This window comes from Pogona vitticeps, chromosome 2 (assembly GCF_051106095.1).
Source record: "Pogona vitticeps strain Pit_001003342236 chromosome 2, PviZW2.1, whole genome shotgun sequence".
Classification (NCBI taxonomy): Eukaryota; Metazoa; Chordata; class Lepidosauria; order Squamata; family Agamidae; genus Pogona; species Pogona vitticeps.
The window spans coordinates 157,740,289-157,978,573 of NC_135784.1; the positions used below are offsets into that span (position 1 = coordinate 157,740,289).

At 41.1% G+C, this 238,285-nt stretch overlaps 6 protein-coding genes and 3 long non-coding RNA genes across 22 annotated transcripts; 4 read left to right on the forward strand and 5 right to left on the reverse strand.

Moving 5' to 3' along the window:
* Positions 1-6,847: 6,847 nt before the first annotated feature.
* On the forward strand, positions 6,848-59,627 carry SUZ12 (SUZ12 polycomb repressive complex 2 subunit). Of its 2 annotated transcripts, XM_072990949.2 has the most exons (16): positions 6,848-7,379; positions 9,004-9,050; positions 9,134-9,198; positions 16,144-16,212; positions 21,356-21,405; positions 24,611-24,696; positions 29,328-29,559; positions 30,891-30,993; positions 41,609-41,714; positions 42,529-42,706; positions 48,605-48,696; positions 50,322-50,465; positions 50,799-50,956; positions 53,899-54,097; positions 55,659-55,738; positions 57,360-59,627. In XM_072990949.2, exons 1-16 carry the CDS (start codon positions 7,025-7,027, stop codon positions 57,706-57,708), a joined length of 2,313 nt encoding a protein of 770 aa, XP_072847050.2. In that variant the 5' UTR covers positions 6,848-7,024; the 3' UTR covers positions 57,709-59,627. The 2 variants fall into 2 exon arrangements, with proteins under 2 accessions (XP_072847050.2, XP_072847051.2); XM_072990950.2 differs by lacking the exon at positions 16,144-16,212.
* A 6,160-nt stretch (positions 59,628-65,787) lies between these two features.
* CRLF3 (cytokine receptor like factor 3) lies at positions 65,788-91,875 on the reverse strand. Its single transcript, XM_020783660.3, has 8 exons — positions 91,632-91,875; positions 83,666-83,873; positions 80,864-80,951; positions 79,579-79,756; positions 76,961-77,183; positions 75,918-76,050; positions 69,212-69,324; positions 65,788-68,570 (listed from the first exon to the last, which is right to left on the reverse strand). Exons 1-8 carry the CDS (start codon positions 91,746-91,748, stop codon positions 68,314-68,316), a joined length of 1,317 nt encoding a protein of 438 aa, XP_020639319.3. The 5' UTR covers positions 91,749-91,875; the 3' UTR covers positions 65,788-68,313.
* Positions 91,876-92,598: 723 nt separating this feature from the next.
* Positions 92,599-127,378, forward strand: ATAD5 (ATPase family AAA domain containing 5). 4 transcript variants are annotated; one of them, XM_020783624.3, is made up of 23 exons: positions 92,601-92,805; positions 97,196-98,886; positions 99,046-99,100; positions 99,945-100,118; positions 101,383-101,518; positions 104,486-104,567; positions 106,144-106,325; positions 107,275-107,432; positions 107,911-108,055; positions 108,873-109,139; positions 109,743-109,839; positions 111,006-111,085; positions 111,472-111,617; positions 111,703-111,853; positions 113,441-113,602; positions 113,924-114,033; positions 114,280-114,373; positions 115,407-115,471; positions 115,940-116,105; positions 119,153-119,334; positions 124,109-124,917; positions 126,161-126,328; positions 126,775-127,378. In XM_020783624.3, exons 1-23 carry the CDS (start codon positions 92,743-92,745, stop codon positions 126,845-126,847), a joined length of 5,256 nt encoding a protein of 1,751 aa, XP_020639283.3. In that variant the 5' UTR covers positions 92,601-92,742; the 3' UTR covers positions 126,848-127,378. The 4 variants fall into 4 exon arrangements, with proteins under 4 accessions (XP_078241291.1, XP_020639283.3, XP_020639292.3 ...); XM_020783633.3 differs by having other exon boundaries at positions 111,703-111,796; XM_072990951.2 differs by having other exon boundaries at positions 99,948-100,118.
* LOC144586636 (uncharacterized) lies at positions 102,748-103,600 on the reverse strand. Its single transcript, XR_013541564.1, has 2 exons — positions 103,074-103,600; positions 102,748-102,823 (listed from the first exon to the last, which is right to left on the reverse strand). It is a non-coding gene; the product is annotated as an uncharacterized LOC144586636 (long non-coding RNA).
* A 498-nt stretch (positions 127,379-127,876) lies between the features above and the next one.
* TEFM (transcription elongation factor, mitochondrial) lies at positions 127,877-137,957 on the reverse strand. The gene is made up of 4 exons (XM_020783673.3): positions 137,762-137,957; positions 133,423-133,871; positions 131,337-131,486; positions 127,877-128,781 (listed from the first exon to the last, which is right to left on the reverse strand). Exons 1-4 carry the CDS (start codon positions 137,796-137,798, stop codon positions 128,350-128,352), a joined length of 1,068 nt encoding a protein of 355 aa, XP_020639332.3. The 5' UTR covers positions 137,799-137,957; the 3' UTR covers positions 127,877-128,349.
* On the forward strand, positions 137,841-151,489 carry RNF135 (ring finger protein 135). Of its 7 annotated transcripts, none has more exons than XM_020783610.3 (7): positions 137,841-138,464; positions 142,247-142,336; positions 144,905-145,111; positions 146,273-146,435; positions 146,939-147,016; positions 149,196-149,387; positions 150,533-151,489. In XM_020783610.3, exons 1-7 carry the CDS (start codon positions 138,090-138,092, stop codon positions 151,066-151,068), a joined length of 1,641 nt encoding a protein of 546 aa, XP_020639269.3. In that variant the 5' UTR covers positions 137,841-138,089; the 3' UTR covers positions 151,069-151,489. The 7 variants fall into 7 exon arrangements, with proteins under 7 accessions (XP_020639269.3, XP_078241293.1, XP_072847060.2 ...); XM_020783600.3 differs by lacking the exon at positions 137,841-138,464 and adding an exon at positions 139,872-140,480; XM_072990959.2 differs by lacking the exon at positions 142,247-142,336 and having other exon boundaries at positions 138,019-138,464.
* A 4,955-nt stretch (positions 151,490-156,444) lies between these two features.
* Positions 156,445-201,465, forward strand: RHOT1 (ras homolog family member T1). Of its 4 annotated transcripts, none has more exons than XM_020783566.3 (21): positions 156,445-156,630; positions 162,345-162,403; positions 162,737-162,818; positions 164,417-164,460; positions 167,217-167,270; positions 168,759-168,811; positions 170,070-170,178; positions 171,178-171,279; positions 174,002-174,100; positions 174,836-174,944; positions 176,030-176,150; positions 177,119-177,203; positions 177,724-177,869; positions 178,840-178,940; positions 180,430-180,560; positions 181,352-181,435; positions 182,988-183,107; positions 184,693-184,895; positions 187,785-187,907; positions 197,617-197,760; positions 200,291-201,465. In XM_020783566.3, exons 1-21 carry the CDS (start codon positions 156,594-156,596, stop codon positions 200,406-200,408), a joined length of 2,124 nt encoding a protein of 707 aa, XP_020639225.1. In that variant the 5' UTR covers positions 156,445-156,593; the 3' UTR covers positions 200,409-201,465. The 4 variants fall into 4 exon arrangements, with proteins under 4 accessions (XP_020639225.1, XP_020639239.1, XP_020639247.1 ...); XM_072990957.2 differs by lacking the exon at positions 156,445-156,630 and adding an exon at positions 156,782-156,885; XM_020783580.3 differs by lacking the exon at positions 197,617-197,760.
* LOC140704630 (uncharacterized) lies at positions 188,010-197,618 on the reverse strand. The gene is made up of 3 exons (XR_012083946.2): positions 197,389-197,618; positions 195,301-195,460; positions 188,010-188,334 (listed from the first exon to the last, which is right to left on the reverse strand). It is a non-coding gene; the product is annotated as an uncharacterized LOC140704630 (long non-coding RNA).
* A 4,138-nt stretch (positions 201,466-205,603) lies between the features above and the next one.
* LOC140704629 (uncharacterized) lies at positions 205,604-236,254 on the reverse strand. The gene is made up of 3 exons (XR_012083945.2): positions 236,123-236,254; positions 208,145-208,274; positions 205,604-206,089 (listed from the first exon to the last, which is right to left on the reverse strand). It is a non-coding gene; the product is annotated as an uncharacterized LOC140704629 (long non-coding RNA).
* Between the last annotated feature and the right edge of the window lie 2,031 nt (positions 236,255-238,285).

The following is a 238,285-nucleotide window of genomic DNA, read 5'->3' on the forward strand; positions in this document are numbered from 1 at the left end:
ACTGAACTCCAAACTTCTGGCTACACAGCAAATTACCGAACTCACTGAACTACCCAGTTTATACCAAGTGGTATAAATAGAGGTTTTTTTTAAATCCATGTTCATATTTCCTACACTTAGCCTCATATGGTATTTCCTGTACATTTCATATGTAATCTGAGCTGGCAGCAAATGATCAAGAGATTTTGGGGTTAATCAAAATAGCAACTCCATGTTGAGATGCTGTAGAAAAGTCGGCAAGTTGGAAATGCAATGTGCCTGACCAGCAATGGCTACTTCTCATGCATAAAAGTTATTAGAATAAAAAAAAATAACAAAACACTGTTCAATATATCAGCTTTGGTAAGGAATCATTGTGCATATATTAGGTAGCAGATTACTTTCTGAATTCAGTTCAGAGAATTGAATAACTGTTTCCCTGAAAATAAGCCCAAGTATGATTTTTCAAGATGCTTGTAATATAAGCCCTACCCCAAAAAATAAGCCCCAGTTCAGTGAGACCCCAACCTCTACTATTGTGCAGCAACCAGAAAAAGATGACACAACTGTATTTGCATAAATGTAGATTGTTGTACATGGAAAAAAAAATCCCCTGAAAATAAGCCCTAATGCATTTTTTTTTGGAGCAAAAATAATATAAGACCTTGTCTTATTTTTGGGGAAACATGGTAGTGCTACTACATGCTTTAGCCTCTCATTTTAAGCATTTAACTCCTCCTCCTTAACTCTTCAAAGTAAGATTAAGAGGAAAATGTGGACAGAGAGGTTACAACCAGGTATCAGCTCAAAGGAGGAGTTAAAAACAAGCAATATTATTCATAACAGAGTCTTAATGATAGATGCCCCAAAATAAATTGTCTCTCTCATCTTATAAGTAAAGCAATTCACTCCATCTTTCAATGCAGTTGGTTACCCCTCTCATAATTTTAGAACCTTAAATATCCAGTGAATCTAAATTATGCAAGAAAATTAAGTACAGTAGTTCTATAGCTGTCATTTGGATGCCTTCAAATGGATGACAAATTAATGGACTATGAGACTATCAATGGCTGCTGCTTTCAATGGCTAAGTATTTTACGTTCTTTAGCAAAGACAATATGCCACTGAAACTATTTGCTGGGGAACATGAACAGGAAGATGCTAGTGCACTCATGTTCTGCTTGTGGAAATCTCATCTTGTGTGTCTGTTTGGCCACTGGAGGATTGTAATGATGGATTAAACAGGCCTTTTGCCCGATTCAAACTTTATCGGTACTGTATTAAAACCATTATAAAAACATTTTAAAAACATTTAAAAATCTTTAAATTGAATATAGTATTCCTAACAAAACACATATTGCTTAAAAGCCTGCCTGAATAGGTAAGACAAGCAGAAGAGAGACAACCTGTACTCTTCAGGCCAAGCCACTAAAGTTGCCCTCTCTCCGTTTTAAGATCTTCTAGAGAAGGCTCATATGCAGTGATACAGTCCTTCAGATAGTGATTCTTAAATTATTATGAATGGCCATTTCAGTATTTCTTGTGCTAATATGCTTTTGAACTCTTCTAACCCCAGCTGGATATATGTTTGGCACCAACTGCATGACTTACTTGACTACAATTGTATGCCTTTGGAATGCAAAAACAGGGAAAAGTAAGATGTTCTTCACTTCTTTGTGCTTCTCTAGCTATCCTTAGATCACAATAATCATCTAACTGAAGGTCTTTGACATGCAGGTTAATCATATGTTGTCTACATGTGAGTAACAATATATAGTGAAGCTGGCCAATTGCCCATTAAATATCCTTGTTAAAACTTGTCAGATCCCTACAATGTCACAACTGACACAAGGGTATGGGCAAAGCAGAAACTACTCTGTATGACCCATAGCTGTTAGGCTCAAAGCAGAACAAAAAGAAAGAAACCAGTGCACAACAGAACAATGGAATTCCACAGGTTTTCTGCTTTGGGTGTGCTTAAAGCCACATTGCTAAAAACACAAACACTGAGTTTAATAAGCAAGGTGTTTAAAATGCTGAGACAAACACATACTTCAACATACAAGTCAAAATACAATTAAAAATGGGAAAGAAATTTGTTTCAAGAAAATAAGCTTAAATTGATGATGTGCAAATAACAGCTCAACAAAGTGATTCTTAGAACAATTAACATTATAGACTGTCAAAACTATTCAGCGCAAAGTAACAAACACAGCACATGGCAGGCCAGCAAAGACTGGACCTACGAGAACACTGCACAAATCAAACTGGAAGGCAAATCAAAATGCAACCTGACATGTCTTTTGTTCTTTCTCCCTTCAGTAAATCTACTTTAAATGCTTCCCATGTGCCCTTTTTGTAGGCTTATCATCTGAAAGGATCACAGAAAATTAGGAGAAAAGGATCTGTTACAAATGTTGAAGAGGAGCGGGGACTTGGGTCTCAGAAATCTTACAGAGGAACAATAGGAGAGAGAGCTATAATTGTCCTGTACGTTCTGTTGGCTACAGTCTTCGAGTTACATATTTGCTTTAAAATAATTTGCCCCTGAGCAAATAGATCAAGTACCATATATGACTTTGGTACAAGTTCTTGAAAGTCACCTCAAAGTAACAAATACAGCCAGCTCTCATCAAACATGGGAGAACAAGCACAGAGAATACTATAAACTGTCGGTGTGTGTTTCTGTCAAAGAGTGTTGTTGTTGTTTACTCGTTAAGACGTGTCCGACTTTTTGTGACCTCATGGACCAGAGCATGCCAGGCCCTCCTGTCTTCCACTGCCTCCTGGAGTTGGGTCAAATTCATGTTGGTAGCTCTGATGACACTGTCCATCCATCTCGTCTTCTGTCGTACCCTTCTCCTCTTGCTTCCCCACTCTCCTAGCATCAGCATCTTTTCCAGGGAGTCTTCTCATGAGATGACTAAAGGATAGGTTTGTTCTCCTTGCAGTCCAGGGGACTCTCAAGAGCCTCCTCCAGCACCACGATTCTAAAGCATCAATTCTTTGGCGGTCAGCCTTCTTTATGGTCCAGCTCTCACATCCATACATTGCTACTGGAAAAACCATAGCTTTGACTATGCGGACCTTTGTCAGCATCTGAAGTAATCATGGAGCCCAAGAAAGTAAAATCTGTCACTGCCTCCATATCTTCCCCTTCCATTTGCCAGAAGGTGATGGGACCAGTGGCCATGATCTTAGTTTTTTAGATGTTGAGCTTCAGACCAATTTTTGCACTCTCCTCTTTCACCCTCATTAAGAGATTCTTTAATTCCTCCTTACTTTCTGCCATCAGAGTGGTATCATCTGCATATCGAAGGTTGTTGATATTTCTTCCGGCAATCTTAATTCCGGTTTGGGATTCATCCAGTCCAGCCTTTCGCATCATGTATTCTGCATATAAGTTAAATATGCAGGGAGACAATGTACAGCCTTGTCGTACTCATTTCCCAATTTTGAACCAATCAGTGTTTCCATATCCAGTTCTAACTGTTGCTTCCTGTCCCACATATCGGTTTCTCAGGAGATAGATAAGGTGGTCAGGCACTCCCATTTCTTTAAGAACTTGCCATAGTTTGCTGTGGTCCACACAGTCAAAGGCTTTGCGTAGTCAATGAAGCAGAAGTAGATGTTTTTCTGGAACTCTCTGGCTTTCTCCATAATCCAGTGCATGTTAGCAATTTGGTCTCTAGTTCCTCTGCCCCTTCGAAATCCAACTTACACTTCTGGGAGTTCTTGGTCCACATACTGCTGAAGCCTACCTTGTAGGATTTTGAGCATAATCTTGCTAGCATGTGAAATGAGTGCAAAAAGTAATCAAGTTTAATTTCAAAGTAATGTAACTTTACCAGTTTATGGAAATCTGTATGTCACATTCCAAATGCTTTAAAGAATTAAAATCACAGCTGTTTCTCCTACTAGGAAAGCAGTAGCTCACAGTCTAAGAATAACATTGAAAGGGCTTCCTTCCTGCTCCTTGTTTTTCTTCATAAAAGGAGGATTTCTCCTTCAAGATGAAACCTCACTATTCTACATGTCATGTCTAGCCAACCATTGTATACCTCTCAAGCTATCTACCTGCAGATACACAAAGTGGCACAGCAGAAACTGTCTGAATCAGTAACTGGAGAAAATAGTGATAATACAGTACAGTATCATATACATCAGGATAAGTAGCTCTGTATTTCTGCCAGCAACAGCAGAAAAAATAGGCATAGGGGTTTTTAGCTATTTGTCCTGCAGCAGCAGCAGAATTAAAATAATCACGTTATTTTCCTTGTCTGAATAAGCAAGACTCAGTAAGATCTTACGTATGAACATGTTCTCAACTTCTGAGTCATACCTGCCTATTATTCATTTTCAGACCAAATTTAACTACTGCTTGGTTGTCTCTGGATTTGCGCATGTAATGGCACATTTTGCATAAGTGATTAAATAAGCATGGTTTGAGCAGTTAAATATAACTCATATTTCATCAACTTCTATAGCTTTCACTGCAATCCTTCACCCATCTATCTGAGAGGTCAAACTGAATTCACTGGCAATTATCAGCCAATTCCACCCTTTCATTCAGGTTTCCTACTTAGTACCTAGAGCTACTTTGTCCCCTAATTCCCCTACCCATAGTAGCTATTCAGCCAAACAAACAGAGCTATTGCTTGGCTCTGCCCTAACATTTTGAGTGCCCATGACAGAGATGAATTTATGTAACTAGCAGAATGTAAAAGGAGTATACAATTTCTTAGACAATTCAGCAATTTATTAATAATAAAAGCCACACATCATAAAGCCAATTTGACGTCTAGAGTAAAATGTATTTCTACATATCCATTTTGGTTTAGTTCCATTAATGCTAACTGAAGTATATTGGGTGCAAATAATTGCTTACATGACTGTTTATGTAACAGCTCCTTACTGGTGTTACAGGAACAGTTTAATTCAGTGGTTTTAACTTACAGTCCTTTAACAACAGAGGCCAAACCTTCCTAAAAGAATCTATTGTTGCCTATTAGCTGATATTCAGTGTACATTGTTGCTGGGAAATAAACCATATGGAATCATGATTTTATAACTAAGTGCATTTTACTAAAGTGTTTGTGTATATTTTCCTATTGGAGTCAAATAAATGGATAGTTTTCAATTAATATTCTCCAAACTACGCATATTATAGATCACCATATCCTACTATTAATCAGGTTTCTCATATTAAACAAACCAATGGGCAATTATTACCTTACATTTGTTCAAGTTAGCAAAATACGTTTTGCACAACACATTATCCACACATATATGTTAAAATCCATTTTTCTTAATATCATACCAAGATTTTCTCTAAAATAGTCATGAGTCTTGATTCAAATTATCAATATATCAATCAGAAAGGCAACAAATATAATTTCTGATATTCCACAAAAAACAAAAACCAGAAGTGTATTTCCAAGCATTTTCTTGGAAATAAATTGAGAGGGATTAAAAATCTAAAAAATAGTAATTTATATTATTTAGCAAATGAACTTCATAAATTGTATATTTCTTTTAACATGTTCAACAATATCAGATTAACTTTTTGTTTAAATGGTTTAACACTATTGTGTTGGTACTAATATTAATGGCCAGTATCCTAATGCTAGATTCCACTAAGTGTAGAACAAATGAATCAATTGCTGGGGTAAATCAACACTTACATAAATCCTACTGAGTCAACTGGCCTAATTCTAGCTAAGACTAGTAATAAGATGTTGGTCAATGTTTCCAAAGCCTGGAACCCCGTTCATGAGAAAAGACCAACTACAGTATTTGCACCAGGTATTTTGAGTGGTAACATTAGAACTGTACATTTGGAAACATCTGTTCTGAATACCTCTTGGAACACATAGCTTTTATTTGTTATTGATCCTGTCTTTCATTGATACAATATTTATATATATACATTGTAGCAAAGCAGAATACAAATGCTAATTATTATACAGTATCAGAATAAGTGTTTGTCAGTCCAAGAGAGAAAGGCAGCAAGGGTCAAGGGGACAGATTTTAATGAGTCCAAGATGAAAGCTCCCCTCCATTTTTTCTAAACTGTCCGGACCAGGTCTCCGTTTTCTTAATCATTCATTTCAAACATTTATACATAACTTGATGCAATATAATTCCCAAACAATATGCACTAAAAATAAAAAAGACAGTGCGCTTTAAACGTTTAAAATAATAAACATAATTAATCATGGAGATAACATGGTTAAAATGATTTTGAGATTGCAGGAGTGGGGGGGCGACAAATTTCAATATTCCTCTGTTAAAGTTCCCTGCAGTTAGAAATCCAGCCCTACTGGGAAAGATATTGGCTACATTCATGCCCCGATGTACACATTTCTACGAGTACAGTATTGCCTTGAGGACAAGAAGGGTCAAAGATGGCATTTCACGACTCATTCTGCAGCACGTGTGAATGTAAGATTCCCTGACGCGTGACAACAACCCTCTCGTCCCTCTCCTCCCCCCCTCGACTCCCGCTCAAATTCCAAGTGTACCAAATAACACCCCACAAAACACGCGCTGCCAGTTGACAACCTTCGACAAATCCGGCGCGACTCGTTGGGTGGAAAAGCCAGCCAAGTCACCTCCCATGATGCAGCGCGGCGGCGCAGGCGTGGGGGGAGGGGGCAGATGCCGCTTCTCTTTCCCGCGAATTCAGTTCAAAGGAAGAAGCAGGGGGAGGGGGGGAAAGGAGAGCTCCCAGCGGTGAAGCGCGCGGTCCAACCAAACTCTTTGCAGAATCATTCTGCCGTCACTTCTGGGCGGGACCTCCGCCGGCCAATGAGGCGTTACGGCGCCATCGCTGGAGCCAATGGCCGCGCGCGGGCGGGGGCGGCGCCGTCGTCGTCGGGTTTGGCTGGGCAAGAGAGGGCGCTTGAGGAGAACCGACCCGGGGGGACTTGGAGGAGTTGAAGCGCCTCCACTTCCTCCTCATCGCGACTGGCTCCTGGTCCCCCCTCGGCCTCTTTCCCCCTCGCTGCCTGTTCCCGCCTCCCGCTCCGGCGGCAAGGCCCTCATGGCTCCTCAGAAGCACGGCGGCGGGGGTGGCGCGGGGCCCAGCTCGGGGGCTCCGAGCGGAGGGGGAGGCGCCGTCGCTGCCGCTGCCGCCGCCGCCGCTGCTGCTACGGGTGGAGGCGCTGGCGGGGGGTTTGGCGGCTCGACCTCCGCCGCCGCGCCGGGAGGCAAATCCGGAGCTGCCGTCGGAGGCGGTGGCAGCGGCAGCGGCGGTTATTCCGGCAACGGCGGCGGCGGCGGCGGGTCTTCAGCGTCTTCGGCGGCCGCCGCTTCGGCTGCGGCCCTCCCCCCGGTGAAAAAGCCGAAGATGGAGCAGATTCAGGCCGACCACGAACTCTTCCTCCAGGCGTTCGAGAGTGAGCCCGGAATGGTTGGGGCCGGGAGGGAGAGCGGGAGGGAGGGAGGGAGAGCCGAAACTTTGCCATCAGCCTGTCGGTTTCCGCGCCGAAGAGCGAGGGGGGCCGAGAAGACCGGGGAGGCAAGGAGGGTCGGCGACGCATTGTGGAGCTGGCGGAGCTTTTTCCCCCCCGTGTGCGCGGCATGTGGGGCATCCTCCGGTCCTTCGCGCGGGAGTTATTGGGGGCTCCCTTGCCTTGGTTATCAATACGAAGCTTCCCCGTAGGGAAATCCGTACCTGGCTAATTGTTTCGTTAATTGGGTGAGTGGCAGATACGCCCACCCGGAGCTTTTTGGGGGAACATAAGAGAGGGCGCCGGTAGGGTTGTGTGTCGGTAGGCTCATCAGGGGCCTCTCCTAGGGGTTTGTAAGTTGAGACGATTGTTGTTCCGACTATTTTCTTCTTACCCTTGGGAGGTCCTTCAGAAATGGTAATAAAACTATAATTGGAAAGCCTGTCTTCACAAACGGTCTAGCTCCTGAGTTGTCCTCCGACACATATAATCGGTTAAAAATCTTGTACTGTACATTAATTGAAAGGAATGGCGGTGCATGAGTCACTGAAGATTAGACAGGTTGTTTTATGATAGGTCTGTAAAGAAGACAGATCGCAGAAGGTGGTTTATTGTAATTAATGTGTTCACAACAAATTACAAGTTCACTATTTGGAACTACCTTGTGAGGAGTGAAGGTTAAGACAGTATCATTCTAGACCAGAACTAAGAATTTATGGAGGGAAAGTGTGGCATGTTGTTGATCATATACTGTATGTGGGAAGAGTTAACTGTTGATCAGCCTTTTGAAAAACTCAGTTCCAATAGATTAGTCTTGTATCTTAAGCTTTTGTGAGTAGAGTGGTTGCTTTTAGCATTTGAAATGTTGTTTCTCACACACCTGATAAAATACAAAGTTATGAACAGTGAGCAGGTTTTTCTGAAGTCAGAGTTCAGAGATGGATTGGAGTGTTAGTCAAATGATATCAATTGTTTGTGTTCCTTAGAGATCAGTTTTACATGGGAAGTTTTCTTCTATTGTATTTTTGAAAAAAGCCTTGGAGAAGGTTCAGAGGGATGTAGGTTGACATTGCATTGACAAACATGGATGTTGTGTGGGCATCTGAGTAATAATCTGCCTAATGGTCTGCTTTTTTGTTGTGTAATAGGATGTTTCTAAATAGAATGTTTCATGTACGTAAGTGTGATGTTATTCTTGCATATTCAGATATCACTAACAAAATCAGGTGTGGGAATCTGGATACTGTTTAAGCCACATTTCTGTAAGAGTGTTTTAAGTGTACATTTTTTTGATATATAGCTTTGTACATTGTGATGGTTTGCTCTCTGGTATGTAATACCATATGTACCTGTGGTATTTGGATTGGCACATTAAATTTCAGTCTGTTACAGATGACAGTACACTTGGTTACTGCTTGTAGGTGTCTACCCACCTCATTACAGTCAAGATATTTGTGAGTTGATCAAGATTCACATGACTAAAGAGTATTCAGAATTTACTTTTGGGAGAAAACAGCTAAGTGTCAAATTGGCTGCTTTGTAAAAACAGATGTTCTATTTTCTCTCACAGAACCAACACAAATATATAGATTTCTACGTACCCGCAATCTCATAGCTGTGAGTAACTATTAATCTCTGGCTTTAATTTTATAGAACCTTTCATGGCAACAGTGGATTGATTATTTTCCTTTCTATTACAGCCAATATTCTTGCACAGAACTCTCACTTACATGTCCCACAGAAATTCCCGAACAAATATCAAAAGGTAAATTCATTCAAAAAAGCACCTTGTTTCATATGTTAAAGACCTTTCCTCTTCCAATAAATGAGGTGATAATGAATAGAAATGTGTATATATAGTATAAATTTTAATTATATCTGGAACTGGGATGAAATGTCTTGTGGTCTTCATTTGGAAATAAACTTAACTACACAACTTGCAGATATGTAATGGAGGTTTGATATTGTCATGTATTATAAATTGCCATTTGGTTTGGTGTGCAATATGATTTGTCTTGATTGCTACTTTGTTGCTATTTGGTAATGAAAACATCAGCCATGTACTGGTAAAAATGTTAAAGGTCACATTTCACAAACAAAACATAAGCACACAAACTGATAATACTGATACAGTATTTCAGAGTATGTGCTGATTAACATTGACTAGAACATGTCCTCTAATTGTTATTGCCTGTGTTGCTACATTATAATTTATAATACTTAATTGATTGATGCTTTTTATTCATTATGATGCATGTCACTTATCCATGTAAAATGTGTGTATTTAGCAAGGTCAGAGAATTTGGCATTCATAACCCCCAGTTGTCTATTTTTGAGTTTTGTAATGGGTTTACTAATCAAGATACACTCCAAAATGAACTACCTGTAGCTTGAAGTTCTTGCAGCATGTTTTTCTCTGACATAAGCAACAAAGATTAATTTTATAATTTAGCTTGAATGAAATCAGTGGTGCAAGACATTGTTTGAAACATATGTCAGAAATTATGAAAAGACTGCAGGATAATTAAATGTTAAAACCTAAACACTTTGAAAGGATGGAACAGCTTTAGGAAAGAGGAGAGGGCAGTGCAGTGGGATATTGCTCCTCAAACATGTAAAGTTTTGTTGTCAACCATTAAATTGAATTATTCTGTACAGTTACTTAAAATAAATCATAAATCAACACATTTAATTCATATGAACATGTTTGTTTAGTTGTAAAAGTGTATAGTAGAATAGAATTCAGATCTAGGAGAATCAGTCACAGGAAATTTTGAAGAATTAGATGAGTTTATGTGCAGAGTAGTGTGTTTGCGAAGGCAAATGCAGCCTTTGAGAATACTTCAAATAGATCATCTTTTTATTCAGAAATATTTTGAACTTCTGATGCTCAGTTTAGTTTTGCTGTTTTACTTGTCAGTGACAGGGAGAATACCCAATACGCCATGTCACTGACAAATAATTAATCTTTCCTTTTAAAAAATCTATTTGTTTCCCTGTAATGGTGTTAGTGAAAGAGTACTGGCTAATAAAAGACTTAACACACATCAGACTAAATATATTTTTTCTCTAACACTGTCTTGCATTGGCACAGTTATTGGGATATGTTCAACATTATATAATTATATATGTTCAACATATTTAATATTCTATTGTGTCCTTATCAGGTTCTGACATGCAGTTTAGGGAGGAAAGAAGACATATATATGTCTCTTTAAATTGTAGTTAACTGCTGGAGAATTGGGACATATTGTATTCTGCTTTAGAAGAGGGTCTGGATTCTTACTTTTAATCCTGAAGCTATACTTGCAAATGGTCAGTTGATTGGCAGAGTTGTGGCAAGCAATTTGAAAAAGTGGTTCTTTTTCATGTATGCTGAAAATGACCAGAAAAGTAAAATGATGGACATGAGATCTTCATATGATATTAAAAGACAACGGCTAGAATCCAACTGCTTATGCATAAATGAAATTACATAAGTCATGGTGACAAATTTTCACTGATAAACAAGGTGCTGCTTGCATTTCTACACAAGTGCTCAGGAATGCAACAATCCCTTCATTAAATTACCATTAATTGACTGTTGAAGCTTAAGACATTTCACTTACAAAATTATAAATGAACAGTTGGACTTTGGCTAACATTAAATGTTGAAGTATAGTCATGAACAAGCAAGGTAATGGATTAGAGGTTGCAATTCTATTACAGATCAACAGCAGTTGGTTATTTTTGCAAACCATAGTTTGTAATGAATAACAATACATTGTGAGGTTTTTTCCAGCATTTATTCCACTTTTTTATAATGGAGCATACTCAAGGTGACTCACAGTAAAATTGTGAATCATGAAATGTAAGGAGTTGTTAAAATGCTAAGAATCAACAGTAAAAACAAAGGCGTGAAATTAAGAGAGTGCTTGCTAAAATACATTTGCCTTCAGCACTTGGTGGAAGGCAGGAAATGAGGGGTTCAGGCAGACCTCTATAAACTGTTCCATAGTCTGAAAGTTACATTGGTAGTTGAAGTAAGTCTGATGGCAAGGGGTTCCCAGGAATGTTCATATGGGTGAAAACTTTCTGATTCCAGACTCTTTAAAACTATAGAAATCAAAGCAGCACCTTTGATACAGTTTAAGAACAAATTGGTAACCAATACTATTGATAAAAGATTGCAGTGATTATCTCCACCTCACGGCCACTACTGAACACGGAGAGCTGCATTCTAGACAAATGGCAATCTGTAGACCGTTGGTTCTTAACCTTGAGTCCCCATATGTATTACAACTCCCAGAAATCCTGTCCAGCACAGCTAGTGGTGAAGGCTTTTGGAAGTTTTATTCCAAGAATATCTGGGGACCCAAGGTTGGGAACTAGTGCTCTAGATTGCCTATAGAGGCAGCATTATGAGTAGCATGTGTTGATTACCTGAACCTAAGGATAACTGATTTGAAGTGCAACTTCAGAGAAGGTTACAGATGGTATCATATGGCGTGTGTTTGGGAATTGCCCATTGCTCCTATAATTTAATTCAGGATGAACACTGAATTCTGGTGTACTGTATTCCCAGATCTGCTGCATCAGCAAGATTGCAGTGCTAGGAGAAAGTGATTGCACATCCCTCTCAACATTGTTTCTCCATCCAAAAATAACTTCCTCTCATCTGAATTGAATGACATTTTTTTCACATATATAGTCCATTATTTTACTTAGTTGACAGTTTGGAGCTTATACCGTCTCTCCAGGATCAGATTATCCTTCATAGGTCATTTATAAGGGCCAAATATTGTTACCTTTCTTAAATCAAGTCTGAAAACCAAATTGAAAAGATCTAAATAATTGCTATCCAACAAAACCTGGACCCGACCCAGTTCATTTCCCAGTGAGACATAAGGAAATTTGGAAACCCAAGGGTATTTTCAGAATTGTGTCACATTCCTTGGTATTATCAGAACTTTAGCTACCTCAGAGTCATTTGCCCATGTTACAAGTCAAATCTTGTTCTGACAGATTTTACAAGTCTCATTAGCCAGAGATGGAACACATAGATGATGAGCCTTGTATCTTCAAGAATCTTACTCACACTATAATGTGGAAACTGTATCAATAGAACATGACTGGAATGAAGCAATTTCAGCTCTGAAAATAAATGTAGTCTCAGGACAGATCTGAGTTAGTTTACCAGTGAAGTGTCTTGCATACATCTCTCAAATCTGAAGTAGATTTTCTTTGTCTAGGATGTAACAAACCTCTAATGGTCTGGGAGAGTTTTGAAATATTTACAGTACTATATTATTTCATCATAGTTTCAGCATGAGACTAGCTGTTTGTGCTATACGTAGTCTTTACAAGACAGTAGAAAATCACTCCAGGGTTCTAGGTTGGCACCCTGGAGCATTTCCCTTTTCTAGGAATATAGCTAGGTGCTATCAGGTGTGTTACCCACACTGGCCTGGAAATCCACTTGGAGGCATCTGGAAAATGTTTGCATTCAGAACTTCCAAGGACAGATTATTTAATTTTCTGGGAAAGTGAGAGGATATTTGTAGCCCGAATCTAACCAGGTGGCAATCTATCCATGATGGGAGTCACATCCCAATGTCATCATTCAGAGATCTGTTTTCCTTCCTTAATCACATTCACTTTAAGCATGTGATCTATCACATACAATAAGCAGGTGCAATCTGTAACAACCTATAGTTATGATGGTAGGCATGAATTCCTGAGTTGTACCAGATAAAGCAACCGTGGTATGGTTATTAAAGTTACTTCAGTACCCTGCTTAGTTCAGGCAGGGTGTTGATGGAAAGGAGGATTGACAGGCTTTTCAGGTATAAAATGTTGAATGCTGCCAAAGTACTGGATAGAGACCCTGGAAAAGAAAAGAGAACTCCAGTAGGCTAGTGCTATATCAAACACTCCTCGCCAAATCTGATGGCTAGAATTAGGGAAGATTTACACTTTTCCATTCTCCAACAAGATTTTGTGACTAGTGGACCGTCTCATTCATAATCAGATCTGAATTAAAGTTACTTTCCTGCTCAGTGAGCTTGATGCTCGATCTAGTAGGTTCCTGGTTTGGTTATATGGATTTCTAATTTGTATTTTCCTAAAGCATTTTTTGCAGTTGTATGAAATATTTTAGTTTGCAAAACTCTTATGAGATCTATGTGTTCTGAAAAGTAGGATAACAATCTTATTAAAATTTCAGATCACGTTCTGCCTGATAGATGTTTACTATAAGTGCCCAGACAGCTCTGCTTCCCAAATGTATCTACAACCTAAGAACATTTAAAAAAAATCTTCAGCAACATCCCGAAATGTGGAGGGGGAATACTAAGAAGGAATAAAACCAAGGCAGATAAAAAGAATTTTTAAATAATCAAATTGATTTAAATCACGATTTAAATTTTAGAAACACTTTTTAAAAAATGTTGTTCGAATTTACCCTGACTAAAACTCCACATAACTGCAGATTTAAAAAAATCAAACAGAGTCGAAGGCAAGAATGAACAAATAATCATAAACTATTTTTTTAAAACACTAAGGCAGCAAAAATACACATTATGCCAATGTGTTTACCTTCTGTTTACCTTGATTTCTTTAGAGAAGTAAATCTTCAGTTCCTGAATTTTGACAGAAAAAATAGTTGAGGAAGATTAAAAGTAAAATCATGGTTTGTTGCTTAATCTAGCAATACAAAATACCTCTTAATCATGATTGATTTCCTGGACATAAGGAAGCTTCTTGACTTCACTTGAGAGTACAAGGTACTACAGTGGGGTCTCGACTTACGAACGGCTCAACATACGAACGTTTCGACTTATGAACCGCTCTCATAGGAATATATGGACTCGACTTACGAACTGAGATTCGAGTTACGAACTCTTTTTTTCCCTTTTTAAAAAAGCTAAGTCATCTTAGGTTAAAAGGAAAAAAGAAAAAATATCCCCCTCTAGTGGCAGAAGGCGGAATAGCAGGTTCCCATTAGTTTCTATGGCCGAAAAGAGCAGATACGGATTAAATGGTTTTCAATGCATTCCTATGGGAAATGCAGATTCAACTTAAGAACTTTTCGACCTGAGAACTGCCTTCCAATACGGATTAAGTTCGTAAGTCGAGACCCCACTGTAGTTTTAAAACATGCTGCAATGTAAGCATCCTTCAGTCTCAAGAGACTATGGTAACATGCTCTGAATAAAGGACTTGGAACAGCGTCTAGTGTGGCTGAGAAGGCCAATTTGAGAGTGACAATCCCTTCCTCGCTGAAGACAAATACAATCTGTCCCCTTTCCATCTCCCTGATTTGGCTGGTTTGGGGACTGCCTCTTTGCCTCGGCCTGCTGAACAAGGGTCTCTTCAAATTGGGAGAGGCCGTGATGCAACGCCTGGGTCCAGGCTGAACACTCAGATATCAGGGTTCCCCATCCGTTGAGGTCCATTCCTAAGGCCTTCAAATCCCGCTTGCAGATGTCCTTGTATTGCAGCTGTGGTCTCCCTCTGGGACGCTTTCCCTGCACTAATTCTCCATACATTCTTTTGGAATCTGACCGCCAGCCGTTCTCACGACATGCCCAAGCCAACGTAGATGTTGTTATGTTGCATAGATATTTTCATGTTGCAGTTTAAACAAGTTATTTACAACTCAAAAAGCAGCACAGAGCCTATAAAAAGCCCGTGCTGCTACTTTTAAATTCGATCCATCACTTTATATATGTCCCTATGCCTAATTTGATTATTTGAACATTATCTTCCATTTTAAAAAGGAGGTTGACATTTCCTCCCTGGGCCCAACTTAAATATTATGTGAATTTCTTCCAACTTGGAAAATCATATTCTTACCAAGGTGGATTTGATTTAAATTATGATTTAAATTTTAGAAATGGATTTTTTAATGATTTAATTCAAACAAGTGATTTTTTATTTAAATCTATTTGATTTTTTAAAAAATCATTGATTTTTATCTACTCTGATTTTTACCCTCACAGATGAAAGTATCTTCTAGTTAATTTCAGCTTCCCTTATGAAAAGTGTGGGAACTGATATTTGAATCTTGACAAATCCCATGTAGGCCTGCTGAGGAAAACAGGGGTTTTTCCCCCCATCTTTGTAATTTTTCATGACTGATTAGCAGGCAGATGCCAATTTTTCTAGTTATTTCTATATGGAAATGGATGTAACTCATCTGCTGTTACCAGAACCAGGTCCTTCTGAAGGTTTTATTCCTTGCTTCATCCCAGTATCTGGTAAAGGTTTCTAGATTACTTTGACATATGAAAACATGCTGCTGAATCTGTATATTAATTAGTATGGTGTTAATGTTGACATGAGCTCTTTCAAAATACATTGTAGAATGCTATATTTAAGTTACAAAGTTTTAGAACTCAAATTAATCTTTTTTAAAATATGTGTGTTCATACTTAAGGCAACATATAGGTGGATACAATATTTTAATTTAATTTTGTTTGTTCTTAAATCAGGAATGCAAATAGTTTTTAGAAATAGCTGTGACCAGGAGAAAAAAGCATAATATATTCAGATATGACTGTTGCATAGTTAATTACTAGCATTTTGCATAATATTGTGAAATGCTTCACTTTTTGGTGCCTGGGACTTTTCTCTGCCTGCAGAAACGTTGTTGGAAGGAATCTATGTGAAAAAAATTGTACTACATAATGGAAATCAGTGAAATTTCAGAAACCAACTTTTATTACAGGAAAACTTTCAGAGTAGACGGGATGCTGACGAAAGTAGAGAAAACAAAGGGAGAACACGACTTGCAAAGGTAACATTTGTTTTATCAACTGATGCATTTCAGTGTTTCAGTAATGTTTGAACTGCCATAGATACATAACCGAATTAAATATTGTCCATGCCAAAATAATTTTTGCAGCAGTGTGACATGAAGTATAATGTAAGGCTGATGATAAATTTCCATCTGCTTCAGTAATAAAATGTTTAAAACCTAATTCTTTTAGAGGGGTGTTTATTTCTTTTCGTTCATTCTCTGGTAAAGCTGTATGTAGCAGCTTCAATTTGGATGAAATGAACTGTTTATATAAGGTTTATATAAGGGAGATGCATACACAGAAGGAGATTTCTGTGTGTATTCCCTTTCTGGTTGGAAGCTAAACATTCAAACTAGAAAGAATGACTGGTTATTTGTTTTGTTTGTTGTTGCTTTTTTTCTTTTTGAAATTTCATTGATTTCCATTATGTAGTCCAATCGTCATGTATTGTGAAGGGTATGCATTGGGATGAGTCCTGCCCTTTACTGTTGCTTTGCAGATGAGAATCTGCTACTTCACATCATAAGTTGCCACAGCATATTATTAAAAATAGCATTGTTACATTTAGGCCAATGAATATGTCAAAATCTTGACTTCTTCAGAAAGTACTGACACACACATTTTTAATTAAACATACAATTTTTTCAGCTTGTTGGATCATATCATAAGACTATGGTCTGAGTCCCTGGGAAAATATAAATCAATCATCTCCCTTCATGTTTCTATTTATTTAATATTCCAGTGTTTCACAGTGAAAAACATAGTTTATTTTATCCATAAGGTGTCAACTTGTAGGTGACAAGACTTGAAAAGCAGAACACAAAACTACTGGAGAAAGAGGTACTCAGTTGTCACAGTCTTCTCTGCAACCTAGCCATAGTTCAGATTAAGATTTTAGCATCAGACAATTTTCTCTCTGCTTTGGAGGAGTTAGTTAAAATTGTGAAGGTCAAGGATTAAATCTCATTTAACACTAGAGGTAGGAGTGGGGCTTCCCCCCCCCCCCCCATGGCTCTATAACTGCACCAGTGGGCTTCTGAACCCACCAGATTAGGTTTCAAGAGCATGTGGGGCAGGAGGAGCTAGTGAGAATTGTCCTTCTCTTGTGGCCAGAAGTTGCTTTTGATCTTAGAAATGTGCCATTGGATACTGCCATAATAAATTGGTTTTTTAAAATTATGTCCTCTGCTCATTCATATTATTTGCTCAGTGGGGTAGTTCAGATTTGCAGTTCAGGAAAGCTTCTAGACGTGGTCTTGATCCTGGATGACCAGGCATTTATCATAGACATAAGTAGTTTGGCTCATTTGGTAAACTAATGATGCCCACTACTCAGGATGGTAGAGATGGCTGTCATTCTTTAGTTAATGTCACATATAGACGCTTGTAGTACCCTCTGTGGAGGGTTGCTTTTGAAGTGTACAGAAGCTTCAGCAGCTGCATTGGTTCTCAGTTTCTCAGCCCAATTAAAAATGCTGGTTATGACTTCTATATTTCATATGCATTGGGGTATGTAAGGTACCAACTCCTGTAGCTTGAGTCTGCTAAAATGTTAAGATCACGAACAGAGGTACTTCGTACATTTTCCAGCATTATAGTTGACATCCCACAGTAGAGAACCTTTTCAGCAGCTATAACTAAGTTCAGAATTTCTAGCATAGAGATTCATCTCATCCATTCTGTTGTGTTCTTTTGCTGCAGCATGAAGGTCTTCCCATTTGGAAGGCTGTCAGTTACAGATTTTTACAGTGGAAATAATTATATAGCTGGCTGATGTGAACATTGTGCTTTTGGTTTCCTTAAGTAATGTTTGTTTTTTGGCAGTTTTGTTGTATATTTGTTTAATAATTTTTTTCTTTGATAGCCAACTTGAACTTTCTGGAAAGGTTAAATATATATGTTTAAACACATACCTTTATTTAAACTATTTTACTATATAGCTCCATTTTAAAATATAAACTTTATAAATTCACTGTGTAACACAGCTGAATCCATGATTGTTCTCAAATGAATAAATTTGTTAGTCCCAACTAAAGTGAAACTGATTACTTAGCAGCTGAATAATGAGTCAACGCTTAATGTAAATGCCATTTATTCAGTGAGTCTGCTTTAGTGGGGCTGAATTCAAATTCTTGAGCTACGACTGCTAGTCTATGACAAGAAAAAAGAGGATGGGGTTAGGCATAGCATATGCCTTTTGAGGTCAAGCACATACAGTTAGGACAACAGAAATCTGTTACATAATGCTGTGCCTGAAACTTGGGGCTGTAGTATGGCATATTGTCCCAAAGAATAGAATGTTGCTCCATACATCAGGACAGAATAGACTTGGTTAGCTTCCAAGATGAGTTCACTTGTGTGCTTTTAGTAGTGCAGAAAAACCTCTAAAATTTTAACCTGTCAAACAGAGCAGGTTTAGGTTTCATTCTGCATCAGTTTAAAAAACTAAATTTTCCTTCCTTGCTTCTGGAGGTTCCTGGTCCAAAAGCTTGTGCTACAACTGTGACAAAATGAGGAAAAAGGTGTGAAGTATGTACTTGTGATTAAATGAGCCCTTGTTGATCTGATCACAAGCCAATTGCTGGTCAATTGGATGGATGCTTTTAGGAAGTCAACGTGTGGAGCATTCCTCTTCTGTTTTTCTATGCCTTTGTCCCCAGTTATCTCCTGGTAATTAATAATTCAGTGGCATATTCCCTTCATATGGAAGCATGAATAGGTCTAGCCCATTTTTTAAAAGCAAAAGAAAAGCATGCTCCTTATATACCGCCTCATAGCACTTCAAGCACTCTCTGGGCGGTTTACAAGTTAATTATGCAGGCTACACATTGCCCCCCCCCCCAGCGAGCTGGGTACTCATTTTACCGATCTCAGAAGGATAGAAGGCTGAGTTAACCTTGAGCCAGCTACCTGAGAATGAACCCTGGGTCGTGAGCATAGTTTTGGCTGCAGCACTGCGCCACGAGGTTCTGTATATGTTTACATTGCATGAAATGTTAAGTGCATATTTTACAGCTTAAGTATGGGTAGATGAGGTTTAAACTTATTTATTTGATTTTATTCTAAAAAGTAGCCAGCCATGATTTTTTTCCCCAGCAGTGAAGGTGATTTTTTTTAACAATAAAAACTAGGTGGAGGAAGTTTCAAGCATTCCTCACTGCCTGTGCTGCTTTACCAGAGATGAAACACAAAAGGAACTTAAACTGCACAATATATACCGAACATACTATGGAGTTTAATTATAAGCTAGTAACCATTACATCATATAAGATGGAAGGAATAAGTTTTTTTCAACTTTTTTCATACCATCCATAATTTCTATAAACCTGAATTATATAAACATGAAACAAGATTACTCCCAAATAGAGTCCATTAAATGAAGTATTGTTTCAATAGGCCCATCATTTTGAAATAAATGGTCTCCCACTCTAATTTTTGCACTAGTTTGTGGGAGACAAGTAATATTCTCACATTTACTCTGTATTTTGAAATCATTGTCTTTATGATATGCTTGGAAAATCAGAAGTGTTTTTTTAAAAATCGTATTTGTAATTTTTGTTGAACAAATACACGTGTTTCATTACAATTTTGAAGAAAACTCTAGACTTAGTCTCCTTCTCATAAATAGCTTATGAATGATCTTATAATGCCTTTGAAATTGTCTGGCTTGGATGAACCTCCTGAGCAAAGAAGATCCATAATTATATAGGAAACATCTGTGGAAAAACTTCATTCTTTATCCTAACTTTGCCAGTAAGATTAACAGTGAAGCAGTTAAAGTTCTTATTTATTTTCTTGTTCTGTGCTGCTATTCAGAAAGTTCAAAACAACTAACAAACTTTATAGATTACAGATCAATGTGTAGATTTAAAGTCTATCTTTGTACGTTCTCGTTAAAATGCAGCCTAATCAATTGACAGGCATCCCTGTGTTTTTCACAGCGTTTTGAAGACTGTTTATTCCAAAAGGGTTTGGTTATATGTGTCAGTTAATATCTATACGTTTGGGTTTTAGCTGCTGATTTTTTCTCTTGGGTTGTTTTGTGTATTTATTTATGTGTGTGTGTGTGTGTTTGCAAAGGTATAACTTTTAAGTATAACTGATCTACAGTGGGGCTTTTAAATATGTGATAGGACATAAATATCCACTTATCATACTTCCATTAGCAAAGTGTTGCAGAACAGGGCCATCATGGATGACCATAGCATTTTGTACAAGTCTGTGGAATGAATTGGTTCTTAAGGTATCTTGGTCTTAAACTGTTAAAGGTAGTCTTCTCCAATTTGGCGCTCAACAAATGTGTTATCCTGCAGTTCTCATGTTTCCTAGGTAGCATGGGCAACTGAAGCAGATAAATTGCTTCTAGATGCAATCATCTTATTATCCAGGGTCAGTACCTTGTTCAAATGTACTCAGATGTGAGCTTGATTCTTAAGACAGCGTGCAGCAATAACATTTTATTATCACTTTCAACCAATAATACTTCTGTTTGTACTGGTTATTATGGGAGGAAGATAGGTTAACTCATGTGAGTGTTCTGAATACAGGTATTTAAATATTCTTCCTGGTAACATTATTTCACCTGGTAAGATATAATATATTTGGATATACAGTGGTGCCTCGCATTACGACATTAATTCGTTCCATTGAAATTGTAGAACGAAAACGTCGTAATGCGAAATTAAAAAGCCCGTAGAAACGCATTAAAACCCGATTATGGGCTTGAAACTCACCGTCCAGCGAAGATCCTCCATAGTGCGGCCATTTTCGCTGCCCGTGCAGCGAGGAATCTGTCCCAGAAAAGAGCGGGGAGCCTTTTTTTCTTACCCGGTGGCCATTTTGAAACCGCCGATCAGCTGGCTGAAAATCGTCGTTTTGTGAGAATTGGTTCCCGAAGCAGGGAACCGATCGTCGCAAAGCAAAAAAAACCCAACCCATTTAAAACATCATAAAGCGATCGCTTTTGCGATTGCAAAAAGTTCGTCGTGATGCGATTTCGTCGTTAAAGGAGGCGCTCGTCTTGAGAGGCACCACTGTACTTTTCTTTGTTCTTGGATAGGCGTAGAATATCTCAAGAGCCATAAACACAATATATAATGTACAAAATTGTAAATCTCAGTTTTATTTTCTTTTATTTAGTTTGTCTGCTCATCTGCAACTCACCTTTACTGGTTTCTTCCATAAAAATGGTAAGTATTTCATTCTATTTTTTTTTCTGTTGCATTTCTGTATCCAGTAAATTGAATGACTGTTTACTGTTGCCTTCCCTTTTTAGCGGGTTGTAGCCATTTCAAGTTTCTACTGTTCATTAAAGTAATAAAATATTATAGGCAATCTAACAAAGTCATTGTTAGCTATAATAATCAAGATCAAAAAAATTTGTTAAATTATTCTACATAATAATGTGATGTGCTTTCTTAATAAATTGCATAGAACTTAATAAAAACTTTTGTAGATGCCTTGATCAAAGTGTTGCAAAGACTTTTAAAAATTTGTTAATGGCACTCATGAAGAATCAATAGCCCTCTGGAGTTTCTTGATCAACATTTGCTGAAACTGAAAATGTAGGTTACCAAGCTTTCTGAAGCCTAGTTTTGTCACCATCTCAAAAAAAGGTTACCTTGTTTCTCTTTCCACATTTTTCATTGCAGATAACCTATTTATGATATTATCAGTGTTGTAACCTGCATAATTCTTAAACCTCAGATTTTGTATTCAAAAAGCATGTACAGTGGTGCCTCGCTTAACGAGTGCACCGTATAGCGATGTTTCCGTATAGCGATCCCTTTTTCGGGATCGCTATACGGAAACATCCCCGATCGTCGCAATGGGGAAAACCCGCATTGCGAAGATCGGGTATTGCGGCGGCCATTTTGGAGCCGCCGAACAGCTGATCGGCGGTTCCAAAATGGCCGCCGGAAGCCCGGAAATGGCTGCCGGCAGCCGTTTTCGCGCCCTGCCCTCGCTTAGCGAAGGCGCGAAAATGGCTGCCGGCACCTGGAATCCTCGCTGAACGGGTAAGTAACAAAGGTATTGGAACGCATTAAACGAAGTTTAATGCGTTCCAATACATTTCCCCTACCCGTTTAGCGACGATTTCGCATAGCGAGGGTTAATCCGGAATGGATTAACCTCGCTATGCGGGGCACCACTGTAGTTCTAAATGCGCTTCCTAACTCATCTGGACAGCTTTGAAGTAACCAGACATAACATGCATGAAGTTGTAGTAAAAAAAACTATTAAACTGTTGTACTTAAAAGGATGTATGATATTTCATGGCTCCATTTTGATGCATTTAAAAATAGATTAGTAAGGACTGTTGAACTCAAGTTGAAGTTCAGTACTTTAATCTGTGAGTGCATTTTCTTTCTTCAAGGCCACATTTGCCATTCATGAAACATCATTGCACTGTTACTACAGTTGCACAGATGTGCACCTTTCTTTTATCTGTAGAGCTGAATATTTTGCAGATTTTAAGGATAACATTAGTCATTGTCATTATATATTTCAGTTCTCCAAATGTTCATTCCATGTTTTCATGAGTTGGAATGACAGGAATCAGAGTACAAGCTTGCTTTCATACCATATTCTCATGGTTTAACTCTTTTTGAAAGTGTCTTGTGTGGGAAGCATTTATTCTGGTTTATTGTTATAGATATTGTTTGTGGAGTCTTGATTTAGGGACTCTGCATTTGTAAGTATCATATGAGTGACAGATTTCTGAGTATTCGTTAACTTTTCTGATATGAAATCATCCTTGTCTAAATTTTTCAGCACTCATGGTCACTAATAAACCCTTTCCATGCTGAATTCTTTGTATGTAGAGTCGCTGAAGGAAGATGCATTATCATTACTATAACTTGAAAATGTAGTTAGTTTTAGTGGACTACTTGTATGTTAATCACAGAATCATGAAATAATGGAGTTGGGAGGGGCCCAATTCCAACTTGAGAACAAACTCCTGCTCAACACAGGAATCCAGATCAAAATTTATTTGTTTGTTTGTTTGTTTGTTTGTTTATTTATTTATTTATTTATTTATTTATTTAACTTATATGCCGCCCACTCTACCCAAAGGTCTCTGGGCGGCTTACAACAATTAAAATTCAATTAAAATACAATAAAAGATAAAATGATTAACTTGACTTCTAACTTAGACCCAAGTCCCTATGGTCCTTGCCTGCTGCTGCCGCCTGCCACCATCTTCACAGGCAGCAGACCCAGCTTCCCTTCCAGGAACTGAGAAGGGAATTTAGCCTGCTGGCTCTCTGCATGTGCCAGCCTATTAGCTGGGCAGTGCATGAACACTCTTGAGTCCCAAGTCTCTAACCTATGTGGGGCCAAAGATTCAGCAACTTGGACTTAAGTCCCAAAGACTCACACTCGGATTTGAGACTCAGACGCAAAGACTTGCTGACATCCCTGGTGAACAACCCCACTGCTTTATTTTGCCCTATATGTGAGATAATCTGAAACATTGGCATAGGTGCCTTCAGCCTTTTGAGATGTGGAATTCCATGAAAATGCCCATCAATTTAAAAGTTGTTGATTTATTCGGAATCAGAGCCATTTCATCATCTCATTGTAGGTATTTTAGGGCCTGATTTAGCTCAGCTTGGGATCTGAGACCTTTCCCTTTTGTGGACTTATAAATGCCATAGAAATATTTTCATAAGCTTCTAATGAACTTACTTTGCATTTTTAAAGTTCATAATAACCCTTGTGAAATTACCCTGTACAGGTTGCAGTAAAAAAAAGAGTTTTGATACATTTAAGTGTACATAATATCTACAAGTGTCAAAGTTGGTGACCGGTTTTTGAAGATGGTGGCCAAACTACTAAACAAAGGCTAGGACTTTTTAAGTTCAGCATTCATTTTTGTGTAGAAGTCGACCAGTGTACCTAACTTGTTGAATTTCAGAAAAGAGCCTTAATTTAATACTGAGTGCTGAATTCCTGTGAGCAGCCTCGTTTGATGTTAGATTCCACCTCCAGTGCTCTTGTTCCTGTAACTGTATTGGGACAAGTGCACTGTGATGGACTTCCTAATTCCATAAAAATTTATCTTCCTCCTCGTATAAATTTAGTTGTATTTTAAGTAGTGTGACTGCAATTGATACATACACTAGTGTGAAAATGGTGAATATTAAATTCCAGTTGGGTTCTTTTCTACTTGTTTTCTCATCTTACTGAATCACAGTTGCAGAGCTAATGGTTGATTTGAGAAAGTCCGGGACAGTATGCCTGTGGGGTCCATAAGTTTCCTGTCAGCTTATGAAAAATAGATGAGCATCCCTAATATTTCATAGACTTGTGTAGTTTTCCTGGCTAGATTATATAGATGTCTTGCTACTGCTGTATTCTAAAACTTTTTCCTGCTGTGAACCCTTTTAGATAAGCCATTGCAAAATTCAGAAAATGAACAAAGTTCTGTAAATCTGGAAGTACTGCTTGTAAAAGTCTGCCACAAAAAACGAAAGGTATGTTTAAGCGCACTTTAGGAATCCTAGAAAGCAGAATATAATAATTTCTTCCTTTCATAATTGGAATGGTATAGGGGAAATCCTGATACAGTAAGGATGTTCTCCCATGCAGAGAAGTTCATTACTTCCTTATACTCAGGCTTTTCCATATATATCTTCCTTTTGCTCTATTCCTGTTATTTGGCATCCCTTGATGTTTGAAGGTATTACTTTGGATGAAGCCAAATTATTTCAAGTTAAGCCTGCTTGGTTTTAATTTTGTTTCAGGTGTTGGGTCAAATTCTGTGAAGAGGGCATTAAAAATTTGAGAGTGGGAGGGTTTTTTTCTGATTTCTTCTTCAAATTACTTTCTGCTTTTCAAAACTGCTTCCCTCGCTGGCAGAAGCAAGGTACCTGTGGCTGCTGATACCATTAAAATTTTGAAGTCTTTTTTCTTTGAGACTTTTAAAAAAAGTAAAAAGGTAAAGTAGGTAAGATTTGCTTTGGGCATAAGTTTATAGCAGTTTGTTTGTTTGTTTATCATGTATAGACAAGGGTCTTCCACATAACTGTCAGTTTTCTGCCATTTTCCCAACTTTGAAGCTGCATGGTGGTGAGAATTGCTTGGAAGAAATCTGCATGATCTCTGTCTAGTTCTACTGTGTCAAAGTTGATAGGAAGGCTTGCACATGGATCATACTTCCCAGGGGGCAATAGCTTAAAAAATGCTACCATTGCTGGCAAAAGCAGGGTGGCTGTGGCTACTACCATGATTCAGAGTTTTTAAAAGGTTTTTCTTCTTTGAGACTAAAAAGGTTAGAAGTGAGAAAGAATGTAAGGATCCTGCACAGAACCTGCTTTCAGCATTGTTGTTGTTTAGTCATTAAGTCCTGTCCGATTCTTCGTGACCCCATGGACCAGAGCACACCAGGCCCTCCTGTCTTCCACTGCCTCCCGGAGTTGGGTCAGATTCATGTTGGCAGCTTCGATGACACTGTCCATCCATCTCATCCTCTGTCATCACCTTCTCCTCTTGCCTTCACACTTTCCCAGCATCAGGGTCTTTTCCAGGGAGATTTCTCTTCTCATAAGATGGCCAAAGTACTGGAGCCTCAGCTTCATGATCTATCCTTCCATTGAGCACTCAGGGTTGATTTCCTTCAGAATGGAGCTTTCAGCATGGTCCAGACTATATTAAAGGAGCTATTCAATATATCATCAGGGCAATACCCTTTATCAAGCCAACTTTAGAAAGTCCTGTTTCAAATATGGTATTATACTGTTAGAAGGTGGCAAGGGGGAAACTGGCAGAAAAGCAAAAACAGATAATATCTTAGTGTCTTTATGCCTTGATTTCATCCTAGTTGTTGTGGAGGAGGGGCATAGCACTAACCATTCCTCTGGATGAAAAAGAAGTAGTGAGGAAAATTTGAGTCCTCCATTATTGCAAAAATAATATCTAGCTGTGAATTTTGGCTGTCGTCGTTTAGTCGTGTCCAATTCTTCGTGACCCCATGGACCAGAGCACGCCAGGCCCTCCTATCTTCCATTGCCTCCCGGAGATATGTCAAATTCATTTTGGTTGGTTCGATGATATTGTCCAACCATCTCATCCTCTGTCGTCCCCTTCTCCTCTTGCCTTCACACTTTCCCAACATCAAGGTCTTTTCCAAGGAGTCTTTTCTTCTCATGAGATGGCCAAAGTATTGGAGCCTCAGTTTCAGGATCTGTCCTTCCAGTGAGGACTCACGGTTGATTTCCTTTAGAATTGATAGGTTAGTTCTCCTTGCAGTCCAGGGGACTCTCAAGAGCCTCCTCCAACACCACAATTCAAAAGCATCAATTCTTCGGCGGTCAGCTTTCTTTATGGTCCAGCTCTCACTTCCATACATCACTACAGGAAAAAACCATAGCTTTGACTATTCGGACTTTTGTTGGCAAGGCGATGTCTCTGCTTTTTAGGATGGTGTCAAGGTTTGTAATCGCTTTCCTCCTAAGAAGCAGGCGTCTTTTAATTTTGTGGCTGCTGTCACCATCTGCGGTGATCATGAAGCCCAAGAAAGTAATATCTGTCACTGCCTCCATATCTTCCCCTTCTATTTCCCAGGAGGTGATGGGACTAGTAGCCATGATCTTAGTTTTTTTTATGTTCAGGTTCAGACCGTTTTTTGCACTCTCCTCTTTCACCCTCATTACAAGATTTCTTAATTTCTCCTCACTTTTTGCCATCAGAGTGGTATCATCTGCATATCGGAGGTTGTTGATATTTCTTCCGGCAATCTTGATTCCAGCTTGGGATTCCTCCAGTCCAGCCTTCCGCATGATGTATTCTGCATATAAGTTGAATAAGCCGGGGGACAATATACAGCCTTGTCATACTCATTTCCCAATTTTGAACCAATCAGTTGTTCCATATCCATTTCTAACTGTTGCTTCCTGTCCCACATAATAGGTTTCTCAGGAATAGCTGAGGTGGTGAGGCACTCCCATTTCTCTAAGGACTTGCCATAATTTGTTGTGGTCCACACAGTCAAAGGCTTTTGCATAGTCAATGAAGCAGAAGTAGATATTTTTCTGGAACTCTCTGGCTTTCTCTATAATCCAGCGCATGTTTGCAATTTGGTCTCTAGTTCCTCTGCCCCTTCGGAATCCAGCTTGTACTTCTGGAAGTTCTCAGTCCACGTACTGTTGAAGCCTACCTTGTAGGATTTTGAGCATAACCTTGCTAGAGTGTGAAATGAGTGCAATTGTCCGGTAGTTGGAGCATTCTTTGGCACTGCCCTTCTTTCGGATTGGGATGTAGACTGATCTTTTCCAGTCTTCTGGCCAGTGTTGAGAATTTTGGCCAGTCTCTGTCATATCGGAAGCTTGTGAGTTCTTGTTAGGTAGAGATTAGGCATCTATTTATTTGGTAGACTCTATCCTAAAAAGCCTGTGGATAATTAAGATAATAGCAATGGGTGGGGAAATCAGTAGCCCGAATTCAGTAATATTACTTCATAATTAAAATGTTAGCATATTTTGCCACTGAATTGCGAGGTTTGATACTTTTCAGGCAACACATCTTGAGAATTTTAAGTGACCACAAGGCAGTGGTTAAAGTGGAGATCTGTGCCATGCACAGGGTGGAAGTTGAAAACAAGTAGCTTAGGCTTTCACTGCACAAGGTGTCTGTTTTTGTGTTCCGCAGATTTTTTCCCTGGAAGGTCTAATTATTGTAAATTTTCTCTTTAAGGTCAATATTTAATCTTATTTGGATTATGAATGTTTTAAATCTATGGGGAACATTGAATGTCTCTGGTGCCAAATCTTACTACAGTGGGGTCTCGACTTGCGAACTTAATCCATATTGGAAGGCGGTTCGTAGGTCGAAAAGTTTGTATGTCGAATGTGCATTTCCCATAGGAATGCATTGAAAACCATTTAATCCGTATCTGCTCTTTTCCGTCCATAGAAACTAATGGGAAACTAATGGAAGCTGCTATTCCGCCTTCTGCCACTAGAGGGGGATATTTTTTCTTTTCTTTTTTTCTTAGGTCAAGAAAAGTTCAGGAAAGGAGGGGGGAGGCAGGGAATAGTTTTAAAAGCACTTTTGAAATCTTTTTTTTTCAATGAAGCCAATTTAAAGCATGTTTTAAAGCATGTTGTGCTGATTTTTTCAGCACAAAGACACACAGGCAGGCTTTTTAGGTGCTGAGCAAGCCTCCCCAAGCCTCTTCAGAGCCAGCCGATCAGCTGTTAGGCAGGGAGAGGAGGGGGCAGGAGCAGAGAAAAGCACAAAATGGCTGCCAGGCTCCCTTCTGGGTGTTGGCTTTTATCTGTTTGCTGCTCTTTTTCCTGCAGTTCAGGGGCTACCAAGGCCTGGTAAGTGACTTTCTTTTATTTATTTTTAAGTTTCTGACCTTTTTCCCCCTCCAGAAGCCTCTAAAGGGAGGGAGGGGGCACTTTTTTTCCTGTTCGTAACTCGAGGGAAGTTCGTATGTTGAGTATGTAATTTCCTATCGGGCGGGTTCGTAAGTCGAAAAGTTCGTATGTAGAACCGTTCGTAAGTCGAGATCCCACTGTATGTTGGGGGTGACTGTAGTATAAAGCAGTTTGACTGTTGAAATGAAGTGCCAAACTGTGATTTGCCTCGAACTTGGGGAGTGGAGAATACTAGTCCCAAATGTTGTTAAAAATATGTTCATGTGAGACCATTTGTTTTTACTTCTGAATTAGTCCAAGAAAATCAGATACCCAAACTTTTATTGTGATATATATCATGCCAAGTAGAGGTGTGCAATGTGAAAATTTTGGACTTCAACTCTTCTGGGAATTTCACCTGATAGTCCCTCATGTACAGATACCTAAATATGGTTCACCTGGCAAAAGGCCTAGCTGGAAGTCTTCATGGACTAGCTTCATAGCCTGCTTCCTGTTTGATATAGAAGTTGCCGGGTGAGCCACATTCAAGTATATGTAGGTTTGGGTCTGTCAGTTGAAGGTCAAAGAATCTGAATGGCACACCCCTAATGCCAAGCTAGTCTCCATCATTTAAGATTCATTGAAAACATAATTCTGTTCTCCAGCTTCACAGGCAGTTCTGCTCTTACATCATCTAATTACTGAAAAATATTTTAAAATCTTACTGTTTCTTATTGTGTCTGCAGGATGTCAGTTGTCCAATAAGGCAAGTACCTACTGGTAAAAAGCAGGTACCTTTGAATCCGGATCTCAGCCAAATGAAACCAGGGAACTTTCCATCACTTGCAGTTTCCAGCAATGAGTTTGAACCCAGTAATAGCCATATGGTGAAGTCTTACTCATTATTATTCAGAGTAACTCGTCCAGGAAGAAGAGAATTCAATGGAATGATAAATGGTGAAACTAATGAAAATATTGGTAAGTGAACATGAAGACTATTGTGGACACGTTTTAAAAAATGGAACAGTCAAGGAATGAGTGGGTACTTATTGCCTAACAATATTGTTCCCTATACTGTATTTGTGAGGGCATTTATCCACCTTGCTCTTGTTTGTCAGTAGTTCTGAATGCTTAACTTTGCACTGTTATAATAAAGTGCTTCAAACTAGCTGGCATGCAGTAGATGAAACCGCGCAATCAGTCTCCAGCATCAAGGGCAAAAGAGGAAAAGAAAACACAAGAATAATTAGATATTGTACATTATTGTATTTGATTTTGTATGATAACTGTTTTTAGGCTTTTAGAGTCTGTGTTGTGGATGTAGGCTTGTGATATAAAGGAATACAGACATTGATGTGTGAGAATTTGTGAAAAGGTATTAAACATTATACTTGGAATAAACCTGTAGCAAGAAAAAAGCTCTCTTCACATACATGAATTCCACAAAGAATGGAGTTGGGGTGGAGTGATGACCCAGTACTTGTTCATCAGCTGTGTCCTCATAAAGGTGATAAATGCATTCATGTCAGTGTTGGAACTGCGAACATGATCCCACTTGCTCCTTCCATATATGCAAAACAGCAGTGATAGTTAATGAGCAGGTTGAGATCTAAGTCTCTTTTGGCATATGAATTTTCACTTCACATGGCCCTGACAAATCCAGTGTCTCCTGAAATATTGCTGCTTCCATTCAGTAAGACAATGTTCTATACATACCAGTTGCTAAGAACCAAAATACTGATTTTGCTTACTACCTAGCTATTTGGTGTGCCTGTCATTAATTCTTTTAGTCCTCCTTGTCCCCAAGTCTTTTGGCATGTATGTTGAAGTTAGAAGAGAGCCCGTCATTTTTCTTTGTGTTGTGTTATAAAAAAAGAAATTTCTGTTTCTGGTTTTGGTCATATTGTGGCACAAATGAGCATTTGGGGTGATGGAGGAACTATTATGTCTATTTGCAGGGACAGTGGTTAATCATTAATTAACATCATGTACATATTTTTTTAAACTAAGGCTATAAACAGATTCTAGCCTAGCCCAACATGGTTTGTGGTTCTGATAAAAATTCGTAAACATTTAGGGAAATAGAACCAGATGGTACTTACGTTGTATGCTATATAAAAAATCAGAGAATGTAACAAAAAACTTAATAACTATATAAACATTATTGTGTTGATACCGATATGAAATTATTCCATGGAGTTATTAAAAACAATGACTTTATATAGGTTCAGCTCCTCTGCTGTTGACCTTTGCCAGGAAATGGATATATTAACTCCTGTAACCCTGTATTTTGGTTTGCTTAAATGCAGATGTCAATGAGGAACTTCCAGCCAGAAGAAAACGTAATTCTTCCAATCGTGAAGATGGAGAAAAAACCTTTGTAGCACAAATGACTGTATTTGATAAAAACAGGTAATGTGTTTATGTGAGAGTCTCTCTGAGAGCATGTTTTTTTCCATTGATAACATACCTCTAAATTTATTTAGATTTTAAGTATATTCATAAACATCTTAGTTTTGGAGGAATATATTTCCCAGAGTGGAATTAAGAATCTCTTCATTGCATTTTGAAAGTCCTAATACGTATACATTGCTGTATAAAGGCTTGTACATAAAGCAAAAAAGTATATCTTGGCTGTGGCATTCATATATCAGAGTGGGTGAAATTTCCTTTATGTTTCCATGATTACTCTGTATTTGGCTTCTCTGAGACATCTTAACTCCTTCTTTGTGGCCTCTGTGAATCACACTCTGGGTGATCCGCACATGCGCAGATCCTTTTTGGAATATTCTAGAGCTTCTGTGGTAGCAAAAAGATACATTAGCGCAGATCCCTCCCCCCTAGTATATGTACCTTAGCGCCAAGGCTCTCCCTTCAGTTTCTTCTCAATCGCCCCGTTGAGAGCCTCGATCCCTGCTTCTGTGAGTTTTTTCTGAAAGCAAAAAAAGTTATTTCCCTTTATTATTATTTCAAAACCTTTTTTGTTACCAATGCTTATTGATTCTTCCAAATGAAGTTCCCCTCCCCCCCTTTTCCAACATAATTCCACTTTTTGACAGTGATACTAAGTGCCTTTTTTGCCTCAGTGAGGCTCATCAAACTTCTTCCTGCTCTCACTGCAAAAACGTAAAGTGCGGAGGTCTCCACAGTTGCCTTTCTAGGCTCAAAATTTGGCTTTGGGAGCAGTGTCTCCAGCCTGCTAAGCCCATGGCCCAACTGTCATGTAAATCCATACCCCATGCTAAAGCCATGGATAAAGCTATTTTCGAGGTGACAAAACAACATCCTTCAGCTACTCCATCTCATTCTCATCACCGAGAACCTGTCATGCCGCCATCATCAACTTTATCGACCACCATGTGGGCACACAAAGCCAAACATTTGACATCGAAACCCTTGATATTGAAAACAGCCTCCAAACAAAAACCGTCAACCAACGTTTCCTCGGCACCTGAACATTCGCCACCAAAGAAGGCTAAGTCTTAGAAGTTGAAGCCCTTCAACCCCGTCTCCACCCTGACTCCACAACCACCAGAGTCCAGAGACCTCATCTTTGTTGGTTCTCTCTCAGATGACGAAGCACTTCCACCTCACAAGTCTTCACCATTGTAGTTTCTCTAATGGGAACAGCCTATTGACCAACTCATGACTTCTCCTACTTGCCCTCAACAGTTTTCGGGCTCTCCTAGTGAGTCTTCACCAGTTGCTTCGCCGGACATCCACGGCACCAATATGCAACTCAAAACTGTGCCTTACTGTGCCCCACTAGGCCTACCACCTTAGCCTCCTGCACATCAACAGAAGCACCAGTTTTACAAAAGCGTCTGCTTGCCTTCTCACACGGACATGGCTTACACTCAGCACCAGCATGCCTTTTGCCCCAATCAGTGCCTAATAGAGAGGCCTGCCAAATACTATCAACCAGTTGTGTTTCCTGGTTTGACAGCGGATGCCAGAGTATGCTGTCCCCACATGCGAACCTTCGGTCTCAAAGTCATCTTACTATCATGATCACTCAGAGTTACCAGGCACCTCCTATCAGTTGGCGCCTGAAAAACCTAGACAAGCCAACCAACACTCTTTGGCTCCAGTCACTTTTGCAGCACTGGCAAGCTATTTTCCTGCCCATCTGGATGACCATGACTGCTTGTCGCGCTTGGTGTCACCGACGTCTATTTCACTGTTATCCAGTGTGGTCCATCAATGCCTTTGCCACCTCGGCAACTGTCTCAACACCGATAGCAACTTCCATATCAACAGCATTGTCGACAACCTTCAATGTCAACAGCAGTTGACGACCCTTGATGTCACCCCCTGTCCCCGACGCACCTTCAACATCGACAGCGCGACATCCACAGCAGTACTTTGAAGACCAACCTTTCAATGTTGATTGACAGTTTATTGACTCACGGCATGACACCAAGCCGTCTGATCACAGTTCCAGACCTCAAACACCATCTTTACTCTTAACATCTCCGGACTCCGACCTAGCAGACACGGACCCTTCATCACTGGTGGAAGACTTTCAACCCTATGCTCAGTTAATGGTTTGTATGGCTAAATCCCTCGACCTACAAATCCAGAGACCTACTACTGAGCTAGCAGATGATCTGTGTGATCCCATCTCTAAGGACACTACCACACTGGCCCATATCTCCATGCTTCCATCTCTCCTTTGCAGAGCTAGGCTTTCCTGGACTAAACCAGCCTCATCACACACAGTGTCGAAACGCATCAACAACCTCTATCAAATGCATTACCCTGATGCTATCTTTTTGCAAAAACAGCCGGCTCCTAATTCCATCTTTATCAAGGTTTCACAATCTCATTCTCAACATTGACAGGTTCTAATACTGCCTAATAAAGATAGCAGGTGCATCAAGTCTATGGGCAGATGACAATATTTTTTTTGCTGCTTTTACTCTGAGGGCCACCAACTATCAAGGAGTTATAAGTGCCTACCAATGCTTTCTTTGGGGCAATACGTCTACCTTTGTGGATGCACTCCCCAAAGACAAAAGGGTCTTAGCCCAGACCTTTCTACAAGAAAGTCTCTCAGTAGCTATACAACAGATGCTATCTGCTTAAACACACTGTCCATGTCACATCAAAATCTATGGCTACCTCTGTACCACTTCGCCAATTTTCCTGGCTTAGAACTGCTGGTCTTGTGGAGGATGCCTGTGCCCACATTGAAGACCTTCCCTTTGATGGAGTTGGCCTCTTCAATGCCGAAACAGATGACATTCTTGAGAATGTCCAGAAAAAGAGAACAGCTGCCAGGCATTGGGGCATCTACCCCACATACCAACAACGCCCTCAGCACACTCAGTGGCACCGCTCTTACACCTCTTATCAAAAGTTCCAACAAGAACCTCAGAGGCAAACATCCTATGTGCCTTAGTATAAACAACAACCTTACCGAACCAACCTCAACAGCAAACTACATCCATGCACAATGACTGCAAACCTAAACATCAGGTTTGATGTCCAATTGGCCGAGATCCCAACACAACCTCTCCCAATTCCCCCTACCCTCTGGAGTCACTTACTTGAGTGGAACATCACCACAGATGTCTGGATCCTTTCCATCATACGACACGAGTACCGCATAGAATTCCACCTGCCTCATCACCTCCATCACAAACCCTACTGGACAAAATATAGTCATTACTCAAAGACGCCATAGAATCAGTACCACTACACCATACAAAGTTTTTTTCTCGCGTTATTTCACCGTTCCCAAAACATATGGCATCCTCTGCCCTATCCTTGATCTCAGAGAACTAAACCCATATATCACTACCACCAAATTCCATATGGTTACCCTCGAGTCCGTCCTCCCACCACTCTGCAAAATAGACTGGTTCACAGTTACAGACTTCCGAGAGCCTACTTCCATGTCTCTATCCATCCATCTCACAGACCTTACCTGGATTTCCAACTCGGAACCCAGGCCTACCAGTTCAAAAGGCCTCCATTCGGACTTGGAATGCCCCCCCCCCCCGGGTATACACCAAATGCATGGCCCTGGTGGCAGCATAGCTCAGGCTTCACAAGATTCACATCTTTCCATACATCGATGACTGGCTTCTCGTAGTTCACTCCCATCGCGAAGCATAGTGAGACATTCGCCTCACTTTATCTCTCCTCCAAGATCGCGGCCTTGCAGTAAATCTGCAAAAATCCAAGCTAACGCCTCCAAGATTAATCCATTATATAGGAGCAGTTATAGACTCCAAACATGCTCGAGCATTTCTTCCAACAGACAAATGTCTCAATTTAACTTCTTCACTCTGTGTCTTCACTCCTCATGCGCTTGTATCTGCGCTAACAGCCCAACGTGTCTTAGGCACTATGGCCTTGATGACTGCTGTGGTCCAGCATGTCCGCCTCAAAACCAACCATGGTTTCTGGCCTTATTCAACCCACTGACAGACCCACCACATGCTCTACTGCGGGTCACTCCAGAACTCGCCTCTCAGCTTTCATGGTGGCACGCCACTCAAAACTTGATGTTGGGATTACATTTTCAACAACCCATCCACAAATCCAAGTTACCAGAGATGCCAGCCTCACCGGCTGGGGTGCCCACTACCGATCCCTACAAATCCATGCCCAGTGGTCGCAAAGAGAAAGAATGCTCCATATCAATGAGCTAGAACTCTAAGCAGTGATAAAAGCCTGCAAGGCTTTCAGAAAAAATCGCATTGGCAAAATGGTCCAAAGAGCCACAGACAACACCACCACAATGTACTATATTCTCAAACAAGGGTTAGTCTCCTTTATCTTGCTGTCGACCTGTGGGAATGGTGCCTCGCCCATCACATTTGTCTCACAGCAATACATATCATGACAACAATCTGGCAGATTTGCTCAGTTGCAAAGGATCTCAAGTCCACAAATGGGAACTAGATCAGACTCTCTTTCTCTCCCTGTGCACACGCTAGGGCACACCCACCATCAACCGCTTTGCTTCCCGAACAAACCAGAAGTGCAAACGTTACTGCTCCCACGCAGGAGTTGGCAAGAACTTCTGTAGCAATGCATTTGTCGGCCGTTGGCCCAAATCACTCACCTCTTTCCCATGTTCCCACTTCTCCACAAGGTCATAGTCCTCCTTCAGCAGGACAGACCCAATGCTATCCTGATAGCTCTGTAGTGGCTGCGACAGCCATGGTTCCCGATTCTTCACGGGCTGTCGTCTGATATTTATCACCTGCCCTGTCTGCCTCACCTGCTTACACAGGACAAAAATAAAATTCTCCACCCAGATCTCCTTACCTTCATCTCGCAGCATGGAGGATTCTGCTTCCTTGATGAATGTCCATCATGCATACAAATCCTCAACTAGGAAGGCCTGCATGTATAAATGGAAAAAATTCCAATTGTTCACGGCAGCGTCATCACTACCTTCAACCAACCCTTCACCTACCACTGTCCTTTGTTTTCTATTGCAACTAAACACTAAGGGCCTTTCTCTTTCGTCCCTCAAAGTCTACCTTTCAGTGATTGTGACCTATCAACCACCAACCTCCCCAGCAGCTAAGTTTTTCAGACACTCTGAAACGTTTCCTCAAAGTTCTGTCACATATGTATCTGCTATACATCCTCCATCACCTCAATGGTCCTTCGAGACCTTACAAGGGCCCCATTTGAGCCCCTTTTGTCAACTGACCTAAGGTTGGTTGCTTTTAAGATGACATTCCTTGTAGCTTTCACGTCAGTGTGACATGCTAGTGAACTGGCAGCCTTAAGGTCTGGTTGCCCTTATCTCCAGTTTTACCTGGATAAGGTCAAGCTCTTTGTAGATACTTCTTTCTTACCCAAGGTTGTCTCCCAGTTTCACCTATCCCAACCCTTGGTTCTTCCGTCCTTTTTTCCTTGTCCATCTAATCCTTAAGAAAGGATTCTCTATACATTGGATGTAAGACGGGCTCTGGCCTTCTATATAGTCTGCACCCAGTCTTTCAGATGCTGAGCTAGACTTTTCGTTAGCTACCAACTTCCTGCTAAAGGTCTACAAGTTACCTCGCAGCAAATATCCAAGTGGGTTGCATCTGCCATCCAGCTTGCTCATCAGCTCGCTCAAGTTCCAGCATCACAGAGTATCCACCCTCATTCCACCAGGGCATTGGAGACATCTACGGTGTTTCTTTCAGGGGTCTCCCTCGCTGACATCTCTGCCTCTTCCACATAGTCACAGTCATCAACATTTATCAGTCAGTATCGATTGGACATTTGGGAGAAATCTGATGCTGCTTTTGGACATACTGTATTATCGTCTACCTCAGCGTGACACCCTCCTCTGGGAAAGGTAGCTTGTTAGTCAGTCAGAGTGTGATTTACAGAAGCCACGAAGAAGAACGACGTTACCCACCTGTAATTGTAGTTCTTTGAGTCGACCTCTGTGATTCACATATCCCAACCCGGCCTCCCCACTGTCATGCCCTTTCTTTATGTGGCGGTTGACCTAACTGAAGGAAGAGCCTTGGCACCAAGGTACATATACTAGGGTGGAGGGGTCTTTTTGATACTGCAGAAGCTCTAGAATATTCCACGCATGTGCAGATCACCCAGAGTGTGAATCGCAGACATTCACTCGAAGAACTACAAATACAGGTAGGTAACCTGACGATCTTTGCAGTAATATTGCACTAATAGATTGTTCAGCAATTGGTCAAATATTACCAAGAAATAAAGCCAATATTAGCAATGGGACTTTGGTGTTTTAACAAGGAGGGGATGATTTGAAAATCATCTTTTCGTCTCATTTTTGGATTCTTGACAATACCTGAAAGGGAGTGTCTAAAGCACAAATGCTTCATGTTAATAAAAATGACATGTTCTGTTTCTTTGTTCTGTTCATTACTTGCGGTGTGCAAGCTCCTGGCACCCTCCATCTTGAACTGCCTGGTTGCCTGCCTCTTAGATTCTTTTGTATTTTTTCCTTGTTTGAACTCATCTATTTATTTGGGCTTTTTTTTTTTTTTTTGCTCTTTTGTATTTTTTCTTCTTCTTGGATTAATTTTGCTGGATTCAGAAAAGAGGAGAAAAGGCAAGCAACAGAGGGAGGGAAAGTTCCCCATAAGTTGAGTCATTTTTGGTTGAGGGGGCTTTGATTGTATTTACTTGCTTGCTTTTCCCAAATCTTAGGAGAAGGGGTACATGTGTGTATTTTGTGTTTCATTTTGCTGTGCTGTGTGTGTAGGCTAGGCTGTTCAACTATTTTTTTGAAAATATTACTCAGTTAATTTACTATGTATACTACTAAAGGTGTATATTTCAATGAGGGGCTTGGGAGTGCTTTGTTAGGTGGTTGGTTGTATTTACTGCTGTCAGATTTTGGAGTAAATGTGGTTCTCATTGCCCTGATTAGTGGCTGTGCTGTTTCTGAGCAGTTTTAAAGAATTATGTAGTGCTTAATTTCAACGAGTGTCATAAACACAAATGGAAAGGGGTGTGTTAAATAAAGTAGGAAAAACCAAGAGAGACATCCTTTCCATGTTTAGCAAAAGGACTGCTGCACAAAAGACACAAGAATGAAAGAAAAACACAGAGCGAAAGTACCCAAAATGAAACAACAAATGTTTTCACTATGAACATCCCTTGCCAACACGCTTCCGATTTTATTGTTCCATCGTGCTTAATAGGATTCTTCCAGTTGGATAAAGTGCTTAAGTAAGAGAATAATGAAACTCAAACTGGGGCTCTGAGGAGATGTTTGAATTGGCAATAGGAAGTGGGGTACCCTCTGGTAAGAGATTTTAAGACTGAAAGCACCAGAGTAGAATTTTTCTTTTTCTCCCTCACCACCCCAGGACTTTACATCTCTATGGGCTAATGTAGTACTGCAGCTGGGTCTGTTTCCTTAGAAGAGTTTAAGAGAACTGTTGTGCTGGTAAGGGCTATATTACACAGAACCTTTGACAGATAGTTATGATTCTCAACAGCTTTTTGTTCCCCTTCATGGCCAAGAAAATAATTAGGCAAGTACTAAATTAAAGTAGCTGTGCATGAATAGAAATATCCCTCAAGGCTTCCTTTTAAAAGTGTAAATGCAGCATTTCTTCTTGGACATAGTGACATGGCTAAAGTCATTTATGTCCTTTATTAAAAAGAGCTTTCAACTGACACAGTGAAGTAGATGTAGATGCAAACAGTTGGAGATATTTCAGAGAGTCTTTTCTGGAAGTTTGAAGTTATCTAGATAATAAGAAAATAAGACCTAACCTAAAAATCAGCCCTAGTATGATTTTTCAGGATGCTTGTAATGTAAGCCCTACTCTAAAAATAAGCCCTAGTTAAGTGAAACCTCACCCTCCACCCTTGTCCAGCAACCAGAAGAAAATGAAATGACTGTATTTGAATAAATGTAGATTGTTGTACATGAAAAAATAAAACATCCCCTGAAAATAAGTCCTACTGCATTTTTGGAGCAAAAATTAGTACAAGACCCTGTCTTATTTTCAGAGAAACACAGTATTTTGGCTTAAAATATCTCAGAGCAGAACAGAAGCCTATAAATTAGTTTTAACTGGAAATCCTAGGTGGTTTCCCTTCATAATTTTTATGAATTCTTCATAAATAATTCAGATATTAAGACACAGCACTCTAGGAAAGGAAATGGGAATCAAAAACATAGAATAAGGATCTTTTCCAAAGATGATATGGAGGAAGAAAAAGCTTCTAACATTAGGAAATTCATTCAGTTGGACCCCTTAAAGCAACATGTTACTTGCTAGAATTCAAATTCTGTTATTAGTAACCAAGTAATTATTAATTTTATGACCGTCATACACAACAAACATACAGGGTTTGGCAGAAAAGCAATTTTGTTGGCAATTCTTTGAGTGATTTGCAGTAGATTAGCAAGGATTTCTACCCACAGTTATTCAGCAGTTGTAGCAACAAAATGACCCACCTGCCAGTCTTACTGCTGAAAGGAGAAAGGCTTGGAGTAATAAGGAGTACTTGTATGGAAGGACTGTGACCTCTCTTCATATTTGCATCTTAGAAAAATTCCTGGCTCAGAATATATAGGTTGAAGTCCTATTCTGTAAATTATGCCAAATAAAGCTGATGATAGGAAATCTTACAAAAAGGAAAACATTCTACGGTAATTCCCTGTTTCAAAGGTTCCACTCCCCCCCCCCCCCGGTGAGATCCTTTGCATTGTAGAAAAGCTATTTGTGACCATGGGATGGGGATCTTCAAAAATTAAAGTGCCTGCCCTTCTATCCTGTGGCTTCTATAGGTTCCAGTGATGATAATCAGAAGCCTTGGGACCTTCAGGAAAGAAGTTGGAAATGTTTAATTTCCAAAAAAACTTCTGATTATGAGGTCATCAGCCTTATGTCATATGTTAAAGCAACAGGATTTCGGCCAAAGAGTAAAATGTGGAAGAGTCGTTGGCATCTGCATTTGATAGGGAAACAAAATATTTGGAGCTAGACACAGGTCTGTCTCTGCCAGTAAAGCAGTGGTCCGCAACCTTCTCCCAACCATGGATCAGTTGGGGGGGCGGGGTCTGTGTGCGTGGGGATATGGAACGCTCATGCATTGCGTGCGTGCTGGGGGTATGGTATGCTCACAGGGTGTGTAGTGCACATGTACATTTATTTTTATGTTATATGTAAACCACCCAGAGTAGACATGTTCTAGATGGGTGGTATATAAATCTAATAAATAAATAAATAAAATATGTATCCACGGCCAGACTGGTGCCAGGTCACGGACCGGTGGTTGGGGACCCTTGCAGTAAAGAACCCATGTCTTTAAGACGAGTATGGGATATTACATGTTCTTTGTAAAAGATTGGCTGAGCATTTCTAAACTCAGAGCCTTCCTAATTCAGAATCATTATTTCAGTAGCCTAAAGAAGGTATTCATTTATGAATTCTTCAGCATATGACTTTAATCATTTCGTATTTTCAAATTAAGTGTTCTAGATGGATATAACATAGGAAGTTCACAGTGTCTAATTGAGATCTGCAGATAAACTTGTGCTGTGTACTGATTAGAGCTGTCTCCCTACTCGGCTGGCCACTCCAGGCAGGGGGCTGGAGGACAAGTCTCCCGGCATAGCTGCTGAGTTCTTCAGTTTAACTATGAATTTTGATACAAACAGTCCATGGTCTGTATCACACTAGTCTGGACATGGTTTCATTGCTGTGTAGGGTGTAGAGCTGCTCCACTTTCATTTTCCTCTCATATAGTCTGTCTGATTTCTGCATTGGTTTCCTGATAAGTTCTGTGTATACATACTTCAGTTGCTTCTGGACATATACTGTATTTGCAACTGAATACTCTTTTCAACATTTCAATGTTTTCCTCTAAATTTCCTGGAAAGATAGGAACATATTGTTATACTTCCAGGAGAGATATATTTTTGTTTTTAAATTTTAAGGATGTTGGTGTAAAATACTGATATAAATATTGGTGTACTATATTGATGTAAAATACTACACTATCATATTTTACATGGTTATTATGTAAAGGAGATTACTGTTTATTTTTCAAAGATTTTTAACTCGGCTTTCAGTGCACCATAGCCTTGTAAGGTTTTTGTGTCAAAAATGTGAAATTACATTTAAAACCAAAAATACGACAAGAGCTTCGGCTACCAAATACAGGCCAGAATAAATTAAAAGAGAAAAATCTAGCAGTGAGGAGGCTATGTTTTTCTTAACAAAGCCCTGTCCCTACTACTTGCCAGTTTAGCATCTCTTTTTGTGGGCCAGAAAGCGGTGTGTATGATGCTGATCAGCTTACACTTAGTGTATTTGGATTCACTCAAGTCCATTTGCGTGTTAAGTGCTTCCACACTGCTCACAAAAAGATAGGCAGCTTGCCACCTGCATGGTGTTCCAGTTGGCCTTTGGAGTGGCTTCTGGGAGTAGAGGTGTAGGGTACGTGAAAGATATTGAACATACCATCCGTAACAACTGTTGAACAACTGTAGATGACCGGAGTTTGTAACACTTACTGAGTAGCAGTAATGAAAAGTATGTATTCTGTGTAACAGACGACTACAGCTTCTTGATGGAGAATATGAAGTAGCCATGCAAGAAATGGAAGAGTGTCCAGTCAGCAAAAAAAGAGCAACGTGGGAGACGATACTTGATGGGAAGGTATGAGCTGTTGCTGTGCCAAGAAGCCTTCTCGAAAGGAGTATTTAAAAATCATGGGCTTCTTCCATTGGCTTTTCATCTTTAACATACTTATCTACCTAGATACAGTCAGTAAGACCTGTCCAATAAGAGAAAATTTGGAGCTTTGTGAAAGAATTGGCAGTGTTTCTCACTCAGTTTTTTCTCTACCAGTGATAGCTTGCCTGAAGCTGTCCTAGTGGCTTAAGATTACCTGAGACAAGCATTTTGGGAGATGGGTCAACATAATGGAGGAATCACATTATTCTCACAGTATTTTCGTAGGAAGGCCTTGGCATCTCTGCTGGCAGTAAAGAGCCCAAGTATGGCATAACTGTAACTTTATACAAAGATTACAAATATATTTGGGCTACAGAAAACACAGCCAAGTACAAAGCTGTACAGATCAGGCAGATCTAATATGTAATAGCGGGGTACATCAGGATAGGGATCATCTTTACCGCCCACCATAGCAGTATCCTTAGTGCATCTCTCCTCATGTATAAAATAATGGTTGCTACTCACTTATATAATATTGCACAGGCCTGTTAAGGGCAGAGTGTTCTGTCGCTGTGACACTGGTTGCTGAGCTCAGAGTGAGAAGAGCAGCAGTTAGAAGAGTACTGCACCGCTCATCTAGATGCTTGCCAGTTATAAACAAATCTCTCCAGCCATAATAATGAATGTTTTGCTTGTAACATGTTGCGATAATTTTTTCATTGAACACCTTCCATATTTGAAAGAACTGAAACTCCTGTTTCTAAATAATTACAAAGCTATATGCTTTTTATTTCAGAGGCTGCCTCCATTTGAAACATTTTCTCAGGGACCCACACTTCAGTTTACTCTTCGATGGAACGGAGAGGCAAATGATAAGCCTGCGACTCCTACTGCCAAACCCCTTTCAACACGAAATTCAGAAAGTCTCCCTCAAGAAAACAAGCCCAGTTCTGTTAAGCCTACACAGACTATAGGTATGTGAATATATGGGGTTGACAGATGGTGCTTATGCAAGTGTTATTGCTTGCTTACCTAAGATACTTTTCTTGACCCAGTTCTTAAAAGTGATCAGTTGTCTCAAACAGAACTAGTACTGTACTGTAAAATCAGAGTAAGATGTGTACATTGAAATATGTTCACAGTTTGGGAAATTTGTCTGGGCTGTGCTGAAATTTTTTGAAACTCAGCTGAGAGAATAAAATCTCACTGAGCTAGAATTCAGGATGTGCTTACTTTCCTCCTGACAATTGATTGCTCTGCTTTAGTTTTATTTCTGGGTCCAACTCAAGATTATAGTGTTTGATCTTTGAAAACCTGAAAAGGAGTCTGGCAAACCTTCAGGAATACTTTGTTGCTATGTGCCATCAGGTTGTATCCGACTTGTAGTGATTCTCAAGGTAAGTGAGATATTGAAGGAGTGGTTTTACCAGTTCCACTTCTGCAGTGAGTTTCCATGGCTCAGCAGAAATTCAAACCCACAGCTCCTTAGTCCTGGTTTGTGTCCACTGTACCACACTGGGTATTCTCAGGAATATTTCTGTTAATACCTTTGTGGATGCTGAAATTAGTAAATGAAATCTTGGCCTTGTCCCATTATTTAATATTGTGAAAATATTAAGGTATGGTTGTGCTCTCTCAGTTGTGCCATTATTTCTCTGGAATTATTTGCCTAGGGAACTTCATTTGGTGGCTTCTTTTACAGCTTTTATCAAAGATGCATCTTCTGACATTTCTATTTTTAAATGTCACCTGTGTCCTCATTTTTACAGAAACCCTGTTTTGGGTATTTTTTGCTGATTGTAACAATTCTTCAGCAACTTTAACGTCATAATGCAGATGGTTTTGTTACTTATTTATTTTCTTCCTTTGAAATGATTATGTAAATTAGAAATTTTAAAACTTAACATTTTTAGATTGGTTTAGTGAAGTATTTAAATAGATATAATATAGAGTCTTACGTTTTCATATGAGTTTGTTACTTCTGTGTTGTAAGACTTTTCCATAACAGTCTTGACATAATCCATATAAGACTGAAGAAATGGAAGTTTCTTATGAATTACAAAAAGTGTTAATTGTTTATTTTGAAACAGGCTTGTTGTGGTTTGTTGTACCTTGAATCTTATACTTTTCTATAGTCCTACCTTGTGGTTTTAAAAATCATATTGGACTATTTTGGATGCTAGTCTGTTTTGGAATGCAGATGTCTGAATTGTGAAGATAAGAGTTGTTTGTAATGTGTGCATCATTCTCAGGTTGGTCAGCTATACCTGGGCAAACACATGAAGCCTGTTTTTAACAACAGAACAATCTGAGAGTTACATATTTTGAAATCCTCTTCTAAGTTTTGTTTCTTCTTTTGTTTTGGTCATTCCCTTAAACCTCCACTTTAGCTACTACTTATAATAGATTAGGAGTTGAGATGTGAACTGCAACAGTAATTTGACAACATTTCACTAGTTCTAGGAAGTATTGACACAACTTAGTTCAGATTCTTGGAATGGTTTACATACGGATGGCTGAAATGCAGGTTTATAAGTAGTATATTATTATAAAAGTAAACCAGTACTACTGGTTCATGCCTGTAAAATGTAACGTGGTGAGAACAAAATGGAATTGGAATGACCTAAAACTAGAGAGTAGTAAATAAGCATGGGTATATATTTCCAATATTGTTTAGGATAAGTGGCAAATCTTCATATTTAAAAATCTTATGCACTTTGTTCAAAGTCATTGCAGGGGCTTGGAAAATAGATGTTTTTCTTTTACTTGCGCAAAAATATTAAATCATCTTATTCATATTGAATTTCTTTCTGAACAATTAACTTTAATTTAAATTAAAGATATTGGCAAGTTACTCTGTCATGTTAAGAAATGGTGGATTTAGTTTTGTTGCACTATGAAAAGTATTATGATTTTCCTTTTGTCTCTGTCTTGTACATATGGGATATTGTACTTGCTCAGAGCCACATTGGCAACATACTAAAGCTGAGAAGTTTTTGGTGGAAACCCCAGCCCCACCCATGTATGCTTAGTAGCTTTTCTTGTAATTCTCCTCAGTTTTTCTTTTATCTGCTACATGTGCAGCAGCATTATAAACATTATCTCTGCTTTTCAGTTTCTTCCAAGCTGAAAAGTACACTGAACTGCTACCTTAAATCTTACTTTTTAGCTTTGTTTATAACAACCAGACTTAACAAGCAAACGTTATAGCACACATTTAAGATCGAGAAAGAGTGTATCAGCACAGTCACTGTTGAAGAGAGGGTAACAGTTTGAAATTTTATGCAAAGAAATGAGATTGTCTATTGAAGCATTACTTGACATGGATGTATGTACCTGTGAAAAAAAAGTCTTACCTCCAGAGAATCTGTGTGTCTGACATTTTTTTGCCTTTCCAGAAGCTGCTGAAGTCTTGGTTGCCTGATAATAAAGTGGCTTAGTGTTATCCTACCCTCCCCATTCATGCTTCTTCAAAGGTGTGGGAGTGTTTAACTTTTCCTGAACACTCAGGAAATAAGTTGTTAAACAATTTTTTAAAAGGTGATATATCACAACAATACCTGATCAAAATGGAAGGACCCAGGTAATTTGAGTTCCTATAACAATTCTACTGTCCTAGTAAGTTTCCTGGCTGCCAGTACTTTTTAATAGCCTTGTGCTATATTGGCTGTTATGCTAGCCCAGAAGATCATACGGGTAGATAACAACTACTTATTCTAGTCCCAGATATGAAGTTAATGCAGCAGTAGGAAATACTACAGCATACTGGCAAAGATGTTGTCATCTACGACCCCAGTGCATTTCTGCAACAAACACAGAAAAAAATGCAAGCACAACATGTCTTGCTGATGCTTCATTTTTCCTTGCATGGCCCTCTTCAAGAAGCATATCTCCTGTGGGGGTAAGATTGTACCCTCCAGCAGTCCCACTGGATGTCTGTAATGCCTGGAAAGAAGGCATTTGATCCATGCATGTCAAATTTGCAGAATTCAACAAACAGGGTGACAAGAATATAAGATGAAGATACTTTGTCTGAAAAAAAAATCCTTGAAAACGGCTGATCAGATAGCTCAGAATCAGCTTCTTTATATAGCTTCTGTAAGCCTTACCAGAAAGAGCTATCTAAGGCACCTAAAGTTAAACGTAGTGTTTTAAATGTGCACAGAAGCAAGATAACAGGCAAGTCAAGAAGCTGAAGCATCAGTCCTCACACTCTTCTTCCCATGCTGCTGTGGACTTGACCCGCTCCCTAGCCTTGATCTCAGAAGTGGTGCTTGCTTCTACTCTGGCTCCAACTGTATTGTCCCTTGAGGGTGGTACTTCCTACTTAATCTTTGCATTCGGTTCTTCCAGATACACCAGCCAGTAGTCCAACTTGATCTTTTGGCTTCTGTTTTTCCTCTGCTTGTTTTGGAGAAGTTATAAATAATTGCCATTGCAAAAAGCTACTATGACGTTAGCCACTCTGCTTCTCTGAGTCACCATACATTGGAAGACAAAACTAATGAGTGATGAGAGGACTTGTCTGCATCTGTTTCAGATACTTTCAGTACTGTTTGTTGATACTGATACCAGTCTTGATCAACTCATCGGACTTACAGGAAGGTTTCTTCATGTTCAGGATTCTCAGATTCATCCTTTTGTTACTAAAATGAGTCAGTTTATGGAAACAACCTCCGCTTCATCATGTCTCTTGAATTCCACTAAGGGAGCATGAATGTCCTTGGCACTGCCATTCCACCTGTTGTCCACCTTGAAAGCATGAAGACTATGTCATCCACTGTCAGGATTGGAATCCATTTTCAGGCATAGTTGGAACAAGGAAAGTTGGTATCAGTACATGTCTCAGCTTTAGCCTTCACTTCACCATCAACAAGGACATCTGCCTAAGTCTCTACTTCACCTTTGATACCAATTTAGCTCCTGTGCTCCCCTGGCATTTCCCCAGTTCCATCCCAACTGAATGGTTTCTTTAACTCTCCAACTGTCCAATCAGGGCTTGCCACACAGGCTGTACACAGTTAACGTCTGTCATCAAGGCTATATTCAGCTTCACCTCTATATTTAAAGGTGCCAATGGTCTCTCTCTTGTTGGTATCAACATTAGCTGTGCAACAAGTATTACTATCATTTGAGAAGTGAATGACCAGCAATGTGAAAGTATGTTAAGCCAACATCCATTTGGGAGTCCACTTTGGATCAAGATTCAGAGTCTGGATCAGCCTCCTCTGCTCCATCATCACTTCTGTCCAAGAAGAGAAGTAGAAGAAAAAAGATCTTGTAATTTCATGCTATAAAATACTTGATTATCATAGTGGGCCACAGTACCCTTTGTTCTTGGTGATCAGGCACTTGGCCCCATTGCCCACTGGATTCCTACCAATCAAAGGTTGCCTGTTCTCAGAGGGATGTCTCTTGCATCTTCTAAAAGGATGCTCTAGTTTTGAAACAGACCATAAAAGTCAAAAAGGTCGAATGTGTTCCATAAATCTCAGGAGTTAATTTCCTCCTTTTGCTGTAGATCTAGATGTGCTTCTGAACACATCTTAGCCAAGTTAGATGACAAGAGGGTGCTCAAAACATACATACAATAAATAGAATTATTTGTACATACTGTCTATTTTTATCTTTCCATGGAAAAGGGTCTAACTCTATGCTAAAATATTAGATTTTTAAACCTGCATTTCATTTGCTTACCAGTCATTACTCCTTACCCTTAATTACTACATCAGTTGCTTCATCCACAAATGTATTCATAATAAAGATTTGTTAAGTAGCCACATGATTTTTGCTAAGGAACTTCCTAAGTTGTTACAAGATCAACACTCCTGGCTCCATTGAGGAGACATTGGAAGGAAGGTACCATCTACTCTAAGGATAATCCTCTATCCTCCCAGAGTGTAACATAACTCTTTTGCATCTCCCGGTTGGCTGCACCCTGTGCCAACCAGAATAATGGAACATGGGTATTTGTCAGTAACCTTCTTGTTTTAGTGTACAGAGGCATCAGTTACCACACCCTCAGGAGAGGTGATGACTAAAAGAGCCCTAAAGTTGAGGTAAATTCCATTATAACAATTTTCAGAGGGGATCAGGGTCCTGTTGTACCTTAAGGTCTAACAAATACATTGTAAGATACGTTTTCTTGAACTATAATACAGTTATTGCCTAATAAATTTATTAGCATTTAGGATGCTGCAGAACTTTTTGTTGTCTAAAGTACACATACTTACCACTCTTCTTTTACCAGCTCTTGAACACTCCTTTGTATCTTGTTCCTCCCATGAGCATTAGCCTGTTTCAAGTTTGGCCCTGAAATGGAATTCAGGAGGAACTTACAGGGGAAGGGGATGCAGGAATATTTTTCACCATAATACTTTTCTTCCAATCAGTAGAAGGTGATCAACTCCCTCCTGGATGTCTTCATATACCAAACAAGCAAGAATCTTCACAGGATGTATCAGTGTTCAATATATGGAGAGAAACTACAATAACATTATTCTGACAGCTGCTTGTCAACTAGTTCATATGGCTACTAAGCTCTGTATGATGTAGTAGATGGTGTGTTGGATTTATTCATTCAGCCATTTTGCTTGCTGACTAGTTTTAAGCAAGCTATAATTTTTAACAGAAGTTCTGTGTGTGAATATGAATATAATAATTATATTTGATTGCTTTGTCTGCAGTATTATAAATGCTTATTATTTTTAAGAAGTTTTCTATGCAGTACATAGTGCAGCACATTGAAATTAACATGGAAAATGCGGTATATAGCCGTAATATTAATTGAGCGAAATGGGTGGTTGTTCAGCAAAAGTGAGGTAAAGACTATTAAACAATAGTATGGCTGTAATATTTGCGTTCTTTTTCAGCTGTAAAAGAATCTTTGCCATCTGACTTACAAACAAGAAAAGAAAGAGATGTTTCAAATGAGCCTCGACAAAAGCTGAGGATATTTTATCAGGTATTAGCAAATACTGCCCAGCCTTGCAAGTGTTGAAAAACTTTTATTGAATCCCACCAGTGCTCTTTCTCTTACCCTGTGCTATATTTCTTCTCTTCCCACTTCTGCTTTTTTCTTTCCTGCTGGTCGGTCTTCTGCCACTCCAATCCTCATTCTTTCTTTCTGCTCAGCTTCTCCAAATTAATAGGCAACAGAACCTTTCCCCTCGCCACCAACTGTGTGAAGAGTTACTGGTCTCTGTAAAATATCTACCACAGAGAGCTGCTTAAAGGCTCTGTGGGAAAATGAATATCACCTAGTGTAGCTGCAGGTTCCTCTCTGGTTTAAGGAATTACAGTTTTATGAATAAGATTGATACTTGCAAGTACTGTTTCTATTCTTTAAGGAAAGGAAGAGGGAGAAACAGTCACATATGTTTTCAGCAAGGATTTGGTGCTTGCATATTAAGAAGGCTACATATAGTTCAAAACTTGGGAGAGAAGAACTTGTGAAGTCCTGTCTCTTCTAATATTGCTATCTGTAGGTTGGTATTTAAAAACACTCATTTTTGCACCCTATCTCTTGAGAAACCTTTACGTGGGACAGGAAGCAAAAGTTAGAACTGGATATGGAACAACTGATTGGTTCAAAATTGGGAAAGGAGTACGACAAGGCTGTATATTGTCCCCTGGCATATTTAACTTATATGCAGAATACATCATGCAAAAGGCCGGACTGGAGAAATCCCAAGACAGAATTAATGTCAACAGCCTCTGATATGCAGATGATACTACTCTGATGGCAGAAAGTGAGGAGGAATTAAAGAACCTCTTAATGAGGGTGAAAGAGGAGAGATAATGGCCACTGGTCCCATCACCTCCTGGCAAATAGAAGGGGAAGATATGGAGGCAGTGACAGATTTTACTTTCTTGGGCTCCATGATCACTGCAGATGGTGACAGCCACCACGAAGTTAAAAGATGCCTGCTTCTTGGGCTTCTTGACAAACTTTGACAGCATCTTAAAAAGCAGAGACATCACCTTTCCAACAAAAGCCCTCATAATCAAAGCTATGGTTTTTCCTGTAGTGATGTATGGAAGTGAGAGCTGGACCATAAAGAAAGCTGACCGCCAAAGAATTGATGCTTTTGAATCGTGGTGCTGGAGGAGGCTCTTGAGAGTCCCCTGGACTGCAAGGAGAACAAACTTACCCATTCTAAAAATAATCAACCCTGAGTGCTCACTGGAGGGACAGATCCTGAAGCTGAGGCTCCAATACTTTGGCCATCTCATGAGAAGAGAAGACTCCTTGGAAAAGACCCTGATGTTAGGAAAGTGTGAGGGCAAGAGGAGAAGGGGATGACAGAGGATGAGATGGTTGGACAGTGTCATCGAAGCTACCAACATGAATTTGACCCAAATCTGGGAGGCAGTGGAAGACAGGAGGGCCTGGCATGCTCTTGTCCATGGGGTCACGGAGAGTCGGACACGACTAAACGACTAAACAACAACAAACAACATTTAAAACACTCAAGCTCTATGAGAAATGATGTCTAAAATGTTCATTGAACAGATGGATTTCAGTATGGATTGCAATGTAATATCTAGATAAATATGCTTTGTATTAATACAATTTGTTTTTGCCAGTTCCTCTACAACAATAACACAAGGCAGCAGACTGAAGCTAGAGATGACTTGCACTGCCCGTGGTGCACGTTGAATTGCCGCAAGCTTTACAGCTTACTCAAACATCTCAAACTTTGTCACAGTCGATTTATTTTCAATTATGTGGTAAGTGTTCTTTCTAAAATGTCTTGACAGAAAACTGTGTTTTATAGTGACATTGCCTGTGTGGAAAACTTCCTTGCATCACACCTTTCTGTGATTAGTCCAGAAAGTAGGGTGAAACAAATTCAGCACTTTGCTTTGCTAAAACATATTTCCTGTTGAGTTATACATAGTGTAAGCTCTGTATCTCTGCGTCTTGCCAAGGTTGGTGAGGGATGGCCAAGTAAAGCACAGTTTAGTGATCATTGTTTTATTTACTACTGGGGCTAGAGAAGGAGTAATAAGCTAGTTGTATTTAATATAATTGTGTTAAATATATTATTTATTTTATTACAGTATCATCCAAAAGGTGCTAGAATAGATGTTTCTATCAATGAGTGTTATGATGGCTCCTATGCAGGAAATCCTCAGGATATTCATCGTCAGCCTGGGTTTGCCTTCAGTCGTAATGGACCTGTCAAACGAACCCCAATTACTCACATCCTTGTATGCAGGTCAGTGGAAAACATTCTGTTGCTTTGCGGTATGTGCAATAAAAGTATAAATTTCCTAACTAAAGGACATATGATTATTTCATTAAGTTCAACACCTGTTTTCTTGCAGTCATCTTCAGATTCTTCCTCTTGGGAAGAGTTTGGTTCTTTAGAAAGTAGGGTCTGGTTGTTTGGAAGTCTGCATTCCATTTTCTATACCTTTCCCTATCTTCCTTGCATTTTGTTTCCCTTCTCTTCTCTGCTGTTTGTAAGGCCTCGTTGGACAGCCACTTTGCTTTCTTGCATTTCCTTTTCTTTAGGATGTTTTTTGTTGCTGCCTTATGTACAGTGTTACGAGCCTCCATCCATAATTCTTCGGGCACTCTGTTCACCAAATCATTGGTTCCTTGAATCTGTTCTTCATTTCTAGTGTGTATTCTTAAGGGATTTGGATTAGAGATTATGCCTGACTCTAGCCCAGTGGTTTTTCCTACTTTCTTCAATTTAAGCTTGAATTTTGCTATAAGTAGCTGATGATCAGAGCGACAATCAGGTCCAGGTCTTGTTTTTGCTGACTGTATAGAGCTTCTCTATCTTTGGCTGCAGAAAACATAATCAATCTGATTTTGGTATTGCCTATCTGGTGATGTCCATGTGTAGAGTCGCCTCTTGTGTTATTGGAAAAGAGTTTGTGATTACCAGTTTGTTCTTTTGACAAAACTCTATTAGCCTTTGCCCTGCTTTGTTTTGAACTCCAAGGCCAAACTTTCCTGTTGTTCCTTTTATCTCTTGACTCCCTCCTTTAGCATTCCAATCCCCTATAATAAGAAGAACATCTTTCTTTGGTGTCAGTTCTAGAAGGTGTTGTAAGTCTTCATAGAATTAGTCAGATTCATCCTCTTTAGCATTGGTGGTTGGTGCATCAAGTTGGATTACTGTGATGTTGAAAGGTCTGCCTTGGATTCTTATTAAAATCATTCTATCATTTTTGAAATTGTATCCCAGTACAGCTTTTCCCACTATGAGGGCTACTCCATTTCTTCTTCGGGATTCTTCCCCATAGTAGTAGATATAATCATCTGAATTGAATTTGTTCATTCCTGTCCATTTTAGTTCACTGATGTCCAGGATGTCAATGTTTATTCTTTCCATCTCCTGTTTGACCACATCCAGCTTCCCAAGGTTCATAGATCTTACATTCCAGGTTCCTATGCAGTATTTTTCTTTGCAGCATTGGACTTTTTTTACTTCCAGGCATGTCCACAGCTGAGCGTCCTTTTGGCTTTGGCCCAACCACTTCATTAGCTCTGGAACTACTTGTACTTGTCCTCTGCTCTTCCTCAGTAGCATGTTGGACGCCTTTCGGCCTGAGGGGCCCATCTTCCAGCGTCATATCTTTTAGCCTTTTGTTTCTGATCATGGGGCGCTCTTGGCAAAGATACTGGAGTGGCACTGCCAGTTCCTACTCCAGGTGGATTGTGTTTAGTCGGAACTCTCCACTATGACCTGTCCATCTTGAGTGTCCCTGCACGGCATAGCCCATAGCTTCCCTGAATTACTCAAGCCCCTTCCCCATGATAAGGCAGCAATTCATGAACGGGGACTAGTCCCCTCTATTTCACACTGAATAGACCTCATCTTGAGTACCGTGTCTGGTTCTGGACATCACATTTTAAGAAAGATTCAGACAAACAAATTCAGAGGAAGGCAACAAGGACAATCAGGACTGGGAACCAAGACCTATGAGGAAAGACTAAAAGAACAGGACATGTTTAGCCCTGATAAAAGAAGACAGAAGGGAGATATGGTTGCACTCTTCACATACTGGAAAGGTAGTCATACAGAGGAGGGTCAGGATCTCTTCTCAGTCATAGAATAATTGAATTGGAAGAGTCTGAGTCCAACTCCCTGCTCAATGCAGGAATCCAATTCAAAGCAGATCTGACAGGTGGTTGGCCAATTTTCTCTTGAATGTCTCCAGCATTGGAGCACTCACCACCTCCCAGAGTAGTTGGTTCCAGAGTGCATGACACGTAATAATGGGCTGAAGCTATAGGAAGTCAGTTTTAGGCAGAATATCAGGAAAACCTTCTTAATTGTTAGACCAGTATGACAGCGGACCCGGTTAACTCAGGATATGTTGAGTGCTGCAGTGCTGGAGGCATTCAAGAAAAAAATCAAATAGCCATCTGTCACATCAGCTTTGATTTGGATTCCTGCATTAAGCAGGGAGTTGGACTCGATGGCCTTACAGGTTCCATCCAACTCAGTTGTTCTGTGAGATTTGGGCTCCCCTCACGGAATGGGGTGGGGTTAGCATGGAAAAGAAGGACTCGTAGGGCATGGTTGCGCCTTCTGTGAGCTGTGCCATGCCAGTTCCTTCAAGAAAGAAAAGAAGGTGGGGGAGGGTTGGGAAAGGAGCCAGGCTGGGAAGCCTAGGAGTGGGAAGTGAGGTGGTCTGACATACAAAATGGATACATGTCTGCTGCTTTGTTATTTTAGGGGTGAGGGTACAGTTTATGGAAATGGGCTACTAAGGGCTACAGAAGTGAAGACAAGATTTGGAAACACTGCTCTAAAGCATTAAAGTCACAAGCTGTTTTGAACTTTGAGTATCATCACTACCTTGAACTTGGACCAGATGGCTATTAGCAGCCAGTGCCCTTCCAGGTGCAAATCCAGAAGCTACAGTCTAGATTGACTGCAGTTTCTGTGTTCATAAAGGCATCCCTATATCACAGTAATCTAGAAGAAGAGTTCTTGGGACATGAGCTACAGTGGACAGGTTATTCCTATCAAACAAAGTTTGTAGCTGTGGGGCAACAGGAGGTGGCCAAGGACAGTCCAAAACACCTGGCCATCTGGTGACAAAGGTAAATGCAGACTCTAACAATACATTGCAAATTCCTTACATTTTTGTTATTTAGGTACTTGTTAGAAAGCATGCATGCTTTATTTTTCAGACCAAAGCGTACAAAAGCCAGCATGTCAGAATTCCTTGAATCTGAAGATGGAGAAGTGGAACAGCAAAGAACATACAGTAGTGGACATAATCGGTTATACTTTCACAGCGATACCTGCCTACCTCTCCGTCCCCAAGAAATGGAAGTTGATAGTGAAGATGAAAAGGATCCAGAGTGGCTAAGGGAGAAAACTATAACGGTAACTTTGTCATCTAGCCATATACTTACAAGTCAATCTATATGGATCCTCTTTCAACTAGGATCAAGAATTTTTGTTTTTTTGAATGGTATTCCTGCTTTTCTTGGATCACAACATAACAGGATGCCTTCTGTCCAACAGTATTTGTGGCATCCTGTCTTAATCCACTGACATACTTAGTAAATGAAGGGAGGTGAAAAAGAGCATATTGATGTACAGACAGCAGGCTTCTTATGATGAGATGTGCAGTTATAACAATATGCTCAGATGCTTTGTGCTTGAAAAGATTTATAGAACTGTCAAATTCCAGAAATATATTTTTCTTGCACAAACATTTAACTTGTAACATAACTGCTGTTCGCCACTCGTCAATCAACAAAATGCATCACTTGGCTGACACTAGCACTTCAGTAATGTTAACAATCTAGTTTAATGTGGAAGACTTCTTTGTACAAAGCAGAATAGACTGATCAAGGAACTGAAGTTGGGCATCACAAATACAGTGGTGCCTTGCTTGACGTTAATTCGTTCCAGTGAAATCGCTGTAGAGCGAAAACATCATCAAGCGAAATAAAAAATAACATTGAAACGCATTGAAAACCAGTTCAGTGCGTTCCAATGGGATGAATACCTGCTCGTCCAGCGAAGATCCTCCATATGGTGACCATTTTCGGTGCCTGTATAACGAGGAATCCATCCTAGAAAACAGCAGGGGCCATTTTGAAAGCCGGGGGCCATTTTGAAAGCCAACGATCAGCTGTTTGCTGATCTTCGTAAAGCGAAAAATCGGTTCCCGAAACAGGGAACCAATCAACATGAAGCAAAAAAAACCCAATCTAAACATCGTTTTGCAATCGCAAAAACGTCAACGTTAAGCAGATTCGTAGTTAAACGGGGTAATTGTCCAGCGGGGCACGACTGTAAGAAGGAAGGAGGGGATACACTTTGCTTCTTGTTCTTTTTTGCCATGGAGATGACAAATGAATCAATGCTATTCTGCATAATGTAACACTAGAGTGTGATGTGTTTTCTTAACGCCTTCATCCTGTATTTCTTCTTTCCCTCATCTAGTATTTAAAAATACATTTATTTCAGGAGAGACAGTCACGGAAAACCTTCTGCCTCTTTTTTCAGCTCTATTTGCATTATTCCAGCTCAAGGGTGGGCATCAACACTACCCATAAATTTTCCTGGCTCCTGTTCCCTTTCAGGCCCCACATGCCTTTTTTTAAAAATTGTTCAAATAGAATTGCTGCTCCTGGAAGTCTCCAGAAGCAGTGATTTTCCTGTAAAGTAAGGTGCAGCATCTTATTTTATGTTGGGGTTGGGGGTGAGGTCTGCAAGTGTTTTTGCTCCTAAATCAGGAAAGCACTTTCTTGAGGAAGTGCTTCTTATACTGGGGGGACTGGTCTCAAAATGTACCAGAATTGCCTGCACTAGTTGTAGCTCTGTGGTATTGTATTGATTACGCTGAACAATTGCGAGCAGTTGATAAGCTTGTCCTTCTGAGTATGATTGAATGAACAAATTCTCTATTAAATTTTAAATGGTTTCACTGCAGCAAATTGAAGAGTTTTCTGATGTTAATGAAGGAGAAAAAGAAGTGATGAAATTATGGAATCTACATGTTATGAAGCATGGGTATGTTTTTAATTTTTAAAATCTTTAATCAAGCAATGAGGGATCAGATTAAACATGCACAAAATAATAACTTTGGCAAGCTTTAATTAATTAATTTTATACTACCCATCTAGCCTATGACTACTTTGGGTGGTTCACTACATAAACAATAACATATAAATTTAACAGATAAACATAAAATATAACAATTACACATTAAGACATTTAATATTTAAGATGGCAGTACAATGAACATATTGCATTTCCTACTATTTTAATAGTACAGTACACTTGATCTTAGCCAAAAAACTGAGGAGATTTGGAGTGATATTTAAAAGCTCAGGGCTACACTTAGAATTTGTAGCTCTGTCAGCTGAGGTATCTGCCAGAGCTATTTATTCTTTTCCTTATGGATCAGGAAAGTAGTGGGACCTTTATTGTATGAGGATAAATTGCTTCCTCGGATGGATTATGGAGCCCTGGTATGGGCTCTTTCAAATATCACAATATTGGAATCTGTTCAAAATAAATTCCTAATCCCTGGGGTACCAAAATCTACCTCTAAGGCCGTAGTCCAATCTGAGACAGCATGCTGCTCAGTAAGTACTCTTGCTAAGAAAGTAGCTTTTTGCTTGTGACCCAAGATAGTTTACCAGATGGCCTCACTCCTGGTTTACTGGTCTATGAGGAAATGGGAAGGGACTCCTGGGCAGCAAGAGGTCCACAATTATAACTAAACTGGGCTGTTTTCCAGCCTATCTCCACAGGAGGGGATATGAGACAGCCTGAAAAGGTATTATTAAAAGAGCTGACAACATCAACATCTAAACTGCTATGGCTGGCATCTGTAACTATTTGCCGCTCCAATAGGATATATAATAGCTTTTTTTTCCTTTTTAGAAGGGTTCTCCCATTGTTACCCCTTATTAATTCATATAAGCTGAGAGACTACTAACCAAATGCAGATTAAACTCTCTGCAGTTGAAAGACGTTCAGAGACTTATATGGACCAATATGATGCAAGTAGATACTGCCCACCAAAGATGCTCTAATATCGAGGACATGGTGCAGTTTCTAATATAATGCCCTCTGTATGTAGATTTGACAGATCAATATATTAAATCTTTATCAGCTCAGGTGAGGAACAACTCCCCTTTATGTACAATTTGATTTCTGCTACCTGGCAGACTGTTATACAGTAGATCCTATAGAACCACCAAATTTGTTAAATATGCTATGGAAAGATGGAGCTTATTGCCTGTTTCACAATCTATACATTAATTTTACAACTTGATACCTGTTTCAGAATGATTATTTTATCATTTTAATATGTTCTGCTTTTCTGATCGTTTATATTTATTTATATATTAGATGTTAACTGTCAGTGGCTTTAATTTCTCTTTATATGTATAGCCTGATTGGCTATGGAACAATAATAAAGATATTTTAATATAACTCTTGATTGTATATTTTTTAAATGTAGGAATATTTTTAAAATACAGAAATTAAGGAGAGCTGACACATGTGTGAAAAGGATACTGATACTAACTTCTGTGGGTTTTTTTTTCCTGAATTTCAAAATCCCAAACTTCAGTCTCATGGTCATGTGTAACAGTATTTTCTCATTTTTAAATTTTAACAGGTTTATTGCTGACAATCAAATGAATCCTGCCTGTACTCTATTTGTTGAAAATTATGGACACAAGATAATTAAGAAGAATTTGTGTCGAAACTTCATGCTTCATCTGGTCAGCATGCATGACTTTAATCTTATAAGCATATCATCGATAGACAAAGCTGTTGCTAGGCTCCGAGAAATGCAACAGAAGTTAGAAAAGGGAGAATCACCTGCTGCAACAGCAACTGAGGAATCTTCTGAAGAACAAACTGGGACAAATAATGGCTGCATTGAAACTAACACTAGGGAGAAATCTTCAGAAGTGGATAGTACCTCATGCATGACAAAACAGAATAGAAAGCAGAAGATTTGAAGAGAAGAGCAAAGATGATTGAGTGGACAAATGTGGAATTGACGTTTGAAGATGCATGATCTCTATAAGGAATTAATAAGATACACAGGTTCTTTACGGGCACTGCTGGAAACAAAGGATCTCAACAAGGATTGTGTTAATATGGTTCCTATTGAGTTAATTATGCAAGTACTACATGTATATCAGTTCTAGTGATGTAATGACAATACTCAAAGTTTGAGCATGAAGAGCAATACAATTTTTGGGAATTTTAATTATGAATTGTACTGAATTTACATAACTTGAGTATATGTAAACCAGTTTTTATATAAAGATTTTTTGCATCTGTACTGGCTGTCTTTCCTACTGTGGAGTTAGAAATTAGGGAAGGGTATCTGGGGACAGTTTATGCTTTGTACTTGGAAATTCTTTAGGTTAACTTGTGGGAGATAATGCACCATTTAAAGTTTAACTTGATCTTTTTTGTTTTTAATAACTATAAAACTACAGACTGAAACATTTTAAACAACATTTTTAAAACTTCAACTGTAAAATAACAATGTTGTCTCATGTCTGTTTGGGGGAGAGAGAAAAAGACCCTTTGCTTTTCTCATTGAAAACGGGAGTACTATCTAAATTTGAACAGTAGCCTGAAAGAATTTGCAGATCATGCTGATCACCTATGTGGTGGATCAGCCTTTAACCCACTTAAGCAGAGTTGCCTAGGGTTGTATAATGTCATACTGTGTTAGCGCCAAAAGGCTGTGGTGGGTAGTGCCTAAGATCTGTGCCTATTGTTGCCTACATACAGATTGCAGGATCAAAACATGGTGTTGGACTATTTGAATGACACTCATCAGGGGAAATTGCAGTGTAAAATTGGGCCCGAAAATGTGTTGCACTTCTTATGCAAGTATTCTGTGATGTATTGCATTCAATACAGATGCTAACTAAATAGTCTTGTGCAGTCTTGCACTGCTAACACATTTTAAGCATGTTTACAGATTTTTCTTTTTTCCAATGGAAAGTAGTTTCACTACTGGTACAGTATCAGCACCAAGGGTTTATTCCAGCAAGCACTGTGGTTGAGTTACATCACCTCATTTTTTTATTCTTAAATAGTTCATTTTTCATATTCTTTATTTATAAAGGATCAATTATGTAAATATGGTATTTCTAATTTTTTTATCTCATTCCACCACCATAAGAAGGCAGTTCCCTGTTCTGGGCTTTTGTTTGGGAGTGTGGGAGGGAAGAAGCTTTCTAATGGGGATTTTCAGAAATTTATAAAATTGTAAATATGACTTTGGTCCCTAAAGATGTGTTTAACTGTGAGACTATTTAACTAATGGTGTGGATGTGATTTGTCATCCAATATTAAGTTCTTAGTCACAGATTTGTGTCAATAGGAAAGAGGGAGACTTCAGCTTTCATTAGACATCTTGATTTGCCTGCTCTTGAGTTGTAGCAAACTCTATTACACCTTTGAATAGCCAGCCGGTCAAGCATTTCTCTTGGGCTTTAATTTGCTAAAGCTGTGCACATATGTAAAGTATATATTTTAGGAGAGACGTAGTTCTAGAACTATTGCTTATGTCACTTAAGCAGTCACGCTCTTAATGCTTAAAAGGAGGCTAGCGTTGTTTGCACAAAAAGTCGGTGACCCCCCCAAATAGTAATGAAATTACTTCTGTCCAGTAAACTTTGTACGTCATGTCCGTTTATAAAAGCTGAGAATCCCTTTGTTTCTATTTATAATAAAGATGGATTTTCTATTTGTACCCTTATTGAGACTTTGCAAAAATCATGTAAACTGGGTGAACATTTGAATGGTACAGTAGATATAAAAAGACAATTGTTTAATGGACCTTTTTGTTTTTACATTAAATGTTTATTTGAAATTGGATTTTGTACATAAAGTTAAATAATATAAAATTTGATGAAGTGTTTTGTTGAATTTTTTCACGTTTATCCAAAGAGCTATTTATATTAGGAACATTTCTGTACTAGGAAATTTCATTCTGAAACCACTTTGTAAAGGTTTCACATTTGGATGGCGTATTGTTATCTACAGTCCAACATGAAATGGGCAATTCTTATATCCAAAAATTCTGGGCATTACATTAATGCATTTTTTGTCTACACAGGCTATCCATATTTGGTTGAGCTTTCCATTTTTTTAAGCAGAAGACAGGCTTTTACAAACATCTGTTTCATGCAAATACCTTTCAGCAGAAGTGCTTTAAATAGACATACATTTATCTAATAGCACATTAGTCCACAGTGGCTAAAATTCTGTTTGAGTACTTTTGCCAAGTGGAATATGATATTTAGCTTCCAAGGCTCCCTAGGGCCCTATTTTGATCTGGGAAAGCTTTTGGGAGGGGTGGGGGCTTTAATCACCAAAATTTGCTGCCAAATCACTACCAGTGGTACTTGCTCCTGGTGGCAGCAATCTGTCAGCGAATTTTGGCAGCTAAAAGCCGATGCTGCGAACAGAATTTGGGTCATTATCTTCCAAAAACTGTTTAAAGATTGTCCATAGATTTGCTTTTAAAGGTAGTAGGAAATTTCGACACTGAGAAAGAGTGCAGGTTTTAGTCTCGTCCCACTTTTGGGGTAGAATGCTAGATGTGGCTGCAGTGACAGTGGGCAGTAATGTGGTTGTGGAATTAATTCACCATTATCATCACTGATCCTGAAGGATGGCAGGTCCACCCCAAGTAAAACTTTCTAGCCTGTATCTTACAAAGGATATAATTTTAATTAGCTGGTATGTTTTAGCTGGCTGGCTAGGTCAATGAATTGGAGCACTTGGCTGCAGAGCCAAGGGCCAGGACTTTGATCACACATTTTCCCTTTTTGGGAAAGAGCCAGCCAGGGAGTGCTCACGCACACAGTCCCAAAGCACTCTCAGAACAGAATGGTAAACCACTTCAGAGTACTCTATACTTGGAGAACTCAGAAGGGTTGCTGTAAGTCTGAAGTGTGACAACATACAAATTTGGTTGTGTGTTCTGCTCTTCACATTTAAGACTGATGGGAAATTGTTTCTTCTCTGTGGGTACCACTCCACCAACACCTGGTAGTGCAGGGTTATGTCTCATAAACTGCAAAAGGACAGAGCTGGTAATAGTATGATGCATTTCTTGGATCATTTGCAGTAGTTACATAGCCTTTGCATCACTACATTCATCCCAGCTCTTCAAAGTAATAAAAGCTAAGGTCCTTAAATCAGTGGCATCTCACCTATTTATGTCCGAAGCAGAAGGACATTTCAAAACAAAACGAATTGGAAGAGAACTAAATTTGGTTCCTAATTTGATGGATGGGATAGCATTAATCTATTGATACTTCAGTGGAAATTATACATAGAAGCAAATATGTTAAAATCATTTAATGTGAAAGCTGACAGACATCAGAACTAGACAATAAGGTTTGGGATCATTTATTTACTTCCTTACGGAGATGCTATACCACCCTATTAGTATACTGCACTATTCTAGGTGGTTTACATAAAACAAAAAGAAATAAAAACCACAAAGTATAAAACAATACTAAACACCCAACATGAGCTCAGAAGATGCAAAAACTTAGAGGGATGTGGAAGAGTTCAAAAGCTTCCCAAAAGAGAAGTGAGTTTTAAAATTAGGGAGGTCAGGAGTCTGGCATACCGTAGTTCCACAGGGATGGTGCCCAGTTTCTTGGGGAAGATTTCCTGGCCCTTGCATAGCCACCCAGAGGAGCATAGCCTGAGAGGAGGCGGATAGTGTGGGCAGATGACTTGCTTTGGAGAAAGACACTCTGACAGATTCAGGGTTATTTCTACTGAATCCTCGTGTTGTACCCACTTTTTGATGGTTATAGTATTAATAACGATTATTAGTATTAATAACTACTATTTGTTGGAAATAGGTTTTCAAAATGTATGGTGTTTGGACACAGCCTTTCTTATCTGGCACTCTGAATTCCGTTTGCTTGAAGGAACGAGTTCTCTCCTGAAGTCACTTCTCATTATAGCAGCCTGTTACTTGAAAGCTTCCAAGTCGCAGCCTTTTCCTGATTTCTTGCAGTCTCCCTTTAGCCTCATGCTGAATTTTATTGATGTAGACCCCTTCAGCTCTCTCTTCTTTTATCATTCCTTTTTTCTGCAATAAGCATTCTGAGGTCAGTGAATAGATTGCTCTGGGAAACTGAAGTGTAGAATCTACTGGACTAGGAATGTATTGTTTTGTCAGATGCAGAAGCTGGTCTCACTGAGTCAACATGCACTCTCGTACCTGGATAAATGGGGCCGAATTGGGAAACAGTGGGACTTCACAAAGTAGGTGGCATGCAAGGTGAACAGCGACACTTCTGGGGGAAGGGGGTTTCCAGAGGAATCACTGTGGTGTTCATCTGCTGCAGTAAAAGCCACAAAAAGTCCTATGTCATCTAAACACAGAGTGTGCTTTTGTGGGCACTGCCCATTTCTGCAGGTGCATCAGTGGAAAACTTTGACCATGAAAGTTTTTATGCCACGGAAAAGATCTTGGTGACTTCATTTCCTGGCAAAGCTCGGGAATGTAATGGCAAGATAGGGCCACTTCTCTTTTGTGGGTCTTGGCCAGTGACCAGATGCCCCATAGCCTCTGTGTGTGCTGAATTGGGTGGAGGCAGGGAGTTTGCTGGTACAATGGGAAAGTGGATGGCTCCTGAGGGAGGTCATCTCCTTGCTCCCTGTAACGCGAGCATGCCTCTGCAGGCCCCAGCTCCTCCTCCTTGCCTTGGCTAGGCTGCCTCATCTGTGGAGGAGCAGGGAAAAAAACCCGCCTGGGTGATCCTTCTTCCCTGCATGAGTCCTGACCACTTCCTCCTCATTTGGACAGCAAATATTAGTAACCAAAAGAGCCGCATGGCCATGCTCTGAACCACACACTACACTGTCCCATTTTCTCAAGACCCACAGGAATTGAGGTGGGCTGGACGCTTCCCCGTCTTTCGGGGAAGCCGGATCAGTGGGGCCATGTTTCTGAGGAACAGCCTGGAATGTCCCTCAAGGGGCATTCTTGGGCACACATTAAGAGCCATACAAGGCAAGGCAAGGGGAGCACTGGAAGTGTGGATGTCAAATACTGAAATCAAAACTCTGCTGGTTTCGTGGGATAGTATTTTTTGTGTGTGCCACTATGGATGTTAACCATACCTTTTATTTCAAAAGTTTTAACAGTACAGTTATCTATCTAAAGGTAGCTGGACTTATGCAGACCTTTCATCCTGACCACAGTAATACTTTCTACATTGCCAAGGGAATGGACTTGATGAGCCATGGGGTCCCTTTCAGCTCTTAAATTTCTTAAGCTTCAATAAGAGTCCATGGCTGACAGGCTCTTTAAATATGCCTAGTCTGCTATAGTGAACTAGCATTTTAACTTACCCAATGCTGTAAATGTTTAAATATCCCTTTCTTGCACCAATTAATACACCACGCTGAAGGGAAACCGCTCAGTCTCTTATGCTGATCACGGGGTTGGGCTGCTCTGAATGGGTGGCAAAAGTTTACTCCCCAATAAGACTGGGGAGAGGCATAATCAAGTACTCCCCAGGCCCTTGAAGAGGAACTTGCAGTGCTAAATTGGAGTACGGCCAGGATCAGGAAAGATAATTCCTCTAGCACAAATTATGTTTCACTTGTGGACCCCCAGTTCTGGGCTAGGCACAAGTAAGGAATCTAATGTACCTGGTTGCACAGCTGCTATCATGCATAGATTTCAAGAAAACATGGAAACAAATTGTACTCGGAGGGTGATGATTAATGGGTTCTTCTCTAACTGGGAGGAAGTAACAAGTTGGGTTTCCCAAGGCTCAGTCCTGGGCCCGGTGCTCTTCAATATTTGTATTAATGACTTGGATGAGGGAGTGAAGGGAACACTTGTCAAATTTACAGACGATACAAAATTGGGCATAATAGCTAATACCCTAGAAGACAGGAACAAAATTCAAAATGACCTTGATAGGATGGAGCACTGGGCCGGAAGCAACAGAATGACATTCAACTGGGATAAATGTAAAGTCCTGCACCTCAGAAAAATAAACCAGTTGCACGGTTACAAGATGGGGTATACCTGGCTCAGGAAAAAACGAGTGAGAAGGATCTTTAAATTGTCGTAGATCACAAGCTAAATATAAGTCAACAGTGTGATGCTGCTACAAAAAAAGGCAAATGCTATTTTAGGCTGCATTAATAGAAGTATAGTTTCCCCTCTATTCAGCACTGTTTAAGCCTCACCTTGAGTATTGTGTCCAGTTCTGGACACCACACTTCAAGAAGGATGCTAACAAATTGGAACAAGTTCGGAGGAGGGCGAAAAGGAAGTTCAGGGGGCTGGAAACCAAGCCTTATGAGGAAAGGCTGAAAGAATTGGGCATGTTCAGCCTTGAGAAGACGGAAGGGTGATATGATAGCACTTTTCAAATCTCTGAAAGGCTGTCATACACAGGAGGGGCAAGATCCATTCTCGATTAACCCAGAGTGCAGGGCATGCAACAATGGGCTCAAGTTAAAGGAAGCCAGATTTTGGTTGAATATCAGGAAAAGCTTCCTAGCTGTTAAGAGCAATATGGGAGCAGAACTAGTTACCTCAGGAGTTGGTGGAGGCACTAAAGAAAAACGGAGATAATCACCTGACAGATATGCTTTGATTGTATTCCTGCATTGAGCAGGGGGTTGGACTTGATGGCCTTCTAGGCCCCTTCCAACTTCACTTTTCTATTATTCTATGAAATTATAATATAATGGTAATTTTATGTTATCTTGTTCAAGCCTTATGAAGTGATGTTTTGTTATGTTAAAGGTAAAGGTTCCCCTTGACATTTAGTTCAGTTGTGTCCGACTCTAGGGCATGGTGTTCATCTCTGTCTCCAGGCCGTAGAGCCAGTGTTTGTCCGAATAGTTTCTGTGGTCATGTGGTCAGTGCTACTAAACACGGAATGCCATTATCTTCCCACAGTGGTGGTACCTATTTATCTACTCGCATTTACATGTTTTTGAACTGCTAGGTTGGCAGGAGCTGGGACAAGTGACGGGAGCTCACTCCGTTGTGTGGATTTGATCTTACGACTGCTGGTCTTCTGACCTTGCAGCACAGAAGCTTCTGCGGTTTAACCCGCAGTGCCACCACGTTCCATGTTATGTTAACCCTAACCAGTTTCTATTTGGTTTAGAAACTGTGGTTTCTTGTCAGGCTACTATCCAAACATGGGAAACAGCTAGTTTCCTCAAGATGGCAGCCCTTTCTTCCTTGAATAACCCTATAGAGGAGTTGAAACAAGGAAGAAGTAGGAGCCCTGAGAAATAATTGAACTGTGCCACCAGACCAAATGCATATTTGCAGAATAATGGTTCTTATTCTCTGTCAAGGTAGAATAATAGAAATTTTTGGGAGGCTTTTACTATAAAGAAATATAAAAACAAACAGTGCCTTGCAGCAGCAGCAGAAACACAGTCTCTATTTCTTCTGGGTCCCAATTCTGGGAGAAAGGCAACATATATCCTGTTTCCGCAAAAATAAGACCTAACCTGAAAACGAGCCCTAGTATGATTTTTCAGGATGCTCGGAATGTAAGACCTACCCCCAAAATAAGCCCCAGTTAAGTGAAACCCTGCCCTCCACCATTGTGCAGCAACCAGAAGAAAATGACATGACTGTATTGGAATAAATGTAGATTGTTATGCGTGAAAAAAATAAAATGTCCCCTGAAAAATAAGCCCTGTGTTTTTTTGGAGCAAAAATTAATATAAGACCTTGTCTTATTTTCGGGGAAACAGGGTAAGTAAAATAAATAATTTTAAAAAAAATAGACTTATACCAAATAGTGATTTACCATATATATATAAAAAGTTAATGATTTCCAACCAAAAGGCTGACTGCATTTGGATTATAACTATCCCACCTCATTGAAATTCCCCACTAACATGGGTGATCTTCAACAAGCCACACACTGAACAGCCTACCTCCCTGAGCTTTGAGAAGATCTGGGCCAGTGGGAGGAACGTATGCCACATGCAAGGTTAGGACAGGATAGGAGGAGAGGATAAAAATGGAAGTCCAACACAAAATGTAACAAACAGTTTGAAAAACTTTTATTAAAAAGTCATGAGACAAAGTATCTTGAGGTAAATGAATACACATTTCCTAAGCATACGTCTGTCCCAATGTTGGCTCCAAATACGTACAGTATAGTCATCTCAGTAACACTATGTGAGTAAAGTCTAGAAAAGTACCCAACACTTTCAGGAATCGTTACATATGAAAACAAAAAGAGAGGTATCAGAAATCCTTTACAAAAATATTTGAATATTTTAGTCCCTGTTCAATTATCAGGCCAGTTCTCTAACTCTGAGCCTTTAGGTCTCTGTATCAACTATAAGAGAATATTCTATATATCTCTAACGGAGTGTGTTACCTAACACACCTGGCTCGCACGACTTTTCTTCCCATATCAGTTTTTTCAGGCTATGGAGAACTAGCCAAGACTTTTGGCGGAAAGGGGGGGGGGGAATTCTATAGCCCAACCAGGAAAGCATTCAGGCTAAATGGGAGCATGAGAATTAGCAATGCCCTTTTCATGAGCCTTTGGGTGAAAACGGAGTTTTAATTACATCTTTGTATCCCATGGCTGAGGGGGAAAATGAGGCCAAGAAGTTTATTTTCAAGTGAAGGCCCTGCTTTACTCTTGTGAGAATGAATTCTATGTTTACAGGTAGCCCCCCAAGCTGTGAACTCAACACACAAGGGAGCTACAGAAAATGAGAATCTGCCTCTGTTCTCCCTCTTGGCAAACAGAAAGGCTACATTACTGTTCAGAAGTACACTGATACGTCGAAATTCACAGGCAACATTTTCAACCCTCCATGGCAAATACAGAACTTGACCTCATCGCTGTATCCTTCTGTGTCATCTTCTATCTTATACACTAGTTTTGTTTTCTCCCTCACAGTCACACAGATTAATCATGAGATGTGGATAACTCAGTGGGCCAATCAGTTTGCTCATGGAATTTTGTAAGAGGAAACACAACATGTCCTGCCCTGTCAGAGCATAAGAATAATAAGGCAAGGAGATAATTGTTGGGGTGCAAGTGAAATACAGAGGCTCTGGAAACAATAGAACACAAAGAAACACTGGTTTGAGGCAAAGGGGAGAAAAGAGGTCTTTAGAACAGTGTTCCCTACTTTGGGTTCCCAGATGTTCTGGGACAAAAACTCGCAGAAGCTTTCACCACTAGTTGTGCTGGACAAGATTTCTGAGAGCTCTGGTCCAAGAACATCTGGGGACCCAAGGATGGGAACCGCTGCCTTAGAACATTAACCCTTTCCATGCTGTGCTTTTCTTCAGAGGTGTTCAGCCATAGGGTTATGTCCAAGGCATTCGACTATGACTTCCTGAATTAAAGCACCTGCTACCACTGGCCTTGAGATTTCAATGCACACAAGAAGACCTTGGTGAGTGCAGAAAGTGGGCATTATCATCTCCTTGCACTCTGAGGCTAAGGACAACTTGAGCATCTGTGCCAGCACCACAGCCATGGCTGTTCAATACTTCTAATTGCCCAAAAGTGTCCCTTTTTTAAGTTAGCAAAATATTTAAAAAAACCTCACAATGGATGGATTTATATGTACCATTTTCCACATGATGCTTCCTTTCCTACAGGAGTATTCACATTCCAAAATGTCCTTAATAGCTCAATTAATACAAAACTGCTCTTTCAACCCAAGCACAAGCAGAGAGGGGTGTAACACCTATGTTTCAGAACAGCCTTGGCTGCCTCTGAAGCAGAATCTGAAAATGTGACTGAAAATGTGACGTAGCGTCATTTTGTTAAAGGCACTTGCTATCTATGGGATTCGCCGGAATGGGTCTCTGAAAGAAAATCGGCAACATTTCACACAAGAGTTTGGTTTACATCAAGGCCAATAATTCCACTGACTCAGCTACTGTGTTTGAAATGTATGCTGCAGCGTAGACAACCCTGTTTAACAAAAGCCTGAAATGAAGGCACATTGGTATCACATTTCAAAAGTAATGCTTTCACTCTGGGATCTTTATGGGGCTGCAGCAAACAATAACATTAGCTGAGTTATAAAGGTACTTGACAGGGCAGGAAGCATTAGTGCCAAATAGACAGCATCTGAAAGTAGAATGCCAAGCTGCAGTTTCCTGTTTCAGTACCTGGATTGCACATAACTTTGGTTCATCAAACCTGAGCTAGAAGAATAGCATTAGGCAGAGATATTGCTGTTCTATAAGCATAACCGTTCAAGAGTATAGGGTCAACACTGGCTTTTCCTCCCACTTAAAAAACATCCTCCCAATAAGTAATATGATAGCCATCGTAAGAGCCTGCTTAATTTTTCAGGGTATTCTAAATGTTTTAACCAGCATTTTACATGAATCCAGTAGACAGGACCAAGTTCAAGTAATGTCAAAGCTGCATTAAGGGGCTTACACCTGCACAGACCCATACCAGTGTCCTAAAAGCACACAAAGTTTCAAGAGTCTGTACTAGTAAATCATTGCATCAGTGAGTCCAGCCATTTGAAGACTGGCCATTTAAAGCCATCACTGCTTCAGAGGGTAGAAGTTATTAGAAAACCAGGACTTTCCAGCCTGGATAGGAGAAGGAACATCCGAAGTAAAGTGAATGACACCACTGATCAAGGACCCAGTCAAAGACCACTTCCCTGTTGTTGGAACTAATTGTCACTCTGAGCTTGATGCTGCCGCCCTCATTGTGGGTGGAAGGGCCCAAATTCACAGCTTCAATGTCAAAGGTCACAGCTGATCCAGAAGTCACTGCGGGCAATTGGTTGGTCATTTCTTTTCCATTTACAAAGACAGCCCCTGAAACAGGTACAGCAAGAAGAATTAATATGTACACACAGAGAACATGTACTCTTGGGCAATTAGCACAGAAATCCAAGATGTCCTAAGCTGTAGACCCTTTAATAACCTTGCAAGCAAGCCAAGAAAAAAAAATCTGCAAGAAATGTACACTGCTTCATCTGACAACAAGCACTCTACCTTCTTCACAATTCACTAATTCAAAATAATTACAAGATTTATGGAAACAGGATCAGAATCATTAATATGCACGGAAATGGAATCTGGATTAAATGAGATACAGTGGTGCCTCGCAAGATGAATGCCTCGCGGGACGAAAAACCTGTATGACAAATGGTTTTTGCAATCGTGTTGGTGACTCACAAGACGGCTTCTTCTATGGGCGGGCTTCGCAAGATGATTTTTTCCCGCAAGACCGATGCCTCGCAAGACGAAAATAATTCATTTCTCTTGCGAGGTTCCCATAGGAATGTATTGTAATGTATTCCTATGGGAAACTGCTTTTCGCAAGATGAAAATTTCGCAAGACAGCACTACTCGTGGAACGAATTACTTTTGTCTTGCGAGGCACCACTGTACTTCTACCTTAAAAATGTGGAAGTATAGGAAAGGGTTTGCATAGAACCTCTTAAGCAACTCACCATTTGTGCTAACACACACTGCTTTATCTCGCTGTAAAGAATCACAATCGTGCTGTTGCTCCACACATACACCTATACTGTCTTTTCTGTCTGTCTGGCCAACTGTTTCAACCCTGAGAAGGCAACAAACATAAGGATCGGTCTAAATGACTGCAGTTCTTTAATGAGCAAACAGATGAAGAGCAATTGAAAACAGAGGAAGAGCAGGAGGGATGTTGGATTATCCTTAGAGCCACATTAATGCTGCAACATTGCCCACTGTATCACTGGACAAAGCTTACTTTGATTTACTGTATTAGGTCTCAGTTGCAGAACATCATTCTTCAGCCCATCAAGTCAGTTGAATGGTTGTCTCTGTAAATTGGACTATTGCCACAGAAACACAATCCAACAGCAAATCATATACAAAATCTCAAAGCAAAGTGGGACAATGCCTTTGAAATCCCCATAAAATCTCAAAAAGAGGCTAGTTTTTGAGTCCTCCAGGACTCTTCATCTGGCTGGACACTGCAGAGCTGGGATGGAAGGAGGAAACACATAAATTACAAATTTAGCCTGCTCAGCGCGAAGAGAAATCTTCACATGCACGGGATTAGCCATTCCTCCCATGTTGGGAAAGTATGCGTTAATGCGCACCCCCACCCCCACATATGTCTCTACCCACCCACCATTGAAATACATGTTGTTGTTTTTAAAAAAATCCCTATAATCCATGATAATTCAGGATGCATACTAGACCACTTCATTCTGGACAGCTTTCACAAGTGGGCACAGATATTGTCCTGTTTTAGTTAAGGGCACTCTGAGGATACCAACAAAGTTGATGGAGATACAGGAGAAGGGCCTTCTCTGTTGCTGCTCTCAGACTCTGGAATTCCCTCCCACAGGAGGCCTGGCAGGCCCCACGGTTGCTGTCCCTTCACAAGCAGGTGAAGACCTTCCTCTTCAGACAAGCTTTCTCTGAATGACTGGCTGCCTGAGTGGGGTTTGCAAATGGTTGGTTGTACCTTGCTGCTTTGAATGTGGCTTTGGTATTGTTTTTGTTTACTGTGTTGTAGTGTTGCATTCGACCCTTTCTAGTATTCTTATACTTGCTGTATTTAGTTTTTTATATTTTCTTTAAATGATGTAAGCCACCTTGGTTCTTTTTTTTTAAGGAGAAAGGTGCAGTAAAAATATTTTAATAAACAAATAAAGAAACAAATGAGATATGAGATTCACAGCAGTAATGTTGGGGTTGGAAACCTTTGCAGTTCTGGAGCTGGGTTCTGGTTTGGGACAGGAGCTACAGTCCAGTAGTGGATGACACTAGTAATATACATCAAGGCCAGATTTAATTATAACCAACTAGGGCAGTGGTTCCCAACCTTTGGTCCCCACCGGTATTTTTGTACTACAACTCCAAGAAATCCTGGCCAGCATAGCTAGTGGTGGGAGTTTTAGCCCAAGAACACCTGGTGACCCAAGGTTGGGAACCACTGAATTAGAGCATTTCCCCAACCATACAAAGCACAGCTCAAATCTAGGCATGGCCTATTCAAGGAGGAAGCCTCAGTGCAACACCCTCCCATGCTGCAAGCCAAAGGGCAGTTCCATGTATCTATCCAACCTCAACTTCTTTTGTTCTCTCCCACTGGAAGCCAAGAATTGAGCTCTGGTTTACAGACCAGGCAGGTGCAAGTATTTGTTACTAGTTCCTTGTCATGATAAAAGTACCATCTAGTACATTGATTAATGGGAACAGGCTGAAGTAACATACTGTGTGAAAGCTTCCTGCAATCTGGCATTTGGATCTCATGATCTGACCTACAGAGTGTGCAAGCAGCACGAGAAAGAATGGCCTTCCAGGTTTCATTTCCTCTCATTTGGCATGTTTATGTTATGGCTCCAAATAATGCCTGACATGTATTAAGCACTAATCATGAAATCTGGCAGGCACTGTGTAAGGAAAGAAGTGCCATGTTCTCCTTGCTTAATAAGTTATTAATGGGAAAGGACAGTCATCAAATTTTGTTCTATTTTTCTAAAACAATACCAGGCTGACCAATGAAACAAAGTAACTAGAGATCAGATGTACAGAAAGCAAGAACCCACTGTGCTCCAAATACTTACAACTTCAAGCAAAAAAAAAAGGGGGGTGGGCTAATTCATTTTGGAGATGACTTAATTTCCTTCAGTCTGTACTGAAAACAAACTGGGCATAGAACATGAGCCAAGTCATACAGAAATATAAACACAACATTTTTAGAGCAGGAAATTAAATTGCTTTGTGTCTTTTTTTTCCTTTTTCTTCAAGGCAGGCCAGGCAATAATGAGTTAAAAAAATTTCATAGTGTCTTGAATGCTATTGAAAATTAGAACCATGTGTCCCTGTTAATTCTTCTGGACCCTCCAGGAAAAGTCACAGAGAGCTAAAAGGTTTGCATTATAAAAGGGGAGGAGGGAGCATCTAAATCTCTTACATATGGGAGCAAACAAAGGAAGATGCTTGCAGACAGTGAACCTGAGAGTTACAAACTTCAGCCGCCTCCCGCTTAATCGGATGTGGTCATCCGATACAATTTTTAAATACATGACTTTGTGTGTTTGCACTTTTATGTGTCTCCCAAAACAGCACTTTTGCATAAAACTAGATATAGTCCTTTGACCTTTAGTAAATGCCACTTATTCCTTTTGGTCAACAGGCACAAAAGTGCTCAAAAGTGTTTAGCCCAATACCTCTCGAAACCTTTTTTTTGACGAAGCCCCAGGTTATGATGTGCTGCAAGTCAGGATACAAAAAGATTCAATGCCTACACACAGGGAAAGAAAGGAGATAATGGAAGCGCCAGGTTCATTATCTTCCCGTTCTCATTATGTCCAAATGAACTCAGAGTCAGAGAGATTTATGGGAATTTATAAAAGGTGGAGGTCCAAAATTTCAAATTGCAACAATAAAACATACAGTACACACGACACACACATTTAAAATACAATCTCTAGGAAACAGATGATAGGTTGGAGGACACGAGCAAGACTGGCAATAGCAGTTTTCAACGTTTGCCTACATTTCTTGACCACATCAAATTTCAAAGACTATTCTACAAAAAGGGTGCCATAATATGCTAAATGCCATTGCTCTAAAGGACTGCTTTGTGTTTCAGGTTACTGAAATGGGAAAGCTAAGAAATCAAAGAATAAAATATGCTGGAAAGCAGATGGAGGACTCTCAAGGAAGCTGGTTTTGCAACTGAAGGGTTAAATTGGAGGGTTGATTCTTCTTGTACTGTCTTAGAAACATCTAGCCTAATTGGCCTGAGACACAAGAGTCTTCTAGCTAATACAAAGGATCTTCTTTAAGAGGTCCCAGCCCTCTCCACTATGCCCTTCAGACTGGATGTAAGGGGAAGGGCAGGATGGAGCCCTTGGACGGGTGATACTGGCCATCGCTTGTTGTCACACAATGTCAGTCCACCTCCAATACATCAGGTTTCTAATCGATCCTTGTGAATGAATGAGATTGTGTGGGAGATGGAAAACACTGCTTACATGAATTGTGGTGTTCTATGTAGTTCTATAATCCGCTTTCTGCCCCACAACAAATGCCCTGCTCTCTTTACATACCCCAGACTTGGAGCTGATTTGGGATTAGCAAGAGCCATGCCTCTGAGCATGCACAACAGGACAGAGGGGAAGGTCCCCATCAGAGTTGGCCCAGCTCTGGAATGCTGGCAGTACGTGAGCAAAAGGAAAGAAAAAGGAAAGAAAATATTCTAGCACTTTAACGACTAACAATTTTCTTTAAAATGCTACAATGTTGATGGGGGAGGGAGGAGCTTTTTCCTTCCTTTTGTCAACATGCCAAGCCAAACTAACAGGGCTCCTTCCTTGGTAAATGATAGTAAACTCAAATGCGAAATATGTCCTATATCTCAAATGCTGGTGTTATGCTCAAGAAGGAAAAACCTCTCCATATTCCTGCTACCATTCACAACTTGAAGAAACTCACGTAGCTCCTTTGGTTGACCTCCTTCAATTCTGAAATATAAGTCAATTCTATTGGATTTCCTAGGCAATCTCCCATTTCATGAGCAATGCCGAACTGGGCAGTATTGTGGTCCCTGTGCCCAGCAGTTCAGCAGTCCTGAGAAGGTTCAGTTTCTCTCTCACTCACAGGTTTTTTGGGGGGAGTGGGCACCGAAGAAGTTCCCAAAAATGCATGAGGCCTTATTTATTTATTTATTTATTTATTTATTTATTTATTTATTTATTTATTTATTTATTTATTTATTTATTTATTTATTTATTTATTTATTTATTTATTTATTTATTTATTTATTTATTTATTTATTTAATATGCCGCCCACTCTACCCAAAAGTCTCTGGGCGGCTTACAACAATATAACCCACCTATAACCTGCCACTGACTTTGTGGAAACCCAAGAGCATGGTTCAAACATCAGAGCCTGGGCCAATAACTAAATTGGGCCAGGCCCACCTGTCTTTCCATTTAACCACAGAAACCAGCAGGATACAGAGCATGGCCTCCGCCGAGGACTTGCATGAGCCACATGCAGCTTGTTAGAGCAACTGCTCTATTATGTCTGTTAAGCAAGGACCGATAAAGCTAGGTGTCTGGGTAATCAGAGGAGAAGCCTCTTACTGTACTAATTACAAATGGCAGCACAGCATTTCCCCAAAGGCTCTCCCTTGGCCACAACCACATCACCCAGAGGGACAGAGCTCTGCCTAATTGCATTGCTGTGAATTAGAAAGCTTAATTCTGAAAGCAAACACAACCCAAGCTGCCTCCTCTTCGCAGGACGTTCCTGCTGAAGGCAACCATCCCAAGTTTAGCCAGAGCTATAATGAAGTGGGAGCTGGCACAAGCAGAACAGAAATAGATCTGTACTCGGAAGGGAAAGCAGCAGCAACTGGAATCTCTATAAAAGCTCCTGCAGAAGTCACGAGGTTCCCTACCAAGAAAAGACACGACTAGTTAAGGGACCAGCTTGGGACAGTTTAAGATCCATGGGCTTTGAAAAGATCTTCGAAGAAAGACACCCTGAAATCATTAAACCTAGTTTTGGAAGCTAATGATGAAAAAAGGGAGAAAAACCTTTTCAGAGGCTCTCGAGAACAGAATGGGCAATATAACTTGCATCCCCAGCAATGACATGGTGATACAGGGTAAAGAATCTAGTGTTCCTATTAAATTCCTCAACTTACCATTTTACCAAAGCATATCTCCCTAACTTTCCATTTTACGACCCCCCCATGAGCCTGCATGCTTCTCCCCACCTTATGCCCCTTTCTCTCCATCACCTGACAAGGAAGAGCTTAATTTTCTTTTTTTCTTTTTTGTTTTTTTTAAAGAGAGGAACCTGAGCTTAGTATCATGATGCTCTTAAGTCAGAAAAGTAAATAGGGCCGGTGGACTCTAAAGAACCAGTTTGGCTTGTGTAGGGAGCCTGCATCAGTCACAGTCAAGTTTCTAACTCAATTCCTTGAAATTGTCACATACTGCTCTTAAAACTGCCCTTCATTTCCCAAGCAGTTGTCAATGGGCGCTCTGACCAGGCAAATAAGACAGGTACAAGACCACTGGGCTCAGAGGACTAGTTCCATGGTTCCCGGAATCCCTTACCACTATACAGTGGTGCCCTGCTTGACGATTACCTTGTTAGATGAGGAAATCGCTTAATGGTGAGTATTTTGCGATCGCTATAGCGATCGAAAAATGATGTTTTAATAGGAAAAAATTGCTTGACGATGATCGGTTCCCTACTTTGGGAAATAATTTTTTGCTTTACAACCATCAAAACAGCTGATCGTCGGGTTTCAAAATGGCCACCTGTTGTTTCAAAATGGCTCCCCACTGTGTTTTAGGACAGATTCCTCACTATACAGGCACCATAAAATGGCCGCCCTATGGAGGATCTTTGCTGGACGCTGAGGTATTTCGCCCATTGGAACGCATTGAACCGGTTTTCAATGCATTTCAATTGTGTTTTTTTTTACTTTGGCTTGATGACGATTTCGTTCTACAGCGATTTTACTGGAACGGATTATCCTCATCAAGCAAGGCACCACTGTATTTATTTCATGCATCATTTATTTTAATCAAAAGATGATGGAGCTGAGGTGTGTTGAGTTGTTTTTGAAGAGCTGAAGCTTATAGCTCCTGACTGCAAAAAATATCAAGTTCAAATCTGGGGAAGAGGGTGGTGGTCTTGGACAATCTCAGACGATACATCTATACCAGTTGGCCCACCTCTTTGTCAGCCTTCTCACTACAGCCCATCTGCTTGGCTTTTCCCTCTAGACCCAATTTATACCACTGCCCAGAAAGAAGAGGGCAAGACAAGACAAAGTTTGTGTTTTCTTTTTGTGAGTCCTCCCTCCCTCTCCTTCCTTTCTCCTCAAAAAAACCCAAGGCGGCTACATGCCCAATTAGAGCTAAACACCAGGGGATGGAAAGGCAGCAACAGAGAAGCAGGCTTAGTTGTGGCCACTCCACTAGGAGACGGGCCTCGGAAGATGATACTGTCAGTCCTTGAGGAAAGTACAATGACACCTTCTTCTTTTTCCCCCAATTTTAGCAGCAGGGGAATAAGACAGCAGTTAAAGTTCACACACATGAAGAATAGACAGTACAATTTCAAGAGGCCAGAAAATCTACTTGAAAGAACAAGACACATCATGTGACCTAAGCAGAAATACGTACCGGAATGTCAAGGTTTGACCACAATAGTAGGTTGGAGCCTTGGAGTACAGCACTCCACCCACTTGTGAATCATTTCTAAGTGCTATATTTCTTCGGCTGCTCAGGCTGTAGCCCTCCAAGCCAGGAGTCCATTCTATGAAAGCAAGCATAAACAATGATGAACATATAGATGTCTATCATCCACACAGGCAGAATGGATTTGATTTAAATAAATAAATAAAAATCAGCTCTCTAGTTGGCAAATTAAATAGATTTTTAAAATTTAAATAATGATTTAAATCAATTTGATTTTTAAGAATCATTGATTTTTATCTATCCTGCACACAAGCCATAAAATGCTATGCAGTATTTTCAAGTTGTTGGCTTAGTCCCAGGGAAATACATAATCTAGTTCTTTCTGTAGGTATGTGTTGGAGGGGGCTTAGTCTGTATGTGCTCTAAGATGAGAAGACTACAATACTGTATTCTTAAGACAACAACAAAACCCAAAAGGCATGCAGTTCAGTAACTGCACATATGCACTTACACTCTGCCCCATACACACTTCCAGACTAGGTGTTTGTAACTCATGCTGGGATCAGTGAAAGTGACAACTTCATAGGAATGCTCAAGGTTACAGCCTTACTTGGAACCAACCCAAATTAATATAATCATCATCACTGAGCTGTAAAGCTGGAAGCGAACCTATGGATCACCAAGTCCGGCTTTTATCAAGGAGGGACAGTGGAGAATCCAACTTCCAATCTCTGACTCTGCTAACAGAAACCTAAACCACGGAGCTATCCAGCAGTTCTATCTAATCTCTGTGGATACCACAAGATCTGATTAAAAATAAATATTTTATCATGGGTCACATGAGGAAGACATGCTGAAAAGTATACTTTGATCACAAATAAGGGCAAAGGAAAGAAATAAGAATCAGTGTATGGGAGAGACCGTTATGGTAAGGGGTGGTGTGAAATGTTAATCTGATCTAATACTAATCAGCTCTGTAGATGAGTAAAATAGAAACAACAGCAACTAAGAAGAATAAACACAAATACCATGAGGCACTAACGTGGAACGACCAATTTGAGAAACACTCCACGGACTCCATTCCTGACGGCCGTCTCCTCGCGCACAAACCCTGAACTGGTAATCGACATTGGGATCAATGTGCAACACGATGAATTCAGTGTCTGAGCCCACATACACATCTTCAAAGTGACTGGCAGTGCTCTTGCGATACTGAAGCCTGTAGTCTTGCGGGAGGAAGTCCTCATCAACCTAAAAAGAGTCAAGTATTAAGATTAACATACTACCTTCCATTTTCTTTTCCTAGACTATTTCAATTAAATATTTGAAAGCAATTTGTCAGCATGGTACTGCAAAGGCGTAGAGACATCTACCTTGTAGATTCAGGTAAGCCATGGACAATCGGATTAATAACAGTATGTTAGCAGGAGAAATGTTTCCCAAAGAACTACAACACAACATAACACAAAGTCCTGTGCTACAGCAACAACAGAACAAGTGTCCCAACATTGGATTGTGTTTTGAAATCCTAATTCTGGACCCCAAAACATGTCCAGCCCATTAGCTTTCAATATAAAAACGATCAACAATAAAAAATGTGTACATTTTGCACAGAGTACTTAGTTATACAAAGACTTTTCCTTGCCTTTTAGAAAGCTGCCCCCACTATTTGTCCCTTATTAGCACACTCAAGCTGAGATAACCAAATGCAGATTGAACTCCTTACAGCTGAAAGAAATTCAGGGACATTATACAGACCAACATGGTACAGGCAGACATTGCCCAGCAGAATGCTCTAAAATAGAGGACATGGTAGATTTTCTAATATAATGTTTTCTGTATGCAGATCTGAGAGACCAAAACCTCAAACCAACAGCTGAAATCAAGAACAATTCCCCATTATGTACTGTTTTATTTCTGCTACCTGGCACAGAGTACTATATACATTGCTATAAGACCGCTAAATTCATCAAACAAGCCATGGAAGGACGGAGCTTATTGCCTACTTCACAAGCTCTTCAAGTTGAATTCACTACTTGGTACTTTTTTGAGAATGCTTATTTTATTACTAATATTTTATTAGTTTATGTTTTTATGCTTGTATGTATGTACTTAAATGAGATGCCAAATACTATTTCAAAGAATGGTTTAATCTATGCTCTTGCGTACAACCTGATTGGCTATAAGCAATGAAGCATCCATATTCTGATCCCACCATTTCTGCTTTTGAAGAAATAAAAAGGGGAGAGTTGGGTTGGAGAGGCTGTGTAGCATTTTCATCAGGAAAAATCATGTGCAATCTGAGAAGGCAGCAGGAACATGTAGCAAAAAACAAAACAAAAAAAAAACCCACAGAGAAACAAAAAGGTTGTCAAGGAAGGCATGACAAAGGTTATCAAGAATAGCGACTACATATATGTATATATTTAGCATTGTTCTTGATCTATTTGATTTTCCAGGAGTATGAAATCAGAAAAAAATTCTGAACACTGAGAAACCTTAGGATATCCTATTCAAAATTCAAACACAGTTAGTTTTATTCTTAGCATTGTGGAAAAAAGAACAGAAAGACTGAAATCCAGAGCAGGCCCATTGAATCAGTAGAACACATGGAGGAGCTGACTCACCAAATCCCACTGATTCAATGGGCCTACTCTAGCTACAACTTACTACTGGATTTCAGACAAGGGGCTAGAGAATGAGACCATTTAATGTGAAGCATTTCACAGCATGGCAGATGGACCAAACAATTAATAACAAACAATAACAGAACCATCTCAAAATAGGTATTTATCAGTCGTATAGTAATTGGATTAATAACTAGTAAACCTATCAGACATTAAGAGGAGAGTTTGGAATTTGATATAGCTATGTTTGCCAACTATTTTGTATTTTCTAATGGAAAATTATTTGGGCAAAGAAGACAGATAGGTGGTAGTGGTACTTTACTGTTTTTCATTTCTGAATTTTTGGGTGTTGCACCATATTCTGGGTTTGCTGAGTGCTACAAGAAATGTGCAGAAAGTCTTAAGAACAGGTGAAGGCAAAGCAAATATTTCAACAGACAGTATGTAACCAACATAAAGGTGTGACAGCCAAAATCAGCCCTTGATGTAGAAATGGCTGCAAAGCTGTGTTGCACCAGAATCCAAATTATAAACAGTGGCAAGCAAAAGTGATACAGGCAACCCTGCTATAGCCCCTGGAAGGGCATCACAGAAGTCAGGAAATGTAGTGGAACTCCTTTTCGAGATGCAGAGAACAAAGACTGCAGGAAGTTCATCTTCAGAAGCCAAAACTGTGTGGCAATGGCCACTCCATCAGAAAGTCAAGAGAGGAAAAGACAAAAAAGGGTATCACAGGGATGGCGCAACCTCCATGCCAGCAGTGGAACTGGCATAGCTTCTTTTCCGCCTACACTTCTCAGGAGAAGGGAAGAGATTTTTAAACATAACCACAGATTACCAAAATACTCCAAAAACCACATCTATCCTCCCGCATCTTCTCTGCCAGAACAAGTCCAGCACAGCAAAAGAAATTGGAAGTGCCACAGATTTCTCTGCCCTTGACTACTCTGTTAATCTGAACTCAAAAAAAGAAGGACGTGTGTAGGACTGTTTGACCCCAGAAGCAATCCTTCACCTACCTTACACCACCGCACTAGGATAGCTCCAGGCTTCTCAATCAGTTCTTCTATCTGTACCGGGGGCCGAGATGCTACTGTTCCATGATCAAAGATCTGACTTCTCACTATTGTAAGCAAAGAGTCATCCAACTGGGCAGATAAGCAAGGCACATCAACCAGTGATGGCACTTCAGGTAAACTACAGAGGAAAAAAAAATCTATTAATACTAGTTATATGAAGCTCTCTTTTCATCTAAACCAAGTTGTATGGCCCAGGTACAAAATCCAAGAAAACCAAGTCTCATAGTATCTTTCTTGAACCACCAAAACATAATGACTACACGAATGTTCAAGTCCTGCAGGATCTGTCATTAGGTTGCACACAGGAGAGCTTGGGGAGGGAGAAAATCTGAAAAGCACTCTGGCTAACTCTTAAGTCTACAGAGAAGGAGAAAAGGACTATTGAGTCTACACTCCATGAAAATACATTATTAGCAAGCTTCACAAGCCTGAAGACTCCTGTTCATGGCCAGCTGTGCCAATGATACAACATCTACAGAGTCTGTGTTGAGTAGTTGATAGCCTCTCCCCAGCACAAGCAAAAGTCCTGGTGGTGTCCAAGGACAATCTTCACCTATGCAGCAAAGAACAAACACAGCTTCACGGGCTGATCGCCGGTTCTTAAAATGGCTCCCCGCTGTTTTCCAGACCTATTTCTGGAAGACAGCGATCGAAAATGGCTTCCCCTATGGAGGATCTTTGCAAAACGAGCAGGTATTTCCCCAATTGGAACGCATTAACTGGTGTTCAATGCATTACAATGGGTTTTTTACTTTCGCATGACAACATTTTTGCTTTACAGCGATTTTAACGGAATGGATTATCGTTGTCATGTGGGGCACCACTGTACACCTATTTGCTTATTCCTCACCCCCACAGTCCTAGTACTTGAACAGTGTGATCAAAAGTACGTCAAGCTTCAGATGCCAGAAAAACCTCTTAACCAAAGTTCAACCTTATTAGATTAATTGTGTCTTAGTGGTCTTTTCAGAAATCAAGGCTGTTTACTTTATATCAAAAAGGTAATCAGATTACTGAAGTGGGACCACTGGAAGGTTAAGTACCACCGCAAACATGCCAGTTCATGTATAAACAAACCACAAAAACCGAAACTTACCTTTGAAATAGATATGAGCTCTTCTCATTCAGATTACTGGATCCTAAGAGGGGCTCTAAACCAATCCTAAAACAAATCACAGTTTCTCTGCGGTGTCAAACTTCCACCTCACAAATCCATGACTCTTACCTATCCAGCTGAATATGCAAAGCCTTTTTGGTAAAGTTGCATAGTTTGTCGCTGTTCTGCTCTTTTGCGTCACGAATAGCACTCTCACCTAGAACCAAGCAGTATATAAGAATCCTTTTGAAAAGAATAACATTTCCTGCTCATTTCAGGAGCAATGAGGACATGTGGTTCTCCCAACACTGTTGGATGGTAACTCCCATAATTTCTCACCACTTGCAATGTTGATGCGAGGTACAGTTCAACAACATCTGGAAGGACACGTTGCTCCCGACCCCTAGATCATAGCTAAAGGAATCCCACCTTGACAGCAGTGCGTAAACACAAGCAGCATCCATTATACACAGTAGACAGTTGCCGGTATATTGTTGGGTGGAGCCAGTACGACATCAGTTAATATGAATTAGCCCACATACTAAGTTCATCTCAGTCGTGACCAAGAAGTCACCAGCAGCTACTGCAAATGGGAGCCGGCTCCTTCCCTCCTAATACTCAGAAAACTAGTGAAAAGAGAATTATATAAAGTTGCCCTCAATAATTTATCCCCCAGCCACTGTAAAAATTTACTTAATTTTATTGTGCTTTCTTTTTTCTTTTTGTACAGTATTTTAGATCTAGTTTGATGAACCGCCATATTAATTGAATTGCAATATGGGATTGTGTAGGGTTCTGTGTTTTAATTTGTAAACTGCCCAGAGTAGTGTTTCCACTATAGGAGCAGTGAGTGAGTGAGTGAATAAATGAATGAATGAAAGATATACTGCCACAGTATGCCACATTTTCCATGATCCACACTTCTTACAGCCTGTTTTACATCCTAAAATCCTGCTGAAGAGGGTTGGCAAACCCTTTAGGACAGTTTTTTTGGTACCACCTATGGCTATAGCAGGGGATTGTGGGGAGGGAGGTCCCTATTCTGATTATCGTTGGTCCCAAACTACACAATTGGATCTTGGTCAAAGTTGGCCACTCTAAAATCTGTCTACTAGTCTGTTTATCTCCTCCAGGGAGCAATTTCTCAATGTTTTGTCCAAACTCCTCTGCTCTGGAGAGAGAGGACTTCTCCCCACAAAAAAACTGCAAATGATTTAGAACAGATCAAGAGGAGCCAAACATGGCAAAAGTCCTCCCTACAGGCAGCAGAGAGAACAAGGAAACTTGTTCATTTAAAAATAAATGGCATGGGTGTCAGTGTAAGTGACGTTTGGAGCCCTGACTAAAGAGTTGTCAAGGATTTATATATGGGGCTTTTTGCAAGCAAAGCACATAATTCTACTGTTGTAGCTAAATGAGATATTGAGAAGAAGGCACATTTCTTCTGATTTAAGATATTTTTACTTCAAAAAAATGGGATTTCTTCAGACATGTGTACCTTGATATTTCAGCCCATAGCTGTCTTCCAAGGACTAATCACAGAACAAAGCATGGTAAACCTAAGGTATATAGTAAGGGAAATAATATGGCACGACAAATGTTTTTACCACTTGAGGCCCTTTTCTAAAAGCATGATCTAGTTTAACCCTGAACTATTATTTTTTTGTTTGTTACTTTCATATCCCACTGTTCCTCCAGTGAGTTCAAGGCAACATATATGGTTCCCTCACTCCCTACTTTAGTGTAGGAACTAAGTGAGCAATGCATCTCTTGTTATTGTCTAATCTAAAAATATTGCACTCTGCAGGAATATTATATTCTGGAGGAGATGCATTGTAATGGTATCACATTTTGCAGAGAAAACTGAATGGAAAGGATGGCACATAAAAAAACAATTTTGCAACAACAACAAAAATGGCACAAACCTTCTGAAGCTTATTTGATTATATTTGGAACGAGAAAAAGATAACCTACAGAGGCCCATCCTGTGTATTCCAAAACACACAAAAAAGGAGCGGCTCCAACTTCCTGGAAATGCAAAGCAAGTTGGAGGCTCGTGCTTCAGTTCTTCATGCCTCCAGTCCGTGCATGGCAATAATACTAGACAGGAAGACTGAGGACAAAGCTACAACAATATGAAAGGCATATGACTGTAGCTTATTTGCATCTTTGCAGTAACACTGTTAAGTATGACACACAATACAAACTTGGAATGTTCAGCATTTCCCTGTCACACCACTGGCTGCCATTTATAGAGAGGGGACAAGGAAATAAAGGCTCATTGGGATCGTTTGAAGACTTGTTCAACTAAACATTATGGAAATGACACAGGAGGAGATGGGGATAGTGGCAGCCAGACCCAAGCCCCCCTTGACAACTGCTGACAAAACTGGTCACCCTGGTTTAGCTGTTCCACGACTGGCTTGGCTCTGTTTATGACAACACTTGGTATCTTTGTGCACCATACAGCTCTATGTTATATAGACAAAACAATTTACACATATGCTTCAATCATCATTTGGGGATGATGAGGCCTCTTGTGTGTGAATTCTCAGGCTGGCTGGAGCTGTGGATATACTCCCATGCATCTAGCATCAGAAGCCTTTCCTTACATCATGTGTACTATAAGGGCTTCATGGTTACCATGAAGAGTCACAGCCCATTTGTATGAAGACACACAGGAGACACCTCTGTGCAACTGGGAATCCTGGGCTAACCAAATAGAATTCTTCCATAGATGGAGGAGCCTTGCATGTACAGTAGACATTAACACATGTGCACAGCTGGCTAACCCAACCACCAAACACATAAAGAGTGCCTTTGGCTGTGTGGCCATCCAGTGCTATCCCTTTATGCTCATTACCAGCAGATAAGCTAGTTTACATGAGCTTCCTACAACCAAAAAGTCATGCCTTCGAAACTGCCTCTTACCTTCCTGGAGGAGTTCATCAGCCGTGCCAACTCCATGCTCTATCAGCTTCTGACATTCATCCAATGGCTTAATGCTTTCCTGTTCTATAGCATCAACCTCCTGCAGCAAGGACAGTAGCCGCTCATCCAGCAGCTTCCTTAAGGTCCCTTTTAAATCATTAAAATGTTGTTCAAGTACCTCTCTTGTCAGCGCAGCGCTATCTTTGATCTGAAGGGAAACAAAAGACATTCTGGTGGAAATAAATAGGATATATAATGTCCCTCAACATAGGAGAAAACTACCACATCCACTAGAATTTGCACCACAGTCCTTGAACCAATTGCTTTGTGATCTGCTCCACGAGGTTCCATTGCTTTCACTGTAATTCCGTCTGTACCTGTCTCCCACTTAGCCCAGACCAAGAAAGGGCAAGAATGCAATTTAAGAAACATCAGTAATCGTTACACAATTTACTGCATTTATTCCAAGCAGAACGTTTGAATCTCAACACCGAAGTTGCAACAACTGTCGCTGTCAAGGTGTCAACACAATTTTTCAACAGGAGATGTCTTACCCCTGCATGCCATTCGGGCATTTGTACATCCCTGTCCTTGTTGGCATAGAGAAAATAATAAACAAAATGGGTTTGCACCTGATTTATAGGAAAGCGAGCCAACCAAGCTCACTTGTTACTTATTCCCTACCAAGAGAAATTGAAAATGGTGTCCATGCATGTGAGGGGGTTCGGTGTTACTTTTATGCTGTTGCATATCAGAAAGTACAAATGATGCATCTAAATTATGAAATAAAGTATTTTTATTAACACAACTAGTATTAACTTTTTTATCAACTTCAACTGGGTTTTGTAACATCAATTGGGGAGGAGAATCTTCCCAGAACCAAGCTAACGATTTTTCATTGGGTAACTCTCTTAATAGTAGGTTTTTGCAGATTTCTCCTTCTCTGTTGGCATTCTCATAAAGCTGTTGCAGACCACGCATAGGGTCCCGCAACAGGGGTGGCGGGCCCAATCTCCCTCCTTCGACAGCTCTTTCTCTACTGCAGGATCTAGTTGGTGTACCATTTTCTCCGGACCGTGAGCTCTGTGATAAACTAGAACCGTCCATTCTTCAGGACTAAGACCAAGGATTATAGGTCTAAATTTCCCCTTAGCTGGATCTCTAGTTTCCTCATCAATTTCACCTTCTGTTGGTCGCTTCTGCGGGGTTGAAAAGACTTGTACTTCCTCGTCCAGTATTTCAAGCACTTTCTCTTTCACAACTGTTATTTTCTCTGTCTCTTTGGATACGTTCCCTTCTTCAGTTGTCAAAAACATGTTCACTTTCTCCCTGTCACTTTCCCACTCTGTTCTCTCCCTTGCAACCGCTGCTCCTGACCGTTTCTTCCGTCCCTCCTCCTTGCGCCTTTCCTTGCCTCGCATCTCTCCTATCTCAGTCACGCGGATCTTTCTCTCTTCCCCGGCGTGCGCATCTGTCACTTGCTTTTCTTTGCGTCTTGCTCCTAACTCCCTTTCAGGTTTTATCTCTTGCTCTATCTCGGATGTTTGAGGGGACGGCTCACTCTTTGATGTGATTTCTATTTCCTCCTCACAATGCAACAGGAGGCTGAGACTCACAGAAGACTCAAATGACTCCCCCACACCAAAAGAACATGGTTACTGAAGGAACATTGTTTGCATATTAAATTATGTTTGAAGATTACTGATTAGGAGGGAAATCAATCATCAGTGAGCCAGATGGGAAATGTTTAAAAAATCTCACTAAAGAAAAGCTGCAAAAATGTTACCCAGATGTAAGTAACTATTTGATCTTCAGAAGTACTGACAAACAACACAGGATGTTCTACTGTCATGATGTAAAGCTGACTTCCTCTTTAAGCGGCATTCATAGGGCTTTGCAGTCCCTCGTGCAGTTAAGATTTGACTTATTATTTCAGGACTTTAGGGGAGGGGGGGAAGGAAGTATATGACTACATATATGAAACAGAGGTGGCAGGAAAGAAGACAGAAAGAGCTTTTTTTAAAAAAAATAAAAAATAAAAGGCCTCTTACAAGCCCAAGTAGCTGTGAAAGGTAAATTGCACAAAGGCCCAAGAGAAGATACAATCCTCTTGATTACACTAATATAGCTTGTGAAATTAGATAAGCAGAGCATCAGTGCAAGAAAAGCTGCACCAACATGACAGTCCAAAAAAGTGCAATGCCACTCGTGCCCCAGCATAGCAAAAGAAAGTGTGCCGCTTACATGCTGCCCCATAGGGCTTAGAAGTATTCTCTGGGCAGTTTACAATTTAATCATGCAGGCTACACCTTGCCCCTGCCCTCCCAAAGGTACTGACCTCAGAAGGATGGAAAGCTGAGTCAGCCTGTTGGGATCAAACTCAGGTCATGAGTAGAGGCTCGGCTGCAGGACTGCAGCTGAACCACTGTGTCACAGGGTTCCTTAGTGTAAGATCATTAAGTTCTTTTTTCCAATTAAATATTTCTAATCTGTTCTTCATTAATATGAATTCAAGTGATTCAATTTAATTAAAATCATATACAAATTTAAATAAGAAAATAGAAGATTAACAAAGGCAGCAGAAACAACTGTTGTTAAAAACGCCTGGGGAATATAAAGCGTTTTATACTGGGTTTCAGAAGAATAAATGTGTAGCGCCTGAAGAACCTCCATGTTGAATTGGTACAATAACTGGAGTTCAACAGCTGGAAAAGCACTTTCTGCAGTGGTCAGTCTCCCTTTCAGAGGTAAAGCAATGGGAACAGGGCATTAGCAGGGAGCCTTAGAAGATGGGGCAGGTTGGCACTAGAAAGGGCGTTTGCATGAAGAGAGGGGCAGCACAGAGAGGTTGGTGGAGAAGCAACCATTTTCAGAGAGACTTTGTCAATATGAGAACCTTTCCATGCTGGCACAAAATCTCAGTCAGAAAAATGAAGTACTCCTTCAAAAACAAACATGACTGCTAAGCGGCAAGGCCCACAGCCCCGAGCAGGCTGATTCATCCAAAGGGAATATAAAATTCTCAGTAAGAATAAGATGCCATGTATCATGAGTTTGACTACAAGTCCGAAGCAGTGCAAAAGCACTCCCAGCAATTCGCCAGAGATTCAGGTTGCAAATGGCACACCAAGTGGGAAATCCCCCCTCGAAGTTAGTCACAAGCGATTACGAACAAACTGAAACTTAGCCAACGAGTGGACACAAGAGGCTGTGGATCAGTGACTTCTGGGGACTGACTTGTCAGACTCAGAGAGATATACAGTACTCACACAAGACATTCATGTATTTCCAGAATGTGAACACTAGAAGACTAACATAAGGAGCCACCTGGACACAGAGTCAGACCACTGCTCCATCTAACTTCGGTACTCTTTACACTGCCTAGCAGTGGCTCTCCAAGTTATGCCAGGGACTGAGCATCCTCTGCTACCCACTGAGATGTCAGCAAAATTAGTTGTTCTTGAGTAGTACTTTGAAGCAAAGGGTCTATGGATCACTTCATGTTTAATGAAATAATAACATGCTTACTGTATATACCTTCATTCCATTGGACAGAAAAACATCCACTGAGTTGGGGGTTTGTGCTTCACCCCTCCCCAAATCTATAGGGATCCCAAGGTAATGAGGGTTAGCAATAGGGTTAAATTTATGTGCCTAGTATTTCTTGATCCCATTCAGAATTCCAATGTCACTCCCAACGTACTGACAGTCAAAATGTTTTAATTCGTCTTCTCAGCCTCGTGGCTTGCAAAAAAATGGCACAAGCCTCTCTTTTTTTGGTACCGAAAGATACTGGCCAGAGCAAAAACTACCCAATGACAGAACACAATAGACTTCTTAGAAGAATGGTTGGCAAACACATATAAAACGACAATGTAAGAGACAGGGTGTGACAACTAAAAAAATTACAGTGATGCACACTGATCAGCGACTCTACTGTATTCCAAATATAATGTCTTTCGGAAGTGCTTCCAAGAGAGGCGAAAATGTTGTAGTACAAAGAAATTTCACTTATTTATAAATCTCACACTTCGCCAAAAAGAGAGAGCATAGAACACAATCAGAACACCGTCCCTTAAGTAATCATGACAGAAATAATTTGCATTTGCCCACCTTCATAAACAACTCATTAAAATATATGATGTATTTATTCACAACAGTGTTTTTAAAAGTGCATGTAACAATGGGATAACTAAATATGCAACCAAATAACTAAGCACTACACCTGACTCCAACAACATAGCACAGGTGAATAACGTTTCCCACCCCCATGGAGCAGCAGTCCTCACCACCACATGTATTAACCCAATGGAGATTCCTCTAAATGTTGTCCGAGACTGAAAATCCCATTGAAGTTAATGGGTAGTTTAAGAGTAAATATACTATGGACTGGACTGCACATCAGGCCTATCCTGCTCCACCTTAACAGAGATTTACCAACAATGGTGGTTTCCAGCTCAGATTTTTTTTACTTCAACTCGCATAAAATCCCACAGCCAGCAGAGCCAACAGTAAGGGACTGTAGCCCCAAACATCTGGGAGTTTAAGTCTAAAAAAAAAAAAGAATTTGGAGTAACAGAGGCTGAATTTCACTTATTTAGTTCGTATCTTGTTGTTTTTCTTTTTTACAGATGATGTGAATCAGATGCTTCCAGAAGTCCACTAGCAGGACATGGCCTGTCACTCATCGGCAACTGATATTCAGCAGGATATTACCTCCCCAAATATCAGTAAGCTCACTTATTTATACTCAATGGAGTTGTCTAGTTTCCTTTCAAAGTAATCCAAGGCAATAACCATCACATCTCCGACAACAAACCTCCTAGGTTAATAATACATTCTGTGGAGAAGAGGAACTTTTTCTTGAATGAATCTGCTACTGCAGTCTATTGGCTGATTCCAGACTTAAGACAGAGGGGATTGACAAGAGAGGAATGCACTATGCAGCATTTCGTAATAACCAAGTACAGTGGTGCCTCGCTTGACAATGTTAATTTGTTCCAGTGAAATTGCTGTAGAGAGAAAACATTGTCACGCGAAATTTAAAAACCCATTGAAACGCACTGAAAACCCTTCAATGCGTTCCAATGGGCTGAATACCTGCTCGTCCAGCAAAGATCCTCCATACGGTGGCCATTTTTGGTGCCTGTATAGCGAGGAATCTGTCCTAGAAAACAGCGGCGAGCCATTTTGAAAGCTGGCGGCCATTTTGAAACCTGACAATCAGCTGTTTGCTGATCGTCGTAAAGCGAAAAATCAGTTCCCGAAACAGGGAACCGATCGACGTTAAGTGAAAAAAACTAATCTAAACATCATTTTGCGATCGCAGAAACGTCAACGTAATGTGGATTCGTCGTTAAATGGGGCAATCGCCCAGTAGGGCACGACTGTAGTTATTCTGATTTCAGATGCAGTACATCTAAACAATGATGCTATATAGTATCCAAAGCAGTCTTCAAGGTTCTTTAGCTAGCCAATAAATGCTTTTTCTACTAGCATTTCTTTTCCAAATTTTTTTACCCTACCCAATTGGTTCTCTGCACCCAATCTGTATTTTTTAGTTCCCATTACAGGACCAAAATAATCTTCTGCATTTCATTTGTTTTATGATTCCTTGATCATTATCCATCTGCTTTAGCATCTCCTTATTGGTCACACTCTTGACTCATGAAATTCTTAGCATCCTAAAATAAATCCACATTTCAGATGCTCCTGCTTTTTTCTAGGTCCTTTGTGTCCAGGTCCAAGATATACTGTAGAACTGAGAATCCACAGCAACATACAATGTACATTCTCAAAGCCAATGTTTTCTTGTGTATTAGTCTTTGCCTTATTGGAAGGTCATATCTATTCTGATTTTTGTTGCATGGCTGTGCTTTGACTGTTAATTCAAACAAATTCGAAGCCAGTTTACACTTTCCTTTTGGATTATTGCATTTCTTGGTTTCCTTGCTCTTCACTGTTTACTATGAACTATATTCATTACTTCATTCATTTTACTGAGAACCTTGGCAGACCACCTAAATTGCCACCTACGGAAGAAGTACTGAATTGTTAACATGTCAACAAGAAGCATGAAACAAAAGCAAAACAAGATGTTGTGGCATCTTAAAGACTAACTGCGTTATTTTAATGTAAGCTTTTGTGAAACATTGCCCACTTCTTCAGACATAAGAGTTAGAATACAGAGACTACGCTGTAAAATGTTCATGTAAAGCATATCATATGTTGCTGATAACTTCTCCATTGTCAATAATGCCATCGCTTGAATCGGCATGCAAGCGCTTCTCTAAAACTGTTCTTGGAGTACAAATTTAAATGCAATCAGAAGAGCATTATTGGATCTTCAACTTTTTGCTGCCAGCATTGGTTGCCAGTTATATGAATACACAAACACCAACAGCTCTATCAACTTGCCATATTTGGACCACATTTTTTCTTTGGCTTCCCTAATTTTGTTTTTATATTCTTCTGTAATTCTGCCTAACACTGGCTTTATTTTTCCACTTTTCTCTCTATGTCATTAGCTTTAATATTTCTTAATTCATGCACATTTTTCCTTTGTATTCATACTTTGGAAGCTGATGTCGGCCAAATCTACCAATGCTTTTGTCAATTTAGAGAAAGGAACATTAGCAACTTGACCATGTGATCTCACTGATGCCTTCATTAAGCATCTCTTTAACACAAGTACATTCAGTGGGATAAATTACTGTTTAATTTTTATGCTTTTTCAGGATGTTCCAGCCCCTCATTTATCTAACCACTTATTTAATCCCATTTCAACAAGAGTTTGCCTGCAGTTGAGATAATTATATCATTTATATTTTGAACAATTTAATTTCAGAGATATTTAGCAATTTTTTAAAAGAAATATAACCATTTTTTAAAATTATTGATTTAATATGCTACAAAACATACAGCTAAATGTAACCAGTTTTGAGCTTTGGGAACAGAATGGTTTAATTCTAAACAAATTCAAAGCCATCCATAAAATGGTAGTACAGGAGAAAATCTGCATCTCCAGCTATCTGTATCTCCACACAAAGACCTAGCTTCAATAAGTAAGGGACATGCTTGGATATTGCCCAACAGTCAAAATGAGCAAAACAACTAGTTTCAAAATACTGAATGATCTGAAACTATCCAGACAAATGCCAATAGGCTCGTCGTCATTTAGTCGTGTCCGACTCTTCGTGACCCCATGGACCAGAGCACGCCAGGCCCTCCTGTCTTCCACTGCCTCCCAGAGTTGGGTCAAATTCATGTTGGTAGTTCTGATGACACTGTCCAACCATCCCATCCTCTTCTCCTCCTGCCTTCACACTTTCCCAACATCAGGGGCTTTTCCAAGGAGTCTTCTCTTCTCAGCCAATAGGCTAGGCATTGTCAATTTCACTGCAAATTGTTTCCACACGAGGCAAAGGCACATTTCTTTAAGGGTGTGTTTTTAACTCATACCTATTTAGTTCAATGTCCCTCACCCACAAATACTGCGTAATTATCCCACACACACTTACATTTTATAATGAGTTTTATAACTTCACTTGCTATTCCAATCTGTTAAAGCAAATCACCAGGTTACGCAAAGTCTATTCTGCTAATGCCACACATTCTCTGCCGGTGAAAACTTCTTTTCCAGTGGAGTATTTGCTAACTTAGCAGCAATTAAAAGGGTCAGAAAACAGGAGCTCTATTAAATACTCCACCCAAACGTGACTAGTGAGTTGGGTAATTTGGCCACCGATATTTCTGCAGTTGCAGGGGTCAGCAGGAGCCGGGCTATTGTATCAGATCAGGCTTCGCACGGCTTGCAAACCGCTTTTTGCAAGACTTGAGCGCTACTGCCTCGCTCGCCGAGCCATACCCAGCATCCTCTCAGCGCTACGGATCTCTCGGATCGGAGGGTTCCCCGACTCCCCCGGCCAGGCGCAAGCAGCCGCCACGCCCCTATCGGTTAGGTTACCTGCTGGCGGGCCAGGTGGAGCCCCTTCAGGCGGTGTTGCAGCTCCCGGCGGTAGGTACGCGCCGCCTCGACGCTCTCGCGCGCCTCTTGCAACAACGCCTCCGCCTCGAGCTCCATGCCCCGGCCGTCGAACGACGCCCGGCCGACGACCAGAATGGCAGGCCCCCCGACCAACTACTGGCATCAACCTCACACCCGGAAGCGAGCTACATCCGGGTAGCCAAGGCGTGAAGGCAGGAAAAGGGCGGCTTCTTCTTCTTCTTCTTCCCCCCTTTTAAAAATGACGAGCCGTCTTTAACGGCAGCGGGGTTTGTTTGTTTTTACACTTGCGGGGGCTCATCTCGAGTGATTGTAGAGATCAGGATTCTAGGCTTCAGCCCGGTTTCGTGGCTTTAACAGATTCAGTGCGAAGAACGATCTCGTTCTTTTGTTTGAAAACATTACTGTGGGCAATGTATTCGCGAAGGCTTTCACGGCCGGGATCTAATGGTTGTTGTGGGCCCTTGAACGTTTATTGTGACATACCGTTAAGTTTTCGTGTCGCATACAGCCCCTCTGATCAAATGCAAAAAGTGGCGGCTTTTTCGTCTTCATTTATGCAAGTTTGTGGCACAATAACTTTTTTTGGTCCTGAATTCTGCAACTAGAGCCTCCCTCTGAAAAGGGGTAAAATGATAAAAGCACTTACAGGGAGAGAACCAAGTACTATATTCGGGGAGGGAGAGAAAGGGGCGTCCAGTATTCCTATTTTTTTTGAGGGCGTCCAGTAGTGGCCCTCGCGAGAGGGGCGGTTTCCTCTGAAGGGCACGTGACGCGGGGGCACGGGCGCTGCCCTAATTTGGGCCTGGGCTCCCCTGTCACGTGGGCTCCAGGGGAGCACGCCCCTCCCCCCGGACCGTCACGGCGGGTCCGAATCCGTCCCGCGCGCGCTTTTCAGCCTGACGCCGATTGTTGTCCTGCGCGCGGGAATCCCTGTCAGCCCTCCTGCGGAATGGCGGGCCGGCGCCTTTCTTCTTCCCTCCTGGTTCTGAAGGCGTAACGGCTGGTGTGTGGGGGGGGGGACATTTTGCGGCCTCCCTTAGACGAGGAGGGACGTTGGTTGGGTTGAAGAATGGCTGTGGTCGCGACGGCCGCCGCTGCAGCAGCAGCAGCTCCAACCGACGGGGAGCTCCAGGTGAGAGGAACGGGCAAGGCGACGGCGCGAAGCTCTCCTGGAAGTTTCTCCCTTTGCGGGGTTCGCGGGTGGGTTGGTTGGGGAAAGCCTGGTGGGGTAGGATTTGTGAGGGGTGTGTGTGTGTGTTGGGGGGGGGGAAAGGCGAGCCAGTTTCTGACGAACGCCCCTGGGCAAAGCAGAGCTGTCAGATCGGAGCAGCGGAAAGAAGAGTCATTTGAAAAGCAAGTGGATCATTCCTTAATCCTCCATTCATCGTGTAGGAGAGTTCTCTCTCCCCCCCCCCCCCACTTAGGATCTCCGGGTTCCTCTCAGGCCACCATGAATAAATGAATAAAGTTTAGCACAAAGGAAGCCACAGTGGGGCAAACTGCTGGGCATCTCATGGGTTGCCGTTTCATTTCGTCTCTCTACAGCTAAACAGTCCTTTTTTCTCTGTTTCCTACGCCTGCGTTAAATGATAAGCAGTGTGGGGGGGATGCTTTCCTCTCAAAAAGTCGCAGAGAAGCGGTCTAAAATGGTGGTGAGGACCTTGTACTTTTTACTGGTTTGGTAGATTGGTTGGGATTTAGGAGGCATGTGGTAGAAACTTTCTGCTTAGTTTGAAAGTCTGTTTCCAAGCAGGCCTAAAGGAGAACACTTAACTCTGCTAATGCCAGTTTTACACCTTGAAGGCTAAATCTGGTTGGGCCAGCTGTGCTCTTTCTCTCCAGGAAATTCGTGAAACTTTAGCTCTGGGTGTTATAAAAAGGGAATAGCCACTTTGTTTTACCTTAGTTCCCAGGGTTTTTAAATAGACATTGTTGGGGGGAGACCTTAAAATACTATTGGTTTGTAATTATTCCCCATATTCTTTGTATGGACCAGATTCATTGGGCAGTGTTTCCACTATTTTAAGCCCACTCAACAATACAGCCACGTTTTATATAAATGCTTTTATTGTCTTCTTCTCTGAGTAAGAAGTTATAATTTCAACCTTAAAGAAGGGACATGGGATGAGAGGCTTGGAGTCATGGTGGCTGAGTATTGTGTTGTGGTGTAGTTCAGTGGTTCTTAACGTGGGCGATAATGCCCCCCAGGGGGCGATTTCATTTTTCAGGGGGGCGGTAGAACGAAAAGGGGCGGCATGGGGGCGCTGGAGCAGAAGGGGGGCGGTAGGGGGGCACTGGAGCAAGCCAAACCTGTGAAGATGGCTGCAGCCTTTTTACAGTGTGCATGAATATATATTTTCCTCCAATTTTAATTTAGTTTCAGACTTTAGTTCTTGCATTTGTTTTTATGCCCTTTTTATATTTCTTTTTGCGTCTTAAAATTCACTTGCAACTAAATCATTAAATGTTACTTTTTGGGGGGCATTTCATTTTCTTGGAATTTAATTTTGTTTTCAGGGGTCATTGGATTTAACTGTCTTAAATAAATAAATAAATAAATAAATAAATAAATAAAGATATCGTTACCGCAGGGAGGGGGGCGATGATAACTTCCTCAATGGCTCAAGGGGGCGTTTCTTTCAAAAAGGTTAAGAACCACTGGTGTAGTTCATTTTGGAAAAGCTGAGTAAACTGGTCAGTCTAGAACCTGAATGTATGTTTTCCAACTATAAGCCCAGTTCTTTGTTTATTAAGTGAGATATTATGTAAATTTGTAACTGACATGGCTGAAGACTTGAAAACAAACAATAAAGTGGACTCACCAACTTATGTGTTAATGTGCTATTCCACTTGCTGTTCAAAGATGCTGATTATTTTGTTGAACTTAACTTCATGAATGAAAAGTTGCTTTAAACAAAATTTCCAGCTTAACTGGACTATGTTAAAGAAACATGTGAATTATACTGTGTCCTATGGAGCCCTTAAACTAAAATGATTAATTTTGCCAACCAAAGCAGTGTAACTAAAGCTTTGTGCTGCAGCTTTCCAGCAGCCTATGCTGGCTCCTGTGATATCTGTGTTGTGCTTAGGGTAATATAAAGGGATTTACGTTGATATTGTGCTTTTTGGGATTGTATAATGAATTATGGTATGCAGTTCTTCACTTTTTACTCTTAGAATGTTATGTTAACCTTTTTTCCACATGGGTTAGGATATAAATCTAGACTCTATAATGCAAGAGTAGAAGCCAGTCATACATGATATTGTGATGTACCATATCTATATATTATGTAGGAGAGTTCTGTTTTATTTTGAAAGAGTATGACACAACTGGATTAATTATGTTGTCTATGCATGCATATTTGGAAGCAAGCTGTTGATATTCATGACACTAGAGTCTAAGTAGACATGGGTAGGATTGTGATTTAAATATTTTAAAGGAGGCTGAATAGATGCATCACTGCTCATTAGAATTCATATATGCATAAACAGGTAAAAAAGAAAATCCTTTTGCCTTCACCCACCAGTTTCTCTCAATAGAGCGCTTGAAAGTTACAAATGTTGTTCCCTGTCACATTTTGTGAGAGTGCATGCCATCAATTTGGTTTTGACTTATGACGACCCTTTTCAGGGTTTCGTAGATAGAGAATACCGTATACAGAAGTGGTTTATCGTTTCCTTATTCTGAGGCATCCTGGGACTGGGCAGCTTGCCCAAGGCCACACAGGCTGGCTCTACTCACAGGAGGCACTGTGGGGAATCAAACTCAGTCTGCAGTTCCACTGTCAGATACATAAATTATATTAGGATTGTCAAATTCCATTCACCATTTTGCCGGTAAGCAAAAGAACTACGGCATCTTTTACTCCTTTCCAATTAAAAGCAAATACAAGCGTTTTTAAAAAGGGGTTGCAACTAGAGCGGGCCCATTGAATCAGTGCACTTTATATAGGTGTTGACTCACCAAATCCCCACTGATTTAATGGGCCTACTTTAGCTGTGACTTACTACTGGATTTCAATCACTATGATACAATCTTTCATGGACTAGAGTCCACATCATAAGAAGCAAAAGCAAAATGTGTTGTTTATATACCACTCCATAGCGCTTAAAGCACTCTCTGGTCACTCTCTCCTCCTTATCACAACAATATACAGTGGGGTCTTGACTTAAGAACGGCCCGAGTTACGAACATTTTGACTTAAGAACCACTCTCATAGGAAAATATTGACTTGACTTACATACTTAGATTTGAGTTAAGAACTGAAAAAAACCCACGTGGGAGGCAGGGAAAGTGCAAAATTTGAACTTTCAGTTAACTGTTGGCCAGTGAAAAGGGTGCCTGTCTGCTTCCTCACTCCTCCCAGCGTTTAGAGAGTGGACTGGGAGACAGTCTTCAGACTGCCTGGTACTGTACTGCCCGGACTGTATTTTCCCTGCCTTCCCTGAACCTTTCTTGACCTAAGAAAAAAAGAAACAAAATATCCCCCTCTAGTGGTCGAAGGCAGAATAGCAGCTTCCCATTAGTTTCTATGGACGGAAAAGAGCCGATACGGATCAAATGGTTTTCAATGTATTCCTATGGGAAATGCAGATTTGACCTGAGAACTTTTTGACTTGAGAACCACCTTCCAATACGGATTAAGTTCTCAAGTCAGGACCCCACTGTATCCACAAGAAAATAACAGGCTGATCACCATAATCACCCAATCTGAAAAGGACAAAAGCTGTTCCCACAGCTATAAATACTCAACTATCCAACAAACTGCGACAGAGCACGGACAGAGTTCCTACTCCTGTCCTCTGAAGATGCTGGCCACAGAGACTGGCAAAACATTAGGAAGAACAACCTTCAGAACACGGCCAAAGAGCCCGAAAAACCAACAACATCCATCAGATCCTGGCCATGAAAGCCTTCAAGAATACTCTTTGGTCAGTTTAGAAGTTAATTATGTAGGTTACATATTGCCCCAATACCTGAGCCAGGTATTCATTTTACTGACCTCTGAAACATGGAAGGCTGAGTGAACCTTGAGCCAACTTTCAAGCGCTCTATTGAGAGAAACTGGTGGGGGAAGGCAAAAGGATTTTCTTTTTTTACCCTTTTTTAACCTTTTATGCATAATGAGCAGTGATGCATCTATTCAGCCTCCTTTGAACCCCAGGTCATGAGCAGGGTTTTGGCTGCAGTATAGCACTTTAACCACTGCCCCATTAGGCTCTTTTTGAAGACTTTATTTGATGAAGGCCTTTGCTGTAGTAAATCTGTTGTCCTTAAGGTATTAAAAACTATTTTACTTCTGTATTTTGGCCAAATGACTAAAATAATATTCCCCCGACTCATTGCCCTTTAAAAAACAAAAACAAAATAAAGTTCTAATTTTTTTCTAATAAGCACATAGGTACCCTAAAAAAGTTATGTTCTGAATAAGTAAGAAGAAAAATATTAAACATTCATATTCTTGCCTTTCTTAAGAGACAGAATTGTTCATATTTGTAAACAACTCTTTTTTCCTTTCTAGCCACATAAAAAACGAAAAGAAGATGATCCTTCTATAAAAGCCATTACAAAATATTTTTCACCATTAGGAAAAAATGTTGATAGAATGTTGTCACCCCCGAAGTCCAACAATCTATTAGATTATTTTAAAAAAACATCCCCTACCAATGAGAAGATTGCTTCACCTGTGATGCAGAAGGAAAGCAACATAAATAGTTCATCTTTAGAAAATTCTTCAAAGACTTTGTCAAGGCTTAAGAGGAAAGGGAAAAGATTTAATTTAAATAATAAATTAAAAGATGTGAAAATTATTGAGCATGACCTTGTTAGAGACATGAATAGTGTTAACAGAGAAATGCCCAGTCCATTGGAAGAAGAACCTGTTGGCCAGAGCGTTCCTACATTACATGTATCTACAAACAAGGATGAGATGTTAAACATGTGCAGCAATTCCCACTTCAAAACAGTGACCACCAAAAAGGAAAAAGGAAAAGTGGAGATAGAAGGAGGAACAGTAAAGAATAATGTTAAAAGACCAAAGAAAAGGAAATATAAAGATGAAATTGACCTGTCTGAAAATTTTATTAATGAAACAGAACAGAAGGATCAAGAGAAAGTGGTTAATGACAAACAGCTTGCATCTACTAGTGACTCTGGAAATAAAAGCTTAGTAAATATTCAGGATCATGAGACTACTCCACAGGAGACACCACAGTTAAGTGACAATACTGTAACTGTATCATTTGAAGATTTTCTAAAAAGCCAAGGAGAAAATAAAATTGATCAAATCCGCAAAGCACAGACATCAGATATTTCCACTGTACCTGATGAAGCAGCCAGTTTCCAAGATGCTCATCAGCTAGCACTTAAGAAAGTAACTGTTCTTGCACAAATCCATTCTGTCCCTCCAAAATCTACCTCCTCTCAGAAAATAGCTTCTATATTTTTGAAGCAAAAATCGAAAGAAACTAAAAGACAAAGCAGCCCATCAGCCTCTGAGGCAGAGTGCACTGAGCCAATGACTCAGAAACGCAAATCTAATGTGGTGATAGCTGAAGAAGAGTTAGAGCTGGCTGTACTGGAAACTTCTGGTTCAGAGACTGCAAAGTCAAAATGCACTGCAGAAGAAAGGTACCAGTTTATGAAAGCTTTTAAACAACCAGAATCTGATACAATAAAAGCTGGAGCTAGGAAAGGACTTGGTAAACTAAAGGAAGCAGGAGAAAAATCTTCAAAATGCAAACTGGAAATGGAAGAATGTGAAGATGTTTCTAATAAAAGGACAGACAGTGAAGTGTCAGGTATTGATGCTGGGAATGATTCCTGTTCTAATGCTGGAAAAAATGGCAGTACCAGAGTAAGAAACAACAAGCTCAAGAGGGAAAAGATGGTACAGAAAACAAAGCGGCAAGATTTAAATAAAGTTGAAAACCAGAACAATGACACTAATGGTCAGATTAAGACCAGAACGTCAAGAGAAATACAAAGCAAATTGCCTCAAAAAAATAGTAAACTGAGAAGAAGTCCACGACAAAAGAAAAGCCAAAATTCCATTTATAGTACTCCAGAAAAATCAAGAATTTCAGAAAATGCATCACATGCTGGCTCTGTACAAACCTCCACTCCAAAAGCATACAATAAGGCCTTTAGTAAAAGTGATTTGTATAAAGCTGAGATGATTACTGAACCATTTGATTCAAAAAGCCCAATAAGGTAAGTTTTTTAAAATTATTTCTAGAGTGAAAGAAACTTTGGTTTTAGTGCCTAAAGCTGGGAACAGGAATTCTAAATGTGATTTGTCATATTGTCCAACACAGGACAAAAGCATCTTTTAAAAAACTTATATTAACTGGGATTTTTTTTCTTATCCAGGATGAAATTCACCCGAATTTGTACATTTGAAAGATTTATGCAACAGAGTGCAAAGGTATTTTACTGAAGAAATCAGAACTATAATGAAGTCTTGCCTTGAAAAACATAATAATAAAATGGTGTGGTAGATTGAAGTATTTCATGTGTGGAAAATTGTTGTAACCTTTGGACAATGTTTAGCGTGTTTAATTTTAACAAGAAGTAGCTGTTGAAATAATACCCTTGTAACTTTTATAAACTTGATAATATCCCCTTTCCATCCTTCTTGCAGTAACTAATAATATTCAGATTAGGCAATGCCATCTTCATGATTTATATGCCAAGTGCTGCTTTATAGTATTGGATTCTCTAACATTACACTTGCATAAATGAATGGGATGTCTGTGAAGGGCAGTTCTTCGACCCCTTTTGATTTTGCTGTACTTTTGGGTTTTGAGAAGAAAGTACTATCTGAAAAGCTTTTTGATATATCTGGCGCATGATTAAAATATAAAGCAGACCTGACAAGTTGCCAGTGGCAGCCATCAGGCAACATGCATTAGCACACATATACAAAACAGCCTAGGATTTCCACAGATCCTTGACGTATTGTGCAAATTCACCCACATGAAATGTTGTGTGAGTAGAATGCACTTCTGCTTGTTCAGGATGGGGAGCTTGGTTTCTTTTCCATTTTCCCTTACCTGCTACAGCATCCTGTATAAAATCCTGTACTGGTTTCTTTATTGTTTCCCAACCATCAGAATCAGTTTCTGGGGTTTGTTGGACAGGTAGGGGGACAGGGCAAAAACATGGGGCTAAACTTCTGCTTTTTACTTCTGCAGAAGCATCCTTAGGTCCAAGCAAGAATTTGTGTCTGCAATTTTGTTGTCCACTAATGATCACTTCTAATTTCACAGCAGTTGAATACTACCTCTAGTAATATATCCAAAGCAAAGAAATTGGTTGAGAAGGCAAAGGCTGTACAAAAAAACAGAGCAGCAAGGCTTGTTGATGAAACATTACATGTTCCTTTGAGACGCTCATCTAGACAACAGGCTATTGCTGAACAGAAAAAATTACAGAATACAGAAGTAAGTTCAGGTGACAGATGGAATCTTTTCTGCTTTTGGAAAGAATTTGCTTAAGCAATTTTCCATCCTTCATATGGATGTTACAGTTTAAATATTACAGCAAATTTTAAAATGTTTGTGAAAGTCAACATACATCTATAAAGGCTGACAATTCCAGATTCATCTTATGAATTAACAAATGAGTGAACAGAAAAACAGATCTCTTTATTTTTTGGGACATGCATCAGTGAATATGGATAATCAATTTTAGATTACTTGTCAATTTTCAGTTATGTTTTCAAACATTCATAGACGCATATAGAAATGTTTAGATATTTGTGGTTCTATAAATAAGGATTCCTTGGGTTATGAAAGTCAAGCCATTCTAAATTAAAGATGAGCAGGAAATTTTTAATGTCTATTTACACTTTTGGTAGTAGCCCTTAGAAAGGATGATGTGATTATTAGCTACGGTACTTCTGTTGTAGTTTAATGTGCTATGTATTGCTCAGTCTGCATCTGGCTCACACAGTAAACTGGCTAGCAGTTTAGCCACATGGGAAGCAGAGTCTGATGGAATACAGTTTTTACAATGTGAATTTAACACAGAATTCCACTGAATTCAGCATCCATCTCAGGACTAAGTCTTTCAACTCCCATGTATTCTTTGCATAGGGTCATTTTAAATTTCATGTAATATGGAAAGGCGTAAGAAGATATGAGTATTTATTTAAAATGGATTGTAACAAAAATGTAGTAGGCACATTAGAACCCAGCCCAAGTATCTGCTAGGTTATGTTGGCTGGAATTCTCTGGTGTTTGTGTAAGGCTTGAATAATGTGTGGTGATTGAATGATGAGGTGCCAGGCACATGTCACTTGTGCAGTTGGATGCTTGACTTGGTTTGTGACTGAGAAGTGTCCTCAGCAATTAGTTGCAGTAAATTATGAAATCTCATTTGGACACAAGTAGGATTCTGGGAAATGCATACTTGAAGTTCTGTGTAAGCATGGCTTTTGTCATTCAATTCATTGTCTGGGGAAATTACCATGACTGCATGGAGGGTGCATGGGTTATTGTTCATCCACTAGTGAAGTGAGAAGAGACTTTTCCATATGACATTGCATGTGTAAAATTCGAAGTAAAATTGTATAACTCTTAAGAATTTTTTTACATTGGCTCCTTCTACCTATCTATGTAGTGGGAAAAGTCAGTGAGAGGAAAATGTATGACTGATAGCAGTATTCTTATTTCATAATATTTTTATTACTCTGTTTATGTTTAGGATTCAGTGATCCTGGATTCAAATACAAGCCATATCACTGTTTTAGGAAATGTGAACAAACAAAAGTCCCTTCAAAGTCTGAATGATGTTTTGGGCAAAAAGGCTGGAACTGTGAAGTCTACTAAGAAACCAAATGGTATTAGTCAAATGATTTTAAGTACTGTAATTATAGTTATACTCTCTGACTCAGTTTTCTGTTTCCATTGTAGAACATAGTTCATTTGTTTAGTTCAGAGGAGCGTGAATGGAAGAATACATATACAGTATTTCATGTAACTGCTTTTAACAAAGAGCAAACAATTTTATCATAATGTTAATACTGTAAGAAAGTAAATTATTGTTTTAAACTCTGTATATGTTTAGGTCCAGGGTTTCAGAAAGAACATTTGGGATGTGCCATTTACAGAATACAGTACAATGTTTCTTGCAGCCACCTCTATCTAGCAACCGCTTATAAATAACCAGTTTTAGTTTTGTCTTATTCTGACAATTTACTGTATTATAAGCCTTTGTCATTAAGGGTATAGAGCTGATGCAAAAACGTCTATTAATAGGAGGAAGCAGGCAACATTTTAAAGTCTTGATAAAGCATTTTAGTACAGTGTTGTGACTCAAGAGCAAGTGTCCTTGGGCCAGATAAGACGCTGGAATCCATGATTAGATTTCCTGAATTTTTATATACTTCTATAAAGTTCTGCAAACAATTAAGGGAAGGAGAATTTTGATGATTTCCTGACTTTTTCTATATGTCCCTAAAGACATATAAATCAAGAGGAGAGATTTTAATGGGATTTTTTTCTCTCCACCATTTTCCAAAGAAAAATTCCATACACACTCACATACCAAATTTCCATATATCTTTAGGAAAAAAAAACCCTTACAGGCATGAGTAGGTTTTTATCCCAAAGGAGCATATATATTTGGACATATACACACGATTTTGATAAGGCAAATGGGGAAAGGGTGAAACCATGCCCTTTAGCTCCACTCGCTAGAGCAAACATGTGGCTGCATTTCATAAACATTTAAAGTATGGATTGACAAACTGTGGCTTACAGACCAAGTTGTAGCTTCCAAAGATGATTTAGTAGCTCCCACCCCTGAAATTTAATTTTTTTGAAGAAAACCCTTTTTGCTCATAAAATCCCCTAATGCCCTCCAGACATTGTGGGAGTAAGTTTGCCAGGTTTTGTTGTTGAAGTGCCTCCTGTTCCAGTTTTTATAGAAAATTGTCTAATAGAGGAGGCTTTTTCAATTTAAAAACTTTTCAAAACCATTTTTGACCTATTGTAGCAATATTTCTAAGAATAATGCATAAATTAGGCTCTTCAATAACATTCCTCCTCTTTGGGAGTGTGACTCAGCAAATCTGAAAAAAATGGCCCTCAGTTCTGATAAGATCATCCCCCTGTAAGTTTGAAGAGACAGGATATTTGATAGCCTCGTGGCGCAGTGGTTAAAACGCTGTACTGCAGCTAAAACTGTGCTCACGACCTGGGGTTCAAATCCCAGGTAGCCGGCTCAAGGTTGACTCAGCCTTCCATCCTTCCGAGGTCGGTAAAATGAGTACCCAGCTTGCTGGGGGGGGGCAATGTGTAGCCTTTATAATTAAAATTGTAAACCGCCCGGAGAGTGCTTGTAGCGCTATGGGGCGGTATATAAGTCCAATAAATAAATAAATAATAAATAACAGATCTCCAGATCTTCTAGAGCAGTGGTCCCCAACCTTTTCCCAATCATGGGGGATGTGGGGAGTGTGTTGCACTTGGGGGGGTGTGGCACGTTCATGGGGGGGGGAGAGGAGATCTGTGTCCGTGGTCCGGTCCTGCTTAGGCCACGGACCGGTGCCAGATCGTGGACTGGGGGTTGGTGACCCCTAATCTAGAGTGTGTACTCTCAGGAGACTTTTCCATGTAAGGCAGAAAACCCTCTTCACTGAAGTGGGAATGACAGTGAAGAAATGGCAAAAAGTTATATGTACGAGGAAGAGAATGAAAGAAAAGTGACATCTCAACAGAAAGCATATTCTTAGTGTAGGTTCATGTACTTCGCATGGAATCATGCTTACATTGGTGTATCTCAAACAAAGATGCAAGCACCTTAACTGGTGAGAGAATGCATTTTCAAAGTTAAACATGAAAAACCATTTTTTAAAAATTGCTCAGTGGTGAGCAGTGGACTCTAATTCTACACAATAATATAAAGTTAAAAAAAAAAAGAATTAAGGGTCACTTGAACCTAAGGGAACATGCTCATTATAATAGCTTGGAAGTAACATTTTACTTTTGGAATATTAGGAAATGGCAATGTTTGAGGAGATTTACTCCCTAATGGGAGAAGCGGGAAAATTTCAAAATTTAGTCCATGTTTTACCTCTGAAGATTCTCAATCATCCAGGTGAGGTTATCTGGAATTTGAGTCATGGCTCTCTCCTCAGACTGAGGAAGCTACTTGGATGAATAGCGAAACACTTCAACCTAACAAGAAAGAAGTCCAGTTGCCATGACTCAACTTCCAGATCCATGTTTTTACGTTACTAAATGGTGTCTAATTGGGTTTTTTAAAAGATATGTAGCAGATATATAATATTGCATTCCTTCAAAATAATTTTTGATTTTCCTGAAAACATTATGCAAACCACTGTTGTTTGGAATGTATAACCATGCTATATATTGAAACTAGTGAGTTGTTAAATGGGATCTAATGTAATGAATTATGTTTTAAGCATAACTTTCCAGGAGCTGGAAGGTTTAACTGCGGCCTAAGCCCACAGGTTAGTCCCTTGAATCAAAGGTTTAGCAAGTTTAGACTTATCTAAGTTCTGTTGTTTCAGTGAGACTCCTCTAGTCAGGACTAAGATCGGAGTTATGCCTATGTTTAATTTAGAACCATGGAAACAGGATTGGTACATCTAATTCAGTTAAAATTTGTAGAGCTATTACATTATGAGGGGAATGAATATATTTATTTGAAATAATAATTTGAGAATCTGAAGAACAACATTCAGTCAATGGTTTATGATTAAGTAAAAATGTTAGTGCTAGGATTCTATTATTGTCTGTACATAATTCAGTACTAATCAAGTGATATAATATTTTTAAAGCGAAAGAGGAAGTGTTTTCATTTGTGAAGAAAAAACTTCAGAAGCCTAAAGATGAAGCAATTATCATTTTTGATGAAAGCAGGTAAGGTCCATTAGAGATTGGACAGGAACGTTAGAAAGTAGTAGAAACCACATAACAAATGCAACATCACTTTCAGTGGATAACTGGAAATATGGTTACTATTTACTTCATTTTGCCACAATCTACAAGTTTTGTCCACTGGCCAGGGATGAAGAGAAAAATACCCTTTTTGACATCATTGATGACATCACAGCTGTCAAACCTACAGTTCAATGCATTCCAATGGGGGAAAAAATTCACCAAAAATTAACGAAGAGTCAGAACAAAGCCAAATTAATTCTGCAAAGGTTTTACAAGGTGCACTAACGATTCCAAGCATTTAAAACAGTTTTTGAACATTTTAAGACACTTTAAAAATAGCGAAAATGGACCTGTCAAAACCATTGAAATGCATTGAAACCTATTTATTGCATTTCAATGGGGGGGGGGAAATTCACCAAAAATTAATGAAGAGTCAGAACAAAGCCAAATTAAGTTTGCAAAGGTTTTACAAGGTGCGCTAATGATTCCAAGCATTTAAAACAGTTTTTGAACATTTTAAAACACTTTAAAAATACTGTAGCGAAAACGGACCTGTCAAAACCATTGAAATGCATTGAATAGGCTTCAATGCATTCCAATGGGGGAACCGCGTTTCGTTTAGCAATGTTTCCTATGGCGATTTTCACTTAAGGACGGTAATCTGTTCCCATTGGAACGGATTATCCGGTTTTCAATGCATTCCTATGGGAAATGGTGTTTCGCTTAGCGATGTTTTCCCATAGCAATATTTTTTGGAACCAATTAACGTCGTTAAGCGGGGCACCACTGTATTAAAAAGGAGTGGTTTTTTGGTTTAGCATTTAATAGACATTAAGAACATTTGTAAACTTTAAAAAATTATTTCCATAATAAACTACACAGAATAGAGTTGCTTAAGGGATATTTTAGGGAACTAGTTTGAAGTTGACTACTTTGTTGGGAAATCTTGTATTTATGGGAATTCTGTATATCTAGATATGCAAGTAATTTTTGTGGCCTTGGCCTCTTTTTCCCTCACAGTTGCCCTCACAAGCTGAGTGTGTACTTAGAATGCACTTGATACTCATCTACAGCTAGACATTGCACAAATACATTAATAATTTTGGGCGTCTAGTCTTTCTGAACAATCTTTTTTAAGGTGCATCAAGTTGATTTTGACTTCTGGTGCTACTACCAAGATTTTCTAAGTGCAAAGTACTCAAAAGTGGTTTATCAGCCTTTTCTTCTCATGGTGCTCTGGACCTTTGCAGTTTGCCTAAGGCTGCATAGATGACAGAGCATGTAAGCCGATCAGCCACACATACTCGAGGTGAACTTGGCTAGTTCCCTTCCAAGAAATAGTGGGGATTCAATCTTCTGGTCCTGTGATCCACAGCCAGCAACTCCAACTCACTGAACTATTACCACAAAAATTTGTTTCACATTAATGTGATCTTCCCATTGAGAACCCTGCTTTAAGAACTTGCATTCTCCTGAATATACTGTGCAAACTGATGTTTGGAATGTATATTATATATATTGAAACTTAGTTGGGTTTGTGTGTTGTTTATATTAGTGAAGGTGGTTCTGAAAATTCTCAGGATGACAAACAATTCAAAGAAAAACGTGATTTTTTAATGAGTGGTTTGCCAGAGTCTTTAAAAAGGCAAATTGCAAAGAAGGCATCAGCATTGGAAGCATGTTTTGCAGCTAATTCCTGTTTTCAAACAGTAGTCCATGTGCAGCAGAAGGATGCTGGTGAGTATTGACCTGAAGTTATTAGAACTTTCATCTTTAAATGAAGTTTGCTCACTTTTTTCCCACTTCAGGAGCAAAACAAGGGCTTTGATGGTTTTAAGTTTAGAGGAATGTTAGAGTAGACAACACTAAACAATATATTTAATATTACACCTTGGCTAAGAACGATTGCTTCTTGCTTGGAAGGAACACAAAGCTTTTCTAAGGGAACAAGTCTTCTTTCATATGAAAGGCACTAGGGGCAAAGTAGACACTGGCCTAATGCTGTCAGCACAAAAACCCATTGGCAAATTGCAGCAGGTTAAGAAATTAGTATAAGCATTAGCTGCTGTGTGCTGGTTTGCATAACTTGATACACAACAGCAAATTTCTGTACTAACTTTTTAACATGTAAGAATTCACCAATGGGATTTATGCCAATCACATTACACCTGTGTAAAAATTTAGTAGGATCATTTCCTTTTTCCCTCTGCCCTTTCCTGCTCATATGTGGGGAGTCATATGCTAAAAGTTCTTTTTTAAAGCGTATTGGGTGATGGGACTAATATGTTTCCTCTTCTAGAGATAACTTCAGGAAAATCACTAACTAATCATTTAATCATTCAGGCTACATGGACACAACCTAAAAATAAAGACACCATATGTTTTAAAACAAAGATGTGGGGAGGAAAGAGTTAACAGCATAAATGGATTTGCAAATTTCTTTCTATTGGGATTAGTGATAGAAAGGTTGGTTAACATAAACCACTTCGTAAAGTGTCTCAATTCAAATCTATCTCTTGATTGCAACACATCCTTTTTGTGCAATAATTCCTCTAAAACTTTGTAAACTGCCTGGTTAATCACCAAAGAGATGTTTGGAAAGAACGAATAATCTCTTCTCCTTTAATTCTCTCACAATTTTTCTAAAACTCACTACTGTTGTTTCCCCCCCCCCCTTCGTTTCTAGGATGCTTGATGTGGAAGTTGATGTCACCCTCATGTTCTCTCTTGACTAATTTAAGACAAGAAAATTGTGGAATAACAGATGTTAGAAAACTCACCTTTTCACTTGGTGAATTTACAGTTTCAAAATCACAACCTTGTAGCACTGGTTCTTCAGCTGTGGTTAGTACTTTGCATTCATCCTTGCCATAGTGATTTTCAGTTCATATTGGTCTCATTTGCACATAACTGGAGAATATTGGCTTATCATTCAGAAAGAGGTGTATGCTGCCCAGTTGCTCCTGCTTGGCTTCTGTTGCATGTAGGAACTGCTCCTTGTTAAGATAGAATGCTAATTTTTCTTCTTCTTTTTCTTCTAACCAGAGAATTCTGGTTACTGAAGTTCTGGTCATAGGTACCAACCTCATTTACAAGCAATAACCCAGGATTCTCTAACATTGCTGACTTAATTATTTATTGAAAAATCAGCTAGACTATAAATGTCCTGTATCAGTCTTTACAATCAAAGTGATTTATGCCTCCTTAATTTATGTTTTTAAATTGAATGGATCCATCTGTGTATTATTTGATACCAAACTCTGTTTTCAGTCCACAAAAATACTTCTTAGGTATATAAATGCTTCCTTTTTTCTGTTTGCAGTCATCTGGATGGCAGCCAGCTTTTTCTGAAGCACAAACAAATTGTCTGTTGGAAGAGATTAAATTTTCCAATACTTGTTTTCCTGTTAAACAGTTTTTTGATCTAATAGTGAAAAAACAAGCTGCTTCCGAAAATAATAAACAAGGTTGGTAGTATATATAATAGAGATGAAGACATAAGCAGAGACACCCTGTAAATGTGTAGCAGTGCAGTCTGAAACATGCAGTTCTTTTACTCAGTAGTATCATGTAAATGGATTCCCAGTGAGATGTAGTGGATAGAGTGATGGACTAGGACTCTGGAGAACAGGGTTCAAATCCCCACTGGGCCATGGAAATTGACTGGGAAAGTGGAACTGACAGAACCACTCCTTAAATATCTCACTTGAAAGCGCTGTCAGGGTCACTATAAGTTGGTTCGGCACAGATCACAACACATATATCACATAAATGTGCAGAGGTGTAATCCTAGGCATATCCATTTAGTATGATATGACCCCTTATACTTGATTACTTATTTTTTACTAAAATTTAATCATAAGAATCCATGTGATCGCAACCTATGGTGACTTAAAGATGACCTAAGGTGGCTTGGCTCTGTGCAGTCAATATATTTCTGGTTGTAGGTTTCCTGGTTTGTTATGTTTTTGTTTTCATTTGTTGGCCTTTGTTGTTGTTGTTGTTGTTGTTGTTGTTGTTTTTCCTGACGGCAGCTTCTTCCCTTCTGGGGCCCCTGCTCTAGAGGGATCCCTGATCTTTTGAATTACCCCTTCCGAGCACAGTGGATTGCAGGAGTGCTGCTGAAAAGTGCCCACTATGTGTGGAGAATTGCGTGCAGTTCTTTGGCTGTTGGTCCTTGTGGCTGTATCCTGTACTTCAGTATTAGTTACTGCTGGCAACAAAGGAGCACCAAAAATTGCTCAGTACTATAACATGTTGCTTATTTTGTTTTTTTCTGATTAGTAAACAAATTTGAAACAGTATGTTCTGCAACAAATATGAACATGAATAACGAGAAAGAAAACAAAAGGAAGCAAAAAGCTGAAGATCGTAAATCCAAACGAAGGAAACAAATGGAAAAAGCAGAAACTGAAGTGCCGAACAACATTTCCAAAGTTTCATCTGAAAAACAAGCTGACATAGGAAACGTAATCCATATATTAGATGCAGATGATACAGAAGAATCTAGGATTATAACAATAGAAGACACTGGAATTAATACTTTCTCTGGTAACTAGCACTCCACCCATAATGCTTTAGAAATGTTAAGTATCTTTGCGGTGGTAAGACTGTGGCTTATATTTATATAAGGGAAGAGTACCATGCTGAAATGGCTGCTTTGAAATGGTCTAGAATTATCGCTCTTGTGTTAAATATGGCATTTATTATATGGATCTTAGTGAAATTACAGCATACTGAGAGTCTGTAAGTCTTCTCTATTAATTAATACAATAATTGTCTATTAATTCTTAGAAAAATATATCAGCAGAGTCCAGTTAGAGCTGAGTAGTGTTCAAAATGCAGTTAAAACACTGGCTGGCATTCAGAGATCGTGCTGAACAAGAAGTCTTATTCATATCTGCAAAAATTGAGGGAATTTCATCAGTTGACTTCCAAGATACAGTATCTTTAAAATCTGGTCTTGTAGGTCTCTTTCTGGGAACATCTTTTTGGGATGAGTTTATGAAGAGCTATAGACAAGGAGAATAGTCAGTAATAAAGACGCTGATTTTTGCTCACCAATGGGCTCTCATCCACATCAGTGATTGTAACTATATAGAGAAATTTAAATGCTTTAACTGGACAAAAATGTTTCTGTGCTCATGCCTGCAGGTTTTACAAACGAAGATGTGCTCTGGACGGAAAAATATCAGCCACAAAACTCCAGTGAACTTATAGGCAATGCTACATCAGTTAGAAAGCTACACAGGTTAGAATTAATTGCATTTTTAAAAACAAATAATTTGTTATAACAACCGGAGTGTCTCAAGATTTTCCTGATTTTCTACATTGCTGGTTTGCAAATCCTGGTTAGAACTAGTTCTGGTTAACAGAATGTGACTCTGGGTTTTTTTAGGAGTCCCACTCCCAGGATTCATTCAGAATACCCATGGCAGAATTAAGAGCCCCAAAACAAGGAGGCTTCAGGGCAGCCCTTCCTACTTCCATTCTCTTCCCAAGCCAGAAGCAAGGAAGCTGCACTGTGAGAGTTCCAAGGCTATCTAGGACTCACAAAGGTACATGGAAAGGAAGTGCAACACTCATTAGGCTCAGTAGAGGGTGCTTCTGATGAAACTACCCCTACCATTAAACTCTGCAAATTCTAGATAGCCTTGGGACTCGCACAGTGCCTTGTTTTTCAAAGCAGAAGTGGTCTTGGAAGAGCGTGGAGGCAGGAAGGGTTGCTCTGAAACTTTGCCGTTGAGCTCTTACTTTTAAAATTCTACCTTGGTGTGTTCTGCCTGAGCTGTGGGAGTGGGACTCCTAAAAACTACAAAGTCCCATCACTCCTGGTTAATGCTAACCAGGAGGAGTGCTTGAGTAGATGACCTGTTGCCTACCCTTTAAGAACAGTCACCAATTTAACAGTATTAATCTGCATCTGCTCAGTAACTGTGATTTTGTTGGCTGCATGAGCACTTTGGGAAAGACCTAAACATTATTTTGAAAATCCCTGGTAGAATCCTGTTCACATACGCCCCCAACTTTATGTGATTTACTAAATGTTCTCCTTCTGGTAAGTCTCTCTTTTGCACAGCTGGTCATGTACTCTTTGTGAAATTGGGGCATGCAGCCAGTTGCACAACCAGTCATGTGTAGAAGAGGTAGTTGGTGGGGAAATGTGTTATTGCCCTTCTGCACATAGCTGTTTTATAGGATTTTGGCCCTCAAGTTTAAGAAACACTTGACTTGAGGTCTTTACCAGAGATAGTTTTCTTTCTTTCATGTCTACTATCTTCTTCAGCCCATCTCTGGTGTTCAGATGGAAAGACCGCAATTTAGATTACATTCTTCTATAAACCTTTATTATGTAGATACACACAGAGGACATACACGTAAACATGCACCAAAACAGTCTGATGTCTTTATTTTTAGGTGGCTTTGTGAATGGAAGAAAAGAGCTGACTGGGAAACAAACAAAAGCCAAAAAGAAGAAAAGAGTGACAGTCAGCAAGGTACTTTGAAATCTATCTTCAGTGTGTAAAATAATTGGCTAAAATAATATGAAATGATTATGAGTTTAACAGGAGCTCTTGAGAGCACAATCACAGCTCACAAGGGGATTATAGATTTTAAAGTAAGATTGTTCTGAATTTTATTTCATCAGTGTTGTTTGTTTTGATTTAGATTCCTCCATTGAGCATGGGGTTGGACTTGATGGACTGAAAGGCTCCTTCTGACTCCATTATTCTATTATTTCTTTATTATTTATAAGCCAATTTAAGTTGATTTTGTAGCAGAAGGGAAGGCTAAGATAGAGAGTAAAACCAACTCTACCTCGTTTGTAAGAACTATTCTGGTTTTCCATAGTCCTGGTATTTACTTTGATCTGACTTTGTAGAATCCTCAGACAGCTTGGATTTTAAAGATGGTGAATCAGACAGTGAAGAGGAGAATGTTCTGTGCAACACTATGCTGCTCGTTGGCCCTCCAGGCACAGGGAAGACTGCAGCAGTTTATGCTTGTGCACAGGAGCTTGGCTTCAAGGTTGGTCCTATGTTGCTGCTCTAATACGTTTGGAATTTTAAATAATTTTCTTATTAACAAAATAATTCTTATGACATTCTTATAGATATTTGAAGTTAATGCTTCTTGCCAGCGCAATGGAAGGCAAATTCTTTCTCAGCTAAAGGAAGCTACTCAATCTCATCAAGTGGACAAACAAGGTGTGAACGCTCATAAGCCATGCTTCTTTAACAGTTACAGTAGCAATAAGTCACCGAGTAAGTAAAGTGCTTCCTCGTTTTATCTGTAGAGCAGTAAAAAGCAATTTCATTATTGATGACAATAAATAAAAAGTAAAAGAGCTGTGGACTCCACAGAAAAGGGATACAGACTTTATAATTATGGTTGCCACATATAGTGGTAGTACAAGAACATCCTCCCTCTTCATTCTTATCTCACATCCTCTGTCCCAAGCCATTCCTGGTAGGAGGCAAGCAATGGGCAGTGCTGGAAGAAACAGTCCTGCCTGTAACAAGGTGAAGCTGCTTGATTACCATATTACAGCTCATTTTTGCCTGCACATACTTTGTCTGTAGTAGAGGTGTTACTGCTGACAGATACCCCAGAGTGTTACTTCCAACACCACTTGGCAACATAGGTACTTGGAAAGTATGTACTCCTTGGATGTGAAGAGATAGCAGTGCACCTGACTGTGCCAGATAAGGGACACAGAACTTGTTTTCTTAATGTACTAGCACTATTTCATAACGTCCTGTTGCAGACTCAGACAGCATGTCTGATTGCTACAAAACCTCAGAATAAAACATGCCATGCACATGGTTAGTTGGAAATTAAGTGGCCATAATTGGCAGAGCATACGTCCTGGATCCAGGCATTCACTGGCCCAAATGTGCACCAATGACCCAACACCCAGCCTGGCTACTAAGAGAAACCTGCTGGGATGACAGGACCCTGAGCAGCACTAGGGGGCCTGGCCACTCAGTAGATTGCCTGCCACATATAGTGAAGGCAAGCCTGGCCAGCCTCCAAGCCCATTAGCTACTATATGTCTCCCCCACAGATCCTGCAAGTGAATCAACACCTGAGGATAAGGACAAGCTGGCCTCATTCCCCATAACTGGATATGGCCAAATGCTAACAGACTGCTCCCTCTAGTGAAGTTGTGACATAGTTGATTAAATGTAACAACACAGATCCCACAGTGTGGTATGTCCCTTTCCTAGCCCACAGAAATGGCAAATTGGATGCCAGCATTTGAGCTAGATACTAGAGGGAAGGATAGATAGGAAAACGTTCGGCTCCAGCCGAGCCCTGCAGTGCAGCTGGATTGCTTAGATATCCTAAAGACTGGGTTGAAGTAGAAACCATGTTATTCTGGTCAGCCCCTGGAAGTTTCACCCAAGGGGCTCCAGAATTCAAAATACATCAGCTGACCAAGTGCACCATTTAATTACAGGGCTGGGTAACTCCCACTGCTACTGTTGCAATCACCTTCCTCCTTGTATATGGCTAGCAGAATGCAAACAGGACATCAAGTGAGCAAGTGGAGCCTTTTAAGAATGTCTAGTGTGTGCATATTGAGAGAGTTTAGATACACTTTCAGAACTTACAGCAATATTCTGGGAACAAAAAAACACCCATACACTGGCTTCCCCAGTGGCTCTCGAAGGCTTTCTTAAGCCAGCCTCAAGACTACTCTGTACCCATTCCAGCCATTTCTAAGGCTAATTATGGCTGAGAGTTTAGAGCCTAGTTTCTTGGAAACTGTCCAAACTCATGTTATGAAAGAGCAAAACAAAAGCTTTTCCTTTAAGTTTAGAACTAAAATAATATTTATATTTCAGGAAAGAAGTCTCCTAGGAAAGAGTGGTCTCCAAGAAAACATCCAGTTTCACCCAGAAAAGTTGGATTAGAACAAGCTTTGGCACCCAGAACACTAGCAAACTATTTTAAAATTTCTTCCAAGCCTAAGAAGAAAGAAGACAAAGTACAAGGAAACAACAGAGGTTGGCTTTAATGCCAGATTATGTGTTTGTTCATTAGAGATGGATGACATACACATGCAGAAATGAAGTTTAGAGAGTGAGGCACAAAAAGTGATGAATCACTTGCTGCCATTGGGGTACAGTTCTTTTACCATGTATGATCCTGCTTGGCCAAACCTGATCCTCTTGGTTTTCTCAACATAACAGATACAAATCACCAGTAGGATACTGATATTTGTGTTTGAAGTGGGCATAGAAAAAATGAATTTTGAGAATATTTTATAGCTTACTCTAAAAGAGATCCTTTTTGTTACTAATGTACTATATTTCTTGTCCATGCAGAAAACAAGGAATGTTTTTCTGGAGAAAACGTACAGATGAAATCAACAAACGGGGAAACCGAAGAAGAGTCAAGTAAAAAGTGTGCAACTTCCCTCATCCTCTTTGAAGAGGTAAGGCATAATTATACAATCTATTCTTTAGAAGAAAGACTTTTGTTCCATCTAGTTTAAATCAAGAAGACTGGATTTGTCTCCTAAACCAACTTGCAATACAGTTTTACTAAACTGTGTTTTTTTTCTGCCAGTCCAGCTTTGCAGCAGTGCTGAGTGTATACATACATTTTTAACATTCTGTCCTTTTACCACCATTCCTTCAAAAAAAAAGCATTGCAACTTAACATTTCATACTTCCCATAGGTTGACATAATTTTTGATGAAGATGTTGGATTTCTGAGTGCAATAAAGACATTCATGACTACCACCAAGAGACCTGTCATTCTTACTACCAATGGTGAGCATTAATAATTTTTTTGAAAAATCTTTGAATATCTTCTTGAAAACTACATTGAACCTCTGAATAAAAATTGTTTGGAGATTTAAGAGAACAGTATGAAATATCTTATAATCAAGAGGATTTTCTGTGAAATGTACTACTTAGCCTAACTAAATTTCAGTTACATATTTAGAAATTATCCTTATTTGTGTAGTATTCACTATATGTTATAACAGAATTAAATAAATAAATAAATATTTAATTCTGTTATAACATATGGTGGAATACTACACAAATAAGGAGAATTTATAATTTCACTAGGCATTGTAGTATATCCATCAATATATTATTATAAACATATAAACATAAATGTATTTGTAAATCCATAGGTAACTAAACCAGCCAATTCTTGCTCAATTTCATAATTACATCCTGAATTGAATATTTTCTTTGAAATGTTCTTAAAATCTTGAAATATGTTCCAAAACAAATAATTTTCAACATCCCATAATTCCTTATATTATTCATTTCTCTCCCCTTCTCAGAATTGCACCAACTATATATTTCACCATGTATGGTATGTTCCAAACAGATGGCTGATGTAGCCAATCAATCATCTGTCCTGAGCGGGGGCAGGGGGGGCACAGAAGGAGCCTTCCTGAAGAACATGAGCACATCCAAGTATCCCCCGGGCAATAAGAGTACCTTCTTGGCCAATCCTTCCCCTCTGGAAACACTGTGGGGTTGCTTTGGACACAAACGAAGAAGGAAAGGGGATTTGTGCTTTCACCACTCTTGACAGCCCACTCTTTTTGGTTATGGTCAAATTAACACCAGTTCTCATTTCCTTTAGGTATTAAAATTTCAGCATAATCAAGAAATTACCTTAATGATATTAATGGTTGAATAGTTATTTCTACATACTCACCACAAAGGCAGTGTTGTAATTTTACCACCAGCATTTTGGTTTCTCTACTTTTATGAGAGTTAAAATAGTTAATTCTCTGCCACCAAATTTTAAAAAACATAACTGTGATATTTTTTCATTTAGATCCTTCATTTAGTTCAGTATTTGATGGATGCTTTGAGGAAATAATCTTCAGTGCACCGTCTTTGGTAAGTCTTCCCATTTTTAATATTAGTTTCTCAATCTGACAAAGCCATATCAGATTAAGGCAATAGAATCTGACAGAATCAGGCTAATTAATTATCCACATTTTGTCAACACAACTTCAAAGCTGTTGAAAACAATGGGTTTAAGCATCCTAAATCTGCTTTTGATTTTGGCCCAATGCCAAATTTAATTTGTAGATCCAGGATGTTTATACATAAATAGAGCCATTACATATAGAAACAGTCTTGCTTCATTATTGTGCAATAAACTGCTGGTTTGTATAAACCAGTCTAAATTTACACTACCTATTAATCTTGAATTTATAGTTTGCCTGATGGGTAACTGCAAAGAGTATTAGTATACAACCCAGTCACTGATAATTTTGACAACTCAAATCCAAGGGAAGAGCTTATTCCTCTATACAATGTCAGTGTGAATACTATTAATTCTTGAATCTTTTTAAATTTTAGATAAATGTTGCTAGCTACCTCCAAGTTCTCTGCTTAGCTGAAAATTTAAGAACAGATATAAGAGATGTTGCTGCTTTGTTGACTGCAAACAAGTGTGACATCAGACAGAGTATTCTACACTTACAGTTCTGGGTGAGGAGTGGCGGTGGCTACTTGAAAGAAAAAGGTACAGCTCAGTACAGTACATATAGTCTAAGCAGAATAAGAATCATTTTTTATTCAAGTGCCATATTACTGTTTCAGAAAATTAGTTATTACTTTGAACATAAAGTTCCAGTTCATAATGTTACCATTTTGTTTGTGCTGTGTTGGAAATTTAAGAAATTTAAAATCCTGTTGGGCTTTTACACCTGCATAAGTATAATTGTACAGTGGTGCCTCGCTTAACGAGTGCACCGTTTAATGATTAATCCACATACCGATGCGGATTTTGCGATCGCTTTTGCGATCGCATTAAGATGTTGCCTATGGGGAAAAATCGCTTTGCGATTTTTCCCCATAGGCAACCATTTTCCCCCATCTGACCGGCGGGAGCCTCTGAAGGACCGCTCCCGCCGCTGAGCTGGGGGAAAATGTCGGCAGTGGGCGGCGGCCTCGGAAGGACCCCGAAGCCACTGCCCAACTGCCGACATTTTGCCTTCCCAGCTTTCAAAGGGCCCCCCTCCAACATTGGACAGAACACCTTTGAGAGCTCGGAAGGCTCTCAGCGGCGGCGGGGGCAGGGTAGGGTGGATCCAGAAGGCTTCCAGGCAAAGCACTGGAAGCCATCCGGAACACACACACCCTGCCGCTGCCGCCGCTTGAAGTCGTCCCGCGCTGCCTATCCCAGTCATGCTAGCATGACTGGGATAGGCGGCGCGGGTTGGTTCCCGGCGGCTGGGGCAGGGTAGGGGGGTCTGGAAGGCTTCCAGTGCTTTGCCTGGAAGCCTTCCAGACACACACACACACCCTGCCGCCGCCGCCGCTTGGATCCGCCCCGCGCTCAGCCGAGCACGGGGCGGATCCAAGCCCAGGATGGGTAGAAACGCCGACCGGCTCTTGAGAAAGAGGGAGGTGGAGGTCCCCGCTCTCCTTCGCAAGAGCTGGCAGGCGTTTCTACCCAGCTGGGCAGCGGGCTCTTGCAGAGGAGGGAGGTGGCTCCCTCCTTGCAAGAGCCCACCTCCCAGCTGGGTGGAAAGGCTCTTGCGAAGGAGAGCAGGGACCTCCACCTCCCTCCTTCGCAAGAGCCGGCCGGCGTTTCAGCTGGGCAGCGGGCTCTTGCAGAGGAGGGAGGTGGCTCCCTCCTTGCAAGAGCCCGCCTCCCAGCTGATCAGCGGTTCCAAAATGGCTGCCAGTTTCGCGCCCCGCTTACCGAGGGCGCGAAAATGGCGGCGGTATGGAGGAACGTCGCTGAACGGTGAGTACGGAAGCCATTGGAACGTATTAAACTAAGTTTAATGCGTTCTAATGGCTTTTTGCTTTCCGTTTAACAAAGTTTTCACATAGCGAAGATTAATCCAGAACGGATTAACCTCGCTATGCGAGGCACCACTGTATATTACAATGAGCTAATTAATGAGTTGTTGCTTGCATTTCTGCATGCATGCTAGGAAATGCATATGGCAACTCATTAATTGGCAGGAATTTACTATCATGATTTATGCAATTACAGTTGTATCTGGCTGGGATACCTTGTTACACTTAAAGATCAAGTAACTGCAGAGGCGGGGAGAAGTAGAGCTAGAGAACTGAGTAAAACTTGCAGAAACATCTGAGATATGGGGTTAAATGGTACTGCTGGCAAGTGGGGTATAATAGGGTACTGTAAACTTGTAGCACTCTTCACACCTCTTGGGCAGATGAATTTCTGGTGTTGTATACAAGGATATAGGACATCCCCTATGTTGAGGGGTGTTACACTTTATAACACCAAGGAACTTGTCAGTTACAGACATTTTAAACTTTTAGAGGTCTGAGAAGATAAATATTCTTTTCCTCTGCTTTCCATTTGACTGACTGAATATTCTGTGTGTCATACTGCTTTCTGTGAAAAAAACTCAGTCTTATTACTCATGTGTGCCCCGTTCAAGCAATATTGTATGACCCCAGTTAGGGTTTGAAGCATGGTGGTGATATGGGGGCACATGTAAGACTTGCTGTCCATGTCCTTTTCCCACCCAGACAACAGATAAGCCTTCATGTACTCACAGTCAAGGTGTGCAATGACACTTGTAACCACTTTCTAACATTTCGGTGAGTGAGAGCCTTGTGAAAACAGTCATAGAAATGCAGCACGGTGAACATCTTCACTGTGAACACAGAAAGGTCTACCTGTCTTCCGGATGGGTTGGGGGCATGAGAATAAGGCTTGTGTGTGCGCGCGCGCCACTTTCCCCACTACACTTCGAGTTATACTCAAATTCAGCCTCTAGCACCTGATTACAACTATTTTCTGCCTGAGTTCAAGTGTATGTCTTGAGTCATTGGTCTTACATTCTGCTGGGGTCCCCTTCCATCCAGTATATGTCCCCCAAAGGGTTTTTTGGCACTTTTTTCTTTGTTTCAGAAACTGGAAAGTATTTCCGCATGCCTAAGAAAAGTCCCCTGAGGTCATAGAGGCCTTTTAGGAGGGGACAGGATGGTTGTGTTTGATTTCCAAGCTGATGTTTTCAGCTGCCTTCATGTGCTATTAGAAATGCTGTCATTATGTGACTATTGGAAGCTGCTGAGGCATCCCCTCAACATTTAAACTTATGTTAATTTTAGTTCAGTATTATTTCTACTTGCTTAATATTTTTTGCACCCTTATCCTATTGTTTAAGTGAAAAGGCTCCCAGGGCAGCCTGCAAATATAAATAGTACACCAGTCTCTGTTGTCAGGCTTGTGACTCAAAAGACAGTACTCAGAAGGGAAAAAGCAAGATCAGTTATCAGATATTTAAGTTATTGTTCCTGTCAGCCATTAATCCTTTGAGTTTGCACTTAGAAGGAATTATGATAATTGTAGACAAAGAAAACTTAGAATAGTCAGGCAAATAATAGAATCAAGTTGCAACAAAGAAAACATAGACAACTACAAGCTAATAATTAACTGCATAAAGATTGCCAAAAACACATTTAGTAAAATAAGTATTTAAAGGTCTAGGAAACTTGTTTGGGAAAATACAGTAGAAAGAATGTTAAACAGCTATCGTATGTTACTTTATGAACTCAATTTGAGACTCTTGTGCATAGGACTAGGCAAAAAGACAAGTGATACAGGACTGATTACTAGCACTGAAGAACCAACCAGCTCCAATACCAGTAAATCAAATCCTGTTGTGAATATTCCGAAATGCTCTATTGGCTGCATTGAGAACTCACTTGGCCTTACCAACATCATTTTGCCTTCAGAGGATCTATTTTCATTTCTTAAGGTATGTTTACATAGATGTAAGGTACTTATGTAAAATGAAACATAGGATTTATTAAAAAATGAGGTGTGCCACAAAATTTTTGAAAGCTCAAGTCCATGCCATTCCCCCTTCCCCCAGAATTGTTCATTTTCTCCCACAGCTGTCAATTAATTAATCTATTACCACTGGGTATCCTGAGTATTCACTGAATTATTCTGTAAGTTCTTCTCCCTTAGGACTTTTTCTTATTGTTTTTTTAATGCTAGCCTTGGCATTCCCCCACACCCGCTGATATCTCTTGTATTTGGTTGTAATTGCTTTGACTTCATGTACAACAACATGCTTGAGGGACATGGTGGCGCTGCGGGCTAAACCGCAGAAGCCTGTGCTGCAGGGTCAGAAGACCAGCAGTTGTAAGATCGAATCCATGCGATGGAGTGAGCTCCCGTCGCTTGTCCCAGCTCCCGCCAACCTAGTGGTTCAAAAGCATGCAAATGTGAGTAGATAAATAGGGACCACCTAGGTGGGAAGGTAACAGCATTCCGTGTCTAAGTCGCACTGGCCACGTGACCATGGAAGATTGTCTTTGGACAAAACGCTAGCTCTGTGGCTTGGAAACGGGGATGAGCACCGCCCCCTAGAGTCGAACACGACTGGACAAAAATTGTCAAGGGGAACCTTTACCTTTACAACAACATGCTAAGTCTGTACAGAGGAAACAAGGGCCTGCAACAAAATATTGAAGTGTGAAGTGCTGTTCGTCAGGATTCCAGCCACGTTTTCATTCTCCCTCCTGCCCTCTAAATTATTCCCTAACTAACATCATTACTCCCTAAATAACAGCAGTATAGGCCCATTTAGCATAAACAGGCATAAACTAATTATATTCAGTCTTTATCAAACATACTGGGGGTGCAGGAGTCATGGATGCTTCAGTTAAAATCCTGGATTTAGTTCTCTGATCAGTTCTCATGTCTGTCATTGTGGATGGTTTTCAGTTTCTCAGAAAATAAACATTTTTTCTACTTTTTAATATTTATCACTCTCTCCCTGTGGCCGTTTTTTCTAGCCTGTCTCTCCTCTTTGTCTGAATAACTATTTCTTTGTGGCCTCTGTGAATCATGCTGTGGGTGAACTGCTCATGCGCAGGGCCTGATTTGAACATTCTCTAGAGCTTGTGCAATTGAAAAAAAAGACATTTTAGTATAGGTACTACCCCACCCACTACATGTACCATGGCGTCAAGGCTCTCCCCTCAGTTTTTTTTTCAACTGCTGCGTTGAGAACCTCGTTCATTCTTCCTATACAGCTTCTGTGAGTTTATTACCTACAAAAAGAAAAAGAAAAAAACAAGAACAAATCTTACTGTGTTTTTACTACCATTAATCTTCTTTTCCCTATTTATTTTCTACCTGGCTTTGGCCTTTCGGCTGAGGCCTCCCAACACCCCCCCCCCCCCGTTCCTACTGTTTGTGGCCTCTTCAGGCCCATTTAAACATTGTGTTGATTGCAAAAACAAAATCTCCCTCTCCAATGGCCACGCAATGCTTATTCTGCCTAAGAGAGACCCACCAGACTTCCACTTGTTCCCACTGCAAAAATTTCAGGCGTGGGGTTCTTTGTAGTTTTTCTAGACTTAAACTTTGACTTTGGGAAGAATCTTTCCAGCTGGGAAGACCAATGGCACAACCACTCTGTAAATTGCTTCCCCAGGCAAGGGTTATGGACAAGGCCATTTCGGAGACAGCAAAGCAGCGTCCATCAGCCACTCCTTCCCACGTCAACAAACAAGGAGCTCCGTCAACAGTGAGCCCACCTCCGGGCCTCCCAAAGTCAAACCTTAGACTTCAGCATCGATCGCCTCAAACCTGAAGCCATCAAAGACCAAACAAAGTGTCTACCAAACAGTCCTCTGCTACAGAGCCTTTCCTGCCTAAGAAAGCCAAGTCTTCAAAGGTGAAACTCTCCAAGGCTATCTCGACACACTCCACAGCCACCCACCGAGTCGGAAGACCGGATTTATGTTCGATATCTTTCTGATGATGGCACTCTTGCAGCCCATTAGCCATCTCCCCATCCCTCCCAGTCCCTGCATGAGCCGGCTGTCTGCCTCGCTAAACAGTCCTCCACCACTATCTTGATCCCTGAGTAGATCCTCTGATGTAGGCTCAGGCTCTTCAGACTCTGCTGCACCACTCGGGGCCCTACCTTGCCCTGCCCCAGGCCTCCAGCACAAAGGCACTAACCTTATCAGATCCCCCGCTTGTCCTCTTGCATGGGCGCTGGTTGCCATCGGTTCTCAGCACCATCCCTGGGAGCCATTTTGCCCCAAGCAGTGCTACACCGAAGCACCTACCTGCTGCTATCAGATGGCTATATTCCCCGTCATGTCATCACCATTCGAACACTCGGTCCTCCAAGGGGAACCATCAGTGTCAAAATAGAGCTACCATCATCTCACTTGTCCACCTGTGCCCAACATGGTACAGGATCCAGTGGGTCCTGAAAGATGCCTCAGTCCCAACACTTTTCAGTGTCAACAGCATTTTCCCTCGCAAGCAGAGGATGTGGAGCATTTGTTGCCATTGGCCTTGCCAGTGGCAGTCCACTCCTCAGTGCTTCAGTGTGGGCCATCAACACCTTCACTGGCCCAAGAGTCACACTGACACTGACAGCCTCTTGCATCTTACCTCTATTGAGCTCCATCTTGACAGTACTTTCACGCCAGCCCAATCAACATCAATGATCCTTGGCATCAGTCTCCAAACACCGTGCAGCCTCTCTTGGTGTCACGAACTCAACATTGATAATGGTTACATGTTCAGCATCAGATGGAGCCACTGTATTAACTCCAATGTTGACCAACAGTTGGTAGATTGACTTCCTGCAATTAATTCGTTCCGGCCAAAGAAAAAAAATCTCTCTCACACACAAAAAAAACCCACTGCAAGACCCATCGGAAATGAGATTAATTCGTTCTGGCTGAAGGGGAAAAGAAAAGCAAACAAACCGTGCAAGACCCTTCAGAAATGAAAAAAACCAAACAAAGCAGAAAGAAAACAAACCGTGCAAGACCCTTCGGAAATGCAAAAAAAAAAAAAAAAAAAAAAAAAAAAGAGCAAACAAACACCACAAGACCCATCGGAAATGGGGGGGGAACCAAAAAGCAAACAAACCCTGCAAGACCCATCAGAAATGGGAATAAACAAAAACAAAAAACATACAAACCCTGCAAGACCCATCACAGCACAGAAACATAATCCCACCACCCAGCCCAAAACCACGCTGCAAAACCCACCCAGAACAGTTTTTTAAAAGCAGAAAGCAGCACCTTACCTTACCAGGCAGTCCGAAGCCGCCTCCGATTGCACCCTCTAACTGCTGGGGTGAAAGAACTACAGAGAAGCAGCCTCTTTGCCACCAAAGGTTAGCAGTTTGAATTCTCCGCCTTTTTTGATCGTAACTTGAAGCTCCAGCTGCAGGTCAAAGCAAAATTTTGCGGCTGGAGCTGGTCGTAACTTGAAATGGTCGTAAGTTGGGACGTTCGTAAGTCGAGGCACCACTGTACTCCGACACCTCAGGCGAGCACCCTTTAAGCCCCTGGTTTCTACAGATATACACCTTCTAATATTTACGACTGTATTCCTGGTGGCAGTTATCTACACGTGACAAGCTAGTGAGCTAGCAGATCTCCGCTCTAATTATCCCTACCTTCAGTTCCACCTGGAGAAGGTTTGTCTCTTCATGGACATCTTCCTCCTGAAAATGGCCTCCCAGTTCCACCTTTTCCAGCTGACCATCCTTCCACCATTCTTCCCATCTCCTTCCACTCCTCAGGAGCATATCCTTCATATTCTGGATATCAGACATACCTTGACCTTTTATGTGGTTCACACACAGCCCTTTCGCTGCTCTACTTGACTGTTTATCATCTATCAGTCCCCCTCAAAGGGTCTTCAAGCCACCTTCCAACGTATCTCTGAATGGGTTGCCTCTACTCTCCAACTGGCTTACCAATTGGCTTGCACTCCAGTACCAGCACCTCTGGTCTCATTCTATCAGGGCCTTGGCAGCTTCCATAGTGTTCCTTGGGGAAATGTCTCCAGGATACCTCCGCACTGGCTATCTGGTTACAGTCATCTACATTTATCAACTACTTTATCACTACTGGCTGGATGTCAGGCAGTAGTCCAATGCCTCTTTTGGATGAACAATGCTGCCTTGGCATGACACCCTCCTTCCAGGTAAGGCAGCTTGCTAGTCGCCCAGAGTGGGATTCACAGAGGCCATGAAGAAGAAGGACAGATTACCTACCTGTAACAGTAGTTCTTTGAGTGGTCCTTCTGTGAAGCCACATGTCCCACCCATCTTCCCCCCTTTGTCACACAGTCACTTGCTTTGGTGGTTGACTTTAACTGAGGGGAGAGCCTTGGCGCCAGGGTACATATTGGGGGGGGGGCTATACTAATGTGTTTTTTTCTGATCACAGAAGCTCTAGAACGTTCTGATCAGGCTCTGCGCCTGTGCTGGTCACCCAGAGTGTGACTTTACAGAGGACCACTCGAAGAACTACCATTACAGTAGGTAACCTCTCTATCCTTTCTTTACCTCTATCTCAATAGTTACCAAATAGTTTTTCCCTAGTCATTTGTCAGGGTTATTTCCCCAAAATTGGGAAAAGGTATGTGTGTGTGGGAGGGGGTGTATTTAAAGAAATCTCTGGGTGTAGAACCTTGAAGCATTCTTTTTTTCCCCATGTACTACTCTGTTCTCTTGAATGCTCCATTTTTCACAGAATAAAATCACAACAAAAGAAGAATGGAATAAGCTGGTATGTCTGCTCACAGAATTCCAGCGGAAGGATATAGACTTTATTTATAATAATCTTGAAATCCTTTTACCTTTACCAATTAATATACTTCCAGAATCAATCGATACAGCTCATCTTACACATAACAAGCTTACAAAAATCTCTTCAAATAATGAACCTGTTGCCAGTGATTGCTTGGAGGCAGCTAGCCCTATGAAAAAGTGTAAGCAGTCAAAGCGCTGGAGAAAAATAACTATACTGGATGACAGTGATTTATTTGAGAGTGAATTGAACTATTCTGGATTCATTACTCTGCCATCTGAGAAACCTAGCACATGCTTGGAAGAAAAAAACGATAGTTTTGAATCTGCTACTGCAGTGACACAAAGTGGTGGAATTTCAGCACAAGCTTCTCTTCCCATATTCCAATGCTTATATTCATTAGCTGAATTTGTGGACAACACATCTTTCTCAGATTGCTGCTTCAGCAAGAGGACTCGTGAGTCTTGTAAATATGATGAATTCATTTGGACAAAAGGGAAGGTAAAAAATGGGCTCTCTGATGAGTTTAGTGTGGAGCAGACTGATTGGTGGATTTCTCAAAGTTCTGTTGAACTGAAAGCAAACCTGGAGGTACTCAATTTTAATAAATGCTTCAAGACTATTTCAGAAATCATGGAAAACTCATTTAACACTGATAGAACGCCTGGGAAGGATGGACTTGCAAATGTTACCCTGCATGTTTCAGAAGACCGAGCCCATTTGTACTTTGGCCAGTTGCCAGCTAATTTCAGGTAAAGTCCAAATTTTTACGGGGTGTACTGCAGGAAAAGGAGACAGGGTTTTAAGCAGAAGCAGCAGAGAGAACAAGTTCTTCCTTTTCTAATTTAATGCTGGAAGCATTGCTTTATGTGTACTCCAGACGTAACCTTAAGAATTTGAAACAAACATTGGGAAGCTTGTTTGTATAAGAAACTCCATGTATGCTTCAAATAGCCATGACAGTTAGGCTTAAGCACATAGTTATTGAATGACTGCAAGGTTTAATTATTTAAAATGTATTAATAGACACTGTCATTATCATTACTGTACAGCCTATGGTTCTCAAGTCTCATTTTTGACAGATTTTGCTTTCCAGCCTCTCTGTTTCCTTTGTCAAAAGAAAACAGATGGTGGTGGAAGACTTATCTCTCAGAGATCAGAATCTGTCAGCTGTGAAGTAGTAGCAAGAGAGTGATTTACTCTTCTGCCAGCATGTTACCTGCTCACCACAGTATGCTTCACTTTGCATCACCTTTGTCCTAGCTGTCTTAATTCAGAGCTAGAAAAAAGGTTCCACAAGAGTGGGACTAGACGAGAAAGAGACAGATGACTGGACTTAACTTATCCCTGCTTTTTGTTAGAGTTTTAGATCCCACATTGCCTCCAAATACATCAGGGCTGCATAAATCTCTCACCCCCCTGCATGCACCCCCCCCCCCGCATGGCCTGCCCACCTCCATGCATGGGTACTGGCCCATCCGCACATATGTGCATGGGTAACCTGCCCACCCATGAGGAAGCATGGCCCACCTACCTGCCTGTTCGCCCTGCCCACCTGTGCATGTGAGTCGCTAACCCATGAGCACCCCCGCACATACATGCAAGAGTGCCCCGCCCAACCACCCGCAAGTACGGGAGTGCCCCCTCACCGGTCCGCGGTTTGGAAATGGTTGGGGACCACTGTGGTACAGGACATGGGATTCTGTATTAAGTAGGGGAAATCAATCAACACTCCTCTGCTCCAACGAGGGGATCAGAGTTCCTTTTATGAAAAAGATCTTGTGTGTAATAAAATGCTTAAATCCTCCTTATAGTGGATTTAATAAGAATATAACTTCTAGCACATCTTGCTTTTTGCTTTAGCGTTGGGTTAGATGCTACTTCAGCAAAGGGTTAAAACGGAGTATACATTGTTTAGGCACGTGTAATAAAATCTAATATTCAGTGATTCTTGTTAAACTAGCTAGGATAGAAAACTATGCTTTTCTTTTACAGCATTCATCATAATGCACAGAAGAGGATGGAATTAATCGAAGCTATATTTTCGAGTAGAATTCATCTAAACCTTAGTAATAGACAAGCAAGTGTAATTGAATATTTGCCTATTCTCCGCAACATCTGTAAGTCAGAGAAAAAGAAAGAGCAAGGAAAAACAAAAAGAAGGTAAATTGCATTAAGTTTATTAATTGTTAATAAATAATTATTAATTGTTAAACAATTATAGCCACCTAGAGTGGTCCTGAGGGACTAGATAGGCGGGATATAAAATAAATAAATAAATAAATAAATAAATAAATTGTGCCACTCTGTTCGTATCTTAAGATGCAGATCTTGTTCACCGAAATCCTGTTGCTTTATTATGCACACAGAAGGCAAAAGGCATAACATTCAGTTGTTCCTAGCAGGTGCACATGCCCAAGAATCCAAGTGGTGACTTGTTGACTAAAAACAATTGAATGTGTACCTTTTTCTTGTATTAAATGTATTAAATATCCCAGTGGGAATCAGCTTAATAAATTTCTTCCTATTATACTGTATCTGAAAACTGTCATACTTTTTAACATTTTCTTTTAAGACACTGTCTCAGTTTGTCATCTTTTTTCAAACAGGTTTCTCCACTACCTTGAAGGAATTCACCTTCCCAAAGAAATTCTGAACGATCTAGCAACTGACTTTCCTTAAAATGGCTGCCAATAGTGACTCTGTACATAAAAAAACATAAATGTATATTCAAAATATTTTTATATTTTGAAATTTTAAGTATTTAAAAATATGTATTGTATATTTCTGTATCCAAGTTGTTTCCACACTGTAAATGTGGACTTCATCAGTGTTCATACCTGTACCAGATTAGTTCAAACACAACCTAATATTCGAAGCATATCAAGCCTGTTGATTTTGACCTTTTGGGAACTGATTTCAGTTATCAAAATATATCCACCAATAAATTCTTTTAATATCCAGTGTTTGAAATACAGTTTTAATTTTCACCTTTAATGTGGTGCTTTCTACCAAAAGGCTAGTCAAGACAGCTTAAATGATAACAGCAGTTTAAATATAAACTATTTTTGAGTTTTGTTTGTATTGTTTTTATATCAACAATTATTTTGGGTTGTGTAGGAATATTTATATCTTCTGTACATTTTTAAATAGTATATACTTTATGGTGAATTTCTTTTGGTTACCTGCAGTGAAATAAATATCTGGATGGGACTTTCTAGCTTCTTGCCAATATATTTTCTTGCATTTTTGGCAACCACCTATGTAAATATATTTTTGGCAACCACCAATGTAAATGGCTCCTATCTGAAAGGGATCTATTCTTTTTTTTTAACTCTAGTACTAAAACAAAATTACTTGCCATGGAAGAAATAAAGGCAATTAATATCCTTTACAATCGTTCAAGACTACTGCACATGCTACCTGTTTTTTTTGGGGGGGGGGAGAAGTAGGTGGAAGCAGTAACTCTTTGGAAGGACTCTAGATATCTTTGAAGCAGCAACACATGTAGAAGCACTTAAAACATTCTGAAATAGGCTCCCATTTGGAGCAGCATAAGTTTCAAATATTTAACATCCCTTATCTCAATGTTACTTGGTAAAGCAAATGGTCCCAGAAGAAATTATCATAGTCACTACAATATGTAAATTTTCTGATTTTTGTCATCTGCACTTATACAGGTAAAACATTTAGAAAGAAAATTCTGACAAGTTTTGACATTGGAAGCATATCTACACATTTTATAGGTTTAATATTTCAACTGAAACAATGCTGCTAGGCATGTTTCCACAAAGTGCCTGGCATCCCAGTTCTAAATACATTTATACAACAAATAATCAGAATTTTCAGCCAAGTGAAGTAGTTACAGTATGTCGTTATAATACAATAAAATCCCAGAAAAATCAGTTTCAATAGAAAATATTACTTTTTTTAACACATGTGCAGCACTGCAATGGGGTTTTAATAGCATGATTTATTTTATATTCAGTGTGCGATTTCACAATTCTCTTTTAAAAGCACTTTTTATCCTGCCAGTGTAACTGTGGCTCTATCCATGCAACAATGTGTTTTAAAGACAGTCACAAAAGTGGTACTTGTGTATGTATGTTGACTCCCATGGAAATGTATTGCAGAGTCCAGAAATGTCATACACAGCAATGAATTTAAATCAAATCCAGTAAGAATTAAGTCGTATCTTGCCTTAGAAATTCACAAAAAGCTATTGCTTGTAGCAATGAGTCGCATAGCTCCTCATCCCTCTTTTGTTTGACTAATAGTGCATTTCTATAGCAAAGTATCTGGTGGTTGGGAAAGTTCACACGAGCCTCAGCTTGTGTTAGCGATTCCAAGAGAAATTTTTTTACAAGGTCTATTCCACTAGCTCGGGCGCCCCCCACCATTAGTCCAAAATATTTTCCTACAGCATTTCGGGGCATACTCAGTACTTTTTGCTCACCATTCTGTGCAAATGTTTTATGTAACAATGCATACAACATAGCTTCTACTGTACGCTGATGTAGTGACACTGGAAACAAGCCTGGATTGTGATTAGAAAATCCAGTTTTTTCTAAAACGTAAAAATCTGCTTCTGGAAACTTTGATACGACAGAAGAAATCTGAAATTAAGAAATATTTAATAAATATCATCATCTCAAAAGAAACATAATAGTCAAAATTACCGTGTTTCCCCAAAAATAAGACAGGGTCTTATATTAATTTTTGCTCCAAAAAACACATTAGGGCTTATTTTCAGGGGATTTTTTACTTTTTTCATGTACAACAATATACATTTATTCAAATACAGTCATGTTATCTTCTGGTTGCTGCACAATGGTGGAGTTTCACTTAACTAGGGCTTATTTTGGGGGGTAGGGCTTATATTACGAGTATCCTGAAAAATCATACTAGGACTTATTTTCAGGTTAGGTCTTATTTTTAGGGAAACTGTATGTAACATAGTGTCATAAATTACTCAAGTGTATGCCCATTGATTCAATGAGTTGTCCATACGTTTCATTTATTCAAATAGGCCTAATTGAGATGTTAGTATAGTTAGTAAAAGTAGGCCCATTTAAATCAGTGGAACTAACAGAGGAGTTGACTCATCAAGTTCTAATGATTCAATGGGCCTACTCTACTGGGATTTACTACACTAAGCAACAGAATTTTGGCCAGTATCTCAAATCCTAAAGCATGCATTGGCTATATTCATCTACAAGAGATAGTTTACTGCACCATGACCAAGCAAATAATTGTTTATAATAGGCTTAGGGTTGAAGTGGTTTTTCAAATGACGGAGTCTTAATGATGTCCATACACATCATTAGATGAGATTATGTGGCTTGCAAGAGCTATCAGACTGGAGATACCAGAAAAGGCAACAAATAAAATAGGTTGGAACCATTATACATGCCCTCCTAGTGAAAGCTGCCTTTTAGAGGAAGAAGAGATTTCTGAACTAGCAGAGATTTTTTTTCTAGGTAAATAGTGGAAAAAGTCATTTTTGCAAAATGTCATTCTAGTCACTCTGAGGTGGTAGAAAATCTGTTCCAGAAAGTAGGGGAATCTTCTGAACCAGGAAGGGGGTGTTGCAGAAAGGACTAGAAAACATCACTCTCCTTCCTACAAAGAGTAATATTGACAGGAACTGCTCCAGGATGCTTCAACCAGCAAATAAAATTGGGGCAAGGGTGGGGATTTGCATCTACATTAGCTGCCAAAATCTCCTGAGCAATGATCTAATAGAAAATTAATGTACTTAGTACCCTAGTTTTAAAGGCAGTTTAGAGGCCTCACTGTACCTAGATAATTTTGAAGCATGTGTGGCTATGTATATTTTTTGCATAGCAAGTAATAATCCAGGGCAAATAATAAGCCACTTCTCGAGATCTACACCAGAATTCCAAAAAAGAAAATCAAGGGAGTTCAGCAAAGGATACAGTTCTGTGCTTTCTATGCTCTATCCAGTGCACGCCTAGAATACAGTAAACATCCCCTGACTTAATGACTCAGGTAGCATATAAAACAGAACAAAGTTTCTTGAACACCACATAAGCAATGCTGTGCTGGCTAACCATCAAAACACTTTGCTTCGGCTACAGCTGTATCTCTTCCACCCTGTGAAGGACAGAAGAGCAGTGTGCCGTCCTCCACCTCACAACACCCGGTGGAAGAGAGTGGATGTGCGGAAGGAATACTCATAGAGATAGAACAGGAAAAGGTTAAACCCACAACAGAGTCAGAGGTGTGTCTAGTCAGTGGATGAGGAAGGGGAGGAGTTAGATCTAATATTATGGGTGGATATAAAAGAGGGGGAAAGCGCATGGATATTCAATATGACAACTGACAGAGCATTGTTGGGAAGAAAGAGTCGCGGGGTGCAAACCGAGCCCATGCGTGACTTAGAGGACTCTACGGGCCTTCTAAAAGACATTCCGAATCTACAACTAGGAGGAGGTCTGTTACCCGAACCTAGCCTGGGCAACTTGAAAGGGAGGGAGTTAGATCCTCCAGAATGGACGGTTGTCGTTTTCCCACGCAATCAGCGTGGGGGCCGGAGGGTGATCCGTCCCAGGCCCTTTTCTCCAGCAACCACCCGAGGGGGACTGGGCTCGTCACCCATGTTGTGGGACGGTCTGTGCCGTGAGGAGCACCCCCTTGAGACCTATGACGGACAGGGAGCGCTTTGGTCCGGCCCCTCTTTAAGGAGTGATTGGAAGACCCCTGATGTTAGAGTTAAGACTTATAAAGTTCTGCCAGAGTTAAGTTTGTTGGATCCTTTTGATACCGTTGAATTGAACTGTTCAAAAAAATAAAGAAGCTTGTGTTAAAAGATCTGAACCGCCCTGCTCCTCCTTCCCTCCCAAAACCAAGGCGCGCCTCCGGCTGAAGACGGACCTGTTCAAACACCCTTTCCTTGAACTCTCCTGACTACTGCCTTCGTCTTTTGATTCAAGTCCTCTCCCTCTCCCCGCATTCAACAATAGCCACAACCTCTCCCCTTTTCTCCGATGGCCACTCATTTCTTTAACCACCACCCCCACAATATTCTGATGGCTATAACAGTCTGAGTCCCAAAGGGGAAAGATGGCAGTGTGTCCATAACAACATACTACACTTAGAATAAATATGTTATATTTTTAAAATGGCACGGAAGTATAATGTGGTTTACCTCTTCAAGATACAACGCTGGCACATAGCTTCCTTTCATAAACATTGTGTATTCTTGCTGCTGCCAATCCTGAACAGTCAAGTGTCTATCAACATGAGCCCATGCAATTTTGCGAGTGCCAAAAACCACAGATACAATGCTGTTGGCTGCCTAAAGTGGAAACAGGGAAAAGCTCTGTCAGCACTTAACAGGTTTTGCAATCTCACTTTCTCTAGACATTTTCCCTACATTCTCATTCTACCAAGATTTGCTACATAGCCTGGGCCTTTTCCAAAACAAGATACAAAATTCAAGTAAAGGCACACTGTGTTCTCGAAGGCTTTCACAGCTGGGATTCAATGGTGGTTGTGGGGTGACAGAGTGAACTCTAGCTCCTGTCCTCTGAAGATGCTGGCCACAGAGACTGGCAAAACGTTAGGAAGAAAAAACTCCAGAACATGGCCAAACAGCCTGAAAACCCCACAACAATTAAAGGCATACTGTTTGTTTATTTAAGTGGCACAAAATTGTGGTCGGAAAAATCTAGGATAATCGTCAATATTAAGTGTCAGTTCTTTGTGCATGTCTGTCATACATGTGGCAAAGTGCAAATTTCAACAGTTTAGGCATGTTCCCTTAGAGAACAAATACACTGGATGTGAACCAGAATGGGATAACCAGTAAAAACCTTAATGGGAAAGACCATGTTCTGCAGTCTGTCAAACACAACACAAGAAAGGGGGCATGGTTTGGATGATGCTACGTGTACAAGCACTTAGTATGTCAATGAGTCTCCACCCAATCACACCTCTATAATCTATAATCCCAAAATCTAAGAAACATATCTCCTCCCCCTTTTTACTAGTTTTGTATGTTAAAACTTAGTTCCATGAAAACTTCTCCGTCAGCTGTCACCACTGTTAGCCATTCCAGCAGGCAGCAACAAATGGATGTACAGTGAGAAGCACCACCATTTCACAAGCCCTGCTAAAATTCTACTTGTTCTATTTATTTTTCCTTTCCCTACCCAATACTTTTTAAACTGTAAGTCTGCAGACAGGGCCTGTTTTTTGATACAAGATGTTCTATAAGCTCTTAGGATAAGGAGTGGGATTAAAATGCTATTCACAGAAAATGTACATTGCCCAGTGTTTAGTTTTACACATCTGCAGGACTATCTGCTCTTTGTTTCCTTTAACAGTAGCCTCTCTCATGTCAATATCAAGCCTCTTTGGAAACTGAGAGTTTTAAATGCAGTTTATAATGAAAGTAGTGGCTGCTGAAACAGTAACCAAAATCCTGTCACATAATTATACCAGTGGAAGGGCAAAAGCATAACTGCTGATAATTATCGTATCCCCACTTGGATTCTATTATACATTACACCGCTTAACTGGCACATAATGAGAAATCCAAGTATGTACATAAAAACTCATTACTTAGAGGCTGCAGCAAGTTATGGAACTTCCCTTCCAACCGGATTTGTGCCAGTTTTTAAAAATCCCATTAGGCACACTCAATACCTTCAATAAACCTAAAACGTCTCTCTGAATCTCTGCCATTACATAAAATCATATCCATATCAGATGTTAACAACTATGACCTAAATCCAAGTACGTACTATTTGCAGTTAAGAGTGGAGCATTGAATCAGCTGCAGAATGATGTTAACATATGTGTCTCACTGGCTTAAATCTTGGTGATTAGCAAATTGCACTAGAATAACCCCACTGAATCAGTGGGGATCTGGTGAATCAACTTCTCCATAAGTTCCATTGTATCAAATGGACCTACTCTACAACTTAGTAAGTCACAACTAGAGTAGGCTCATTAAATCAATAAAACCTACAGAGCAGTTGGCCCACCAAATCCCCACTGACTCAGTGGGCCTGTTTCAATACAACTTAGTACACTAAGCATCATGATTTCAGCCACTGATTCAATGGATCTGTCTAGTTATGACTAGTAATTTCAGATGCAAACATATTTAGGAAGAAGCAGGTTCTATTAAGTTCAGTGAGGTTCTCTAACTTGCATGCAATCCAAGATTTAAAATCAGTACTTGAGGAAAAAACAATGTTTGTAGAAAAATCTGCTGGAAAGATTACCTTCAGTCTTTCTCTCTCTATTTCAGATGTGACATATTTCATTATAATAGAGATAGGATTTTGATTTTTCACAGCTTTTCCTTCTTTTGTAAGATGTTTGAGAATAAAATTGCACACTTCAATAGTTGTTTTATATTGAAACGTAGGCACTTCCAGTAAACTCTGTAAATTTTGAAATGGCCCATGCTTGTCCCTATGATCTATTATTTTAGCCGATTTTCTTCCTCGTATTAGTTTCAGAGCAGTAAGTTCTTCTTTGGATGCTGAATTGAGTAGGTGCAAAACGGTAGATTTCTCTTCAGAGGAATAAAGGTCATCTATTGCACAACTTGTTTCCTTAAAATGCTTATCTGTTGAAGCAGAGTCCCCCTGTGTAACTGTTGTTGATGACTTCTTATACCACAGAACCTGCGATGTACTAAATGGAACCCGAAGGAAACATGTTCTTCCTGGAGGGTGAAAAAAAAAATCCATCACATGAGTCATACTCCATCAACACCCATCAGAAAATCAGCAGAAGGAATCAATAGGTCTCACACACCAACAGGTATACATAAACAATCAACAATCAAAAATCAAAAAGGCCTCACTGTCAAGAACCTCTCTGAATTTATTTAAACCTTGAAAGTAACAATCGCCCTATCAAGTGCTTGCCACTTGCTCTACTGATACCAGCTAGAATTTTTTTGCCAGGCACAAAATGCACAAAAATGTGTTCACAGGACATTGGAGTAAGCATAGTGAATATCGGGCCACGAGAGATTGAAGTGTTAACCCTTACATCCTCCGTCTAAAATGGCAGTTTAGTATGTTGATCATTAAAAAAAAACTATGAATAATATCTAAAATGAATGTTATAAAGTTCTCTCGCCTGACTAATTAATAATAATTACATGCTGTCAAGTTGATTAAAACACATGACAAACCTACTCAGAGTTTTCTAGATACAAAATACTCAGAAATTATCTATGCCACCTTTTTTCTGGGGGCTCTCTGGGACTGTGTAGTTTGCTTAAGGAAGCACAGGTTGACTTTTCTCCAAGGAGGCACAGCAAGCATCAAACTCCCAAACAGGTTCCTCAATACAGTGAACTATCCAGTTAGCCCAGCCTACTAGGTATTATTCTGTCAGCTCAGTGATATATATAAACATGCCCTGCTATAGTAAATGAAATGTCTCTTTAGTTCACCATGCTGATTCCCACAGTGGCCAACCAGATGCACAGGTAATTTATGAAAGAAACAGATCTGTCCTGCTAATGTACAATACGGCTGAAATCCTGCTGCTCAGCATAGTAAGTTGCACTAAAGTTGGCCCACTGAATCAGTGAGGATTTGATGAGTCAACTCCTCCATAAGTTACATGGATTCAAATAGGCCTAGTCTAGTTGCAAATCTCACCAAATTCCCACTGATCCAATGGGCCTCCCTAGTTTGGTTAACTAGAAGAAGCAACAGGACTTCAGCCAGTAATTGATAAACCCTGGTTTACTCCTAAATTCTACAAAGTCAATGACTGACGGATTTCTATTCCATGAAACTGTCTAATACAAAAATGGGGAACCTGCAATTCATGAGTTAGATGCAACATGTGAGGTTGCATCTAACTCTTGGTCTCACTCATCTAACTCATGGTCACCACCTAACCATCTTGCGCTCATTTCCAGTCAGTGTAAGATGCTTTTGGAAGCCTGAAAACTGACCTCGGGCAGACGGTGAAGGGGTTAACCCTGGGACTGAAACCCGGGAAGGATTTGGCGGGAAACCGGAAGGAGGAGATAGAGGCGGCAGCTGGAGATATAAGGGGGAAGTGGGAGGAAATCCCGGGCGGTTGGGAGTGGATATGGGTTGAAGATCCCTGGACCGGCAAGTGGGAGCAGGTGAAGGTGCCCCACGAGGAGGCGGAAAGAAGACGCCAAGGTTTGAAACCCCGACCCTCATATTGGGGAGAAACTGAATCAAAAGAATGGAGGCGTAGGCTAAGGGAGGAAAGGGAAGCAGTGGCGAGGGAAATTGAAAGAAAGAAAGCATGGCATCTTGCCGAGTTGCAGAAGATGGGAGTTTACCCGGACCGTGGTTGGCAAATGTCGGAGAGGGGTTGTCCTTATGAGGATGGAGCGACGATGAAGAGACACTTCCCTTGATTCCCCCTGAAGAGGGGGTTGAGGAAAACCAGGTGCCCGTGAAAGGCGTAACGGGACCATGGACTATTGAGGACAGTAACCCGTTTATTGAAAGTTTATGGATACCCTTGCGCTCAGGTTTGGGAGCGCAAGAGACGTTAGAACCTTTTATCCCAGAAGTTCCAGTTATGGTTGATGTCCAAATAAACACGGATCCAGTTGACAGTTTAAATCCGTCTCGTCCTTTATTGGGAGTGACTGGCCCACACCGAAACGAACCTTCACACATACATCAACCTATGTTCCAGTCTGGCCTACCTGTTTTAGAGGATGCTGTAGGAAATTGTATAGCTTTACTGTTAGTGTGCTTGTTTTATAACTTTCAAAAATCTCCTGCAAGCTGCAAAGTGCAGGGGAAAATCAGTTTTGGTGGGCAATATGTTTTCCAGGGTAGCTTGTCCACCATGATGAACCTTACTGAAGGACAGATGAACCCTCAGGTGTCATATACACATGGAGGTTGCTTCCAGACAATACTTTTATCTGGCAATGGCCATGTCTACTTCACACCATTCTATGGAGGCTCCAAATAATGTTGTAATCTATGTGTAACCTTCCCTATCACTCCTACTTTTAACAATTATTTAAATCTTTATTTTGCTTCTACCACATATAATACAGAACCATTTCTTATATAAAGATGACATAGTAAAATTTTACATGAGCTGTGGGTGGAGAGAGTCACGAAGTTTGCATTAACAAAGTCAGTAAATGTATACATCATAAAGAACTGGGTACCAATGCTTGCTCTTCACAAAGCCATTTTGTATGTCTTTTCAGCCAAGGAAGGAAACAGCAGAACAGCACTGAAAACTTTTTGCACTGCAAGTATGTACAGGAAATACATGCTTGAGCCCTAATACTCCTCTTTTCTTGATAAATTAACGTGTGTTTTGGCTCAAAGTTTAATCTAATGTCTTGCAGGATTACTCTTCTGCAGAGTGGTGTGGCAAAAAGCTTAATGTTTGCAAAGGACAAGGAATTTCTGGATATACAAATGTCATATATTTCCAGATTTTTGTGGAGGGCCTTTTAATATCATATCTGTCCAAAGCCACATTAAACTTCAAAGACCCAATTTTTGGTATATTTGTTTCAGGTTCTGGGTTAGGACCTAAGCAGTTATAAACTAGAGCATATGTGAAACATAGATTTTGTTTTTGTGTGTGTTAACTATGAAGCCTTGAACATGAGTTTTGAATACACATGTATTTAAACAAAACTCAAGGTACATAGAAGAAAATGGGAAAAATTAGATTAAAACATTGCCATTGGTTGGGGGGGGCATATGTTCACACTTCGTAGTTAACACAGCTATTTTGTATCATCAAACCCACCCATTTCTACCTCTCTCTGCAGAGCTCTCAAAATTCCCTGAACCTTGCAGTGAAAGTTGTTCTAACCACCATTCCCATTACCCATCTGCAACTATATCCTTAATTAATTAGGGAACTGTACTAGACAATCTTTTTCTTATTGACTACCCAAGAATTTATGATACACTGTACAAAGTTCTGAGGAAAACATTAAATAGCATTGTTATCTGTTCTGAATCTGACAGGTAGTACTGAGACTTTCCCTAGCTAAAACTCACATTTCAGAAATAGCTGACCTGAAGGGAAATATGAAACCCTGCTGTGTTAGGCCACTGACTAGATGAGCTTACCCTGGTAAGGGGTTCTTCTGAGCCTTTAGAGATCAGGTCTAGTCTGGGAAAGTCATTTGGGACTGACACCCCAATCTGTAGCCAAATTTACCTGGAATTAAGTCACACTATAATTCTCTGCTCTGTGTTAGAGTCATTTATATTATTGCTTAAAACATAATTTGGAATCGTGGTGTTTTTAGCGCATCTAACCAGTAATGCATTAATATAAAATGAGCATGTGTCCGCTTTACTAAAATAGATAAGGAGACAGCCAAAAGTCGCCTGCTGCGCCGTTTATTACCTATAATAAACAGTAGCAGCAGCAAGCAGGCAAAAAAGGCGAACGGTATTTGCTAGATGGGGGGGGTGTCCAAAATCACTCCTTCACCTTCCTCCGTCACGCGGTTACTAGCTATCTATGGTGTTCTTATTGAAGTGAAAGAATCAAATCGCCTTCCAGACGGGAAACCATTTCCACCTCATGGAGAGCCTAACACCACCTCCCTACCTGTCCGGAGAAGGCAGCGGAGGCTTTTCACGGTCATCTTCAACAGCCTTTATTCGGTGTTACATCTTTTTCCTTCCGCCCAGTCTGTTTGCCGTTCTTCTCAGAGCACCCCCCCCCTTGGCGCGCAACACAACGTTCCGCCACAGAAGAAAACAGCTCCTCCCAGTGGCCTTTAAGGGCCCTTCCAAACCGAAAACCATGTCGCCTGAACCAAAGAGACAAGCGGAACAGAAAGGCGGGTCTGTCTTATTTCCTTCCTTTCAGTTTAGAAACATTTCAGGCCAAATAAAAGAAACTGAAAGTCTTTTTATCCCGCTGCCTCGGGACCATGGCTATTGCAGCTAGGGCTCCCCATCTTGAGAAAAAGTTGCAGGAGGAATTGACTTGTAGCCTATGTCTGGATGTTTTTAACACTCCAGTTTTGATTGCAAAATGTTCCCACAACTTCTGCAAAAAGTGCATCTCTCAACATTGCCAAAAGGCAAGGGACAAAGCATTCTGCCCCGAATGCAGGGGGGAGCTTCGTCTAAATGGTTTGATAGATAATAGATCCCTTGCCAACATTGTGGACGTTTTCCACCAAATGAAGAAGACACAAATAACCTGGGCAAGAAAACAAGAACTGTGCTGGGAACAGCTGGATCCCTCCTGGACACAGTACAAAAAAGCCAGTGGAACTGCTGGACTGGCATACGGACTCAAGGTATATATGCTGTCTTGATTATGATCCTGTCAACATATATGCATGTTTGTATGTGTCAAAGAGTATCTTCCACAGCTTCTATGCACAAGGCAGAAGTTTTGTATCAGAAACATTCCTAGGCAAGTCTGGATTTCATACTGGAGAATGATGGTTAATCTAAAAAGTGCGGCAGGAAATATTCATTTTGTAACAACTAGAATCCCAGGTTATTCATTTCAGGCAGGTTTTTCTTTAGTGACTGACCATCTGGGATGGGTTGAACAAATTGTTCTGCTCTGTTGTTTTTAAATGTGTTTTGGTATTGATTTTAATGATAGTTTTGAATATTAGTTAACTTTTAAAAAATATTTGCTACCTACTGTTTTAGCTTTTAAATATTTACTTTTTAATTATGTCAGCTGCCTCGGGTCCTTTTAAGGAGAAAGGCGGAGCAAAATATTTTAAATACAATAAATAAATAATAACGATGCATTTGTCACTAATTTGAAGAGCAGCAGCATGTTTTAATGCTGGTACTGCTGGTGTGTTTGTATGAACTACAAGCAACGTAGACTGATATAGATATCTGCCATGATTTGTGGAGATACACACCTATCTTTCTGAAGTGATGCCCACCAATTATACAAAGACTTGGGAGCATACATAGACCTTCATGTCTCAAATTTCCTACTGCTCACTGCAGTTCGTCTTATATTTTCCTTCCAACACATGAAAAAAAGCGCAAAGTAACATTTTTTAGAAAGACCATTGTAGGGAAATGCCTCTATTAGGCCAGTTGAAAGGACACAAATATGTGTGCAATCTTTGAAGATCTCCAGGAGTCTTCCTGGGGCAAAGCGTTACTATAAAGGCATGGGGCTTGACTGACAGACGTCTTTATCTCGTCCTAGGGTGGAATAGATAGGAAAGGTCTGCAGGCATTCTGCGGAACATTTGAAAGCCAGGATCACGTTTGTTGTGCCCAAATCAAGTCCTGTGGTGCCTTGAACACAATTGAATTTAGTATAGCCTGAGCTTTTATGCTTGATCGCCTACTTCCTAAAATGTAAACTTACATTATATAACTTTAAGCTTCATTACGAAATACCATGCATTGCACCTCTTACATGTCCTAGGTATCTGATGTCCTAGGTATTCACGCTGTTTTAGAATTTCCTCTCAACAGGTAGTGCAGGATAGCACTGCACCTAGTTGAGGAAGAATCCTATAGTCCTAAAAATCTTATGTCACGAATATAACTGCCAAGTCTTTACAACTTGATGACACAGCGCTGAGTAATTACAGAAACGGGCCAAGACGTCTTCGTTTTATTTTGTTGCAGGGAGGGATGCCACCAAGCGGTCTCTGGCGCGGCAGCTGAACCTTGCTAAATTGTAAGGGGGGGTGGATCCTGCATATGGGCCAACTGGATTTCGGACGGAAAGAGGGCGGGAGGAGCTATTCAGACGCCCAGCGCGGTTGCTGGGCAGCGCTGGGGGACGAGTTCGCGGCAGGCTGTCAGCACTGCCTGCTTTTCCCAAGCCCCATAAACGCCTCAGGGCGAACCCCTTCCGAGGATCAGAAAGCCATACCCGGCTGGAGGCCAAGGACGGGGACGCGGGAGAAGCCGTAGCCCTTCCCTGCCCTGTCATGGCCGCGGTAGGAGGCACGGACCCCGGCCGCTGCGTAGCCCTGTGGCTTAAGGCGGACGACCTGCAATGCCCCATCTGCTTCTGCCTGCTCAGCAGCCCGGCCACCCTCCCGTGCGGCCACAGCTTCTGCCTGGGCTGCATCCGGCGGTGGGCGCAAAGCCGGGGGCGCAGCTGCCCCAACTGCGGGCGAGGCTCGCTCAAGAAGCTGCCCGAGCGGACCATCTTGCTGGAGAGGGTGCTGGAGCAGTATCGCCGCGCAGCCTCAAACGACGGGCAGCCGGAGGGGCGGTGGCTGCCGCCGTCGCCATCATCCCCACCACTCTGGGCCCCAAGCCTCGAGGCGCTGGCCGGGCAGCCCGCCGACGCCGCCGACCGCGGGTTGCAGGTGCGGGGCTGGGTGGTGTGTGGTTTGCTCCGCGCGCCGTAGGCAGAGGGGCCTTGCTGTAAGGTTCACACGTCAAGCTGCTACCGTTAGAGACTGCAGTTGTGGCTATTTAGTAGTGTGGGAGGACACACTCTGCACATGCTCAAGCGCACCTATGTTGCTATCGCTGTTACTCATGGAGCGGGCCAGGAAGTACTGGCTCCAGTGTTGCTTCCCTCGCAATAGCTTCCTTGCCTCTGGAGCCTTGGCCCTCAGCACCACACCCCCTCCCTCTGCAGGTCGAGGAAACATAGGAATGGCTTTGTGTGTGTGGGGGGGGTGTTGCTGCGGAAACACCCGTGTAGCTCCTTGAACGCACTAAAGCACAACAGGAAGGTCAATCACTGCAGAGTCTGCTGATAGGTATAATGAATACTGGTAGCAGATTGTTGTAATATTATTGATACTATTACACTGTTAGTATAATTACACCAGATACAACTGAAAACAATGAATGTATTTCCTAAAGTTCAGGTGTGAACACTAGGACTGAACATTGGCTGCAATTTAAGGCAAGCCCTTGAAGGATCTGTGACAAGTTGGAGAGTCACTGCAAGTTTTTCAAACACATCCTTGCCTCTCCGCAGAGCTTCTTTAGGAGCCCCCACCACAACTCAGATCAAGACATGGAAAGACAACCCAAACATTTGAAATAAACTATGGTTTTTCTGTGGATGGACCGTTCAGGAAAATCACTGGCATTCAACAAAGATCAAGAAACTAAGAAGTCGTTACAGAGACGTTAGCCTACCCTGTCCTTTCTCAAAGGAAGGTGTAACCTATCGACCGTTGCTGGAAAAGGTCAGGCCACCCCTTGCCAACCTGCAGGAGGCTGAGGGGGACAGAGCTTGAAAAGTAAGCTTTTGGACTACAACGCCTAGAATTTCCCCAGCCGCCATGGGTAGCTTTGAGAACCGGAAGTGCCGAAAAGTTACTTTTCAAAGTCTTGTAGAAGAGGCAGTCATGTAAGACAGGGATGACCCATGTGAGTGTTGTCATTTTGGGTGTTGTTAGTCTGCCACTCCCACCATCCCTTGCCATGGGCTGTTCTGATGGCCGGTGCTGTCCTGCAGTGTCTGGAGAGCCACACGTTACCTGCCTGTGTCCCCAAGCCAGACAATCCCCAGTCTGGGCCCCAGATAGTCTAACTCACCTGCCCCTTCCCAGTGACTGCTCCCAGGCTGAGAAATCTTCTGGCAAAGGAGGCTAGGTTTCCCACCCCAGCCCACTCCTGCTCTCCTGTTGTGTTTCTTCAGTCAGGCTTCCAGGGTTCAGATAGTGTCTGAAGAACTGATGGGATACCGAGAAGAAGGATTTTAAGGGAGTAGATGCTGTATTTAAAAAGATAGCAACATTTTCACTCATTAATGTTTTAATATTATAATTTCTTTAATTGTGTGTTATAATTATTTTATCTTTTTTTAATGATCATTTTACTTTTACTCTTGTTCTGCATCCCAGTCTTGGCAGAGCAGCAGGATATAAGTCATATAAATAAATAAAATCCACCAAACTAAAACAAATTTTTAACCACTGTCCATCATGTGATGTGTGTGGCATTTAAGTATTGTTATCCCAGATCTCTTCAGTGCAGTAATTACCTCTCTAAGGTTGTGTATTACTTGTGTGGGTCTCTTTTGGAAGGCCTTTCCACCAACCTCAGTAGGATTTGCAAGCAAACATGTCCAGAACTTAGAGGAAAAATGTTTCTTTGTTTCATTCTTCAGGATGTGATGAAAATCAGTGAACTTCCTCAGCAAATAGAAGCAACCTTAAAGGCAATTGCAAGTTGGAAGAAGGATGACACTGAAATGAAGGTTGGTACATTAAATATGTTGCTGTGGTCTAGTAGCTCGCGTGAAAAGGGTCGGGGAATCTCTACTGACTACAAACTTAGCCCAAACAGCATCATACAACAGAGAGAAAAAGTTAATTGAAAAAAAACATGGCTATATCAACCAAAGAATAATGCCCATTGCCTTGCAAAGAAAGTAGCAGGACCACTGTAATTTTCTTTGGTGCAAGCTCACTTGGAATGTTCTGGGCACCAAAGGTATGTATATATGGCCTGCAGAAATAGAGATTCAAATTACAAGGCAGGACATGTCATTGACATTTGGAAGGCTCTTCTGACAGTAAGAGGTGGAACAGATTCTAGACTCTCCTTTACTGGAGTTCTTTAAGCAGAGGTTGGATAGCCATCTGTCAGGGATCCTTTAGTTGCAGATTTCTGATTCAATAGGCAGTTGGACTAGAGCACTGGTTCTTAACCTTGGGTTACTCAGGAGTTTTGGACTGCAACTCCCAGAAGCCTTCACCACCAACTGTGCTGGCTGGGGTTTCTAGGAGTTGCAGTTCAAAAACATCCCAGTAACAAAGGTTAAGAACCACTGGACTAGAGGACCCTCAGTTTTCACTCCCAGTTCTAAAATCCCATGTTTCATTTGATTCTTTACTTTACTTATTTATATATTTATTACATTTACACTCCATCTTTATACACCCACAGAGAGAGCGAGAGCAAGAGAGCACTCAAGGCAGATTACAAACTTCTTAAAAGAACAAACCAGCTTTTTTACTTTTGGAATGTCTGAGAGTCTTTTTAGACTCCCCCCCCCCAAGAAAATAGATCTTTTTTTTTTCATCTTCAACTCCCAGAATCCCCTAGCCAGCATTTTTAAAGGCTACATGGGCGTGACAGGAACCCTGACCAATCTGCTTGTCAACAGGAGAGCAAGGTGATTGGTTGTGTTGTGCATGCCAGCCAGCCTGTTCTGGTGCCTGAAGAAGGAGGGAGCTGAAGGGGGATGAGAAGAAGAGTGTAACTGAAGAAAGGCTTGTTGTTGAGTTGTGGTTACTAAAGATGAACTGAAGCTTAGATCTGGGCCCAAATTGATTTACTATGTAATATTATTTGCATTCTTTAACCACCAGGTCTGGTGTGGTTAATGGCTGGTGTTTAGAAACATTACTGGAAAGTTGTTTTTTAAAATGGGAAGCCTGGGTGGGAGTGGGTCACAACGAATCTTTAAAAACAGTGGCGAAATAGCCGTTTGGTGGTCAGTTGTTGCCCATGGAATCCAATGACCCCATTGCCTTTTTTGAAAAAAGCAGGGGTGTGAAATGAGTTCAAGGTGCTCTGGGTATGGCTGAGGGAATGGATAAATCTTGTGTGGGTTACATATGGGTTACCTCTCATGTTCGCTTACCGTTGAATATGCTAAATGAAGCTGAGAGGAGTTTTAGACCAAAACAGATGGTAGGGCCCCAGATTCGCCACCTGTGTTTTAACCTTTCCCCTTCCAATTTAGGGCCCCTCTTATGCTACTATGACATAAAAGAGGTGTATAGTAGGAATTTAACATGGCTTGTAGTTTAGCTCATTGTTCAGTTGTGTATCTGCCATCACTACTTCTTGATCTACCTCTCTCTTCTCCTTGGCTACAACTTGCCCAGCTTGAAAGAGAAAAATGGACTGTGAGGCAATTCTAAGCTGTTCCTGGAAGCAATAGATTTTAAAGCAGCTGATTTTGCTAGAACAGTGGTTCCCAACTTTGGGTCCCCAGATGTTTTTGGACAAGAACTCCCAGAAGCCTTCACCACTAGCAGTGCTGGCCAGGATTTGTAGGAGCTATAGTCCAAGAACATCTGGGGACCCAAGGTTAGGAACCACTCTGTGTTAGAAGCAAGCTACTTCCATTCTAAATAGTTTTGTGGATGGTACAGGGCAGCTGTTCATGGTGGGTGGTATAAGGTCTGATCCAGCTTTTTGATAATCTGAGCCATTCTACAAAGAAGAAAAAGAGTTTTAAAAGCTTTGTACTTGTGTTGTGGTTGTTGTTTAGTCGTTTACTCGTGTCCGACTCTTCGTGACCCCATGGACCAGAGCACGATGACACTGTCCAACCATCTCATCCTCTGTCGTCCCCTTCTCCTCTTGCCTTCACACTTTCCCAACATCAGGGTCTTTTCCAGGGAGTCTTCTCTTCTCATGAGGTGGCCAAAGTACTGGAGCCTCAGCTTCAGGATCTGTCCTTCCAGTGAGCACTCAGGCTTGATTTCCTTTAGAATGGATAGGTTTGTTCTCCTTGAAGTCCAGGGGACTCTCAAGAGTCTCCTCCAGCACCACAATTCAAAAGCATCAATTCTTCGGCGGTCAGCCTTCCTTATGGTCCAGCTCTCACTTCCGTACATCACTACAGGAAATAGCTTTGACTATTCGGACTTTTGTTGGCAAGGTGATGTCTCTGCTTTTTAAGATGCTGTCAAGGTTTGTCATTGCTTTCCTCCCAAGAAGCAGGCGTCTTTTAATTTTATGGCTGCTGTCTCCTACTTGTAGGATGAGATAAATATTTAATCACCATCTCTTTCCCTCTTGATTTTAGGAACACGTTTCTCAGATCAAACGCTCAGTTGTTGAAGTCTTCAGTTTTTTGAATAACTACATTAATGACAGAGAAAAAATGGTGTTAAATTTTATTGACAAAGAGTATAGAGAAGCTCAGCAGAAAAGAGACTTAACAGATTATCAACTTAAAGCAAGAAATGAACAACTTTTGGAGTTGCAAATTAACTCTAAAGAAGTAATAAAGGTAAAGAAAAAAAGAAATATGATCTGGTGTACATGTTAATGGAATAAAATGTTTAAAGCAAACTGGCTTGTTTTAGAATCAATAAATTGTCATAAAGCATAAGAATGTGCTGTCACCATTTTGTGCATGTCTACTCAGAAGTTAGCCACATTTTGTTAATGTTCACTCCCATGTAAGATAAATAGATAATGTATAGGATTCCAGGCTAAATAGGCCAAAAGAACAGACTTTGAGGGAGTTATTCATGCAATTTGTATATTTTTTCTTCTTTTGTTAAGAGTATGTTGCAAATATACTAGACCTTATTTATGAGAGGTCAGTATGAAATAGTTTAATAGATTGAACAGAGACTAAAGTAATACCAATTTAGACCCTGCAGCTGGATTACTGCAGTCATTCAAGTCTATTCTTGAGGCAAGGTGACAGCATATGTTCCTTATGGAATATCTTTCCAAGTGTCCTGTCTAGTCTGTTTTTGCTGTTACCGTTGTGTGTTGAGATTTCCCACTGCGTACTAGCTGCTTCTCTTAAAATTCCTCCACTCCTATCATGAATGGAATTGCTTATTTTCTGCTGATGTGCCTGTTAATCATGAAGAGGGTGGAACTGAATGTATCTTAGTCTAGTGTCTTAGCTTTGACAGCTTCATTTTGAGTGACCCTGCTGTTAGTCTAAAGACTCTAAACTAATAAACTATTCTCCTGACAGTATTGTTGTGAGCTTCTCTGACAAACTCAGACCCCTCAATACCTTTAAATTTTGTATCCAAATGGTGTACTGTGTGTTATAGTAAAGATAAAAACAAAGTTTTGTTACACTAGTGTCATGGAATTAACTGATCTTATTCTTTGGCGGCTGATTTTACTCACTCTTCTAAATTATTGAATCATGTCTTGAGTTTTGTGAGAAGAAATAAGGTTGTGACTTTTTATTTTCCATTAACTGAACCAGCACTTTAGGAAGAACAAGTATAGGGAACAGAATTTTTAAAAAGTAGACCCTGAATTAAATTGTGTTCTTTAATTTATAAAAATATATCAGACTAGTACCCTGAATTTGCACTGTGTGCTTCTCATTACAGAATCACCACAGATCCTTGAAAGAAGTGTTGTGCCTTTTTTATTCATTCTTCTTTTGATATCTATATATTTTTATTATTAGAATACCTCTTTGGAACAAGAAGTTTGCATTGAAAATCCTATCAAAATGACTGATGTTGCTCTCGCTGTTGAGAAAATTAAAAGTATTACATATGTTGTAGAAGAGTTCAGAAGACAACTGGAAAAGTCAGTGTTGTGGAACCGCCCAGTGAAGCTGCCGCAAGGTGAGTAACATTGGCATATATGCCTTAAGGAAAGTTTGTTAGAGATGTGCTAATTCTATACAAAGCGGAGACCTATGGGATGCTCAGATTGCAACCTTGTGGTCCCCTGTGTGTGTGTGTGTGGGGGGGGCTGAAGCTCTTCATTCCAACACTGAGGGGACCCAAAAAGAGGGGTGGATCAGGGAGTCCCCAGACATGTCCCTATCATGGCCCATTGGCTTGTAAGCCCTACTTGCAATGAGATGATCATTAGTTTTTTAAAAAATCGGAAAAAAAAATAAGAAAAAGACAAACCTGGAAAAAACTCATTTCCTTACTGCCAGTAGGGAAAGTATGATTCATGTGGAAAAAGTGCTCATAGCTGCCCCCTCGTCCATTTATTTCTGAGAGTCCCAGACATGAAGGAAGCCATTTTATGGGAGAAACAACAGCAAGCCCTGCGCTGTCCAGACAAGCTTCTAGTCTCAGTCAGCATCTGAGTGAGCTTTTTGTTGTTGTTGTAGAGTCTACTCTAGGGAAACACCAGAACAATGAAATCCAGAAGGAAGCAGAAGTTGAAATGGCCTCCTCCAGCATTTCCAGTAGGTGGTTCATTTCCTGAATATCATTCTTTCCCTCTTCTTGTCTCATTCCTTTCTTGGCTAGTGTTGTTCTCATCCATAAGAGCAGTGGCTGCACAACACTGAGCAGCTGCACAATGGTCTATGGGATTAGGGTCTCGTGTCAAGCCATGAGAAACATATTTTCAGATGGAAAAGGCCCAGCTCTTCCCAAGACACCACATGAAGGAAACTGCAAAATCTGCCACAGATATGAGTCTGTCTCCCTGTCCCTCCCTCCCTCTCTCTCATACACATGCACATACACATGTACAGACTTGCTTATCTACTAAGACAGTCTGTCCTAAACTACTGAGCTCTCAGACATGTAGCTACTACAGTACTATGAAATATTTCCCACAATTTACATTTATGACCATTGACCGCTTGATTGAGGATCACATTTCAAAGTTATATGTGTGCATTTATTTTTATTCATATTGTGGGCAAGGGTGGGGGGTCACACAAAATAAAATCTCCATAGAGGAAATAGATCAATCTCTGAAGGACTCTTAATCTAATACAAGAAAGGCTCACGGGTAAAATGCCTGCTTTGCTTTGGAAGCAGAAGGGCTCCATTTCAGTCCCTGGTATCTCCATAACAGTAAGGTGAAGAAAGGTTCTTATCTGAAACCCTGGAGAGCTGCTCCTAGTCAGGGTAAACAGTCTTGAGTGAAATGGGGGCAATAATCTGATTGGGCATAAAGGGAGTTCTGATGTTTCCAGCACAATGTAGGGCAGCAGCTGCTTGCACTGCCTTCTAGGTACAGGGGCCACAAAGCCCAACAGGATCACGATCCGAGTTGGGGTGTTGCAGGTGTAAAAGTGTTGCTTGTGTTCTCAGCAGGGAGGTGTTCCACCTATACAAGCGAGGAGCATTGCAAATGCTGACACGCACTCATCCGACTTGCGTGTTACAGCTGTATACGTGATACTCTTTCCACAAGGGTAAAATTCTGCCAACAAGCTGTTCAGGAGGGGCTGGACTCTATTCCCACTGCTCTCATTGTCAAATAAATCATCAGTGCCATTTTAACTATTTTGAATGTGTTTACATGGATCGGAGTGCATATTTGCTGAATAAAAAAACCTTGGCACCGAATCCTATAGAGCAGGGGTCCCCAACCCCTGGTCCATGGCCTGGTGGTGGTCCATGGGCTTCCTTTAACTGGGCCGTGGACACAGATCTTCGCCCCCCCACGCATACACAGTGGGTGTGTCGCGCTTGCAGGTGGGCATGTCGCATTTGTGCACATGTGACATGCCCCTCCGCAAGCGTGACATGCCCACCAATGAATGAAGGGTGCCCCCGCCCCACCCACCACACTGAGCCCACACCACCCCAACCGGTTCACAGTCCGAAAAAGGTTGGGGGCCACTGCTATAGAGTGTCAGAGTTTGTAGCTTGCAGTACCATTTGTGTGGCAGATACAGGTAGTTTTGTTTGTGGCACAGTCATTCTCAAATTGTCACTTTTCTCATAACAATGCAAAGAAGTGCCAAATACCGATTATTTCCCACCTCATCATGTTTTTTGTGGGATCTTTAAATATTACTCTCCCAAGCTGTTGGGAATTTGTTTTCTCTTGGGGGAACTGTGCATCTGGAGTAACACTGAAGTAATCTCGATGAGGGGAGGAGTCCCTTTCATGAGCTCTTCTCTTGGACAGGATGTGGATTCCTAGGTCACCCTCTGTGTGACCAGCCCTGACTTGAATGGAGGAGGAGCTGAAATGTTACTCATACTCTCATCACCTGATTCTGGAAAAAAAAAGTTTTTGTGCCGTTAGGGCAGGAGTGATGTGTGTGTGTAGCCGTCAAGATGATATGGGACTGCAACTCCCATCAGCCCTTGCCAACATAGCCAGTTGTGAAGAAAGCTGGGTGTTGCAATCCCACAACATCTCAAGGGCCACTTTTTGCCTACATATGAACTGGGATAAAAGCCCCTGAATGTTTCCAAAATGGGCAGTGCTTTCAAGGCATGTGTGTGCTGCCACAGGACATACTCAATGAGAGAAGCTTTTTAAAGGGTTTCTAGAGTTCAAGCTGTGTTTACTACAACGCTTAGTTGACGATGTCCCTCATTGACATATTAAGGATCTCCCTTGCTTTCAGATGAATTAAAACATAGTGAAGAGACTCTCTTTTTCTTGCTTAGCACAAAGTCAAGATTCACTTCAGGAAGCAAGCAGTAGTTCTTCAGCAATGTCTTCCATCACAGAGGACGACATCTTGTCAGTCAACCTTTCCACTTGTGGAACACCACTGGATTGCTCGCAACATGAAAGAAGAAGAAGCAGGCCTGCCATACACAGGGCAGACTCAATCATTTCGAGTCAGTTTTCTCAATGTGAGTCCTGTATATACATCCAAGCATGTACTGTACAAGGCAGTCCTATGGAGATGTAGGAGTAAGAGATTCAGTCCCTGGCTTTCAGAAAAGCCTGCCACAAGCCGCTGATTAACTATCACAAAAAAAAAAAACCAAAACTGGAAAGGCTTTATTCTATTGTTTTAAATTGGCTCCCAGTTCTGTGAGAAAGATGGCATATCAAACAAATAAACAATTCAGAGATGCTTGATAAAATCCCCCAAATTTAATGCCCGTATAAACAGGAAGGTTGTGACATTATGACATTATGTCAAATTAAGACACAGATGGTTTGGTACAGGCAAAGGTGTCCCTTATGCCTTCTGCGACTTTATCAGAAACTATCCACACCTTAAATTGGGCCTAGAAGCACCAGGCAATCAATGCAGTATCCTTATGCCCAGGGAATTATTGCAAGATGATTCTCTCTCATCACATTCACCAACATTCTAACAGTCAGCCACATTAACTGTACCTAACTGAAGTTTCTGCACTGTCTTCAAGGGCATCCCTTGTATATTGCCCATTGTAGTAGCCTAGCCAGGAGGGTATGACAGCATCGGTTACTACCACCAGAATCTCCATAGGTAGGAATGGCCATAACTAGCAAGTCAACAGAAGCTGTTTAAAGGCGCCCCGTGCCATCAGGACCCCCAATAATAATGCAAGATGTGTCTCCCAATTAAGGTATGCAGCTACTCATTCAAGGGCAGTGTGATCATATCACCCAGTTCTTGGATATGAGAACCGCTCACCCCTGTATCTTCAGTTTATTTCCTATCAATCTGTCTATTCCTGAGATGTAATCTGACTTCAGGAGAGCTACAGGGGTTGAAGGATTTTGCTGCGTGAGAGTTACAGTAATACAGTAGATGTATCTTTTGGATGAAGAGGACCTAGGTTAGAACTCCCACTCAATGGTGATTACCCTGATAAATCTCCCTGCTTGTCTATCCCACCTCAGAGTCTTGTTAAAAGAAGGTGGGTAAAGGGCAGCTTGTAACAGTTCAGTGCCATGTCTTTTAGCAAGCTAACTGTTTAGGAGTTTAGGTAGTTTGCAAGATACTGTACTTCCTTGATTTCTGATTCCCAGGTTCAGAACGCTTTCATGTTTTTTCATCTAGGGGCAGCCAACGTGACGCTTGATCTCAAGACTCTCAATGACAGACTAGAACTTTCAGAGGATAAAAAGAAGGTGACTGTGTCCGATTTCTTCGTGGGCTATGAACATTCTGCTCAGAGGTTCTGCGTTAGCCAGGTGCTGGGCTGCCAGGGTTTCTCGGATGGGTGCCATTATTGGGAAGTGATCACAGAAGACGCCACTGGCTGGGCCATTGGTATTGCCTACAAAGAAATTGGTAAAAGGGACAAACTGGGGAGAACTGAGCTGTCCTGGTGTGTAGAATGGTCAGTTGAACGACTCTCAGCATGGCACGGGGATCGAGAAACCCACATTGGCAACAGGAAACCTCTGCGGGTTGGCGTTTTCCTTGACATCCCAGAAAGCTGCTTATCTTTTTATTCTCTTACAGATCAGGAGACTTGCTTACATAAGTTTGAGATCCATGTGGCAAATCCTGTTTATCCTGCTTTTTGGATCTTTGGTATGAATGCGGGTGAATGCTTAACAATAGCAAAAAGTGGCACATCTCCACTATAAATATCTTAATTCCAATGTTTCCTGAAGAACTCTAGCAATTTTACTTAGGTCAGACGGCTTCCCTGCTTCTATTTTGTTGTTCCACGCTTGGATCACCTAAGAGAGAATGACACTTAAATCTAATATACTGGGACTGGGGAAACTTTGACCCTCTGGATGTTTTGGACTTTACTCCCCGAAAGCTTCAGTCAGCATGACCTATGGCAAAGGATTATGGGAGCTGTAATATAATAAATCTGGAGGACAAAACAGTTCCCCCATCTTTTTGCAACTTGTCAATACAGGAAGGCTAGAAAATGTAAGGCTGAAAAAAAAAAGAACTTCAAGTTTGGAATGCATAAGGGCTTACCATCTCTTAAATGTAATGTATAGTCCACCTCAGTAATTTTTTAAAAAGTAAATTGCTTATATGACTTTCAAAGTTGCACAGTTTCTGGACCGCCTTGCTGGATTTGAAGGTACATCACAGTGCTAGAAAATGGGCAGAACATTATTATCATCATCATCATCATCATCATCATCATCATCATCATCATCATCATCATCATCATCATCATCATCATTATTATTATTATTATTATTATTATTATTATTATTATTATTATTATTATTATTATTATTATTATTATTATTATTATTATTATTATTATTATTATTATTAATTTATTTCTTCTATTTTATCTCCAGTGCTAATAACCATGTGCTGTTAAGTCAATTTTGACATGACAACATTTTTAGGGTTTTCCAGATAGAGAGTACTCAGAAGTGGTTTTCCATTCCCTTCTTTGGGGCACATCCTGGGACTGTGCAGCTGGCCCCCAAGGCCACACAGGATGGTTCTACTCCCAGGAAGGCATGGTGGGGAATCTGACTCTGCAGCCAAATACCTAAACCACTGAGCTATCAGCCAGTTTTAACTACTAACATGCCTCATGAAAACAGTATTATTTCTTTTAATAATAGATTTGTCTAGATGGGTGGTATGAAACCCGAATGAATGAATGAATGAATGAATTTATGAATGAATGAATAAATAAAATATATGAGCCTAAATCCCACTGGATAAATTACACCATTGTAGGAGAAATGACATCACTGCAACAGCCGAGTGCTGCCAGGTAGAGTCCCCACTGTAATTCCTCAAAGGATTCCACTTTGCTTGTGTCTGAAAGGGCTTGTTGAACAGGAACTCTTTAATCAGCAGAAGCCAGTATAAGTTATGCAAAAGGAATTTGGCCAAGTTATTTTCTCAAGTTCAGTGTTATAAAATTCCCCCATTCTTTTACAAGAAAAACAACATTTTTGAAGTGGTGGGCCAGCTGAGCTGTTTTTTTGTTCAGTCACTAAAATTGCTTCAATAGCTCAATTCCAAACTATTGTGGGAGCGGGTAGTGGGTAGGAGCGAATGCCATCCCGAGCTGTCTGCGGGCAAAATAAAGTTCCCGCTGTGGCCCTCAGTGGCTGCTAGTCAGGTTGGCTGTGTATCACCTTCAGCACGAGAGTCAGGATCTCTCTGTATAGGAGTTGCTAGAGGGAGCAAGATGGGAGGGAACAATTGCATTCCTGTGCTGCTGGCAAACTCCATCAAAGCAACCGGGTGGACTATGATGTGGACAGAAGGTAGGGTTAGGTGAGCCTCTGGTCAGGGCTGTTTTTATATAACTTGTCTTTGTCATAAGGCAGATAAGTTTCTTTGACTTAGGTCACAGCTACATACCTGGTAAAAAAAGCAGATGGAATGCGAAACGATTTTCATCACATCACATGGCATAAGCCCTGCTGCATTTTAAAAGCACATCCTGGGCACAATATTTGGAATGGCAGCCAGTCTTCCTCTGTAGTCAGCTGGGTGAGAGGGCTTGTCTCAGAGGCGGGCTGGATGGCAGTGGCCGGGGAGTGCAGTGGTAGCAGCAATGGCCAGAGAGACCCCTGCTGCCAACATACTCCTTGGAGGTTGCTTTGCCATCTGGCTATGGGAAACACACACATTAAGACAGGACATTTGTCTCAAGCAGTTTCACTCCGGTTTGCTGATAAAAAGCTGTTGTTCTGTGCTGTCAAGTTGCCTCCATCTTATGGCGACTTTATGAATGAGCAATCTCAAAAATGGCCTGTATAGCCCTGTTCAGCTCTTGCAAACTCAAGCCTGTGGCTTCCTCTAGGGAGTCAAACCATCTCGTATTGGGCTTCCTCTTTTCCTGCTGCCTTCTGCATTTCCCAGCATTGCCTTTTTCAGAGAATTCTGACTTCTCATGTTGTGCCCAAAGCAGGACAGCCTCAATGCCAACATTTTTGCTTCCAGAGAGAGTTCGGGCTTGATTTGATCTAGGTCTCATTTGTTTGCCTTTTTAGCACTCCAGAGTATCCGCAAAGGTCTCCTTCAACACCGTATTTCAAACCAATTAATTTTTTCCTCTCAGCCAGGAGATATTTGCAATATGACCTTTGCAGGTTAACTGCAAACATGTAGCTTTTGCCTATATGGTCAAAAAAGCAAAGGTTGATGGAAAAGTATGATAACATTGCTCATATTATTATTATTTTTGTTTTTGTTTTTTGTTTTGGTTAGAAACAGGAGTCTTTGTCCCCCACAGATCACCACCATCATCATCTTCTTCTTTGAACTGTAGAGCTGGTAGAGACCATATGGATTACTGAGTCCAACCCCTGTCAAGGATGTTATTGTAGATAGTCAATGAAATACACCACAAGGAAGTAAGCGTCTATGTTAGAGAATGTCTCCGCATTTATGTTGTATGCAACATCTTTCTTTTTGGTTCCCTACCCTTGTATTTAGAATTTAGAGGCAAATTTAGTTCACTATCAAGTGTCACATGTTCACTGCCTTGATGTTTATCAGAGAAAGAATTTCAAAATAATACTTCTTAGGAAAATGGTAAATATGTGGATAATTTATGCTTTCTAAACTTACAAAAGGTAAATGTTCATGTTATCTATCTCTTTACCACTTTGCCTCTAAAAAGTATTTTAGATAACTGTGTTTCTAATACTACCTTTCTATTTCAAGAATGAAAGCTCAGTACCAGCTGACACAAATAGAAAATCATTATATACAAAAATAGCTAGCTATAGATATAAGACTGAGTCTTCTTCAGATGATGACCAGGACAATCTACATTCACAAGAAGTATCATACCAGAAAAAGGAGGTTGGGATCCAATTAGCAGCCCCCTCAATTAACAGGCAGGCGAAATGGAGGTAGGGCCAGGTAGGACCAAGATCCACTAGAAGATAATAGAAGCTTGACAACATCCCCACTTCCAAGAATGGACAGTCCAGTGTCTTGGAGCAGAGGACACAACAGTGTTAAAAGTCAAAGTCTCCAGGCTCAAAAGCCTGCAGTAAAATGAAGCTAGATGGAGGAGTTCCACATCCGGCTATCCCAGAATTGCCAAAGATTACAATTCTATCTGATTTTGGTGCCCACTGCAGAATTCTTCTTGTTTCTGCTGAAATCTCTGCTGAACAACCTAACTTGGTTATATCTGTACCTGTCACCTTGGAATATAAGTGATTTTCAGATTGACTGTTTGGCTCTGACATCTGACTGCTCTGTTCACACCCCATACAACTCTGTTCATGAAAAACTGCTCCATGTTTTGACTGGTCATACTGGCATTTGACTCCCCAGAACCCCTATCCACTAGCATTTAGAATCAGAGTTTGGAAGACACCACAGGGGCCATTGAGTCCAATCGCCTGCCATGCAGAAACTCCATCAAAGCACTTGCTGCCATCAAGCACAACAAAAGGGAACAAATATGTGGGATTCATCTCCATGTGCAGTCCTGTGTTCACTATCACAGCTTATGTATGCCAAAGGATAGTAAGAAATCTGAAGCCTTCAAAAAGCCTTTCAAGAGATGCTAAAGTCTAGAATGAGAAATGGATACAGAGATATTTGTGGATTGCTTCTTTTTATTTATATTTTGCATTTGGATATTCATACTTGTTTCTATAAATAATAATAACACTGCTCAAAAAACTTTTATTTTTTTTGCTTATTGAGGGATTCAAATAAATAAGTAGTCTGCTTTTCAGAGATGTGGCATCATAAATTGCTAATGAGACACATAAATCTAGAAAAATCAGATTATCGGAATTGAGGAAATTAAGCCAAGTGTGAGGTTCCTGACAATCAGCAGAAGAAAAATAGAAGTACTGTGGCATCTTTAAGACTAAGAAATTTATTTCAGAATGACATTTTGTCTTCCAGCACATGGTAAATAGTATCTGAGCCAGAGGTGGATGTATGGTATGCAAGGTGTGGGTACTGTATAGGATCAAGTGGATTGACAGCTGCATATTAATACCTGGTAATGAGGTTCCAGACTGGATAGCTCAGTGGTTTAGTTATCTGGCTGCAGAACCAGAGGCTGGGAGTTCAATTCCCCTCACTGTGCCTCCTGAGTGAAGAGCCAGCCTGTGTGGCCTTGGTAAGCTGCACAGTCCCAGAGCATCCCCCAGAAGGCAATGGGAAACCCATTTCTGAGTATTCTCTACATGGAAAACCCTGAAAAGGATTGCCATAAATCAGAAATGACTTGGTGGCACATGTTAATTATTAACGAGGCTCCAAGCTGATAACTGCACTATTAACACAATACTGAATGTCCAAAGTGAACCCCCGTGGGTTTCCATGACAACGCCCACATCAGAACCCAGGACGCCCAAGCCCACCATTCCATCCATTCCAGTCTACTGGCTGTAAACAGTTTTTATGTATACTTATATGCCCCCTTGTACGACGTCCTGTTTTTTTACATGCCTCTATATCCTTTTTTTTTATTTGGAAGGGTAAGGTGGGGGCCTCCACGTACCCCGCCCTTGCACGAGGCCCTCGCTCCCACTCCGCTACCAGGCGAACTCCAGTTGAGTTCACAGGGAACCCCGGCTGGGCGGCAGATGAGGCCGTTGGCCCGATTATCCAAAACGCCCCCGACCGGGAATTCCCGACTCCGCAGCCCCTGACTCCCTCATGTCACTTGGCCCTCCACCCACCCCGGATCCATTCACTTGTCCTCCATCTACAGTACTCGCCACCCTTTTTTTGCCCGCAACTGTTCTCCGACTCCACCCACAGGCTACCGAGAATCGGAAGTGCCCGATAGGCCCTTACAATGAACTTCCTTTTCCCTTAAGGCTTGTCTGCGCCAAGTTTCTCTGTGGTCCCGCCGTAGGGGGACGAGTCAAGTCGGGGCGTAACTCGGAAAATTAAAACATTCCTCGGGCTACCATAGATAGATATATCTAGAGCGGCTTGAAGACCTTTAACATCGCACCGGAAGTCCCCCTTCTAGGCGCATCTCTGTGGTCCGTGGAGGAAAGGTGGCGAACCAGGCGGGGTGGAGGGGAGAGCGCCGGCTGTTGGAGGCGGGGTGGCGCGAGCGCAGCAGGCCGAGGCGGCTTCCTCCCTCCTCCTCCTCCTCCTCCTCCCGCCACCCCAGCCCTGATGCGAGCGGGGCCCGGATTGCCGGGTCCAGAACGAAAAAAAGGAGCGGGCGATGAAGAAGGACGTGAGGATCCTGCTGGTGGGAGAACGTGAGTGATGAGAGGGCAAGGGGTTTGGGAAGGTCAAGGCAGGGGCGGCGGCAAGGGCGCGAGAGGAGGGGCAGACCCTCCGCCCAACCGCCGCCGCCGCCGCCTTACTCCCAGGAAAGCAACCGAGGAGGAGGAGAAGGAGGAAGAAGAAGGGATATGAAGGCGCGGCCGGCGGGCGGGCGGGCGAAGGAGGGGGATCCGTTACGGAGGTTGGGATACACGTGTCTTTTGTTTTCAAGGAAGGCGAGCCCCGAGGTAGGGGGTTGCTGGATCTGGGCGTTTGAGTGGGGGGGGGGAAGGCTTCGCAGCGGGGTCCCGATCAGGCGAAGGGAGGATCCGGGTGGCAGGGAAGAAGAAGAAGGGGAAGGGGTGAGGGAGCCCACCTGGCAACGGAAAAAGGCGGTGAGGAAAGGAGGTGTCAAGGAGAAGCAGCGAGGGAGGGGGCGGCGGCGGCAAAGTGTGTCCGGAAAGTTTTGTGGGACTTGGGCGGGAGGAAAGAAGAAGGTCGCTGGTGCAGAAGCCAAAGGAGGCTGGCTGGTGGTCTGCGGCCGTGGGAAAAAGCCCGCTGAGGAAGCCTGGCAGGACTGACTGACTGGCTGGCTGTTCAGGGGGAAGACGCCGAAGAAGGTCGCTGTTCTTCCGAGTAGGCCCTTTGGGACTGACTCCCTTTTCTAGCTTCGTTTGAGCTCCGACCTCTTCTTGAGTGGCTGCGAAGTGGAATATCGCAGTCCGGCCGCCCTCTTCCGTGCAAATGTATCTCTCAGCTCGTCTTGGTAATCTTGCTGCTACCCACCTTGAGTCAACCATGTCTTTATTGCTGGGAGCCATCCAGGCACTGGGAAGTTCTGCACAGAGATATGTAGGGGCCACGTTCCCTCAGCTAAAGATCAGCCATAGGAAAAAATTTGCTCCGTCTTGTCATTTGTTGCTTACTTTAAGCATCCTTGGCGTCACCTAGGTATTAAATGCAGACGTTGATACTTGGAAGAGAATCTTATACTGGACCAACAGCTGTAGGAAGGCCCTGGGATAGATAGAATTTACTTTCATGCAAGGTGTATGATTATATGCAAAAAGTCTTGTCTTTCACTGAGATAAAAACATGTTCTCTGCAAATAAAACATTACGAGAAAATGCTATTAACATAGACAGACAATCCATCTAGTCTTTTATGTCAGAGATTTTATATAATTATATGACATAAGACAAGGAAAAGTTCACTTTATTAGCTATTTTATCGTCTGAAGCTAGCTGTTTGTTGCTTATTTGATCTTTTGAGTTGTCTAATAATGGTATCACCTGCTCCTGCGCTTGTATTGTTTTGGAGACAAGGTGGCCTTTTCTGATTTTTTACTTCTCTTATTCCTGAGAGTCATACCTTGCATCCATGTTATTGCCTGCCTGTCATAAGATCTTAGGAGGAAATCTAAGTTTCTTACTCTCTAGTTTAAATATGATAGAACATCTCCTGCAAGTTGACAGTTTCATTTGCATGAATATTTATTACAGAACAAGCAATCCTGCATATTGTATTTTTCTCTGATGATTGTAGTGTTGAATGTGCTGCTTTTTGTACATAGTAGTGAGCCATATTGGGAAGATGATCAGGGTTAAATGGTGCGTGACTCTGGTTGTAACTTGCCAGAGTTGTTCAGCACATGAATGAATTTGGAATGTGTGATGCCATTAGATTTGTATGGTAACTGAAAATTTGGTTTAGGGATTCCTCTATAATACAGTTTTGCCTTGTGATTGCATTGCATAGCCACCTAGAGTGGTCGCAATGACCAGATAGGCAGGGTACAAATTAAATAAATAAATATGTGGGATTGCTGAGGGATTGAAAAGTTTGAGCACTGTTTTGATGGTATCTGCACAGGGTGGATTTGATTTAAATCAAATTGGTTTTTTTAAAAAAAACATTTATATCTATCCTTGTATCTGCATGTTATTTTACTCTTTAAATATTTCTTTCGAACTTTTTTTATGCTTGGTTTCTCTTTTCTCTCCCCATCTTTTCTTTCACCTTATTAATACAAGCTTTGTGGTTTGTAAGCATAATGATCAGACAATGTTACTCTTATTATTCTTGGAGATAAATTCTTTTTCTCCTAAAAAGACTGTAGGTCTTAAAAGATGGAGTGTAGACCTTGCGCTGGTAATTTATTAGTATTAATAGTGCTCCAAATGTTTGACTTGTTTGTCTTGCCGCTAAATGACTGATTGTATAAGGTGTTTGGTGAGCTTAATCTTCCTGGAAGACGTATAACAATACAGTAATTGTCTCTTAGCCCCACTGTGCTCACTTGTTTCTGGACACACACCTTAGTTATATCTTGGTTGGATTGCAGGTCTTTCTCTCAGTCTGACCAGTCTCTCAGATATTTTTGGTGGGGACACAGGAAAGGGCCTTCTCTGTCACTGCTCCCAGATCCTGGAACTTCCTCCCACAGGAGGCCCCATATTTTCTGTTCTTCTGCCTCCTTTCTGTTTAGGCAGGCTTTCTCTTAGTGACTGGCTGCCTAAGAGGGGTTTAAAACGGGATGGTTTGTATTTTTATTCTTTTTTAATCTGTATTAGTAATGTCTTTAACATCTTTAATATGATTAATTTTTAAATTTTTTTGTATAACTTAATTTATTTTAATTTTCATACTATCTATCTAACAAATCACTATGTACAACAAAAAAACTTACTGTTTTTAATTTTTATGAGAGGTCTTTGCTTGCGAGTACACTACAGTTTGGGAATAAAGTCATTACCCCTCAATTCCTGTTGTGCATAGATTTCCTTATGCAGTTCTTGATTGGGATACCATACTGCAGTACTTTAATTAAATAGGAGCAAGATTAACTTAAGGCCATCTGGGTATAGGATTACAGTAACAAGTCTTGAGAGAATGCTTTAGGTGCTGCCAGAAGGTACATGTACTGATGCTAGCGTTACGAATCCTGCTGGTTTTTAATAGAGTATCTGAAGACAGTACCTCATAGAATTAGTCTGTTATATTGAAGTTGTCTTCATCAGGATTCCTGTCATCTGCTCTGTTGAAGCTGGAACTAAAATAGCAGGCTTCTTATTTAGATGAGTATGTCACCTACTTTCTAAATTAAAGTAAAATCCAGAACATACACTGAAGGCACGAGCAATGCTATACCTGTTAATGCATGAAGGAATCCCAAATGTTGCAGTTATTTAACTTTTATATTCTGGAATATATTTAATTGTGGTGCACATGAAGCTTTTGTAAAATGAATAATGGCAGTCTTGCAGAGGTATAATCATCTGCGCTATATGTCTTCACTTTTGTGTCTTGCAGCTGGTTCTGACTGAACCAGTTTTGTCAGTTTCCATGATACCTCTGCATGGCACTCTATGGATTTTCATTACGTCTGATTCTTAGATACCAGTGTGGATCAATGTTCAGTTGGTTTTAGCCCCAAATTTATCTGTGGCAGCTGTAGATAGTAGGCCGTTGTGAAGCTGGTGCACTTTGTGGCACACCGTCTGTGTATTTTCAAGAACCTATTCTGGTATAATCCAGAAGAAACACAAAATGCAGGAGGCTGGATCTTCCAGTGGACCTGCTTCTGAGAATAGAAACAATTTTTGCATATTCGGAACTCTTTTGTTTGTACAAAACAGCTATTAAAGAATTTTTATAAGTTTTGCTACAGTACTAAGCATTCCTGGAGAGGGAATTTTAGTTTCAGCTAAAACTGAATCTGTCTCTTGCCCACCGACCCCTACATGGAGGGGTTGGTGGGCAAGAGACAGGCTGACCCCTGTTTCTGACCTGATTGTGTCCCAAATCATATTGCCTCACTGTTATAGGAAAGTTCTAGTTGCTCTGTTTCATGCAGGACAATCATATCTAGCAAGTGCCGTATGTTTATTTTTGACAGCCTTTCCTTTTGAATAGCCTAGAGGGTGTGGTGTGGTGGATAGAGTGACAGAGTAGGACTTGGAAGGCATGGGTTTAAATCTCTGCTCTGCCATTAAAACTCACTGGGGGAGTGGAACTGATAAAACCACTCTTCAGATGTCTCACTTACCTTGAAAGCCCTATTATGGTTGTTATAAAGGCTTTTCTGATTTGGTGGCACATAACAGCTGCTTACCTTGTTATTTTGAAAATAGCCACAGGTTTTCACTAATTGTGCTAGAGAGATTAAAATATATATTGCTATTGGGGAGGTGGCTTGTTAAATAAGCAGCTGCATGTTGCAGTTTCTTGCCCTTTGCATATTGCTGGATTTTGCTGAAATAGCGTTTTTGGAAAAACGTAAGTATTGCCATTATATTAAAGAGCAGGTGGGCTAATGTTAGATGATGGCCTGTAATCGGCCAATGGGAATTCAGCAGAAATGGTGTCACAGTCAGCAGCAGATAGCTGCTAACTAAATACCTTTTCCATTTTGGGGTGTTTGTGTGACTTCATCTCATTGTGGTGAATCACACACACAGAGCAGTGCAAAACAGGAATTCTTTAATTAGCAACGATCAGACACTGACACTGACATCCTTCTTATTGCGCATGAAGAACTTTGTAACAAGGTACAGTACTGGCTATAGTGAACCCATAATGCACGGTGAGTGAGTGAGTATAGATAATCCAAAGGACCATTAGGTAAAGGCTCCCCTTGACATTTAGTCCAGTCGTGTTCGACTCTACGGTGCGGTGCTCATCCCCATTTCCAAGCTGTAGAGCCAGAGTTGTCTGAAGACAGTTTCCGTGGTCACGTGGCCAGCACGACTAGACACAGAACGCCGTTATCTTCCCATCGAGGTGGTACTTATTTATCTACTCGCATTTACATGCTTTCAAACTGTTAGGTTGGCAGGAGCTGGGACAAGCGACGGGAGCTCACTCTGTTGCCCTAAGTACTTCCCAGAGGGTTAAATAACCCTGTTGAATTGGTTAGGCTGTAGTGAAGGCAGAAGTAGAGGATTTCTCAGCAGTACCAAGTAGCTGCTCCTTCCTGATTTTCTGGGACATCCCTTTTCTGTACACCACAGCCTATCCCACTTAGAGAGGTTCCTCATACCTCTGTGTTGCATTGGGGCATGGGACAATGGAGCTTAGTAATTTTCTGTCAATCCATTTGAACATACCTAAATTTGTATTCAGCCTAGGATACAGGTAGTGCTGAAAGAAATTTCTCTTTAAATATGGAGTATACTGTTAGTTCCAGGATATGTGTACCACTTGTCTTTGAGAAACAAGGAGGGAAAATGGCCCTGTATCCTATTACTGAAGATACATTGGCGAAGTTTGGTCATGGACATAACTAGAGAGGTTATGTCCATGCCTGCTACCTTATCTTTGAATCAAGAAGTCATAGATCTTTGCTTGAAGCAGGGCTTCTACACAGTTCATTACTAATTTGCTGCTTTTATATAGATTTAGGAGATCCAGTATAGTGTAGTGGATGGAGTGATGGACTAGGATTCAAGAATTCTAGTTTAGGAACCTCACTGAGGCAGTGGGACTGGTAAAACCACTCCTTAGGTAGCTGACTTACCTTGAAAGCTCTATTCAAGTCACTGAAAGTTGGATGCAATGTGAGAGCATAGAAAGAAGAACTACAGATTTACTGCAAATTACCAGCAAATACACCTGATTTCCCACTGGCCAGCATGACATCTGATAAATAAATGTTCTGGCTATAGAAATCCTATTCTAATTCATATGTGTGCATTCAATTTCACAGCCAGAGTTGGGAAAACATCGCTTATTATGTCTCTTGTCAGTGAAGAATTTCCAGAAGAGGTAAATTTTCATGATCTTTTAATGATTTCTATTAGGAAAAGTATCGATTGTTTTTAAAGCCCTCTAAAAATTTTAAGTAGAAAAATCATAGAAGGGTAACCTCAAAATCTATAATGAAGCAGTGTTTTTTTGAAATGTATATTTAGTGTTTTCTTTCTCTTGGAGAAAGCTTGCAATAGCTATTAAAAACTTGAAAGGTTTTTAATTAATCACAAGTTTGAGTTAAGCTACCAGATACAAAATCGTCTGTATCTCATCTGCAAGTCATCAAGCAGCCGTAAGTTTTGTTGACATTTAACTGGTTTCAAGGATATTCCTTTTTCATGCATCAAGGTTCCTCCAAGGGCAGAAGAAATCACCATCCCAGCTGATGTTACTCCTGAGAGAGTGCCAACCCATATAGTGGACTATTCAGGTAATTAATTTATTGCTTTTTCAGATTCATAATCAGGGGGTGGATACAGTCTGATCACATCTTTTCAAGGGAGTGAACATGTATGCAAATGATAATCCAGTAGAGAATCTCCTTGGCAGTTCTCAGTTAGCAACTGAGATTATTAGAATGACTCCTGGGTTGCACATCGAAGTTCAAGCTCCATCCCGGTACTTCATTTTCAAGCAGGCTAGAATTCCATTGCGAGACCTGCATCATCAGCCCAGATCTGCATGGAAGAGTAATTTGAGTTTAAACCATTCTCATAGTATCTGCTTATATATATAAAAAAACTTCTCCCTCAAGTTCTCCCTTAAAAATCAGGGCGTTGGACTGAAGGATGGATTGTATGTGTAAGGGAGAGTCATAAATCATTGTTCAAGCCCATCTTCCATCCCTCTACTTGTTTTTCAAGAGTCTAGGAGTGAAGGCTTCTGAAACACTGCACAGTCCTGGTGCAGACATTCCTACGTGAGGTGTTATGCAGGAGAAAGCATCTTAGAAATAGCTCCAGAGCCCTTGCTGGGGGACTTCCGTTTTGTGACATTCTTTTCTCCTGACAGCATGATGTTTTTTTTATTCCCCTCTGAATTAGTTGCAGAATAATGGGACTTCCTGTGGGAGCAGAAGGCTGAATCAGATGTAACCAAGCATTTTTCTAGATTGTTGGACAAACAATCTTACAGGCAGAAAGTACACACATCTTCGTTTTTAAAATGAGCTCGTAATCATCTTTATGGCCAAGGTTCAGGTTTTGAGTGCTCTTACTTATGTCACCAGAATGGCCTTACTGGTACAAAAGAGGAAGATACCTGCAGGGCTGAAGGTACTCCAAGGTTCACAGAAGGTAAAGGGGGAAGCCTTCCAAAATTGCACCAGTGAGAGCTGAGCATGCTTGGTGACCATGATTTCTGACTGACGATTTGGGGAATAGAAAACCAAGGATGGTGAGAAACAGAATTAGCTAGAGGAGGGCATGGCTAATGGAATTAGACAACGAGCAGAGTACAGTATCCTATATATTGATTGCAACACTTTGTTGAAAGACCAGTTTGTTTTTAATAATAGCAAAAATCCACCGACACTCCAAGACTGTAGACAACAAAGAGTCTTACGGTGCCTTAAAGACTAGCAAGTTTTATTCATCATAACCTTTTAAGGACTGTAGTCTATTTCGCCTTGTTTCATATTGAAGGCTTGTTAGTTTTTATGGTGCATAACTTTTTTTCCCCTGTAGCATACTGTTACCCATTTGAAAAATCTGTGGTGTGCTTTCTTGGAACAGTCTTGGTTTTGTGCTCTTGTGCTGCTAATGCATCTGTAATTTACTGTATTATTGGGCATCTGTGCATGATTGCAACCAGAACCTTATTAACCAATAGCAGTTTGCCACTAGGAGTTTTGCAGTTTCCCTTATGCAAGTGTAAATCATCAGTAGGGTTCTGGTTGATGCAGTTTTAGCTGAAAGTTTTGATTAAGATCTATAAGTCTCCCTTATTTTATTTTCTAAATTTCCTTGATGGGACTTCCTTTCATAGTTCAAGTGGTAAATAAGTGTGAACTCCTTTTGTTTCTTGCAGAGTCTGAGCAAAGTGACGAACAACTCCATCATGAAATATCCCAAGTGAGTGGCATGTATCTTTTGCTCTGGAATATTTTATTTAATACTTGTTTTCTAAAATGTAGGCACTGTGGTTTAAGGGCATATGTTGGTCACACTGTGGTCACACATCCACTTGCATAGCTGAGACATGCCCTGGCACCTTATCAGTTAGACAACATGTTAAGCAAACCTTACCTGAACATCAATAAGATTCTGGCCCTTTGTGTCTGAAAGCAGTTGGTATCATTTAAGGAAAGTTAGGCTTGTTTGCCTTTCCTCAAAGTCATTCGGGATAAAGTAATCTGAATTAATGTATACAGATGTGCCTTGACTTACAAACGCCTTGACCTACGAACGTTTGAGTTACGAACAGCTCCATTCACAAAATCTTGCTTTGACTTGTGAATGGAGCTTTGATTTACGAACAGAAAAAAGGCTGGGGAAAAGGGAGGGAAATTCAAATCGCTAACTGTAGGTGGCGACGAGGCTGCTTTGTAGCTCTTTCGACCAGCAGTTAGAGAGTGTGCGATCCGAGGAGGCTGCCTGCTAAGGTAAGGTGTTGCGTTATACTTTTAAAAAACTGTTCTGGGTATTTTTGCAGCGTGATTTTCGGCTTGGGGGGTTATATTTCTGTGCTGTGATGGGTCTTGGGGGGGTATTTGCTTTTTGGTTCCCCCCCATTTCCAGTGGGGCGTTGGTTCCTTTTTGGAGTGTTTTTTCCCATTTCTGATGGGTCATGGGGAATTTGTTTGTTTTTTGTCCCCCCCCCATTTCCGATGGGTCTTGGGGGGTTGGTTGCTTTTTGGGTGTTTTCTCCCATTTTTGATATGTCTTGCATGCTTTTTGCTTTGTTCTCTTTGCATTTCTAATCTGCTCTGCTTATTTTTGCAATGGTTCATGCATGCTTCCCTTGCTTTTTTGTTTTGTTCTCTTTGCATTTCTAATCTGCTCTGTTTTTGCAATGGTTTGTTTGTACATGCTTCCCTTGCTTTTTTGCTTTGTTCTGCATTTCTGATCTGCTTCCTTTGTTTTTGCAATGGTTCATGCATGCTTCCCTTGCTTTTTTGCTTTGTTCTCTTTGCATCTATAATCTGCTCCATTTGTGTTCTGTGCTTTTGCATGCTTCCCTTGCAAAGCAGAAAAGTTTTTGCAAGGGTCTGTGCTGGCTTGGTTTAAAATGTGTGAGTTTAAAATGTATTGGATTAGCATGTGTTTTAGACTCCAAACTCTCTCCCTACCTCATTGTCTTCTCTGTCTCCCTCCTTTCCTGCCCTAAATCATCTTAAGTTAAAAAAAGAAAAATTCTCCCCCTAGTAGTAGAGGACAGATTAAACCGGTTTTGCATTAGTTCCTATGGGAATGAATGCTTTGACTTACAAACCGTGCCTTGACATAAGAACAAAAAACAGCCAGAACGGATTAATCAGGTTTCAATGCATTCCTGTGGGAAATGCTGCTTTGACTTAAGAACACAATTCCAATACGGATTAAGTTTGTAAGTCAAGGCACCGCAGTACATAACACAGATGTTTTAAACTGGCATAGTGGAGTTGAGGATACTCATTGTGTTATAATGGGCTGGGTTGGAATTCCAGGTTACCTGAGTGACCATGACCATTGGCCATGGAAACTCAGAGGGGTGGGGTTGGTGGTTGGTAGAACTGCTAAAACCGATCCTTAAATGTCTCATTTATCTTGAAACCCCTATTAAGGTCTGACTTTGCAGCAAATAATGTAACAAGCATGATGATTTTTATTTTCCAAAGGTGATAAGTTCTGGTTACAAAAAACCCCCTAGTTATCCAGCATATTGTTGGCCTGGAAATTGGCCTCCTTCACTCTCCCTAGCCATTATACTACAAACTAAAATGCCATAATTGATGGTAGTCAAAAGAACTGTTCTAATTTCTACAAGCTAGAATAGTGCAAGAAGCAGTTTTTAGCAAAATACATCTTGTTTTTGATTCAAAATCAGCCTCTTTGTTTGGATGTTATCAAGCAGAACTCTAGTAGAATAGAGATTTGTTTGCCCCAAAGCTAGTCCTAAGTATTCTTGGGGGCCTTCTAGAATGATTTGGGATTTGAAATGAAAAACTACTCCGAAATCCTGTTGCTTAGCACAAAAAAAAATCATAACTTTCAATCTATTTCTCACCAGCAGATAGAGTTCCTGCTGTGATTCTCAGGGATACATACACATGTCTGCTTAATGCACGTGTGCACCTCCATAGTGAGGACTTTTCATTTGCTGGTTAGAAACAGATTTTCCTATGCTAAGCACAGGATTTCAACCATTCCTGTACTGAATTCAAGCCAATAGGAGAAGCAGCTGGTCTTCCAAACCAGAGGTTGACAGTGAAATAACAGGGCTTGTTTGCTAGGCAATCATTTTTGATAAATCTTCATGCTTTATGTGAACAAAAAGTTTTGTTTCTTGGTAATTAACAATTCTAAGAAGCACATTGATTGTAGAATTGTAAACAACACTGTAATGTCATATTTCAGCCTGTTCTGTAATTCTTTGAAGTATATACAACCTGAACGAAAGATTGTATGCTTTTTTATGTTTTGAAGGAAATTCATGTTTAAATGTTTTTTTTTTAATTTTATGCATTTCCTTTGTTGATTCTAGTTTTGGGCTGATCAGCATCCATAGGCCATTGGGCTCATAATGCAACTGTATAATTTTCTGATCACTCATAATGTATGTTAGGGTAAGACATGTTTTCTTAGGGCAGCTTTAAAGTCATAACCCAATTGTTTCTTCTCTGTTCCAGGCGAATGTAATTTGCATAGTCTATGCAGTTAACAACAAGAATTCAATTGATAAGGTATGAATAAACCACATATTGTATTACATCTGGTTTAATAATATAGCATATATTTTGCCTTTGAATGCACAGATTGGCTTTCAGATCCTTAGATTCCTATCTGAAAATATTTTGGTTATTGAGTAGTAATTTATCTGTTGGCATAAAATTCCTCTTATCACTTTCAAATCATCTTCATTCATCTTCTAGTTGAAAAGCAACTTGATTTTTGCTTCCATCTCTCTAGACTGTACTCACAGGTAATGACAAGAATAGCTAGGCTTTCTGTTACTAGATGGTCTTTGTACTGTAGATATGGAGATAGACATGTTGGTATTTGCACATCATACTGTTATTACAGATAGTCTGTAGGGGGGAACATGCATGCTGTTGATCTATCATGTGGCTGCTAGAGCATCCAATCTGTTGCCACTGCAGGTCTAGTTGCTTGATGATGAAGGTACTTAATGTGGATTGTACAGTGGTGCCTTGCATTACGATGTTAATTCGTTCCAGCGAAATCGCTGTAGAACGAAAACGTCGTAATGCGAAAATAAAAAGCCCATGGAAACGCATTGAAACCCCTTCAATGAGTTCCAGTGGGCTGGAAACTCACCATCCAGCGAAGATCCTCCATAGGGTGGCCATTTTCGGTGGCTGTCTTGTGAGGAATTTGTCCCAGAAAACAGCGGGGAGCCATTTTATTTACCTGGCGGCCATTTTGAAACCGCCAATCAACTGGAGGAAAATCGTCATTTTGCAAAGATCGGTTCCCGAAGCAGGGAACCGATCATCACAAAGCGAAAAAACCCCATTCAGACCATCATTTTGCAATTGCAATTGCAAGAAGATCATCGGAATGCGGGGCAATCATAAAGCAAGGCGCCACTGTACCCATTCATACCCATTTGAGATAGATGTCCTAATAATCAGCGAGTAACAAGCATCAATGTATTTTATATTAAATGATCCTTCAAAATGCCTTTTCTCTTCTGCTTACTATGTGACCTGCTTGAGTTGGGCTTCCTTTGTTCATTACTTGCCCATGAGAATCCTATGGCACACAGAGGCCTGCTTGATGGCTGTATGGGAGGAATTTGCTTATCTGTTGTTCCCACGCTGGTGAATACACACCCTTCAGAGTTGCAATCAGTTCCTGCTCTTATTGCTGATGCAAAGAATGGAGATAGCTCTTCAGCTGGACTTTTTAAGCCATTTTAATGTTTATTAATTATTGCAATCATGTGAATAGTTGTTAACCATGTTGGGCCGAGTCTTTTTAGTACAGCAAGAAAATAAAATGGGATTAAAATTTTAATTAAAGGGGTGCTTACCTGATTTCTGTATACTCATTGTACAATTGGCTGGGTGGTGCTCATAATTCTGTACACCTTCGATTCAAAAGTGCTTCTACATTTGCAACACAGGGTAGCAGGGCATAAGCATTCATTCTAGTTGAATGGAAGGAAGCACCTCAACAACTTCATTAATGGTTTCTTATTGCTTTAGGTAACAAGTCGGTGGATTCCTCTCATCAATGAAAGAACAGACAAAGATAGCAGGTATGTGTAAAATAATGTAGACAGAGTAAACACAGCACTGAAGAAGCTATTAAAGCTCTGTTGAAAAATACATTCAGTGTCAAGGAAGTTCTGATTCATTTATGAGCTACTCACTATGGACACACCCACATCCTTTATTATTTGTGTAATTGTTTCAGTAATTATGAACATAATACTTCATGGTCTGTGATGAGTTTCTGTGTTCTGACAATTATTCTTTATCAATGGGGAATAGGGCCTCATGTCAGTGTGTGTGTCTAGATTCCAGATCTGTTTGAATCCAAATTATTGAAAATTTATGCTGCCTGGAAAATAGTACTGGAAGCTAAAATTACAGTTTTATTTCAGATGAAGGTTGGTGACAAACTGCAGAATTATTTTGTGCAAATTCTGCTATTGCTTGGCTTAAATTAGACCCAATATGATGTATTGAGATGAAAATTTTGCTGATTTACACATCTTGTTTTGTAAAAAGCAGCTTAACTTTCTTTAAAACTAAATGTTTAAGTTGACCCTGTTGGTATGAAAGAAGCAACCATTTAGCCCTGAGAATATGCATAATATATTGAGTACTTTGTAATGAATTTATAATGTGTGTTTATATACAAGAGGTTCCTAAAAATGCTGCATTGTTATAAATAATTTTATACAGAATTAATATTTCAAAACATAGATCAGAATTCTCTGTACTGAGGCCTCTTCTTGTAAGAAATTTTAACTAATGACAATGGGATGTTTTCCAAAGAGTATGACTTGTATTTGGCAATCATTCTACAGTAGTACCTCAGTTTACGAAATTAATCTATCATCTGGGACGTTATGTAATGCGGAAATTATGTAAACCGGAACACGGATTGCCATAGCAATGGTGGTGGCACTAGAAACCTCCAGGCGCGATGCGTCCTTTTCCTACAGTGAAAAAAACCTGTCAAAATGTAAACCAAGGCATTATTTCTTACGAATTTCGGCTCATAAACTGAGGCGTACGTAAACTGAGGTACTCCTGTAATTTGAAGTGGCTATCTATCTAATTGGTTATTAATTGCAAGGTGAAAAGAAAGCTAAATGTTTGTTTTTACATATTTGCTTTGGAGGAAAATTCATCTTGTCTCCTTCACTTGCTCCTTTTCATAAAATCGATCCCAAAACTGCTAATGTAACAGATCAGCAGATGATAATAGCAATAATGTGATATTGGATTATAGGGTTTTTTGGTGTTTTTTTTTAATTACTAAATACTCTCTCAATTGAATTCTAGGCTGCCTCTTATTCTGGTTGGGAATAAATCAGATTTGGTTGAATACAGTAGTATGGAGACCATCCTTCCCATCATGAACCAACATACAGAGATAGAAACTTGTGTAGAGGTAAGTGCTGACCTCTGAAGATGCCGGCCACAGAGACTGGCAAAACATTAGGAAGAACAACCTTCAGAACATGGCCAAAGAGCCCGAAAAACCCACAACAACCATAAAATATTTCTCTTAGCGTTTGTCATGGTACAGTGGGAGTTACACTGCTGATGTCATGGCAAGAGCAAAGCTAGGTTAGCTCCAGTCACAAACTCTGATCTGTGAAGGAGCAGCCGCCAAGAGCTTCCCTGCATCCTCACAGAGAACTCGGCCCCAGGTGCCAGTTTCCCTGCAACTTCTTGTGGAATTGAGAGGAGGGCAGTCTCCCTTTGGCCAGCCTCTGGAAGAATAAGGAGTTTTTTCAACCAAGCAGTGCAGGCATGGAAGATACATCTGCTCAGTATAAATGCCTGCTTCCAACTTATCATGGCCTTGTCAGACTCCTCTGTAGTTCCTGCCACTCCTCTTTCCTTTTGCTTCTTATCTTTCGACTAGAAAGCAGGAAGGGGGTTCCTGAGTCTTATTTCTTGATGGGAACTGTTTTGGCAAATAACATTTGTGCTGAGTTAGGATTAAAATAAATCACATGAAATAATACTGATACATATAATGAAGTGCCTTGAATTGCCCATGTATCTCCACTGACTCATTTTTATTTTATTCACTACTTTTACATATTTGTAACCTTTTCTCCAATATAAATTAACATTTTAAGTAGCCTAAAAGAAGATCTGATTGCAGTTTAAAACAAGAAATACAATAATAACTTCATGATAGCGGTAGGTTAAACTGCTAAACATTTAACACTGTGAAGGAAGCATAAAAATGCACAAGATAAAGAGTTAAAAACCATTTACTTGGGGGGTGGAATGGAGTCTCATCAAAATGCTGCTCCTAAGAAAATCTAGTACTGTACTGAAATCCTTGTGCAAAACTATCAGTCTAAAACCTGTGTGCTAAATGTTTTTTTTATCAAAGCTTTCAAAATTGCTCACAGTTTCATTATCTCCACAGTGCTCAGCCAAGAACTTGAAGAATATATCTGAACTGTTTTATTATGCACAGAAAGCTGTTCTACATCCTACAGGACCTCTATATTGTCCAGAGGAAAAAGAGGTATTGAACCCTATAAATGGTTCTTGCTGATAATTCTCAAATTGTGTACTAGCAGGGTGTCTTCTGGTCAAAAAGAGTGCTTTTGGTACTCAGACTACATTTTCTGGCCTTGAAATGTGATAAGTTAAAGTACTTTCTCTTATTTGGGGTTCTCAAATATTTGCTGTTTTTATTTGGTTAATGGCTGCTATGCATCTGAAATATGCTGAGCGTGCTTTGGACGCCATTATTCCAGGAACAAAGTAAGGTACATGTGGTGGTAGAAGCTGGGTGGGCCATGGTAAGAAAACAAGAGTTGAACTTCCCAGGGTTTTTCCCTGCTTCTCTTCCTTTTCTTGGTCAGGGTTGTCATGGGAGCTATCCTTCTGGTATTAGCGGTTATGTTGGTCTACTGACCATCTTCTGCCTAGCGTTCTCTTTCCTGAGCTCGCAGTGAGTAAGACCTCAGACTAGTTGTTTTGTTTTCCCCTGGCTGTTGCAGCTCAGGAATTCCTGGCAGGTCATCATCTTCATTTGCTATGATTGCTTGTCTTGTGCAGAATGAAGATGTTTGGGGAGATTATTACCTTGATGGATTCATTACCTTATGAGTTTAGATCTGGAGTGGACAACGTGATCCCTGATGGGATTGCAGAGGGCCACATTTTTCCTGTGACCCAACCCATGCCAGGTTTTTTAAAACTAACCAACTGAGGCCTATTATTACACCTTTGAGGGGATGAGCCATGCTCTCCTTAACTTGAAATGACCCTGTGTAATACTACTTAGAATCCATTTTAAGGGCTACTTAGTAAAGAGGTTTTCCTTCATCAGAATGTCTACACATTTCCAGTTACTGTTATCTTTTAATGGCAAGAGTCCTGTTGCATGTTGGTCTCAAGAAAGGGTTGAGAGATACAGTGTGCCTAGTTTGCAAAACAATTTGTGGATAAAAGTCAAGGTATCTATTTTGACTTGGAGCTTCTTATGTGCTACCAAATCACGTCCAACTTATAGCAATCCTGTGAAGTAATAACTTCCCAAAGTTCCTGTCAATAATGGTGCTGCCTGGGTCTTGCGAGCTCAAGGCTGTGGCTTTTTTTGGTTGTTGAGTCAGTCTGTCTCAGTTAGGTTGACCTGCTTTCCTATTGCCTTCCAGTTTTCTAATTAGTCTTCTCAAATTATTAAAATACAGTAGTGTCAGTTTAGTTGTTTTAGTTTGTAAAAATTTAAGCTTGTCTTGATCTAGAAACCACTTTTCTGTGGTCCGTAGTATCTGTAAAACTGTTCTCCAACACAACATTTCAAATCAATCTGCTTTTCTAACACACCAGTTTTATGGGGAGTCTGAAAGCTGCAGCTAGTTCCAAAAATGTAATTATGAGGGTTTGCACTGCCAATGTTGTGTCAATTGATTTGGTTCCCCATTTGTTTCTGGACCTAATTCAAAGTGAGGGTTTCTGGATTGCCTTCTCATATGAGAGCGTGCCTGCTTACTTGTCAACTGAGCACCTGATCTGTATCCTCCTTTCACCACCATGGGTGGTGTATGTATGAAAGAGAAGGAGTTTTGAGCCATTGCATTTAAGTTCTACTTCCTGTATCTCAGGCCTGTTACTCTTTCAGAAGGCATTTATTTAAGTGGAGGCTTCATTTCATGCCATTTTTTTCTTACTAGGTTTTTGCTGTGTCGCCTTTCTCTCCTGCCTGTTTTGATTAGTATTTTGTTGTGCTGATTGGTTTTATCCTGATTTTCTTGGAAATTGAATGCTTGTACTGTAAATCAGAGGGGTGAATCATATTTTAGAATAAAGAAAGTTAACTATTATTTGTTCATCTGGTCCGCAATAATATTCCATGGATTCTGGAAGTTTCACTTGGTGAACTCCTTTCTCTTTAAACAGACTACAAATTAGAATAATCTTACACTGACGTCAGGGTAGAGTCTATAAGATATCACTTGGTTTTTGTATTACAAGCTTCTGGTTGTGTGGTCAGAGACCTTGGGCTTGAAATTTCTCATTTACGCATGTAATTGGTGTCACTAGTTCCCTCTCTACCACGAAGTGATAAAGCAAATCTCAAGGAAGAAACAGTTTGAGAGCAATAGTTAGCTTTCTTGCTCAAAGTTTCAACCAAGAAAATGTCATATGTGAGATGAAATGATTTTCCATAGTGATCTTTTTCAGTGCCAAAGGCTAAAGTTAAACATTTCTGCTTTCTGGTTTTACTCTTAAGAAATCTCATGAAACCATTCAGATAATGAATAAAAAGTGTAAAGCAGATGGGTTTCTGAACCTGTGAAGCATTCTTCCTGGTAATAAATTCTGAAAAGCACTGTCATTCTTGTTAAAACTTAAACTAGATTTGAATATTGAAACTATAACATCAGTGTGTAGGTATACTAATGTTTAACAAAGGCAAAAGTGATCTATACATGTTGAAATAAAATGCTGTTTTTGTGAGTAATGTGCTGAAAATCTACCTGTTAGCTTCCATTTTTCATAATCTAGAACAGTTTCCTTTGCATATATAAACAAAGAAAACCTGTATTTTTTATGCAAGAAGCAGGAGACCAGTATCTGGGTACAACTTTTAAGAATTTTTAGAGATTCTTTTGTGCTGATGATTTATCAGAAGGTTTGGGATTTCATATTGAAGCTCAAAGAAACGAACAAACAAAACAAAAGACAAGCTGTGGGAAAGAAATAATCCAATTTCTTCACTGTTCCTCAATCTGTAGATGAGGCCTGCTTGTATAAAAGCACTAACTCGGATCTTCAGAATTTCAGATCAAGATAATGATGGCACTCTTAATGATGCAGAACTCAACTTCTTTCAAGTAGGTCTTTTTTTCTTTTTCTATTTCTTTTGATTTTTCTCTTTGTCTTTGTCATGTGCTGCTACATTTTAACTCAGTGGATTAGGCAGCTGGCTACCAACATAAGTTGGAAGTTTGATTCTCCATTGTGCTTCCCTGACAGAGGCTGAACTCAGTGATCCATAGGGTCCTTTCCAGCTCTACAATTCTAAGAGGATGATAATTATAGCTGTTTCATCTGCCACTAAGCAAGGACATCCACTTGATCCACTGCCAGTAGCTTAACAAATTGGCCAGAATCCAGCCATTTCCCCAACAATGCACAGGTTGTTGATATGTCACAGTGTTGATCCAGGTGGTTTGTCAACCTAGTAGGAAGAGTTTTGGAGGGAGTGTGCTACTGGAATTGATTGCTGAAAACGTTTGTAGCACTTTGGGTCCTGTCTATCATGTTTCATTCTTCTGAAGGAGAAAGAGATTGGAACTAGAGATGTGAAGAGAGATTGAATGAAATCTCTCTCAAGCAAGTGCCTAACCACAAGACTGACAGACAAGCTGTAGTCCTATTTCTGAGCCTGGATCAATTGCTGCCATGATGTATTATGCTGTCATGAAGGCTGTTAGTTTATTGTGGTGTTACTGGTATGAAAACAGGTTCTAGCAAGAGTACATGGACTGCAATAAAATGTTGCAGGGGGATATGTGAAGCTTTGTATTGTCACATCTTGATTTGAAATGTTTCTTATCTCTTTCTAGAGAATCTGTTTTAACACACCCCTGGCACCTCAAGCATTGGAAGATGTAAAGAATGTAGTCAGGAAGAATATGAGTGATGGAGTTGCAGATAATGGATTGACATTAAAGGGTAGGTGCTATATATCTTCACATGAAAATGTAAAGGTGGAGTAGAGCTTGCTGATAAATGGGAGAAAGGGCAAAAGATATATACATAATGCAGTCTCCTCCCTATATGACTGGAGGGTTTTACTTCTGATCCATTGAGGTTCAGGGCAAATAATATTAAGTAGAGTCAACCCTCGACTTCCAAACGTCCCTAGATATGAACTTTTTGATTTACGAATGACTCTGTTGGCAAAAATTGGCATTGACTTGTGAAGGGAGCTCGACCTACAAACGAGGTCGAGGCTCCGTTGGCAAGTCAATGCTTGCCCACCACCATGGGAGACCTCCCCGGGGGTCCCTGCCACCACGATCTGCGCCTTCGGATCTCTCAAAGGGCTCCTTCTGATGTCGGGCGGAAAGCCCTGGGACACCTCCCTGGGGGTCCCCACCGCCACGATTGGCACCTTTGGAGGTCTCAAAGGGCTTTCGCCCCGACATTGGAGGAAGCCATTTGAGACCTCTGAAGCTAAAAAAGCAGGGAGAAATGGTGGGAAACTGGAATTTCCAGCCCTTTTCCCCTGCTTTTTTGCCTTTTGAAATGCTGGAACGGATTAATTCCGTTCCCATGCAGTTCAATGGGAAATGGTACTTCGACTTACGAACTTTTCAATGTACGAACGTTGCTCCAATACGGATTAAGTTCATAAGTCGAGGTAGCACTGTATTCTTTCACGTGGTTTGTATAGATCACTGGCTTGTTTATAGTGCCTGTGACTATCAAATGATTGCTTCATAGCTGTTCCTTCTGTAGATTTGTTTGTCCTTTCAGTGGGTGCTTCCAGTATGAAAATGATGCAGAAGTACCAGGAGCACATTTATTAAGCTCCACTGACATCTAAAAACACTGGTGCATAGCTTGCCATCTGTACCTGTAAGACAGGGTGGAGGGGTGATAACAGCCTCTTTTCAGTGGAAAGAGTGAGCTTTTGGTGTTTCAACCCAGGGACTACCACCTTTTGCAAGAGCAAGACCCTTGCATGCCTCTGTTTGTATGAAATCTTGTCATTTCATAAACAAGATAGGAAGTCAAGAACTTTCTCTTTTCAGGCTTTCTTTTTCTACACACACTTTTTATTCAGCGAGGGAGGCATGAAACGACTTGGACAGTATTGCGCCGCTTTGGATATGATGACGACCTGGAGCTGACACCAGAGTATTTATTTCCACTGTAGGTATTCTTATAGCTTTTATTTTTGTGACATTATAAATAACGGTTTATGCTATATGCCTATCAAAATAAGGTTCCTCAGTCTAGTGGAAACAGCTGTATCCAGAATTCTTAGAACATAAAAGATCTGATCTGCTGGATTGGTACAAAAGTCCTGTAGTGTAATATTATTTCCGGTAGTGGCTATCCAAATGCTTCTGGGATATTTCTTGCCCTCAAAATAAACCCAAATCCAGTGGTTTGCAAAGGGTTACACATCTTATCTAAAGAGACTGTGTATCATAAAATATCTGCAGAGTAGCTCCTTATGGGAAACCTTCCTCATCTCTAGAGTGTTTCTTTACTTACAGAATTAGCAACTGTCATTTGTATGTTTGCTGGGTGACATTTCTTCTGGAACAAAAATCAGAATTAAATGTAAGGACTTCTCTGTCAGTTGGCCTTCAAATGGCGCGCTTGGCATAGTGACTAGAGAAATGTGAAAGCCTCTGTTCAACCAAGAAGCTCATTGGGAATGCTTATCTTGTTCTGTCGAAGTAAATTGGATAATAACTGGCTTAATTTAAAAAAAATTGGAGCCCAGATTTTACCTGAAGCTTTTCAGTGGTCTAAAGCAACCTTTTCTTTTAACTTTCAGGTCACATATCTGTGACTTCATGTTGTAGGTTAGAATAGTCAATAAATTATGTCTGCTGGGCATGACATAAATTGCCTCCAGAAATTGAGGCACCATATATCAGAATACCAGGCGTTGGAAAACAACTGCAGGAAAGGATTGCTGTCCACCTGCTCTGTTTTTAGGGATCCTGAGACTGGTCACTGGAGATTATATAGGCCTTATGTCTGATATGGTAGCACCAACTTTACTGTATTTACAGGCAAGAAATTATGGAAAGGCAGTGAAAAATAAAGATAGGAAAGTTCTGAATGTTTCCCCCCCTGAATGATGTTGCTTTCTTTCCCATCAGGTTAAAAGTACCTTCTGACTGCACAACAGAGTTGAATCATCATGCATATTTGTTCCTCCAAAGCATTTTTGATAAGCATGATTTGGTAAGCTTTTAATCTTATTTGAAGGCTATTTTCATAAGGACTATTTGGAACATTCTAATGATCAGTGCTCAGAATTTGTTGGGAGACAGCAGCAAACCTATCAGTTAAATCTCTCTCTCTCTCTCTCTGATGGGTAATTGTTTACATTGCTTGAAAAGACAAATGACTCTTTATATAACATACATTTCTGTGCCTCAGAGACTTATAATTAAAGCCATTTAGAAGTCAGGCTTAAAGAATCATGTAAATTATTTTAGTATTTAACATTGGGCTGGATAGTCATTGGTTTAGATACCTGGCTGTGGAGCGAGAGGTAGAGAGTTCAGTTTCCCACTATGCCTTCTGTGAGTTGGAATTAACTTGACAACATATAGTTATTACTGCATTATTATTTAACATTGACTTTTGCTTCTTTTAAACACTGTAAACTAACTTGCCTTTCTGAAGTGAAATTTCATTCTGGTGAATGGTCGTAATTATAAACAGCATCATTATTAATTCTAAATATATCTTTTTTCAGGACCGTGATTGTGCTTTGTCTCCTGATGAACTCAAGGATTTGTTCAAAGTTTTCCCTTATATGCCATGGGGACCAGATGTCAACAGCACTGTTTGCACAAATGAAAGGGGTTGGATAACTTATCAGGGATTTCTCTCTCAGTGGACGTAAGTTCAGCAGGCAGTTACATAAACTACAGAGCTCTCCTGTTCATTGCACTTTTTAAAAGAGGACTAAGGGGCTGGGTGAATGGGATGTCTATCAGCAGTTCAGCTATTTCTTTTTCAGGGACACAAAATGAAAATGAGCAGGACCACTCCTTAAGTTTGAAAAGTTTCAGACCTGTGCAATCAAAATAAATTAGTATAGCTTTTTATGGATTTCCATGCTGCAGGTACCTCATGTCTTAAGGCTCTCAACACTCTGTGAAGAAGCATGTATGGGGAAGAGATTAAGCTAACATTCCTTCTCTAAAATACTGTTTTTCTGTATGCAGGCAGGTTTGAGGTGCAGGGAGACCATGCACCTTTAAATCTGTAATCTAGGAAAAAGTTGAATCATCATGTATATTTGTTCCTTCAAACTGAAATTGTCTTTTGTGGCTGTATGGAAGGTAGAAGTCTGAGAAGCACATTTTCTCAATTTAAGAAATCCCTTGGTTACATGACTGAGTATCCAACAGATAATGTCTGTAGAGATTTCTTAATGTGAGGCAGTTCACTTCCAAAAGGACATCATTTGCACTATACCAGTATGATTAGGCAGAAAATTTTGGCCAGTGTGGCTTGTGCTGCAGTTAAAAGCTGGACACCAGCAAGTCTCTTCATATAATTTTTTCCCTCAGCAGTGTGAATTTTCTTCATAAAGTTCATTGTACTGTACATATTTGATGCCACACTGAGCACACCCAGGAGAGCCTTAACTAATGTGACTAAAAGTGGAAAAAGACTGTCCTTCTTTGGTCTGTCTTTCCTCTATCCTCACTTTGTTGTCTTTTGGATGTAAATGGTACATCTGGTGTGTGTGTGTGTATTCCTTGAATCTTTTCATAAATACACAGATCTTAAGTACTTGATTGAGGAAATCTGGGCTGCAAAAACATTTGATAACTTAGGAAGCATGTTTGATCTTTTACAGACTTACTACTTACTTGGATGTACAGCGCTGCCTTGAGTATTTGGGTTATTTAGGCTATTCAATATTGACTGAGCAGGAATCCCAAGCATCAGCAATTACAGGTAACAACTTGCACATGCCAGTGTATTTTGGTAGTTCTTTAAGAGGATAAAAGTTGCTACCTTTCTCTGTTCATCTGAGTAAATAGAAGGTGAGAGGTAGAGATTGCAGAGATGTTGTGGCTGATGGAGTTATAGTCATGAAACATAAACTTAAACAGCACATAGTAGGGGAACGGAGAGATACAGATGTTACTACAGTGCACCCTCGACTTACAGACGGCTCGACTTACAGACTTTTCGAGTTACAGACTTCTCTGGCCGCAAAATTTAGGTTCGACTTGCAGCCGGAGAATCGCCCTACAGACCAGAAAAAAACCAAAATGGAACAAAAATGGCCGCTGACAGGATTAATCGGGTTTCAATGCATTGTAGGTCAATGGAGACTCGACCTACAGACTTTTAGACCTGCAGCCACTGTTCCAATACGGATTAATTCTGTAAGTAGAGGGTCCACTGTAGTTTGTATTTCTCCAATAATCTTCAGCCAAAGTCTGTGATAGGTCCCCATTTATCACCCCTGCTCCCCTTGCGCTGCTGGATGTGGCCTTTGGATGATGAGCAGAGAGCAATGCAGTAAGTTGCATCACAGTTCTTTAAATTACATGTTAAACCTAGTGCAATAGAACTCATGTGTGCCTTTGTAATGTTTACTTTGGGTCGAATTGAAGAGACAGTTTGGAAAAAGATTTGTGAAAAGAGCTTGAACTGACTTGACTTTCAGAAAAGTGAGTTTTATTGGAGGGAAACTTCTTCTGAGCTGGTGTTTCTATTATCCCCACAAGATTGTGACCTGACAATCTTTTGAGGACAGGGAAAAGAAAAGAGGTAGTCAGATGCTAACTGAATTTCATACATCAACTTTGCCTAGTAACCAGTGCTTTGACTATTAGCTTTTGGTTAAAAAAAATTGGCCTTGATCTGGCTCCCCCTTTTTCTGATGTAGGAGACCTCCTACAGATAGTTTAAGATGCAGCAGACCAGTATCAACTAGTGAAATTACCTCAAGCCACTTAGGACATGCTCACATCAACAAAATGATTTCCAGTTCTCCCCCTTTAATTTAACAATTTAAGTTTGTGGTCACATGATGCACGGCCATTAGCAATTCATTTACTCAGCAAGCATGCTAGCTGTGGATCATTTCTTGCTCAGTCAGAGGTGTCCACCATTTCTGTTGTGGGTCTTTTTTTTAAAAGTTGGTTTGCTATGTGTGTGAATGATCTTAGAGCGACGTTTTTTTAACTACTGCCACTTAAAAGCACAGGAGCTTCAGGCAACCTAGCTGCAAACATCTGAAAGATTTTCTTTTCTTTTATCTTCTTAACATTATGCCAAAATATACAGCTTAGGCAAACTTAAATTGTCTTCCAGCCTCCTCTTTGTAAAAATAGATAATGATATTCTTCTGATTCATCTCTTCCAATGCACCTTATTCCAAAACATCTTTGTGATGTGCATACCATTGTGAAATCTCCTTTTTTGTATGTAGTAACTAGAGATAAAAAGATTGATCTCCAGAAAAAACAAACTCAGAGGAACGTGTTCAGATGTAATCTAATTGGAGCTAAAGGCTGTGGGAAAAGCGGAGTTCTCCAGGCACTGCTTGGAAGAAACCTAATGGTAAGAGTCCCCTTTTCTTTTACCCACAGAGATCTATCAATTTTTCCTGTCTATTTATATATCTCTTATCTGTTTGCCTGACTATCAGTATTATTTAAATGCCTCCTTTCTTTCCACAGGGGGCCCAAGGTGACTCACAAATTTAAAACTATACAAAAACAACTAAACATCTTATCAATACTAAACCATCATTAAAAGCAATTTGAAAAACATTTGAAAAAAATTAAAAGCCTCTTTTAAAAAAGCATTCCCTAAAAAAATTAAAATATGACCAATGATACAAACCTAGTTAGAAAGTAACTGCTTTTTAACAACCCATAATCATGACTGTGGTTGTCCCCTTTACTTTTTGTCTTGGATTTCCCTTCCATATATTTGGCCCTTCTTTTTGTCATATTGGGGAACGGGGCAACATTGAGTCTTCCTCTCTTAAAGGTTTGGAGGGGTAGATGCAGTTGCACCTCAATGCTTCTCCTCTGGGTTTGGAATTAGTTCAAAGATCTGAGAATATGATGCCAAGGAGAGAGAATTGCAAGTGCACATCTGGCCTAGAAAAGGAGCCCTGCAGTGGAATTGCAGCTGTGCCTCCCTTTTAAAGACCACTAGGTTCTTAAACGTCATGCCATACTGGTGTTTTTCCAAATCTTTTCTCCCTTACTACATTCTTCAGCTAAGACTTCTGGTCTTCTGGTTATTTTTGCATAATGTGTGATATGTTGTGTGCTGTGGTTGAACCTAAATCAGTTAGCCAGACATGATTTCCTTAATATCTGATTTTTTTACGCTTTCAGAAGCAGAAGCATTTGCGTCCAGAACACAAATCCTATTATGCAATCAATACAGTCTATGTATATGGGCAAGAAAAATACTTGCTGGTAAGACCGTATTGACGTGTAGCTATGAAACTTTACTCTTTAATGACTGCACAGAGTATTATAGTGTTGTTTTGAAGTTTTGGAATCAGTTAAAAGATCTGTAAATAGTTGTTCAGTGCTTACTTTCAGTGTGCACAAATTCATGTTTTGGGTCCATAAGACCTCCTTGTGGAACAATTTGCTTCTTAGAAGTTGACATTTTAAGTAGCTTTCTTGTGCAAGTCTTGTTCTTTATGTAGTGGTTTACAGCCTTGACTAGAGCCTGATTAGATTTACAATACATTATTTCCTGGGGCAGAAACACCTCTGTTATCAAGAGGATTTATGGTAAACATAGTCATATATATAGTGGTGCCTTGCTTAGCGATCGCTCCGAAATCGCTTAGCGACACTGTTTTTGCAATCGCAAAAGCGATCGCTTGCAATGTTCTCTATGGGGAAATTTCGCTTTGTGATGATCGCAAGGAAGCGATCATCGCAAAGCCCCCATTTTCGCACAGCTGATCGGCGGTTTCAAAATGGCCGCCGGGGGAAAAACATGGCTGCTCGCTGTGTTTAGGGACGGATTCCTCGCTTTAGAGGCACCAAAAATGGCGGTGCTATGGAGGATCTTTGCTCAGTGGTGAGTTTTAAGCCCATAGGAACACATTGAAGGGGTTTCAATGCGTTTCTATGGGCTTTATAATATCGCATAGCGACGTTTTCGTTCTGCAGTGATTTTTGCAGAACGAATTAACGTCGCTAAGCGAGGCACCACTGTATTGCTCGTGCATCCAATCAGTCCCTTCATCGTTGCATCTGCCTGTCCTTGCTACCTGGCCTCCTCAGTTACAGCAGCTTAAGGGGAGGGTTGTCACGTCCATGCACCATGCCTTCTTCCCTGCTCTTAAAGTTCTCACCAGGTCACTTACTGCATGAACATTTTACTGCTTTGGTGGGATTGGATGAAGTAGAAGAAAATGGTCTAACAATAATATGCAGGATTAAAGTTATATCTGTTTTGGACCAATAAAATGAATTGCAAATTACTGGTGATCTATCAAAATGGAAATGGACAGGTAGCACTACGGAGATAAAACTGTACTTTACGCATCATTGTTTCATATAGATGGGTCTTGCAGGCACATTAGCAATAGCAGGTTTAAATGTGTGAATTCTTGATAGAAGATCTATCTGTTTTCTGCAGAAGAGAAGGGAAAAAATCCTTGGTCTCTGCAGAACTGGACATAAGTAGCTACACCGTACACACATATATGTACATGTGCACAGACACATATACTGGCTGAGATCTGGAAGTCAGACCTAGAGTAGACCTATTGGATTAGTGGTGATTTGCTGAGCGAATTCTTCTGTACATTCCACTGATTTAATGGTCTTGCTCTACCTGCAACTTAGTATTATATTTCAGCCACTGTGTACATGAGCTGGCTGTATCTTTTCTGTCCTTAAAAGGGAAGGAGAGCAAGGCTGAATGTTAAGTGCAAACAAATAACACTTGTTATGTTTGGGGGGCTTTTTGGTGATGTTTTAAAACTCTCTTCTCTCTTCTTAGTTGCATAATGTTTGTGAATCTGACTTCCTATGTGATGCTGAAATCATGTGTGATGCTGTATGCCTAGTATATGATGTCAGCAACCCCAAATCCTTTGAATACTGTGCGAGAATGTTTAAGGTTTGTATCTGCTTATTCATCTCACATTACTTCTTCCTGCCTGGTGTATCAAGGTGATTTCACAAACTTCTACTTATTATCTATGCACTTCTAACCAGTGCTAAAGGCTGATGAGCCTTGGGACTCCCAGGTTCCTATTCCCAATCGCCACAAAACTGGCTGACCAATCTCTTTCTCCCAAAGGATAACCTGTAGTACAGGATAGTTGTGAAGTGACAGTGGCATGTGCTACAGGTTATCCTTTGGGAGAAGGAAACTGGTCAACCAGTTTCATGGCTGACAGTTACCATAAAAACTTCCAAATTCTGTGAAGGAAGGATGGAATTTTTTTTAGAAAGTCTTATCTAGTCACCATCCTGCTTTCTAACTGACAGATATGATGTGGGGACTTGAGATGGGGGTATTTGTATATGAATGCAAATATCCCCTGACAGGTGGAAATAATGAGGAAATACCTCACCATTCTGCCCCTGACGCCAGTTCAACGGAGCCTTCCCATTGCGCCGTTGTCTGCAATGGATTAGCCACTCCTGGCAGGAGGCGGGATGACAAGCCTCTCTGCCAGGTCACAGAGTGGCTAATCCATTGCGGACAATGGTGCAATAGGAAGGCTCCTTCGAGCTGGCGTCCGCAGTGGAATGGTGAGTGGACCCGCATTATTTCCACCTGTGGGGCCATATTCGTATACGAATATCCCTGTCTCTAGTAGGGACTGCTGGAAGCACGGCATACTTTCTGCACTGAAATAACTTACATATAGCAATTTGCAAGTGTCTTGCATATGCATCATCATATGGTATTATCTTACCCATGTTTAAGCTGCTAAATACTGATACTTTGCAGATGAGCTACTGAACCCCTGATATGTGGAGATCAGGATAATGTGACAGTGCAGTTTGATGTGTTTACTTTCAAGTACATTTTAATTATAAAAGTGAAGGTGTTTTATATCGTATGTATAATGCTTCTACTAGGTTAAAAAAAATCTAAATGTTGAATGAAGTTGTTGAAATACCATTCACTAGAACTTCCAGATGAAAATACCATTGCAAGGTTTGAAAATCAAATTTAAAATCACACACTGAGAAGAACCAGAGACATACTGAGTTGTATTCCAAATTCAAATCTGTCAGATTTGGTGGCAAACCCAGAGATCCACTGTTTTAAGCAAAACTTTTCTTCATTTTTACTTCCTTGGGAGACATTCATTATTTTCAGTGAAACTAACCTGATCATGTGATCTGAAAACGTGAATGTATTCCTAAAGATTAGATGCAGCAACCTATTTTAAACCTGCAATTCTAGAAGGATTCCTAAACTGTTAAGTAGTACAGTTACATCTGTGTAAATGTGTTCAAGATCCCCATGTTTGTTTGTTACATATGGCTATACAAATGCATTTGCTAAACCAAACTAAAAATCTACTTATCTTTGTGCTATTCCAGTGCAGTTTTGTTTATCTTCCTTTCAATAGTTTACCCACAGACTACACTGCTTGTGATTCACAGACTCTGGTCTATGAATGTCCCTGAGATTTTATTTATCTCGATGGTAACTTTCCTCTCCTTTCACTTACATTATGTAGCAGCACTTCATGGACAGCAGGATACCTTGCTTGGTGATAGCAGCCAAGTCTGACCTGCATGAAGTTAGACAAGAATACAGCCTCTCTCCAGCTGACTTCTGCAAAAAACACAAAATGCCTCCACCACAAGCCTTTACTTGTAACACTGTTGATGCACCGAGTAAGGACATCTTTGTTAAGCTGACTACGATGGCCATGTATCCGTAAGTGTCCAAAGCAAAGCAGCCTTAATAGTCACCCTGCATGGATCACGACAACTTTGCATGCTCTTGTTGCCATAAGGAGGGAACTCTGTGCCTGACGGAAATTGTGTTTAGCAACAGAGGGAGATGTAAGTGAAAAAGTTTAGCACTGAATTGGCTGAGAAATACAAACCATTTCAATTGATTTTAAAAAATGGCTTCATGCCAGCACATGATATGCTTTTTAGAAATAAGCTTTTCTGAATACATTGCAGAACTAGATTTAGATTAAAAGACATGGGGTTCAATTCTCTTCATCTGTGCATGTATTGCATAGCTCATTGTCATTACTCATTCATTAACGAAGAGTTGCGAGCATGTCCGAGGAGACTGGACCATTGTTTATGGGGAAAAATGTCTAATTAAAATTGCCAGTGAAGTATTAATATTTTCTGAAGTCACTAAACTGATGTGTACACTTTCCTAAATGGACAAAAGGCTAACTTCCATACTATACACAGTGCATGTGGCTCTCATGGGGATATCTGAATATCAGTTTGCTATATAAACTAATATCTGCACATCTGCTTGATCAGCCCTTTTACAGGCTGAGTTCTAAAAATACATTGACAAGTTCTGTGGGTCAAAGGTGGTAAATTCCTTCTAAAATAGAGAGAACTTGCAAACAGCTTTTGAGACATATTATGGTGGTCTGCTACTCACAGGAAAAAACAAACACCATAAATCCTACAGAACTGTAACCATGTCTTGAGGTGTTTTTAAACGGGTTCTTCATATTACAGATGCTACTTCTATCTAAACACAGCTATGAGGGGTGGTAGCCTGTCTCTAGGGGATCAAACCTCTTCCCTTACAAGTAATTTTTCTGGAGAACACTAAACATGGTATACCTATTAGCCAGATGAAGGATTGCCACATAAGAGACTTGATGTTTCCGCTCAGCAGGCCAAAGCATTGCTATTCTTCTTGGTATTTCTTTTGCCTTCCTGAATAAGCTGAAAGCAAAGGAAGCCCCATTGAACCTCAAGTGTGCATGGCTTTATTTTCTCAAAATGATCACTACTTTAAGTAATGTGGTACAAACACCTTGATTGTAGTACTTAATTTATAGCAGTGCTGAGCTTCATACCGTGATGGAATTATGAAATCATATTAATGCAGGAGCAGGTGTTTCAATGATAAATCATCTTCAAAGCTGTGCATCAAGTTCTTGTGGGCAGTTCCAAACTTACGTGCTGTATTTAATGTCCCAAATTCACACGGCTGAGGGTGTAGAGGCCAGGTTAGCTTCTTAGATGGAAACAGCTGCAGCAGGCAGGTTGGCTTCCAGCTCTTCTTCAGCTAGCCGTTTGGAACTTGTGACCCATCTCTTAAAACGGAGGACAGTCAGAGGCAATCTGGTGGTGGTGGGGGAATCCTTCTCCCGTTCTGCCTTTTTGAAACTCAAAAGAGTTTTTTTCTAGCTGGGGGAAGGAAGGCTGCCTCGTTAGCATGGCCTGCCTCTAATATTGTTACTGATTACTTTAATGAGAAGGAATTCATTTGACTGATTACTCAGTCACAGAAATCTGTTTAACTTGATTTAAGAAGACTTGGTTTAAGAAGAAAGTACAATAAAAAACAATTGGGGTGTATGTACCAACTCAGGAATTTCAGAGCACTCCATATCATTTCAATGTGTTGATATGCGAATAACATGTTTTTAGGAAATGTCAGGTTACAGGTATCTCAGAGCAAACTGACCTGCAGCTATTAATGATGATTTTCTATTAAACAGTACTTACATCATTTCAAAGCATCACTACAGGCCTGGCAGTTCTCTCACTGATTTATCTCCACATAGTTCTCATGGTACTCCTAAAACTTAACAGATAAGCTGTTTCATATATTCCCAACAGACATATGTTAGACCTAAAATTTAGCCTGTTTTATGGTTGCTGTTTCTCACAAATCATCTCACTCTGTTGCCAAGCAAGCCCAACCTGTATGGTAGGCCAGAGCAATTCTGCAACATTGCCTTGCGTATCACATAACAGATTGAGTGTAATGAAATAGCTTATATTGAGTACAGTTCAAGACTCTACTTAGATGTTGAAGGACTAGGGAAAAGACAGTCAGCGAAAGAGTTCGCCTGTCTCTTTTTATGAATTATCTCTGGAATTCATATCTGTGACTCGGTCTAGAACATGACCTCACCTCAAAGGTGTGCAGTTTTTGAATAAGGAGCTCCCATCTTTCATAATGAACATCCTTTAGGAGTGAGATCCATAGAAATGAGGGTTGATTCTTCTTTCAGTTCTTGTAAAGGTTCCAAGCTATAGCACATCGGGCTGGGAGGGGCATTTGCAAGTGCAATGATTAGTTTTGCAGGATTGTTGCAGTTAGCTGTGGAAAGTCCATATTTAGAGGGGAGCATACCCAGGCTTAGATTTCTATTTTTGTTTTCTGTAAAGCTTTCAGGTAGTCTGGGATATTCCAGATATTTGGAGAAATATATACAAAATTGTTTTTGATTGTCTTACCCTGCTCTTTCCTTAATTTTTACGCATGTGTGTGTTGGTTGGGATGGAAGAGGTAAGGGTACCTGGCACATATAGAAGTTGTTCAGTTTTGAGAACGCAACTTAATTCCATTTTATACTGTAGCTTGAGGAGGAGTTCCCTTTTGTTATGCAAGTATACATTCCATTCTAATTACAAGTTCAGTGTAAGATTCTGTGTGTGATGCATTTTCTGAAAGATCTCCTCCTAAAATCTGCACAGCTTTTGCCTACCCTTGCCTCGCTTTCCCTCAGACGTGTTCCCAATTTATTCCCACGTCTCTTGGTTTTGGCTCAGCCCTGGTTTCTGTCTGAGATCTCAATTCCTGTCCTTCTGTGTGTTTTCGCAGCCATGCCCGGTTACGCTGTATGTGCACCTGCAACAGGTGTACCTTTTGCATCTGTCAGAACCTCCTCAACTCAGACTTGCTGCAATCTGTAAAGAACAAACTCTTCACTACAGTTCTTAACAGGTCTTTGATTTTATTTACTAGGTACCAGGCGTGCTTTAAATTTACTTTACTTAAACAAATTGTTGCACTGTGTAATTGAAGCAGACTCTCACTCCATATCCATTGAGCAGTAATGATGTTACAAATGTTTATTGTCACCTTGAAACCTTTTTGTCAAATGATGCTTATCCTAATTGGCATGTTGAAGTACACCAGTTACCAATAAGAACAAAAATGTTAGAGGGATTTGAGCTGTTTGTAGGATGGCCAATTAAAGGAAACAAAAAACATTACAAGCTAGATCATACAGTCAGGTGTATCATTGGAGCTATGTGTAATTTTAACATAGATTTTAGAAATGTTTAAAAGCAATTATTAATAGCCAAGTCGAGATCTGAAGAAACTTGTACAGCCTTGGTCATCCGTTAGATTTTTGTCTTGGGTAAGCCTAAGGAGGGAATGAGGTATGGTGAAGCACCGCCACATCTCTCTAGCCATCAAAGTGTCTTCTCAGCCCCCCTGTTACTGTTAAAATCATGGTCACTGCAATTTTGGTTCTAGCTGGCCACCTAGGAGGTTAAGTGACATCTGCTGGGAACCACACTGGAGCAAGCGCCTCCAGTGGCTGACTTTCCAGTCTAAATGGGTGCATGTATTTTGGGTTAAAAAATGTCCTGGGTATTGGTCAAATTGTTTCTCTGTTTTCAGAATGCATGTATTTGTGAATGGATATGGTGTGATGAGATCTGTGACATTTAACAGCCGGTTTTAAACTGTATGCTACTTCTTCATACATTTGAAAAGTGTGGATTGGTTCTCTGCTCAATACTTTGAAATTGTTAAGTATTGATAAACAAATCTTGGCCAGTAACTTTTTAGGGAGCCGTGGCTACTTAGTAGAAGTGATGCCACCAGCAATTGCTAGTTACCACTAGTTAAAACAGTTCCTTACTCTGGGCACATGAAGGCATATGCACTCCAAAATAAAGAACAGAACTCTTTAATTTGTGTCTATCTGCTACTGCTGGTAACATCATTCCTCCTGTGCTGGTGGAGCTCTGCAGGAGGATCCTGGCCATTCAGGAAGAACTTCTCGGTGGTGGGACTTGGCTGCATTGTGCTCCTACTGCAGGCTATATCTGCTAGGGCTGTTCCTGTTGTACTTCTTGGTGGGGGAACTGAACTTGGTAACAGAGCAGAAAGTCCCCAGCCACCCCTATACTCTTGGAGGTTGCTTATCCTGTTCCAGGGTCTTGTCCTTAGCTAACTCCTAGGCTTCTTTCTGTACACTGGGTAGGAGAGAGGAGAATCCACCTGGTTCCCAATTTCTATCATTTCCCAGTGTTGTGAGGTTGGTTTTGTTTGCTATGGTGGAAGTTGCCTTTGGCAAGTAAGGTCTTTAGAGTTCAGGGGCTGTAGGTGAAAGATGATCACAAGGTAGTGTTAAGGCAACCCCTCTCTCCATATGCCCATGTGCTAGTTATCTTCTACCCTCACATTTCTATTTCACATTATCAGTCACTCTTCTCATGGGGTGAGGGCAGCTTGGCCTACTACCTATGGGCCTTTCATCACAGAGTTTCTCAGGTTGGACTCTCATGAGAGGACGGGACATACTTTATTTCCCCCTCTCTCATGTGCCATCCTGACGTTTCTAGGGTCTTGGTCAATGAACAGAAAAAATCCACTTTTTCTGTAGGATCTTAGTATTTCTATGTTTGATGGGTGCGGCATTAAATTAGGTGGAACACTGTCCCTTTGCAGGAAGCTTTAGAGTCTTTGGATGGAGAGAAGCAACCATAGAGAAATGGGGTTTCCCCAGGTCTGAGTTGTTTCTCAAGTAATCATGAATTTGACATTTTTCTATATCTGTTTATTTATTTAAAATATTTTTACTTTGCCTTTCTCCTTAAAAAGGACCCAAAGCAGTTTACATAATTAAAAAACAATATTTAAAGCTAAGAACAATAAATATGCAAGTACTAAAATGGATAAAACAAATGCCACCCTAAAAGCTGGTAAACAAAAGCAACACCAAAAAGACATTCAAAGCAGGAAGTTACAACAGTCTGTTTAAAATCCCCTGGCAAAGATGGGACCAGCCTGGCCTCTTGTAAGAGTTCCAGTGTCTGGGAGCAGTGACAGAGAAAGGCCTCTCCTGATAATCTTAGCACCCTAGCGAGCTCATAAAGGGAGGTGCAGTCCTTCAGATACCTTGGGCCCAAGCCTTTTTAGGCCTTTTTGGTTATAACCAGCACCTTGAATTGTGCCTGGAGACGGACTGGCAGCCAACGGAGCTGCTGTAACGGGGGTTACATTGCGTTAGACTATGTGTGTTGATGCTGCTCAGAAGATGGCAACCACTCTTTTCCCCCTATAAAATACTACTTTTTTGTGTGTAACTACAGCCCCCTTTACTTTCGTATGCAGACATACTGCATTTTGCTGTGCACATGTACTATTGGAGTAGACATGTGACTCACTGCAAAAACAAACAAACACAAGTTTGTCTCTTCCCAAGTGTGTACAGAAGGGCCTATGAACATTCAGTTTATAAACAGAACCAATTCGGAACAGTCTTCTTCTAAGAGCAGGTTATGGTACTGATCGGGACCTCGCTATACTCAGAAATTTTCCTCTGCATTTCACTAGGTGGCGTGCATATTACTAAGTACAGCTAAAATAATATTTCATTAGTTAATCTGTAATATGGATGTAGCTCCTTAAAAAATAATTGTAATGAGTTGTAAGTATATGACTACACTCTCATATACGGTGACTTGTGAGTACAAGTTGTGATGCTCACATTACAAGTACTAGAGCAGCTCCTGATTTTTAGATCTGCAACAAAATATCACTGTAAATGAGGACTGGGGTATGTGTGGCTAATTAATTCATTAGATCTTTTTATTATTATTATTGATTGATTGATTGATTGATTGATTTGATTTATACCCCGCCTATCTGGGTGACTTGTCCACTCTAGGTGGCTTACAATATAGGATGAAACAATAAAACACAGAAAAGTATATAACCATTCAATCGTTACAATTATAATAAAATGGAGGGATAATAAAATAAGGGAAAATAAGAAAGAGATCAGGTATTGACTGGAGGGAAGGCCTGGATGTATAACCATGTTTTAAATTGGGTTTTAAAGATTCCCAGCGTAGGGGCCACACGAATCTCTGGAGGGAGGTTGTTCCACAGGCGAGGAGCCACCGCTGAGAAGGCCCGGTTTTGTGTTTTCTCCTTCCGGGCCTCTCGGCGTCAGGCTCCTCAGCCTCACCTCCTGACTCGCAGGGGTGATCCGGGTAGACCTTGGTGGGAGCAGGCGTTCCGCCAAATATCGAGGTCCTAAACCGTTTAGGGCCTTATAAGTAAGCATTAAAACTTTGAAGTCGACGCGGAAACGAATGGGCAGCCAATGCAGTGTGGCCAGAGTTGGAGAAATGTGTTGGTATTTTCTCACTCCAGTAAGGAGTCTGGCTGCCGCATTCTGTACCACCTGAAGTTTCCGCATCAGCCTCAAAGGCAGTCCCATGTAGAGTGCATTACAGTGGTCTAATCTTGAGATTACGAGCGCATGCACCAAGGTAGTGAGCGCCCCTGTGTCTAAATAGGGCCACAGCCGGGCAATCCACCAAAGGTGGAAAAAGGCAGTACGGACAACCGACGCCACCTGTATTTCCATGGTGAGCGTCGGATCCAAGTATATGCCGAAGCTGCAGACCCCACTCTTCGCGGCCAGGGTCACCCCCCCAAACGTGAGAGAGTCACCCAAGCCGCCAGCCACGAGGCCACCCACCCTCAGAACTTCCGTCTTGTCCGGATTCAGCCTCAGCCCATTCTCCTGCATCCATTGCAGTACGGCCCCCAGGCAGCGCTGAAGGGACAGGACGGCATCACCTGCAGTTGGTGAAAAGGAGATGTAGAGCTGGGTGTCATAGGCATATTGATGACACGATGCCCCACATCCCCTGATGACCCCTCCTAGCGGCCTCATATAGATATTAAACAGCATTGGGGAGATAATCGACCCTGTGGGACCCCACAAGTGAGGCTCCACGGGGCCGAAACACTCTCCCCAAGCTGCACTCTCTGGGGGCGGTCCTCCAAGAAGGAATGGAGCCAGGCTAGCTCCAAGCTACCGATTCCCAACTCAGAGAGCCTCCCCAGGAGGATACCGCAGTCGACAGTATCAAAGGCCGCCGAGATGTCGAGGAGGACCAGCAGAAACATTTTGCCCCTGTCAGCCTCCCTCAACAGGTCATCGTGCAGGCCGACCAATGCCGTCTCTGTACCATGGCGCGGCCTGAAGCCTGACTGAAACGGATCCAGGGCGTCTGTTTCATCCAAGTGGGCCTGAAGCTGATTGGCCACCATCCTCTCGACCACTTTGCTTGTGAAAGAAACATTGGCGACGGGCCTGTAATTGCCAATTTCGTCCGCCGCCAAACTAGGTTTCTTTCTTATGGGCCTAATGAGTGTCTCCTTGAGGGCAGAGGGAAACCTGCCCTCAAGGATAAACCCATTTATTATTGCAGTGGCCCATTCTGTTGTTATCACCCTGGCTGCTTTGATTAGTCAGGCCGGGCAAGGGTCCAAGGAGGAGGTGGTGGCTCGACAGAAGTCAAGCACCTTTTAGACTGCAGTTCCTATCAATCCTAGCCATTGATAAGGGATTAGGAAAGTTGTAGTCTAATAATGTTTGGATGGCCCCAAGTTCCCCAGCGATGCTGTGAAGGAAAGATTTCTTGGCCAGAAAAGCAAGCTATTACACCACAATCCTGTATATGTCTACTTAGAAGTAAGTTTCATTTGGGGAGTGTAGGGTGCCTGAATAAATCTGACCTGGCTGCATTTGAAAAAGAGTAGCATAGAATTGTTCCAACAAAGGAAGTGGAGTACTGTGAAAAAATAATGTCTTAACCCTGATTCTAGAAATGTTATCAAATTTTATCTTAACTATCATGTTTTCCCCAAAATAAGACAGGTCTTATATAAATTTTTGCTCCAAAAATGCATTAGGGCTTATTTTCAGGGGATGTTTTAATTTTTTCATGTACAACAATCTACATTTATTCAAACACAGTCATGTCATCTTCTGGTTGCTGCACAATGGTGGAGGGTGGCGTTTCACTTAACTAGGGCTTATTTTGGGAGTAAGGTTTATATTACGAGCATCCTGAAAAATCATACTAGGGCTTATTTTCAGGTTAGGTCTTACTTTTGGGAAAACAGAGTAGTTAACCTGGCATTAAATGCTTGAAGAAATTATCTTCCCTTCCCTCTCTCTTAACAAGCTTGGAGCCCAGTTTATAGTGATTTGAATAGTAATTGTGAATTATTATATGTTTTTGAGACTTTTTCTGTAATTAAAGTGTCCCCACTGTAGGATGCAAAATTGTCAGCTCAAACTGCTCAGGAATTCTGCCTTCATAACTGGGAATGGGATTGTATTCAAAACACAATCTACAGCATGGCTATGATGTGGGGAACATGTGACCCTTTGGATATAACTGCAGTTCCTATCATTCCTCAACATTCATTGTGCTAGCTAAGGCTGATGGGAGTTGCAGTTCCGCACATGCCACACCTCTGCTATAGAGAAAATAGTTGAGCCTTGCTGGACTATTTTTTATGTTTCCCCCCCTCTCTAGGTGTTCACTTTCATTTGTGTGGCTGGCACTTACTCTCCTCTTACTACATTGTTGTACTGCTTTTTGAAAATGTGTCTGGATGTGCCTTCTAATTCATCATTTATTGTATTTGTTTCCAACTCATCAGCTTGATTATTTCAGTCATCTGCATGTCTCATGGATAGTAGAGGCTGATTTTGCATGATATATTAAGCTTCTTTTTCTTGTATTGCTGGTAATGTTTTAATCTTAATGGATAATATGGATGGCTGCATCCAGTTCTTGGTCCCAGGTTGAGTAGAAACATCGAAACAGTGGCCATTATTTTCCATTCATTTCTTAGATCTAGTCTAGTTGAGATTGTCAGTTTGATCTTGGCCTGAACCTCAACATGCATGTGAAAACCTCTAGCTTATTCCATGATACTGTAAAGCTATAGCTTTCTCAGTAGAGAAGCTTTTCTTCAAGAAAAATCAGGATTACTATGGTCCTGAAATTCCCTTATCGTGAGTTTCATTGAAATACACTCGTTGAAATCCAGTGGTAAAATGCAGCTGCAGTAGGAGGAGTTGACTTATCAGATCCCCATTGATTCAGTGGGCCTACTCTAGTGCAACCTACTACTGAATTTCAATACTGTGTGTCTATTATAGATAAACATAAACCTCTGATTACATCAGACTGAAACATTGGTGCATGTTGATTTGACATAGTTTTTGCATTTTCAGCTACTTAGCTTTGCAAAGCCACCTGTCTCTCAGTCAGTTTGAAATGTATAATTGTTTTCTATTCTCAACTGTCCTGAAAGTTTGAGAAAGGACATGGCTTGGCTGATACTGAGATGAAATACAGTGGTGCCTCGCTTAGCGACGTTAATCCGTTCCAGGAAAAACGTCGCTAAGGGAAATTAAAAAACCCATAGAAATGCATTAAAACGTGTTTAATGCGTTCCTATGGGCTTGGAAACTGACCTTATGCGAGGATCCTCCATTGTGGTGGCCATTTTGGGTGCCTCTAAAGCGAGGCAACACAGCGGGTGGCCATTTTGGAACCGCGGATCAACTGGCTGAAAATGGGGGGTTTGCGATGGTCGCTTCCGCGCGATCATCGCAAAGTGAAATTCCCCCATAGGAAACATCAGAAAGCGATCACTTTTGCGATCGCAAAAACAGCATCGCAAAGTGATTTTGTCGCTCAACGGAGCGATTGGTAAGCGAGGTACCACTGTAAATGTGTATAACTAACTGCTTATAAGCCCTGTCCAAAGATGCACAATATTGAGTGAGTCTCGTGAACATTGCTATTTGGTCCAGACACACCAGTCTACTGTGATGTGAAGGGACCCTATTCCTGTACTGTGCCGCCTCATTTTTCTGTGGTCTGAGTGTTGCAGAGTACAGAATGTCAAATTCTTCCTGTCTCCTTGAAGCTAAAAGGGCCCATGGTTCCTCTAGATCTGTAATAGAGCTTTGTGGAAACAAGATGATCACTTTTTAAGTCGTAGAACATACGAGTGTCAATTCAAACTGTGGAGGTTAATTGGAGATGGAGTTGAATTGTGTCTTCAACTCTTCCACAGTGTTGATGGCAAAATGATGCATTGCCACCATCCTACGATATTATGTGTAACTAGGGGCTGATGAAACTGCTTCTTGATTTAAAAACCTTGCTTTCATTGGTGCAGGTCCCCTGTTTTCTTTGTTTTGTCTTGTTTTGCTTAATCTTAACTCAGGCACATTTTTAATGCTTGTGTTTCACTGCCATGCATATACCTCTGCGCAGGTTCATAGGTAAACAGAATGTGGTCCTATCTTGTCCAGATGAGGCCTCCTCCTTTCTTTGTTTTTGCATCCTGCATCTTCATTCCAAGTTGCTCTTTAAACTTCTTGAAATTGAAGGGTTACCTCAGAGTCAGAGATGGGTAGAAGAAATCTGTGGAAGAGCATGCAAGAACACTCTTTTAGAATTTCAGAAGCAGAAAAGGATGAGGTGGGCTTTTGAAAACATAGCTCTGGGTGAAAAATAAGGAGATCATCATCATTTCATGAATTCCTCTGTAACAAGGATAAATTAATTTGTGATCAAATCCATCAGATGATTATCTCCATACACTTTAAATTGTAATGAAATCCTGCCCACTGTGTATCTGTGTGAATTGTTGCTTAACTTAGTCTTATGTGTGACTAATTCAATTGGTTACTTCTTGGCAGGCTAATTTTGCAGTCATGTGCTATTTAGAACATTTCCCACCTTTGAATGTAGGAATAATTTTCTTATTAACAGTGCTAAAACTTTTGAAGGAATAAGGATTGAATTGTGCAATATAAAGCTGTCATTTTGGTTTATATGTCCTCCTGCCTGCCAATTATTCATGTCAAGTTCCGCTGCAAAACTAATAGTTCTGCTCAGCTGTTCTTTTAATTTCTACGTAACTATTCTTGTTAGTTGCTAGTTTCTGCTATTGGACTCAGTTATTGTACTGTTGAAATAATAGGTGGCTAGAAAGTAGTGAAATAAAAGTACAGTACAACTTGAAATGCACTTTGCCTGCATGGAATAGGTCTGTGGTTTATCTTTGGAGAAAACAGCATATCTATTTATTTTAAAACATGCAGATACCACTCTTCATGATAGTTATCCCAGGGCAGCTTGCAGAGTGAATCAAAGCACAGATATATTCAAAGCTGCTGCATGCTCTGTTTTTCCATATCCTGGTGAGGATCTGTGAATTTTTGGGGAAATCTTTAAAGGCCCCAGCTCTCAAAAATGCAAAGCAAAGTTTGAGACTAATTGTTTATTTAAATCAATTGAAATAATATAGAGATGGGTTGAGCATGTTTCAAATGCGAGCCAATAACAGTACCATCTAGTTATTGAGTCCCCTTGAACATATTTTCCTAGTTAAGTTTTTTAAGTACAGACAGAAGAGGAACCAGAAAATGGTTGTGCCCCATCAGGTAAATGGTCACATGCAATGTATTTTTCTGTGTTTGTGCACATTTTCCTTCAAAATTTCAAAAACATGTTCAGAAATACAGAGCTTTCTGTATGGACAGTTTAATCTGGTAGCAACAGATCTCATTTGTTTTTGTGGTCTGTAGTGAACTTGTTCTTAATGTGCCTTCACATCATTTCCGACTTAATAGCAATTGGATGAATTAGCAACCACAAGAAAGTTGCATCATTAGCAGTCCTGCTCAGGTCCTGCAGATTCAAAGCTGTGGTTTCCTTTATTGGGTTGATCCATCTTGTCTTTATATGAATAGATGAGTACAAATATGAAGACTCAAAAAATGACAGCTACTACTGGATGTGATACAAGTCTGGAATTAATGACACCTGAATAACCCCTCCAGGATTCACATTCTCTGTTCCACCCACCAGAAAACTATGAAGTTTTTTGTAATCTTCAGTTTCCACTTTTGTTTATACAGTAGCTTGCTGTGTCTCCTCCAGACTGGCAGACTCTGACTCATGTTGACTGGTTAGCTTAAAGCAAACAAAAAGCAGCTTTTGCTGAAAAAAGTGGGCGGGACTAAGTCTTCTCTCTAGGCCCCCTGCAGCCCCCTACATGCTTTTTAAAAAAAAATAAAATGCAAGTGTTAAAATAGAATTTAAATCACATGAGTTATTCTTTGATCTAACCGTGTTTTGCATTTTTAAAAACATTCACAAGAAGTATCTTTTTTAAAAAAAATTTAAAGGATCACTTCTGAGATACTAGGAAACAAACATGAAACAGTTCTCATGTGTTAATTGTGTCCAAAAGATATTGCCTTATTTTATTTATTTATTTATTTATTTGATTTATATCCCGCCCACTTTAGCAAGTTGTCCTAGAAACTCAATTTCCATGTCACCTGGCAATTATCTTGCTTGGGCTGGCTAAGGCAGAAGACTTTCTTTAGAGAGCTGTAGTTTGAGTCCATGAATATTGTTCACATCCTCCTAAATTAACCTGCATACAAAAGCAAAGGTTCTGTTAATAAAAGAAAAAGTTTGGTAGCTGATTATAAGCTGTGTTGGTGTGTAACCTGCCAGTATGAGCTATGCTATGAACTGCCAACTGTGTGCATGTGTGTAAAAAGGTTGAGAGACCGTGTAGATGATTTGGGTGCCATGCTGTTGTCAGACGAGGAGAGCAGTGTTGTTCACCAAGTGCACGCCGTCAGCTCGGTGGAAGATTCCATCTTCATGGGTTCATCCCTTGATCCACAGTTCCTTGAAGACAGGTAACACCATCCTGGCTATTCCCCTCCCTAGTGGGGAACCCCAACGAATGCCTTGCTTGTAAGCTACTCTGGAAGCAGGAGTCACACTGCTGATCACAGTAGTTGCACATTTTAAAAACTTTTATTCTGGGTTTGGCGATTTCAGTTCAAGTGTGAAATTGTGGTTTGGTGAATGAGATGGTCATTTGGTTAAACAGGCTGGAGAATAAAATCAAAAAGACAGTGTGACCTCTGTTTGATATTCTAACCCATGCTGGAAACACTTGCCTGTGATGTCTGTCAGGAACAAAAAAGATCTGGAGAGTGCTTGCCGGTGGTTTTGTATCTGGTTTCACTGAATACTGGCCATAAACTAGAAAACCTGATAATGTGGTTAGGGATATCAAAATGCACAGACTGTGAGAGTATGGCTGTGCCTGAAAATAAAATTAGGTTTGGCCTGACTGACAGTGTTTAATGTTCACATAATTGCCCTCCCCTCCTTTTCATTTAACAAAGAAGCCCGGTAATTCTTTAGCTTGCACTTCTTAAACTGCTTTGCCTGAAAAGATATGCCTGTGTATTCACAGGCTCTCTGTACTTTTGAATGAAACCATTATTTCTCATTTGGATTTTAAAATGCTTAGGCCAGAGAATTCTTTCTAGCCTTCTTTGCTATAGAGCAGTCCTAAATCAGTCCTGTAACGTTCAGTTTGAGAATCAGTGTGCCTTGAACAAAGGTCACCGCAGTAACCTTAGCTTGAAAACTTTTTTATGTCGCATTAGGGTAAGCCACTTTCTTTAATACCTGTACAGTCCAGCTGAGCATGCTCACAAACTGGTATTGGGAGAGACTGGGGTCTTTGTTGTTACGTCTTGCCAAGTTTGCTGTGCCTTTCTTTCATTCCTGATTCTCATGCTATTTTGTTTCGCTTTGTTTTCTTCTGTGACTCTCAGTGTGTGTTTCATTAACATTTTAACCACATACCGGTTCAACAGCCTGCCTAGTGATGTGAAATATGACATGTTGTGCATAGGCCTTGGCAAGGTTTGTCTCAAAGGTGCCAGGATGCAGTAGTAGTCTTGCAGGTAGTTTCCAGCAGCATACACCTTTTCCCTTTGGCACAGGGCAAGGAGATAGGTGGCCTTTCAGGTGGGATTGGATGCTAAACCCCATCCTCCCGCCAGCACAGCCAATAATGAGGGGTCATGGGAGTTGCAACCCAGTAGCATCCTGAGGGCCCTGTGTCACTAGCACCTGCTGTGGGGACTGACTAGTGGGTGTATGGTAGGTTTTTGTTTGCCCCTTGCATCTTTAGTATCCGATGTTTGGATTAAAGGTAAATGACCCCGTGCCCTTATCAAGTACATTTCTCCTAAGGCCTAGCCAGCATGACCAGTAGTCAGAGGCTATGGAAGCTGTAAACCAAAATATGTAGAGGGCAACAGATACCTTTTTTTCAAATAATATTGGAAATGGCACTACTGAATATGCTGTGAATCAGTTTAAGCATCACGACAACTTTATGTGTAGGCTACCTTCCACATCTGGGTGTTTCATGAGACTGGTGATAATATAGCATTGACTAATTTGCAGGCCTTCCAAAAATTACATTGAACACATGGGATTACCTGCATGGGTCCTCAGATTGTTCGTCAATGTCAAGAAAGAGCTAGGGGCAAAGGAATTAATTAAGGGGATGCTAGAGTCTCTTGGGGAGTTAAAATACTAATGGCCAGTCTGGAGCATGTGTTATTTCAGTATGATAAAGACATTTGTAGTAGCCATTGTACTGTTATCGCTCTTGGGAAAATTACACTTGTCAGTTCTCAATGAAATCGTGTTCCATTGTTTTGAAGAAGTGTCAGCATTTTAGTGCCAGAGAAGCTTAAAAAATTCATTCTGTCCCTTATTCTATCTTCATCACACCTTACTATCACAACCAATCCTTCATATAATTCCATCTCTAGGCCTTAGTGTATCAGTCCCTGCCTGTTTACTTAGGGAAGCCTTTATTTGATGTAGGGCAGTGGTGCCCAATCTTGAATCCCGATATGTTTCTAAACTCCCAGAAATCCTGACCAGCACAGTGGTGGCAAAGGCTTTTGGGGAGTTTTAGTCTAAGAACCTCTGGGGACCACAGGCTGCAAACCACTGGTGTAGGGGAAAGGCCATTTACAGTCTTAATTATATTATTCACAGCTGCAAGCTTGCAAGTATTGCAAACACAAGGCCTCCCCCTCCCCCGCAACATGCAAAAAGTCTGGCCTGATATGGAAATTTGTTGAAACCAACAATTATGCTTCTATAAAGAGTGAAGTTGCAGTTCATTTTAGTTGACATAGTAACCTAGCAGTGTTCTGAACTGCTATAGTGAAAGGATCAATTCCAAAAACAACACCAGAAATACTGCATTTCTATGACTGCCTTAAAACTGATATGTGTAATAAATTCCCAAAAGCAAACTTAAATGTAGTGTGATGTATGTGTTTCCTGTCAACATTTCTACCACTAGATCAGTTAATTTAAAAAAACCTCTTTGTATTGCAGGCATGTGACACAAGCAGACCTCAAGAGCTCTACCTTTTGGCTTCGAGCAAGTTTTGGTGCTACCGTCTTTGCCGTTTTGGGCTTCGCCATGTACAGAGCATTACTAAAACAGCGATGATCTGGAAGAAAGCACGTTTCTTGGGGAGGGGGGTCCTACTGAAAAGGGGGAGGGGGAACTTTTATGTACATTCTAAATCTGCTAGAAATATTTATATATGCGAGTTACTTTATTATTTGTAATTCATGGATAAGATTATTTTAAATGATAGTTCTAAACTTGCAGTATTGCCTAAGCTATGGAAGAGAGGTTTTGCATTACATTGGCTAACATTTATAAGGCTGAAAGGGAATTATTGTAAAATAACTTGTATATATTAAGGTAGCAAGGCGTAGCATCCACAGATGTTATTAGAAATGCCAGCCTTAGGTGTTTCAAATGGAGTGAGAGAGTGCAATTTGACTTTCTTTTTGATAACATAGATTCAAGTCCAGGGTCACCCTTCATTAATTTATTTCACAGGTAACTGCAGTTCTCTTTTTGGAATACAGGCTTTTGAAAGGGCCAGCTCTTCTTTTCCTTAGTAAATGAACTGCTCATTAATTCACCGACCGTATTTTACAGTAGTGTGGCAGATCTGACTGGACTTGGATTCGTTTTTGTTTGTTTGTGTCCTATTGTTTAATGAAATGAGCAACAGGTCAGGGAGGGGAAGGAGAAAGATAGGGTGAGGTTTGTTTTCTTAAACAAAAAGCACATGTTGCCAACAACTTGTCAACATCTGGCAGCCTGTGTGCCATTTTGTGGCTCTCTCATTTTCCATCTGGTGTTTTGTAGCCTTTTCAGATCCAGCGGGCAATCGGTTTGTATATTATAACTGTTTCTGATACACCAAAAACGTCTCTTCCGTCCCCTCACATCTACACTTCTTTCTCCTAAAGCTGTGTATGGGGTAAAACTGAAGTAGTACACAGTGCTTTACTCTACTTGGTAGTAGTCTAGTTGCATGATTTGCACTGCATCCTATACTTGGCTGAAGTCACCTTTGGGTGGCATTTTTATAGCAAAACAAAAAGAGGGCCAAGTAACCGAAATACATGGAAATTCTTCTTGTCACTCCCTATTTTTTTTTTCATCACTGGCCTTTTCAAGTATTTCAATAAATATGTGTACTGTGCTCTGTTTTGAATGTTTGTTCTTGAACTTTTAGAGGCATGATTGTTAAGGGATGCTCAGTGTTAACTACCATTGTGAAAAGCACCATGCAGTCCAGGACACAGGGGTGGGGTGGTTCTGCCTAGCATTGGAAAGAAGGGCCGTCTTGAGTTCTTGAGCCAGTGATACCTTTGCTTCTACTGTTATTGTAACAGTCAACTGCTTGTGCGGTTGTGCTCTTAACAGTTTGTCAATACCTATTTGTGCAAACAGACGCTCCTGTTATAAACTGGGATCTCTGCTTGTGCTATAGCAAGCTGGAGACCCCATGGGAGCTCTGCAAGCAGAGTGTTGCATTCTGCCTGCTCCGAGCAGGATTGGTATTGAGTGAAATAGTTAGAGATGACTAGTGACCTATCAGTGTTTGAGAGCACTGTTGTCCTTGAATTTAAAACTCATGCATCTTAACTGAAATAATTTTGCTGGTGGAGACAGACGTTGGAGCTGATCACAGCAAGGGATGGAGGAGGTGTGTATTGTCACCTGGCACATATGGCCCATCCATGTTTCAAAGAGTCGGCCAAGATCTGTTTCAAGGGCCCTTTTAGGTCTCATGTTATAGTACTGTAATTGGTGTTCAGATTAGATGGTTTATTTATGAAAGCTGCTCTAGCTCAGGTTGGATTTTGTCTTCCCACTCACCAGCTGTTACCTGTGCTGTGAAACTTGGATGCTGGTATTTTGAAAGCAGACAAACCATCCTTTAAGGCTTTAGTTTTACATGGATTTCTAGAATACTACCCTAATTACCAAGAAGATGCTTATTATAGCACCATTCTTTGAAGAACTTGGTTTTGTAGGATGCCAGGGTTCTCCTTCAGTTGTCCTTGACATCTTTTCACTATAACATCATAATAATGATTATGAGTACAAAGTGGATCTGCAAGACTGACTGCAGGATTGGGGGGGTGGCGGTGGCTCATTGAAACAATGGGATTTTGAAAATAAAATATAACAAATTCAAGCAGAGACGATTCTAGCTGGATATCCTGTTTGCAAATTGTTTAGCATTGGACAAAACGAACATGGACGCTCCGTTACACAGAGTAAATTCAGTTTGTGCTTAAATGCACAAAGAAAGAAGTGTAAATGTATATTTAAGTAATTTTTTTTATCTAAGGAGTGAACTGAATCCTGGTGATGGGATGCAGAAAGATATGTCAGTCTGGACCAGGAAAGGAAAAAGGTGAGTTCTGTTCCTCCACTGTGTTCTAGTGTTAATAGATACATTAAATGAAAATCTCAGGCTCAGTGAAAATCTGTAGTCTGATTAATTTGACATTGTTCCCTTGTCATTTTACTAGCCAGTTTCAATATCTCTCCTGTAATATATCACTATGCAACCATGGTAATATAACACAAGAACATTTTTTCATGATACTTGGCCTTAGCGCCATTCATGTCTGACAAGACATTTATGATTATTGTATAAAAATGTGGAAGCTGATTGTAGATTTATTTTAAAAATATTTATAGCCTGCTCTGTATCTCAGGGCAGGTTACAGAGCTGTATAAAACAATTTAAAAACATAAGATGATAAAAAATTATAATCAAATAGCTTAAAACACAAAATTAGACAATTTACACTATATCACAGAAGTGAGTACACCCCCTCACATTTCATAAATATTTGAGTATCTTTTCATGTGACAACACTGACGAAATGACACTTGGCTACAATGTAAGGCAGTTAGTATACAGCTTGTATAACTGTAAATGTGCTGTCCCCTCAAAATAACACAACACACAGCCATTCCAGTGGACCCTCAACTTACAGAATTAATCCATATTGGAATGGTAGCTGCAGATCGAAAAGTCCATAGGTCGAGGGTCAATTTCCCATAGGAATGCACTGAAAACCATTTAATCCGTTCCAGCTAAAGAAAAAAAAACAGGCTTCCAAAACTGCACCCGCTGCCCTCTGCCTTCTGTCCCTGCTGCCCTCTGCTTCCCGTCCCTGCGGAGACAGGAGGCAGAGGGCAGCAGGTGCAGCTTTGGAAGCTGAAAGCCGCTCCACTGCCGGCTTTTGGCTTCCCAGGCTTTAAAATCCCCTCCGCTGCGGTTTTGAAGCCGAAAGCCGGCGGCGGGTGCGGAGCGGCTTTCGGCTTCTCGGGCTTCAAAACCTCTTCCACTGCTGGCTGTCTCCCATCCCCGTTGTCATGCCACCACAGGGACAGGAGGCAGAGGGCTACGGGGATGGAAGACAAGAGGGCAGCGGAGGGGTTTTGATGCCCGGGAAGCAGAAAGTAGGGACAGGAGGCAGAGGGCTACAGGGATGGGAGACAGAGGGCAGCGGAGGGTTTGGAAGCCCAGGAAGCCGAAAGCTGGCAACGGGCGCAGAGCGGCTTCCAAAGCTGCCCCCACTACCTTCTGCCCCCGCGGGGACAGGAGGCAGAGGGCAGCGGGGGTGGCTTTGAATTTCCCACCCTTTCTCCTGCCTTTTGTAGGTTGAAGCTCCGGCTGCAAGCCAAACCAAAATTCTGTGGCCGGAGCTTTTCGTACCTCTAAATTTTCGTAAGTAGGGACCTTTGTAAGTCAAGGGTCCACTGTAATGTCTAAACCACTGGCAACAAGAGTGAGTCCACCCCTAAGTAACAATGTCCAGATTAGGCCCAAGTAGCTCTTTTCCCTCCCTGGTGTAATGTCACAAGTCTCAGGTGTGAAGGGGAAACAGGGGTTACCGCTCTTGCTCTCTCGGACTGGTCACTGGAAGTTCCACATGGCACCTCATGGTAATGAACTATTTGAGGATCTGAAAAAACAAATTGTTGCTCTATATAAAGATGATCTAGGCCAGTGGAGGCAAACCTTTTTTGGCTCGAGTGCCCAAAATGAGGGGGTGGGGAAGAAACCAGTGGCTGCTGTGCTGCCCGGAAGACCAGAACCAGAACAGTAAGTGGCAGTTTCAGGGGGAATCATGGGGACGGACAGGAAGTTAAAGGACCCAGAACAGGAAGAGAAAGGGGGAATCCCAGGTGCAGCCACTTCAAAAGGTTTGTTGCGTGCCAGAAGAAAGGGCTTTGCATGCCAGCTGTGGCACGCGTGCCATAGGTTCGCCATCACTGGTCCAGGCTATAAGAAGATTCCAAAACCCTGAAACTAAGCTGCAGCATGGAGGCCAAGACTATACAGCGTTTTAACAGGACAGAGGTTCCACTCAGAACAGCCTGGCCATGCTCAACCAAAGGAGTTCCTGTGCTCAGCATCATATCCAGAGGTTGGCTTTGGGAAGTATATGTATGAGTGCTGCCAGCATTGTTGCAGAGGTTGAAAGGGGGGTTGTCAGCCTGTCAATGCTCAGACCATACGCTGCACACTGCATCAAATTGGTCTCCAGGGCCATCGTCCCAGAAGGAAGCCTCTTCTAAAGATGATGCACAAGAAAGCCTGTATACGGTTTGCTGCAGACAAGCAGACTAAGGACATGGATTTCTGGAACCATGTCCTGTGGTCCAGTGAGACCAAGATAAACTTATTTGGTTCAGATGGTGTCAAGCGTGTGTGGCGACAACCAGATGAGTACAAAGACAAGTGTGTCGTACCTACAGTCAAGCATGGTGGTGTCATAGTCTGGGGCTGCATGAGTGTTGCTGGCACTGGGGAGCTACAGTTCATTAAGGGAACATGAATGCCAACATGTACTGTGACATACTGAAGCAGAGCATGATCCCCTCTCTTTGGAGACTGGGCCACAGGACAGTATTCCAACATGATAACGACCCCAAACACACCTCCAAAATGACCACTGCCTTGCTAAAAAAAAACTGAGGGTAAAGGTGATGGACTGGCCAAGCATGTCTCCAGACCTAAACCCTATTGAGCATCTGTGCGGCATCCAGAAATGGAAGGTGGAGGTGTACAAGTTCTTCGTGGTCTCTGTGAATGCACACAGATGGGTTATTCTGCACCTGCGCAGGACCTCTTGGAAGTTTCTAGAGCTTAAAGACGTGATTAGTAGAGCATTCCCCTGTGGAGCACATGCTCCACCCGCCTGAAGTCCCCTCAGTTCCTTTTAGCCACCTATTAGGTCAGACCTATCTCGATGACTAGAGCAACAACTTTTGATAGCGATCAATTCTTCTCTTTCTTCCTTTTAGGCTTTTCTTTCTTTGGTGTTTCCCTGTGAGTCATTTTTGCATTGGACTCTTTTCCCCCTTGCTTTCGTTTTCTTCCATTTCTCCCCTCCCATGCTTTCCCGCTTTTCTTTTATGCCCCCATGGCCTTTTTAAGCGTTGCGTTGCATGTGCAAATAAGATTTTGTTCTCCGATGGCCGCAACTGCTGTCTTTTTTGTTTAGGGGAACAGCATCAAACTCAATCCTGCCCGGAGTGTAAAATTCCCACTAAAACTGCCCTTAAACTCCGTCTTCAACATCTCTGCTCTTTCCTGTAGGAGAAATCCCTTCAACCCCCCTCTGCCCCCATGGACCCTACCTCGGCTCCCGTTCCTCAGCAGGAATCATCTTGCCCCATCTTGAACCCGCCCACTCTGTCTCCCAAACCAACAAACCAATCTAAATTGTCCTCGAGGCTGAAGTCGACATCGACATCAAGGCCCTCTTCGACACGAGTACATGGCCAATCATCTAAAAGAAAGAAAGAAAGACAAATTTAGATCAAAGAAAACTAAAAAAACCAGCTAAGCCTACCCAATTATCTCAGCCTCCACCAGATCTTCCATCACCGATCCTGAAGGAACCTTCAAGGGAGGCTCCCAACTCTTTGTTGGAGGTGGAGGACCCAAACCCCTACCTCCTGGCCAGGCTCTGGTGTCCATGGTGAGCCTGTTGCCTAGCCTTGGCCCTTCGGTGGCTGATGTTCTCTCCACCAAGGCCCATTCTAGCCCTGCATTTTCAGGGCAGGCGGCTATGATTCCACTATGTAACTCGGAGTCTTCTCTACACCAGTCTCCTCCGTGACTGGCCATCTCTCTCCAGACTGCCAAGATCCTCCATATCGGGAGCTATACTATCTAGAGGAGCTTTCTCGATATCACTTCCAGCCAGAGTATCAAGATCCTTATTATGGATTATGACCAGTATCGGCATCACATCCTGTGACGCCACTTGTATTCCTTGACATCTTTCTTCATGCAAACAGCAAACTATTAGGCTGCTATGGATGCCTATCATAGGCAACTTTGGAATAAGGTCCTCCCAACTCTACAGGCTGCCCCAGAGGACTCTAGAGATGGAGCTCTTAATATTAATCTGAAAGCCTCCACCCTCGCAAAACAACAGCGGATAGCTGTTCGCCACTCTGCAGATGCTGCTTCCAAGGCTATGGCAACTGCAATCACTCTTCGACATCATGCCTGGCTTTGTTCTGATGGCATCACGGATGACACCAGATCTCGTATTGAAGACCTCCCCTTTGATGGAGCAGGTCTACTCAGTGAAAAAACCAATGAGGTAATGGACAACCTCCACAAGATTAGAAAGATGGCTAAATCTTATTCTACTCAGCAGCCCTATCAATATCAGTGCCGCCAATGGAGTTGACCCTCCTTTTTCCACCAACTGTATCACCAACAACAATACCATCCATATAAGCCTCAAACTTCAGATAGGCCGTTTGCACGACCTTCTACTTCCACATCCTCCACTTTCCAACCACAGCTTCAGATTCAATGTCACCAACCTTTTCGCTGTCCTCACGAAAAAAACAAGCAATACCTTTGACTCCCTTCGGCCTGAGGTGACCGTTCACTCTTTGTTTCATATTCGCCTCCGCCCTTTCTTCTGTTCTTGGTCTTGCATCATAAACAGCCATTGGGTGCTCTCTATCATCCATCATGGCTATCTCCTCGAGTTCATAGAACTTCTGTCCACTGGACACGTCAAACACACTCCATACTCCCCTGTTCTTCATGAAGAAATCACAGTTCTTCAAAAACAGGCTATCCTCAGAGTACCCATGCATGATCTTCACACCGGTTTCTATTCCCGATACTTCACAGTTCCAAAGTGAGACGGAGGCCTCCGTCGCATCCTCGATCTCAGACATCTCAATGTTTACATTCAGCCAAAATGCTTCGGTCTGGTCATGCTCAATACTGTCACCCCACTCCTTTCACCAGGAGACTGGTTTGTGGTCATATTTTCATGTTTCCATGCATCCACGTCACCAGAGATACAGTACCTCTGTTTTTGTTTCGAGTGCACCGCATACCAGTTTTGTTCCCTCCTCGGACCTTCACGAAATGCCTCGCTCCGGTAGCAGCACATCTCCGCCTTCACGGCATAACTGTCCTTCCATACATCGATGACTGGCTGATCGTCTCAAAATCATATCAAGACGCTCGGGCTCAAGGTCAACCTCACCAAATCTCAGCTAGAACCCTCCCAAACTGGGGATTACATTGGGGCTGGCCTAGACTCATCCATAGCCAGAGCCTTCCTTCCCTGCGAGAAGGTAGTCAAACTAAAATCTGCAATCAGGCCCTTCTGTCCCTTTGCATTGGTTTTGATGTACCAAGCTGAACACCTACTTGGTCTTATGGCCTCGATGACTTGTGTCATCCAGCATGCCAGGCTCAAAATGAGATGCCTCCAGGACTGGTACCTTTCTCTATTTGACCCCATGATCGACACCCCCTCCAAGATGTTGAATGTCTCTCCCGAGTTAGCTCACAAACTTACCTAGTGGACCTTTCTCCCACACCTCATGAGTGGCCGTCTATTTGCCCCGCTCCAGCTCACAATACAGGTGACTACTGATGCCAGCCCCACAGAATGAGGCGCTCACTGCCAGGGACGCAAAATCCATGCCCTATGGTCAAAAAGAGAAAAGGAGTTACATATCAACCATCTCAAACTACTTGCCATTATCAAGGCCTTTCGTGCCTTCCATCCTCTTGGCCACGGACAATATGACTGCTCTATACTACATAAACAAACAAGGAGGCACTCCCTTTCCCTCGTGAACTTAGCAGTTCACCTCTGGGAGTGGTGTTACACTCATCACATCTTCCCAATTGCTGTACACATTGCTACTCAGGACAATACCATAGCAGATTACTTAAGCTGCCTCTCTACTCGGAGCCACGAATGGGTTTTAGACAAGGTTTTTTTTCCCCAACTTTGCCAATGTTGGGACACCCCTACCTTAGACATATTTGACACACAAAGAAACACCAAATGCACCCAATTCCTTTCCAGAGGAAGAGGCATAAACTCTCTGGGGAGATTCATTCAAGGTTGACTGGGACTCTGATCTTCTTTACCTTTTTCCCTCCATTCCTCTCATCCAGAGAACAGTAATCAGGCTCCAACAGTTTCACTCCAACGACATCCTAATAGCCCCATGGTGGCTGTGCCAACCCTGGTTCACCCACCTGAGAGCAATGTCGAAAGACCTCTTTCGCCTCCCTCGCATCTCACAGCTCCTGACTCTGGACAACAGCACAGTTTATCACCCAGACCTAGAGTCCCTCAATCTCACAGCGTGGAGGATTCACCTTCAATAACAGCTGTCCTAGACAAGGCCAGGAAACCCTCCACTCAACTTCTGTACCACTACAAATGGAAGCCTTTTTCTTCCTTCGCTTCTACTAATGGACTTTCTACGACACCTGTTGCCCTCAAGACGCTCCTTACCTTTGTGCTCCACCTCTTTCATCTTGGTCTATCACACTCTATCCTTAAAGTATGTATCTCTGCCACCATAGCACATCAACCACCAAATTCTGTCTCGGCTCGACTTTTCACCCATCCAACTTTAATGAAATTCCTTAAGGGTCTTTACAACATTTGTCCTCCTCAACGACTGCCTCTTCCACAATGGTCTTTGCAAATGGTTCTCCACGCTCTTACTCATCCTCCCTTTGAACTTCTAGCCACTACTAATTTTAAACTTTTGTCACTCAAAACCATTTTTCTCATGTGCCAGGAGAGTTAGTTCTCAGAAATGCTGCTCCGTACCTACAGTTCCACCTGGACAAGGTTACCCTATATCCAGATGTCTCCTTTTTGCCTAAGGTCGTATCCAAATTCCATCTCAACCAACCTCTCATACTCCCTACATTCTTCCCTTCTCCAACATCACATTTAGAGCCCATGCTCCATACTCTCGATGTCTGACGCTCTCTTGCCTTCTGTTTCAAGAATAAGGGCTTTCAGAAAATCTCCTTGCCTTTTTTGTCTGCCACTATGGTCCAGCTTTGGCACAAACTTTGTTTAAATTGATAGTTGAAGCAATTACTCTGTCCTATGAACTAGCAGGAAAACCACCTCCGGAGACTATTAAAGCCTATTCCACCAGGGCTGTCTCTACTTCCACCGCCTTTCTTCATGGTGTTGATGCCCATAGCATCTGTAGAGCGACTACCTGGTCTACCCCCTCAACATTTGTGTCTCACTATTGGCTAGATGTCAGAGCAAAGAATTAAGCTGGTTTCAACAGAGTTGTTCTTACCTCCTTTTTACCGTGACGTCCCACCTACCGGTAAGTGAGCTTGCTAGTCACCCATTTGTGTGTTTTCACAGAGACCATGAAGAGAGATTAGTTACCTGTAACCATGGTTCTTTGAGTGGTCTTCTGTGAATCCACACATTCCGCCCATCCTCCCCTCTGTCCATCACGTTGTCATTTCTATTTAACTTTCTGACAGAGGAGGACTTTTTGGGAACTGAAGGGACTTCAGGTGGGCAGAGCATGTGCTCCACAGGGAAACACCCCACTAATCACATGTCTTTAAGCTCTAGAAGCTTCTGAGAGGGCCTGCGCAGGCGCAGAATAACCCATTTGTGTGGATTCACAGAAGATCACTTGAAGAACCATGGTTACAGGTAAGTAACCTCTCTGTCTCTAACATCCACCGGCTCTGTGATGTTGTCATGGAGGAGTGGAGGAGGACTCCAGTGGCAACCTGTGAAACTTTGGTGAACTCTATGCCCAAGAGGGTTAAGGCAGTGCTGGAAAATAATGGTGGCCACGCAAACTATTGACATTTTGTGCCCAATTTGGACATTGTCACTTAGGGGTGTACTCACTTTTGTTGCCAGTGGTTTAGTCATTAATGGCTGTGTGTGGCGTTATTTTGAAGGGACAGCACATTTATACTGTTATACAAGCTGTATGCTTACTGCTTTACATTGTAGCCAAGTGGCATTTCTTCAGTGTTGTCACACGAAAAGATATACTCAAATATGAAATGTGAGGGGGTGTACTCCTGTGATATACTGTAAATCTCTTGCATTAAAACCAGTGCATGTCATGATCCTCAGCCCCCAAGGCTCTAATAAATATGTTTTGACTTGACACTTAAATGATGCCAAATTTGGCACCAATTGAGCATCCAAGGGGTGGGCATTCTCCAGTTGGGGTTCTACAGAGAAAAAAATCCCCTGCTCCATGTCTCCACATAATGAACTGTTCTCTAGCGGGGCATGGAGGAGGGTCTCAGCAGTATATCTTAGTGGTCAGGTAGGTTGGGGGGGGGCAATGCTTTTGCTAGATCTAGGGGATAGCGGTAAGGACGCAGCTCTTTGGATAAATTGGAATGTATCAGGTATCCTGGTTTTTTTCACCTTAAAAGAAAAGCTACCAACCTTTTCTCTTACCTCTTTGCTTTAAAATGCCTAGTTTTGTATGCTGTATGCTGACTGACGTTACTCTCAACAAGAATTACAAGAGGATGCAGATTGCCATGGCAATGCATGAAAATAGCTTCTCATATCACCTGACTGCTATATCTGGCTTTGGCAACAGGGAATGTGGTGGCTGATCAGAAAGGCTGTGACGGAATTGGCCAAAACTTAGCAAAGAGTCTAAAAAGATTTGTTTCCATAACTAGCTGTCATTCAGTATAGGCCTCCAGGCACCGGTTATGTCAGAGCTTTGTACAATCTTTCCCAATTGCCCTGACTCTGAAGACTGTTGCCCAGGCACATTAAAGCACCTAGGGTGAAACCTGGAATTGAACAACATGAATAGGCTTTACTCCCGGAGGTGCCTTTAAGTGTAGCCAGGAACTTGCAACGGTTTACACAGTTCTTTTCTTTTCCACATACTCCATGGATGTACCCATCTGCTGTGCAACCTCTTCCATTTTGTGTTTCTCTTCTCTTGTCCAGAGATGATACATGCACTGTGATTTTAATCCTGCTAGTGGCGCTGTGTTCCCCTCTAAAAGACAAGGAGCCCCCACCCCCGGGTCTTTCACTGCATGTGATGACTTTAATCAGTGTTTTGCCTTCGAAGTTCTCACATAACCTCTGTTCTAAGGATGAAAACCTTCACCTCTAAAAGTGGGAGACATATCACTCTGAACTGGGATAGAATTGTCCATATTGGGGTCCCTTGATATATTCCCAGAAGCTTCTGTTAGTTCAAGAAGCAATGACCTGCCTTTTCAGGTGTTTGCACTAGTTTGTGGCTGCTTTCCAGAGTGGCTGCTTTCCAATCTGTGTAGCCCTTAATGGTTTGAGCTGTAACTTCCCCGAAAAAGATTGCCAGTTTGTTTATAGTCATGACCTTCCGATGCCATTTAGTTCTCTGCCATTCACTTTTATATAGAAGATTCAGAAGGCATTCAAATTTCCTTCCCTTAGAAAACCATCTGAGTTCTAGCGTGAATACTTTATAGGAAACGTGTATTTTAGCTTCACACTCAACAACCAGTGGATAAGCATCTGAGCACAGTAACTTTACTTCTACATAAAATAAAATAACACTTTTTCTGGATGTCTGCTATATTGTGCCGCAGAATTCCTGGTTCATATCTACCTAGCCTTTGTGATTGCCTGAAAATAACAAGATAGAAAGGTGTTTGGTTCTGTTGTATGTAAGCAACTCTTACCAAGCAGCCAAGTTCTTAATCTCAAAAATGTGTCTACAGAATGGACACTCCCCAAACGCCAGTTAAAAATGAAGAGCGGATCTGTAAAACAAATAACAGGTATAAAGCTTGTGCTGAGGAGGGTTTTTTGTTTGTTTTGTTATTCTTACAAAAATCATGTAGTGATGGTCAGTTGCCCCTAGATGGCAGAGCAGTTTCACAGACTTTCCTAGCGATTTCAGTTGCGGTCTTGGCCTATGAGTTTGTGCTATATAGTGCTTGCAGAGGCAGGTTTAATTGTTTATTCCAGTTTCCTGAAATAATTCTATGCACTTTTGTGCGTTTTCACTTCTCCTTCCACTTTTCTTTTCTGAGGGAACCAAACTTTGCAAAAGCGGCAGGCTTATTTTTCTCTGGGTGATTTCATCACACATATCAAACAGAACTCCGTTTCTGGTCACATCACAGGCAGAAGAATGATTCCTTGGGGCACATGACACTGTACATTTTCTATAACAGACTTAAAGGGCTATCTGTATTTCATTCTTTCCTTCTGTCCTGCCTCTGATGAAGACAGAGACTGACAGTTTGTGGACTCCCAGATGTTTTTGAATCATAACGCTCATCAGCCCTAACCAGCTTTAACCAGGGATCGATGGATGGAGTTGCAGTTCAGCAGAGACATGCCTCTGAGCACCCTGTGTTTTGGAGGCCGTTCAGACCACAGTAAGGCACAAGCAAAGGATGGGAATCCATGATGAAGCAGCAAGTGGTTCTAAATGATGTGCCAGAGAGTCATGCTTGTATACATATAAAACTGCCTCTGGAAACCCAAGAATATTAAAATGTGTTTGACGTTTGGCAAGATTATGTCCTTCTGCTTCGATGTTTAGAATTATACATTTTCTGTCTGCTCCTCCTCTTGTGCTTGGATTATACCGTGTACTCCCCAGTCAGGACATAACGATATTTTCCCTAACTGGATTTCGGGAGTGTTTGGAAATTTGAATATTCAATGCCATTTTCATTACTGTCCTGATTTATAGCTCATTTAACTGTATTGCAAATTGTTGCAGGCGTGTGTGTGTGTGTGTGCGCGCGCAAACTAAAGTCTGCTAGATTGGTCCCCTTTCTCACACACTCATGCAGATCTCACCAATCAAAAGACAGAGCTATATTAAAGTGGTGTCACACTGCACTGAATTATTGTTTCTAAAAGTTATGCTGCATAGCTTTCCCACCCCCACCCCAGCTCTTTGCAGTTGACATCTCAATTAACGAGGCTCCTTGAAGGAGGGTGGAAAATTAATTTTGGAACTCAAAGCAGAGAATGAGAAGAGGAAGATAATTCGCAATAACAAGCTGTCCTTCAAAAGGAAAAAAAAAGACACTAGCCAGTTAAGCTTTCCTTAGGATTTGGATTACTGTCATATGAACAGGACTTGGGAAAACAGCTCAAGGCCACTGAAGTAGGTAGGAATCTGTGTTAGTTCCATAAGAAGGAAATCCTAGAAGTAACTATTTTGTAGGCAAATCTAATAAAACTCTGCATTGCAGCTTCCCACCCAGCTTAACCTTGTTAAAAGCATGTTTTTGAGGAGATGCTGTCCAGTTCCTGACTTACTTTTTCTTGAAATGGAATAATTTACAACCAGGATGTGTAATTACAACCCCCAGTGGCACCCAGATCAGTATGTCCCATCAGCCTAAACTAGTCAATGAGGAAGGATTATGAAAGCTGTGGGCCAAAACTATATGGCAGGCTACAGTTACTCACCTTACTTGCTAGATAACCAGTAACCAGCCCAGTTTACCTGTACACTTTAGATGTAAAAAAGGTAAAGGTTCCCCTTGACAATTTTTGTCCAGTCGTGTCCGACTCTAGGGGGCGGCGCTCATCCCGCTCTTCATGCCATAGAGCCAGCGTTTTGTCCGAAGACAATCTTTCCGTGGTCACATGGCCAGTGTGATTTAGACACGGAACGCTGTTTACCTTCCCACCCAGGTGGTCCCTATTTATCTACTTGCATTTGCATGCTTTCGAACTGCTAGGTTGGCGGGAGCTGGGACAAGCGACGGGTGCTCATTCCGTTGCGTGGATTCGATCTTACGACTGCCGGATCTTCTGACCCTGCAGCACAGGCTTCTGCAGTTTAGTAGGTGAAAGCAAATATGCCTGCCCTGCCTCAGCACTGGCCAGGCTGGATGGAGTTAATGGAAAACTGAAGTTCAAAAAATCTGCAAGTCCACAGGTCCCACAGCTCTGGCTTACAGGCTGAAGCACATTTACAGGGACAGATTTTACCCATCCCCCTATCCAAAAATCTGCTGTATGCCACACAAATTGATTGACTGTTGGCGCAGTCCTGCATTGCCATCATTAATCATGGTTTTCTCTCCCTGCATATTTAGAAGTTCTTTTCTACCTGTGAAAGTGGCCTACCTCGTTGTATGCCTCCACTTAACATTCTTTTCATTACACTTGTCTTTAATCCATTAATTCCAGGGAATCTATTTATTGAGTCCTTGGACTCTCTATTTATTTATAGCCCTCCCCCTTCTTCTAGCCTCCTCAGCTCTTCCTGTGTCCACCATCCTCCAAATCACAGAAGATACCTAATATTCACTTTCAGCTACTTATGTTGTTCCGTGGGTAGTCCCCAAAGTGAGGCTTCTGGACCCCACTGTTTTGTCTCCCTTGTTTGGAGAGTTTCACTGTAACTGCAGTGAAGCCGTATGTTAAGATTTGTGGGGAAGAAGATGTTCTAGCCATGACGTGTGTATGCTCTAATGGAGCAGTTGTGAAGGATTTCCATCTGCTCTCAGCATTAGGAAGTGCAGAGTTCTGAAAAAGCAGGGGTTGATACCTGTATAACCTCCTATAGGCAACAAACATCAATACCACTACTTTCACAGGTGGATAAAGAGACCAGTTACTGGGGTGAAATACTGCAGACTCTCACATTTATTTAACTTTATTAAAAATATTTCTATCCAGCCTTTCTCCCCAAAAGGACCCATGTAATGTAATCTGTGTCAAGTCTGCTTGTGGTTCCAGATGGGATTCTGGCCAAATCTGACATCAACATTGGTGGCAAGGGGGCCTTTTCAGATTTTTTTATTTTTTAATTCTAAGGAAAGCAGTGGGGTGGGAGCATGCTTCCAAGATGTAGAGCTGTACATGTATAGACTCAGACTGGTGGAGTCCACCCACCTCCTACTTTAAACAAACAAAACTCCCATCACATGGGAAATGGAAGTGCAGCTAATGTGACCATAACAACTGAGAACTCTCATTCACTGCAGTTAATTTGCACATGTAAAGGGGCAGTAATGAATTCCTATTTTGCCTTTTCCTATAATGTCATCTGCTTTTCTCTTAATCTCTATGGTACTGCACTGGAGTTTGTTAATTTCATAATCTTCGTTTCCTGGTATTATAGTGCAATTCTGTAGCGTGCTTTCCTCTTAATCTGTATATTTCAGTGCATTCGTAAAAACTTTTTTAAAACTACATTTTTAAAAAAACTTTTTAAAAAACACCTCTTTCTTTCAAAATACAAGCAAATCCGCCCTCTCCATTTGCTGCAAGAGTCAGTGAGTATCCTTGCCTTTACTGTGAGACAATCTTCTTTAATCTGATATGTTGGACTACAACCCCCATTATCCCCTGGAAGCAGCTGCAGTCGAACAAATCTGGGTTAGCAGGAGGTTAAATAGTGATTAGCTCAGAGTGGGGAAGAGTTGTATATCCAAAGCAAGCAAGTGATTAGCAGCAAGAGGCTGGTCAGTAGACACTAAATAATAACATGGCATCCGGCTACAACTGCACTGGGGTGATGCGAGTAAATCTGCAGGGTTGCCATGTGCCCCCTGCATCCAGAGTTCCAAGCACAGGAATACCTATAAACTGCCACTGCACTGGGTCATCTGTGGAAATGGATGCAGAAACCATCAGAGCAAAACAGGCTCCATGTATGTTATGATGCCTCCCTCCTTGAGAAAGTTCAGCGTCTGGGGTACAGGAGTATTTCTGCCAACCAGCTAGATTAAACAACTACTGTACTGGATGCAGTACCAGTGTAAGAGGGCCACTGTACTACAAGCAGTGTGTGTGAATTGAGGTAATCATGCCTCTTTTAATATGGCTAGCTTCCTGGCATAAATGGAAGTGTTTGTGAGAATCTTTAGTAAAATGAAAAAGCCCATTATCCTCCCCCCCCCCCCAGGATGTCAAACAGTGAGGTGGTGCTAGAGAAGGACGAACATTTAACCAAGCTTGACTGTGGAACCCCAGAAAGGCTCTCCTGTGTCTAAAGTAACAGTGCAAAAATTCCTGTGACTTCCAGCCTTTTAAATCAGGGTAAACAGCTCCAGCCCTCCAGACATTCTGCAAAGCTCAACCCTAAATGGTAGGGGTTGATGATAGTTGCAGTGCAAAAACATGGGAGGGCTGTAGTTACCTGCTTTCGAAAGGGTGCTTCAGAGGGGGGGGGGTCTTTGCTGGCTACATACAGCCTTTTGATTAAATTAAAAAGGGAAATCTCTCCCAAAGCTCTTACAATCAGTCCAGTGCAAGGGGAAGTGGAACACAAAGGGGATTAGAAAACATTTTTTTTAAAAAAATCTATGTGAAACTGAAATCATGCTTTGATGGCTAGCCTTAGATCACTCACTATACACTTCTGAGAAAAACCAGGCAAATGCTTCATCCTTAACACAAGCGAATAAATGAACAACAAAGTGTGAAAGGATGGTTACAATAGTACTGGGAATATTGCAAGAAGGTTGGGTAAGCGTGACTTTTTAGTGCTAGTCTGGGAAAGGTAGTAACACAGAAATGCATTGCTGATACAATGATTACACTCTGATCCTGCACATCCCAGGACAGACCCATTTAGTGACGGATGTGCTGACTTATTTTGGCTTCTTTCTCATACTGTCACCCTCCCAGAATCTTGGTTGATTCATGTTGTCTATGGAAAGGTTTTTTTCCCCTTCCCCTTCTCCCAGAAAGCTGACAAATGGCAAGTATGACGCCCTAGATCAAACTCAAGAAAACTTTGGGATCAACTCTGAAGGGAGAAGAACTGACACAAGCCAACCTGAAATGTTTCTGTAACATTCCTTCCACCTACATGGCATGCTGGTACTAAACAGGAAAATCTGGGTAATATATCCAGAGAATAAAACCAAGTTAACACAAAAATAGGTTTGCACCTTTCTGATCAGTTTCATTTGCCTCAACCGAGCATGGAGTGCATATGCAAACATGCATAGCTAAGATTTTCACATTTATGCAGTTTTTTGAAATATGCCAAATCTACACCAGAGGTAAAGGAATACCTGCTGATCACGTTCCAGATATTGAGGCATATAGTATAGTAAATGTGTGCTTATGCACAGGCAATTGTAAGTGAACACAGTGCAACACTATGACTCGTATAACTGTGCAACAAAATTACACCCTTTGTAGATTAATACATAGTACTCCTTTTCTAATATACTGTAAAGGGATGAGACATTGCACTTATCTGTATATGTCAATTTATTTGACATAGTATAACACACAATTGAGAAATTGCTGCTCATTTACACAAGGGGACCAGACGTTCACCATTTGTTGAATAATATGCATGGCTGTCATTTTCACATATGTGAAGTGTATGGCATTGTGCACATGTGCATCAAAGCACTGTGATGGCTGTTTTCATATGGTTCATTGAGGGCCACTATTACTGGACTTTTACTATAACATAAAATTCATTGGCTATCTGCATATAATTGCTAATTCCTAATATATATGGTTATACTTCAAAGCTGTAATGAGTGATATCTCCATACAAAACACCCCAACCCAGCCATGTTATTTTGGCAGCCGAGGCAGGAAATCCCACAAACCCCTCTGTCACCCTTGGCTGTGAAAATACATCCAAAATAAATCAGCTCACTCACAATTTGCTGCTCTTTCATGAGCATGGAAAACCACCCCAAAGCAGTGGCTCCATTCAGGACGAACGTTAAGTTTGTATTGTTGTGGGCATCCCTCACGCCCCTTGCACAGAGCCTCGTGTCAGGAGAGTAAAAGATATACAGTATAACTCATCTCCAGCTAAAAACACATCGTAACTAAACCCGTTCCCTGAAAAGACAACCAGCGTGCTGAAGTGGATAGAGTGTTGCCTTAAGATTCAGGAGACCTGGTTTCAAATCCCACTTGGTTGCAGAAACTTACTGCAAGGAAGATGGCAATGGTAAACCACTCCTTTAACATCTCACATACTTGAAAACCCTATTAGGCTTGCCATAGAGCAGGAGCAACCTGATGGCATGTAAGAACAACAATATTAGCTGAAAAGGCCCCCCTGGTGAGAGAGCTCTTACATGTTTATGAAAGATGGCTCAAGAGTTGGCTGGGTGAAACACTTGGACAGAGCTGGCTCAAGCAACTGAGGCAGTCGTCTCTGCATCACACCCTCACCTCTGTAAAAACATAATAATAAGCAGCTGCAGATCTCAGAAATACTGTAACATAATCAGAGCTACAAAAAACTGCAGTATTAGGAACAGCATACATATTGCATCAATATTTAACAGATACTTAGGTTTTTGGTTAAAACTTGTATCTGTTATATAATATCAATGTTTTTATAATTTTGATTGACTGTTATTTTATCATCATCTAGACATATGAAACTTGGCACCTGTACTGAGAGAACTGTAAAGGTAAATGCCTTAGGTTTATTTTGTTTTTTCAAAATGTATTAATTAATTTTAATACTGTATAATAATACAACTGCAGAGCTGGAAGGGATCCTAGGAACCATCAAATCCACCCCCTGTGAAGGAGGCTCAGCGAGGAACTGAACCTCCCAACCACTGGCCCCACAGCCAGATGCTTAAGCCAGTGAGCTATCCACTGGGCATTGACATCAGTGTTTGAAACCTGCACAACTGTTTTCACTATTCAGCACATGGCACTGCAGTTTCAGGCTGGGGAAGGTTGTTAAAGGGGTAGAACTATATGGCTGTCTCTTGATTCCGCTCCGTGGAAATCCTCCTGGGGAGGGAAACTGGGGTCCTCCGGTTGTGATTGGGGCTCTACTCCCTTCACAGTTCCACCCAGCATGGCCAATGGTTTCAGATGATGGGAATCTGGGTTCAAGAACCTCTGGGCCCCCAGATGTTGTTGGACTCTCAACCTGAAGCAGCTGCAGTTAGTCCCACGATGAGAGACTGTTTTAAAAGAAAGGCGTCCCATGTCAGAAAAAGATCAGACAATTTAGTGGGCTCGCTACCCACTGCCAGTCCCAGCATGCTATGTACCAGAGGAGGTGCGGAACATTCCTCTCTGGAACTATAAGTAACCATGTTGGCAGGAGTATTCCAAGAACATTAATCACAAGAAAGGAACCTTTCCCACTTCTGTGATGCCCCTGAGGGCAGCACTGGGCCAAATGAAGGCAATCTTTCATGATCTGTCTAGGAAGCACGCAGAGATGCTGGAACATGAGGATGTAAAGAGAGGAAGAAAACAGCCACAGCTTACAGCCATCCAGTCCCAATGATTGCACTGTAGAACTCCTGAAAATTCAGCTGGATTTGAAAGGGCTGCTTCTTTAGCCATGGCATGATTCTGGCTCACCTCACATTGCAAGTGTAATATAATAGATGTTCAAACATTAAATCAGTTTCTGGCTAGCCCCCACCTTACAACTCAGACAAGCAACATTACATCTGTTTTTGCTATACATTGCCCCTTCCTACTTCCAAATCATTAATATATTTTAAATTGGCAAATTATGATTCTTTATTTGTATCAGAGTGATATACAATTTTAAATTATGGAAATACATGAAATATAGGTAAAATTAAAAACAAATTGTTAAGATAGACCATTTTTTAGTAGAAGCAGGCTACTTCAATATCATTATCTTGGCCATTTGCTAGATCTTCTTTTGTACACAAGATGGGGCATAAATTGCATGCATTTAAGGGCTGCATTGATTCAGTTTCTCCACAGTCACAGAAAATTTGTCCTGTGTCCATGTAGCCCTGTTTGAATTGATTATTACTTGATTTTCCAACTTTACCTCAAAGTCTATTAAGTGACTTCCACGTGGAGTCTTGTCCTAGTGGGAGAAACTCTTCAGCATTCATCTTCAGCTATGTATTTTATGTGAGAGAACAGATGCTTCTGCATTTCAAGAAAATATTATGTTCTGTCTTCCCTGACTTTACACTGAGTTTTAGTCACCAAGTAGCAAATCGTTACACTCATGAACACTTATGAACTATCCATACTTATTAATCATTCTCCCTTCTTTTTCCCTTAGCAGAGGATGTCAGTTCTGCCACTACCTGCTGGTTGCATGCAGCTGAGACATCCAATTAAGTCTACCAGCAGAGAATAATGGAATAGATACTGTAAACGTATCCAGCTTATTAATTTTTTAAAATACCAAGTTCATTATATACATTTACTTTTAATTTTAATGTGGCATAATATTTAAAGATCATATTAAACAAATATTTAAAATTCTACTAAGACTTCCCAAAAATTTGTCCTTTCCCCTAAAGCTTTGAAACTTAACCTGCAATTTTTAGGGCTACAAAGAGAGAGGAGGACAATTTTTTCCCCCAGTAAAATAGGATCCACATCCATTCACCTTTCTAGAGCTATCCTGAGGTGAAAACGTATTGCTCTGCTCCCAGCACCCAGATCACATTTCTGGGCAATGCTACTTCTCATTTTCACTGCCATCTTAATTGCCTTCCCTGTTTTATGCACCCCTTGCATGTCGCCATGGAACGTGGCTTACCTCAGTACCCGTGGCACCTTTTGCCCCATTCAAGAATGGGACATGTGTGGTCTTCCAGATGTTGCTGTACTTCTTATTGCCCTTCACCCTTGGTTAGAACTGGTATAATCTTCAGTCTTGCAACTTCTGGGGGGGGGGGTCATATACAGTCATGTCAAAAAGTACACGCTCTTTGAATTCTTTAGTTTTCCATATCAGGACATAATAAGAATCATCTTGTCCTTAGCAGGTCTGAAAATCAGATAAATGCAACCTCAGATGAATAACACATGACGTATTACACTGTGTCATTGTTTATTTTATAAAAATAAAGCTAAAACTGAGAAGACATGTATGAAAAGCTAAGTACACCCTTACTGCTTGCATAGAAAGTAAGAGGCTAAGTAGCAGCCAGGTGCTGCTAACCAAATGCCCTTGAGTAATTGAACATCAGCAAGTGTGCCCACTTCTATAGAAGCCAAAGTTTTAGTAGTATGCTGGTCTGGAGCATTCAGGTCTGCGTTAACACAATACCAAGGAGGCAACACATTAGCAATGATCATAGAAAAACAACTGTTGCTGTCCATCAATCTGGGAAGAATTCTAAGACCATTGCCAAACAATTTACAGTGAGGAAGCTTATTCATGAGTGGAAAACATTCAAGGCAGTTCTCAATCTTCCCAGGAATGGACATCCAAACAAATTCACCCCATGGTCAGACTGTGCAATGCTCAGAAAAATTGTAAAAAAACTCAGGAGTTACATCTCAGACTGTATAGACCTTGGTTAGCATGTTAAATCTTAAAGTTCATGACAATATAATTAGAGAAAGACTGAGCAAGTATGGCTTATTTGGAAAGGTTGCCAGGAGAAAGCCTCTTATCTCTAAAAAGAACATGGCATTATGGCTTAGGTTTGCCAAGTTGCATTTGGACAAACCACAAGACTTCTGGACTAATGTCCTTTGGACAGATGAGACCAAAGTGGAGATGTTTGGCCATAATGCACAGCATCACGTTTGGCAAAAGCCAAACACAGTATATCAACACAAACACCTCATACCAACTATCAAACACAGTGGTGGAGGGGTAATGATTTGGGCTTGTTCTGCAGCCGCAGCACCTGGGCACCTTTGCAGTCATTCAGTTGACCACGAACTCCTCTGTATACCAAAGTATTCTAGAGTCAAATGTGAAGCTATCTGTTCAGTGATAAAACTTGGCCAAAATTGGGTAATGCAATGATCCCAAGCACACCAGCAAATCTACAACAGAATGGCTGAAAAATAAAAGAATCAAAGTGCTGTCAAAGTCCAGCTCTTAAATGAAATGCTGTAGTATGACCTTCAGAGAGCTATGCATAAACAAATGCCCATGAACCTCAATGAACTGAAGCAATGTTGTAAAGAAGAGTGGGCCAAAACTCCTCCACAATGTCTGAAACTGATGATGTCATACAGTAAATGATTACTGCTAAAGGTGGTTCTACAAGCTATTGAATCATAAGGTGCACTTAGTTTTTCATACATGGCTTCTCCATTTTAGCATTATTTTTATAAAATAAATAATGATACATCGTAATGTGCCATGTGTTGTTCATCTGAACTTGTATTTACCTACTTTTCAGACCTGCTAAGGACCAGATGATTTTTATTATGTCCTGATATGTAAAACCATAGATTTCAAAGAAGAGTGTACTTTCTTTTTCACATGACTATATTCCCCACTGTTAATTTACACCAGTAGTACCCAGCCTTGGAACCCCAGATGTTCTTGGACTAAAACTTCCCAGAAATCCTGACCACTGCTTTAGGCAAACATAACATGCATAACTGGATACATTTAATTTCTGAGCCTTTTAGTGGACATTCTTGTCTCCTCCATTTTACAAATCTTTAAAAATACATATGTCCATCCCTCCCAAAGTTTCTTGACCATGGATATCCGGGTGTTATTGGACCACAGCCTCCATTATCCAGGATCCCTTGTCTTTCTAGTTTGGGTGAACCCAGCTTAAAGTACAGAAACAGCTGAGGACCCACCATAGTTACGAAAGACCGTGTAGGAACCATGGAGGGCTATGATATTTACAGTTGGATTGGCCCTGTGTGAGCCAGCACTGACAATGAAGGGGATGAGAGTAGTCAGGTATTCAAGCTAGTGTCACATCACAGTTGGACTGGCAGGTTCTGACCCCCAGAAAGTCGTCCCTGGATGAGCATGGGCTGGGCTCCTCTCCATCTCTCTGTCTGAGATACCCTCCTTGGAAGTCAAAAGGGGGAAGGGGAGCCTTATGTATCACTTTAAACTCGATGCATGAAAAGTGTTATAAATAAACTAACTAGACAGACCTATTCTGAGCAAAGTTCAAACCAAGTTACGAACTCATCACCAACCCTGCTTTTTCCTCATAGCCATTGCCCCCAGTCTCCCTCACATAAGAATCATCTCCCTCGGCAGGGCAGGACGCATCGCTGAGTTGGGGCTGCTTTTGAAGAGACTAGAACTGGCTCATTTTGCTTATACGTACTCTGGAAAGACACGTGATCTAAAAGGGGCCCTAACCTGAGGGGAAAAGAAGAGACAGGTGAACGGAATGATTTTTCTTGCCTTTCCTAAACTAAAATGGTGGCAAATGTCTCTTGTTGGAGGGAGGGGGGAGAGCAAATTTCATATCCACAGGGACAAGAACGTGTGGGTACACGGAGGACAGGAAGAGTCCCATGCAGCTCAAACTGGACTTTTCAACAGAAAAAAAGGGTGCCAGAACGAATTCCCTTTCTCTACAGTCAAATTTCTCTACGAATTCTTTCTCTACAGTCAATTTTCTTCCTTTTTCAGCTGGCAACAAGCTGTAGAGATGCTTTTGAAAAACCATGTTCATGTTTGCACAGAGTATCAAATGTGAAAAGAATCTTTTCTTTTTTGAAGGAGAACAAAAGGACAAAAGGAGCCAAGCATCATTTTGTGGGCAACAGAAGGAAACATGAGGGTTAGACTGTGGAGATAAAAAGGCAAGCAGAACAGGCAAGTCACAAGCCCGTTCCCCCAAAGGCTTACAAACCAGAAAAGAAGCAAAGACAGCTGGAAAAACCAATGACGAGGACCTTTAACAGAAACCTGCGACGCAGAAACCAGCAGGTGCAGCTCTTTAAGGGTACAGACTAAGGTCGTCACTAGCCTTTACCTACTAATTGTAGCAGATGAATCTGTTCTTAAATGGTCAGGAACCTGAGGTAGCGGATCCAGGGCTCACAGGCTCAAAGCCCCAGGGCTTTCTCAGGAGTAGGGACCACGGCATTGTTTGACACACCCTTCAGGATTCCCTGCTGCCTCAAAAATAAGCTACAGTTCTGAGTTTTTCCTTATAAGACAGGGCAGTTATGGGAGCTGTTGTGATAAACCTTTGCACTTCCAAAATGTAATATCACACCACCAATCAACAGATGGCCTCTCTGGCAGGAGCAGTTCAGTATCTATTTCATAGTCTTAGCACTCTTTCCTGGTAAGATGGAAAAAGTTACTCTGGAAGTCCTGCATGGTAGGACGACACAACAGGTGAACCAGCCGGTGCCGGTGATCCACCCATGAATTGTTTCCGAGGGGCCCTGAGCAATTTGGGCAGAGTAGCATGGCTATATATTTTTCAACTGAGACAAGATGCACAGGAACTTTGTTGCAGAAGAGAACTGCCTTTCTTGAACTTTCCAGGAAGTGGAACCCTCCCCTCCCCTCCCCTCAGACCCTTGCCACATGCCTTATTTTAAGCTGGATGTGCAGTTTACAAGAACAAGATGCCCCTCTACCTGACTGCCATAGTTTCACAGTGTATGGAAAGGAGCACCCAGCAGTAGGATCCTGGGGAATTGAAACTGGGCCCTGAACTCATCAGAGTTGTCTGCTGCTACTCTGTGGCGTGTGTATGTGTGTGCGTGTCTTAGTAGCTAAAGGACCAGTGCCCACCTGAACCTGCCCAACTGTGGAGATCATTTTATTGTTCTGGATGTCCTGGCCATGTAAGTTAACATGAATGTATCTTGCCACTGGAGGTTAAGCAGGTGGTGACTATGTGATAAGTTTCATTCTTGGTTGGAGGGCACATGGGTGCCCTGTGATAAGGGGGAGTGAAGGCCATGTGATCTTGGAGGAACTGGCTGGATAGTTCAGTGGCTTGGGTATCTGATGGTGGATCCAGAGTTTGGGAGTTCGATTCCCCACTTGTGCCTCATACGAGCCGAGCCCAGCCAGTGTGACCTTGGGCAAGCTGCGTAGTACCAGGGCAGCCCCCAGAAGAAGAAAAGGATGAACCACTTCTGTGTATTATCCATCTGGAAAACCCTGAAAAGTGTTGCCATAAGTGAGAGTTGATGGCACATGATGATGATGATGATGTAGAAGGATGAAAGTCAAGGCTTTCTAGGTCTAATATGTAGAAGAAACTATTGCAATAGGAGAAAAGGCGTTAAATACTTTAGGCACTAAATAACATTTTTAGGAGTAGCTGCACTTGCACAAAAGGAACAGGTTTCCTTACAACTAGTCCAATTTAGAACGATAAGAGTTGTAGAGTTCAAAGGACCCCAAAAGATGATAAAGTCCCATCTACCCTGTGGAAGCCTCACCGCTGGATGCTCATCCAACCTCTGGATGAGCATCCTTCTTCAGAAGTCATCCATTCCACTATGGACCAACTCTTGGTTTCAGGAGGTTCTTTCACTGTTTGGGTCAAAAAAAAAATCTTCTTTCTTGCAATTTAATCCAATTAACTTTGACCCTGCCCTCTGGAGCTACAGAAAAAAAAGAAGAAGAAGCTTGCTCCATTTTGCCACAGGATAGCCCTTCAAATTATTAGCATTCAAAAAAAATCCAAAAAGTCAGAGAGCTGCTTTTAAAAACTGATGCCTGTGTCTCCAGCTGGAGACAAATCATAGCTGGCATCTGTATCAGAATGAAGAGGCTCTGCCAATACCTCTATGGCAAGAAGTCATATAACACCTGAGGCCTTTTTTTACCAAGGGAAGAAGGGGCAGGTAACAGGAGATATGAGGAGGGTCCATTAGTGGATCTGGAGGTTGTAATAAAAAGGGAAGCAGATCCCAGAAGCATGAAGTCCATCAATTCTGGTGCTACAGCACTTCTGTCTTCTCAGAAGGATGACACTCTGCAGGCAAAATGCACTTGTTCATCCACTGGGGGAGTTAGCTTTCTTAAGGATAAAATGTCAGTCCATCCCCCCAAAATGGACAGAAGACACTGAAACAAGGGGCTCCAAGCATAACTATCAGACCACATGCTAATTAACTAATTACAAAATTCAGCTGACAAATCTACAAGCAGTAAAAGCTTCACTTGCTTTTCCTTCTTCCTTGCTTACAAAACCAAATTATTCCCAAAGAAATAGGAGCAGATGATATAATATCTTGTAGTTAAATCTAGCTGTGGTGGCTGACAGTGCTTAGTAATCAGTTTCTATTTCCCAGCTGTATTAATTTCTCACAGAAAAAAAACTGTTTTTATTTCACCGGCTCAGTCCTGGTGCAAATGAAAGATTAAATTTTCATTGTTGTTATTATTACTGCTTCTGTTGGGAGTTATCTCCCATTTAAGCCAGTGTTACTTCTCTAAGCTTCAGTATTCTTCACTGAAAGCCAATAGGCCTACAATTAATTACTAAAATGTGTTCTTTTTAAGTTTATAAATTATGGTCACTAGTTGATACTGTATTGCATCTGAAGAAGTGGATTGTAATATACAAAAGCTCACACTGAAATGAATTCGTTAGTCTTTAAACTGCCAAAATCCATTTGTTTTTGCTGAAGCAGGCTAATGCGGCCTGTTCTTTCTCGCTGGTAATTGGTAGTTGTGACCAGTTGCTGACAGGACAAAATCAGTACTAGGAACGTCGGAAGCACTGCAGATCTCAGGGTACAGCAAAAAAAGAGACAGGGATTAAGAAAAGTTTATCTTGGTATCCACACTCTTGGGTCTAATTAAAGAGATCTCTCTCCATCTCTTTGCAGATGGGAGATAAGAGATTCTGGGTTTGATTTAGATGTTTTCTGTAGCGGCTCAGAAAAACTCACTAAGTGTACAAACCAGTAAGCTCATTAAGCACTGATACATTCCCACCTTTCTATTTATGGTTGAGAAACTTAGTAACTCATAGGCACTTTCAGCATTCGTAAGGACTACTGTTGTATGTATTTCACCATTTGGTAGCCACAGATTTTAAAAAGTACCCACAATTTTAAATATAAAGTGCTAAGTGGATTTCTCTGCAATGTATCCCTATTGGTTTCCCTCTAGAAAGACTGCAAAATTCTGAGGATGATGGGGTTAGTGGTTTCTCACACGGTTTACAGTGAAATTCAACAGACAGTTCTTTAGTTAAAGTGCTAGCAAATTTTCTTCTGTTGAATTACTGCCCCTTATTTTTGTTAAGTGCTATCAAATTGGAAAAAAATTATAGCAACCCTGATATGCTTTCAAGGTAACAGAAATATTTAAGGAGTGGTTTTACCAGATCCGCTACCCCAGGAAGCTTCCATGGCTTAGCAGGGATTTGAACAGCAGGGATTTGAACAGCAGGGATTTGAACCTCCTGAGTTATAATGGTTGTTGTGGGGTTTTTGGGGCTCTTTGGCCATGTTCTGAAGGTTGTTCTTCCCAACGTTTCGCCAGTCTCTGTGGGCAGCATCTTCAGAGGAACAGGAGTCGGAACTCTGTCCATGGTACAGGGCCTCTCGGAGCCATTTGTGAGGGAGCAGATAATCTGCCTTACAGGACAGCTCTCTGAGTCACATTTAGAGCTTCAGAGCCAAAGGTTGGGAGTTCAATTCCCACACTCTGCATCCCAGAAGAGCCAGGCTATATGGTCACAATCCCAGAGCATCCCCTAGAAGGAGGGAATGAGAAACCACTTCTGAGTATTTTCTACCTGGAAAACTCTAAAAAGGGGTTGGCATAAAATCAGAAGTGACCTGACAGCACATGATGACTATTATTAGAGAAGACTCGTGTTTTGCCTTGTATTCTTCTGTAATCTTTGTAAATGAAACCATGTTCAGAGGAAAGATAAACAACTCTGAAGGGAAAGACTCTGTAATGGACTCCTGGTGGACTTCAGAAGCAAGACTCGGGGATGTCAGAAGCATGAAGCAAGCACACATGAGCCACCTGAATATCTCTCATCACGGAAATCAGTATTTCTATTTGGAGTTGGCTCTACTCCGCTGTTAATTTGACAGATGTTTCTCAGCTCCTGCCTCTGTGTTTGTGGTTGCATATTCATTTTAACTGACCTTTATGCATTACTAGATTACACTGGGATGTGGTGGCGCTGTGGGCTAAACTGCAGAAGCCTGTGCTGCAGGGTCAGAAGACCAGCAGTCGTAAGATCGAATCCATGTGACGGAGTGAGCGCCCGTCGCTTGTCCCAGCTCCTGCCAACTTAGCGGCTCAAAAGGATGGAAATGCGAGTAGACAAATAGGGACCACCTTGGTGGGAAGGTAACAGCGTTCCGTGTCTAAGTTGCACTGGACATGTGACCACGGAAGATTGTCTTTGGACAAAACACTGGCTCTATGGCTTGGAAACGGGGATGAGCACCACCCTCTAGAGTCGAACACGACTGGACAAAAAATTGTCAAGGGGAACCTTTACCTTTACCTAGATTACACTGAAAACCATAGCTCTGTTGCAATAATAATAAATACTGCAATCTAAATTAATTTGGGGGGAAAAGGTAGAGCTTGGATTACATTCTCATTAGTGGATTTATGGAAATTAACTACCCACACATTCAGGACCCAAAACTCCAATATGCATATCTGTCAATTACTGTTTAATAAAATGGTGCTGTCAGGATAAGAGAAAGGAGGAAGAGTGGTAGGAACAAGGGCTGTCCAAATTGGGCGGCTTTCAAAATCAGAAAGGGTGACATTGTACTTGAAACAAAATCTTTTAATTAAAGCCTTGCCGTTTTTTCCATAAATGTCAGTAGCAGCTACAAGCTTACACATCATTATTGAAACTTCTTGCTTTAAATAATTATAGCTGTCAACTGCATATTTGCAATTAGGGAGAGCAATAATTAAAAGATCAGGGGTTTCAACCCAGAGACTTTTATGTGTTTTCATCTCCTGAGATAAGTTTTTGCTGTGTGCATCTGCTAGTTAATTTTTAAAAGTGTCAGATTATCTACCCAACAATCTGGAGCTTATTTTTTTTTGGGGGGGGCAGACATAAAACAATACATACCCTCAGAAGATGTCTGCACTGAGTGATTCCCGACTTATGGATGTCATAAATTAAAGGATATGTTGTGAAAACAAGTGGAAGAGGGGTTCTTTGGGGTGCAGCACTCCTGATGGTTACATAAGTGACAGCCACAGCAAAACTTGGAAATAACTAATTAAAAAGAATCAGGGGTTGAAAAAGTTATGTTCTTGGACTACAACTGCCAACATCTTCCAGCCAGCATGGCTAAAGTTATAAAAAGCTAACATTAATAAACTTTGCAAATAATTACTTACTTATAATTAATTCCTTTTCCAATGATGAAGTATAGCTCTTGTAACTTGTGTCATATCCCAGTAAGGGATAATTTATGGTGTAATAGAACTATGATTTTTTCAGATATGGTCTGAATAAACGCTGGCGGGGCAGACATGTCATAAGCTACTCCATGCTGGGCCCTGCGTTGCGTCCTCTGATTCTGTTTTGGACTGAGGCAATGACAAAGTGAACAGAGTTACTTTGTGGGAAAACACAAAGCGTACACTCCGTACTGCTGCCCAGAGGCTTATAGTATGTAGATGGGTTCTGAACAAAGTATCCTGGGGGTGCAACTACGCAGCAGGAAAATGTAATGGATCCACAGTGAAGTCGCACCTGGGAAGTCAGATTTCCCTGGGTTAATTTGTGTCAGAGAAACACACAGAAGTCAGCAGAGAGAGGGGGGAAGACGTTGACTTTGTTTGCAGTTTGTTAACTATTTGAATCCTTTTCTCTCCACACCTGGTGCCCAGATCTGCTTTCATCTTCCCTTCCCCTTTCTTACTTTCAAAGGCTTGCTGTCCTAGTGGCTAGGGCAGATGGCCAACCAAATAGGAAAAAAAGAGTAAGGAGTCAGCAGAGAGACAGGAGAAAATTTTAAGGCAGCTCTGCTCCAGCTGTGCTTCTTGCAAATCTGAATTCTAAAGCATTTCCCACATCATTTGTCAATGCAGCTACACCCTTTCTAGATTGGACTGAAGAAACACTTAAATTCTAGAAAGTAAAGTGAATGCTGCTATGAAAGCACTAGGAAGAAATAAATTGCCAGTGCAGAAGGAATACACATAAAACTATTTCAACCCACAGAAACGGAATCTGTCAAAATACTAATAAGAATATGTCAACAAATGTGGAAAACAAAACAATGGCCCACAGACTGGAAATGCTCAATATACATTCCAATCCCTAAGAAAAGAGATGCCAAGGAGTGCAATAACTATAGGATCATTGTCCTAAATTCCCATGTAAGTAAAGTGATGCTTAAGGTGCAGCAAGAAATGTCTGATGTCCAATCTGGATTTAGAAAAGAGAAAAGCACTTGAGACCATATTGCAAATATCCACTGGCTACTGGAACACTCCATGGAATTTCAGAAAAAGATCAGTTCAGGCTTTACACATGACAAAAAAGCCTTTAACTGTGTGGATCATGAGAAACTATGTCTTGTTCTGAAAGAAACAGGTGTGCCTCAGCACTTAGTTGTCCTGATGCATAACCTATATTGTGGACAGGAAGCTGTCATTATGATAGAATATGGAGAGAGAGAGAGAATAGTTTCTTATATGCAAAGGTGGCAGACAAGGTTGCATTTTATGCCCTTATCTGTACAATCTGTAGGCAGAATCTATCATACAGATAGCCAGACTAGATTTAGATGAAGGAGGAGAGAATATTGATGGAAGAAACAGCCAAGAAATCAGAAAAAGACTGAAACTTGGAAAGGCAGCAATGAAGGAATCAGAAAAGATCATTAAGTATGTATCACTGGAGACCAAGGCCAAAATCATCCACGGAGTTGCATTCCTGATCACCAAGTATGAGTGTGAAAGTTGGACAGTAGAGAATGCTGACAGAGAAGAAAATGATTTGTTTGAAATATGGTGCTAGAGGAGAGTTTTACTCTAGTGGGACCTAAAGCAAATCAAGCCTAAATTATCTCTGGAGGCACAAATTGTGAAATTGAAGCTGTTCTATTTTGGACATGAGAAGACAGGATTTACTGGAAAAGATGATGATGCTAGGAAAGGGTGAAGGCAGCAGGAAAAGAGGAAGACCAAATATGAGATGGACTGATTCCCTAAAGGGAAACATAGGTTTGAGTTTACAAGAGCTGAGCAGGACAGCTGAGGACTGGACACACTGGAGATCACTCCATAAGTCAGAGGCGAATTGACAGCACACAACAACAACAACAGCAAATGTTCCAGGCTAGCTTAAACAGGGATGACTTTGAAAAGCACCTAAATACTTCAAAAGGTGCAGCATGTGGTAAAATCATGGATATTTGTTTGTTTTGTTTATTCACAAAAGTCTGTATCTTATCAATTGAAATTCTCTTGTAGTGCTTAACAAAATGTTTTAAACCATAAGAGAAAACAACAACAAGAAGAAGCAAATTACACTGAACATATGAACCACAGCATAAAGCTCAGATAAACTACACTAGCATTTAAAAATATGAGGGAAAAGAGCAAGCACTAAAAAAATTAGTAATCTCAAAATTAAAATGCCAAAGAGATAACACAAATTATATGTGTAATGCCAGACTGGGAATGAATTTGCCTGACTTGTTTGAATCAGTCACCTATTATGACACTGAATCCTCCAGTGGTGGAACCTGTGAGCATGCAAGCACCACACTTTTTACAATATATTTTGGAATTATGTTAGGAAATCTGTAGGTGAACAGCAAGTCTATGCACGGCTTGATACAACTGAGAACCAAAGAGTAAAAGCCTAAGAACAAACCTCACGGAGTGCAAGTGGTTTGGCAACTGCAATTTGGATGACCCTTAACAAAGGCTATAGGCTGCTTCAGATGTTCAGAGGTTCCTAGGTGCAGAAGTAGTAGCACTTTGGCTTCTTGGGGAAATGCCTCTGTGCCAGTAGTTTTTCCCTGAGAAACATCTCTGGACTGTTTGCTGGGAAATTAGAAGGAAAAAAAACCAACCAAACAAACAAAAAGCGTATTTGCTTCAGAAAAATAATTATTTTAAAAACTACATAAGCAGATGTGGAAAATGTGAGTGCAAAGTCTTGCAAAGTATCGGCTTTTACAACTTTAAAATAGGATTGGTAACTGTCACGTTCCTGCCTGTCCCTTGATAGTTTCACCAAACAAAGGGCACAAGCTACGTGTTGTGTCACTGCCACCAGTTGATTACATCAAAATTAAGTACAGTGGTGCCTCGCATAGCGAGGTTAATCCGTTCCGGATTAACCATCGCTATGAGAAACATTGTTCAACGGAACAAAAAAAACCCATTAAAACGCATTAAAGTTGGTTTAATGCGTTCCAATGGGCCCTAAACTTACCGTTGAGCGAAGCTTCTCCACAGGGGCGGCCATTTTCGGGCCCTCGCAAAGCGAGGGCGTGGCGGGAAAAGTTGCGGCGGCCATTTTGGAACCGCCGATCAGCTGTTTTCCCCCGCTTCGTTGTGCGAAAATCGCTAAGCGAATCGCTTAGCGATCGTCGCACAGCGAAAAAACGCCATAGGGGCCATCGCTGAGCGAACGCTCCAGCGATGGCCTGGACCCCCTCGCTATGCGAATTCATCGCTCAACGGAGCGATCGCTAAGCGAGGCACCACTGTATTATTAATAATAGAGGCCCAGGCCATGTGTCATTTTAAAACCAACCAAAAAAAAGGTGTTTATTAATAAAGATGATGACAATACAATCAATGGTTGTTGTGGGTTTCTCGGGCTTCTTGGCCGTGTTCTGAAGGTGGTTTTTCCTAATGTTTCGCCAGTCTCTGTGGCCGGCATCTTCAGAGGACAGCCCAAAAAACCCACAACAACCATTAGATCCCGGCTGTGAAAGCCTTTGCGAATACATTGAATGTCTCTATGGGGAGGAAACAGTCAGACAGACCCGGAGACTGGAAACACTCCGAAGCAAAAGAGCACACCTACTATGTTCCTTAACATTTCTATTACGCTGCAGAGACACAAAGACCATACCAGCCAGAAGCCCGAAAAACCCACAACAACCATTAGACCCCGGCCGTGAAAGCCTTCGCGAATACAATACAATAAATGTCTTTAACTCTTAACCAGACATTCCACTTCATCCACCCTCAACCGCCAACCTTCTCTCTCTCTCTCTCTCTCCTCCCTCAATCTACCTTCTCAACTCCTCTCAAACTCCAATCTTGTATCTCGTGACTTCACCTCTCCAGCATTCTCATCGGTCCATGCAGATAGCATATCAATATTCATGACCTGGACAGATGTCACAGTAACATTTAAGGACAATAGTTATTCCTTTTTAAATGAGGTATGACAACTAAATAGAGCCTCCATTTACAGAAGCTGCTTACTTCTGATACTTGATATAGAGGTCTACCTTTGGACCCTGTTTGTGAGTTTCCAGAGGCATGGGGCTGAGCCCAGCTGGCAACAGAACATTCCATTGGACAGATCTTGGTCTGATATTGAGGGAGACTGGATTGATGAATGTCATTTGATGCTGAATTTCATGAGAATGATACATCTCTCACCAAGGCAGGGGTAGGGAACCTTTGGCTCTTCAGATGACTTGATCTACAGCTCTCACAGTCCCTTATAACTGGACATGCTGGCTGAAACATCTTGGAGCTACAGTTCAAAAATCTGGAAAAAGAAAGGATGCTAACTCTTTGACCAAAGGCTAGGCTAGGAATTCCTAATGAAATAGAGAACCCAGTTTATTTTATTTACAGGCATGGAGGTTGTTTTTCTTCTTTTTGTGAGAAGGGTGCAATGCTGATTCATAAACCAAAACAGGTCTTACATTCTCAGTACAACCAGCATATCCTTAAAGTGAATAATTCGGATGTCAAAAAGATCGTAATAGTTGTTACCCAATTGGCAAGAAATTACTATGAAGCAAGATTTTAAAGCAATTATGGAAATTATAATAAGTGACAAGCCAAAGATTAGAGATGTTAAACAAAATCATTACTCACAGGTTGCCATCTGTTTTCTTGCAATCAATAAAGCAGTGGTTAAAAAAATAAATCAGGGTGTGTTGGCACAGCTTTGAAGAGGAGGGGATATTATATTGCTGACCTTGCTACTTTCTGGCTAGGGTTGCTACATTGTTCTGAAGGGACAACCTCAGATTAAACAAAACAAATGTCATCTTGGAATTCATAAAACTGGAGGGGAATGCTGATGAAACTATAAAAATAAATACAGAGTTCAAAAAGGTGCACAGCCACCTTTGTTCTATTGCTTTTCATGCTAAATACTTGTGTAACTTTCATGACAATTTAATTAAAATATGAGGAGGCTGAGAATTTTTCTAAGAGTGGAGGAGTTCCAGCAGCTAAGGTTGAGGGAGAACAATGGTCATTTTCTTAACCTTTTCCATGGCTCCTTTCCTTAGCTGTGGCTCTTGAAACATCTGTTGCCATAGTGAGTTTCATGCCTATGCTCCGCTCCTGTGGCCACAATCTAAATTTCTTTGGTGTGAGCGAAGAAGACAACTTCAGTCTTTAATCGTCTTGCTCCTTTCAATGCTGGGATCATATTTAAGGGAGCTGTAAGCAAGGCCCACTAGAGGCCCACTTCTTACCCCCTTTCCTTGAATGTTTACCAAGCAAAAAAAGTTTCCTCTCTTTCCCTTTTTACTAGAGCTAGGATGTCTGCCATAATGGGAAGTACAGTGGGGTCTTGACTTGAGAACTTAATCCATATTGGAAGGCGGTTCTCAAGTCAAAAAGTCTGTAAATCAAGTCTCCATTGACCTACAGTGCATTGAAAACCGATTAATCCCATAACAGGCCGTTTTTGTTCCATTTTGGTTTTTTTCTGGTCTGTAAGTCAAATCTCAGTCTGCAAGTCAAACCTAAATTTTGCAGCCAGAGAAGTCTGTAATTCAAAAAGTCTGTAAGTCAAGCCGTCTGTAAGTCAAGGATCCACTGTACTAGTTCTAGGCTTCTTATAGGAGCCTCGTTTACAAGTAGAAAGAGTGCTATCTCTGGGAACAGATGCTGAGTATGGGTCAACAGTAGTACAATGCTGGAAGACAGCTAGGAGTGCCACGGACAGCTGAGCGATCCTAAGCTAGCCCGTTACCTTCAGATGCAATGAAGGTTCTACTGTCCTGTCTCTGTCCCCCATGAATGTCTACAGGAATTTCCCTGGGGGGCAGTGCAGAGCTATGTGAACATAATTTAAGTGCTTAACGTGTGTTGTGACCACATGATGGAATTGTCTGTATCCCTTAAAATAACTGAAATTTGGTTGCTTAGTGTAGTAAGTTGCATTGAGAGTAGGCCCATTAGAATCAATAGGACTCACCAAATCACCACTGACTCAATGGGCCTACTCTAGTGTGATTTACTATACTAAGCAACCGAATTTCAGCTAATAAATAAAGATAGGATTCTGTGGTTAGAGGCAGTGAACACCTATTTTGTCACTAGTGCTGAAGTAAGAATCAACTGCCAGTCCACTTGCTTTCTGTAAGCAGAGGGATTATGTTGTCATAGTTATCCTTTGCCTCGAGCAGCAAAAAGTCTTGGGTCAGCCTTGCTCTCCAGGCCCTAAAATGCATAATGCACATGGGTGGCCTTGTAGCATAATGCTACAAGAAAACCCCAGGTGTTTAACACCCCCCCTCCAATATTTCCACGTAGTATACCCAATGTAGTGTAATGGATAGCGCAACAAACTAGGACCAAGGAGACCTGGGTTCGAATTCCTGCTTAACCGTGGAAACTGACTAGGGGGAGTAGAACTGGTAAAACCACTCCTTAAATATCGCACTTACCTTGGGTCGCCTGAAGTCTTCCCGGCACACAACAACACATTTCCACGCAGAGGTCCTGTCTGTAAGTTGGAGGAGGAGGAGGCGAAGCCGCCGCCCCCGCGGCCCAGTTGCCTATTTTAGAGCAAGGTGAAGTGGAAGGCCCGGAGTATAATGTGTAATAGGGAAAAACGGTATGAATACGTCACGAGGATTAATAAGGCAAACTTTGGAGAACCTGGCGGCGGGGGCGGCGGGGGCGGCGGCCGCTCTCCTCAGGTGCTTTCCCACCCCCTCCCACCACTCTCTACCCCGGGTCCGCCGCGCGCTCTCTTTCCCAGGGAAGCCCTCGCGCCGGCCAATGGCCTCGCCGATTCCCACCGCTGGCGCATTGGCCACGTGCGCTCTGCAACGCGTCATTTTCTCTATGTAAACAAGAGGGCGGAGCCAGGTGGAAGGAGAGCCCGCCTTTTCTCGAAAGTGAGCGGGACTCCCCCGACAGGTTCAGGGAGAGCTCTGGAAGTCATAAACTTCTCCGCCATCAAGCCGCTGCGGCTTCGCCCCCCTCCCCTTAGCTCCAGGAGGGGGAAGGGGAAGGGGAAAAAAGAAAGAAAAAACTACAGCGAAGGAGTAAATCTGGGCTTGGTGCCAGGAACGGAGCGTCCTGTCCTCCTCATCTTAAGGCACGCCTCAAATCCTCTGGTTTGCAAAGCCTCCCTCAGATCTTGGAAGACTCCCGGTTAAAAAACATATTGCAAGCGCCGGTTCCTTTGAGTGGACCTGCGGCGCCCGCTCTCCAACGGCCCTCCTTTGGCTCGCCACGCCGGGATCCGGATTCCCCATGTGCTCTTAGATCTGCAGCTCGGAACGACGTTCATTGCTCAGGCGAGAAACCAGCCCATCGGATTCCCTCCCTCCCTCGCCGGTTTACTCCGACTGCTGCGCCCGAAGCCATGAGCCGATCACTTCGAGGTGTCTGCGCTGCTGGGGCTCGAGGCCATCGCCGTGGGGTCAGTGCAGCGAGCGGCTGAATTGCCTTCCCCACCGCGGCAGAAGACCACGCGTTTGGCGTGATCGTCCGTCCCAAGGTGGTCGTGGAGTTTACGGCTCATCCCCCGAGCTGCTGGGATTACTATTCTAGAGACGCTAGGACTCGGATATCGGGTAGACGCCAAGAGACTCCTTATTTTGCAAGGTCACCCAAGGAAGAAGAGGAGAAGGAGCGGCTGGCAGTCGGGCTTTGCGGGCATGCCCTTGCTTTCCTTGCGGGATTGCATGCCGTGGTGAGCAGCAGCAGCAGCAGCTGCGAAGAGAGCTATTGGGCATTGGCGGGGGGGGGGCAATCTGAGGCTGACATAACGAGGCGTGCCCCGGAGCATTTGGCCAGGTGGTCGGTCCGGTCGCCGCTCGCCCCCAAGCAGCGATGCGCCGGGCAGTGAAGGCAGCCCGCCAAGTTCAGCACCTTCGCCGCGCCTGCAGCCCGCCGGCCCTCTTCGGCGCGCGGTCTCCTTGCAGACTCCCTTCCTCTGGGCTCCGAGGAACCGGAGGGGAACCCTCGCGCCGGCTGTTCCGCGCATAGCAATGCCCAAGGGCACCGCCGTCCTGTGTCTCCCCTGAGGCAGGAAAGGAGCTGACGGGACTGAGCGAGCCGGGGACGTCTCTCTCCTCTCTCGGTCGCCGTTGGCGGTTCCCTCCCGCTTCCTCGTCCATGAAACCTTTGGGCTCGGGACGGTGGGGCTGGGGATGGTTGAACCTTGAAGGATTTGCCCGCCGCGTGGGCTGCTGGTGGTGGGGGCTTGCTGGTCTCTCCTGAGGAAGCGCGGCCCCCACGCCCATGAGAAAGAAGAGGCGACACCTCCCCGCCCACGGGACGAGGAGGGCCCTGAGGCGACTGCCCCAGCACAGCCGGTGTCCCCTCGCCCGGCGCAGCGCGGCGGCGGCGGCGGCGGCGGCTCCTAGCGGGACTAAGGCGGCGAGGGCTCCGTGACCCCGAAGGGGGCTGACTTCGCTCCAGAGCCGTGCGCAGACCGGGGGAACGACACGGGGCAGCGCCGGAGAAAAAAAAGTTTGGCCAGTTCGGGTTAGCTTCATCGTTTGTATGGATTCTTAATTTCGAAAATAACTGGCCAAAGGCCCTGCCCTGCCCGGAGCACCTCTTGGCCTGCAATTAGGTCCGAGCGCCGGTGT

Excerpts from the sequence above, each read along its gene's own strand:
- SUZ12 (XM_072990949.2), top strand. The coding sequence starts at position 7,025 with ATGGCTCCTCAGAAGCACGGCGGCGGGGGTGGCGCGGGGCCCAGCTCG. Across the intron at positions 48,697-50,321 it reads AGCTGAGGATATTTTATCAG|TTCCTCTACAACAATAACAC; the intron begins GTATTAGCAAAT and ends TGTTTTTGCCAG. Across the intron at positions 54,098-55,658 it reads TAAGGGAGAAAACTATAACG|CAAATTGAAGAGTTTTCTGA; the intron begins GTAACTTTGTCA and ends GTTTCACTGCAG.
- CRLF3 (XM_020783660.3), bottom strand. The coding sequence starts at position 91,748 with ATGGAGCTCGAGGCGGAGGCGTTGTTGCAAGAGGCGCGCGAGAGCGTC. Across the intron at positions 80,952-83,665 it reads TGATGAACTCCTCCAGGAAG|GTGAGAGTGCTATTCGTGAC; the intron begins GTAAGAGGCAGT and ends GCTTGGTTCTAG. Across the intron at positions 77,184-79,578 it reads TCCTAGTGCGGTGGTGTAAG|GTTGATGAGGACTTCCTCCC; the intron begins GTAGGTGAAGGA and ends GACTCTTTTTAG.
- ATAD5 (XM_020783624.3), top strand. The coding sequence starts at position 92,743 with ATGGCTGTGGTCGCGACGGCCGCCGCTGCAGCAGCAGCAGCTCCAACC. Across the intron at positions 99,101-99,944 it reads TTATGCAACAGAGTGCAAAG|CAGTTGAATACTACCTCTAG; the intron begins GTATTTTACTGA and ends CTAATTTCACAG. Across the intron at positions 124,918-126,160 it reads CAGTTGCCAGCTAATTTCAG|CATTCATCATAATGCACAGA; the intron begins GTAAAGTCCAAA and ends TTTCTTTTACAG.
- TEFM (XM_020783673.3), bottom strand. The coding sequence starts at position 137,798 with ATGACCGTGAAAAGCCTCCGCTGCCTTCTCCGGACAG. Across the intron at positions 133,872-137,761 it reads CCGCTGCCTTCTCCGGACAG|GAAGAACATGTTTCCTTCGG; the intron begins GTAGGGAGGTGG and ends TTCACCCTCCAG. Across the intron at positions 128,782-131,336 it reads CAGCGTTGTATCTTGAAGAG|ATTTCTTCTGTCGTATCAAA; the intron begins GTAAACCACATT and ends TCTTAATTTCAG.
- RNF135 (XM_020783600.3), top strand. The coding sequence starts at position 140,094 with ATGGCCGCGGTAGGAGGCACGGACCCCGGCCGCTGCGTAGCCCTGTGG. Across the intron at positions 140,481-142,246 it reads CCGCCGACCGCGGGTTGCAG|GATGTGATGAAAATCAGTGA; the intron begins GTGCGGGGCTGG and ends TTCATTCTTCAG. Across the intron at positions 145,112-146,272 it reads ACTCTAAAGAAGTAATAAAG|AATACCTCTTTGGAACAAGA; the intron begins GTAAAGAAAAAA and ends TTTTATTATTAG.
- RHOT1 (XM_020783566.3), top strand. The coding sequence starts at position 156,594 with ATGAAGAAGGACGTGAGGATCCTGCTGGTGGGAGAAC. Across the intron at positions 168,812-170,069 it reads AGAACAGACAAAGATAGCAG|GCTGCCTCTTATTCTGGTTG; the intron begins GTATGTGTAAAA and ends ATTGAATTCTAG. Across the intron at positions 170,179-171,177 it reads AGATAGAAACTTGTGTAGAG|TGCTCAGCCAAGAACTTGAA; the intron begins GTAAGTGCTGAC and ends TTATCTCCACAG.